The sequence below is a fragment of the Oncorhynchus mykiss genome, chromosome 17, assembly GCF_057628025.1.
Source record: "Oncorhynchus mykiss isolate SJ-2025 chromosome 17, ASM5762802v1, whole genome shotgun sequence".
Taxonomy (NCBI): Eukaryota; Metazoa; Chordata; class Actinopteri; order Salmoniformes; family Salmonidae; genus Oncorhynchus; species Oncorhynchus mykiss.
In genome coordinates this window covers 43,743,658-44,008,648 of record NC_143038.1, presented here as the reverse complement: position 1 = coordinate 44,008,648, position 264,991 = coordinate 43,743,658, and the positions used below count along the sequence as shown (strand labels likewise).

General features: G+C 43.5%; 5 protein-coding genes and 1 non-coding gene across 8 annotated transcripts; 4 read left to right on the top strand and 2 right to left on the bottom strand.

Moving 5' to 3' along the window:
• Positions 1 to 46,155: 46,155 nt before the first annotated feature.
• Positions 46,156 to 166,860, bottom strand: srgap3 (SLIT-ROBO Rho GTPase activating protein 3). Of its 2 annotated transcripts, none has more exons than XM_036950354.2 (22): positions 166,231 to 166,860; positions 133,656 to 133,851; positions 114,275 to 114,437; positions 103,680 to 103,742; positions 92,031 to 92,216; positions 88,239 to 88,367; positions 85,331 to 85,552; positions 84,994 to 85,095; positions 83,888 to 84,085; positions 79,897 to 79,981; positions 76,444 to 76,471; positions 75,178 to 75,280; positions 74,012 to 74,072; positions 73,277 to 73,354; positions 72,879 to 73,013; positions 72,097 to 72,202; positions 66,657 to 66,884; positions 65,781 to 65,854; positions 60,598 to 60,778; positions 53,521 to 53,670; positions 52,969 to 53,281; positions 46,156 to 50,574 (listed from the first exon to the last, which is right to left on the bottom strand). In XM_036950354.2, exons 1-22 carry the CDS (start codon positions 166,295 to 166,297, stop codon positions 50,125 to 50,127), a joined length of 3,318 nt encoding a protein of 1,105 aa, XP_036806249.2. In that variant the 5' UTR covers positions 166,298 to 166,860; the 3' UTR covers positions 46,156 to 50,124. The 2 variants fall into 2 exon arrangements, with proteins under 2 accessions (XP_036806249.2, XP_090061812.1); XM_090205686.1 differs by lacking the exon at positions 75,178 to 75,280 and adding an exon at positions 74,622 to 74,652.
• Positions 166,861 to 184,947: 18,087 nt separating this feature from the next.
• On the top strand, positions 184,948 to 185,108 carry LOC118940555 (U1 spliceosomal RNA). Its single transcript, XR_005037150.1, has one exon. It is a non-coding gene; the product is annotated as a U1 spliceosomal RNA (small nuclear RNA).
• An 8,945-nt stretch (positions 185,109 to 194,053) lies between these two features.
• LOC110494259 (uncharacterized) lies at positions 194,054 to 197,200 on the bottom strand. 2 transcript variants are annotated; one of them, XM_021569193.3, is made up of 2 exons: positions 197,079 to 197,200; positions 194,054 to 196,519 (listed from the first exon to the last, which is right to left on the bottom strand). In XM_021569193.3, the coding sequence occupies exon 2, from the start codon at positions 196,509 to 196,511 to the stop codon at positions 194,796 to 194,798; it is 1,716 nt and encodes a 571-aa protein (XP_021424868.2). In that variant the 5' UTR covers positions 196,512 to 196,519; positions 197,079 to 197,200; the 3' UTR covers positions 194,054 to 194,795. The 2 variants fall into 2 exon arrangements, with proteins under 2 accessions (XP_021424868.2, XP_021424867.2); XM_021569192.3 differs by having other exon boundaries at positions 196,755 to 197,194.
• On the top strand, positions 197,159 to 206,059 carry thumpd3 (THUMP domain containing 3). The gene is made up of 10 exons (XM_021569194.3): positions 197,159 to 197,265; positions 197,481 to 197,805; positions 201,338 to 201,415; positions 201,586 to 202,068; positions 202,325 to 202,455; positions 202,722 to 202,791; positions 202,916 to 203,031; positions 203,178 to 203,282; positions 203,419 to 203,542; positions 205,387 to 206,059. The coding sequence occupies exons 2-10, from the start codon at positions 197,557 to 197,559 to the stop codon at positions 205,582 to 205,584; spliced, it is 1,554 nt and encodes a 517-aa protein (XP_021424869.1). The 5' UTR covers positions 197,159 to 197,265; positions 197,481 to 197,556; the 3' UTR covers positions 205,585 to 206,059.
• Positions 206,060 to 218,300: 12,241 nt separating this feature from the next.
• On the top strand, positions 218,301 to 244,740 carry LOC110494258 (prostacyclin synthase). The gene is made up of 10 exons (XM_021569191.3): positions 218,301 to 218,766; positions 219,610 to 219,733; positions 220,528 to 220,703; positions 225,146 to 225,286; positions 236,254 to 236,381; positions 238,128 to 238,309; positions 241,704 to 241,857; positions 242,423 to 242,604; positions 242,932 to 243,083; positions 243,438 to 244,740. The coding sequence occupies exons 1-10, from the start codon at positions 218,606 to 218,608 to the stop codon at positions 243,586 to 243,588; spliced, it is 1,551 nt and encodes a 516-aa protein (XP_021424866.2). The 5' UTR covers positions 218,301 to 218,605; the 3' UTR covers positions 243,589 to 244,740.
• A 4,303-nt stretch (positions 244,741 to 249,043) lies between these two features.
• LOC118940153 (potassium voltage-gated channel subfamily B member 1-like) lies at positions 249,044 to 257,040 on the top strand. The gene is made up of 3 exons (XM_090204193.1): positions 249,044 to 249,780; positions 255,742 to 255,854; positions 256,998 to 257,040. Exons 1-3 carry the CDS (start codon positions 249,226 to 249,228, stop codon positions 257,038 to 257,040), a joined length of 711 nt encoding a protein of 236 aa, XP_090060319.1. The 5' UTR covers positions 249,044 to 249,225.
• Positions 257,041 to 264,991: the final 7,951 nt, after the last annotated feature.

Sequence of the window (264,991 nt, the reverse complement as noted above, 5' to 3'; positions counted from 1 at the left end):
GAACTCCAGGTAATTCCTAAGGGTTCACATACTTTTTGTTGCCGCTGTAATTACTCACGTCTCTGAAATTGCACAAACTCATATTGCAGTGCATGTCTGGATATCACTTCGCTCTGAAGCCTGCAGCCTTGCTGGCTCGGTCGAAGTGGCTGTCTGAAGGTCTAATTAGCCCCTACACCCTCAATCATTTTCACTCCCACAGCTTGCGAGGGGAAGGAAAAGTGGGTGATTTGGGATTCAGCCCCTGATTTTACTTATGCAGGAAAATAAAAGTAAAGCGATATATCAGAAATTGTGTAATATAATTATTGTGAGCCTAAAATATTGTCATTTTAAATACAATTTATACAGGTTTTATACACATTTTCTGTATAAATAGCCTCTAAAATATGCTATTATGTTATACAATATCAGTACTTGTTGCATTTACAACTTGTCTAAATCCTATCATCAAATGATTTCAGCCAGTTGTGGCTGTGGATTCACTGCATTGTTTGAATGTGTAACAGTATAACTTTAGACGGTCACCCATACCCGGGACCCTCTGCACACATCAACAACAGTCACCCACGAAGCATCGTTACCCATCGCTCCACAAAAGCCGCGGCCCTTGCAGAGCAAGGGGAACTACTACTTCAAGGTCTCAGAGCAACAAGTGACATCACCGATTGAAACGCTATTTAACGCGCACCACCGCTAACTAAGCTAGCTGTTTCACATCCGTTACAAATGGAATGTTGGCATATTGGCAGTTATACAATGGGTGGGTCTAATCCTGAATGCTGATTGGTTAAAACCACATTCCAGCCAGTGTATATTCCACAAATGACCACCGGCTAAATCTATGATGTTAAAATGCCTATTTACTCTTCCATTTGACTGCATAATCCACTGTCTCATTAGCCCAGCCAGTCACTTTGTAAATTTGATCTCCACTATAAAAAGCATCTAGACATTATCTCACATTTCTTTTAGACTAATTTGAATATTGAAACAGCTGTGATTTGTATAAACCTTGCATTTTTTCAATATTCAAATTCGCTGTCTAGATGTCCCATAGTAATGATCGTGTCGGGATGAGACAGACATGCAGGCAGCTTTTCTCAAACAGTCGAAATAATGCATTTTTATGGATTTATACAAAGAACTATCAATAGAAAACAGGTCAAGTGAAACGAAGTGCAACTAGTTTGCTGTCTTTCCACCTTCAGTTTGAATGGAAGTGGCTGTGTTGGCTAGCTCCTCTGAACAAGTGTCCTGACGAGAGAGCACATGTTCTACGCCAGGCGAAATAGCGCATCATTAACTCATTGTGTTGGATGTATCCAAATAAGTGTCACAAGCAAACAGCTTAAACAAATGCAGCTACTTTGCTGTTATTCTGGATGCATTGTTTGATGTGACTGTAAATTAGCCTTGGTTGTCTAGCTAGCAAGCAAGGGATAAGAACATTGCCAGAATGTATGGCAATGGAACATATAGAACGAACAACTGGGTCGCGTCCGTAGATGCAGAACAAAAGACTGAATGACTGGGTCAACCAAACCAGTAGAACGATTGACCAGCCAGCTTGGGTAGGAACCTTAGATTTGTGTCGGGACTATATCTTGTGGAAGGATGAAATAGTATGAGTAAATTCCTCAAAATAACTTTTTTAATGAAAATATGTCAATCATTATTTGAAGATGTTGGTTACCGTTGTATAAAAGTGATAATGCTCTCGAACCCATGATTTGAAGGATATATTGGCACTGTAACAACATGCATGCCAATATATCCTCCAAACACTGGCTTCTCGGGCATTATCACTAAATTAATACATGTCTTTATAGGAATTATTCCTCTAAAACTGTCTGGCTAGCTAGCTAACAAACATACAGTGCAGATCAATTCTTCAAATTAATTGATTTACACAATATCTTATCACAGCACTTTCAAACCCTGGTTGACCAACTCCATGACCTAAATGGTTTACCTTTATCCCATCATAAGAAGGTTCATGTCCATTCTAGTATTCTAATTCCTAATTCTATTCTCTGTCCTGACATGTAGCCTCCCCATGGTTTATTGTGTGTTAGTCTACTAGCTTTAATTTTGGCACATGAATAGCTTTGTGCTGGAGAGAATGGTCTGATTATTAGGAGCTAGCATGTGGCAAGATCCCATTTGTAATTACAGGCCAATTACAGGCCATGGTATGATGATAATATCACATTTGCATGTATGGTCTTCAGACACCAGATGTGTGTTTACCCAGAACAAACACAAGCGAGAGCCAATGTCATTCCTACTCAATCCAAAAACTCTGTGCGCAATTAGAGTTTAATACAGTTTAATACACTTAAATAGAATAGTGGAGTAGATAACCTGCCTCAGTCCTAGTTCGTCATTAATACATTCAGTCATTCATCAGCACGTCATCCATTCATTCTTTAGATTCCAAAGCAGCTGCACTAGAATAATAACTGGCAATGGCTTTGGATTCATTTTGGGTGACAGTGTGCATTGTACGGCTGGGTATATCCCTGGGATTTTTTTGTTGTTGACTGTTTGCTGGTGAGAAGCGTAACATTTAGGTAACTCTTCATCTTTGAGAAGGGCGGTACCTCCATGCTCTCTCTACATGTGATTGCCAGTTTATTGAGTTCAATCCATTTCTTATGCACAAAGCATAATTGCATTAATTCTGTAAAGTCCCTCACAGTATCTCCACTATACAGCATGTGGAAGCTGCCAAAGCATTTAAGAATGCCCATAAACCACGATGAAGTTCACAATTCAAATCAAATGTTATTTGTCAGATGTGCCGAATACAACAGGTGTAGACCTTACAGTGAAATGCTTACTTACAAGCCCTTCACCAACAATGCAGTTTTAAGAAAATACAAAACAAATGCAAATAGTCTGGGGAGCCATTTGATTAGATGTTCAGGAGTCGTATGGCTTGGGGGTAGGAGCCTCTTGGACCTAGACTTGGCACTCCGGTACCGCTTGCCGTGCGGTAGCAGAGGGAACAGTTTATGACTAGGGTGGCTGGAGTCTTTGACAATTTTTAGGGCCTTCCTCTGACACCGCCTGGTATAGAGATCCTCAATGGCAGGAAGCTTGGTCCTGGTGATGTACTGGGCCGTACGCACTACCCTCTGTAGTGCCTTGCGGTCAGAGGCCGAGCAGATGGCCAAACCAGGCAGTGTTGCAACCCGTCAGAATGCTCTCGATGGTGCAGCTGTAAAACCTTTTGAGGATCTGAGGACCCATGTAAAATATTTTCAGTCTCCTGAGCGGGAATAGGTTTTGTTGTGCCCTCTTCATGACTGTCTTTGTGTGCTTGAACCATGTTAGTTTGTTTGTGGTGTGGACGCCAAGGAACTTGAAGCTCTCAACCTGCTCCACTACAGCCCCGTCGATGAGAATGGGGGCGTGCTCGGTCCTCCTTTTACTGTAATCCATAATCATCTCCTTTGTCTTGATCACGTTGAGGGAGAGGTTGTTGTCCTTGCACCACACGGTCAGGTCTCTGACCTCCACTCTATAGGCTGTCTTGTCGTTGTCGGTGATCAAGCCTAGTTTGTGTCATCCGAAAACTTAATGATGGAGTTGGAGTCGTGCCTGGCCATGCAGTCATGAGTTAACAGGGAGTACAGGAGGGGGCTGAGCACCCACCCTGAGGGGCCCCCGTGTTGAGGATCAGCGTGGAGGATATGTTGTTACCTACCCATACCACCGGTGGGCGGCCCGTCAGGAATTCCAGGATCCAGTTGCAGAGGGAGGTGTTTAGTCTCAGGCTCCTTAGCTTAGTGATGAGCTTTGAGGGCACTGTGGTGTTGAACGCTGAGCTGTAGTCAATGAATAGCATTCTCACATAGGTGTTCCTTTTGTCCAGGTGTGAGAGGGCAGTGTGGAGTGCAATAGAGATTGCATCATCTGTGAATCTGTTGGTGCGGTATGAAAATTAGAGTGGGTCTAGGGTTTCTGGGATAAGGCTGTTGATGTGAGCCATGACCTGCCTTTCAAAGCATTTCATGGCTATAGATGTGAGTGCTAGAAGTCGGTAGTCATTTAGGCAGGTTACCTTAATGTTCTTGGGCACAGGGACTATGGTGGTCTGCTTGAAACATGTTGATATTACATACTCAGACGGGGAGAGGTTGAACATTCTTGTGAATGTTGACCTTTTTGAAAGTCTTACTCACATCGGCTGCGGAGAGCGTGATCACACAGTCATCTGTAACGGCTGGTGCTCTCATGCATGTTTCAGTGTTACTTGCCTCGAAGCGAGCATAGAAGTAATTTAGCTCGTCTGGTAGACTCGTGTCACTGGGCAGCTCTCGGCTGTGCTTCCCTTTGTAGTCTGTAATATTTTGCAAGCCCTGCCACATCCGACAAGCATCAGAGCCAGTGTAATACAATTCGATCTTAGTCCTGTATTGACTCTTTCCTGTTTGATGGTTTGTCGGATGGCATAGTGGGATTTCTTATAAGCTCCCGGGTTAGTGTCCCACTCCTTGAAAGCGGCAGCTCTATCCTTTAGCTCAGTGCGGATGTTGCCTGTAATCCATGGCTTCTGGTTGGGGTATGTTCGTACAGCCACTGTGGGGACAACGTCCTCGATGCACTTATTGATAAAGCCAGTGACTGATGTGGTGTACTCCTCAATGCATTCGGAAGAATCTCTGAACATATTCCAGTCTGTGCTAGCAAAGGAGTCCTGTAGTTTAGCAGCTGCTTCATCTGACCACTTTTTTATAGACCGAGTCACTGGTGATGCCTTCTTTAATTTTTCTTGTAAGCAGGAATCAGGAGGATTTAATTATGGTCAAATTTGCCAAATGGAGAGCTTTGTACGCGTCTCTGTGTGTGGAGTAAAGGTGGTCAGTTGTTATTTTTTCCTCTGGTTGAACATTTGACATAGAAATTAGGTTTAACTGATTTAAGTTTCCCTACATTAAAGTCCCCATTCACTAGGAACGCCGCCTCTGGATGAGCATTTTCCTGTTTGCTTATGGCGGTATACAGCTCATTGAGTGTGGTTTTACTGCCAGCATCGGTCTGTGGTGGTATGTAGAAAGCTACGAAAAACACAGATGAAAACTCTCTAGGTAGTTAGTGTGGTCTACAGCTTATCATTAAATGCTCTACCTCAGGCGAGCAAAACCTCGAGACTTCCTTAGATATTGTGCACCCGTTGTTGTTCACATATATGCATAGGCCCCCACCCTGTGTCTTACCAGATACTGCTGTTCTGTCCTGCCAATGGAGTGTATAACCCGCCACCTGTATGTTCTTAATGTCGTCGTTCAGCCACGTCTCGGTGAAACATAAGATATTACAGTTTTAAATGTCCTTTTGGTAGGCTATATGTGCTTTCAGCTCATCCCATTTATTTCCCAGCGATTGAACATTAGCTAGCAGGACGTAAGGCAAGGGCAGATTTTCCACTCGTCACCTGATCTTCGCAAGGCACTCTGAACTTTTTCCACTAAATCTCAGTTTCCTTCTCCACGAATCACAGGAATCTGGGCCTGGTTGGGTGTCTGTAGTAGTATTTCCCTCCCATCCGACTCATTTAAGAAGAACTCTTCCTTCAGTTTGAGGTGAGCAATTTCTGTTTTGATGTCCAGAAGCTCTTTTCGGTCATAAGAGACGGTAGCAGCGTCGCACCATCGTGAATTATGGAGTGTGTTTTCACAGTTTAAAAGTATTAATCATTCCATTTGTGTTCTTGTTTATTTGCTCGTCCTCATTAGCTTTGTGGTTTAACTTTTTCACTGAACATTTGCATGGCAGCAAACTGAATTGGGTTAATGTAGTTTTACAACAAATTCATTCATATTATTAATTTAATTAAATTTAACACCAACAATTAAAAAAAATATGTCACTATATCAACATATTTTTGCTTCTAGAGGGGAACTAAGATAAACATACAGTAAACACAAATAAACAAAATAATCTGGAAACAGATTGGAATTCAGTAAAATTGTCCCATATACAGTATGTCTCTGAGGTGCAATGATTTTGTAACCAAAACCCAAGAGTGTAGACCTCACATACATATGTCACTGATTAACAAAATCAGACCCAAACAATTCATCTCCCTTAATCCTAACCATGATTCCAGTCAAGAAATATAAGGATAGAAAATGGGTATTCCATACTAACACACTTACTCAAGGCTCCACCTTGACAGCACTGCTACTATCCAACAGGCCTATTTAAATTGATAAAGAGACCAGCAATCTTGGATGAAGTACAAATGGACATGGTCAAAGTAGCTTTACCAGCAACCCTGCCATTGAAATTAGATTCAGTACGGTGGCCGTGGTGTGTACAGTATCATTTTTTTCCACTTTCTAGAAGATTTGTAATGGATGAGAATGTTTTACAGTACCCTTTCCCACTGCCAGGGTGCTGCCTGAGTGAAATGCCTTCATCATGAAATAATAACTCAATTTTGTCATTCCCCCAGATGGCTACTACTAAATCATTGAGCTCTCTAAGACACAGGCAATTTGGAGAGGCCATGCAGGTCTAGACTGTGAGCACACATTTTCCCCAATAAACCTTCACTTCACTTCAATGCAATGTCCCACCAAGCAACCCTACTGTTCAGTGTGGAAAGGAATAACAGTTTATGTTGATATCACACTCCTCTCATTTTTCAGTAGAACAGTCATTGAATGACAGTCAAACTAGATGTACTAGAGGTACTGGAGGTACTCTGATAGTGCTGATTATAGCTATCACACTTGTTGTCAGCTTCACATCCCAGCAACACATTCTGATGAGACAGCTGAAGAAAGTCGACTTTCACTCCAAAGCAAGTCATACTGTGCCGGCCAAATGTGTTTTCACAGCTTAAAAGTATTCTGGCATCCTCACCAAACTCCTTCTCTCTTTCCTTGCAACCTGTGTGCAGAAAAGTACAGACAGTACTATATTTGGCCTCACGCGATATCTAGTTCATGACTCTAACTCTTTACAGCAGATCAGCAATCAACAATGATGAGGTTATGTCAACAGTTCTGGTCTTATTATACGCTTTGTATTTGACTGATAAGGAGGCTGTGAGTGATGTATTGTTAAAGCAAATGGCATTGAACTGGATGTATTTAACATAGATAAATAGCTTACCTGCTGTTAATACAACTTGAGGGCAGTTACTGAGTGTTTGTATTATATCCTATTATATGAATATAATGGAGAAAGGACAAGCAGCTTCCATGTTCCAGATGTCTTGCCAGGTGACATTGTTTTTACAAACATGATCAACAGTCATGTTCAAAGGAGATTGTTGCCAGAAACGATATTTGAAATGTCATCCTTTTTTCCTCAGATATTTGTACAGCAGATGACACCTCAAACTACTGTAGGAAAAATGTGAATTCTATTTTCCGTCTATAGATGAGCGATGTGCTGGTCTACAGGGTAGCCTAGTGGTTAGAGTGTTGGACTAGTAACCGGAAGGTTGCAAGTTCAAAGCCCCGAGCAGACAAGGTACAAATCTGTTGTTCTGCCCCTGTTCCTAGGCTGTCATTGAAAATAAGAATTTGTTCTTAACTGACTTGCCTGGTTGAATAAAGGTTCAAATAAATTAAAGTGCAGTAGCATAGTGATGGAGTGTTGAATTTCATCAGAACAGAAATGTCATTTTCTGAGGACTATCATTTTCCGAGGACACTTGATTCTGTATAGGCCACAGTCACAGATCCATTTTTACCACAACCACCTCTCTGGCTCATGGAAAAAGGATATGAATAACTATACAAAACAGTCCCAAAATGATATTATATGTGAACAAATGAATAACAACATCTGTAGATATATGTCTGTTTATGTCTGACCATGACTAATTGCTGTGTTATTTCCAGTTTATTTATAATTCTGAATATACAAAAGCAGTAAAGTACAGTGATTAGATTTAGCCAATCCGTTTGCATGATGCAGCCCTCCTAGCCTTTGGCCAGACTCTATAAACAGAGATGGAGCTAAAAGCTGGCCAGCCTCTTAATGACGTTTCCCCAGATTGTCTCCAAATCTCCATTATTGATGTCAGTTTGGAAGCAGCACTCTGTCTTAAAGGAGCGCTTCAATCACACCAACAGCGTCATTGCATTTTGGTACACCAGAAGTACAGTACCAGTCAAAAGTTTGGACACACCTACTCATTCAAGGCTTTTTCTTTATTTTTTATTATTTTCTACATTGTAGAATAACAGTGAAGACATCAAAAAAAGTGTTAAACAAATCAATAAATATATGTTAGATTTTAGATTCTTCAAAGTAGCCACCCTTTGCCTTGATGACAACTTTTCACACTCTTGGCATTCTCTCAACCAGCTTCACCTGTAATGCTTTTCCAGCAGTTTTGAAGGAGATTGCACATATGCTGCTTTTCCTTCACTCTGTGATCCAACTCATCCCAAACCATCTCAATTGGGTTGAGGTCGGGGGATTGTGGAGGCCAGGTCATCTGATGCAGCACTCCATCAATCTCCTTATTGGTCAAATAGCCCTTACACAGCCTGGAGGTGTGTTTTGTCATTGTCCTGTTGAAAAACAAATGATAGTCCCGCTAAGTACAAACCCGATGGGATGGCGTATCGCTGCAGAATGCTGTGGTAGCCATGCTGGTTAAGTGTGCTTTGAATTCTAAATAAATCACCAACAGTGTCACCAGCAAAGCACCATCACACCTCCTCCTCCATGCTTCACGGTGGGAACCACACATGCGGAGATCATCCATTCACCTACTCTGTGTTTCACAAAGACACGGCAGTTGGAAACAAAAATCTCAAATTTGGACACATCAGACTAAAGGACAGATTTCCACTTGTCTAATGTTCATTGCTCGTGTTTCTTGGCCCAAGCAAGTCTCTTCCTGTCTATTGTGTATTTAGTAGTGGTTTCTTTGCAGCAATTTGACCATGAAGGCCTGATTCACACATTCTCCTCTGAAGAGTTGATGTTGAGAATAATTTATTTGGGCTGCAATTTCAGAGGCTGGTAACTCTAATGAACTTATCCTCTGCAGCAGAGATAGTTACCTCTGGGTCTTCCTTTCCTGTGACGGTCCTCAGGAGAGCCAGTTTCACCATAGCGCTTGATGATTTTTGTGATAACACTTTAAAAGTTATTGAAATTTTCTGGATTGACTGACCTTCGTGTCTGAAAGTAATGATGGACTGTCGTTTCTATTTGCTTATTTGAGCTATTCTTGCCATAACATGGACTTGGTCTTTTACCAAATAGGGCGGCAGGTAGTCTAGTGGTTAGAGCATTGGGGGCCGGTAACCGAAAGGTTGCTGGATCGAATCCCCAAGCTGACCAGGTAAAAATCTGTCCCTGAACAATGCAGTTCCCCGGTAGGCCATCATTGTAATTAAGAATGTGTTCTTAACTGACTTGCCTAGTTAAATAAAGGTTAAATAAATACATCATCTTCTGTATACCACCCCCCTAACTTGTCACAACACAACTGATTAGCTCAAACGCATTAAGAAGGAAAGACATTCCACAAATTAACTTTTAAGAAGGCACACCTGTTAATTGAAATGCATTCCAGGTGACCTCATGAAGCTGGTTGAGAGAATGCCAAGAGTGTGCAAAGCTGTCGTCAAGGCAAAGGGTGGCTAGTTTGAAGAATCTCAAATATAAAATATATTTTGGTTTGTTTAACACTTTTTTGGTTGCTTCATGATTCCATATGTGTTATTTCATAGTTTTGATGTCTTCACTATTATTCTACAATGTAGAAAATAGTAAAAATAAAGAAAAGCCCTGGAATACGTAGGTGTGTCTAAACTTTTGACTGGTACTGTACATTAATTTCCATTTGCCTTGCAGCATTGTTGCAGAGGCAGTTTCAGTGCGTTCTGTGTGGTGCATATGTTGGATTTATATGCTTAAAATTGCATGGAGAGACAGCTTGACAGAAATGGTAGCAGAAGGTAAATGTTTAACTTTTGTTGCACACATATCCAGATGATGCTGCGTAACATTTTGCACAATGTCCCTTTAGGTGTGATCGAGGTGGAAGGATGGGGTGCTCTTTCTTTTTCTTTCTTTGTCAATCATTAGGACAGCAGTTTGGTGTCCTAGACTGCATACAAGGACATATGGAGACAAGGACACCTTCCTAAACACACACTAGAGCAGAGGGGGTCAAACATGCTATGCCTACGTGATGATTCATCCTCAGAGGGATAGATAGATAGATGTTCCTGCCCTCAGCACAAACATGTTGCTCCCAAAGGATTCAAGGGGGCCAGGGCTAATATCTTAATTGGCAGGGGGCCCTGACAATATACATTCATTTTCAATATAGATGATTAAAATTACATATCTCTTGCTTTTATTACCAGTCTCGGGCAGAAAAAATAGGAAGGTGGAAAACCACTGGGTTTCAAGGGAATCGAAAATGTCAAAGGCAATCAACCTTCTGCTGCTGAATTTAACTGGTTAGGTTTGTCTGATTAAATACCTGGAGCCAGAGACAACATATCATCTGGCTAAATTTACTTTGGTACATTGCCCTGATTGAAGGTTCTACATCAGAGGGCCTGTTATTATTTCATTCCTTTGCATTGTTTGTTTTTAACATACAATTTCGGTCTTGGGTAATAGTGTTTCCATGAATGCAGTGCATGTCCCATGAGAATTCAAGTTTGTTAAATGATACTGAAAAGGCTTTTTTTTATGTCTGTCGATTGCCTGTCTCTGTGGTGCCCATCGATTCAAAACAAAGGCTAACATACAGTGGGGTCCGAATATATTGACACCCTTGAAAAAAGGAGCAAAAATGACTGTTTAAAATAAATAATTAAAATACTGAGCTATATTGTATGCTCAAATTATATTATTTTATACTAATACAATTGTTTAACAAGTTATAAGTTGTAAGTAACAGACAACTTTATAGGACATAGACATGTCTTATATGGGCACGAAGCTGCAGTGTCCAATTTACAGTAACTATTACAGTGAAAAAATACCATGCTATTGTATGAGGAGAGTGCACAACAACAAAACACTTTTATCACTGCAACTGGTTTGATACATTCACCTCTGAAGGTAAATAATGTACTTACATTCAGTAATCTTCCTCTGATTTGTCATCCTAAGGGTCCCAAAGATAAAACGTAGCATAGTTTTGTTTGATAAAATCCATTTTTATATTCAAATGTAGGAACTGAGTTCTACAGTTTGAACCCTTGCTGTCTCAAAGATGATTGGACAAAAAAATAGAAAACAGTTTTTTTGTTTACATTATCTTTTACCAGATCTAATGTGTTATATTCTCCTACATTAATTTAACATTTCCACAAACTTCAAAGTGTTTCCTTTCAAATGGTATCAAGAATATGTATATCCTTGCTTCAGGTCCTGAGCTACAGACAGTTAGATCTGGGTGAACATTTTAGGCGGAAATTGGATAAAGAAGGTTAGATCCTTCAGAGGTTAATGTGGATGCTACCATGATTACGGATAATCCTGAATGAATCGTGAATAATGTTGATTGAGAAAGTTACAGAGGGTCAAAGATCATACCCCCAGATATGCTAACCTCCCCTGTTATTGGTAATGGTGAAAGGTTAGTATGTCTTAGGGACATGATCTTTGACCCACTGTAACTATCTCTCTCATCATTATTCACGATTCATTCAGGATTATCTGTTATCATGGTAGCATCACATTCATGTAGAAGTGTTTAGAAACATATTATATTCTTCTTTACAATAAAAGTGACTCCAAAATGACACAATACATTATTTACAGTTAATTTCTATGGGCACAAAATAATCTGAAAATGTGGAGTCACAAGCTTTATGTAGTCATTGCGTGCTACGGGACCTAATACTAAACTTTGACTACTTTATTTCTAGGAATCTTTAGGGGGTCAAATATTTTGACCCTCACCTTTTGAGTAAAAATAAATACTAATGTTCTTAGTATTAGTATAAAATAATATAGCACTTTTTTTTGCGTACAATATAGATTTTTTTGCATATTTTTTTTGTTGCATACTGTAGGCATGTGTGCAGAGGCCTGTAGGTTGAAGGAATGTGTCACGGATCCCTCCGGTACTGTTGCTCATTCAGAGGTCTACGTCACTGAACTGTCATTACGCACACCTGTGTCCAATTCCGAACCTATTGTATTTGTATAAATGTGCCCTTTGTTGCACCATTGGGCTGTTGACTATTGTTCCAATGTGTGGTGTTCCTGTGAGTACCTGTGCTGTGTTGTTTTAGCTTTTGTTCCGTTTGGATGTGCATATATGATTACGGGTCTCGTCCCGTGGTGTATTATTGTGCACTTGTGTTTTCGGGTCTCGCCCCGTGTATTTATTCGAGGTACTCCTCGCTCTTTTGTTTGGCTTCAACCCTGTGTTTTGTATATGTGTTTGTTTGGTCTTCGATCCGGTGCCTTTACATGGTACGCTGTAATTTTGGTTAATTAAAACCCCTATTACGCGCCTGTCTCCCAATCCTTCACACAACGTGACAGAATAATCAACCGCCCAAGGGAGACAGCGGGAATGGCCCATCCGATGACGCTGCAACTGGTCCGTCCGGCACCGCCGCAACTTCAGCATCTGTAACTGGCCCGTCTGACGACGCCACAACTGGTCCGTCCGACGCCACCGCAACTTCAGCAGCTGCCACTGGCCTGTCCGTCGCCACCGCAACTTCAGCATCTGTAACTGGCCCGTCTGACGCCGCCACAACTGGTCCGTCCGACGCCACCGCAACTTCAGCATCTGCCACTGGCCTGTCTGACGACGACACAACTTCAGCATCTGTAACTGGCCCGTCTGACGCCGCCACAACTGGTCCGTCCGACGCCACCGCAACTTCAGCATCTGCCACTGGCCTGTCTGACGACGACACAACTTTGGCAGCTGCAACGGGTCCAGATCGACTCGCACTGCTTTCCTGTGATCATCTTCGAGGTGGGTGTCGTCCCGCTGCTGGTGCTGTCGATTATTGTTCCAATGTCCATTGTGCCTGTGCTGTGTTTTGGCCCTGTGTATTTATTCGAAGTACGCTGTTTTGTTTGGGTTCAACCCTGTGTTCTGTATACGTGTTTGTTTGGTCTTTGTCCCTGTGCCTTTACTTGACACTGTAATTTTGGTCATTAAAAACCCCTATTACGCATTCATTCCTGCGCCTGTCTCCCAATCCTTCACAGAACTTGACAGCATAACCACTTTGAGCGGGATTAAACAAAAACACCCCCGACAGACATACCAGGGGTTGCAAAACATGTCTTCAAAACAGTTTGTTATGGAATCGGGGCTCATGTACGACGCACTTGAACTCGCTCTACAGTTCAAGTGCTTAGCTTAATACAGAAACGTACCACTTCTATTGCTTATGTAGACAAACTGATCCACTGCATGAACCTTATCATCACACCAATGTGATCTAGGGTCCAAAATCACTGCGTCTGCCTCGATGTTCATAAATCTCCACAGAACCCCTCTTGCGCAGTGTAACCCAGAAAAATATGTGACTGCTTGGTTATGGTGCTGTCCTTTCAACACCATGATTCGAAGAGCGCTCAAATCGCTTAAAATAACCTAAATCAAATTCTGTTGCCTACGCCTTATAGTCCTACTAATCACTTATTATTATTATTATTACAAATAGAAGATTATCACTTCTCACAATGGTGCTCATTTAGAAAAGTTAAATCATAGCTGAAACAATGTCTCACAAGATCACATGATTAATTAGTATTTTAGATAACAGAACCAAATATCATAGCATATACTGTAGCGTAGTAGGCCTATAATATTCTCTAACAAAAACACATCCTCAGTCATTTCTTACTGGAAACTGAATAGTTACATTATTTTACTCATGCGGCCAAAACTCAACATTGCGTACCACTAATCAATATACAGTGGGGAGAACAAGTATTTGATACACTGCCGATTTTGCAGGTTGTGCTACTTACAAAGCATGTAGAGGTCTGTAATTTTTATCATAGGTACACTTCAACTGTGAGAGACGGAATCTAAAACAAAAATCCAGAAAATCACATTGTATGATTATTAATTTTATTTATTTTTTATTTTTTATTTTTTTTCACCTTTATTTAACCAGGTAGGCTAGTTGAGAACAAGTTCTCATTTGCAACTGCGACCTGGCCAAGATAAAGCATAGCAGTATGAGCAGACAACACAGAGTTACACATGGAGTAAACAGTTAACAAGTCAATAACACAGTAGAAAACAAAGGGGGAGTCTATATACAATGTGTGCAAAAGGCATGAGGTAGGCGAATAATTACAATTTTGCAGATTAACACTGGAGTGATAAATGATCAGGTGGTCATGTACAGGTAGAGATATTGGTGTGCAAAAGAGCAGAAAAGTAAATAAATAAAAACAGTATGGGAATGAGGTAGGTGAAAATGGGTGGGCTATTTACCAATAGACTATGTACAGCTGCAGCGATCGGTTAGCTGCATTTTATTGTAAGACATAAGTATTTGATAGATCAGAAAAGCAGAACTTAATATTTGGTACAGAAATCTTTGTTTGCAATTACAGAGATCATACTTTTCCTGTAGTTCTTGACCAGGTTTGCACACACTGCAGCAGGGATTTTGGCCCACTCCTCCATACAGACCTTCTCCAGATCCTTCAGGTTTCAGGGCTGTTGCTGGGCAATACGGACTTTCAGCTCCCTCCAAAGATTTTCAATTGGGTTCAGGTCTGGAGACTGGCTAGGTCACTCCAGGACCTTGAGATGCTTCTTACGGAGCCACTCCTTAGTTGCCCTGGCTGTGTGTTTCGGGTCGTTGTCATGCTGAAAGACCCAGCCACGACCCATCTTCAATGCTCTTACTGAGGGAAGGAGGTTGTTGGCCAAGATCTTGCGATACATCCATCCTCCCCTCAATACGGTGCAGTCGTCCTGTCCCCTTTGCAGAAAAGCATCCCCAAAGAATGATGTTTCCACCTTTCCACCTCCATGCTTCACGGTTGGGACGGTGTTCTTGGGGTTGTACTCATCCTTCTTTTTCCTCTAAACACGGCGAGTGGAGTTTAGACCAAAAAGCTTTATTTTTTGTCTCATCAGACCACATGACCTTCTCCCATTCCTCCTCTGGATCATCCAGATGGTCCTTGGCAAACTTCAGACGGGCCTGGACATGCGCCGGCTTGAGCAGGGGGACCTTGCGTGCGCTGCAGGATTTTAATCTATGACGGCGTAGTGTGTTACTAATGGTTTTCTTTGAGACTGTGGTCCCAGCTCTCTTCAGGTCATTGACCAGGTCCTGCCGTGTAGTTCTGGGCTGATCCCTCACCTTCCTCATGATCATTGATGCCCCACGAGGTGACATCGTGCATGGAGCCCCAGACCGAGGGTGATTGACCATCTTGAACTTCTTCCATTTTCTAATAATTGCGCCAACAGTTGTTTCCTTCTCACCAAGCTGCTTGCCTATTGTCCTGTAGCCCATCCCAGCCTTTTGCAGGTCTACAATTTTAGCCCTGATGTCCTTACACAACTCTCTGGTCGTGGCCATTGTGGAGAGGTTGGAGTCTGTTTGATTGAGTGTGTGGACAGGTGTCTTTTATACAGGTAACGAGTTCAAACAGGTGCAGTTAATACAGGTAATGAGTGGAGAACAGGAGGGATTCTTAACAGGTCTGTGAGAGCCGGAATTCTTACTGGTTGGTAGGTGATCAAATACTTATGTCTTACAATAAAATGCAAATTAATTACTTAAAAATCATACAATGTGATTTTCTGGATTTTTGTTTTAGATTCTGTCTCTCACAGTTGAAGTGTACCTATGATAAAAATTACATACCTCTATATGCTTTGTAAGTAGGAAACACTGCCGATTTTGCAGGTTATCAAATACTTGTTCTCCCCACTGCACATGCTTTGAAACCAAATAGGCAAACCAAATAGGCATACAAGAAAGGCTAATAGTTTGTTAACACCATCTGCTTTAATTCACTCTCTGTTAAAAATACTCCAGAATGTTATGAAGAGTTATCAGATGAATTGCAATTAATTGCAAAGTCCCTCTTTGCCATACAAATGAACTTTATCCCCCCCAAAAATGTCCACTGCATTTCAGTCCTGCCACAAAAGGGCCAGCTGACATCATGTCAGTGATTCTCTCGTTAACTCAGGTGTGAGTGTTGACGAGGACAAGGCTGGAGATCCCTCTGTCATGCTGATTGAGTTCGAATAACAGACTGGAAGCTTCAAAAGGAGGGTGGTGCTTGGAATCATTGTTCTTCCTTTGTCAATCATGGTTACCTGCAAGGAAACACGTGCCGTCATCATTTCTTTGCACAAAAAGGGCTTCACAGGCAAGGATATTGCTGCCAGTAAGATTGCACCTAAATCAACCATTTATCGGATCATCAAGAACTTCAAGGAGAGCGGTTCAATTGTTGTGAAGAAGGTTTCAGGGCACCCAAGAAATCCAGCAAGCTCCAGGACCGTCTCCTAAAGTTGATTCAGCTGCGGGATCGGGGCACGACCAGTACAGAGCTTGCTCAGGAATGGCAGCAGGCAGGTGTGAGTGCATCTGCATGCACAGTGAGGCGAAGACTTTTGGAGGATGGCCTGGTGTCAAGAAGGGCAGCAAAGAAGCTACTTCTCTCCAGGAAAAACATCAGGGACAGACTGATATTCTGCAAAAGGTACAGGGAGTGGACTGCTGAGGACTGGGGTAAAGTCATTTTCTCTGATGAATCCCCTTTCCGATTGTTTAGGGCATCCGGAAAAAGCTTGAAGACAAGGTGAGCCCTACCATCAATCCTGTGTCATGCCAACAGCAAAGCATCCTGAGAACATTCATGTGTGGTATTGCTTCTCAGCCAAGGGAGTGGGCTCACTCACGATTTTGCCTAAGAACACAGCCGTGAATAAAGAATGGTACCAACACAACCTCCGAGAGCAACTTCTCCCAACCATCCAGGAACAGTTTGGTGACGAACAATGCCTTTTCCAGCATGATGGAGCACCTTTCCATAAGGCAAAAGTGATAACTAAGTGGCTTGGGGAACAAAACATTGGTCCATGTCCAGGAAACTCCCCAGACCTTAATCCCATTGAGAACTTGTGGTCAATCCTCAAGAGGTGGGTGGATAAACAAAAAGCCACAAATTCTGACAAACTCCAAGCATTGATTATGCAAGAATGAGCTGCCATCAGTCAGGATGTGGCCCAGAAGTTAATTGACAGCATGCCAGGGCGGATTGCAGAGGCCTTGAAAAAGAAGGCTCTTTGCATCAACTTCATGTAATTGTCAATAAAAGCATTTGACACTTATGAAATGCTTGTAATTATACTTCAGTATTCCATAGTAACATCTGACAAAAATATCTAAAGACACTGAAGCAGCAAACTTTGTGGAAATTAATATTTGTTATTCTCTCAACTTTTGGCCACGACTGTATATATTTACTTATTTAACCAGGCAAGTCAGTTAAGAACAAATTCTTATTTACAATGACGGCCTACCCCGACCAAACCATAAAGGTGCTGGGCCAATTGTGCACCGTCCTATGGGACTCCCAAACACGGCCGGTTGTCATAAAGCCTGGAATCGAACCAGGGTCTGTAGTGACGCCTCTAGCACTGAGATGCAGTGCCTTAGAACGATGCACTTAGAACGGAGCCCTTAAAATCTAGCCATCCCTTCTGGTTAGTTCTAGTCGGACAGCTTAGTCTCCCATTCAGAGGACCCCACTTTTGTTAGTGTCTTATCTGTCAAGGCTTTGATTCCCGGTACTTCAGTTTCAGTTAGTGTATGACCCCAGAATGCTGTCTGGTCAGAAACATGCTTTCCCCATCCTGATGAGCACTTCCACAGTTTACCCTCCTGCTGAACTTTTCCTCCTGTGGACTGAATCCCGGTATGTCTGATGTTTAATTGTGCAATTGATAGTGATGACGGCCTATTTTGAAATTAGGTATGCATAACTTGGTGTTTGAGGGTATTAAAAATATCAAATGTTTTTGAGACGGTATGTGTAGCAGTAGCACTTGCACACATCGAAGGTTCTGTGAAAAATACTTGCTCCCCTATGGAAATCAGGTGAACACTTGGTTGTAAGAATATTGGTGCTGAAGTAAAAGTTTAGACATGGTTTGAATGAATGTTGAGGCTTGGGCATTAGGATAGACCAGTTTTATATGCGTATGCCCATAGACTTACCTGGGTTACAGTATATGAGTAATATTAGGGATACACAAGACTCTTACACGTAATGGGTCTGGATGGACGTCTATTGCCCTTTTACAGTAAATTGGGTGTATCTGTACTTGATTGTATCAATATTATGGTATAGACATGTGGTTGTTAGGGTTAGGCATGTGGGTAACGGGTAGCGTGGGTGGGTAATTGGGTTTAGGGGCTGGGGAATAGGGGTAAATGTCTCTTAATTTTATTGGGACTTAGATTAAAACATATTTTTTTGACCCACTTTTACTTTGTTTTTTAAGAAATATGGATTACATGTTAGGGTTACTAATGGCATAAGTTTTGCATTGTGGGATGTCTGGGAAAAATGTGGGAACAAATTGGTCAACTCCGTTCTGTGGATTATTCAGACTTGGAATGTCATATTGAAAGTTATCAGGAGGAAGCCTCAGTCAACGTTGCTGTTGAGGAAAACATACACCTAGGAGGACTAGGTGATGTGTCACTGTTCCCAGCATGGGGAACAAGATGGTAAAATTATTTTGGGACATTAGTAAAGGATACGGTGCTCCATCCCCCAGTGTTGTGGGAAATTTAATGGCCTAGAAGAAGAGTAGACATTGCATCTGTGTGCTTTTTTTTTTTTTTACCATCACACTCTCCCCGCCCCACAACTCACCTAGATGGAAGACAGCATTGTCACGACTCATTCTATGTCAAACTAATGAGCGTTTAGGCACTGGGATCTGGATTTTCACCCATCCTGAAGAACCCATTAGAGTTTTCCCTAGTGTGCTATGTGAGTCGACCAACACATGCCTGGCCACTAGGAGAGCAGAGAAAGAAAACAATTAAAATTATGAAATGTGACACAAACAACTTTGGTTGGATGCCGTTTGACTTTGTTGTTTTCTTTTCTTTTGCATAACAATCTTTTCAATTAGCACAGGTAATTTATTTTCTGTTGTCATCCACACTTCAAATAGTGAAATAACTCATGCACACAGATTATATACAATAGTGGCTACCGCAGCCACTATTGCTAGAAATGTACCTTAAAGTTCAGAGGATTTCTGATTTGCAATGTAATAGTCCATAAAGATGTGGATGGATGTGCAGTGTAAAAGGAGAGATGATGTCAGTGAGGTTGATATGTGTCTGTTTCTCTTCTGCGTACAGCATAGTGGGCCACCTTGGGTATGAAAGTTAGAACATTTATCAAGAATCAAGTTCAGCGCATTGTTATTCCCATTTTGAGCTCATTGTCTGAGCGAGACACACTATGTTGTTAAGATGCGTCGTGTCTCCATAATGTGTCTTTAAAGTCTTAACAAAATGCATCTTGTCGAATGACCTTAAAAACAGTGATGGTTCATTCTGTTGGGCTCTTTTTCTCTACCGCACCTTAGCATGTCAAAAACACATGATCCATATGTTCTTATTGCCAGCAGAATACTGCCCTGAAGCACACTTAGGTGATTGCTTTTTTGTTTTCTCTATCAATAGACACACATCATCACAATAAAGAATTTCAATCAAATAAGAGACCAGCTGAATAAAAACTGTCACCTCCTTTTCATCCCATCCACCTCACCCTCCTCCTGCTCCACCTTCCCCTTCCTCCTCCTCAGAGGACAGATTTACTTCTCACCCCCCCTCCCCTCTCCTCGTAGACTACATTCTATCCTTACTATAGGACACCACCAACTTCATTCAGATTGAATGCATGATACAAATGTGCTTTACGGTATCATTGCATACCTCAAATCTATATTCACCAAACAGTCAAGAGAGGCATGTTAATGTGGACCGAGCAAACAAATCAACATCTTCTCTTCAACCCACATGTAGGACAAGAACTAACAATCATGGGAAACTCATTTCTCAGTTCTGTCTAATATGCAACATAATGACAAATGATAGCCATGAAATCAGCCAATGTTATTTTCCCTCTCACTCTCGCTCATCACTATTACAGAGTTAAGCTCAGGAGACACACGGTACAAAATAAAACCGCATTCACATAAACCCTGTCTGAACCATTTTGGAGTTGATGCATATTGCACATGGCTGCACACAAACTCAGAGGATTCAAACAGGAAACAGAAAGCATTTACATTCACAAAATATGGAACATTCAGAAGACATCATGAACAATGACCTAACGCTAGTTTCAGGTAAACTGTATGGAATGCCAAAGTGGTTAAATACCACTGTAACCAACTGTATTATATATAAGAGAGGAGGATAGATAAAAACTAAATTAATTTTAAACCTGAGCTGTATTCACAGCCTGAACTGTCCTGGATTGAATTGTATTGAAATTGGTGTAAGCGTTGTGGAACAACAACATTACTACGTGGCAATTGGATTCAGGCTTATTCCTGCCCAAGTCTGAGAAATCTCAGCAGTGATCTAAGAACAGGGGTTTGGACTGGATGTTGTTATTGGGTTCTTGTTATGCTGTCTTTTCAAGTGGGAGTGTGTTGAGGGAGTGCCAGCTGAGGAGAGGCCTGTCAGATTCAAGATCTCTCTTTGAACAAGTTACATTTTTAGCATACTGTGGCACTGTCTGTCATTTGGTTCAAGGAGTTGGTATGCATTCTACGCACGCACGCGCGCACACACACACACACACACACACACTCCATCACTTCAATAGTGTATTTGTTGACATTTGTTTTTACAACATACAGTTGGTAATATCAGCACTAAGGGAAGCTTAGTCTTTTGACATTCTGCCTGTTTGTATGATGAAATGGCTGTGTATATGTCACCCTGTGATCTGTGATGGAGCTTATCAGCAGTCAGCCACAGTACAGGCTGAGAGAGAGCAGCTAGTGTTTCTATTATATCAGAGGAGCCACTCTGATTTGTCTCATCTCTGCCTCTTGTCTGTGTCTGATCTTAATGAGGCCCTCAGCAGGTGAGTCATCTCTGTCGGTCGGGTTGGTCGGTTGGTTGGTCTGTCTGTCTGCTCTCACTGCCAGGGATTTTCCGCTGATCTCTGCCTAGTCGCTGAGGCAAGGAGCAAACAGTCATATCATTAGAGGCAGTGTTTGGTCTGCTGTGAAACAAAAGGCTTAAACAGGAAAGATGCCCTTGTCAGTGTTCAGTTTTCAATGCAGAATAGAATGCCGTTTTAATCATTCTTAGAGACATTTGTACCTTACAGCAAGATGACTCATCTCCTTTCAGTTTGAAGAGGGGATTCAAATCCACATCATAAATAATGAACATTGGTAGACTGTGATTAAACAAATAAAATAATAATCCAATATAGATTTATATCAAATACCATACTGTAGGTTCTCTAAGGACAACAACACTGCACACCCAATGACAGAGTGGAAAGACTCTATGCACCTTTAATATGCAGCATTGCACAAGTGCACTGTATTATATGTGCTTAGGGTGCTAAACCTAGGTGGTAATAGGCTATGGTAGTCAGCATGAATAAAGTAGCTGTATTGGATTATACCTTCCGGTAACCTGCCTCATGTGATACGGAATCGCTATTATTTTTAATTTTTAGAACACATTCAAGAACCTCCAGAAGCTAACCAGCTAACTAGCTACAAGCTATTTAGTCATTGTTAGCCACTGCTAGCGGCTTTTACCTTCTGCACAGCCAGCCAGTTTTTTTAGCCTGGATAATACTCGCCAGTCTAGCTTCCCTGTCCCATCCACCGCTGCCCCCTGGACACTGTGATCACTTGGCTACATAGCTGATGCCTGCTGGACTGTCCATTAATCACGGTACTCCATTCTGTTTGTTTATGTTTTATCTGTCGGCCCCAGCCGCACTCAGGCTCTGTGTGTAGTTAATCTGACCCTCTCTGCCTAGTCAACGCCATTTTACCTGCTGTTGTTGTGCTAGCTGATTAGCTGTTGTTGTCTCACCTACTGTTTTAGCTAGCTCTCCCAATCAACACCTGTGATTACTGTATGCCTCGCTGTATGTCTCTCTCAAATGTCAATATGTCTTGTATACTGTTGTTCAGGTTAGTTATCATTGTTTTAGTTTACAATGGAGCCCCTAGTTCCACTCTTCATACCCCTGATACCTCCTTTGTCCCACCTCCCACACATCCGGTGACCTCACCCATTACAACCAGCATGTCCAGAGATACAACCTCTCTTATCACCCCACCATACCCCTGTCTGCGCACTATGCCCTGAATATATTCTACCACGCCCAGAAATCTGCTCCTTTTATTCTTTGTCCCCAACGCTCTAGGCGACCAGTTTTGATAGCCTTTAGCCGCACCCTCATACTACTCCTCCTCTGTTACTCCTCCTCTCCTCCGGGTGATGTGGAGGTAAACCCAGGCCCTGCATGTCCCCAGGCACCCTCATTTGTTGACTTCTGTGATTGAAAAAGCCTTGGTTTCATGCATGTCAACATCAGAAGCCTCCTCCCTAAGTTTGTTTTTCTCACTGCTTTAGGACACTCTGCTAACCCTGATGTCCTTGCCGTGTCTGAATCCTGGCTCAGGAAGGCCACCAAAAATTCTGAGATTTCCATACCCAACTATAACATTTTCCGTCAAGATAGAACTGCCAAAGGGGGAGGAGTTGCAGTCTACTGCAGAGATAGCCTGCAAAGTAATGTCATACTTTCCAGGTCCATACCAAAACAGTTCGAACTACTAATTTTAAAAATTACTCTATCCAGAAACAAGTCTCTCACTGTTGCTGCCTGCTACCGACCCCCCTCAGCTCCCAGCTGTGCCCTGGACACCATTTGTGAATTGATCGCCCCCCATCTAGCTTCAGAGTTTGTTCTGTTAGGTGACCTAAACTGGGATATGCTTAACACCCCGGCAGTCCTACAATCTAAGCTAGATGCCCTCAATCTCACACAAATCATCAAGGAACCCACCAGGTACAACCCTAAATCTGTAAACAAGGGCACCCTCATAGACGTCATCCTGACCAACTGGCCCTCCAAATACACCTCCGCTGTCTTCAACCAGGATCTCAGCGATCACTGCCTCATTGCCCACCGTACCTTCTCCGCTGTGCAATCTGGTTTCCGAGCCGGTCACGGGTGCACCTCAGGCACGCTCAAGGTACTAAACGATATCATAACCGCCATCGATAAAAGACAGTACTGTGCAGCCGTCTTCATCGACCTTGCCAAGGCTTTCGACTCTGTCACCATACTCTTATCGGCAGACTCAGTAGCCTCGGTTTTTCTGATGACGGCCTTGCCTGGTTCACCAACTACTTTGCAGACAGAGTTCAGTGTGTCAAATCGGACGGCATGCTGTCCGGTCCTCTGGCAGTCTCTATGGGGGTGCCACAGGGTTCAATTCTCGGGCTGACTCTTTTCTCTGTATATATCAATGATGTTGCTCTTGCTGCGGGCGATTCCCTGATCCACCTCTACGCAGACGACACCATTCTGTATACTTCCGGCCCGTCCTTGGACACTGTGCTATCTAACCTCCAAACGAGCTTCAATGCCATACAACACTCCTTCCGTGGCCTCCAACTGCTCTTAAACGCTAGTAAAACCAAATGCATGCTTTTCAACCGTTCGCTGCCTGCACCGGCACGCCCGACTAGCATCACCACCCTGGATGGTTCCGACCTAGAATATGTGGACATCTATAAGTACCTAGGTGTCTGGCTAGACTGTAAACTCTCCTTCCAGACTCATATCAAACATCTCCAATCTAAAATCAAATCTAGAGTCGGCTTTCTATTCCGCAACAAAGCCTCTTACACTCACGCCGCCAAACTTACCCTAGTAAAACTAGTCAATCAAATGTTTTTGGCATTGATCAAATGGGTGGGCAGGCAGGCAAGTTTCCATCGTTTATCAGTGCAATTGTTATGGTCAACTGTAAGCTAAAAAGGTTTGAGAGGGTTTATCTACTGTTCTCTCGTTTAGATTTTAGCTCATCTCACTTTTGTTAACTTTAGTTGTTGATCTTGTTGATGTGCATCGGAAACAGCGATATAGCCTACCTGTTCATGGTTGTTTGAGCAATAGGACTGTAAAGTTCCGAAATCTAATAGGACTCCAGTGGTATTTACATATTTGCAGAAATTCATTCAGTTGTATTTTGTGGCTTTTGGTGAATGCTTTCTAATGATCTAAAGTCGCTCTATTGCTACTGTATGTAAACGCACAGTCCAGTTCAAAGTGAATAATGGCAGGCCCTGTGTGGCAAATGGCTTATTTGCATATAGGCCTACTGTAGCTCCGAATGGATATATGTCTGTGTAGAGTCTGGTCCTGGACAAGACATGTTTTTATTAGGTTTTATTTACTGCAGTGTCTATTTGTCCAAACGCACGGCCACGTTCTCATTCTATATTGCTATGGAATTTTCGCAAAGGCCTTACTCTACGCCCTTCCCAAAAATTCTATGAATGTATGAAAACTTGAAATTCTCGAGTGCTCAATAGTTTTTTGTTTTTTTAAGGTGTGATATTCTTCCTGGGGGTGTATGTGAACATATTTTAATAAGATTTCATGTTGATACGTTTTGTAGCTTCAATGAGGCTAACGGAGGTGTATGGGTTGACTAAGAGCCTATGCAAAGTTGGGATAGTTACTACTTTCTTATTTATTAATAAAAAATAAAAAAATGAAGGCCATGTCTGAATATTTTATGTCTGTTACCACTGATAACCTGAATGACCCTAGAACATTTTGGAAGGCTATTAAGTCTGTCTGGTAACAGTAATGTTAATGAATTACCATAATGTGTATTGAAGGACTCTGTTGCTGTATATGACAAAACTGAAATGCTGAATTGTTTCAATGAGCACTTTGTATCATCTGGTAGGCTGTTTGATTCAGTATCCTCTGGCTCTGTACAACCCTGTGTGGATGAACCAGTGAGAGCTGGTCAAACGTTTAGCTTTTTGCCATTCTCAGTGCAGGGGGTACATAAAGCCCTGAAATCCTTAGATCAGAGAAAGCCTGCAGGTCCTGATCTTCTTGATCCCTGCTTTTTAAAACTGGCAGCTGATTTCATAGCTGAACCACTTACATCTCTGTTCAATCTAACCCTGGAATGTAATGAAATTCCAAAGATCTGGAAATCAGCATTTGTCCTACCACTTTTAAAAGGGGGAGATCCAACTCTTTGAAATAATTATAGGCCAATCTCAAAGCTGTCACCCCTGGCAAAAATACTTGAAACCCTTGTTAGTGAACAGCTAAAATATTTTTTATATACTAACTCTATTTTAGCAATGTACCAATTGGGGTTCAGGAAGAAGCATAGCACAATTACAGCAGCCATAAAGGTTTTAAATGATATCACTGAAGCCCTTGACAAAAAACAGCACTGTCTCACTTTTTTTTTCTTAAAAAAAAAAATCTCTCTAAGGCTTTTGATACAGTTGATCATGCCATACTGAGGCAGAGATTGTCGAGCATAGGTCTTTTGGAGCATGCAGTTGCATGGTTTGCTAACTATCTGTCTGATATAACTCAGTGCACTCAATTTGATGGGCTCATGTCTGTTAAATTGTCTGTCTGTAATGGTGTGCCCCAGGGCTCTGTACTTGGTCTCCTCTTATTGACTATTTATATAAATAACTTCTCTAGTCAATCGTAGACTCAGTCACTGGTATACTTTTATTTACAATGTCATTTTGGGTTTACTACCATTTTTATTTGAGCATTTTTATTGTTCAGAAATGTGGTGGGTACTCTCTTCTTTCGCAGGATTTAATCTAATCTAATCTGCTAATTGTTCCAAATGTTCCAAATGTATTTGGTAAAAGGGCTTTTATGTACTCTGCACCATTGGCTTGGAACGCCTAACAAAATATTTTTAAACTCAAAGAACTTGTCCCGATTGGGGTTTTTAAATCATTGATCAACATTTTTGAGGCTGATTCCCTGACCTGTCAATGTTTTTAATTAGCTGTCTTATGATTTTGTTGTACTCTTGTAAATTCTATGATTTTTTTTACTTGATTACCTGTAGTTTTTCATGTTGTCTGTCTGTAATTGTGTAATGACTTGGCACTGCCTATCTTGGCCAGGACGCTGTTGTCACGACTTCTACCGAAGGTAACTCCTCTCCCTGTTCGGGCGGCGCTCGGCGTCGCCGGTTTACTAGCCGCTACCGATCCCTTTTTCCTTTTCTGGTTGTTCTGTCTGTGTTCCTTTTCACACCTGGTTTCAATTGCTTTTATTTCTGTGTGTATATAGGGCACCTGTTGCCTGCCTTAATTCGTGCAGGATTAAGCTTGTGGGTATTTGCGTTCGATTATCTATGCTGTTTATTGTTTTCGCTATTACGTACGTGTATGTAGTGTCGGAACTGTGGTTGTTCCTCCGTGTATTAACACGAGTTTCTGTTCCTTCGAGAGCGTAGTTTTGGATTTTCATCTGTGCCAATTTTGTATTGGTGTACTATGTGTGTGTATATATATATATATATATGTACACATATATCTATATTAAACACGCTTCTCAAATCCCTGCTCTCCTGCGCCTGACTCCTACACCTCTCACCGAGACGCACCTTATCACAGCTGTTGAAAAAGAGTGTCATGTATTGTCATGTTGTGTCTTTCTGTCCTTTCCTTTCACCCTGTCTCCCTCTGCTGGTCGTATTTGGTTACCTTTTCTCCCCCGCTTTCCACCAGCTGTTCCTTGTCTCCTCCTGACTACCTCGTCACCCCGTTTCCCACCTGTTCCCTTTTTCCCTCTGATTAGTCCCCTATATCTCTCTCTGTTTTTGTTCCTGTCCTTGTCGGATTCTTGTTTGTTGTGTTTCATGCCTGAGCCAGACTATCGTCATGTTTGCTATAACCTTGTCCTGTCCTGTCGGAATCTGCCGGTCTATCTGAGCCTACCTATGTTTGGTTATTAAAGAAGCTCTGTTTAAGTTAGTTCGCTTTTGGGTCCTCATTCACTCACCGTAACAGAAGAATCCGACCAAGAATGGACCCAGCGACTTCGGATCCTCTCCACTCAGCCGTCGAGATCCAGGGAGCGATGCTAGGCAGACACGAGCAGGAATTGTCTGCTGCTCGACATGCCGTTGAGACCCTGGCCACCCAAGTCTCCAACCTCACAGAACAGGTTCACCATCTCCGCCTCGATCCACCGGCCACTTCCAGGGCTTTCGAATCTCCGGAGCCCAGAATCAATAACCCGCCGTGTTACTCTGGGGAGCCCACTGAATGCCGCTCGTTCCTCACCCAGTGTGATATTGTGTTTTCTCTCCAGCCCAACACTTACGCCAGGAGCACTGCTCGTGTCGCCTACGTCATATCTCTCCTTACTGGACGGGCTCGTGAGTGGGGCACGGCAATCTGGGAGGCAAGGGCTGAGTGTACTAACCAGTATCAGGACTTTAAGGAGGAGATGATACGGGTTTTTGATCGATCTGTTTTTGGGGAGGAGGCTTCCAGGGCCCTGTCTTCCCTATGTCAAGGCAATCGATCCATAACAGACTACTCTATTGAGTTTCGCACTCTTGCTGCCTCCAGTGGCTGGAACGAGCCGGCTTTGCTCGCTCGTCTTCTGGAGGGTCTCCGCGCAGAGGTAAAGGATGAGATTCTCTCCCGGGAGGTTCCTTCCAGCGTGGATTCCTTGATTGAACTCGCTATTCGCATTGAGCGACGGGTTGATCTTCGTCACCGAGCTCGTGGAAAGGAGCTCGCGTTCTCCGTTGCCCCCCTCTCCGCATCACTACCATCTTCCTCTGCCGGCTCGGGAGCTGAGCCTATGCAGCTGGGAGGTATCCGCATCTCGACTAAGGAGAGGGAACGGAGAATCACCAACCGCCTCTGTCTCTATTGCGGTTCTGCTGGTCATTTTGTCACTTCATGTCCAGTAAAAGCCAGAGCTCATCAGTAAGCGGAGGGCTACTGGTGAGCGCTACTACTCCTGTCTCCCCTTCAAGATCCTGCACTACCTTGTCGGTCCATCTACGCTGGACCGGTTCGTCAGCTTCCTGCAGTGCCTTAATAGACTCTGGGGCGGAGGGCTGTTTCATGGACGAGACCTGGGCTCGGGAACATGACATTCCTCTCAGACAGTTAAGGGAGTCCACGGCCTTGTTCGCCCTGGATGGTAGTCCTCTCCCCAGGATTCAGCGTGAGACGCTACCTTTAACCCTCACTGTTTCTGGTAATCATAGCGAAACCATTTCTTTTTTGATTTTTCGTTCACCTTTTACACCTGTTGTTTTGGGCCATCCCTGGCTAGTTTGTCATAATCCTTCCATTAATTGGTCTAGTAATTCTATCCTCTCCTGGAACGTCTCTTGTCATGTGAAATGTTTAATGTCTGCTATCCCTCCTGTTTCCTCTGTCTCTTCTTCACAGGAGGAGCCTGGTGATTTGACAGGGGTGCCGGAGGAATATCACGATCTGCGCACGGTGTTCAGTCGGTCCAGGGCCACCTCTCTTCCTCCACACCGGTCGTATGATTGTAGTATTGATCTCCTTCCGGGAACCACTCCCCCCCGGGGTAGACTATACTCTCTGTCGGCTCCCGAACGTAAGGCTCTCGAGGATTATTTGTCTGTAGCTCTTGACGCCGGTACCATAGTCCCCTCCTCCTCTCCCGCCGGAGCGGGGTTTTTTTTTGTCAAGAAGAAGGACGGGTCTCTGCGCCCCTGCATAGATTATCGAGGGCTGAATGACATAACAGTTAAGAATCGTTATCCGCTTCCTCTTATGTCTTCAGCCTTCGAGATCCTGCAGGGAGCCAGGTTTTTCACTAAGTTGGACCTTCGTAACGCTTACCATCTCGTGCGCATCAGGGAGGGGGACGAGTGGAAGACGGCGTTTAACACTCCGTTAGGGCACTTTGAATACCGGGTTCTTCCTTTCGGCCTCGCTAACGCTCCAGCTGTCTTTCAGGCATTAGTCAATGATGTCCTGAGAGACATGCTGAACATCTTTGTTTTCGTTTACCTTGACGATATCCTGATTTTTTCACCGTCACTCCAGATTCATCTTCAGCACGTTCGACGTGTCCTCCAGCGCCTTTTAGAGAATTGTCTTTTTGTGAAGGCTGAGAAGTGCACTTTTCATGCCTCCTCCGTCACATTTCTCGGTTCTGTTATTTCCGCTGAAGGCATTAAGATGGATCCCGCTAAGGTCCAAGCTGTCATTGATTGGCCCGTCCCTAAGTCACGCGTCGAGCTGCAGCGCTTTCTCGGCTTCGCGAACTTCTATCGTCGTTTCATCCGTAATTTCGGTCAGGTGGCAGCTCCTCTCACAGCCCTTACTTCTGTCAAGACGTGCTTTAAGTGGTCCGTTTCCGCCCAGGGAGCTTTTGATCTCCTCAAGAATCGTTTTACATCCGCTCCTATCCTTGTTACACCTGACGTCTCTAGACAGTTCGTTGTCGAGGTTGACGCGTCAGAGGTGGGCGTGGGAGCCATTCTTTCTCAGCGCTCCCTCTCTGACGACAAGGTCCACCCATGCGCGTATTTTTCTCATCGCCTGTCCCCGTCGGAACGTAACTATGATGTGGGAAACCGCGAACTGCTCGCCATCCGGTTAGCCCTAGGCGAATGGCGACAGTGGTTGGAGGGGGCGACCGTTCCTTTTGTCGTTTGGACTGACCATAGGAACCTTGAGTACATCCGTTCTGCCAAACGACTTAATGCGCGTCAGGCGCGTTGGGCGCTGTTTTTCGCTCGTTTCGAGTTCGTGATTTCTTATCGTCCGGGCTCTAAGAACACCAAGCCTGATGCTTTATCTCGTCTCTTCAGTTCTTCAGTAGCCTCCACTGACCCCGAGGGGATTCTCCCTGAGGGGCGTGTTGTCGGGTTGACTGTCTGGGGAATTGAGAGGCAGGTAAAGCAAGCGCTCACTCACACTCCGTCGCCGCGAGCTTGTCCTAGGAACCTTCTTTTCGTTCCCGTTCCTACTCGTCTGGCCGTTCTTCAGTGGGCTCACTCTGCCAAGTTAGCCGGCCACCCTGGCGTTCGGGGTACGCTTGCTTCCATTCGCCAGCGTTTTTGGTGGCCCACCCGGGAGCATGACACGCGTCGTTTCGTGGCTGCTTGTTCGGTCTGCGCGCAGACTAAGTCCGGTAACTCCCCTCCTGCCGGCCGTCTCAGGCCGCTTCCCATTCCCTCTCGACCGTGGTCTCACATCGCCTTAGATTTTGTCACCGGACTGCCTTCGTCAGCGGGGAAGACTGTTATTCTTACGGTTGTCGATAGGTTCTCTAAGGCGGCTCATTTCATTCCCCTTGCTAAGCTTCCTTCTGCTAAAGAGACGGCACAAATCATCATCGAGAATGTTTTCAGAATTCATGGCCTTCCGTCAGACGTCGTTTCGGACAGAGGTCCGCCCCCGCTCGTCTTCCCCCCCCCCCCCCCATCCTTGTCGAGGGCGCACCCATCTACAGGGTCCGCAGGATTTTGGACATGCGTCCTCGGGGCCGTGGTCACCAGTACCTCGTTGATTGGGAGGGGTACGGTCCTGAGGAGAGGAGTTGGGTTCCCTCTCGGGACGTGCTGGACCGTGCGCTGATCGAGGATTTCCTCCGTTGCCGCCAGGTTTCCTCCTCGAGTGCGCCAGGAGGCGCTCGGTGAGTGGGGGGGTACTGTCATGTATTGTCATGTTGTGTCTTTCTGTCCTTTCCTTTCACCCTGTCTCCCTCTGCTGGTCGTATTTGGTTACCTTTTCTCCCCCGCTTTCCCCCAGCTGTTCCTTGTCTCCTCCTGACTACCTCGTCACCCCGTTTCCCACCTGTTCCCTTTTTCCCTCTGATTAGTCCCCTATATCTCTCTCTGTTTTTGTTCCTGTCCTTGTCGGATTCTTGTTTGTTGTGTTTCATGCCTGAGCCAGACTATCGTCATGTTTGCTATAACCTTGTCCTGTCCTGTCGGAATCTGCCGGTCTATCTGAGCCTACCTATGTTTGGTTATTAAAGAAGCTCTGTTTAAGTTAGTTCGCTTTTGGGTCCTCATTCACTCACCGTAACAAAGAGATGATAAATATTTTTATTTTTTAACTGGAAGAGATTTTGTTGTAGGCAGAACGCATCAGAGTAGGATTCTATTGCATTGACAAGCACGACTTATCCCGTACTCTACAGAGACTGGTGCGTCATAACCAATCAGAGCTGTAGTAGGCCTATATGCAAATAAACAATTGCCATATATGGATCTGTGCCATTCACCTTGAACTGGACTGTGTTTACAGCATTAGAGGTCAGCGTAAGAGCTGCATGTAGCCATGTGTGCACATTTGTTCATATCCTTTGCTAGTTAGTGAGTTAATAGCCCAGTTATATATAATTTCAAGTCAGCAATGGGGGAGTGATTGCTTCCTACAACAGCACAAATCATGTACCTTTTTACACATCTCTGGTAGGCCTACATTTGGATCAAATAGCCACAGTAGCCTACTTGAATTTTGCTCAGTGCCGGAATTTGTTTTAGGAAACATTGGTGTGGACCATGTTAAATCCTTAGTGATGTGGACACCGAGGAACTTGAGGCTCTCGACCCACTCCACTACATTCCCATCGATGTGGATAGAGGTGTGCTCTCCCCTCCGTGTCCTGTAGTCCATGATCAGCTCCTTTGTCTTGCTGACGTTGAGGGAGAGGTTGTCGTCCTGGCACCACACTGCCAGGTCTCTGACCTTCTCCCTATAGGCTGCCTCATTGTCGTCGGTGATCAGTCCTACCACCGTCGTTTGGTCAGCAAACTTGATGATGGTGCTGGAGTCGTGCGCAGCCATGCAGTTGTGGGTGAACAGGGAGTACAGAAGAGGACGAGGCACACACGCCTGAGGGGCACCCGTGTTGATGGCCATCGTGGCAGATGTGTTGTTGCCTACATCCTTAGAAAAAAGGGTTCCAAAAGGGTTCTTCAGCTGTCCTCATAGGATAACACTTTTTTGGTTATAGGTACAACTAATTTGCGATCCATGTAGAACAATCTGTGTAAAGGGTTCTACTTAGATAGCCTTTTCCCACCTGTGTTTTGTGGTTAGTTATTTTCTGTTTAGTGTTTTCTGCACCTCACAGGACTGTTTCGGTTTCATTTATTTGCGTTGTTTTGTGTTTTAGTGTTCAGTCAAATAAAAATCATGAACACGGACCACGCTGCATCTTGGTCCGACTACTCTTCCTCATCCGACGACGAAAGCCGTTACAGTAACCTATGCTGGGGATTAAGGCACGATCCGGAGTAAACTGCACGTCCAGAGCTGCTGACTTGTTGAAGTAGACATTTTCATCTAAATTGAGGTTAGTGATCACTGTTCTGATGTCCAGAACATTTTTATTGTCATAGGAAAAAAATTAAGATCAGTGTAAAAAAAACACTTTAAATAGTAGAATTGGTAAATAGTCCATAAGATGGGTGTTATCCCCTGCTGCGCCATCTTGCCAGTGCATTTCACTCTCAGTCAGTCTATTACCCACTGGCCCAGATTGATAGACTGATTGAGGAGGGTGTTATGAGGTGTAGGGTGTGGTCCAAAGTTGCCTGGCTAGCCTTGGAGCACGGTACCCTCCACAGAAACACTCTAGCAGTCATCGGCTGGCCATTTCCCCAGCCTGCAGAAGCTGCTGTCTGCTTGCTGAGATTGTATTTACAGCTTAAAAGGCATGCTATCTCCTAGACTCCAAAAATATTCCAGCACTTGCCCTCAAGTAAACAACTCAATGTTCCAGAGGAGTTGTCCCCTTGTGTTTCCAGGAATAATCAGAATAGGGAGCCAAAAGCTTTGTTATTATTTGCGTGCGAGCAGGGGGTATTACGTAAGCAAGGCTACGCTCTCTCTTCTTAGCAGGGAAGGTAATTTACTGTGGAATTAAACTGCAAGTACTTCAGTGGGGGAAAGGTTTATTTGTAGATTATTGCTCAGCGTGCTTTCATTTTCAAGCAATATTATCTTTACACTAAATTAACCCTGGACAAAACAACTGATATGGCTGTGTTAATATATGTTTGTTTTTCATGTCATAAACCCAATCCATTACTTGAATAAAAACAGAACATTTCTGCAATATTAGGTGGGTCCACTCAGGGAGAAAACTGTCTCATACGTAAGGAGATTATTATATTAGAAAAATGGGACCTCGTTTACCTGGACTGCTTCGTTACACCAACACTTGGATTATCTGCTATCTAGAAACTACTGCAGTAGCAATAAACATGAGGGAAAATACAGCAGTGTCGATATCAACAAATAATCCCCAGACTAAAGATAAAGTGAATTGAGTTTGTTTTCAACATAATTTCCTAGTAGGGACATTAAATAAGAAATCAAGCTTAAAGACATATAGAGGAAGGAGAAATGTTAGTATATCCGTAACTAGAGTAACACCTCTTAGGTCAAAACCTGTTTAACAGTTTTGATGAGAGAACCTCCTGAGTCTCCTGGTCCCTCTGGATGCCCTCTCACTAAAGATTGGCATCATTGCTACTCAACCACTCTACATCAAAGGTCCATCTTGTTAACCGCTAGGCCACATTTGTCTAAATGTTAATAACATCATTATAATAACCAGGCAGGAGATAATACACACATCTTTAATTTTTAATTTCAGGGGACTGTATCAGTTGTCTGTATTGATCTGGAGAGTGAGTGTGTGGAGGGCACTGCCCAGACAACCATCTGCCAGGCTGGATTAATGTGGGCTGATTACACATGCCGTATCTGCCACTGTCACAACACAGCACAGAACAACACACAACATGACACAGCACCACACAACAGAACAGAACAGCACGACACCACACAGCACACCACGGCAAAACACTGCTCAGCACAACAGAGAACAAATCAAATAACATTTATTTATAAAGCCTTTTTTAAATCAGCAGATGTCACAAAGTGCTATATGGAAACCTAGCCTAAAACCCCAAACAGCAACCAATGTAGCTGTAGAAGCACGATGGCCAGGAAATACACCCTAGAAAAGCAGGAGCCTAGGAAGAAACCTAGTGAGGAACCAGTCTCTGAGGGGTGGTCAGTCCTCTTCTGGCTGTGCCGGGTGGAGATTATATTAGTACATGGCCATTAAGGCCAGATTCTTCTTCAAGATGTTCAAACGTTCATAGATGACCAGCAGGGTCAAATAATAATCACAGTGGTTGGAGAGGGTGCAACCTCAGGAGTAAATGTCAGTTGGCTTTTCATAGCCGAGCATTCAGAGGTCGAGACAGCAGGTGCGGTAGAGAAAGAGAGTCGAATACATCAGGTCCGGGACAAGGCAGCACATCTGGTTAAGGTTCCATAGAACAGTTGAAACTGGAGCAGCAGCACGACCAGGTGGACTGGGGACAGCCAGGAGTCGTCAGTCCCGAGTCCTGAGGCATGGTCCTAGGGCATATGTCGTTCTGGAGGGGAGGGGAGGGGAGAGAGGGAGAGAGAGAGAGAATTAGTGAGCATACTTAAACTAACACAGGACACCAGATATAACAGACTGACCATACTGAAGGCTGAGATGGGGGGGGGGGGGGGGGGCAACGACACTATGGCCCCGTCTGACGATGCCCCCCGACAGGGCCGACCAGGCATGATATAACCCCACCCACTTTGCCAGAGCACAGCCCCCTCACCCTGTGGGCTACACTGGGAGCAGTGACATCCAAGGGATAAAACCTCACAAATGTGTATAGTGATGCCCAACTCGCTGCAGAACAAATATCTCCTATAGTCAACCATTTAAACAACGGGCAAGACGCTGTCAGACCCCTGGTGGAGTGGGTGCATACACTGCTCGGTAAGCCTTGCTGCTATATGCCAGGGAGATAGCCTCCACAATCCAGTGGGAGAGATGCTGCTTAGAGAGCACCCTGTCGTGAGCTGGATTAGTAAAACAGACAAAAAGATGGTCACATAACTGCATATCCCGGGTCTGTTCAATATACATGTGTGAAGCTGGCAGAGGACACAGTAACCTCTTTTTCTCTTTAGAAGCAACAGGAGGAGGCGAAAAGGAAATAGCACCCAGTGCTGGAAAGTCCACATCAAAAATATTCCTAGGGGAATGACCAATATCTTAGAATCCATTATCCCAAGTAGGTACAGGAACTTGCTAGAAATTTCTGTGCTGGAATAGAGCTGGGACCCCGACCCCTTTCCAGGGATAGAAAAGCGAGATTTATGCCCAAGTCTAACTCAAGACCCAGTAATGGAATGCTGTGGAAATTCTTACACAGGACACTCAAAGTCCGTATTTAAAAAATCACTCTTTATTGTCAGCAAGCTGGAGATGTCACAGTCAAACTTAGGTGCATAAAACCCTGTTGTTTAACAATTCTGCAAAGACCTTCAAAAGTTTGGTGCTGGCTCATCAGCTCATTGTTCCACATCATAGAAAACAGATGAAGGGTTTAGATGACCGTACACTCAATTTGTTGAGAGAAAGTGACCTTCAATCATTACTCATCGTCCATATGTACAGGGGGAAATAGGAGCTCATCCAGATTTGGAAGCTCATTTGTTTCACCATATTCTGGAGGAGCAGAAAACATGATAACTGCTGAAATCTTACCAACCAGAGAGGCACAGATCGCCTCACAGCATGTTAATAACACAATTAAGCCAACTAAACAAAAAACACATGCTGCAGCTCATTGGGCAATTTGGGATCCCAAACTTCCAAACAGGGATTCCAACCAATTTGCAAATGTCCAATCTGGTTTTCAATAATTATTCTTAGCAACAATGGCAATGTATTAGGCAAGATCAGTCACATTAGAAGAGTGATCTGGGACAAAAGTACCACATTCATCACCCATGATTACACAAGTGCCCCCATGACCTGCCAAAAGATAGTCAAGGGCCTCTCTGTTTTGCAGAGCTAACACGCAATTCTTTCGTTTCCCTATACAATTGTTCCAGGGCATTTTGAGTAGCATTGCCAATTTTCTCTGTGTCTAGAGATGTCACGAATTTGGTCTAACGCACATGCCACTCCATACCCAAGAAAAAACACCCCAAGGAACCTGGAGGCAGGTGCCTGAGTGTGAGTGATGTCAGCCAGTGATATCTTATCTCTCCACATTCCAGAAGGTCTGTAGTCTTTAAACAAAGTATTCAGATCCCTCTTATTATTCGGAACGGTTCTCATAACTGTCACCACGAACCCTACAGTACATGTACCTCCCCAATTTGAGGGAATGCTACAGTAAGCCATTTTTCCACACAACCAATAGGTTCCATTCGGAGCTCCTCTGAAAAGGACAAAAACATTATAGACTGAGATATGCTGTTCTGTAAACCAATTTCTGTGTTCATGCAAGTGGTTGACTGAACAAATCCTCCTCTTAACAGTAGCCGCAATTTGGCAGTAAACCCAGATCTTGTTTTGAGAACTAACTAAAGATATCTCAGTTTTGAGGTCTCAGCTTAGAGAGAATCCTTGTGAGGTGTTGGTCTGTCACATGTTATGAAACAGTATTGGTCGGTCACATGAATAAAATGGTAATGATTAATGAATTATGCTAAATCATGCAAATAAAACTTAGCCGTATATAAGACAACTGCTGGGTCTTCCCAGAGAGAGCTCCTGATTGACATGTGTACTATGGTGCATTGAGTTGGTTGGAACCTCTCCAGCGTGCTGACAATAAACAAAGATTAATCTAAGATTGACTTTGAGTGTCCCTGTGTAAGAATTTTTCCACAACAATACCATAAGTAAAATTACCAGGTTCCCCAGTGTCGGCATTGTTAACAGTTAACCTACAGATATTTGACCCATTGTAATACATTGTACAATTACAATCTGATTACATATAGATATAGTTGAAGTCGGAAGTTTACATACACTTATGTTGGAGTCATTAAAACTAGTTCTTCAACCACTCCAAAAAGGTCTTGTTAACAAACTATAGTTTTGGCAAGTCGGTTAGGACCTCTACTTTGTCCATTACTCAGATCATTTTTCCAACAATTGTTTACAGACAGATCATTTCACTTATAATTCACTGTATCACAATTCCAGTGTGTCAGAAGTTTACATACACTAAGTTGACTGTGCCTTAAACAGCTTGGAAAATCCCTGGAAATGATGTCATGGCTTTAGAAGCTTCTGATAGGCTATTTGACATCATTTGATTCAATTGGAGGTGTACCTGTGGATGCATTTCAAGGCCTACCTTCAAACGCAGTTCCTCTTTGCTTGACATCATGGGAAAATAAAAGGAAATCAGCCAAGACCTCAGAAAAATATTGTAGACCCCCACAAGTCTGGTTCATCCTTGGGCGCAATTTCCAAATGCCTGAAGGTACCACGTTCATCTGTACAAACAATAGTACGCAAGTATGAACACCATGGGACCACGCAGCCGTCATACCGCTCAGGAAGGAAACGCGTTCTGTCTCCTAGAGATGAACGCACGTTGGTGCAAAAATTGCAATCCAATCGCAGAACAACAGCAAAGGACCTTGTGAAGATTCTGGAGGACACAGGTACAAAATTATCTATATCCACAGTAAAATGAGTCCAATATCGACATAACCTGAAAGGCCACTCAGCAAGGAAGAAGCCACTGCTCCAAAACCACCATAAAAAAGCCAGACTACGGTTTGCAACTGCACATGGGTACAAAGATCGTACTTTTTGGAGAAATGTCCACTGGTCTGATGAATCAAAAATAGAACTGTTTGGCCATAATGACCATCGTTATGTTTGGAGGAAAAAGGGGGAGGCTTGCAAGCCGAAGAACACCATCCCAACCGTGAAGCACGGGGGTGGCAGCATCATGTTGTGGGGTGCTTTGCTGCAGGAGGGACTGGTGCACTTCACAAAATAGATGGCATCATGAGGAAGGAAAATTATGTGGATATATTGAAGCAACAGCTCAAGACATCAGTCAGTAAGTTAAAGCTTGGTCGCAAATGGGTCTTCCAAATGGACAATGACCCCACTCATACTTCCGAAGTTGTGGCAAAATGGCTTAAGGACAACAAAGTCAAGGTATTGGAGTGGCCATCACAAAGCCCTGACCTCAATCCTGTAGAAAATGTGTGGGCAGATCTGAAAAAGCGTGTGCGAGCAAGGAGGCCTACAAACCTGAACCAGTCACACTAGCTCTTGTCAGGAGGAAGGGGCCAAAATTCACCCAACTTATTGTGGGAAGCTTGTGGAAGGCTCCCCGAAATGTTTGACCCAAGTTAGACAATTTAAAGGCAATGCTACCAAATACTAATTGAGTGTATGTAAACTTCTGACCCACTGGGTATGTGATGAAAGAAATAAAAGTTTAAATAAATCATTATCTCTACTATTATTCGGGCATTTTCACATTCTTAAAATAAAGTGGTGATCCTAACTGACCTAAGACAGGAAAAAAATTCTAGGATTAAATGTCAGGAATTGTGAAAAACTGAGTTTAAAGGTATTTGGCTAAGGTGTATGTAAACTTCTGACTTCAACTGTATTCCAAAAACCATATCACCTTCATGCAAATTCTTGAAACTTTGTCTTTAACAAAGTTTGAAGAAAGTAGAAGTAAATATAAAGCAAACCTTGTTCAAAGAATGCAAAGAACACGCACAGTTCCTTTTAGGGGTATAAACACAAGACTTTGGAAAACAGAGATAAACCTACAGTAAATGTCCCTGAGAATGTGCTTTATTTGTATGCTTGTGTGGGACCACAAACAGTTTGATAGAAATGCAGTGTGACAGGAGAATGGGCTTTGCAGGATTTATCGACAGTGCCCTCTGTAAGCTGTTTCATTGTACGCTCTCTTTCTTATCTTCCCAATTATTCTGATTTATTTACTTGTACTCCTTGCCTTTCCTGCACAATTATATTAATGCGGGTGGGGTTGATGGTTATGTTTTCCTACATTATGTGGGATGTTATGTCTTTCTATTCTCTCCTGAATCCTCTGTCTATAGTCTCTACCCGCTACAGTAAGAGAGGGTATCAGGAACCATCTCAATATGATTTGTGACCTGAGTTTACTTGTCCCCTTTCCACCAATCTGGAAGTTTTGAACATCCTCTACCCTCTGGAGGCCTGTCGGGCCATTCTCTTCCCATATACAGTCGGGGTTCACACTGAATTTGGCTCTGCTGAGAAGCATTTGTGACTGCTGCATCTATGGGACTGTGTCTGATAACAAGCTACTTCCTCCTTGATCTCTCTTTCTTTCTCTCTCTCAACTAAGGAGGTAATTAGCACACAATATATCATGTTTTGATCTTACTTAATTGGGTTTTGTGAATGGATGTCAATCGCCCTACAGGAAGGATCAGGAAGGGAAGGTAAAGGTGCAATCTGCATTTGCTACATCCATTTTTGGACTGATAAATGAATGATATGTACCCATTGTGTCACGACTTCCGCCGAAGTCGGTCCCTCTCCTTGTTCGTGCGGCGTTCGGTGGTCGACCTAACCGGTTTTCTAGCCATCGCCGCTCCACCTTTCATTTTCCATTTGTTTTGTCTTGTTTTCCCACACACCTGGTTCACATTCCCTCATCAGACTAAATGTATATTACCCTCTGTTTCCCCCATGTCTGTGTGTGGAATTGTTCTTTGTGTAGGGTGTTACGCTACAGGCTGGCTTACGCTAGGTTAGTTTCAAACCTAGGTTTGTTTGTTTTGTTTAATCAGGTTCATGTTACCGTGGTTGTGCTTTGTGCTGCCTCGCCTGTGCCTTTGGGCCAGGGTGTATATTAAAGTTATCCTGTTTTCACCCATCTCTGCTCTCCTGCGCCTGACTTCCCGGCAACCAGTCACTCACATTGATTTATTAAGAATATAAATGTCTCACGAGATTAGTTCAACTATCGTACCCCATCAGAACCCAAATAAAGGCTTGTTTTACAAAAAAAATTATAAACAAAGTAAATGTAAACAAACACTATATAGCCTCTAAACCTGGTTAAAATTATAATTTTTATATCATGGATCAGTGGTACTCATTGCGTGGACTGACACACATCAGTTTGCTACTAGCTCATGTTTCAGTCTGGTCGACATATATCAATTTATTGTAAAGAATAAACGTAAATCTATTTAAAATGAGGGGGAAGAGCTGGAGAACAACGTGAAAGCTATGAACGAACAACCACCGGAGATCCAAGAAAATCAGGAAGATGGCGGCGGCGAAATGCAGCTTGCTAACGTAGCTAACGTGGCTAAGAGAAGGATACGATTGATTCAAGAACACAGAAAGTTCCAAGAGAAATGGACAGACATGTATTTTTTTGTACTGCATGATGGGACTAGCTCACTTTGTCTTATTTGCCTGCAGGCAGTCAATTGTTTTAAACAAGCAAATTTCCAGTCACACCATGCCCACATTGACGAAACATATCCGCCACAAAGCAACCCCAGAAACAACAAAATAGCGCAACTCAAAGGACAGCACAAAGGTCAACAAATGATGTACAGCACTGTTGCAGAGAAAACGACAGAGGCATCCTATGAGATTGATATGAGAAGGCCACAGACACGGAGATTGTCAAAAAAACTTTTTTTTAAATTGTCCTCAGCCTAAATATTGTATGCTGATTTCACAAACAAGGAAGCTATTTTTAAGCAAATTAAGGGACTCGACCATAACAAGACGCATAGAAGACATCAGTGAGGACATCGCTAAGCAACTGATTACTGACATATCCGTGGCGCCTGGTTTTAGTAATTTGCTAGACAAAAGCACTGATGTAAGTGACATTGCCCAATTATGTGTTTGGGTCCGCTTCCCTCAAAAAGTTGTTCAGAGAGGAATTTTTATGTTTACTGCCCCTTCAGGGATAAACACAAGGAGAGGATATTCTGAAAGTCCTTGTTACATTTTCTGCTGATAATAATATTAACTGGTCAAATCTGGCATCGGTGGGCGCTGACAGCTCCCCAAACATGCGAGGGAAGGAAAAGGGACTCATAGGCCAGATGAGAAAGAGAGAGGATATTCCCAAATATCTCACGTTTCATTGTATCATTCATCAGGAAACTCAAAGACTGTGAATTACAGAATGTGATGCAGCAAGTCGTGCGTGTGGTGAACATTATTATTGCGACGGCACTGAATCACCGGCAATTCTGCGAGTTGCTGGAGGAATACCAGACAGAATACGCCATCTTGATATTTCACAATGAGGTGAGATGGCTGTCTCATGGCAGAGTTTTGGAAATATTTCTCTCTCTCCCTCAGGAGCCAGAGCTGGACGATCCACAGTGGATATTAAAGCTGGCTTTTTTAACTGAAATCCCCTGCCACCTGAACACGGTGAATCTCCAACTCCAAGGGAAAGCTAAAACTCCGGGCAAAATGCTGCGTGTGGTCACAGCATTTCAAAATAAAAACACCACACTGTTCATACCTGACAGAGAATTTGTTCATTTCCCAAAACTCAGAGCAGTCACCACATCCAACCCAGAAAAACTTCAACATTTTAGCTATGATGCATTTGTGCGTGTGTTGGAAGAGGTGAAGTTGGAGTTTGAGTCAAGATTCAAGGATATCACGGAGTACAAGGATTTATTCAACTTGATTGAGAACAACCCTTTCATGTGCCAGTGTCATCTCTGAACCCAGTCATCACAGCCCGGTGTCCTGACAGTGCTGGAATAGGGAGTGAGATAATGGAGCTGCAGGCAAATGACACATTGCAAGATGAACTAAGATCAGGTGTTACCCATTTTTAGAGCCTTGTGTCAGACACAGAGTATCCACTTCTGAAGCAGTGTGTGCAAAAGGTGACATTATTTTTTGTCAGCACTTATTCATGTGAAGCAACATTTTCAACAATGAACACTGGGAAACAAAAACAGAGAAAAAGACTGTAATGCACACCTGGATTGCCACACAAGGATAGCAACAACGGACTATATGTTTAGAATAAATTCAGTCAAGGAGCAGAAGGGACATTTTCGCTCGTCCAACTACAGAGGTAACTCTTAATATGGGTCTTATACATGAGATGTAGCCTATTTGATGGGTGTATGTATATATTTGTGATGTACATAAAATCAATTGCATGTGCTCTATTATTCTGAATTTGCTCTCCATTAATAATTGATAATATTGGAAGAAAAAGTAGAACAAATGAAAGATGTGTGCGGCCCTCTGAATGATTGTCTCAACCCAAAGTGGCCCCTGTACAAAAAATAGTGAGTACCATAGTACAATAGTGAACACCAATATCTCTGGAGAGAGAAATTATTACTTTACTTTACTTACTAACCCAAGGCTTTGAACAATTCTTTACAGTAATCCACTCCTAGTTTGAACCTTATCAGCCACTTCCACTGGGTTTTCAACTCGCTCATCCCAACAAGCACTGGTACTTTTGCAGTATATTCACAGTCCAGTCCAGTCTTGTTCTTCTCTCTATGAGCCATCAAAACATAATAATGATCTCTATCAAAATAGTTTGTATAATTACACTAAACAAAAATATAAATGCAACATAAAAGGTGTTGGTCCCATGTGTGGAAATAATAGATCCCTTAAATGTTCCATATGCACAAAAAGCTTATTTTTCTCAAATGTCGTGTTCAAATTTGTTTACATCCCTTGGCCAAGATAATCCATCCACCTGACAAGTGTGGCATATCAATGAGCTGAGTAAACAGCATGATCATTACACAGGTACAACTTGTGCTGGGGACAATAAAAGGCCACTCTAAAATGTTTTGTCACACAACACAATGCCACAGATGTCTCAAGTTTTGAGGGAGGGTGCAATTGGCATGCTGGCTGCAGGAATGTACACCACCGCTGTTGCCAGATAATTTAATGTTAATTTCTCTACTATAAGCCACCACCTGGTGGGGTTATGGTATGGGCGGGCGGACATAAGATATGGACAACGAACACAATTGCATTTTATTGAATGCAATGTGAATGCCCAAAAATATCATGACGAGATCCTGAGGCCGATTGTGAGGCCCATATATGTTTTTTAAGGTATCTGTGATCAACAGATGCATACAGTATCTGTATTTCCAGCCATGTGAAATCCATAGATTAGGGCCTAATGAATTCATGTCAATTGAAGGATTTCCTCATATGAACTGAACTGTAAATTGTTGCATGTTGCGTTAATATTTTTGTTCAGTATATTAAAACATAATTTTTGCGTTTGTTGGTACCTTTTTTAATTAATTTAATAAAAATTCATTGGTTCCGATATTTGAAGACGAAAACCAGTTAGAGCTACATGGTCAGATGAATTAGGAATCTAGTCTGGCAGAACACGATGAATATAACAATAAAGACTAACAATGGCCATCCAACTGACTAATCTGATCAGAATTATAACTTTAAAAAACAGCTGCAACAACTCACTTCAAACTATTTATAATATGGTGATGAGTAGCAGGTTGTTATGAACTTAACTTCTAAAAGTCTGATCCATGGTACAATATATACATAAAGTATGTGGACACCCCTTCAAATTAGTGGATTCGGCAATCAGCCACACCTGTTGTGACATGTGTATAAAATTGAGCACACCGCCATGCAATCGCCATAGACAAACATTGGCAGTAGAATAGCCTGACAGAAGAGCTCAGTGACTTTCAATGTGGCACCGTCATAGAATGCCACTTTTCCAAGTCAAATTTCTGTGCTGTAAGTGCTGTTATTGTTAAGTGGAAAAGTATAGGAGCAACAACGGCTCAGCCACGATGTGGTAGGCCACACAAGCTGCCAGAACGGGAACGCTGAAAGCTGAAGCCCATAGTGCTTAAAAATCATCTGTCCTTGGTTGCAACATTCACTACCGAGTTCTAAACTGCCTTTGGAAGCAACTTCAGCACAATAACTGTTCGTCGGGAAGCTTAATGAAATGGGTTTCCATGGCCGAGCAACCGCACGCAAGCCTAAGATCACCATGCGCAATACCAAGTGTCGGCTGGAGTGGTGTAAAGCTCACCACCATTGGACTTTGGAGCAGTGGAAACGCATTCTCTGGAGTGATGAATCACACTTCACCATCTGGCAGTCCGACAAACAAATCTGGGTTTGGCGGATGCAAGTCAGGCCTAATTGCCCAACATCGGTGCCCGACCTCACTTATGCTCTTGTGGCTGAATGGAAGTCCCCGCAGCAATGTTCCAACATCTAGTGAAAAGAGTGGAGAAGAGTGGAGGCTGTTATAGCAGCAAAGGAGGGGCCAACTCCATATTAACGCCCATGATTTTAGGAATGAGACGTTTGAAGAGCAGGTGTCAATATACCCCTGGTCATGTAGTGTATGACCATTTTAAGATGAATAATAATAAATAAAGTATTGCATTTGGCCTTTATAATTATAGCCTGTAGAAACACATTGAATAACATTCATAATGGCAAAAAAGACAGTCCAAAAGGAAATCATAAGGAATAAGGTTTTGAAGTGTGTGTCCTATACTGTATATATATATTCTTCTTTTACACATATTTAACCCATTTGGGGGGGATATGGTGTCGGTTACCTTCAGACGAGTCCCATGACAAGTGTGGGAGTCGTAGAGCAAAACAGAGAACACCACCATCTCCTCTTTACATATAGGATTAGGGTTAGAGTTATTTACTTTTTAGGCCAAACTGGTCGGACGCTACAGATGTTTTTGTGAGGAGACAGATTTTTGGGATGTCTCATAATCTGACAAACACAGATGTATCTCAAGACTTCTTCCACTGCAGTGCGGAAGAGCGACATCGGCAGAAGCGGTGGTTTGAGAAACAGCCCCATGCACAAATATATCTCCTGCTTAAATTGACAGACTTTGATGTGGATTTCTTTATTATGTTACTTAGATTGATGCACCGGTGTGTCAATAGACTCTAGGTTAACTCTAAAAAAAAGAAGCGTAAAAGCTGAAGTCAACAACACACCTTTAATGTGGGCAAAAATAGTGTTACTTCCTCAGTGCTCTAATATGTGAGCATAATTTAATGTGTGATAAGACTTGTTTATACCTCCTGCTAACATGCGTCCTTTGTCCTTGTCCACATTCTGATTGTGCCTCACTTTTTAAAAAATATGTCTATACATGGTATAAAAATGTGTCGATATCCATCCACTGTGTCTGCATTGTGACCAGATTTCCTGATCCCTCTCTGTATGCAAATTATTTGACAGATTTTAAGACACATATTGACGCCATGAGTAAATGGTTCCACCTGTCAATGATTTTTAATAGGATAATGATGGTTTCACCATCCATATGTGTCTACACAATATGTGCCTGACTACCTCCAAGAGGTGGTCAAGAAGATCACATCACAATCAGATCACAATGCATCTTTTAATCATATACACCTGTCTGAATATGTGGGCACAATCAGAATGTGGACAATATCAGGACAAAGCATGCATGTTTGAACCAGGTATAAACAGGGCTTTTGTCTTGTCTCTGATGATTAAAAGGCTCTGGGCTGGAACAAATTGAATTCTCCATTTTATGCGTGAATGGTTGGTTGTTGACTGATAAACCAGAGCTTGCCACTAACAGAATCCCAGGTTATTTCTACAGTCAAAAATAATTAGATTTTAGGCGTCACAATAATACACTAGAAATATTGCTGACCTAACTTTATATTTATATATGTATATTTATTTTAACACATAATCAACCTCAAAGGTCACATATTGTCAACTAATTGTACAGCTCATGTCTGCACTGCACTCTACCACACTCAGATCGCCTCTCCCTGAATTTCCGGCAAGTAGCACAGCAGTAGTTTTGTGCCGTAATTTCTCCATCATGTGGCCTCAGACGGAACTGCAGTCTCAGTCATAAGAAGTTTGGGGCTTGATCTCCCTGTACAGAGGTGAGCTAGCTGGTCTATTTACACAGACACTGTAAGATAGCTGAGCATCGATATGGTACAATATCCAAACATTGCAGAAATGGTTAGGTATTACCCGTCTATTAGCATACCAATTCATAGAGATTCCTGAACGTCTGCAGACACCAAGGGAATTGATCAACAAGGCTATTAGTCAAGGTATGGGCGTTTGTATTTGCTAGTATAGTTAATCAATTAGTTTGACCTGCTGGATAAAACAGTCAGAAAAGGTCAACATTAGAGGGAAACATTTGTTTTTATTTGGACATAAGGGTTCTCAACATCCATTACATCACAAGGGATTCAACCAATCAGACACTCATGAACAGACAGCATCACTAGACACATGTTAAAGAGAGAGAGAGAGAGAGAAAAGAGGGTAAACAGTATGACAACAACTCACACTAACCAATATAGGCACTCAGCCACTCAGCCGGTCTCTGAATGCCACTTTGTAAGCATTGTTATCTTATCCAACATACAAAAGACATGACCTATTTTTAGCATACATTCCAGAAATCACATAGAGCTTAGAGAGGAAAGAGTGCACCAATTGTCTTATAAACCGTGCAAGTAGAGGAGCTAGGATATATTGACAGACCCACTGTTGCCTACAACAACGCAATGATGCTTGAGCTATGAAGGAGGATGATCAGTATAAGAGAGAACTGAAAAAAATATGAAATTATTGTTGAGTGTACAGTAGTCTTCTTCATAAATCTATTACCCTTCCATGAATCACCTAGAACATATTAGGTAATACATTCTACAAGTAAATACTACATTTCAGTCATTCTGTTAGTAGACATCTGAAGAGTAGCAATTCCTCTATAGCAAAGTGTACAGTACATATTTACATCATTCTTGTTTTCACATATTCCTCAGATGAAATGATGTGTGTGATGTAACACTGAAGGGGAAAATATGATAAAAGTTTATACCAAACATGACTGACAACATACCATATAGTTTAAAAAAGTAATTGAACAAGTTCATTAAAAACTAATGATGTGCACAAAAGGCACTTTAAAAATACTCATTTAAGACAAAAAGGTATAAATAAACAAAATACCCATTTAAAAAAATCATTTAAATGTGAACACAGTCTAGTTGTACATAAAGATGTTAATCTTACCTTTGCAAATAAAGCAAACCACAGACTTTAAATGTTTATCTTTGAAAATATAGCTTATGTATGTTTGAGAAAAAATGTACTTGAATGTACGCTTCAGTTTTACTGATGAGCATTGTGGTTAAGAAAAATTTTATGTTATTCCTGTAGGAAAAAAAACATGATTTAGTTGTTGGTGACAGCTCCTCTCGACAGAGAGCACCCTCTTAGTTTAATGTTCTTATTGATTTTCTTATTAAAACCGTATGACTTATTTATTTTTAATAAAATACACAGAATGAATTGAAATGCATTTGTTTTCATCATCTAATTCTTTGCCCATTATTCTCCTGTTGGAAAGGTCTGTCCATCTGAGTTCACACATACCAGACAATTATCCACAGGGTTCGTGTACTTTAAGCAATACCATATATGACCAACAGATGGTGGAAGTGTATAACTTTGGTTGCTTTCCATGTCTCTGTGTGCCCAGCATGTAGGCGATAATCTAACCAGGGGACAGTGTAATGGACAGAGGAGGGCAGGGTTGACAAACTACAGACAGGGATGACACGTTTTTCAAATGAAAGTATGTATCTCATAGTAAACTGTGTATGAAATCAAGATCTGTGCACATTACAACAGTAACTGAATGATGCTGATATGATTGATAATGGAATAACAGCCTGAGATTCATGCTGCTAAATCAGATTTTTTTAATCTAACTTAGCTGACAATTCAATTCCATTGCCCACACAATACTGCTACGTTAGTGACAACAGGTATTCTCATATTCCAAAAAGGTTAGACTAATAGGATATAGTAGCCCACCCCCATGACTACGCTATACGTCAATGGTGTGTTTTACAGAGGAAAGACAACGCAAACAGCCATTGTTGAATTGTCATATTATATGAGTCGAATGGTATAGCATAAAACATGCAGAGCAGGGCATGCCGTATACAAGGCAGTCCAACCACACAACTGTATGACTGAGCAGAGTGGCAGGAGCGGGCTTGGGCCAGCACAGGATATAATTCAACATGGCAGCTACAGTATAGGCCAGTATGTGCTTACATTTCCTTGCTGAAGGACTGAAAACAAGAAGTGGAATGAGACACCGGGACATGACAGTGAGGATGTTATACCCACGGGGAGAAGAAGTAAGGAAGGTAAGACCACTGTGCTGCTGTTATTATTTCACCACATTTACCGCTAACTGCTCAAGCATCACTGGAGTTGTCTAGGTAAGGTATCACATTTTAGATTAAAAGGAATATTGTAACAGTACTTTCCAGCATAATTTGCATGTTAAAAGCATGACATAAATCAGACTCGAACAGGCAAGAGGTTGCTTTAAAGATGGCAAAGTGTACAGTATGAAATCTGATTTGGGCGGCCGGTAGCCTAGCGCTTAAGAGAGTCGGGCCAGTAAACGAAAGGTCACTGGATCAAATTCCGAGCCGACTAGTTGAAAAATCTGTTGATGTGCCCTTGAGCAAGGTACTTAACCCTAATTGCTCTTGTAAGATGCTCTGGATAAGAAAATCTGCTAACATGTGAATGTAAAAATGTGTGTCTAAAGAGCTTTCATGGGCACAAAGTTGTATGGGTATTTGGATCAGATGGGCAGAGTTCCTATTTTGTATGGGTATCTTCACCATCCATGCCACACAGGGCTCAAAGGGGAAGCCTGTTGGACTGTAGTGGATGGAGGCTGACAGATTTGGACCGAGTCTGTGAGCTCTCATCCAACTTAGAGAAGCGTTAGGCTCAGTCCAAACAGTGCTCAGGACTGGCCACTAGAACACCCAACATCAGCCTGGTAACCAAAATCAGTCAGTCTGGTTGTGGACTGACTTCACACAGGTTACCGTGTAGTTTTCTAGAGCTGTTGGAACAATGAGGGACTATGGGGTAAGGGGCCACGGTCAACAGTATTCTCACAGTATTACAAAATAAAAGTGGGTTCAAACCTTACTGTGGCAAAGAAAAATGGTATGATACACTCCTTTTACTGTCTTAAATATGAATAATAGAGAGAACGTCAGGATCCATGTGCGTGCAAATGGAATTTTAACTCATAAATACAATGTGTGGTATGATGTTGACATCCCCATGACCACATATTTTTAACACAACCATCAGTGCTGTGTTGAGTACGTGTGTTCAAGCAGAAAATGATGAAAACAACACAAAGGAAGAAGAAACCTTTGATGTGATGTCTTTGTTTGCAGGTTGACTCTTTTGTTTTTTGACAATGCCATTCACATCTCCTTGCTTGTTCTGTCTGGGCCTGTACAACATTTATACCATAAAAATAAAAAAAATACATAAACTATATACAAGTTCAACTACATGTTTACCACAGGTTAGGTTTCTTACATTGAATTGGTATATTGGTTCAGTTTCCGCATCTCATATACGCATACGTACAATGTTGCCATGGTGTTACTTTATTGAACATCCCTTTTACTACAGTACAAACAGAAAGGCATAACAACTTCAAGTAAGTCTTTATTTACAGCCAAAAGGCCGGTGACTATCTTGGTTGCAGTCTCTTAGACACAGGCTGGTAGACAGTGTCCAATCCAGAGAGAAAGGGATGAGACACCTTATTGGTGAGTGTCCAATCCACCAGCAAGGGAAGAGACATCATCTGGACAACCAGTGCAGGATGAAAACCAATGCGAAAATTCCACAAGTACTTCTTCACGTTTTGCAGTCAATTAATCACTAAAAAGCCAGACCTGGCCACATACTTCTAATTTTGAGGTAAAAAACGAAAAATAAAAAAATAAGTTTTACTTAGAGGTGATTTTATTCATTATTTTCACGTCTGGTTTTAAATCAAGCTTCACAGAGAGTTGTGTTGATAGGCAAAGCCCTACAGCTTCTCTGCCTGCCATCACCATGGCAACTCAGGCTCTCTCCAGGAGCTTCCTGAATTCAAGAAATAAAGTCAAACCCAAAATGAGGAAGGAAAAATCCCAAACTGTTCTCAGAGAACACATCAACAACGCATCATCCCATTCCTATCGGCTTTCCTCTGTGTCAAACAGTTGCAACATGACAACCCTAATTCTCCCTCAGAGCTACATGGTGCCGGACTTGTCCCCGGCTGCATTAGCTGCATTGGCTGGAGAGCTAGCCGTGGCAGTGCTGTTGGGGAAGATCTTCTCGGTGGGCGTGACAGCAGGGCTTCCCACCCCAGAGGAACTGGAGCTGGAGGAGCGGTGCCCGGTGGGGGGCGGGCGGACGGGCCTCATGGGCGGGGGGCGCAGCTGGGCTCCGGCCAGACGGGCTGACAGGGTGGGCTTAAAGGTGCTCATCATCTCAGAGGTGGAACTGTTGCTGCGGCGCATGGCGGCGTCTGGGTCGCGGATCATGATGGTGTGGAGGGGGCTGCCAGGCTCTGAGTTCACAGGGTTCTTCATGGTGGTGTCCAGGGTGTCCAGCACCACGTCTGGAGCCTGTTTGGCCGTGTTCTGGCGCTCCAGTTCACGCAGCTCATGTAGGGCCGTGGTCATGGTCTTCTTTATGTCCTGACATACACAAAACACACAGAAAATATTATATTTTTAATAAAGCATAGCCAGTTCAGAAGGGAAAGTTGAGTGTGGTGGCATCAGCTGATTGCATTAGCAGATTTTGCACTTAAGTCGACCAATTTTACACATGCTTCCTCAATACTAGATGTCACGCGCTCGCATGCGTTGGTGTGTCTTGCTGCATTGCTGCTGTAACTAGCTGTTACTCCCTATGCTTGCTGTTTTTGATATCCCACCACCACCCCAGCCTCTACCTGCATGGGCTGTGTGTTTCCGCCTTTGGGGTATTTGATATAGAATATCGTGCTCACTGCCTGTAGTTGTATTATCATCTTCATATGAAGCTTCGCTCTGACAGTGAGCTAACCTTAAGAAACAGAGCCCTAATGCCAAGACATGCATTGTTTTCTTTTCGAATAAATGGTCAAACGTACATGTGGTGTTTTCTTTCTGAATTCAGCTCCATTCCCGTGATGTACAGTACCAGACAAAAGTTTGGAAACACCTACTCATAATTTTTGCTATTTTATACATTGTAGAATAATAGTAAAGACATCAAAACTATGAAATAACACATATGGAATCATGTAGTAACCAAAAAAGTGTTTAAACCAATCAAAATATATTTTAGATTCTTCAAAGTAGCCATGCTATGCCTTGAGGACAGCTTTGCACAATCTTCGCATTCTCTCAACCAGCTTCACCTGGAGTGTTTTTCCAACGGTCTTGAAGGAGTTCCCACATATGCTGAGTACTTGTTGGATGCTTTTCCTTCACCCTGCAGTCCAACTCATCCCAAACCATCTCAATTGGGTTGGGGTCGGGTGATTGTGGAGGCCAGGTCATCTGATGCAGCACTCCATCACTCTCCTTCTTGGTCAAATAGCCCTTACACAGACTGGAGGTGTATTTTGGGTCATTGTATGGTTGAAAATAGCATTTATTTGGGTCTTCCTTTCCTGTGGCGGTCCTCATGAGAGCCAGTTTCATCATAACTCTTGATGGTTTATGCGAATGCACTTGAAGAAACTTTCAAAGATCTTGAAATTTTCCAATTTGACTGACCTTCATGTCTTAAAGTAATGATGGACTGTCGTTTCTCTTTGCTTATTTGAGCTGTTGGCAAGCCATAATATGGACTTGGTCTTTTACCAAACAGGGCTATCTTCTCTATTCCACCCCTACCTTGTCACAACAACTGATTGGCTCAAACGCATTAAGAAGGAAAAAAAATGATCCACAAATGATCTTTTAACAAGGCACGCCTGTTAATTGAAATGCATTCCAGTTGACTACCTCATGAAGCTGGTTGAGAGAATGCCAAGAGTGTACAAAGCTGTCATCAAGGCAAAGGGTGGCTACTTTGAAGAATCTGACATATAAAATATATGTTGATTTGTTTAACACTTTTTTGGTTACTACATGAGGTTATTTCATAGTTTTGCTGTCTTCACTATTATTCTACAATGTAGAAAACAGTAAAAATAAAGAAAAACCCTGGAATGAGTAGGTGTGTCCAAACTTTTGATTGGTACTGTAGGTCTTTCTTGGAGCTGCAGACTGTCTCTGACATTTACACTAAGTGGGGGCTGCTTCACCCAGACACACACACACAGACAGTACAGCAGGACATCACATCTCGCTCTGTTCTTCCAGATACCAGCGGCTCTCTAACTAGCCTCTCTAGTAGCCTCTCTCTGTTCCCTCTCCTCACACAGTACAGCCCAACAGCACCAAATGAAGAAAATAATATCCCCGCTTTAATGGCTGCACACTCATTACCACTGTCACAATCACACACAGACACATACACTCCCTCTCTAAATCCCACACACACTCCCTCTGTCTGAATAACAGATTAATTGATGAGTGGAGATTAAAGATCAAAGACTGGGTTTAGTCAGGCCCTGACAGTGCAGGGTCATCAACATGGGCTCAGTCTGAAATAGGGCTCTGATAGGAGACCACTATCATTAGCTGCACTGATCATAGCTCTGCCATTTCTAAAGCTGCCTCTGTGTCTCTATTCATTTTCCATGTATCCAGCGCTGGACTTGTGCTGCCGATATGAAGGATCATTAGTACTCTGTGTAATTTACTTCATTTCAGCATCACCATGAAAAGCATTTCGCTCTGGTCTCTAGGGAATTAATATTCTCTGATTGGCTCTGCTGTGTGATATTTCGGGAAGTTAAGACAAATAGCTATCGTTTTCGTAGGCCACACAAAGTATCACTTGCGCACCACTATTGATTCCATTCCATATTCCATATTGTCTTAGTTCTATGACTGATAAGGCTACAGGACATGGGGAAAAGAGGTTATGCAGTTATATTGGGCCGAGGTAATACTTTAGAACCTGGGGCTGATAGGAAATAAGGTCCATACCTCTGCCAGTGTCTCAGTCCCCAGTGACTTGTGGTCCCCCAGGCTACTGTGGCGTGTGGCCCCTGCTACAGGCCTCAGGGGGTGGCCCTCAGGATAGGCTTTCCTGTCAGCGTAGTTGATGCTGCCCGCGCTGCCAAATGTTCCCAGGCGCCTCTTCTCTGGGCTTTCCATGCGGCTCCTGCTAACTGCCACCTTGTGGGGGCTGCTGGGACAGGCTGCGGCCCGCGGGGGTGTGTCAGTGCCCCGAGGAGGGCTGTGGGTCTCTCCACTGTGGCGTCGAGGGGTGGCGGCCCCGTCAGAAGGTAGCCGCACCCTGAGGAGAGAGATGACATCACAGTCACACAGAGTAGGATTAGGTTGGCCCTTGACACTGATCTACGGTCAGTTTGAAACATTGACTATTTACTCCATAAATGCTTAAGATTAGCATTTGGAGAGGTTTTAAACTGATCTTATATTTCTGCATATAAGTAACCCAGAGTGAGTTAAACATTGAGACTAGAACGAGAAGGGCTACATTTCAATATGTAGTCCTTGTCAGTCGTTACCCACCTCCCCATGACTCCTCCAAAGTTGGAGTCGGGGGAGTGTTCACACGGTGATGGGACGTCGTTTTTGAATGAGGCCTTGTCATCCAGCAGTGGTCCACTGCTCGCCTCGCTGTCCGCCTTCTGACTGAGATTATCCGAGAACGCATCATCCCTGCGAGGAGAGCGAGAGAATTAACATTATTCATACAGTTGGTAGAGATCTTATTTGGACTGCTGTTTATTCAAACTAATTGGTCCATTTTTACACAGGGCTCTGGTTTTCAATCTGCAGTCAGTTTATCTGTTCCAGACAGTTCTGGAGCCCCTCCTTTTGAACATTGATCATTCCAATGTGTTCCTCCTAACACAAAAAGTAGCAATATGAGACTCTGGCCTTACTGCCCACTCAACATCCAAATGGATTCATTAAACAGACACCAGCAATGATGAGTAATTTCACATAGACATTTTAGTCATTTAGCAGATGCTCTTATCCAGAGCGACTTACAATTAGTGCATTCATCTTAAGATAGCTAGGTGAGACAACAACACATAAGAATCGTATAAAGGTAATTTTCCATCAGCAAAGTCAGTGCTAGTAGGAAATGACAAGTGCCTTTTCTTTGTATTATTATCAGCATTATAAGTATAAGGACGCCGCAAGAGTTATTTAACCAAGACAGAAAAGAGCTTTGACTTGGCTGAGCGGGAACTGACCTCCCGTAGGGGTGGAAGGGCCAAGAGACAAGAGGTGGCGGAACAGAGTGCTCGGGTTGGGATGTAGGATTTGAGAATAGCCTGAAGGTATGGAGGGGCAGTTCCTCTTGCTGCTCCGTAAGAAAGCACCAGGGTCTTGAAGACGATGTGAGCTTCAATTGGAAGCCAGTGCAGTGTGCGGAGGAGTGGGGTGACATGGGCTGCAGCATTCTGGATAAGTTGCAGAGTTTGATGGTACAAGAGGCGAGCCCAGCCGAACAGAGCGTTGTAGTAGTCTAAAACAGGGGTTCCCAAATGTTTTCTCTCAGGGCCCCCCTTCCAGCATTGGGGAACATCCCGCACCCCCCCTGCATGCACGCGCCACGTCTATTTCTATGGGCACAAGCACTGTTCATGACACAAACTGTTCACACCCCTCTTATTGATGGAGAGAATTCTGCAGGTATAAAGTGTATTTCCTGCAATTCTACACATTTTGTCATGGGGTGCAAAGAACATTTGGCAGTTTTAAAGCACATTTTCTTGCAATTCTATACATGTTGCCATGTATAATGTGTATTCATGTGATATTTGAGTGACAAACAAATTACAACAATATCCGTACCTTTTTTTATTTTAAATGGACATCGTGTGCGTGAGAATATTGCAAAATAAATGTACACATACATGTTATCCAATCATTGCACCCACACTGCTTACGCGCGTCTACATAGCAGGTGCTAAAATAAAACTTGGTTCAATTTGTGACGCATGACGAGCTACAAGTCCCGCCTCTCCCATCTCCTGATTGGTTTTTAGGAGCATGTACCCTGTCATATAAAGTCCGAAGAAGAAGCCTGAAGGAGGAGATTACTAGAAACAAACTTGGTTTACACTTTTATCTGTGGATTAATTGTTGGAGTGGAGGACCTTGTGCATTTCAGGTCAAATAACAACCTAATGTTAATATCCCAGGAGAAATTAGCTAGCAACAGCAAGTTAGCTAACTAAAGTGCCATAAATGTTTCATGCTTTTCTACCAGACCCTAAATTAATATAGTTGGTTCAGAGTTCGTTTTGATATTTTAACCTGCGTATCCTTATCGCGTCTGGTGTAGGTGGACAAAATCAACATGCGAGAGATTGCACGCTCGCTCTGGTCAGCATGTAAGGTATGCAATGACTAACATGACAAGAGGAACTGATGATGCACTACCCAATTTGGAAATTGCATCTTGTGCATTCTGCTATTACAACTTTCAAGAGTAAGTTTACACCCGGACTGAATTCAAAAATATATATATACACTTTTAAAGACCCCACCCTTGCCGACCACCCCACAGTTTAGGAACTACTGGTCTAGATGGGAGATGACAAGTGCCTAGATTATGAGCCTGCAGCTGCGAGTCACTGCTTTGATGTTTGCAAAGAACGACAGGGTGTCCAGGGTCATGCCAAGGTCCTTTGCACTCTGGAAGGGGGACACCGTGGAGTTGTCAACTGTGATGGAGAGGTCTTGGAGTGGACAGGCCTTCCCCGAGAGAAAGACCAGTTCTGTTTTGTCGAGGCTGAACTTGAGGTGGTGGGCCGACATCCAAGCTGAGATGTTTGCCAGGCACGCAGAGATGCGTGTCGCAACCTGGGTGTCAGAAGAGGGTAAGGAGAAGAGAAGTTGAGTGTCATCCACATAGCAATGATAGGAAGGCCATGTGAGGATATGACAGAGCAGAAACTTGGTGTACAGAGAAAAGAGGAGAGGGCCTAGAACTGAGCCCTGGGGGTAGTGCTGAGCGATTAGTGCTTTTTGAGGTAATTTCAGTTAGATTATTACAAAATAATCACGGTTTTCAATATATATACAGTATATATATATAAATATATATAAAACTCGTTACCTGTATAAAATACACCTATCCACACACTCAATCAAACAGACTCCAACCTCTCCACAATGGCCAAGACCAGAGAGCTGTGTAAGGACATCAGGGATAAAATTGTAGACCTGCAAAAGGCTGGGATGGGCTACAGGACAATAGGCAAGCAGCTTGGTGAGAAGGCAACAACTGTTGGCGCAATTATTAGAAAATGGAAGAAGTTCAAGATGACGGTCAATCACCCTCGGTCTGGGGCTCCATGCAAGATCTCATCTCGTGGGGCATCAATGATCATGAGGAAGGTGAGGGATCAGCCCAGAACTACACGGCAGGACCTAGTCAATGACCTGAAGAGAGCTGGGACCACAGTCTCAGAGAAAACCATTAGTAACACACTACGCCGTCATAGATTAAAATCCTGCAGCGCACGCAATGTCCCCCTGCTCAAGCCGACGCATGTCCAGGCCCGTCTGAAGTTTGCCAAGGACCATCTGGATGATCCAGAGGAGGAATGGGAGAAGGTCATGTGGTCTGATGAGACAAAAATAGAGATTTTTGGTCTAAACTCCACTCGCCGTGTTTAGAGGAAAAAGAAGGATGAGTACAACCCCAAGTACACCGTCCCAACCATGAAGCATGGACGTAGAAACATCATTCTTTGGGGATGCTTTTCTGCAAAGGGGACAGGACGACTGCACCATATTGAGGAGAGGATGGATGGGGCCATGTATCGCGAGATCTTGGCCAACAACCTCTTCCCTCAGTAAGAGCATTGAAGATGGGTCGTGGCTGGGTCTTCCAGCATGACAACGACCCGAAATACACAGCCAGGGCAACTAAGGAGTCCTGGAAGCATCTCAAGGTCCTGGAGTGGCCAAGCCAGTCTCCAGACCTGAACCCAATAGAAAATCTTTGGAGGGAGCTGAAAGTCCGTATTGCCCAGCGACAGCCCCGAAACCTGAAGGATCTGGAGAAGGTCTGTATGGAGGAGTGGGCCAAAATCCCTGCTGCAGTGTGTGCAAACCTGGTCAAGAACTACAGGAAACGTATGATCTCTGTAATTGTAAACAAAGGTTTCTGTACCAAATATTAAGTTCTGCTTTTCTGATGTATCAAATACTTATGTCATGCACTAAAATGCTAATTAATTAATTAAAAATCATACAATGTGATTTTCGGGATTTTTGTTTTAGATTCCGTCTCTCACAGTTGAAGTGTACCTATGATAAAAATTACAGACCTCTACATGCTTTGTAAGTAGGAAAACCTGTGTATCAAATACTTGTTCTCCCCACTGTGTGTGTGTATATATTTTTTATATACAGTACCAGTCAAAACTTAGGACACACCTACTAAGGGTTTTTCTTTATTTTTACTGTTTTCTACATTGTAGAATAATAGTGAAGACAGCAAAACTATGAAATAACAACATATGGAATCAAGTAGTAACCAAAAAAGTGTTAAACAAATCAAAATATATTTTATATTTGAGATTCTTTTACGTAGCCCTTTGCCTTGATGACAGCTTTGCACACTCTTGGCATTCTCTCAACCAGCTTCATGAGGTAGTCACCAGGAATGCATTTCAATTAACAGGTGTGCCTTGTTAAAAGTTGTGGAATTTCTTTCCTTCTTATTGCATTTGAGCCAATCAGTTGAGTTGTGACAAGATAGGGGTGGAATACTGAAGATAGCCCTGTTTGGTAAAAGACCAAGTCCATATTATGGCAAGAACAGCTCAAATAATCAAAGAGAAACGACAGTCCATCATTACTTTAAGACATGAAGGTCAGTCAATATGAAACATTACAGTTGCAAAAACCATCAAGCACTATGATGAAACTGGCTCTCGTGAGGACCGCCACAGAAAAGGAAGATCCAGAGTTACCTCTGCTGTAGAGGATAAGTTCATTAGAGTTACCAGCCTCAGAAATTGCAGCCAAATAAGTTCAAGTAACAGACACATCTCAACATCAACTGTTCAGAGGAGACTTCACGAATCAGGCCTTCATGGTCAAATTACTGCAAAGAAACCACTACTAAAGAAAACCAACAATAAGAAGAGACTTCCTTGGGCCAAGAAACACGAGCAATGGACATTAGACCAGTGGAAATCTGTCCTTTGGTTTGAGTCCAAATTTGAGATTTTTGTTTCCAACCGCTGTGTCTTTCTGAGACGCAGAGTAGGTGAACGGATGATCTCCGCATGTGTGGGTCCCACACAAAGCATGGAGGAGGTGGTGTGATGGCGTGGGAGTGCTTTGCTGGTGACACTGTCTGTGATTTATTTAGAATTCAAGGCACACTTAACCAGCATGGATAGCACAGCATTCTGCAGCGATACGCCATCCGGTCTGGTTTGCGATTAGTGGGACTATCAATTGTTTTTTAACAGGACAATGACCCAAAACACACCTCTAGGCTGTGTAAGAGCTATTTGACCAATAAGGAGAGTGGTGGAGTGCTGCATCAGATGACCTGGCCTCCACAATCACCCGATTTGATGCCTTCACTATTATTCTACAATGTAGCAAATAGTAGCAATAAAGAAAAAACCCTTGAATTAGTAAGTGTGTCCAAACTTCTGACAGGTACGGCATCTTTTTTAAATACATAATGAAAAGGAGATTCCAATGCCATAAAAAGTGAACATTAAATTGCCAAAACATTGAAAATATTCCACTGTCTCTGATCAGGCCCAAATCGGGTAGACGTCAAAAGACAAGTAGGAAACTACTATGAACTAATACAATATTTAAGTTGTGTATATTACTTTTGTTTATATTTTATGACTATTATTTTTAATTCCTTAAAGTCATCATCTTCTCTCTGCTCAGGCAGTAGCAGCTAGCCAGCCAACTTTATCTCATGCTCCCAATACTATACTGTCTTCAGTCATCCTATTTAGCTAGGCTAGCATGCTGCAGAGCTGTCTGACAAACCATTTTACTAGTTCTTCAAAGTAAATAAGGCATACTTTCACAAACTGTCTCTATCCCGCTCTCTCATATTGGTGTTCTTTCTGTACACTCCTCTCTCATGCGGTCTGCGGTTATCTAACCTAACGTAACAGGCTTAAAAGTGTATCCATCTCTGTCCGAGACGGAAAAGGCACAAATGATTATGGTCATTGTAGTTAATTACCACGTTTCTGCGCTGAACTAGGTTGAATATTTGTTTAATGAAAACTCCCTTCAGCCCACCATCCCAGTTATTGACTTGATTTATCTAGTGAATTTTTTTTATTTCGAGAAACTAAATGCAATTAAAGTAATTGAACTGACGTTGGTCAACAACATTTTCTGTTAATCGCTCAGCACTACAGAGGGGGCATCAGTAGTGAGAGCACGTGGTGCAGACACAGATCCTCTCCATGCCACCTGGTAAAAATGACCTGCCAGGTAGGAACGACCTGTCAAGTGAGATGCCTGAAAGGGTCTCAAGGGTTTGGATGAGGATCTGATGGTTTACAGTGTCCACCTTGAGGCCTGACTGATTAGGGTCAAGAAGATCATTCTGAGAGCGATATCGAGAGAGTTGGTCAGAGACAGCAGACTGTGTTTTAGAAAGCAAAGAAAGAAGAGATACTGGTCTGTGGTTTTTGACATCAGAGGGGTCAAGTTTCTTGAGGGGAGCAACTCTGACCATCTTGAAGTCAGAAGGGACGCAGCCATTTGTAAGGGATGAGTTGAGGAAGGAAGAGAGGAATGGGAGGTCTCCAGAGATTGTCTGGAAAAGGGAAGAGGGGATGAGGTCAAGTGGGCAGGTTGTTGGGCGGCCGGACATCACTAGTCGCAGGATTTCATCTGGAAAGAGAGGGGAGAAAGAGGTCAAGGCGTAGGGTAGTTCTGTGTGAGTGGGATCAGTGGACTCAGTAGGCTGAGTGAATGAGGAGTGGATATCATCAACCTTTTTTTCAAAGTGGTTGACAAAGTCGTCTGCAGAAAGGAAGGAGGGAGGGGTAGGAGGTGGAGGATTAAGGAGGGAGGAGAAAGTGGAGAACAGTTTCACAAGAAAGCTCCAACTGTATACTAAGTGGCTCATCTTTAAAATTATTGCGTACATTTATACCGGGAATTACTATCTGAGGGTGTTTTCAATTAATTCATTTGAGTTGTAAACTTAAAGCACGCTCTGGCCTTCTCTTTAGCATCTTTACTTCTGCCTCATTGACTGACATCAAATCCACATTTCATTAATATGTGTTACCACTAAAGGTACAATTGTCAGTGAAGTGTCTTTGAGCTAACATATCAGGCATGATTTGAATGATTTATCTGTGCCTTTGTGATATTCAGTCAAGGATCTTCCATGAGTGTTATTGGTGTGTGACTAATGACATCAAAACACAAGAGAAAGCTTTTGATACACCTGCCACTTGAAATTACTCCCCAGTTTATAAAACACCGGATTAACTGACTGACTATTTCCTGCCTGTCTGACAGAATAATTGACTGTCTTACAGATTTATTGTCAAACTGCTCTTTATCCATCGCTGATGATCATGTTTATGAATGGTTGTTACTCACAGGTCCTGCACCACTATGTACTGATGTGGGATCAGTCCGTCCACGCCATTGTGCCGGCCCTCCCACCAGTCCTCAGAGGCGCGGTGGTACAGCAGCAGCGACGCCCCCTTCTTAAAGGACAGCTCCCGGGGGGTGCGCCCCACATAGTCAAACTTAGCTATGGCCTCAATCTGCTCCACCTCTGTGGAAATAAAGAACAAAGGGAGAGAAACATCAGTCACAACCTGGACCAGCTTCATTTCCAGGTGTTATAACATATCTCACACCCTATTGAGATGTGTGGACAGAGTAGCCTGACCTGAGTTCATTAATTGGAATAAGGAGCCCCTTGCTCTAATTACTAAGACCTAAACCATGTGGCCAAACAATGAGAATATGTCTTCATGTTCTCAGACAATGGCCTCAGGCCTCGTGGTCTGTGATCAACTCCAGAGTACAGTAGAGAGTTGTGATTGCCTGGGGGCTCAATTTAATGGCTGAGTTTGTTCTTCAGACCTTCAAAAGACACAGAAGTCTTTGAGAGACAAAGAGCGAGAAGAGGAAATATCTGAGTTGAAGAGAAATAAAACGAGATGCAGCATTACAATATAAACAATTTTCTAACAGACGGGATGGTTATACTGTTTGAGTGATACACTTAGATTCCAAGCATTATTGTGAGTTGAGGATGACCTGTCATTGAGTTCCACCGAGCAAATTGGCCAGTGTTATCTAGTGTTGATTTTTCGGTGTAACATTTCTGGTGTTGATTCACTCTGGTATAAAAGAACCCCAGTGTTGAGTGTGATTGTGTCAGTTTTATTCTGTGGAGAGTAAAAATTTCTCATCAAAACCACGCCCATCATTATCAGATTTTGCAAGCCAGCATAATGTGACTTGCAGTCCTGATGTGGCCTGTAAACCAGGAGGTTCCTAACACAGCAGGCCTTACGATATTTAATGTAGTGTCCTAAAGAGATTAATTTGAATGATAACATTCGCCTCCTGTAGGAACTCACTTGGCGAAGTCCACAGTACTGAAAATGAATGAATTCAACAACCATGTCTCTGTCACTAACAAATGTCCTTAATCCAACACGAGCGACCTTGTCAAGAGATACGGACGTCTTTGCGTAATGGTTAAAAATATTTAAGGGTTATTGCATAACCCTAAAAGTGTTAATTCCCTAACACTGACAGAGTGTAACAGCATCAGAACTAAGCAGTGTTAATTTAACACTGAAAAGTGTGGACCTGTATAGACACCTGCCCAGTGTTAAATGTAACACTGTCAGTGATTATTTAAAACTGGAGCATTTGCTGTGCAATCAACACCAGTGCCACCAATGATGACATCGCAACTCTGCTCAAGGGTAACACTGTATTCTGATCAGTGAACACTACTATCCTAACAGCTAATAGACTGGTTGACAATCAAATGACTTGGTCTTTTAATGGCATTATGGGTCCCAACACACCAAACTACTCACACACTGAGCACACACCAATAGCCAGAAGAACCAACCTTCACGCTGTTGCTAGCCTCTTGAGAGAACAGACGCACAAAGGCACAGGCTTTAGTTGTCCGTAAGCAAACATCAGTCACCATTCAACACTGGACCAGAGGAGATTAGCAGACTGGTCTCTGCTACAAGACCTCTATCCCACAGGGACGGTGCCAGGGGAGGGGGTATGACGGGTGAGGGGGAGGTATTGCCACGCACGCACGGACGCATGCCCACACCCTGCGTCCAAGCTGATATCAATCACACAAAGAGCCTGATGACTTGGGACACACACAACCTAGAGAAACACATTTTTGCTTGGGGACATGTCCCATAGAGATATGCACATGTAGTGAGTGTTCAAAATGCTAAAGGGATCTAAGCTAGTCCCCAGGCTGTCAGATGTCCCATCTAGATTTCCCTGACCGGGTGGAGGGGGTGTGTGTGTGCGTGGCAGGATGGCCTTGGCCACTGGTACTACAGCCACGCCTCATTGTGTCTCTATGGGCCAGACCAGATAGACAGAGCAGGAGTCAGCCGGGGTTAAGCACATGTATAAAATAAATAGTCCCCCAGCAGGAAATATCCAAGCCAACCAGAAAGCCCAATCAGTTCCATTAGGAGCTCCATCCAGGGGTGAAATTACCTACAGAAACAGGGAGAGCGAGGGAGGAAGAGGAGAAGGAGAGAGGAGGAAAGGGGAGGAGAGAGCGAGGTAGAAGGACAGAGACAGGGTAACATTGTCTCTCTTTGTCCCCCTCGTTCCAAGAGTAGATTCAGCCTGAGGCTTTTAGACCACTTAAGTAGAGCTCTCGCTCTCTTCCTCAGAAACACAATAACACATGTACAGGTAACTGCCAAAATAAAGGAAACACTTCAGTAAATGAGGAATACAAAGTAGATTGAAAGCAGGTGCTTCCACACAGATGTGGTTCCTGAGTTAATTAAGCAATTAACATCCCATCATACTTATTTTGGCTTTAAAAGAGGGGTCTCAAAGGGGTTTTAAAGGGTGAGTTTGTGCATCTCAGTCACCAGATCTCAACTCAATTGAACTGCCTGTGACAGCATTTTCCAACACCATCAACAAAACGCCAAATGATGGAATTTCTCGTGGAAGAAAGGTGTCACATCCCTCCAATAGAGTTCCAGACACTTATAGAATCTATGCCAAGGCGCATTAACGCTGTTTTGGTGGCTCGTGGTGGCTAAACGCTCTATTAAGACACTTTAAGTTTATTTTGGCAGTTCATCACATGTATGTCTGATCATCACAATATGACTATTTTGTTCTCCAATAAAGAACAAATACTCAGAATCAACAAACAAGCTGAAGGCCACAACAGTCAAACTCGGCCCACTTTGTGATTCTCTGATTTATATAGTATTCATGTAGTCCTTTAGTTCTAGCTTCAAGTAGAAAGTGTGGTTGTGTCTTGCTGGGCGGCCATTTCTCCAGACTCATTTTGAGGGCCGGGCTGTGGAGGGCAGTATCGCCTCAGGTCTGAGAAGAGCCAAGACAGGACCATGTGACTCTCATTCTCTCCAAGCACACTAATTAAACAGAGGGAGACCACGATCCAGCGCCAAGGGCCCTGCCCTGGCTGGCTGTGCCTCTGTACTCTCCTCCCAGTTCTCCCCATGCAGTGTGGGGCAGTCAGCCTTTGTTCTGCTGTTTGGTTCAGAGGGCTGGGGAGGGTGTCAGCACTCATTACTGACACACCCATCACTACAGATGGGGCTCCCCAATATTGTTACCCTAGCCTGGCATACAGCAGTATGATTGGGTCTGACCATTGAGAGCCAGCAGATACAGTAGTATCTCTGGTGTTGTGACTGACTAGTGTTATGGTTTCCCTGAGTGTGTTAAGCTTTAGCCCAATTATTCTGTCAGGGCTATGAGGACTACCAGGAAAATACAAAGGCACAAAGGAGGAAGTCCCATGGGACCTGTTTACTATTGCTGAAGAAAGATAGATGAGAGGGAAAGATAGATGAGAGGGAATGAGAGAGAGAGAGAGAGAGAGAGAGCTATAAGGGGAGAGATAGAGGGTGCTACAAGAGGAGAGAGAGAGAGAGGACGCTACAAGGGGAGAGATAGAGAGAGAGAGAGAGAGAGAGAGGGCGCTACAAGGGGAGAGAGAGAGAGAGAGAGAGAGAGAGAGGGCGCTACAAGGGGAGAGAGAGAGAGAGGACACTACAAGGGGAGAGATAGAGAGAGAGAGAGAGAGAGAGGGCGCTACAAGGGGAGAGAGAGAGAGAGAGAGAGAGAGAGGGCGCTACAAGGGGAGAGAGAGAGAGAGAGAGGGCGCTACAAGGGGAGAGAGAGAGAGGGCGCTACAAGGGGAGAGAGAGAGAGAGAGAAGACGCTACAAGGGGAGAGAGAGAGAGAGAGGGCGCTACAAGGGGAGAGAGAGAGGGCGCTACAAGGGGAGAGAGAGAGAGGGCGCTACAAGGTGAGAGAGAGAGAGAGGGCGCTACAAGGGGAGAGCGAGAGAGAGGACACTACAAGGGGAGAGAGAGAGGACGCTACAAGGGGAGAGAGAGAGAGAGGACGCTACAAGGGGAGAGAGAGAGAGAGAGAGGACGCTACAAGGGGAGAGAGAGAGAGAGGACGCTACAAGGGGAGAGAGAGAGAGAGGACGCTACAAGGGGAGAGAGAGAGAGGACGCTACAAGGGGAGAGAGAGAGAGAGGACGCTACAAGGGGAGAGAGAGAAAGCTACAAGCGGAGGTAGAGAGAGAGAGAGAGAGAGAGAGAGAGAGAGAGAGAGAGAGAGAAAAAGAGACAGAGAGATGAGAGAGGTGGGGGTTGCCCACAATGTACACACAACCTTGTCTCCGCCTTCAAGCATGATGTGCTCCTTTGCAGCCCTAAGCTGTCACAGTCTGAGCTGTGCCTAGTTCTCTCCTTCAGTCTAAAGAACACACAGAATAAGGTCAGTCAGAGCTCAGGGCAACTCCATCTACACAGCCTTCTTACACTCCAGATCAGATTCATACTGAGCCCATTCAACCATCACACGGAATACCTCTGGCTTTGAAACAACCACATACAACTTTAAAAAACAAACTTTTACAACCTTATATCAAGGGCTCATTAGCTCAAATGTATGATTCATCTGCTGTTGTAATTGATATTACAGATCAATCTGTCCGTCTCTATGGGAGACATCTAGAGGTACATAGATAAATCACTGCCCCTGTCCTGCCTCACCTCTTTAATACTGAACGGCTCATTGCATGAATGTATATATTAAGCTGAATGTTAACCCACGGCTACAGTACATTGGCTGTTTTTGCATCGTATCGCAATTAAAATGGGAGGTCCAGTCCAGACACAGACCTACAGTGCTGCAGTACACAGCAGAGTACCTGCCTGGGGAGGCAGGCAGACGCCGACAGCAGGACTACCAGACACAACCAACCCTCCATCTTTAACATAGACAGAACAGACTATGCTGTTATGTCATACTTTAGTAGTGTAAAGTATGACCACATGGCTAAACAGCAATTCAATTACAAAACCAAAAACAACATACAAACAACAGAAGCTTTTGGAGTTCTGCAACAGCAAACTGCTTGATAAAGATTAGCTGTGTAGCCAGCTAGCTGCTACACATTTATCTAAGTCAATCACCCAAACATCTCCTCTAGGGTACCAGGGTCTGAAGAAGTAAAGGAACTCCCTGTTACTGACCGTCTTCACTGGTGTGTGGCTCAGTCCCATTGTCAGCCTCATCGATGGTGCCTGGCTCACTGTGGGGGCTGTCACTGTGGACAGAGAGAGAGAGAGAGATGGACAGTCAATCAATGGTCAACTCAGACACACCCACACACACATGCGTAGGCTAACTAATCTAAACTAATGCCTCCTCCCGGAAAGATGAGTTACAGGTCATACTTGGATCTGTTCCAAAGTGAATTCTTATTTGAACTAAGGGGCGTTTATATCATCATATTTCTCCAGGAAGTACCAGCTACATGTTAGTTGGACCAGCTTCATTTAACTGTACATACTGGCTTGTACGCCATCCCTGTGAGTTTTGAGGTGCAAAACATTCCCAAGCAGTAATATTGCAGTCTGTGCACTGGAAATATTCCGTTCTACATTTACTTTGGAGCATTTGTATCATGAACAATGGGATAAAAGGCAAGAAAGAGAAAAGACAATTTAAACAGTTACATAATGTATCTTTCCAGACAGATTGGCTCTTGAAGTAAATGTATACCATTCTACATTTCCAGCCCCTAAATAAAAGTAAGTATCTTAGGGTATTATATCTAAGCAGTGTCTGTAAAAGCAAGTGCTGAAGGAAATACCACCCGAAAATACCATCTCTACCTATACTCTAAATTCCCCTCTTCTCACCACATTCTCGAGCAGGCTCATACTGTAGCTGTTGTATGGCTGAGATCCTACCATGTGCTCGATCCACCAGCAGCAGTATTACTGTACTGCTGCTAAACCCAGGGTTACACCAGCTACAGTATTACTGCTTTGGCCTTAGCCATACTGTATGTCTTCAGTGCTTGTCTTAAAGGTTTTGTCCTCCCAGGTCTAGCTGCTACCCACCAGTACTCCTCTCCTCCAGTCATGCACTTCTCATAGACCGGCCCGTCCAGCTCGCGGTGGCTGGGGAAGATGACCTCGTTGTGGATGATGATGGTCTTTATGACCTCATTGACGTGTGCCTGGATGGCTACAGGGTCCTGTCCGTCGGGGATGGGCATCAGGGTGGGGCCAAAGCAGATGGCCAGGTTATAGGGATCCATCATGTTCTCATCACTGTACTGGGACAGACTGGATGGAAGGGAAGAGGTTTGAGTGAGTGGGGTGAACAATTAGGTCATGTTTACATTAAGAGATGAAAATCTGGCTGACGGTTGATTCCATTTTAAACGTACTTACAGTGCCTTGCGAAAGTATTCGGCCCCCTTGAACTTTGCGACCTTTTGCCACATTTCAGGCTTCAAACATAAATATATAAAACTGTATTTTTTTGTGAAGAATCAACAACAAGTGGGACACAATCATGAAGTGGAACGACATTTATTGGATATTTCAAACTTTTTTAACAAATCAAAAACTGAAAAATTGGGCGTGCAAAATTCAGCCCCCTTAAGTTAATACTTTGTAGCGCCACCTTTTGCTGCGATTACAGCTGTAAGTCGCTTGGGGTATGTCTCTATCAGTTTTGCACATCGAGAGACTGACATTTTTTCCCATTCCTCCTTGCAAAACAGCTCGAGCTCAGTGAGGTTGGATGGAGAGCATTTGTGAACAGCAGTTTTCAGTTCTTTCCACAGATTCTCGATTGGATTCAGGTCTGGACTTTGACTTGGCCATTCTAACACCTGGATATGTTTATTTTTGAACCATTCCATTGTAGATTTTGCTTTATGTTTTGGATCATTGTCTTGTTGGAAGACAAATCTCCGTCCCAGTCTCAGGTCTTTTGCAGACTCCATCAGGTTTTCTTCCAGAATGGTCCTGTATTTGGCTCCATCCATCTTCCCATCAATTTTAACCATCTTCCCTGTCCCTGCTGAAGAAAAGCAGGCCCAAACCATGATGCTGCCACCACCATGTTTAACAGTGGGGATGGTGTGTTCAGCTGTGTTGCTTTTACGCCAAACATAACGTTTTGCATTGTTGCCAAAAAGTTCAATTTTGGTTTCATCTGACCAGAGCACCTTCTTCCACATGTTTGGTGTGTCTCCCAGGTGGCTTGTGGCAAACTTTAAACAACACTTTTTATGGATATCTTTAAGAAATGGCTTTCTTGCCACTCTTCCATAAAGGCCAGATTTGTGCAATATACGACTGATTGTTGTCCTATGGACAGAGTCTCCCACCTCAGCTGTAGATCTCTGCAGTTCATCCAGAGTGATCATGGGCCTCTTGGCTGCATCTCTGATCAGTCTTCTCCTTGTATGAGCTGAAAGTTTAGAGGAATGGCCAGGTCTTGGTAGATTTGCAGTGGTCTGATACTCCTTCCATTTCAATATTATCGCTTGCACAGTGCTCCTTGGGATGTTTAAAGCTTGGGAAATATTTTTGTATCCAAATCCGGCTTTAAACTTCTTCACAACAGTATCTCGGACCTGCCTGGTGTGTTCCTTGTTCTTCATGATGCTCTCTGCGCTTTTAACGGACCTCTGAGACTATCACAGTGCAGGTGCATTTATACGGAGACTTGATTACACACAGGTGGATTGTATTTATCATCATTAGTCATTTAGGTCAACATTGGATCATTCAGAGATCCTCACTGAACTTCTGGAGAGAGTTTGCTGCACTGAAAGTAAAGGGGCTGAATAATTTTGCACGCCCAATTTTTCAGTTTTTGATTTGTTAAAAAAGTTTGAAATATCCAATAAATGTCGTTCCACTTCATGATTGTGTCCCACTTGTTGTTGATTCTTCACAAAAAAATACAGTTTTATATCTTTATGTTTGAAGCCTGAAATGTGGCAAAAGGTCGCAAAGTTCAAGGGGGCCGAATACTTTCGCAAGGCACTGTATAGTTACTTGTTTGCCTGTAGAATATATACGTTTCCAAAATGCTTATACTGTGCTTAGAGTCTGGACTCTAGACAGATTTGAGATCTGCATCATCTCCTCTACTACCTGTTGGCTTGGAATCAGTCTTCAACCACAGCTTAGTAAGTACATCCTTAAACCCCATTACCTTAACCCTCAACATCCCAGCTTAGCTAGAACATTCCTCAGTCTCCCTGTTTAGTTGTCACCTAGATTCTCACACCTATCCAGCATTAACAAGCCTGCCCTTCTAACTTCACAGTTTAACAATTATATATACTTTACAGTTTAACAGTTATATATACTTTTTTAATTGAACCTTTATTTAACTAGGCAAGTCAGTGTCATGACGTTGGCCTGGGGGATAAGTTTATGACAGTCATAAATACCTCTCCCCCTTTTTCCTCTCTCTACCCTACTGATGTTACATTTGAAAACCCCTTGGTTAACATAGAGATTCTGGGAACATCAGAAGGTGGGGGGAAATTAACTATATTCTGGTAACCCGACCAATTGAACATATGCAGTGGTACTTAATGAATATGATGTCAGTTCGGTTGTCATCTGAGACATTCTCATCAATGATAAGATGACATAAACTCTACAGTGGAAAGTCTACACATCAGAGTTATCGGATTTACATGGAATTGTTGTTTAATTTAAATGTTTAAATATGAAATTATTTGTGATGGAATGAAATGTGATTTTAGCTTCTAAAATGTGAGAATTGTGTTTTCATAAGGTTAGGGCTCTGCTCAATCAGTGGCCCGCCCCTGTGAAGAGTCATGGGTTATAAAACTTTTCAGACACATCCTTCTCGCTCCACTATATAAAGCCTTGACGAAAATGTAACCTCCTGTTCCGAGGATGTGAGGACGACGGTCTGATGTCAGAATGGTTCAGATAATAACTACAGAATGAAGACAACATCAGCGTGAGCTTTGATGGCGAATGGTATGAACTTTGAACTCTTATTCACTACAGAAGTGATACCTCCTAGCTGTTGATTTAGCAACAGCAGCTGCAAACGAGTGTTAGGAAGGAACAGACAGAGTATCCCGTCTATCACACAATGACATTACTACAACATTCTTCAAAGGACAAAGGACTCGGTTTGGCAACACGGCCTTCCATCTACCACCAACCTACTGAAGAGTAAATATTTATTGCATTTTCCTTTTCCAAATGGGCGGTAATTTAGAATGCATAAGATACTGTATTTACGATAGCACAGCTTCTTATTTTGTTACTCAGTCTTCCCGCTCTTTCACTCAAACCCAGCCCTTTTCTTTTGTGTAACAAGCTGTCATATCTGTTTCGCCCGCTAGGGATGTTTTCCTTTATGACGTCATTTGTAATCAAGTTATGATAAATTATGTGTATGTGTAATTCTGTGTGATTAGTTAGGTATTTAGTAAATAAATAATTAAACCCAATTTTGTATTGCTGATACAACTTGTTAGCCAGGGTTCGTGAAGATAACCAAGAATTTACAACTTTCAGATGAGACTGAATTAAGGTGACAATTAATATTGACTGCTATTGATGTGAAATATTACTAGGTCTTTAAGAGTTTATTCGGGAATAACAGCTCTATAAATATTATTTTGTGGTGCCCTGACTCTGTAGTTAATTACATTTACATGATTAGCTCAATCAGGTAATATTAATCACGGAGAAAGGATTTTATAGAATAGCATGTCATATCACTTAATCCGGCATAGCCAAAGACACGACATCAGTTAAGAACAAATAATTATTTACAATGACGGCCTGCGGGGGAACAGCGGGTTAACTGCCTTGCTCAGGGGCAGGGCGGCAGATTTTTTACCTTGTCAGCTCGGGAATTCGATCCAGCAACCTTTCAGTTACTGGCCCAACGCTCTAACCACTAGGCTACCTACCACCCCAAATAGTAGCCAATATTAATAAGCCATCCTGGTTTGGGGGGCAGTGAGACCATCCTTCCTTCCAGCAGCATCCTAGTTAGGTAGCAGGCCTACAGTATCTTCACCCTCATCTACTTTAAGAGGGGCTCATGATCCAAGCAGAGTGGTGTGGCGCTGGAGAGAAGCAGTAAAGACCTACAGCTGGCCCAGAGCCAAACTCTGTCTGAGTGGGGGGGGATCAAACACGGAGGTAAAAGTCAGGATGTGGAATCAAACTCTTTGTTCTGCAGGGGAGCCAAGCAAAAGGAGTATAAAATAACAGCCCAATAAAACAGGGCAGGTATATTACTGGGTTGAGGGATGACTTTCCAAGCGGGCCCGTAAACATGTTCTAAAGATCTGCCGACAGACGCGGTGGTAAATAGGACGTGAACAGTAGGGCTGTTCAATTCTTTGGAAAGTAATGCCATTTCCTCTGGCTGCTGCAGCAGAGGTTCACAAGTCTTGCTGATGTAGTGCAATACAGTGATTTTTCTATTCCCCAAGACTCTCAAATGTGTATAAAAGTTATAATTTTATACTTTTACCCCATCCCGTTAAACTGTATGCCCTTAGTGTATAGGTAGTCTGGTACAGGTTAGTGTATAGGTACTCTGGTACAGGTTAGTGTATAGGTAGTCTGGTACAGGTTAGTGTATAGGTAGTCTGGTACAGGTTAGGGTATAGGTACTCTGGTACAGGTTAGTGTATAGGTAGTCTGGTACAGGTTAGTGTATAGGTAGTCTGGTACAGGTTAGTGTATAGGTAGTCTGGTACAGGTTAGTGTATAGGTAGTCTGGTACAGGTTAGGGTATAGGTAGTCTGGTACAGGTTAGGGTATAGGTAGTCTGGTACAGGTTAGTGTATAGGTAGTCTGGTACAGGTTAGGGTATAGGTAGTCTGGTACAGGTTAGTGTATAGGTAGTCTGGTACAGGTTAGTGTATAGGTAGTCTGGTACAGGTTAGGGTATAGGTAGTCTGGTACAGGTTAGTGTATAGGTCGTCTGGTACAGGTTAGTGTATAGGTAGTCTGGTACAGGTTAGGGTATAGGTAGTCTGGTACAGGTTAGTGTATAGGTAGTCTGGTACAGGTTAGTGTATAGGTAGTCTGGTACAGGTTAGGGTATAGGTAGTCTGGTACAGGTTAGTGTATAGGTAGTCTGGTACAGGTTAGTGTATAGGTAGTCTGGTACAGGTTAGGGTATAGGTAGTCTGGTACAGGTTAGTGTATAGGTAGTCTGGTACAGGTTAGGGTATAGGTAGTCTGGTACAGGTTAGGGTATAGGTAGTCTGGTACAAGTTAGGGTATAGGTAGTCTGGTACAGGTTAGTGTATATGTAGTCTAGTACAGGTTAGTGTATAGGTAGTCTGGTACAGGTTAGTGTATAGGTAGTCTGGTACAGGTTAGGGTATAGGTAGTCTGGTACAGGTTAGTGTATATGTAGTCTAGTACAGGTTAGTGTATAGGTAGTCTGTTACAGGGACTCTATTAAAAAACAGAGGACTGTAAAACGTGACTTATGTCAATACGGCCGACTTACTGATTGAGGAAAGCGAACAGGTATCTCATGACGATGATGACGGCGCGAGGAAGAGTCACAATAATCTGCTGGACGTGATGCGCTCTCTCAGCTCCAGACTCCAGCTCTGAAACAGAGGAGGATCAGAGAGTGTCATGACATGGGAGGAAAATAAAAACACTCCATATTAATACAGGGCAACATTATGCTCCACTACACCGCCATGATCTACTGAATACACAGAATGAGTCGACCTTATCAAGGGCCTGGCAGTCATACTGCGGGTACAGTAATGACAACACGAACAGTCCTATCATTAATAGATATCCCCACCTCGTTTAAACCAGAGGATATGGTGATTTGAGTGACTGGGCTATCTGGGGCAGGGGGAAATACAGCAAGGCTGTGCTCAGTTAGTAGACTGTCGTGGCCCCATCGCTCCTCTCTTCCTATTGGGTTTCTATTAAATCACAGGCAGGCAGACAGCCGTGGTGTTGAGATTGTTTCCATGTGCTGCGCTGCGTGCCTCTCGTCCCTAACTTACCCCTCCCATAAAGCAGTGTGATTAGGGTGTTGTGGTGGGGATTGATGATGTATCTTTGGAGCCGGATGTTGGCTTCTCTCTCTTCTATTCTGACTCAATCTCTACTCAGTGACGGACGGGGAATAATCCAAAAGGCATGTACTGTAACCAAAGCCCCAATGGTGCTATTTCACCAGCCAGATGGGTAGGGTTTCAGTTACCCTGAACACATTTACTACATTGACCAAGAGTATAAGGTAGGGCTTTAGAGTCTACTCACTGATAGTAGACATGAGGTCCAGGAAGCGTTCCTTGGGGAACAGAGGGTTTTCCAGACCCCTGAAGTACAGCTTGAGGACCCCTGCCACTGAGTTGATGTCATGTTCATTCTGGTCATCAATCAATGGGTCTTCACCTAGCCAAACAATAGAGCAGAGTAGAGTTAATAGTTCTGACCACAGCAACAGAACTGAATCAGTGAAACAATGAAGACTTCATTACCGTAAATCGGAATAAAAAATGATTGCTTGCTACACGTAGATCTTATATAATAGAAAATAACAGGTATACTGTATGGCTGACATTCAATGGGTTTGTCATGTTATTGATCCTGAGTTGTAGGAGAGAAACAGAAATCTAATCTATTACCAATTACCCCCAATCTCACTGGGGACCTACCTCTCTCAAATGAGTTTTTAATATCATTGACCTCCACCTGGGATCCAGGCACGCGGAATATGCCCTGCTGCTGGAGCCCTGCAACAACACATAGAAACATAATACTGAGTCTGAACCCACCATTATCCCCACACCCAAACGGCCGCTATATGAAAGACCAATGGAAAACACACAACAGAGAGCAGGAAATGTAATTTAGTCGTGACGGGACGTGTGTTTTTTCTTCTTCAAGGAGAGGGCCCCTCGGTCGGTCTGCCGCATATGGTTTCTGTTAGAGAACCCCTAATCAGTTTGTGGGGGTTTCATTAGGTCTAGGGGGGTAGGGAAGGGAGGGGGAGGGGTGGGGGTTACAGGCCTGGAGGCTACACCACTTTGGCTGGAGTCAGATGTGGAGGTGGACAGAAGGATGAAGATATGAGGAGGAAGGAAGGGAAGATTGGACTGATTTAGTAAACAAAGACCAAGGGTCCTGTCAGAAGTCCCTATGCGTGATGTGCTGCCACGCTACTGTCACGTTTTCCAAGCTGAGGGCACATGGGGCTGAGGTTTTAAATCATAGCAGGTTTGTCTCAACACCTGGAGATGTTTTAGTAAATGGATTACCTCTACCCAGAGGTTCTGTCATCTGTTATGAGATATGAAGAGTTCACAGCGGAGTTCACAGCTTTCTACTGGTGTTTTGAATACTGTTAAATGGTAGAAGCCATCAGTAAGGTGTGATTCTACTAGACTTACCATACAAATTGATGTGTCGAATACAGCTCTCCACCACAAGTGGAATAGGTTGACCGGAGTCCTGAAAGATAAATCATGGCAATAGTAAGAGCAAAGCATGGATGACTCACACTTATACAGTGACTAGAAAACCACACATTCTGTACTGGCCATATTGATAGATTCTGTTGCTTATGTGAAGCAGCACAGCATAATAAAAACATTTCAGCATACTGTACATAACAACCAATTAGGCCTTACTTCGCATTATACTAAAAGAAGAGGCAGAGCATTGATTATTCTAAGCATGCGCTGCACCCTGCCACAAAGAAACAAATGCCTCTTCCCGATGCTTCATAAACAGCAGTGTCCACCAGCATTCATATGAGCAGGATTAAAATGACAGATAGAAATCATTACTATTCACAGCCTCCTGTTACAGCAAGCAAGCAGTCATGAAACAAGAGGAGCAGCAGTGACATGCTATTGGAGCTTATTAGTACGACTGCGTGTGGAGGAAAGCAGGAATAGGCATGTAGAGCTGTTTGTGGTAATAGTTTTCAGTAGGCCCACTCTACAGCACCGTGCCACGCGCCCTACCTCCCATCCTACCAACCCCCAATGATAGTACCTGGTTGCGGGTACGGGCATTCCGTCTTCCCCTGGGACAGAAAGCAGCACAGCAAGGAGGTGCAGAGGGAGGGAGGCAGAGAGGCAACACAGTTAGAGAAGCACAGATGACAGATAGACAGAAAGAGCCCCATTCGGCGGCCTGGAGGATAAGCACAGGTCAGGGGCCACTGGGAGGGCTTGAGTTGCAGTGAGATGTGGGTGCATCGAGGGAATCAACTAGCACAGGGACCTCTGTGTAGCCATTATGGGGACTATGATACGCAGTATCCTCACGTCGGAAGATAAGCAGAGGAGAATCTGTGCTATGGCTCCATCTGAAAGAATAGGGAGACACTAACCCACTGCCACCCTGCCTGTGTGCATCGTCAGAGCCAAGGGAACAGAGGAAGTGGAGGTGAGGTTAAGGACAGTGGTTACAGGATGAGGGAGAGCAGTGAGCAGGAGGAGCGAGAGAGAGGGAGAGAGAAGGAGAGCAGGCCTTCTCCTTTAGCCCCACAGGGTTGCTCATTCACACAACCCATTGTGTGCGTGTGTGTGTGGGGGGGGGGGGGTACCTTGATGAATGTCTCCATATTGCCGTTAAACAGCTTATGGTTATAGACTGAGCGCGGCCTAGGCTTCCGCATTTTCTGTGGTTTAGGGGGGAGAGTGGGGGGCCTGAGGAGATGGCGGGTGAGGAGGGGAACAAAAACACCATATGCTGTGAAACGAACACGCAAGGCTGAAATACAGGTATGAAAACATCATCTCTCAATAGACTTCCACCTTCCAAAATGTCCCCCTGTACTCTGTTTATCAAGAGGAAATGTGTGTAGGCAGGAGGAAGTGATCCACATCTAAATGTTGAAAATTCAACCAAAACGAGACGTTTTATTACTGATGTGTGTTATTTAAACCTGATGGCTCTGCCCTGTAATTAACCCCTAAGCAGTGCTTGTCTGCGCCAGGCCTTGCTGCTGGGAGGTCCCTGAGTGGCTCTATGGCCGGAGGCTTCGGGCCCCTTATAAAACCCACTATGACTGACGTATTGAAAACTTGACTCCTAATGTATAGCATAATGTAAACATTATTAACCAGAACTAATAAAATCAAGCACACCTGCTGATAGTTCAGGTTATCCCTCACAAATAAATTACAGTGTGGTTAGCAGACCAGTGGTACTTCAGCAAGTCCCGTCATGGCCAGGGCAAACCAAAGTAGCACTCCAAACACTTATTTAGGCCTTATCGAAACTTAGAATAACATGACAAAGATGTTAAAATACACCTTGGGATTTCCTTCATGAATATCTCTCTCTCACACACACACCGAGTTGGTAATTTGCCCTCAGAGGGAGGTAGAGCTGACAATGTTCAGGTTTCCTATTCAGGGCCAGCCCCCCAACCCCACCCACCCAAACACACACTAACAGTTACCCATCACTCCTGATCCATCTGCACTGCGGCCCTGAAGCCCTTCCCAGAGACGGACAGATCAGTGACACACAGCACTCTCCTCTCTGCCATCCAGCCGGAACTCTAAACACAGCCTCAACCATTCTGCTCATTGTGGCTCATCGTTGCAACACATGATGCTTAGATTTGTATTAACTCCTGGCAATAAGGTTGATGAAGTATTAAACAATGGATGTCTGTGAACAAGATGCTCCGAGAACTCCATACTGTATGATCTGCAGTGGGGTTTTTTTTTCTTTATTTTCTATTAGACACCCACTGAAATCAAATAACCGTATAATATATATTTTATTGTATGCACCATGAGAGTAGTTCGGTCAAAGGCAGGGTATTTGAAATGGTTTAGTTAATCTTAAGACACCTTACCTCGTAGTCCCACATTCAGCCCTTTCTCCTGCAAACACAGAACAAGAAAGAAATGTCATTAAGAATATGCACAGTGCGCAGGCTAACTCCAGCTCCTCTACCAGGGCTCAGTGAAGGATTTCATGGGACTAGTCAGAGCTATTGAGAGAGAGCTGAATGGTCTAGGGACAACAGCATCCTTGAGACAAATGCATTGAGCTGTCACCATAGAAACCTCATAGGGGACCCTGTAGGGTGCAGGCCAGCTCCCTCAAGGAAGAAAAGGGGCTCTGGGGACTGGGGGTGCATCTCTAACTGGTGACACTGAGCGATGTCTGCACTGGCTCACTGAGCCCTTTGTCCCGAAGCCCTGCGCACGTCTCAACACACACACAGTAGCACATGGGCACGCAAAAACATCAAACCCAACCCAAACACACACACTTTCACCAATAAATGTTCTCGCTCTGTCTTTCTCTCACACACACACGCACGCACACACACAGGCACACAGACGCACACACAACCAACACACCTTGCTAGTCGAGCCTCAGGTAAAGACAAGACATTGAGTATAGGTTAGGCAATGAAGAAGTCAGTCAGTCCTTATTACTGTTATTCGTATGTGTCAGAAAGGTCCTCCCACTAGCTTTAACAGCCAATAGTTAATAAATAGAGTTTATTAGCTGGCGTTGAGAAAGGCCCTTTGTCTTTTAAATATAATCCATTGAGCATTGACTGAATGTGCCTCATTGTGTACAACAAGCTCTAACAGCACACTATTCTAGCATTCTGTTGTTCCCTTTCTATCAGTTTTAGAATGAGAGACGAGAGTGATGACTGACCCATTTCTCTATGCATAATGTTGGCAGTAGATGAGACTAGCAGTGTGGTCTCTGGAGCGTTCATGTGGAGAAACAACAGTGCATTTCCTGCCAGTCATTCCAGTGAGTGATAGTCTAGCCTAGCTCAGCTCAATGAACCCAGAAATTACACCCCCTTTCTCCAGCATGGGCAAAGCACAGGCTGGCTATACAAATTCAGTTTTAATTTCATATCCAAACATAAGGATTTAAGTGTCTCATTGTAACTGCAAGAACACAGTAGCATTTTACCCTTTGCTAAGCCCCGCCCCCTTTGGTTACTGTTGCAACCTTGGACAACCTTTTCGAAAGCCCAATTCCCCATTAAACCACTGGTGAAATCCCCTCACAATGATCTCAAACTGTGTTTTTAATACACAATGAAATGAAACACAGACTACCCCTTGTTAATCAGGAAACTATTGGATATGTTGTGGTGGACTATCATTACAATTGCTTTACGGGAACCTGGTAAAATTATGTTTGTGTAATTACCTGTCAGCATACAGTCAAAGCTATAATCACTTTTGGAGCAAACTACTGCCTTCAAATCGTATCCTGATGTTGACAGCAAATAGCAATGTTAGGAACATACATTTGAGAAAACAAGTTATATTAAGTGGCTAGTGAGACAGAGAGCTAGCTAACCAGCAGAGCCAGCAAACAATGAAGCTTAAAAAAAGTATAATTCTGGATTCAAAAAATACTTAATTAACAGGTTCTGCATTTCAGGAATTACAGTAGCAAGTACTCCTAGTGCACTATTGAATTATTTAGCCATTAAAAAATGTATTTAAAAAAAAAAAAAACTCAAAATGTTTGCCCTAGCCCTCACTGGCTTTCGTGGGATTTAAACGTGACCATGTCCAAGGTGTCATCTTGACAACAGCTGCTATTAATTCGATTGCGATAAATTGCCCCAAATTATGGGGCGGGGCTTATTAAAGGGTCAATTGTTGACTGAAGTACGTTTGCTAAATGAGCCGAATGCTTTATGTAAAAACTTCTAACTCAAGGTTTCAGTATTCTAAACCAACAAATCAACCTACAGCTACATAACCTGATAATAGGCAATTAATCATCACAATGGTGTGTTTTTTATAACTGTCTGTGAATTCTACCTGCGTTAACTGTAGATATTCATGGAGATCTGTGATTTCCAGCTAGAACCCAGGAGGGTATGCAGCTGTCCTAGCCATGTTGAGTAGTTTCAATGTAGACATAGTGTTCTAGTAATCTATACAGCTAGGTCTGATGTGTGCACCATGTGGTATTCTCCATGGTCACTAATAACGCACGCGCACGCACACACTTAATGAGCAGGCCTGATTGAACATACACATGCTTAATGAGCAGGGCTGACTGATCACCTCAATAATGAAACATGTTTGGTACCTGCAGACGCCGTATGTCACGCCCATACACACAGCAGCAGCACTGGACCAACAAGATGGCGCAGACAGACACGTTTGCGCTGTTTCTAGCTCCTAGCCACAATCACACAAACAAACCAGCTGTGGGCTATGTTCACATGAAAACATGCTCAAGCTATCAGTTCATAGAGATCTGAAGATGACAGAGGAACATTCGAGAGGCCTAAACGAAAGAGAAAAATCCATGTTGAACAAGAGTGTGCACGTATGTGTGTATGAGTTGAAATAGGGGGAGTGTGTGCGTGTATGTACAAGTGTAAGTGCAGTGTTTCCTCTATATTCATTTAAATTGTTGCCACCACTGCAAAAAATATGATGTTACTGTTTATGTATTTCTGCCGAAACACCCTTTTAAATGGATTGTCGTTTACTTAAATGACTGGAAGTCTATGGGAACAGCTAGCATGTCATTGCGCTAATAATAGTAGCAATGCACCCACCCTTGCCACCACTGCTGAAAAAAATCATAGGGGAAACACTGAGTGTGAGTGAGTGAGTGAGTGAGTGAGTGAGTGAGTGAGTATGGCTGTGCACACACACGGCCCCAGCTGGTTGCTCCTGCTGTCCCTCTCTATTAGGTGAACCCCTGGTACAGCAGCAGCTGTGGAGATAGGCCTGTGCGGCTGGGAGCTGGGACAGCCTGATTGATTGGGCGTAAACTGCTCACGGCTGAGGTGACAAGGGTCCCCCTGGGAGGGGTCTCTGTGAGAGGGGCGGGGGTCCCTATTATCCAGACTCCTCCAGGACCCTGAAAGAGGCTACAGCACAACATACAGAGAGGGGAGGTGATTGTGATGTTATAATGTTTCGTTATGATACCTTTGATGTACTTACAGTCCTCGCCTTTGAATATGAACTGAACTCCTCTTCCCTGTTTTACTGCCCATTGAGGGGACACAAGTCCCTATGGTGTCCTCGCTCTTCAGCCTGGTTCAGCTCTCCTCATTAGATAAGCGCACCACAACACTACTTGCCCTGAAGGCGGCCATTTTACAGACCCATCACCTTTCCCAGGGAACCCTGGCTCATTATAAGCTAGGGGTTGACAGACTAGGCCTGGCGCCTGTCATTAACGCCACTGTGACCAGAAGAAATAGGAACATTAAGAGAAGGGATGTCGAACTAACATTGATGTCTATAGACATGACGTCCTTGGTGGAGAGACTTAGGGCACTTACCTTCTCCCAATGTCTGCTTCAGGAGGTCATGCTTGGCCTGCAGTTTAATGATGAGATTGCTGCCGTTCAGGAACTCCTTGAACTTCTGCAAACCCAGACAGACCAGATGAAAGTGTCAGTGAGTGAACAGTGTTAATGGGATGTGACTGGAACAGGCAGAGCCGGCCGCTATCCACCACAAAGGCCAGAGAAGACATTCAGTCTCACTCTGAATGGCACAAATTCAATCTGTTCCAAGGATAATCTAATTTCCATGTGATTTCCAAAGCATGCGTGTTTTGTGGAATGGTGTGATGGCTGATGGCTTTGATGTGCACTAAACTGACACTAAAGGTCCTTTTAGTCAGGGAAAAAGACTATGGTAGTACAGCTAGGTTTGTCACTTTAGTGTGAAACCGATATAACAGGCAGTTGCCCTGAGACATGGATGCATATCTTAGGGCAAAAGAGGCAGGTATGACAGCTATCCATAACAGGCAGGTATGACAACTATCCATAACAGGCAGGTATGACAGATATGTATAACAGGCAGGTATGACAGATATGTATAACAGGCAGGTATGACAGCTATGTATAACAGGCAGGTATGACAGCTATGTATAACAGGCTAGTATGACAGCTATCCATAACAGGCAGGAATGACAGCTATGTATAACAGGCAGGTATGACAGCTATGTATAACAAACAGGTGTGACAGCTATGTATAGCAGGGCAGGTATGACAGCTATCCATAACAGGCAGGTATGACAGATATGTATAACAGGCAGGTATGACAGCTATCCATAACAGGCAGGTAGGAATCTATGTATAACAGGCAGGTATGACAGCTATGTATAACAGGGCAGGTATGACAGCTATCCATAACAGGCAGGTATGACAGCTATCCATAACAGGCAGGTATGACAGCTATCCATAACAGGCAGGTAGGAATCTATGTATAACAGGCAGGTATGACAGCTATGTATAACAGGGCAGGTATGACAACTATCCATAACAGGCAGGTATGACAGTTATGTATAACAGGCAGGTATGACCGCTATGTATAACATGCAGGTATGACAGCTATGTATAACAGGCAGGTATGACAGCTATGTATAGCAGGGCAGGTATGACAGCTATGTATAACAGGCAGGTATGACAGCTATGTGTAACAGGCAGGTATGACAACTATGTATAACAGGCAGGTATGACAGCTATCCATAACAGGCAGGTATGACAGCTATGTAATAACAGGCAGGTATGACAGCTATGTGTAACAGGCAGGTATGACAACTATGTATAACAGGCAGGTATGACAGCTATCCATAACAGGCAGGTATGACAGCTATGTATAACAGGCAGGTATGACAACTATGTATAACAGGCAGGTATGACAGCTATCCATAACAGGCAGGTATGACAGATATGTATAACAGGCAGGTATGACAGCTATGTATAACAAGCAGGTATGACAGCTATGTATAGCAGGGCAGGTATGACAGATATGTATAGCAGGGCAGGTATGACAGCTATGTATAACAGGCAGGTATGACAGCTATGTATAGCAGGGCAGGTATGACAGCTATCCATAACAGGCAGGTATGACAGCTATGTATAACAGGAAGGTATGACAGCTATGTATAACAGGCAGGTATGACAGCTATGTATAACAGGGCAGGTATGACAGCTATGTATAACAGGCAGGTATGACAGCTATCCATAACAGGCAGGTATGACAGCTATGTATAACAGGCAGGTATGACAGCTATGTATAACAGGCAGGTATGACAGCTATGTATAACAGGGCAGGTATGACAGCAATGTATAACAGGCAGGTATGACAGCTATGTATAACAGGCAGGTATGACAGCTATGTATAACAGGCAGGTATGACAGCTATCCATAACAGGCAGGTATGACAGCTATGTATAACAGGCAGGTATGACAGCTATGTATAACAAACAGGTGTGACAGCTATGTATAGCAGGGCAGGTATGCCAGCTATCCATAACAGGCAGGTATGACAGATATGTATAACAGGCAGGTATGACAGCTATCCATAACAGGCAGGTAGGAATCTATGTATAACAGGCAGGTATGACAGCTATGTATAACAGGCAGGTATGACAGCTATCCATAACAGGCAGGTATGACAGCTATCCATAACAGGCAGGTAGGAATCTATGTATAACAGGCAGGTATGACAGCTATGTATAACAGGGCAGGTATGACAGCTATCCATAACAGGCAGGTATGACAGCTATGTATAACAGGCAAGTATGACAGCTATGTATAACAGGCAAGTATGACAGCTATGTATAACAGGCCGGTATGACAGCTATGTATAGCAGGGCAGGTATGACAGCTATGTATAGCAGGGCAGGTATGACAGCTATGTATAACAGGCAGGTATGACAGCTATGTGTAACAGGCAGGTATGACAACTATGTATAACAGGCAGGTATGACAGCTATCCATAACAGGCAGGTATGAAAGATATGTAATAACAGGCAGGTATGACAGCTATGTGTAACAGGCAGGTATGACAACTATGTATAACAGGCAGGTATGACAGCTATCCATAACAGGCAGGTATGACAGCTATGTATAACAGGCAGGTATGACAACTATGTATAACAGGCAGGTATGACAGCTATCCATAACAGGCAGGTATGACAGATATGTATAACAGGCAGGTATGACAGCTATGTATAACAAGCAGGTATGACAGCTATGTATAGCAGGGCAGGTATGACAGATATGTATAGCAGGGCAGGTATGACAGCTATGTATAACAGGCAGGTATGACAGCTATGTATAGCAGGGCAGGTATGACAGCTATCCATAACAGGCAGGTATGACAGCTATGTATAACAGGAAGGTATGACAGCTATGTATAACAGGCGGGTATGACGGCTATCCAGAACAGGCAGGTATGACAGCTATGTATAACAGGCAGGTATGACAGCTATGTATAACAGGCAGGTATGACAGCTATCCATAACAGGCAGGTATGACAGCTATGTATAACAGGGCAGGTATGACAGCTATGTATAACAGGCAGGTATGACAGCTATCCATAACAGGCAGGTATGACAGCTATGTATAACAGGCAGGTATGACAGCTATGTATAACAGGCAGGTATGACAGCTATGTATAACAGGCAGGTATGACAGCTATGTATAACAAACAGTTATGACAGCTATGTATAGCAGGCAGGTATGACAGCTATGTATAACAGGCAGGTATGACAGCTATCCATAACAGGCAGGTATGACAGCTATGTATAACAGGCAGGTATGACAGCTATGTATAACAGGCAGGTATGACAGTTATGTATAACAGGCAGGTATGACAGTTATGTATAACAGGCAGGTATGACAGCTATGTATAACAAACAGTTATGACAGCTATGTATAGCAGGGCAGGTATGACAGCTATCCATAACAGGCAGGTATGACAGCTATGTATAACAGGCAGGTATGACAGCTATCCATAACAGGCAGGTATGACAGCTATGTATAACAGGCAGGTATGACAGCTATCCATAACAGGCAGGTATGACAGCTATGTATAACAGGCAGGTATGACAGCTATGTATAACAGGCAGGTATGACAGCTATGTATAACAGGCAGGTATGACAGCTATCCATAACAGGCAGGTATGAAAGATATGTAATAACAGGCAGGTATGACAGCTATGTGTAACAGGCAGGTATGACAACTATGTATAACAGGCAGGTATGACAGCTATCCATAACAGGCAGGTATGACAGCTATGTATAACAGGCAGGTATGACAACTATGTATAACAGGCAGGTATGACAGCTATCCATAACAGGCAGGTATGACAGATATGTATAACAGGCAGGCATGACAGCTATGTATAACAAGCAGGTATGACAGCTATGTATAGCAGGGCAGGTATGACAGATATGTATAGCAGGGCAGGTATGACAGCTATGTATAACAGGCAGGTATGACAGCTATGCATAACAGGCAGGTACTCACAGTGAAGTAAAAGACCTCTGTCTCCTGCTGGTTGGCCCGTCTCTTGGCCACGTTCAGTTTGCTCATGTAGGTCTCGGAAGCCACCGATTTGATGGACTCAGTGGAGCGGCTATGCTGGAAGGCATCAGACACATCAAAGTCCTCCACAGTCAGCATGTCCTGGAGCATCTGCATGGTGGCGTCCAGAGTCTTCCTCACCTACAGCAAAGGCAAAGATTCAGCAACTCAAACCACAACAAAAAGAACCAGGATTTCCTCCTCAAGTCATCTGATTCCGGTCTTTTTGAACATAAAAGTAAAAGCATCCTATGCCACTTGCAAGGTCAAATGTGAGTGATCACTGGCATATCCCATTTCAAAGACAAATCGACCCCGAATAACAACGAATAACCTTTGATTGTAGCTGTTTGACACCAAACAGCCTTCACCTCCTAAGGCAGGTACACGGTTCATTCCTAGGCAGCGTACCAGACGACCTGCCAGTCAGCCATTCATCACAATAACAGCAGAATATGAAGAGCATCTGGCCCGGCTGTATGTAAAAGGTCTGCGGGCTCTTTCTATACAACACTGTGATTGATCAGGCTCATTCCCAGAGTGGCACGACTCGTCCATTACCCGGAAGTTATATGAAACGTTATGAGACATGATGAGAACCAGGGCGATATGAGACGGAGCCGAGGCGTAGCCATCAGGGCAGGTTGTAGCTAGCCAGCCAGGGTCATTAGCATCTCCATTAGCACCTGCATCCACTCAGAGGGAGAGAGAGCTGTGTGTGTGTGTGTGTGTGCTGCCTGCTGCTCCCACTGAGAAGGGCCACTCCTCACCACGCACAACACGCCATCATTAGGGATGTACTGTATCTACATGGAACATGCATCCATTACGGTTATCATACAAGCTCACAATCACAAGCTAAAGATACATTCTCAGCTCCCAGGAAGTGTGTGTGGGCCATTACATTGAAATTGCAATGGGAGTTGATTGTATCTATAGACCTGAGTTCTGGCATTTCAGAGACTTGGGAAACATTGGCGACAGGACGATCTCAGCGGGGTGATGCAGGAGACACACTGGGGGGGATGGACGCTACCGTGAGCCCTCACCTCTTCGTTCTCGATCTTGAGCGTGGCCAGACGGGACTGCAGCTGGTGGTAGCGCATCAGGAGCTCAGTCTGCACAGGCTGCTGGGCACTCACCTGGCACACCTGAGGGGGCACACGTAGACAGAGGTATGGGCTGAGCACTTGGATTTTCATTAAGTGTACCTTACAGAATTGGAAAAAGCATGCTTAGAAACGTTGTTTCTGCTGGCTTGAACGTGCTTTCCATGGTTGAATAAATCTACTGGCTGTAATTGCAACTCGGAATCAGTTTCAATAATGACAATCAATATCGTATGAATCTATAAATGTACCAAATCAGTAATTTGACCCCTCTCACCTCGTCCCCCATGTGGGGCAGGTACTCGAAGCACATGGGAGGGCAGAACACCTGGTTGTGCATGTCCATGATCTTGTGCTTGTCGCTGCGGGAGTCCAGGTTGTCCACGGCGTTCTCCATGATGTCCAGGCCCTCGTGGCGACTTGTCTCCAGGTTGTACTCAGCTGACAGGTAGGTCCTGAAGGTACGCGCAAGGCTGGCGTGGTAGCCCAGGTCACAGCACTGAGATACAGGAAAAACACTCATTATAGTATAGTATAATACAATAACTAATATAGGAGTAGAATATAATATAGGCCTTTTTCTTGACCACATGACCTGACTGTAAGTCTACACCAAGGGTCCAGAGTTTTGTGGCTCAGGTCATGTGACTAAGAACCTCCTGGACCTAATTATGGACAACCTGACATAGCAGTCGGAATCCATTATACACAAGTCAATGGGATAAACTCAGCCTTTAGCAATCACACGATTCAGTTACATGATTCAGTTACATGATTCCTCTCATTTCCTACAAGCGCGTTACTAACCTGACCTTCAACATGAACTCAATTCCAAATCAGACACTGCTATCGGTTAACAGGCCTAAATAGAATAATAGAATACACCGAATTAGAAGAGCAAGCACAGTAGGACACCTAGGATAATTAGCTCAACCATGGAGCTGCATAAACTAACCTAATTACTGCAGCCGAGCAGAGCAGAGCGGTGAGTGGGTTGCCTCGAGGCTGGAGGGGCCAGAGTCAGACTGCTCTGTGATTCTCTAAACGCTCTTTAATAGACGCACCGGAAGTTGCACTCGGCTCCAAGGATAAATCCCCATAGCAGCGGTTATTTTATAACAGGGTCAGTGTACAATCAGGAAGGATACGGCAGCACAGAGGTACAGAGTTTTACTTCAACAGCCACATCCCATAACAAACACACTGGCAGGCTGTAATGAGATTCATGCCTTGATTTCACCAGGGCCCTTCTATCATAAGTATACTGTAGCAGGAGTGCTGACAGGCAGAATAATGGTACTGTAAAACTGATGACATTGTTTATTTGCATGCAAAAGACATCTGCAATCTATTTCCATTGATTCTAATAGACAGGACTGACTTCTTGCGGTGTGGATGCATGTTTTGATGTCTTGCTGCTAGTGACTGTTTCTGTGTGGCATGACAAACAGGCCCTTATCCTCTGTCCAGCTTGTGGCGGCACGACCCAGCACAGCGAGTCATGCTCACAATCCCTTTCCCTGCAGGACGGCAGGATTTGCGATGACATGTCCCCGTTCACTTGCCAGACACAGGAAGCAGCTCCAACAAAGTGACCCAGCATAGAGACACAGCCACCAATCAGAGGTCTCTGTCTGGAGGAACCCTGTGTAACCTAGAGCTCCAGGCCAGCTCCTTCACACTTCACACAGTTGATGTTTAGAACTGTTTAAAGTCTAGCCAGCCTCAAGCCTCTAAGTACAATCACATCATATGCATTCTGTAAATATGCAGGATCTCTGTATCCAACTCAGTTTTAGAGCTGGCCAGGCATGCCTAGGCCAATACCACAGTACCCTCCACACACACACACACACACACACACACACACACACACACAGTAGACAGGGAGGGAGAGGCTAGGGGGCACATCTGGCAGAGTCACCAAAACCACCAGGTAACCTGGGGCTGAATGATCCCTGCAAGAACCACCAGGTAACCTGGGGATGAATGATCCCTGCAAGAACCACCAGGTAACCTGGGGATGAATGATCCCTGCAAGAACCACCAGGTAACCTGGGGATGAATGATCCCTGCCAACCACACTGGCCACACTGCTGCCTGTATGCACAGAGCCTGCACCCAGACCCTGGCTAGGGTTTCATTCCTCTAGCCATTAGTGGTCTACAAAGCAAACTCGTTCACCAACTGTAATCACAGACTTCCCAGACAGGCTTGCTGCTGGGGTGTGTTGGCTTTGCATTTTGAATTATGATGGTGGTTCACCTAGGTATGGTCTTTTCTGTCATGTAACTCTATTTATCTAATCCAATTGATACTTTGAAGGGGAAGTGGCATACTGTTAAACGGAACACATTATTTATTAGATACGGACCAACAGAAGAGGGTGGAAACCCTGGAGTTACTGCAGATTTGAGGTAAGAGAGGAAACTTTTGTTTTGTTTTAAATCGATTCTGATGAGATTCTCCCTTCTCAATCCTGTCAATCCAGTTTTCCTGTGGCTGTGGTTCCTCTCCACCTCTGCCCTGTAGAAGTAGGAAGCAGAGGAGTTTCTGTACGCGTGTGAGGGTGTGCATGTGTCTGTGTCACCAAGGGTCATGTTTCACCATCAGTGTGTTTTGCCTGGCTCCCTGGGAGAGTGGGGTGTGTGACAGTGACAGGCAGACACACACGCTCCGCATCTCCCAGCACAGCTCCCTTAAGGAGCCTCAGCCCTCACAGCACTCCCAGATAGATGAGGGCATGACAGAGGCAGGAGAGGAGAACAGGGGGAAGAGAAGACCAGCAGGAAGGCATTCTGACTGTCAACACTGATCCATTCCCATGACAGGATGTCATCATTTATATTCCAGAAGAATCCTAACAATGCCTGTTGGGTGGTAACATACAGTAGGATCGTAATGTACATCTGGCAAAGCCATTCAGTTAGACACTTAACAACAGTACTACCGACTGGCTCAGAATCAAACTGTTTTGTTCGAGATTAAGAGACACAAAATGGAGGTAAACACTTTCAGTCAAACCAACAGAGCAGCTTGTAGCAATACAGCAAATGGGCTGCGAACACTAAAACAGATGGTGAGAATATCTAGTGTAGCAACCAACGTTAGACCAACGTTAGACCAACGTTAGACAATCCCAGCTGAGAGATACAATGAAACCTGAGTGCCTATCGCATACTTACATCAATCATATCAGAGACATCGTGAATGTAGTATTTCGCCACAACGGCATTCGTTGCTGCCAGGTTCAACAAATAGTCATTGCGGGCTTTAGTGCACTTCAGCTTGTTCTCTGAGTACTTGGCTTGTCTCTGGGGGACAGAGAGAAGAAAGAGAGAGAGAGATTGAAAGAGAAAGAGAGTGAGAGGGAAAGAGAGAAAACAGAAACAGAGGGGGGGGGGGGGGGGGGGGAGTTAATGAAATTAAGCAACGTTGAGTTTGCTAAATGGTATTTGCACAATAACATCTGAGAATTTCTGTGCAGCCTGATGGCCTGGCTTAGTGTCAGCAGGAAAAAGGTCAGAGGGATCCACTATAAGAGAGGCTCTTGACAAGCTTCCTGTAGATAATAACAGCATCATAACTGTTCCACCCAGGCTGGCCATTCACAGTCAGAGTCACAATTCAATTCAGCACAACAAAATGTACAGCCCAGATGTGAACAATGAAACAGCCATATAAAATACTGTTTTGGTGCAGTGTGCTTGCTAACCAAAACAGACTCAAACAAACATTCACTAGTTTGTGCTAGTGTGCTCTAATTGTACATCAAGGCAAAGGGTGGCTACTTTGAAGAATCTCAAATATAAAATTATATTTTGATTTGTTAAACACTTTTTTGTTTACTACATGATGCTATATGTGTTATTTCATAGTTTTGATGTATTCACTATTATTCTACGATGTAGAAAATAGTAAAAAAATAAAGAAAAACCCTGGAATCAGTAGATGTGTCCACACTTTTGACTGGTACTGTAGCTTTAAATGGTGCACAGTCTTTGTTGCTATGGTTAACTGGGCATGCTGCATCTGCTCGTGGCATCCAGCTGGGAAACAGGACATTTTTCATCAAAAAGAATATGTTGTCATCTGTTGTTCACATAGCATCGATAATGGACGTTACCAGACAATACATAATGGTATTGACAAAAACAATTGACTCAAATGGAACACAGTGACACAGAATCATTGAGACTTGGCTCACAAAGCAGGATTAAAGAGAGCCAATTAAACAACAACACATTGACGTGTGTCTGCGTGTCTGTGTTTGAAAGCGCTCCTTATAACCTCTTCCAGCAGCCTGGGGACTATTGGATAGCATGTCCTTCAAATACAAACACTTTGCACTTCAAATAGACATGGTCCACCAACACCAATGTCACATGTCCATTATCATGCAAATTAAAACAGTGCATCGGGGAAATGGGGATTATGGCTTGATTGTCTCCTCTCCCTCTTCAACTCTGTTTGCAGGTAGCTAGGATTCTGAACGACAATGCTATTGTAGCCGGCAAAATCAGGTCACAACGCAGAGAGAAAGTACGTTCATAACTACAGCAAGTTATAAATAGTCCGTGGGGATGGTACAGTTCCCCTGCCAGCATCTCTGGAGACGGCAGCCTGAGGAGGGAGGAAAGCTGTCAGCCATTTGATTCCCTGAGCTGCACTGATAATGGACGCATTTTAATGAAGAAATTCCCCCTGAGAATCCAGAATGAAATATGAATGTTTGAAGTACAGTGTCTTAAGTACAGTGCAGTAGAGTGTGTGGTAATAAGCAGAATTAACATGAATTAGAGTCATGGGCATGGATGAGCTAGAGAGACTGTGCAGTTGGGTCACTGACCTGGAAGTCACCATTTGTCTGTGTGTGTAGACCCATGCTACGGCAATTTTCTCTCTCGCTCTCTCCCTCTCTCGTGGGCTTACACAATGGACCTGCACCCACTCTCACACAGCCTTACCATCCTCTTCATTCACACAATACTGAGAGGGTCCCTCTGGCCTTAGCCAGCTAAAATGATTCTACCTGCCGAACAAAATATCACTTTACAGAAGTGACTGACAATGTACAGTATTACCAGCAGTCCCAGCCAACAGCACTAGCTGTTGGAGACACTATGGTCATCAAGCCTGACCCCATTTAGTCGACTGGTCGATCGTTTAGTCGAGCAGTGGCAAATATATATAACAACAATTATGGCACACGAGACACCTGTCTGATTCACGCCTGTTTGAGTGGACTAATCCATTGCGGAGGCTGCAGGGACGGCACATCAGTATCACCAGAAGTACATTTACTGTTAATTCCCATCATTTCTAATCTACATTTGTTTGGTTACAGTAATTTATGTTAATGCATTCAATATACAGTATTAGTATTGCAGTCTTACTGTTGTCATTGTAGGAGTGGACACGTTATTTGCAGAGCGCATAATCTAGGCTACACTTGTGAGAAAAAGGTTTTGGTCAATTTTATTTCCATTTACGTCTTCCATTTACTTGTTTGGAGCACTCCTGTCAATCTAGAGTAAGAACACACACTTGATTACGCATAGAACTAGACCTAGGTTACTTGGCCTGCGCACAAATACCCGGGGCGGCAGGGTAGCCTAGTGGTTAGAACGTTGGACTAGTAACCGGAAGGTTGCAAGTTCAAACCCTCGAGCTGCCCCTCAACAGGCAGTTCAAGAACCTGAACAGGCAGGTTCACAACAATAAGAATTTGTTCTTAACTGACTTGCCTGGTTAAATATATACCTATAAATGTGCCCATTTGGGAATCTGATACTATTTCTGATTGTCTTAACTCACCATCACTGTGGAGCTTCTCAAAGTAATTATTTCTTCGCCTCAAACTGTACATAAACTAAGTCTGTTGTTACATCCATTGAGAATGACAATATTTCCTACTTGAAAAGTCTTTCCAGCTCTCTCCCTTTTGATAACCACTCAGCATGAAAGGGAGGGGAAAACATCCGGTCGGTGGAAACTTCATAAAATAGGCCTACCTGATTACTTCTTATCCCTTAGCCTACAGCTGTATCTGTCTGTCCGGAGCTCACTGACTCTGGAAGCTCTGAGGGCCCAGAATATTTTATAGAATGTTGCAAGTTTGCTAGCATGAGCTTTGGGCTGATCAAGTTAATAGTTGATGCAACGTTTTAAGTTCCTTGCAGACAGGCCATGCGCAGCCAATGTGATTTATAGGATATTTATTTTTAATCAGGATATTTTCTACCTGAGGGCTGTAATATTATTATTTGTTGGCTTTTATATAGGCTATTTGTACATATTGGCGATGGCAACAGAAGTTACTTTTAGATTTGTATCTTTTTCATTTAGATAAGAGGTTTGATTAACCACAACATTGATTTTGTGTGTATTGTTGTGAATTGTTAAGATACTTTGTACTGCACTGTTGGAGCTAGGAACACAAGTATTTCGCTACACCCGCAATAGCATCTGCTAAATATGTGTATGTGACCAATACAATTTGATTTGAGATATGAAGACCTTATTATAAATTAAATGAAACTCTTCCACGAAAATGTGCATATGAAAATCATAACTGGCACGCAGATCAGTAGAAATGTTAGGATAACTTAGCACTCCAAATGGAAAAGGTTTCCGACCGCTGGTTTAACCTATTACCGGCAACTTCAGGAGCTTTGCAGAATATGCAAATGCCAGCGGCAGCGGGCAGCAGGAGAAGGAGGGTCGAGAGCAGTTTTTTTTCTCTTCTGGTTAGGCTACAGTATATTGATCTCTGGCTCCCTTTGTGTGTCTTCATTTTTAATCGCAGTGCTTAAAGCATCAGACAAGCTCAGTAGCCTACATATAGTTGATTTTATACAAACATAGGGTGTGTCTATAAATAAAAATAAAAAAACGATCGATTGGTTGAAAGAACAGACAACTTTCTTTTTTGATGTTGTCGGGGACAGCTCTACAAGCCTTGGTGTCAGCCTCACCTTCTCTTTCATCTTCTCGATCTTCCTGACGGAGCTGCGTCTCTGGGGCCGGTCCTCGTGGCGCAGCAGGTTGACATTGAGGTCTCCAGACTTACTGAACTGCTTCTCCTCCTGCTTCTCAGCATCCTTCAGCTTGCTCTCAGCACTGATACTCTCCGTGTGGTACATGTGGTAGGTCTTCATCACCTGGAAGAGCAGGATCAGCACAGAGGAAGGATGAGGAAGTTGCAACAATAACTGGACATAGGCTTCATATAAGACTTCACAACAGCAGACAGAGCAAGCAAATGGGTGATCTGAGGTGACAGCTAGTTTGAAAAGTTTTATTACAATCTGTGCCCTAACTAACAAAAACCATATTACGCCTTTTGAACCCTTTCCCTTTGAAATAATGACTTGCAGTGAGAATGGGTCTGTTTCATAAAATACTGCATGAGGGGCTTGTGTTTCATCCATGGTGGCAGGTGCTCACCCAGCGACAAAGACAGGGAACAGGATCACATCAGTATTCTTATCAGGACCACAGCTGGCCATGAATATGCATAACAGGGCCAGGCAAAGCACAGGACATCACAGCTCCTTTATCTCACATCCACAGACCAGTCTGCATCCAGAGATCCAACGACTTGATGAGAAACTGCATGATATACGCTCTTCAACTTTTACACATATGGAAACTGTTATTTGCTCCTTTGTTGGCCTAAGCTCAGTGAGCACGCGCACGCACACGCACATACACACACACACACACACACACACACACACACAGAGTCAGTTGATGTTTTCAATGGTGGGCTGATTGAATCAGGGGGCCCAGGGCTGTGTGTGGTAATATAGCTCATCTCATCTGGGCCAGACTTGACACATCCACACCCCCTCTCCACCCCCCTTCTCCTCCTGGATCTGGGTTTGTAAATCAGGATAAACTGTTCATCACCTAATGGTTGTTCATTCTATGCCATTTGTGTGGCATAATGACACCATTGTGCTCTCTGCCTTTCCCCTCCCTACTGTGATCTCTCTGCAGTCAGACACTCAATATTCCCTCTGTCACAAATCAAAATAAATAACTGTAATGGATAGGATGTACAGTATAGCCCTTCCACCAAAAACACTGGCAATACAACTTGTCTAATTTAATACTTAGACGCATCTTAAGTCTGTTTGTTAAAAGGGCAGTGCACTTAAAAACATGATTTTACATGTTTCAGAATAATACAGGATGGATTAATTAATACTGTGAAATTGTGAAAATTATGATAATACAATTTTAGTGTAAGAGCTGTTAGAAAAGACTGCCTGAAGTTTTAGCTAGTTTAGCATAGGTGGAGTTTTGGCCAGCCTGGCGACATCACCACCATATTTGACTCTATGTAAACTGGAAACCACATATCCTGAGGCTGCATTAATTGTAGCTGGGAATTTTAACAAGGCTAATCTGAAAACAAGACTCCCTAAATTCTATCAGCATATCGATTGCGCAACCAGGGCTGGTAAAACCCTGGATCATTGTGACTCTAACTTCCGCGACACATATAAGGCCCCCCTTTCGGAAAAGCTGACCACGACTCCATTTTGTTGCTTCCAGCCTACAGACAGAAACTAAAACAAGAAGCTTCCGCGCTCAGGTCTGTTCAACGCTGGTCCGACCAATCTGATTCAACGCTTCAAGACTGCTTCGATCACGTGGATTGGGATATGTTCCGCATTGCGTCAAACAACAACATTGACGAATACGCTGATTCGGAGAGCGACTTCATTAGAAAGTGCATCGGCGATGTTATACACACAGCAACGATTAAAACATTCCCAAACCAGAAACCGTGGATTGACGGCAGCATTTGCGCGAAACTGAAAGCGGGAACCAATGCTTTTAACCAGGGCAACGTGACAGGAAACATGACCGAATACAAACAGTGTAGCTATTCCCTCCGCAAGGCAATCAAACAAGCTAAGCGTCAGTATAGAGACAAAGTAGAGTTACAATTCAACGGCTCAGACACAAGAGGTATGTGGCAGGGTCTACAGTCAATCACGGATTACAAAAAGAAAACCAGCCCCGTCGAGGACCAGGATGTCTTGCTCCCAGGCAGACTAAATAACTTCTTTGCTCGCTTTGAGGACAATACAGTGCCACTGACACGGCCCGCTACCATAACCTGCGGGCTCTCCTTCACTGCAACCGACGTGAGTAAAACATTTAAACGTGTTAACCCTCGCAATGCTGCAGGCCCACATGGCATCCCCAGCCGCGTCCTCAGCGCATGCGCAGACCAGCTGGCTGGTGTGTTTACGGACATATTCAATTAATCCTTATCCCAGTCTGCTGTTCCCACATGCTTCAAGAGGGCCACCATTGTTCCTGTTCCCAAGAAAGCTAAGGTAACTGAGCTAAACGACTATCGCCCCGTAGCACTCACTCCCGTCATCATGAAGTGCTTTGAGAGACTAGTCAAGGACCATATCACCTCCACCCGACCTGACACCCTAGACCCACTCCAATTTGCTTACCGCCCCAATAGGTCCACAGACGACGCAATCGCAACCACACTGCACACTGCCCTAACCCATCTGGACAAGAGGAATACTTATGTGAGAATGCTGTTCATCGACTACAGCTCAGCATTTAACACCATAGTACCCTCCAAACTCGTCATCAAGCTCGAGACCCTGGGTCTCGACCCCGCCCTGTGCAACTGGGTACTGGACTTCCTGACGGGCCGCCCCCAGGTGGTGAGGGTAGGTAACAACATCTCCACCCCGCTGATCCTCAACACTGGGGCCCCACAAGGGTGCGTTCTGAGCCCTCTCCTGTACTCCCTGTTCACCCACGGCTGTGTGGCCATGCACGCCTCCAACTCAATCATCAAGTTTGCGGACGACACTACAGTGGTAGGCTTGATTACCAACAACGACGAGACGGCCTACAGGGAGGAGGTGAGGGCCCTCGGAGTGTGGTGTCAGGAAAATAACCTCACACTCAACGTCAACAAAACAAAGGAGATGATTGTGTACTTCTGGAAACAGCAGAGGGAGCAGCCCCCTATCCACATCGACGGGACAGTAGTGGAGAGGGTAGTAAGTTTTAAGTTCCTCGGCGTACACATCACGGACAAACTGAATTTGTCCACCCACACAGACAGCGTTGTGAAGAAGGCGCAGCAGCTGTATCACCGCCTGGTACGGCAACTGCTCCGCCCACAACCGTAAGGCTCTCCAGAGGGTAGTGAGGTCTGCACAACGCATCACCGGGGGCAAACTTCCTGCCCTCCAGGACACCTACACCACCAGATGTCACAGGAAGGCCATAAAGATCATCAAGGACAACAACCACCCGAGCCACTGCCTGTTCACCCCGCTATCATCCAGAAGGCGAGGTCAGTACAGGTGCATCAAAGCAGGGACCGAGAGACTGAAAAACAGCAATCTATCTCAAGGCCATCAGACTCCAGCCACAGACTCCAGCCACTTTAATAATGGAAATTGATCAAAATTGATGGAAAAAATGTATCATATCACTAGCCACTTTAAACAATGCCACTTAATATAATGTTTACATACCCTACATTACTCATCTTATATGTATATGTATATACTGTACTCTATATCATCTACTGCATCTTGCCATCTTTATGTAATACATGTATCACTAGCCACTTTAAACTATGCCACTTTTATGTTTACATACCCTTCATTGCTCATCTCATATGTATATACTGTACTCAATACCATCTACTGCATCTTGCCTATGTCGTTCTGTACCATCACTCATTCATATATCTTTATGTACATATTCTTTATCCCTTTACACTTGTGTGTATAAGGTAGTTGTTGTGGAATTGTTAGGTTAGATTACTCGTTGGTTATTGCTGCATTGTCGGAACTAGAAGCACAAGCATTTCGCTACACTCGTATTAACATCTGCTAACCATGTGTATGTGACAAATAAAATTAGATTTGATTTGATCACCAGGCGGTATAAGTTAATTGACCAATAACAAAAAGAGTTTCAAACCTCTGCCAATAAGAGCTAGTTTTCAGGTTACATATCCCTCCCATTAGGCTAAACTAATAGGTCCCGCTCTCAGACCACTCCCAGACAGTCCTGTGTGGGTGTGTGTGGACCATGTTAATTCCTTAGTGATGGGGACACCGAGGAACTTGAAGCTCTTGACCTGTTGATGGTGGCGGATGTGTTGTTGCCTACCCTCACTGTCTGGAGGTGGCCCGTCAGCAAGTCCAGGATCCAATTTTAGAGGGAGGCGTTTGGTCCCAGGGTGATGAGCTTGAACTATGGTGTTGAAAGCTGAGCTGTAGTCAGTAAACAGCATTCTTATATAGGTATTCCTTTGTCCAGGTGGGTATCATCTGTGGATCTGTTGGGGCGGTATGCGAATCGGAGTGGGTCCAGGGTGTCTGGGATGATGGTGTTTATGTGAGTCATGACCAGCCTTTAAAAGCATTTCATGGCTACAGATGCGAGTGCTAGGGGGCAATAGTCATTTAGGCTGGTTACCTTGGCATTCTTGGGCACGGGGACTATGGTGGTCTGCTTGAAACATGTTGGTATTACAGACCGGTTCAGGGATAGGTTGAAAATGTCAGTGAAAACACTTGCCAGCTGGTCAGCACATGCTCTGAGTACACATCATGGTATTCCGTCTGGCCTCGCGGCCTTGTGAATGTTAACCTGTTTAAATGTATTTCTCACATTGGCTATGAAGAGCAAAATCACACAGTCGTCTGGAACAGCTGGTGTTCTCATGCATGGTTCAGTGTTGCTTGCCTCGAAGCGAGCACAGAAGTTATTTAGCTGGTCTGGTGGGCTCGCGTTCCTGGGCAGCTCGCGGCTGGGTTTAACTTTTTTAATCCATGATAGTTAGCAAGCCCTGCCACATCCGTCAAGTGTCAGAACCGACATAGTAGGATTCGATCTTTGTCCTTTATTGAAGCTTTGTCTGTTTGATTGCTAGTTGGAGTTCATAGAGGGATTTATTATAAGCTTTCGGATTATTGTCCCACTCCTTGAAATCAGAAGCTCTAGCCTTTAGATCACGGCAGATGTTGCCTGTAGTTTATGGCTTCTGGTTTGGGTATGTACGTACGGTCAATGTGGGGACAACATCATCGATGCAATTATTAATGAAGCTGGTGACTGATGTGGTACACTCCTCAATGTTATCATATGAATCCCGGAACATATTCCAGTCTGTGCTAGCTAAACAGTCCTGTAGCTTAGTATCCGCTATATCGAACCTCTTCCATATTGAGCGCAGTACTGGTACTTCCTGTTTGAGTTTTTGCTTGTAAGCAGAAAGCAGAAGGATAGAGTTATGGTCTGATTTGTCAAAAGGAGGGAAAGAAGGGGCCTTGTACATGTGATTTAAAGTTGTGTCGCCTCTAGTTGCACAGGTGACATGCTGGTAAAAATGAGGTAAAACAGATTTCAGGTTCCCTGCAATAAAGACACCGGCGACGAGAAACCATGCCTCTGGCTGTGCATTTTCTTGTTTGTTTATGGCCCTATACAACTAATTGAGTGCGGTCTAGATGCCTTCATCGAGTTATGATGGTAAATAGACAGCTACAAAAAATATAGATGAAAACTATTGGTAAATAGTATGGTATGCAGCTTATCATAAGGTAACTTGAGACTTCCTTAACATTAGAGGTCGCACACCAGCTTTTGTTAACAAAGAGATACACCCCTCCCCCCTTCATCTTACCCGAGTCTGCCATACAGTCTTGATTATACATAGAAAAACCAGCGAGATGTATATTATCTATGTTCTCGTTCAGCCACGACTCTGAGAAACATTGAATATTACAGTGTTCCAGGTCCCGTTAATAGGATAGTCTCGAACAGAGCTCATCCAGTTTGTTCTCCAGTGACTGCATGTTCGCCAATAGAACTGAGTGCAATGGTCGTCTATTTGCTCGTCGACATAATCTCGTCAGGATGATGACTCGCCTGCTTCTCTTTCTCCACCGCCTCCTTTTTCGAGTCCCGGGGATTAGGGCCTGGTCCGGAGTAAGTAGAACGTCCAGAGCTGCTGACTCGTTGAAGTAGATATTTTCATCCAAATCAAGGTTAGTAATGGCTGTTCTGATGTCCAGAAGCTGTTTCCAGTCAAAGGAAATTATAGCATAAAAAAATCACAACATAGCAGACTTGGTCAAGAGCCTGTAAGATGGCTACTATCCGCTGCAGCATCATCTATAAGGTGTCAAGCATGCAAAGCAGCGCTCTCACTGTTCTGTTCTGTTCTGTTCTGGTCTGGTCTGGTCTGGTCTGGTCTGGTCTGGTCTGGTCTGGTCTGGTCTGGTCTGGTCTGGTCTGGTCTGGTCTGGTCTGGTCTGTCTGTCTGTCTGTCTGTCTGTCTGTCTGTCTGTCTGTCTGTCTGTCTGTGAGGGTTAGACCCACTCGGTCTGTCTGAGGGTTAGGCTCACTGTTATGTGGTCTGGCCTCAGGAGGTCTTAGCAGCTCATTCAGCAGCCTTGTAAAGTACAGCACAGATGTGTGCAGCGTCTTAAAATGCTTCCTGTGCGTGTAACTCGGCAGCGAGATCCAGTATTATAACTCGATGTTAGACAGACAGAGAGCCTAACATTAAAGCTAGCTTGTTCTCTTCCTGTAGTTAATGCTCACTTTGTATAGTATCATCTGACCGGATGGTATGACTCCCTTTAATCTGGAAAAAGAAGGTTATAAGAACATCACCGGGTTAATGGGTTGGGTTTATGTCAACTCACACACACACACAGAATCTCTACTATTTCCAGTTGACTGCTACTGTATGATAGTAAGGTTTCTTAGTCAGAAGAACAGCTTATTTTTATCATCCAGCCAGTCAACGCTTTCATCAACAGAGCTCTACTGCACAAGGCGCTACAAGTCTTAGGAGAGCAAAAAAAAAAACTCAAAGATCTGAAAGGCAAACACTTCAAAGAAAAAAACGCAAAGCAAAAACAAACTCTTGTTTATTCTGGTATATGACAGAGTACACAGTAGAAAGAAGTCACTTCAGTGTTTGGGGAAACTAGGGCTAGCAGTGCGCATCTCCCAAGGCTGGCAACCCATTTCTCCAACAGCGTGAAAAGAAAACAGGGTTTCCAGGCAGCTTCGAGCAGCACAACTAAAAGACCAACAGCTAAAGACAGAATGTAATTTGCAGGAACATTGAGTTGAGGCAGGGTCTACCTTCTGGGAGGTGTGTGTATGTGGTTACTGTCTTCACTCAAACAATAGCCTGAGGCTGTTCTGTTTCTGCACTGATGAAAGCTACAATTAACATATTTAATTGTGGAAATACAGACAGACGTGACTTCCACTTAAAGTGAACCGTGGTTGCAGCATTGATCTCAGTGCAAGAGGCATCACTGCAGTCCCTGGTTCGAATCCAGGCTGCATCACATCCGGCCGTGATTGGGAGTCCCATAAGGCGGCGCACAATTGGCCCAGCGTCGTTCGGGTTTGGCCGGGGTAGGCCGTCATTGTAAATAAGAATTTGTTCTTAACGGACTTTCCTAGTTAAATGAAGGTTACATTTAATTATATGCCACTCTGATATTTGATTCTGTGTTCTATAAGCCTGTGTATTAAAACCAAATTGGTTTCCTATAGTTTGTCAATTGGAAAAATATGAACGTGTTATCTCAAGAGACCTGTTACAATAAACATGGCCATTATGGCTAACACAATTACCATGACAGTCAGAGGAGCACCCCGGAATGAAACTGGAGAGAGATGGAAAAACCAGACCTGTTGTAAGTCACTGCACTGGGACGGTCTGTATCAGACTGTACTGCCCATCTCAGACCCAGGGTGGAAAGAGAGCAGAACATCTCCATCATTTTCATAATGTATTGTAACAAACTTACTACCAGGGCGGCGTGCTGCTGCATTCATTAAACAATCAGCCTCTAGTGTGGCAGAGTTTAATAACAAATGAACCAAGAAAACTGCAGCAGGACTTGTACTGTCTGGTTAATTCAAAAAAACGTTTACAAAAATATGTATGTTGTTTAAATGGATCAGAGCTGCCAGGTGAATAATTGACTATGTGTTCCAATGAAGAAATTGCTGTTTTTTGCTCTCATTTCTCATTTCAGATTCACTACATATAATTCAAGCCACAGGCATCAAGGCTCATGCCCTCAAATCAATAGCTGTCTCAGTAGCACCAGCAGCAGATACTTAAAATAATGTTTGAACAATGGCTTCAGCCAAACCCTCTTAAATCTCTAGACCCTGTGTTAGTGAATGTGACATATTCAATCAATCCCTATCCCAGTCTGCTGTCTCCACATGCTTCAAGATGGCCACCATTGTTCCTTTTCCCAAGAAAGCTAAGGTATGACTATCGCCCCGTAGCACTCACTTCTTTCATCGTGAAGTGCTTTGAGAGACTAGTCAAGGATCAAATAACCTCCACCCAACCTGACACCCTAGACCCACTCCAATTTGCTTACCGCCCAAATAGGTCCACAGACGACGCAATCGCCATCACACTGTTCACTGCCCTTATCCCATCTGGACAAGAGGAATACTTATGTAAGAATGCTGTTCATTGACTACAGCTTAGTATTCAACACCATAGTACCCTCCAAACTCATCATTAAGCTTGAGACCCCTGGGCTCGACCCCGCACTGTGCAACTGGGTCCTGGACTTTTTGACGGGCCGCCCCCAGGTGGTGAAGGTAGGAAAAAACATCACCACTCCACTGATCCGCAACACTGGGGCCCCACAAGCGTATTCTCAGCCCCTTCCTGTACACCGTGTTCACCCACGACTGCGTGGTCATGCACGCCTCCATCTCAATCATCAAGTTTGCAGACAACAGTACAGTGGTAGGCTTGATTGCCAACAACGACGAGACGGCCTACAAGGAGGAGGTGAGGGCCCTCGGAGTGTGGTGTCAGGAAAATAACCTCTCACTCAATGTCAGCAAAACAAAAGAGATGATCATGGACTTCAGGAAACAGCAAAGGGAGCACCCCCCTATCCACATTGACGGGAGAGCAGTGGAGAAGGTGTAAAGTTTTAAGTTCCTCGGCATACACATCACTGACACACTGAAATGGTCCAGGCACACAGAAAGTGTGGTGATGAAGGCGCAACAGCGCCTCTTCACTTCAGGAGGCTGAAAAAATGTAGCTTTTCACTGAAAACCCTGACTAACTTTTACAGGTGCACAATTGAGAGCATCCTGTCAGGCTGTATCACCACCTGGTACAGAAACTGCACCACCCACAACTGCAGGGCTCTCCAGAGGGTGGTGTGGTCTGCACAACGCATCACTGGGGGCAAACAACCTGCCCTCCAGGACACCTACAACACCCAATGTTACAGGAAGGCAAAAAAGATCATCAAGGACAACAACCACCCGAGCCACTACCTGTTCACCCTGCTTCCATCCAGAAGGCGAGGTCAGTACAGGTGCATCAAAGTTGGGACAGAGAGATTGAAAAACAGCTTCTATCTCAAGGCCATCAGATTGTTAAACAGACTCTACTAGCACAGAGAGGCGACTGCCTACCTACAGACTTGATATCATTGGCCACTTTAATAAATGGAATACTAGTTACTTTAATAATGCCACTTTAAGAATTTACATATCTCGCATTACTAATTTCATATGTATAGACACTTCAGTATCCTCCACTATCTATTCTTTACTATCTATTGCATCTTAGCCGCTCTGTCACTGCTCATCCATATATTTTATACTTATATATTCTTATCCCATTCCTTTACAAGATTATGAGTATTAGGTTTCGTTGTGGAATTGTTAGATATTACCTGTTAGATACTGCTGCAATGTCGGATCTAGACGCATAAGCATTTTGCTACACTCGCAATAACATCTGCTAACCATGTGTATGTGACCAATAACATTTGATATGATTTGATTTTAAAGGGATTCACAAGGGATTTCTGCAATTCTACCTCTGGCAAAATGCATTGCTGTTTGCAGTCCATAAGCTCTGTCATCTGATTACCAATGAGCTAAGAAGCTTCGACTGTTCCCATGTTTTTTAACTGCCATTTTATACAATGAATAAATATAACGACAGCCAAAACCACAATCATCATTATCATCAGTATTTCGAGAAAATGTCACATCTGTGGGTTTCTGATTCTGATTAGTTTGATTTTTGAGATGGGGCAAAAATGAAATGGGGCCCCACAGGAGTCAAATTGGGCTTGAAGAAGAGAGGAACAATCATAAAACCTGATCATGGCCATTCAATCTGATAGCGGCCCACATGTTTAACCAAGCCATGGCTGGCCCTAGCTGTTGAAGAGCAGGGAGAGGAGCAGAGTAATGATCTGTTTTCTTGTCTGCATCCTGATGCATTTGGACTCCTCTGGCTGTGACCTTGAAATGCACACTGCTGCTGGAGCGAGCCCCCTGGGCCGTACACCGCACAGGGTAGGGTTTAGGACACCAGCCGCTTAAGAGGAAAAACAATCTCTGTCTCATTCATAAACCTGGTGGGGAAAGCCTGGCAGACTCGAGGGAAGATAGAGGTGCTGCTGATGGAGCCGTGAGCTCTAATATTCTTGCCTTTAATGTGTACAGGGGGGTTAGGAAATGTGCAGGGTGAGAGTGGGTCAGTTAGCATTGACTAGAGGCAGTGATTGAACGTGGAGATTTGATTCAGTGGAGAGAATACATGAGTTTGTCAAATGTAACATACCACATTTAGACAGATACTTAAGTGACTTGGTATAAAAAAACAGCATTTACTGTATCATTATTATGCAGTCCTATATTTTGGTTAAGGCTTCACTTGGTAAATGGTATAAAGAGGTCTGTCTTTGGTCCTTTGGCCCTGATCGTGGTTGATGATCTTTCTCTTCACCTTTAAAAGGAGTTATAACCTCTATTCTAACTCTCTATAACCCCTTTTTACTGTGTCACGGTGGACAGATGGTCCAATCAGAGAGAGATGGCATCTGTGCCAGCCCTGTCCTTTGGTAGCCTGTCACTCATGACATCAGATGAATAAGTCATCGAAGTCTGCTCTTCTTGGGGGAGCAAGAGGACAGCTGAACTTCTCCAGACATAGGCACAGTGTCTCCTTCAGTATGAGCTTCACAACGCGACAGGGGGGCAGAAGCACAGCGTCACAGTGTGCCCTTGATTTCTCCCTGGTCACAAAGGAAAGTTTACAGAAGAGTTAATAAAGGCATAGAGAGAAGCCCTGACGGACACATAGATACAGTAGACCCGTTGGTTGAGCGAGGGGTGTTTTGCCTTCCTGTTACTGTGGGCCCAGCCACTGGCACCAGAACAATATTGCAATGTGGAAGTGATTTGAGCTGCAGCCTGCAACTGGCCCACTTGGAAAGAAATGCAACGTTTCATTCCATCATCATAACAATCACCCACCTCCTCCTCCATATCATCCTCTACATCTGAGAATCACACTGCAGTTTGGAGAGAGAAAGAGAGAGAGGGGGAGATAAAAAAGAAGAGAGAAGGGAGAGAGAGAGCGAGAGAAAGAGGAACGCTAGACTCATCACATTGCCCTCAGTAGAGGCCTTGATACTGGCTGTGTCTGGATGTAGGGATGCAACAAGAGGAGAGAAGGAATCGATTCTGACAGGGGAAAAGAAGATGGGTTTTGTTGTACTCACAGTGTAGAGTTCGTTGGTCACTTTTACCAGCTCCTCGTGCATCTGAATCCCAATGTCCTTGCTCTGAAAATCAATGGGTTGGAAAGCAGTTAGGGCCAATGCACATCAATCAATCCAGGTGGATAAAGTGCATCAACAAATAGTCAAAATAGTGATGAATATCCTGTAACAACAAACTGACAGGCAATGTTTTTCAGTGTGTTTGGTGGTGATGAGACCCTGTCTGGATTGGTTTAAATCTTAACAGCAGTTTAAGAAAGTGTACATACAGTACAGTGACTAACACCTTAAACATACAGAGCCTTCTGAAAGTTTTCAGACCCCTTGATTTTTTCCAAATGTTGTTACATATAATCTAAATGGATTAAATAAAATAAAACTCATCAATCTTCACACAATACCCCTTAATGACGACGCGAAAACAGGTTTTTAGAATTTGTAGCAAATTTATATATACAGTATATATATATATATATATAAAGAAATACCTTATTTACATAAGTATTCAGACCCTTTGCTATGAGACTCGAAATTGAGCTCAGGTGCATCCTGTTTCCATTGATTATCCTTGAGATGTTTCTACAACTTGATTGGAGCCCACCAGTGGTAAATTCAATAGATTGGACATGATTTGGAAAGGTACACACTTGTCTATATAAGGTCCTACAGTTGACATGGCATGTCAAAGCAAAATCCAAGCCATGAGGTCGAAGGAATTGTCCGTAGAGCTCTGAGACAGGCACAGATCTGGGAAAGGGTACCCAAAATATTTCTGCAGCATTGAAGGTCCCCAAGAACACAGTGATTTCCGTCATTCTTAAATGGATTAGTTTGGAAACACCAAGACTCTTCCTAGAGCTGGCCATCCCGGCTAAACTGAGCAATTGGCTGAGAAGGGCCTTAGTCAAGGAGGTAACCAAGAACCCGATGGTCACTCTGATAGAGCTCTAGAGTTCCTCTGTGGAGATGGGAAAACCTACCAGAAGGACAACCATCTCTGCAGTATTCCACCAATCAGGGCCTTTAAGGTAGAGTGGCCAGACGAAAACCACTCCTCAGTAAAAAGTACATGACAGCCCACTTGGTGTTTGCCAGAAGGCACCTAAAGACCCTCAGACCATGATAAACAGGGTTCTCTGGTCTGACGAAACCAAGATTGAACTCTTTGGCCTGAATGCCAAGCATTACGTTTGGAGGAAACCTGGTACCATCCCTACGGTGAAGCATGGTGGTGGCAGAATGCTCTGGGGATGTTTTTCAGCGGCAGGGGCGGGGAGACTAGTCAGGATCGAGGCAAAGATGAATGGAGCAAAGTACAGTAGAGATCCTTGATAAGAAAAACGGCTCCAGAGCGCTCAGGACCTCCGACTAGGGCGAAGGTTCACCTTCCAACAGGACAAGAACCCTAAGCACACAGCCAAGACAATGCAGGAGTGGCTTCGGGACAAGTCTCTCAATGTCCTTGAGTGACGCAGCCAGATCCCGGACTTGAACCCGATCAAACATCTCTGGAGAGACCTGAAAATAGCTGTGCAGCAACGCTCCCCATCCAACCTGACAGAGCTTGAGAGGATCTGCAGAGAAGAATGGGAGAAACTCTTTAAATACAGGTGTGCCAAGCTTGTAGCACTATACTCAAGAAGACTAGAGGCTGTAATGGCTGCCAAAGGTGCTTCAACATAGTACTGAGTAAAGTGTCTGACTACTTATGTTTAATGTAAAATTTCAATTTTTAGTTTTTAATAAATTAGCAAAAATCTCTAAAAACCTGTTTTTGATTTGTCATTATGGGGCATTGTGTGTAGAAAAAAATATTTAATACATTTCAGAATAAGGCTGTAACGTAACAAAATGTGGAAAAAGGCACTGTACATGTGATGGATGGACAGAGACATACATTACTCTAAAAGAGAGACTGCCAGCCAGACCAGCCAGTGGAACACAATCAACCCCTAGACTAGTGAATGAACTTCCCATCTGGCCTCTCTCCCTCTATGTCTGAAGAGGGCTGGAGTATGTGTGGTTTCATATTCCACCTCACGCTGCCGTTTCCTGTGATTATTACACATGGGCTATGTTTAGCTACAGATGATGTGCTGCTGACTGTTAAAGCTGCTGTTTAGTTGTGGTGCTTGGTGGGTAAATGTCACATCCCTCTCTTTCTGACCTGCCACCTGTGATCTGCACTGAAAGCATTGGGACAACACCCTCTAAAAACGGCTGAACCATCAACATCAGCATTTATAGTGTTACCACATTACTGGCGTATATGATGTGGTGAAACACACTCATGCAGTTAATGGATGTCTTTGTAAAATGGCAGAAGGGAAGAAGGCTGACCTTCTACGTGTCCCCAACCGATTGTGTTTTTTTGTTCGTTTATTTGCATTGTTTGTGACAATTTTAAAACTTATTTTGTACATAATGTTGCCACTACCGTCTCTTACTCACCACGGACTGGCAGAATCCTTTTTTTCCTTTAACGAGTCTGATGAGCCCGACACGAATGATATACTGATTTCTCGGGAACAGGCCCAGATCCCCATGATTTCCGTGAAGAGGAGGCAGAGAAAAAGGGCCCAGAGGGCGGGCTGCCTTCGGAGAATTCATAGGCGATCAAATAAACCCCCTACTCCTTCCATTCTGCTAGCAAACGTGCAATCTTTGGAGAATTAAATAGATGACTTTCAAAACTGTAATATCTTATGCTTCACGGAGTCGTGGCTGAACGACGACACTATCAACATACAGCTGGCTGGTTATCCGCTGTGCCGGCAGGATAAAACAGCGGCGGACTATGTATTTTTGCAAATAACAGCTGGTGCACGATATCTAAGGAAGTCTCAAGCTATCGTTCACCTGATGTAGAGTATTTTTTATTTTTATTTTTACCCCTTTTTCATGGTATCCAATTGTTGTAGTAGCTACTATCTTGTCCCATCGCTACAACTCCCGTACGGGCTCGGGAGAGACGAAGGTTGAATGTCATGCGTCCTCCGATACACAACCCAACCAGCCGCACTGCTTCTTAACACAGCGCGCATCCAACCCGGAAGCCAGCCGCACCAATGTGTCGGAGGCTACACCGTGCACCCGGCAACCTTGGTTAGCGTGCACTGCGCCCGGCCCGCCACAGGAGTGCGCGATGAGACAAGGACATCCCTACCGACCAAACCCTCCCTAACCCGGACGACGCTAGGCCAATTGTGCGTCGCCCCACGGACGCGGCCGGTTACGACAGAGCCTGGGCGCGAACCCAGGGACTCTGATGGCACAGCTGGCGCTGCAGTACAGCGCCCTTAACCACTGCGCCACCCGGGAGGCCGATGTAGAGTATCTCATGATAAGCTGTAGACCACAAAATCTACCTAGAGAGTTGTATTTTTTTTCTGTATTTTTCGTAGCTGTTTACATACCACCTCAGTCAGAGGTCGGCACTAAGACAGCATTGAATGAGCTGTATTCCGCCATAAACAAACAAGAAAACGCTACCCAGAGGTGGCGCTCCTAGAAGCCAGGGACGTTAATGCAGGGAAACTTAAATCCGTTTTACCGAATTTCTATCAGCATGTTAAATGTGCTACAAGAGGGAAAAAAAACTCTCGGCCACCTTTACTCCACACACAGAGATGCACATAAAGCTCTCTCTTGCCCTCCATTTGGCAAATCTGACCATAATTCCATCCCGATTCCTGCTTACAAGCAAACATTAAAGAAGGAAGCACCAGTGACTAGATCAATAAAACATATCTAGATGAAGCAGATGCTAAGCTACAGGACTGTTTTGCTAGTACAGACTGCAATATGTTCCGGGATTCCGCCGATGGCATTGAGGAGTAACCCACATCACTCATTGGCTTCATCAATAAGCGCATTGATGACGTCGTCCCTACAGTGACCATATGTACATACCCCAACCAGAAGCCATGGATTATTAAAGCTAAATTCCCAATCTGGCCATCAAACCATCACGGTCACCTAATAATCCCCAGTTTACAATTGACTCCTTCATCCCCCTCCTCTCCCCTGTAACTATTCCCCAGGTCGTTGCTGCAAATGAGAACGTGTTCTCAGTCAACTTACCTGGTAAAATAACGGATAAATAAAAATTAAAAAATTAAAAATTACAGGCAACATCCACACTGAACTAAAGGCTAGGAGCTGCCGCTTTCAAGGAGTGGGACTCTAACCTGGAACCCGGAAGCCTCGCTTCGAGGCAAATAACATCGAAACATGCATGAGAGTACCAGCTCTTCCGCAGCCGATGTCAGTAAGACCTTTAAACAGGTCAACACTCTCAAGGCCGCAGGGCAAGATGGATTACCAGGATGTGTACTCCGAGCATTGGCAGACCAACGGGCAAGTGTCTTCACTGACATTTTCAACCTCTCCCTGTCTGAGTATGTAATACCAACATGTTTTAAGCAGACCACAATAGTGCCTGTGCCCAAGAACACTAAGGTAACCTGCCTAAATGACTACTGACCCGTAGCACTCACATCTGTAGCCACAAAGTGCTTTGAAAGGCTGGTCATGGCTCACATCAACACCATTATCCCAGAAACCCTAGATCCACTCCAATTTGCATACCGCCTCAACAGATCCACAGAAGATGCAATCTCTATTGCACCCCACACTGCCCTTTCCCACCTGGACAAAAGGAACACCTACGTGAGAATGCAAATCATTGACTACAGCTCAGTGTTCAACACCACAGTGCCCTCAAAGCTCATCAATAAGCTAAGGATCCTGGGACTAAACACCTCCCTCTGCAACTGAATCCTGGACTTTCTGACAGGCCGCATCCAGGTGGTAAGGGTAGGTAACAACACATCTGCTACGCTGATCCTCAACACAGGAGCCCTTCGGGTGCGTGCTCAGTCCCCTCCTATACTCCCTGTTCACTCATGACTGCATGGCTAGGCACGACTCCAACACCATCATTAAGTTTGCCCGATGACACAACAGTGGTAGGCTTGATCACCGACAACAACGAGACATCCTATAGGGAGGTGGTCAGAGACTTGGCCGTGTGGTGCCAGGACAACAACCTCTCCCTCAATGTGACCAGGACAAAAGGAGATGATTGTGGACTACAGGAAAAAGAGGACCGAGCACGTCCCCATTCTCATCACCAACAAACTAACATGGTCCAAGCAAACCTATTCCCCCTCAGGAGACTGAAAATAATTGGCATGGGTCCTCAGATTCTCAAAAGGTTCTACAGCTGCACCATCAACAGCATCGTGACTGGTTGCATCACTGCCTGGTATGGTAACTGCTCGGCCTCCGACCGCAAGGCACTACAGAGGGTAGTGCGAACGGCCCAGTACATCACTGGGGCAAAGCTTCCTGCCATCCAGGACCTCTATACCAGGCGGTGTCAGAGGAAGGCCCTAAGACTCCAGCCACCCTAGTCATAGACTGTTCTCTCTGCTACCGCACGGCAAGCAGGACCGGAGCGCCAATTCTAGGCCCAAGAGGTTTCTAAACAGCTTCTTTCCCCAAGCCATAAGACTCCTGAACATCTATTCAAATGGCCACCCAGACTATTTGCATTTCCCCCGCCCCCTCCCCCCCCCTCCCCCTCTTTTAAACCGCTGCTACTCTTTGTTGTTATCATCTATGCATAGTCACTTTAATAACTCTACCTACATACTACCTCAACTAACCGGTGCCCCTGCACATTGACTCTGTACCGGTACCCCCCTGTATATAGTCTCGCTATTGTTATTTAACTGCAGCGCTTTAATTGCTTGTTACTTTTATTTCTTATTCTTATTCTTATTCTTATCCAACTGCATTGTTGGTTAGGGCCTCGTCAGTAAGCATTTTACTGTAACCTGTTGTATTCTCCGCATGTTACTAATACAATTTGATTTGATTTATTAAGTAGATAACATCAGTAATGACTCAAGCTGAGAAAAGGCACAATCAGCCGTTTCATCTTTTTCCTGTTGTCAACCAATATCCAGATTGTCATTTTGTCATGTCATGTACAGTGTTGTTTTTCAAAAGGAGCCTTGAGAAAGAAGCCGTAACTGATGGAAGCTTGACTTGTCAGTGACATTCAGTTTTCCTATCAGCCTTCAAGATGGAGGAGGACTATAAGTAATGTGTTTCACAGAGGACAGAAATACTGCAGCATTTACACCCATCCCACACAACCTATCTAGTGATGACGAGTGTGGGGAACACACCTGGCATTGTGGGAGCTCAGTGAGAGAACGTAATTGCTAGCACGGCGGTACATGCCACAGAAAACAAACTGTTCTTAGATTGAGGCTACAGGGGCATGTGAATCCACCCACATCACACATTACTGTGTTTTCGCAGAAAATCAAGTAGGCACAAAGGATATAACGCCTTTAATTACTTCACAGAAGTACGACTCTGACTAACCTTTTCAGAAAAGTTTTTTTCTAGAGCACATACCTTGAGTGTTTAATCTCAAACTCTATTTCATTGTTAAAGTGTATCTTTAATACTACCCACACACACATAAAGGACGTTTCACACTCCCACAGTGTGCCCAAAGCCTCCGCTGTCTAAGACGCCATAATGTTCCAGGCCCTAGCTCTAGGTATACTGAATCTGATATATGGTCCCTATACATCCATGTCTGCTAGGATTTATGGTTCTGCCTGCTATGGTGGCCCTCCCTGGACATAAATCATATGGAGGGTAAAACAGTGGGATCGATAGAGCCAGCAGCACTGCTACACTCTGACTCTACAGCACAGAGCCAAGTACCAGGGCTAATCTCTAAACATGCGCGCACACGAACACAGAGAAAGAGAGAGATACAGGTAGATGCAAGTAAGCTTGCCTGAAGGCAGACACACACCCATCTCATACTTGACCGCACATCTTATGCCAACCAGGTAGAAGTTCTAACCATCAAAACCAAGCCCTAACATACGCAGGCTGATGAGTCAAAATTGGAATGTGCAATCAATCATGTAGAGAGGGGCTCATAGCAACAGGAGGAGGGGCCAGCTGAGAGGGAATTCTATGAGCTTTCTTTGATTGGACAATGTTTGTGCGTCCCTCTGTGGTCCGCCCTTTATACTATACTGAGCAAAGATAGCGAGCCAGAGAGAAAGAGAGTCAAATTGTTATTTTATTTTACCTTCATCATCAAAACTCCCAAGGAGGACAGGAAATATGTAATGTTAAATCAGATATGAAAGTGCCTTGGCCTGAACATGATAAGTGGGAAGCTCTTTTTGTGAGAAATATGTGAAAGACTCCTGACAGCTGGTGAATGGCATTTGTATGCATGGGTGGCTCTGATGTCAGACATACTGCAGAGTGAGAATGTACTGCAGAGGCACTGAGGGAGCAGAGCAGAGAGTGGACAAGTAAGAATATGGATGTGTCAAGTCAGATAGCGCTTGCCTAAAACTGCTCTGGCTGTCGAGACAAAAATAATACATTCATGAAATTCTCTCTTATCTCTCTAAAAATAGAGAAAAAATGAACACAGTGGAGCCTGATTGAAATGGTTTGTTCTATTTTTCTTGACCAAATTTTGAACTGTGCACCCCACTGAGATCTTGCAGTTCTCGACTGAGCCATGGCTTGACAGGAGTACTTTAAACACCAATAACCACCTGAAAATTGTACCTAATTACCTGTACATGCGTCAATTACTTCTTTGTTAAACAGATTGTGAGACCTTGATAATGTTCCCACGGATGTGAGAAACCAGACATTACCATACCAGACAGGCACCCTAGACCAGTGGTTCCCAAATATTTTCTGTTACTGTACCACCAACTGTTACTGTACCACCAATTGCTCTGCCGGAGTACCCCTGAAGTACCCCCATTTTACAAGTAGGTCTATGGTCTCATATGTCTTCTTAAGAACCCCCTGTGGATAGGTCAAGTACCCCCAAGTGTCCTAGTACCCCTGGTTGGGAAGTACTGACCTAGAAAATCACAGTGTTTCCCCTAGCACTTTTTTTCAACAGTGGTGACAAGTGTAGCGGGGGGACATGCTAGATGTTCCCATAGACTTTCAATCATTGAGTCAACGACTATAAAAGTATGTCTCAGCAGAAATATATATATTTTTTCAATTACATCATATTTCTTGCAGCGGTGGCAACAATTTAGCAGCAGTTTGCCACTGTTTTGGGATATCCATATACAGTGGGGCAAAAAAGTATTTAGTCAGCCACTAATTGTGCAAGTTCTCCCACTTAAAAAGATGAGAGAGGCCTGTAATTTTCATCATAGGTACACTTCAACTATGACAGACAAAATGAGAGAAAAAAATCCAGAAAATCACATTGTAGGAATTTTAATGAATTTATTTGCAAATTATGGTGGAAAATAAGTATTTGGTCACCTACAAACAAGCAAGATTTCTGGCTCTCACAGACCTGTAACTTCTTCTTTAAGAGGCTCCTCTGTCCTCCACTCGTTACCTGTATTAATGGCACCTGTTTGAACTTGTTATCAGTATAAAAGACACCTGTCCACAACCTCAAACAGTCACACTCCAAACTCCACTATGGCCAAGACCAAAGAGCTGTCAAAGGACACCAGAAACAAAATTGTAGACCTGAACCAGGCTGGGAAGACTGAATCTGCAATAGGTAAGCCGCTTGGTTTGAAGAAATCAACTGTGGGAGCAATTATTAGGAAATGGAAGACATACAAGACCACTGATAATCTCCCTCGATCTGGGGCTCCACGCAAGATCTCACCCCATGGGGTCAAAATGATCACAAGTGAGCAAAAATCCCTGAACCCCACGGGGGGACCTAGTGAATGACCTGCAGAGAGCTGGGACCAAAGTAACAAAGCCTACCATCAGTAACACACTACGCCGCCAGGGACTCAAATCCTGCAGTGCCAGACGTGTCCCCCTGCTTAAGCCAGTACATGTCCAGGCCCGTCTGAAGTTTGCTAGCGAGCATTTGGATGATCCAGAAGAAGATTGGGAGAATGTCATATCGTCAGATGAAACCAAAACAAAATAAAAACTCAACTCGTCGTGTTTGGAGGACAAAGAATGCTGAGTTGCATCCAAAGAACACCATACCTACTGTGAAGCATGGGGGTGGAAACATCATGCTTTGGGGCTGTTTTTCTGCAAAGGGACCAGGACGACTGATCCGTGTAATGGAAAGAATGAATGGGGCCATGTATCGTGAGATTTTGAGTGAAAACCTCCTTCCATCAGCAACGGCATTGAAGATGAAACGTGGCTGGGTCTTTCAGCATGACAATGATCCCAAACACACCGCCCGGGCAACGAAGGAGTGGCTTCGTAAGAAGCATTTCAAGGTCCTGGAGTGGCCTAGCCAGTCTCCAGATCTCAAACCCATAGAAAATCTTTGGAGGGAGTTGAAAGTCTGTGTTGCCCAGCGTAGACCTGTGTATTTTTCCCAGAACAGATCCTGTCTAGAAAAGGCACAGAGTTGTTCCGTGGTCAGGTCAAAGGTTAGATGACATGGTCAGGAATAACTCATGCCCTATTTATGGAGTATTCATTCATGACTATCTGGATATCAGAAATCTTGAGCAACACCGGGTCTTTCTTTCATCATCGGGGCAGCGTGATCGACTTGTAGCCTATTCAGCTCTCTCCTCCATTCATTTACTTGACAGCTACAAAGCTAGGCAGCATATTTATTTGACATGTTATCCATTGTCACCGCGAGGCCTGCCAGCAAGGACGTGTAGCTCCATTCATATTACCAGCCAGAGGAAAAGCTACTTGAGGGAACTGTACTGACTAACAGGAGGCTGTGTTGTTCTGTTTTCAGCCCTGACTGGTGCTCCCTAAAGCATGTGTTGCTTGTTTCCCCCATTAACATTCCTGCTGACACACACACACACACACACACACACACACACACACACACACACACACACACACACACACACACACACACACACACACACACTCTCAGTAGTGTGTGAATGGAGGCTGGCAGCACGGGTTGGGTCTCACCTCTAGGAAAGCCTGCCAGGTGTAAACAGGGGTCTGGTGTTTGGGTTAGACCTCAGTCATCTCTGCTATGTGCTGACACAAGGCCAGATGCTGCTCACACCAGCAGGGGCCCATGGGTGGTTAGGGGGCCAGGGGGTACCCTGCCCTGCTCTATCTTAACCCTACTGCTGCACTACTACTCCACAGGCCACATGGAACTTATTTATGCCCGACAGAGGTATACCAATCCAATGTGCTGGAATACGGGTCAGCTGATAATGTAGCTCCTCAAAAAACATCACTGCTTACAGTCTCAACCATCAAATCGGTATACTAAAGATGGAATATGGAAAGGATAGAGGAAATTTGGTTTCTTTCACTCATTTCAAAGGCTCAGGTCAAAACTGTTTTGAATGTGGTCGTAACCTTAAGCAAAAGAGCAATGAGATCTGGTGTTATTTGTATATGATTAGGATCTTAGAGTAAGGATAATTGACATCATGCCCATTATGGTTCAGCAAACGAACGATAAAAGATAGTGCTCATTTGTATCTTCAACTCTGAACACATGAGCACAGGTGATAAGGAGAGGAGTAAACAGAGAGAGACAGGCAGACGGACAGAAGGATGACAGACAGACAGACCTTCTTGAAGAGGCGGATGACGTCCTCGCTGATTTGGGCGAGGCGGACGATGACATTGTTGGTGTAGATGTCGTTGAGGGTGGCGTGGTCCCTGCTTTCCCTCCTGGTCTGGTTCAGTACCAGGTACCAGCAGTTCACACTGGACAGCAGGTGCTGGTCTTTCCTGAACACAACACAGAGAGGAGGTGACGTTAGAGTGATCAGCAAAGGGTTACTGTAACATACTGTACATACATGTGGTTGTCTCTGCTTTCATCATTTCTATATTTCTAAGGGCTACTACCTGATTAGCGTGTCTATTCAACAGGCTCAACACATAGGCGTATAAACAGACAAAGTTGATGGTCAGAACAAATATCTGTCTGTCCCACAGCAGAAGTCTTCGACTTCACCCTAATAATTTACTTTGTGCACCAGACGGACTGACAGGTTGATGACTTGCCATTAAGTTAAGCATAGCCCATCCCCGGTGAATATGAGTGAGCAGCCTATATTACCCAGGGTCGCGCTGGGTAGACAACACACAGGCAACACAACACACACAGGCATTGTTGGAGTAAACAAATAGGGCTTCTGAGACCGATTCCTGTTCCAAGTAAACAATACAGCTGCTACATGATCCCATTGTTGGCTGACTGCAGAGACTTAACCACACTGACATCACACTACACTCTCGCTTTCTCTGCCTCTCTCTCTCACTTATTCCCACTTTCTCTTTCTCTGTCTCTCTCCATCTAATTCCCTCCTTATATATATCTCTGTTCCCTTTCCGCCATCTCTCCCTCCCTCCCTCTCTCGCTCTCTTTCCCTCCCTCTACGGCACATGTCAATCTCATTCCATGGAGGGCCGAACTTGACTGATGAATTAAGGTCACTAATTAGTAAAGAACTCCCCTCACCTGGTTGTCTAGGTCTTAATTGAAGGGGAAAAAACACAAATCTGCAGACACTCTACAGTGATGGCGCTAGCCTAGAATAGACGCCATTAGTTTCTCCTCGCAGCGCTCCAGTTTGACACAGCATTGAATGCTTAAATCCTTAATGCTGGTTACCATAATGACCCTGAGAGGCATGGGCTCTGACTGAAGCCTAATCAGCTTTCACTACATCCCCCTCCAGTGTATGTTCACACACACGTGGACTCATACACAGTCACACACAAACACAATCCCCCCCCCCCCCCCCCCCCCCCCACACACACTGATAGCAGAAGAGGGTTTCACTGAGCCGTGGTGAAAACTGCACATGTACTTACCGCAAAGAAAAATGATGAGCATTAACATCAAAGGCTCCCCTCTACAGAGAGCTTCCGCAATGCTAATCACCTCTAAGAAGCTGATATATGTCTGCTCTAGAGTGCTGTTACCATTATTCCCCAACTTACCCTCACAGCAAGACACCACAATGGACACAGCTAATATACTGTACAGCCATATGGTTCTACCACAAGCATATATACATACTCTTTAAGACTCTGGCAAGATGCTATAGCAGGTCAACTCACCGTTTGAGGAAGGATGCTCGGTGCGAAAAAGAAGTTAGACAGAAAATGGATGTGTCTAATATTATACTATGAAAGCAGGTTTTCAGACTTCTGCATTTGCTGAGAGAGGTTTTAAAATGACTTTTACAGGTTTGGAATCAAAAGGAATGGGAAAGTAATTTGAATGAGATGAGATAATCTCCCAATTAAACCAAATTGGGGCCAGTTCAATAATCAAGAGGTCACTAGTGATAATAGAATGATTAAACTGAACTTTCTGTTGCTATGGCAAAGTGATTAATTGTCTCAGAGAGACTAGATAGAGGAAACAATAGACCAGGAGTGACTCTCTAACTACAATAAAAACTCAATGTGATGAATCATGTTTTCCTTGCCTTCTGGGATGGCCTATTTTCTGTCTCAGCACAGCCCTCATTCCGTAACAGTTCCGGTTGAGTGAACTATCTGGCTGTTAGAGTCGTAGCTCCTCGCTGTGTAATTGGTGTTTGTGGATGAGAGGCCTAGGGACCAGGCACCTCTATCCTCTCCTAATCCCTTAGAGTGGCCAGAGATGCTTAATCCCCTCCTTAAGCACAACCAGGCTCTCTCACATACACACACACAACTTAGTCATCCAAGCAACAGGACTCCATTCACAAGGCTCTCTGTCAATAGTACTGTACTCCTCCTCCAAATGTTTCGTCAAAAACGCTGAGCAGGCATCTCCAAACTTTAATCCCTGATAAAATTATAATCTGCTCGTAAAGTCACTTATTTTCCTTGAATATAAAAAAAAAGTCAGTTGTTTACCATGACAGGAGCTCAGGGCGACAGACAGACAGACACAGACAGACAGACAGAGACAGACAGACAGACGAGAGACAGACAGACGAGAGACAGACAGACGAGAGACAGACAGACAGAGAGACAGATGGAGAGACAGGCAGACAGACAGACGGAGAGAGATGGGGAGGGAGCTCCAATGCTCTGTGACAAAGCAGCCTATTCATTGTGACGTTCAATGCAGCACTGAAACTGCCAACACTGCAAAAACCCACCCACCTACACCATAACTATAAGCAGAGCCTCCGAAAAGAGACATCTGAGAATCTGGCCAGGCTGTTTCTCTGTGCTGTGGGTTAAACCCTTTTCCTGAGGGAAGAGACAAAAGGACACAGGCTCTCTTCTCCCCAGCTGCCTTCCTCATTTCACAGGAACTTGGAGCAAAAAGACAAGCAATTAGGCCTGTGTGGCTGCAGCAGGACACATCTCTGCACTGGGAGAGAGAGAGGAAGGGAGCTGATTATTTTCACTGAGTGATAAATGCAGCCCTGGTTTTATAGTAATGGAACAGTGGGTTGTAGACCCACAGGTCACAACTCTAGCATTACTATAACAGTGCCTCCTTATCAGACAGACAGTATGATCCTAAATCAGACCTCAGTAGGCTCAGGCGGTATACCATATATTCAGTATACTAGGGTATTTGGTTTTTCAATACCATCAATATTGTCCAAACTATTTCTTTGAAGTTTTACTATACATTTTAATATTTGTAACTACTTTTTAAGTAAATACCTGCAGTTAACTTGTGCAATATGTTAGAAGATTGCGTTCTTCAATCCACCTATAACATTATTTTACATTATGAAACTTACCGTGGTTCAGCCACGTGTTTGTTAGTAAATGGCACAACTGGATAGAACAGTTTGAGTCCAGCTGTGTATTGACAGGGGTCAACAGTGTGGGTTTTATTCAATTAAGTGATCAGGGACGTGCAACTATAGTTTTCCTTAACAGAAAATATATTCGTGTAACACATTCGGCAGAAAATAGCTTCATTTCCATCAGTTAACAACAGATGTGCAACGCTATTTTGCTGTCAGCCACACAAGTATGCTAAATGAGCAATCAATTTAAAAAACAAGGCATTTTTGCAAAAACTATGCATGGACATCATATTTCTGTTTATTGTAGAAAGGATGTAGCCAGATACATTTCCTAATGTTTTTCTTGAAGTTACTCTTGCATTTTACCGTGGAAAAGTAGGATGGCTACAACGAAAAGTAGCTACACATCAGTCAGAGCGTTGTCTGCTGATAAAATGTCCGTGCGTGAATTCTCATTTGAGTGGAAATTAGTCTGATGCCGAGCAGAAGTTACAATAAAAAGCATTTTAGATATGCGTTACAAAAGATATGTCTGCCGCATGGTATCTTTTTTTCCTATGCGCATTTTCATGGAACAGTTCCATTTCAATAATAACGTTTTAGTTTCGGAAAAGCATTGTCACGTGGTTAATCATAACATTCTGAATTAAAATGATAAAATTCTAAAAGTTAAAAGTCACTTCAAGATCAACAGCCTTTGTAATATGGCAACTAAAGAAATTAGCGCATGGAACTCATACTCTATAGGCCAATGCAGCAATAGGCCTATAACTTCCATTGCTCTTTCACATCGAGGATTGGTGATTATCAAGGGGGAGATTGTTGGAATGATTTTTCCAATAACTTTTTCCAATAGTGAGGAACTAATTAATTAATATATTATCATTCATTAGCAGTCAATGTTAAAAAAAAAAAAAACACTTTCCCACATTTCCGTGCAGCAGGCGTGCTCAGGCGCGCGCACTCCCTCAACATTATTAGGACAGTGGTTGCAGTCCAAACACTTAAAAGACACACCTTATCCCCTCAGCCCTCAAATTAAGTGAACACTTCTGGTGACGTCTGACGAGTATATGTAACGGTATAGACTTTACGTCCGTCCCCTCGCCCCGAACCAGGGAGGCTCTGCACACGTCAACAGTCACCCTTGAAGCATCGTTACCCATCGCTCCACAAAATCCGCGGCCCTTGCAGAGCAAGGGGAACCACTTCAAGGTCTCAGAGCAAGTGACATCACCAATTGAAACGCCACTTGCTCGCCCCACCGCTAACTAGCTAACCATTTCACATCAGTTACACTCACCCCCCTTTTGACCTCCTCCCGGTAGCAACCAGTGATCCGGGTCAACAGCATCAATGTAACAGTATAGACTTTACGTCCATCCCCTCGCCCCAATCTGGGCGCGAACCAGGGACGCTCTGCACACCCTCAAAGCATCGTTACCCATCGCTCCACAACTTCAAGGTCTCAGAGCAAGTGTCTTCACCGACTGAAACGCCACTAGCGCGCATCACCGCTAACTAGCTAGCCATTTCACATCGGCTACATATACAATTTAATAAAATTGAATAAAATAAATATATAATACATTTTAAAAAATAAAAAAAGAGGCGAGGGAGGAAGGAATGATTTTTAAATGGACAACCCTTGGCCAGAAATTCGTCACTCGTTCATCCGGAGATGATTGTGTTTTCAGCCACCGGTAGCTTGTGGTTGCATTATATGCGCTACAGTCAATTATGAGTGCATGTCTACTTATATGAAATATATAATTATTAATAAACGCATACTGTATGACAGCTAGCAAATGAATTAGCTAACTAACGTTAGGCTGCCTAGCTGGAACTTCCGAAGAAGGAAAATGTTTTATTTATACAATTTCCAAAGGACAACCAAACAAAAACATTAACTTTTTAGAGACTTGTTTGTGCCGTCATGTGCATTAGTAGCTGACTTTTCTTAGAGGATTGCCGCGAATTGAATTATGGGGAGTTTCAGGCCCCGGAGTGAACATAACTGTACACTCCCAAAGCCGACTAAAAACGAGGGCTGAAGGGCTTATGTTGCAATCTTCCCTTGCTTGGCTAATCATTTGGACCACCAGCCAAGATGGAAACGGGGATTCCCCCAAGGGCATAAGGCGAGGGTAAGTGTATGAGGGTGTGTATTTTATGTGTTTGGACTGCTGCCAGATAAACCAGAAACATGCTCATTGCTCATGTGGTGCACTCCAAAGAAAAGACAATGATTTTTTATTTTATTTAAACAAATCTCATAAATAGTTATGAAATAAACCAAAACGTGTTTCTCACAAGTGTAGCAGGTTGTGAACTCTGCAAACAATGTTTCCACTCTGAGAATGAGAATGGTATAAATGACTGTAATAAATTCATCTAACCAAATGATGGGAATTAACGGTACATTTACTACAGGTGACATATGTAATGGGGAATTGATTAAAACAAATAATCTAAGGGCAAATAACTCACACAATGAAACAATGAATGCGCAATAATTGGCGGGAGACAGCGGAGACTCGCCTATATCTTTGCCACATACCCCTGCCCTTCTTGCCTCAACATTTTAAATTATTCTCAAGACACTATCTTCACACATTTTAGATGTTTTTCACTGACAGGTGCAAATAATCAGCTAGGCCTATTGCCATGCAAGCTGTCCAAATTCTGGGGTTCCCAAATAGGCATAGACCTTCAAGCTTGTGTATAGACAGGAGTAATTATATTTATTTGCATTTACTTCCCTATTGGACACAACACTGTGCCATTAATTTCCTGTTCCATTTGTTTTAATTATCAATTTTCTTTCCTTTTCCAGAAGCCAAAGGCAGAATCCGAGTCATATTCGCAACCTATCCTATCTGTTGCATCTTTAGATTCCCCCTCTTTCTACGTAAGTTCCTGAAATAGATTTTCATCTCTGTCACATATGGAACTGCTATCACGTGCGCTGTTTAGAATGGTGTTTTCCCACAAGTTATTTTGGCCATTATTTGAACATTGTTTTATTGTCTGCTTCATTACATGAGTTGCATGTTCTGATGCATTAACATAATCTACAGTTGAAGTCGGAAGTTTGCATACACCGTAGCCAACTACATTTAAACTCATGTTTTTCACAATTCCTGACATTAAATTCTAGCAAAATTCAGTTAGGATTCAGTTAGGATCACAACTTTATTTTAACAATGTGAAATGTCAGAATAATTGTGGAGAGGGATTTATTTCAGCTTTTATTTCTTTCATCACATTCCCAGTGGGTCAGAAGTTTACATACACTCAATTTGTTATTGGTAGCATTGTCTTTAAATTGTCTAATTTGGTCAAACGTTTCGGGTAGCCTTCCACAACAAGTTGGCTGAATTTTGGCCCATTCCTCCTGACAGAGCTGGTGTAACTGAGTCAGGTTTGTAGGCCTCCTTGCTCGCACACGCTTTTTCAGTTCTACCCACAAATTTTATATGGGATTGAGGTCAGGACTTTGTGATGGCCACTCCAATACCTTGACTTTGTTATCCTTATGCCATTTTGCCACAACTTTGGAAGTATGCTTGGGGTCATTGTCCATTTTGAAGACCACATTTGCGACCAAGCTTTAACTTCCTGACTGATGTCTTGAGATGTTGCTTCAATATATCCACATAATTTTCCCTCTTCATGATACCATCTATTTTGTGAAGTGCACCAGTCCCTCTTGCAGCAAAGCACCCCCACAACATGATGCTGCCAAACCTGTGCTTCACGGTTGGGATGGTGTTCCCCCTTTTTCCTACAAACATAACAATGGTCATTATGGCCAAACAGTTCTGTTTTTGTTTCATTAGAACAGAGGACATTTCTCCAAAAATCCCCATGTGCAGTTGCAAACCGTAGTCTGGCTTTTTTATGGGGGTTTTGGAGCAGTGTCTTGTGCCTTGCTGAGCGGCATTTCAGGTTATGTCGATATAGGCCTTGTTTTACTGTGGACATAGATACTTTTGTACCTGTTTCCTCCAGCATCTTCACAATGTCCTTTGCTGTTGTTCTGGGATTGATTTGCACTTTTCGCACCAAAGTACATTCAGCTCTAGGAGACAGAACGTATCTGCTTCATGAGCGGTATGACAGCTGCGTGGTCCTATGGTGTTTATACTTGCGTACTATTGTTTGTACAGATGAACGTTGTACCTTCGGGCATTTGGAAATTGCTGCCAAGGATGAACCAGTCTTGTGAAGGTCCAACATTTTTTTTCTGATGTCTTGGCTGATTTCTTTTGATTTTTACATGATGTCTTGCAAAGAGGCACTGTGTTTGAAGGTAGGCCTCGAAATACATCCACAGGTACACCTCCAATTGACTGAAATTATGTCAATTAGCCTATCAGAAGCTTCTAACATCATGACATTTTTTTTAAATTTCCCAGCTGTTTAAAGGCACAGTCAACTTAGTGTATGTAAACTTCTGACCCACTGGAATTGTGATATAGTGAATTATAAGTGAAATAATCTGTCTGTAAACAATTGTTGGAAAAATGTCATGCACGAAGTAGATGTCCTAACTGACATGCCAAAACTATAGTTTGTTAACAAGAAATTTGTGGAGTGGTTGAAAAGTGAGTTTTAATGACTCCAACCTAAGTGTTTGTAAACTTCAGACTTAAACTGTAAATTTGGGTGGATGTCCTAATGGGTTATGCACCTAATACATATGGGTCAGTTAAATTTCTAAAATGGCTGGTAAATTAAAATATTCCAGGTCACATTGTCCGGCTCCACATTTTCCTAATGGAAACCCTGGTGTGTGTGTGCGTCTCTGTGTGTGCGTGCATGTCAAGTGCGTGTGTTTGCGTGTGTGTTCGTGCATCTTCAGAATCTGAAGATGCCTCAGTAATCCTTTAATTTAAGAATGTATAGCTGATAAGATGTTTCCATAATCAGTCTATAACCTTAAAAAGTTTAACTGATGTGACTCTTTAGTCATGGATGTATAGAACACCTTCATCTGAATCACATCCCAGGACCTTTCAGAGGACTTCCACAAGGAATTGGGCAACATTAATCACACCGGGGTTACTTCCCAAATGGCATCCTGATTTGACCAGGGCCCTGTTAAAAAGTAGCACACTATATAGGGAATAGGATGTCATTTGGGATGCTCTGTGAAGGGTTTTTAATCCACTCCGCACTGCCTGCCTGTTTCCTGCTTATCTCTGGAAGAGCGAGGAAAGGACAGACACAATCAAACGCGATATCAAAAGACGGGGAAACATGGACACGCGGCTCTAGCTTCGCAGTTCAAATGCATTTCCATTGCTTTCAAGCAGGGTTGCAATACGCGCCGATGCTGATTTGCAGATCTTTCAGCAGAACCTATTTTTTGGGGAAAGGAGGCAGGTGCCAACATTTGATAGTAGACAGCTGCAGCCTAGGCCAGAGCAGTGTGGTGGTGTCCACTCAGGAACCAACAGAATCCTGACTGAACAGCTTCTGCCTCCGAGCCATAAGACTAATAAATAAATAAACTATCTGCAGTGACCCCCTATTTTGACTCATCACACGCTGCTACTACTGCTTATTATATATCCTGTTGCCTAGTAACTTTACCCTTACCTAAACAGTGCCTTGCAAAAGTATTCATCTCCCTGGGCGTTTTTCCTATTTTGTTGCATTACAACCTGTAATTTAAATTGATTTTATTTGGATTTCATGTAATGGACATACACACAATAGTTCAAATTGGTGAAGTGAAATGAAAAAAATAACTTGTTTCAAAAAAATTCTTACAAATAAAAATTGGAAAAGTGGTGTGTGCACATATATTCACCCCCTTTGCTATGAAGCCCCTAAATAAGATCTGGTGCAAACAATTACCTTCAGAAGTCACATAATTGGTTAAATAAAGTCCACCTGTGTGCAATCTAAGTGTCACATGATCTGTCACATGGTCTTAGTATATACAGTTGAAGTCTGATGTTTACATACACCTTAGCCAATTACATTTAAACTCAGTTTTTCACAATTCCTGACATTTAATCCTAGTAAAAACTCCCTGTCTTAGGTCAGTTAGGATCACCACTTTATTTTAAGAATGTGAAATGTCAGAATAATAGTAGAGATAATGATTTATTTCAACTTTTACTTCTTTCATCACATTCCCAGTGGGTCAGAAGTTTACATACACTCAATTAGTATTTGGTAGCATTGCCTTTAAATGGTTTAACTTGGGTCAAACGTTTCGAGTAGCCTTCCACAACCTTCCCACCAGAAGTAGCCTTCCACAAGCTTCCCAAAAGCTCCTGACAGAGCTGGTGTAACTGAGTCAGGTTTGTAGACCTCCTTGTTCGCACGTGCTTTTTCAGATCTGCCCACAAATTATATATAGAATTGATGTCAGGGCTTTGTGATGGCCACTCCAATACCTTGACTTTGTTGTCCTTAAGCCATTTCGCCACAACTTTGGAAGTATACTTGGGGTCACTGTCCATTTGGAAGACCCATTTGCGACCAGGCTTTAACTTCCTGACTGACGACTTGATGTTGCTTCAATATATCCACGTACTTTTCCTACTTCATGATGCCATCTATTTTGTGAAGTGCACCAGTCCCTCCTGCAGCAAAGCACCCCCACAATATGATGCTGCCACCCCTGTGCTTCACGGTTGGGATAGTGTTCTTCGGCTTGCAAGCCTCCATCTTTTTCCTACAAACAAAACGATGGTCATTATGACCAAACAGTTCTATTTTTGTTTCATCAGACCAGAGGTCATTTCTCCAAAAAGTACGATCTTTGTCCCCATGTGCAATTGCAAACCGTAGTCTGGCTTTTTTATGGCGGATTTGGAGCAGTGGCTTCTTCCTTGCTGAGCGGCCTTTCAGGTTATGTCGATATAGGACTCGTTTTACTGTGGATACAGATATTTTTATACCAGTTTCCTCCAGCATCTTCCTTTGCTCCTTTGCTGTTGTTCTGGGATTGATTTGCACTTTTTGCACCAAAGTACATTAATCTCTAGGAGACAGAACGCATCTCCTCCATGAGCGGTATGATGGCTGCGAGGTCCTATGGTGTTTATACTTGCGTACTATTATGACGGCTGTGTGGTCCCTTGGTGTTTATACTTGTACAGATGAACGTGGTACCTTCAGGCGTTTGGAAATTGCTCCCAAGGATGAGGTCTGAGGTCTTGGCTCATTTCTTTTGATTTTCCCATGATGTCAAGCAAAGAGGCACTGGGTTTGAAGGTAGGCCTTGAAATACATCCACAGGTACACTTCCAATTGACTCAAATTATGTCAATTAGCCTATCAGAAGCTGCTAAAGCCATTATATCATTTTCCAAGCTGTTTAAAGGCACAGTCAACTTAGTGTATGTAAACGTCTGACCCACTGGAATTGTGATACAGTGAATTATAAGTGAAATAATCTGTCTGTAAACAATTGTTGGAAAAATGACTTGTGTCATGCACAAAGTAGATGTCCTAACCGACTTGCCAAAACTATAATTGGTTAACAAGAAATCTGTGGAGTGGTTGAAAAACGAGTTTAATGACTCAACCTAAGTGTTTGTAAACTTTCGACTTCAACTGTATATACACACCTGTTCTGAAAGGCCCCAGAGTCTGTAACATCACTAAGCAAGGGGCACCACCAAGCACGCGGCACCATGAAGACCAGGGAGCTCTCCAAACAGTTGTGGAGAAGTACAGATCAGGGTTGGGTTATAAAAAAAGTATCCAAAACTTTGAACATCCCACAGAGCAGCATTAAAAAATATGGCACCACAACAAACCTGCCACGAGAGGGCCGCCCACCAAAACTCATGGACCAGGCAAGCAGGGCATTAATCTGAGAGGCAACAAAGAGACCAAAGATTACCCTGAACGAGCTGCAAAGCTCCACAGCAGAGATTGGAGTATCTGTGCATAGGACCACTAAGCTGTACACTCCACAGAGCTGGGCTTTATGGAAGAGTGGCCAAAATAAAGCCATTGCTTAACGGAAAAAAAATCAAACACATTTGGTGTTTTCCAAAAGGCATGTGGGAGATTCCCCAAACACATGGAAGAAGGACTCTCTTCAGATGAGAAAAAAATGTAGCTTTTTGGCCATCAAGGAAAACGCTATGTCTGGCGCAAACCCAACACATCTCATTCCCCCGAGAACACCATCCCACAGTGAAGCATGGTGGTGGCAGCATCATGCTGTAGGGATGTTTTTCCATCGGCAGGGCCTGGGAAACTGGTCAGAATTGAAGGAATGATGGATGGCGCTAAATACATGGAAATTCTTGAGGGAAACCTGTTTCAGTCTTCCAGAGATTTGAGACTGGGACGGAGGTTCACTTTCCAGCAGGACAATGACCCTAAGCATACTGGTAAAGCACCACTTGAGTGGTTTTAAGGGGAAACATTTAAATGGCTTGGAATGGCCTAGTCAAAGCCCAGACCTCAATCCAATTGAGAATCTGTGGTATGACTTAAAGACTGCTGTACACCAGCGGAACCCATCCTTGATAAATGGGCAAAGATTCCAGTGGCTAGATGTGCCAAGCTTATAGAGACAAACCCCAAGAGAATTGCAGCTGTAATTGCTGCAAAAGGTGGCTCTACAAAGTATTGGCTTTGGGGGGATGAATAGTTATGCAGGCTCAAGTTTTCTGTTTTTTTTTGTCTAATTTCTTCTTACTAGTGGTAGGCATGTTGTGTAAATCAAAATGATACAACCCCCCCCCCCCCCCCCAAAATATATTGTAATTCCAGGTTGTAAGGCAACAAAGTAGGAAAAATATGAAGGGGGGTGAATACTTTCGCAAGCCACAGTATGTCAACCTCAATTACCTCGTACCCCTGCACATCGACTTGGTACTGGTGCCCTGTGTATATAGCCAAGTTATTACTCATTGTGTATTTATTCCCCGTGTCATTATCTTTCTATCATTTTTCTCTCTGCATTGTTTGGAATGACCCGTAAGTAAGCATGTCACTGTTAGTCTACACCGGTTGTTTACAAACAAACAAACAGGTGTTTGTAAACAACAGGTGAAGACTAACAGTGACCTGCTTACTTACAGGCACACACACAAACGCACACACACAAAAGAACCCTGCCTGCTTCTGCAGATAATGTCATCAAGCTGAGGTTGTAAACCAAAGGGATTTGGGACTACAAGCCTCTCACACTTTCCCTTGGAGATGAGTTTGATGTTTGCTGTTAACACACCCAGTCTCTCTTTCTGAACCTTTAACACTATAGTTTAACTTTAACGCTAGACCACCGGGGAAAGACTCAGTGATGTGGGCTGTGCAGATGATTAGGGGCTGTACAGTCAGTGAGCTGGTTAGGACAGGTGGGCACACAGAACAGAGGCTGCTTGGTTCTCACTAATGTCCGTAAATTAGAAATGCAATGGTGCAAAGCAATCTGTATAGACAGAATATTATGTATAGTATGTACTGTAGTCTAGCCTAATAAATATTAATTCTAAGTATTTGGTGGAATGCAGATTGGCAGCCCTTGGTCTGCCTCTGCCCTACAGGCAAGTACACCAACCAAGCAACCCCATGCATAACGCTTAGCAGTCTGCTGGGAGTCACTGGGTAGTTGATGCTCTCTCTTATTCATAATATTATGAATAATTAGTGAAGGAATCACTGGCACATGGCCATGAATATTGTGCATCAATTATGAACCTTTCAGATGATGTAGGCTCAAGCTTAACAAGGCTTTCCTGCTGATTGAGTTATCTGAAATCCATTTATCAAATTTACATTTTAGTCATTTAGAACACACTCTTATCCAGAGCGACTTACAGTGCATTCATCTTAAGACAGTTAGGTGGGACAACCACATATCACAGTCATAGTTGTACATTTTCCTCAATAAAGTAGCTATCAGCAAGGTCAGGGGGGAAAAGGTCAAGTGCGAGTGTCAGTTCACGAAGGGATCGGTATTTGGACCGATTAATAAAATGCGATATTGGATTAAATGTCAAAGGCAATCAATAAAACTCAGTTATGGGCTGTAACTACATATTGCATTGCAGTATGGTCTGGTCAGGTTTTTAAAAAGAAACAGTACTGTTTTTATTCCAAATGAAAAACCATGAAATGTCAGTCTCAAGTTTTGCAGTAACGTGTACATGTGTTGTGTTTTGAAGCCAGACAGGGAGCTGGACAGAGATTTCAGGCAGCAACATCAAATGGAACTAGGTTTAAGAAAAATAAGGAGGCCACCAGTGTTTGTAGTCAAGCAGAATGAGCGTGGAGGAGACAATCTGGCTCAGCACGATACCAGGACAATCATTAATGACCCCCTCCTACCCACACATGCACACACGCATATACACGGACACACACAACACAACCCTTGCACACAGGCAGGCACACAAACACATGAACACACAGGATTGGACATTAATGCAAGATTTATCTTATCTTTCTCAGACAGGTTATGTCTCCTTTCAATATAACATGAGCTGCTTTCTAATGGCTTGCTTGCTGTTGATAATGCCTGTTTTGACTGATAGACCATATTCAGACATTTTAGTTTAATAAGTGGTGATTAAAATCCCCATTTAATGATAAACCCCAAAATAGTTCCTCAACCAATTTATTTTGTCTGTCTCATAGACATTGAAGATAATTCTAGGAGCAATAGGAAGTTCCCGAAGCCCCACAGATGAAATGGATTAAAGTGATAGTTCACTCAACAATCAAAGTTTGTTTGATCTTCAAGTGGTCTAATGTGACGTGGACTTATCTTGACGTCTGTTATGTAGATCCAGCTATATGTAAAAAATGAAAAAGTGAGGGACCATTTAAAGGGCAGTGCAAGCCTTCCCTCACTCTCTGAGACCACTATTTGACGTAGTAGAAAATAGACTTCTGGTGATTGGTGTTTTGGTGGGGGTTGGGTGAGTTGACTGGGACCAGACTGACAGATTCCAAGCAGAGATCCAGGCAGGCTGGAACAGTAGGGGCTGAGCTGAGCTGCAGGTATCGCTTGCATACTGATGCCCTCAGCTTTTCCCTTCATGTGGCCAATCAGAGGCGGGTGTTGGTATACTTCACCCTCATCTTAATTAGTTGAGAGACACTAGAGCTGCCTGATATGTTAAGAAACTAGGGGGCACTATTTTCATTTTTGGAAAAATAACATTCCCAAAGTAAATGGGCTATTTTGTCAGGACAAGATGCTAGAATATGCATATAATTGACAGCTTGGGATAGAAAACACTCTAAAGTTTCCAAAACTGTAAAAAATATTGTCTGTGAGTATAACATAACTGATATTGCAGGTGAAAGCCTGAGAAAAATCCAATCAGGAAGGGACTCTTAGAAAGTTCTGCGTTCCTATGCGTCCCTATTGAGCAGTGAATGAGATATCAACCAGATTCCCTTTTCTATGGCTTCACTAATGTGTCTAGTGTCACAATACATCGTTTTAGGCTTTTATTTTGAAAAATGAGCCTGAACGACAACATTGCGTCAGTGGTCAGCTGGAGGCTCTCAGAGTGTTTTGTGCGTAAAAGACAAATGCGGCCATTGTTTCTCTCTTTCCTACTAAGAAGCAACCTGTCCCGGTTGATATATTATCGAATAGATATTTGAAAAACACCTTGAGGATTGATTATAAAAAACATATGGCACGTTGTCGTGACCGCAGTTTCCGTTGGATTTCTCAACCAAATGTGAAGTACAAACGGAGGTGTTTTGGCTATACAAATAATCTTTATGGGACAAAATGAACATTTGCTGTCTAACTGGGAGTCTCGTGAGTGAAAACATCCGAAGCTCATCAAAGGTAAACGATTTAATTTGATTGCTTTTCTGATTTCCGTGACCAAGCTGCCTGCTGCTAGCTAGGCATAATGCTATGCTAGGCTATCGATAAACTTACACAAATGCTTGTCTTGCTTTGGCTGTAAAGCATAATTTCAAAATCTGAGATGACAGGGTGATTAACAAAGGGCTAAGCTGTGTTTCAATATATTTCACTTGTGATTTCATGAATATGAATATTTTCGAGTAATATTTTTTGTCCGTGGCGTTATGCTAATTAGTGTCAGTTGATGACAATTCTCCCGGATCCGGGAGAGGGAGTTCCAAGAGGTTAATTAATGTAGATGAGCCAAGAGGAGACTGAGCAAACAGACAGCATCATGGCAGTGCAGCTGTAAACTACAGTGGCATTGAGCATCACATCAGTGACTGCTGTCATAAACTCAGCTCATAAAGCCATATTTGTATGGTATGGGTTAAGCCAATAAGACCGGGGCAGTGACCTAGCAGCTCAATGTCGACCTCTGCCTGGCTGAACAGAGTCTAATTGTGCTGTTTTCATTTCCGATAGTGCTGTGCAGTGTATAGCAGAGGCAAGGGACTGCCATGCATGAGTTGCTAGGCACCGGAGAAGTCATGCTGCTCATGGCCTATCCTTCCACAGAGAGCTGGGCTGCTGTGGAAACTCAGAAATATCCACAGAGAGACAAAAGATCAGGGGAAAAACTGAGAGTTGGGGCTTATTTGTATCTAAACTAAAGAGATAGTGAGACCACGGTGAGAGACAGGACACGTGAGTGCATGCATATTTGAGAGGTAGCCAAGAGTATCCATATTACATATGTGTGGTGTGTGACATACAGTGCCAGTCAAACGTTTGGACACACCTACTCATTCAATGGCTTTTCTTTATTTTTACTATTTTCTACATTGTGGAATAATAGTGAAAACATAAAAACTATGAAATAACACATATGGAATCATGTAGTAACCAAAAAAGTGTTAAACAAATCAAAATATATTTTATGTTTTAGATTCTTCAAAGTAGCCAGTCTTTGCCTTGATGACAACTTTGCACACTCTGGCATTCTCTCAACCAGCTTCACTTGGAATGCTTTTCCAACAGTCTTGAAGGAGTTCCCATATGTGACCCGATTCAGGAAACTAGGCGTATGTCACAAGTCACAACTTCACAGGAGAGCCATTTGAACATAAAAAATATTTTTGGGGGGCAGAAATGCCTTCTCGAACATGTGAACTTTCGTGTGCCTTAATAACACACTTGTATGCCATCTGTAAATACAAAGAAAATTGTTAAGTTACGAGTCTTGTTGGTTAAGCCACAGAAAAAGTGAGCAACCTTACCACTAGCCATGATTGGCTGAGATAATGAGTGGGTTGGACATGCCGAGAGAGTTGCTATATGTCTTAAGTTAAATTGTACTGTTCGCGAGCTAGCAAACATTAGCTGCCTGGCTCCCTAGTTTACAAGTTGATCAACTATCAAAGTGGAATTACTTTCCCATTGTTCCTCAATGCAGTGTATGATACACCATTTTGAGTCTCTACTTTATCCAATGTAAGAAACACCATTTCACATTTTGCTACATAAGACCTAATCCAGGTGGTGAGTCACATATGCTGAGCACTTGTTGGCTGAGGTCAGGTGATTGTGGAGGCCAGGTCCTCTGATGCAGCATTCCATCACTCTCCTTCTTGGTCAAATAGCCCTCACACAGCCTAGAGGTGTGTTGGGTCATTGTCCTGTTGAAAAACAAATGATAGTCCCACTAAGCGCAAACCACATGGGATGGCGTATCACTGCGGAATGGTGTGTTGGCCATGCTGGTTAAGTATGCCTTGAATTCTAAATAAATCACTGACAGTGTCACCAGCAGAGCACCATCACACCTCCTCCACCATGCTTCACGGTGGGAACCACACATGCAGAGATTATCCGTTCACCTACTCTACATCTCACAAAGACACAGCGGTTGGAACCAAAAATCTCACATTTTTTTACTAATTTGGACAGATTTCCACCATTCTAATGTACATTGCTTGTGTTATTTGGCCCAAGCAAGTCCCTTCTTCTTATTGGCGTCCTTTAGTAGTGGGTTCTTTGCAGCAATTCGGCCTGATTTACACAGTCTACTCTGAACAGCTGATGTTGAGATGTGTCTCTGTGTAGCATTTATTTGGGCTGCAATTTCTGAGGCTGTTAACTCTAATTAACTTATCCTCTGCACCAGAGATAACTCGGCATCTTCCTTTCCTGTGGCGGTCCTCACGAGAGCCTGTTTCATCATAGCGCTTGATGGTTTTTGTGAGTGCAATTTTCCGGATTGACTGACCTTCATGTCTTAAAGTAATGATGGACTGTCGGTTCTCTTTGCTTATTTGAGCTGTTCTTGCCATGATATGGACTTGGTCTTTCACCAAATAGAGCTATCTTCTGTATAACACCCCTGTCACAACACAACTGATTGGCTCAAACGCATTAAGAAGGAATTAAATTCCACAAATTAACTTTTAACAAGGCACACCTGTTTGAAATGCATTCTAGGTGACTACCTCATGAAGCTGGTGGAGAGAATGCCAAGAGTGTGAAAAGCGGTCATCAAGGCAAAGGGTGGCTACTTTGAAGAATCTAAAATATACTTTTTTGGTTACTACGTTATTCCATATGTGTTATTTCATAGTTTTAATGGTTTCACTTTTATTCTACAACGTAAAACATAGTAAAAATAAAGAAAAACCCTGGAATGAGTAGGTGTCCAAACTTTTGACTGGTACTGTATATACAGTAGTTGTTGTGCCCAGGGTTTATTTACGAAGTGAGGGTCTTTAACAAGGACACTGTCAAAGCTAATTGGTTGAACATTTTTATGGTTGTGTTTGTTTGGGTTAATGGAGTCCAAAGGAAGCCATCGTGGCCCTCATAAAGAAGTGTGTGTAATCAAAATGTCACACTTCATTGTTGCCAACACACAGATCTTCTGTGTGTGTGTGTGTGTGTGTGTGTGTGTGTGTGTGTGTGTGTGTGTGTGTGTGTGTGTGTGTGTGTGTGGCCAGACAACTACACACAGCCAAAGACTCTGCGGCTACAGACTTCTAGACGGCTGCTTTACACTGCAGCCCTATGAGTGTGAGTACAGTGGTTCAGGCAGTCTTGGCAAAGGCATTGAGGTGGCAGAGGAAGATGAGATGCTGAGTCTGGTAAGAACTATGTGGCTGGTGCCTGCTCTTCAAGAACTGTTTGAACTGGTCTACTAGAAGCTCTACTATACAGTAACTGTCTTGGTTAAGCCATAGCATCTGCAGCAGCACAGGCCTGTCTACTGTCAGCATGGCCTTAGGGACCCTGGTGCAAGCTGCCTGCTCTAAAACAGCTGGCCTCAATTACTGAGTCAAATCCCCATCGAATTCACCAGGGCCTGAACTAACTGGATGACACAAAGCCCTCTGAAACACACCCTCTACTCTACTGCCTGCACTGACATTTTAAAGTACAGTAACAGTAACTACTGTTATGATCACTGTTATCATATTCAAATAGTTAACCTTTAGAATGTGTTAAAGATGTAGCTTTCAATTATATTCAAACGTTTGGAGTACAGTACATACTGTACAGGCAGAGGAAGAGGAGTACATTTTGCAGCATAAGACTGCACTTTACTCAAACGCTCCAATGTAAAGGCTGGGGCTAGCTAGCAAGCTGTAAATCTATCACTGGCCGCCCTAAATGGCAGAGAATAATCCATGTATTCATTGATGTGAGGGAAAACAAGGCACAGTCTTGTAGCATGCATGGCTTCAGCCGTGCCTCGACCCTATAGGATAATACCGGTAAGGCCTGGCTGGCTTTAAGTCCCTCCTCAGCCCAGAGCTACAGGAACAAGAGCTTTATATGGGGAGATTCTGCACTTTGCTGAACATCAGCTTTGCCAATTAAAATGGAGGTTTCATCCAGAATGAGATTACTTTTCTATCGCCTTTGGATGGTTTGAGATTTCTAAGGAGTAAAATCATTATCGCTTGCATATTATAAGAAGGACATTTATATCCAAAGGCTATTCATTTTAGTGAACCTAAAATGCAGCAGGAGTCGTTTTTGGACAGATTAAAGTGAGAAAAATAGGGTGGAGTAGTTTGAGATCTGTGGAGAAAAACTTGGCAAGAACGGATGTAACTCCATGTGTACTCAACAAGTTCACACGCTCTGAGACAATATAAAAAATTGAATCTGCACACCCAAGCAAACACACAAACAGAGTAGACATGCTCTGGCAAGGCAAGTAGACACACAAAGACACACTTGCATGAACACACACACACGCATACACAATCCCTCGCTGCCTCACATACAGTTTAAATGTTTGGCTCAGTTTGAAGCTAGGTGGTCTTTAACGGTGTGGTGGTCTCATCTCTTCATGGGAGGGAAACTCACTTGAACTGGTGGTGCTCTCTGGAGCTGCGGATCTTGTTGGAGAAGCGCTCGGCCAGTTTCTCCAGGCTGCGGGAGTACTCCAGCTGGATCTCAGCCTTGCGGCGGAAGAAGTCCTGCAGGTCCTGTAGCAGCTGGATACGAGACTCGGACTGCTGCTCCAGGCATTTGAACTGCTCCACCAGCTGGTTACGGATCTCTATGCATCAAAACACAAAACAGGACGAGTCAATAAGTCATAAGAGTCATCATCTCCAGAAAATCAGGGCATGGGGCTGGATTCAGTCAACCCTGCCGTGTTTGACATCTTTGTTCAAATGTTCTCCCCCAAAAAGTGTCTTAGTCTGAAAACATTTATCTGAGAAGAGTTTATGTATAATGAACAAAAATATAAATGCAACATGCAACAATTTCAACTATTTTACAGAGTTACAGTTCATGTAAGGAAATCAGTCAATTGACATACATTCATTAGGCCCTAAGCTGTGGATTTCACATGACTGGGCAGGGGGACCCAGTTGAGAGCCATGCCCAACCACTGGGGAGCCAGGCCCAGCCAATCTGAATGAGTTTTTCCTCACAAAAGGGCTTTATTACAGACAGAAATACTCAGTTTCATCAGCTGTCCAGGTGACGGGTCTCAGATCAGATGATCCTGCACGTGAAAAAGCCGGATGTGGAGGTCCTGGGCTGTCACGGTTACACATGGTCTGTGGTTGTGAGGCCGGTTGGAAGTACTGTCAAATTCTCTAAAACTACGTTGGTGGTGGCTTATGATAGAGAAATTAACATTCAATTCTCTGGCAACAGCTCTGGTGGACATTCCTGCAGTCAGCATGCCAATTGTAGGCTCCCTAAAAATGTTGACATATGTGGCATTTTGTATGTGACAAAACTGCACATTTAAAAGTGGCATGTTATTGTCCCCAGCACAAGGTGCACCTATGTAAGGATCATACAATAATCACCTTCTTGATATGCCACACCTGTCAGGTGGATGGATTAACTTAGCAAATAAAAAATGCTCACCAACAGGGATGTAAACAAATTTGTGCACAAAATTTAAAAGAATTAAGCTTCTTCTTTTTTTACATGTTGCTTTTATATTTTTGGTCAGTAGATTTGTTTTACAGCACCCTAAACCATTCTGTGGATTTATTCAAGATACATTTGTTTTAAAGTGTAAAAGAGACATTTAATACTTTATCTTATTATGGGTTTATCATAATTCTGTTATGATAGTTGCGCCAAGGATTATTTTCCAACCGTGAAATAGGTTACGGAGGGCACTGAAATCTCATCAACATTCACACATTTTCTACTTTTATAAACTGGGCTTGTTCTTTGCCTCGAATCACTGCAAGTTGGCTGGAAATAACGGTTTTCACCTTGCACACCTAACAACCATGAAATGTCCTGTCACATATTTCACTGTGTTAACAAAGTGTTTTTCTCTCTAACATCCCTCAGGCAAAGCTGTCAATCAGCACCACACATCATGTCTGAAAGAGTTGGAAGCTTAATGTTGGTCCCTGAGTTTGTATTGTAGCAGTCTTTTCTGTATTCAAACAGACTGTTTCCCCTGGTTCCACCCTGGGCTATTGAATATCTCTTTAGGAAGATGAGAAACGACTGCCTGCTAAATGTAATGTAGCGTAATGGCTCCAGAGCTGAGCTGAGCTAAGATGAGCTGTGTGAGAACGGGCTTCAGGAATTCAAAATGCTGTCAATGGTGCTTAAAACCCTACGAGGGGAACCTGACACTGGCAGTCTCACTGAAGATTCTCGACGCTGGTGGGTACCCAGGAGAGAAACCTGAGTTTTCATCGGCTTTGTATTGTTGTCACTGAGCTCCAACTTTGCCTCGACTGAAGAACAAAGAATGGCCTATTTAACTGAAAAAAAACAGCAAATCTGAGATGCTTCTTTCTGATCTTCATAAAACAGCTACTGTAAACAAATGGAATAAAGGGGAAATATTATTTGAAAGCAAAGTAATACTGACTAGCTATCGGATTGAAAGGTGGTATCACTAGTCAACAGAAAGGAAAGACCTCACGAGCATGCTGTATTCAGCATGCAGAATCAACGCTTTTTCATGTGCCATACCATATGTATCGGCATCAAACAATACTGTGTTCTTTTGGTTTTCTCCACAGAGGTTCCTGGTCCAGTAAGCTTAAATAATATAAATATGGGATGGCGGGGGCAGAGCAGTTTGATGTTAAATAGGACTGGCAGCGTCCCTTTGCCTGGTGCCCAGAAAGGTTTGTGTTCTGTAATACAAGGTGAAGCTCGTTCGCTGCTGCAGGCTTCAAAGTACTGATTGGAGACAGAATGTGAGCGGACAATTTCTTTGCTGAGGCTTAGAGAATAGTTTGAGTCTTGGATTTGTCTGAGGTCAACAGCATAGTGGCTTCAAGTACTCCAGGCAAGGTCAAAACTATAAGAGGTCCCTGTGAAGTAGCTTTGTCATAGGACATTAGACATAACACAGGCCATGGGGGTGACATTCTGTACGGCAGATGTACTGTTAACTGCACAGCACCACCACAGCAATGACAAAGACCATGTTTCCATGCTGCAGAGGGTGTAATTTGGTCAGCCAAGCCCTTCCCGTGGATATATACAGTCTGTGACTTAGCGAAGGGAAGTTGGCCATTTGTGTTTAGCAACTGGAGCAGTGATCTTGTGCAGGGGATGGTTTCTGTCCCTGTGATGTTGCGCCGCCTGGCCCCAGCCCCAAGCGGCATCCTACAATCTGTGGTTAACCACTGTCCCAGCCCTTCCTTTTACCCATGGGCCTCCCTCGCTCTCCATCAGCCTACATGGGCCTAGGTCTCATATAACCAGCACCAGCCCTGGAGATGCCTGGCTCCTACAACAAACACATTCCAACCCCTACTTCCAGGGACGCTGAGCTCTTCCCAGACTGAATGAAGGATTGTTTTCTTCCTTTCTTTCCATTACTTTCTCTCATTTTCTCTCTCTACATGTAGGCTATCCAGTGGCAAAACAAGAGGAGCCAGGAGAAACGCCCCAGAAAAATCTGACACTGATCCGCATGAATGGCAGGGAGGACTTTTTAAAACACTCTTGTAAAAAATGGCCGACTGTGATCCGGCAGCTGCAATGGTGGATTTGACAGACGAGTTTGGAAAAATAGGTCACTCGCGCCAGAAGTGTGTCCTCACCTCTTAGAAACCATGAGCAATCGCAGAATTATTCCCCAGTATTCTCGATTCCTTGCATAGCGCCTTCATTGTGGTTTATTTGAAGTGTCTGAAGCCTTAGTGGTTCTTCTCAATCTGTGAAGAGGAGGAATGCTGTGAATTTAGGCCTGCAGTTACAGATGATGCTTTGCCCTTTTGAACAGAACCAAAACAAGTCCTGTAGCCAGCATGACATCAGTTCAAATAAACATTTTCAAAATGGACCTTTTAGAAAAAAGAATGTGAATGTTCTGGATTACGTATAAACATCAATGTTTCATGGAATGAAAAGGAATCCATGACATCAAACGTTTACTGTTTGAATATTGGCTACGGCCCAATTCTTTGAGAGCAATCAAGTTATTAAAAAAAGGAGCTCGTTCGAGGTTATGAGTCCCCTATTTGAAATAAAAATGTGCATTTCAAACAGCGTTTGTGGTTCACTTGTTCATGCGTTTGTATGGATAACAAGCACTGACTACTCCCAGTGTTGGGGGAGGGAAGATGGAGGTAATTCAAATCCTCAAAATTAACAGGAGCTCTACTAATTAGATCTAGGCCATAAGCACAACCTTTAATTGAAGGGTACAATTTACTTGGCTTTAACGCCATTGTTTGATTAGGCAATGCAGCAATTACATACGGCAGGCGCACAGCATGCCTTCTCTACACATGTTTCCATTTGTGGGTGGATGTGTCTGCTCATAGGGGTGGCAACCTCAGAGAAAAAGAGTACAGGATTGAGCGCGAGGGGGGGCAAGGGAATGAGGGGAAGAGGCAGTGGTAGTTAACCACAGGGTCCATCCTTCATCACTACTTCCCACGCCCATAAGGAACAACACCAAAGGGATACAAAACCCCTCTTTTGAGGGCTATACAAAGTCTTTAAATTAGGGGAAGAGGATGGGGAGATAGAAATATCCTGATGAGGAAATTCTACCACAATTACATATGGGGGAGAGAAGCTAGGAACTGAACAACATTGTTCCTACAACAGAGCTATCCTTTTGTCTATTTGTGCTACTTCATCTGAAAGTTAACCACCATTGACTGTCTCAGTTTGATACAAGAGCAAATATTCTAAATCAGCACAAATACCTAACAGTAAGATCATCAATGATGGATGCACCCCTACTCTAGTAAATGTATTTTGCAAACAAACGTATCAAGACTGCAGAAAATGTGCAATGATGGCGCAATCTATATTGAGCTAATGTTCAATTGTCATGATTCTCTGCAGTGTATATTGATATCAAAGGATTGCATGAATCCAATTCAGTTACTACTGAACATAGAATGCAACTTTTCTGGCAAGCCAAAGTGATGATGCGGTATTACTGGCTCTCCCTGAAAGCTATTGGAGTCACAGGCTTCATTCATTATGCAGTAGAACACGCAGACAGATAGGCCTATGTGTAGAGGCATCAATCCACAACCACTTGTTTATCCCTGAACAGTCTCCTCTGTATTAATGAAACTGTACGTAACTTGAATGTGTAACGTGAATAAGTCTGCGAAAGAGAATGCTCTCTGTCAGTACAGTATGACTGCTTCTCTGAATGTACGGGTAACTGCCAAAATAAAAGGAAACACTTGAGTAAATGAGGGATACAAAGTATCTTGAATGTAGGTGCTTCCACACAGGTGTGGTTCTTGAGTTAATAAAGTTATTAACATCACATCATGCTTAGGGTCATGTATAAAAATGCCCAGTTACCCATTATTTTGGCTACAATGGTTAGAGGAAGAGTTCTCAGTGACTTTTGAAGAGGGGTCTCAAAGGAGCATGGGAGTTTAAAGTTTGTGTGTGTACTTGTTTCCTTATCTTATCAGGACCCTAATGTCCTAACAATTCACCTGAATGTCCTGACAAGATAGGAAAAAAACGTTTTTGTAAAAGTCAGGACTTTTTTAACATCCTGAATTTATTCAAATGCTATTTTAAGCCTAATGGTTAGGTTTTGGGGTTAAGGTTAGGGCAGGGTTGGGGAAAATAGAGTTTTAATGGTCAAACATTTTCACTCCACAAAAATACATTTCTAGAAAATAAAGCACTGTGTGTGTTAGTCTCAGTCACCAGATGTCAACCCCACTTGAACATCAAAAAAACACCAGATTATGGACATCCTTGTGGCAGAATGGTGTCAAATCCCTCCAATAGAGTTCAAGACACTTGTAGAATCTATGCCAAAGTGAATTGAAGCTGTTTTGGTGGCTCGCAATGGCCCAACGCCTTATTAAGATACTATGTTGGTGTTTCCTATATTTTGTCAGTTAAGTATGAAAGCCTGTACTGGTGTGCAATGTGCATGCTGGTAAACTCTTTTTAATGTAAAACGTGTTTTTCAGCTTATAGATTACCTCTCACCATCGGAAGCAGATAAGCGCTCATGGACCTCAGCTTGGCTTGGCTCTCTTTATGCCTATATCTTACACCAAGTAAGTTCTCCAAGAATCATATCTTTAGTTTGGCAGGCATGTCTAAATCACAGTCAAATGCCCTGCTTAATTAATGCATCTACGTAAATCTTTGTGATGAAGTTGCCCGAGTCTGTTACTTTGCATCGTTTTTGTTCCACTCACACATGATATTAACTGCAGTAGTTTGTGTATGGCAAATGTTATCATGCAGGTGTGATCTGCAGTCAGGAGTGGTCCTAGCTCATTAACCAGCCCTGTGAGAGCAGATGGGACAGCAGAGATAAGAAGGGATCACTTCAACACTGACCTTGAGACAATACATTATCATAATCACTGCCTAGCCTAAACCCCCACCATCATCCCCACCACAAGGCACCTGCTCAATAAGATCACTACACGTCTGGGACAACGTCCCAGGACAGGACAAGAATTATAAAGCCAGCGACCTCTTAGAAAAACACTAGGATGTAGGAGATCCCTGAACTTTGACCTCTCAGCAGAATAAAAATCTATAATCACATCTGCAGGGCGTCATTTGCTGAGAGGCCGTTTTATGGGATCCTGAACAATTCGGCAATTTTGTGTTTTTTTCCCACTGATTTGAACTTTTTTTGTACATAATGTTTCCGCCATCATTTCCTAAGAACAAAAAAGAGCTTCTGGACATCAGAATATCAATAACTAACCGTGATTTTGATGAAGATTTCTACTTCAACGAGTCCGCAGGATGTCCTGCTCACCCCGGACCAGGGACTAATTCCTGAGACTTGTAAAATAGACTACGTCGGTGAGTACATAAACCACCTTTGTACATTCGCCAATAGAACGAAGGGTAATCACTGGAGAATAAAACTGGACGAGCTCTGTTCGAGACTACCCTATCAACGGGACCTGAAGAACAGTAATGTCCTGTTTCTCTGAGTCGTGGCTGAACATTGACATGGATAATACAGTACCAGTCAAAAGTTTGACACACATACTCATTCAAGGGTTCATATTTTTTATTTTTAGTATTTTCTACATTGTAGAATAATAGTAAAGACATCAAAACTATGAAATAACACATATGGAACCATGTAGTAACCAAAAAAGTGTTAAACAAATCAGAATATATTTTAGATTCTTCGAAGTAGCCACCCTTTGCCTTGATTACAGCTTTGCACACTCTTGGCATTCTCTCAACTAGCTTCATGATGTAGTCACCTGGAATGCATTTCAATTAACAGGTGTGCCTTGTTAAAAGTTATTTAGTGGAATTTCTTTCCTTCTTAATGTGTTTCAGCCAATCAGTTGTGTTGTGACAGGGTAGAGGTGGTATACAGAAGATAGCCCTATTTGGTAAAATATCAAGTTCATATTATGGCAAGAACAGCTCAAATAAGAGAAATGACAGTCCATCATTACTTTTACTAGGCGGTGTCAGAGAAAGGCACAAAAAATAGTCTAAGACTCCAGTTACCCAAGTCATAGACTGTTTTCTCTGCTACTGCACGGCAAGCGGTACCGGAGTGCCAAGTCTAGGTCCAAAAGGCTCCTTAACAGATTCTACCCCCCCCCCCCCCCCACCACACTTTTGTTTTTAACCTGCTGCTGCTCGCTGTTTATTATCTATGCATAGTCCCTTTACCCCTACCTACATGCACAAATTACTGTATCTCCGCACGTTGACTCAGTACCGGTACCTCCTGTATATAGCCTCATTATTGTTATGTTATTGTGTTACTTTTATTATTATTTTTTTAAACTCTATTATCTTAGAACTGCATTGTTGGTTAAGGGCTTGTAAGTAAGCAATTCACGGTAAGGCCTAAACCTGTTATATTCGGCGCATTGTGACACATAACATTTGATTTGATGTGAAGTGTTGGTCCCATGAGCTGAAATAAAAGTTCCCCAAAATGTTCCATATGCACAACAAGCTTATTTCTCTCAATTGTTGGGTAAAGATTTGTTTACACCCCTGTTAGTGAGCATTTCTCCATCCATCTGACAGATTTGGCATGTAAAGAATCTTGTGCTGGGGACAAAAAACGGCCACTCTAAAATGTGCAGTTTTGTCACACAACACAATGCCACAGATGTCTCTAGTTTTGAGGGAGCATGCAATTGGCATGCTGGCTGCAGGGATGTCCACCAGAGCTGTTGCCACAGAGTTGAATGTTAATTTCTCTACCATAAGCCATCTCCAACGTTGTTTTAGAGAATTTAAGGCCTCACAACCGCAGACCACATGTAACCACGCCAGACTAGGACATCCACTTCAGTCTTCTTCACCTGCGGGATCATCTGAGACCAGCCACCCGGACAGCTGATGAAACTGAGCAGTATTTATATCTGTAATAAAGCCCTTTTGTGGGGGAAAAACTCATTCAGATTGGCTGGGCCTGGCTTCCCAGTGGGTGGGCCTATGCCCCTCCAGGCCCACCCATGGCTGTGCCCTTGCCAGTCATGGGAAAACGAAGTTAAACTAAAGGGGAGAGGTGTGTGTCTTTGCGCCATCTCTAATATTAAGGTAGTCTCGAGGTCCTGTTCGCCTGAGTTAGAACACTTCATGTTAGGCTGTAGACCATACTATTTACAAAGAGAGTTTTTATCTATATTTTTTGTAGCTGTCTATTTACCACCACACTCAACGAGCTGTATAGGGCCATTAGCAAACTAGAAAATGCTCATCCAGAGGCGCCACTTGATTTTGGACGACGGTGATTTTTATGCAGAGAAACTGAAATCTGTCTTACCTAATTTCTACCAGCATGTCACCTTTGCAACTAGAGGCTAAAAAGAATCTCTACATCACCTTTACTCTACACACAGAAACTCATAAAAAGCTCTGACCATAACATTATCCTCCTGATTCCTGCTCACAAGCAAAAACTCAAACAGGAAGTACCAGTGAAGTGGTCTGATGAAGCAGATGCTAAGCTACAGGACTGTTTCACTAGCACAGACTGGAATATGTTCTGGGATTCATCCGATGGCATTGAGATGTTCACCACATCAGTCACCGGCTTCATTAACAAGTGCATCGACAATGTCATCCCGAAATTGACCGTATGCACCTATCCCAACCAGAATCCATCGGTTAATGGCAAAATCCGCACTGAGCTAAATGCTAGAGCAGAACACTAATCCGGACGCATATAAGACAGTTTGCTTCGCCCTCAGATGAACCATCAAACAGGCAAAGCGTCAATACAGGACTAAGATCGAATTCTACTTCACCGGCTCTGCTGCTCGTCGGATGTGGCCGGGCTTGCAAACTATCACAGATTACAAAGGGACACCCAGCCAAAAGCTGCCCAGTGACGCGAGCTGCCCAGACAACCTAAATGTATTCTATGCTCGCTTCGAGGAAAGCCACACTGACCATGCATGGGAACACCAGCTGTTCCAAACGACTGTTTGATCACGCTCTCCGTAGCCAATGTGAGTTAGACCTTTAAACAGGTTTACATTCAGAATTCAGAGCAGTGGGCCAGGGGACACAGAATGAAAAGAAGTAGTTAGCCCAGACCAGGCCAGGCCCAGGTTAGAGAGAGGACCTACTTTACTCCATGTTTTAACTCCCCTCAAGTCATAAAATCACACTTATCCGATATGTTATTATCTTCCTCTGTGGTTCCCTACAGAAAATCTGGAAAATGGCCCACAGCTGCAGTGTGGAAGCGCAGAACAAGGCACCATAGGCTTTAACGAGGGTAAATGCAATTAACATATTTTCGTTTCACAACAAAGAATCGTGGCTTCTGAAAGTCTCTAGTGTAAGTGTACAGAATATGTCTCTCTCAATACAATATATATATATATACACCAGTAATAAAGACAAACATCAGAGGGTATGTAATTAAAAGTTGGAGACTTTTATCTCCCTCACCAACTTTAAACATCTGTTATCGGAGCAGCTAACCAATTGCTGCAGCTGAACATAGTCCATTGGTAAATAGCCCACACAATTTACCTACCTCATCCCCATACTGTTTTTATTCATTTACTTTTCTGCTCTTTTGCACACCAGTGTCTCTACCTGTACATGACCATCTGATCATTTATCACTCCAGTGTTAATCTGCTAAATTGTAAGTATTCGCCTACCTCCATGTGTAACTCTGTGTTGTTGTCTGTTCACACTGCTATGCTTTATCTTGGCCAGGTCACAGTTGTAAATGAGAACTTGTTCTCAACTAGCCTACCTGGTTAAATAAAGGTGAAATAAAAAATACAAATAAAATTACCCTACGCTCAACTTGTTCTTCCTAGAAGTCATTCCAGGACAATGCACCGATGCAGAAGTTTTGTGCAAGCTTACATAACGACGACTCCAGGCAATTAAGTTGAAACTGAATCGGGGAAAGCCCGAAAGGTATGCTTGTCATCGGCAAGGACTGGGGAGTTTTTCAGGATAAAAAGAAACAAAATAGAGCTAAGCACTGGCAAAATCCAGAGGAAAACTTGGTTCAGTCTGCTTTCCAACAGACACAAAGACAAAAACACAAGGCCAAATATACACTGGAGTTGCTTACCAAGACAATGGTGTATGTTCAAGTGGCCTAGCTACAGTTTTGACTTAAATCCACTTAGAAATCTATGGCAAGACTTGAAAATGGCTGTCTAGCGATGATCAACAACCAACATGACAGAGCTTGGAGAATTTTAAAAAGAATAATGTGCAAATATTTTACAATGCAGGTGTGCAAACCTCTTAGAGACTTACCTAGAAACTCACAGCTGTAATCGCAGCTAAAGGTGATTTTCACGTGTATTGACTCAGGTGTGTGAATTCTTATGCAAAATTGATATTTCTTTACATAATTTTAAATACATTTGCAAACATTTCTAAAAACATGTTTTGACTTTGCCATAATGGGGTTGTGTGTGTAGATGGGTGGGGAAAAGTCTAGTTAATCAATTTTGAATTCAGGGTGTTACACAGCAAAATATGGTATAAGTCAAGGGGTATGAATACTTTCTGAAGGCACTGTAAACCTGCTCAACCTTGTCTTCCAGCTCTCCACGGAACAGTGCACAAATGTGAGAAAATGTAAACTGGTGTGTCGTGTGTGTGTCCTGGAGTGTGTGTGTCCTGCATAGCATCCTCAGGGTGGCTTGGCTGGGGAGAGAGGCACAGTAAGCCAGCCTGTGCAACCAGAGTGCAGTGGAGCAGACTGCTTTAGCCTGATAGCCCTGGTAATTTCATCTCACAAAGGCCACTTACAGCCAGACAGAGACAGCAGCAGCCATTCCCCATCATCCCCATGCCACACACAAGATGCAGCATTAAACATGGTTCGTTTCACCTCAGGGCACTACAGCCCCCCATTATCACCTCAAACACTGAGGCCTGTTATGGTGAGTGGAGTACATCAACACATCCAATATGAATATGAATGAGTCAGAGCGTTGTGGGGTAAAGGGAAACACAAGAGGTTCATGGGTTTCTGTAACATCTGGGTTGTAACATCTGGGTTTGTGTAACATCTGGGTGTGCCTCATGAAAAATAAACATCCTCAGAAGGAATTAGCCTCCTTGGCAACAATATCACTGTTGGATTACACACACACACACACACACACACACACAAGCGAGAGCACGCACACACAACATATACGCACGCGTACATGTATGCAGCAGACAAAAGTGTCTGCCTGAAAGCCAAATTCACTCACCTAATCCCTTACACAGCTTTTCTGGCCTCACAACTGCAGAGCTTACCGTCCCCTTACAGCTCTCTACATTAGGTGCCAAATACTCATGAAAATCAGCCTGGAGTAGACTCTCACACTGCACATGCCCAATGACAGTAGCCTAACCTCATCATCGCACTCAAATGGAAGACTGCCTTATCCTTTTCTAGGACGTTTTCCATTGCTGACTGTTTTTTCAGACCTGGCTTTTGGATGGGTGTGGGAGGCATGGCATCCTTCTCTGTGCAACCCTCTCTCCATTCTCATCCAGGCTCAGTTTTCCACTCTTCTTCTGTTTATCATTTATCCCGGGTCATTACCATCTGGTTTATGGTCACTTCCTTTTCAGGAACACTTCCTTTTCAGGAACTTGAAATTAGATCAATACAGTTCAACCCAGGCAGGGATACATTTTCCCCCTGAATGGAATAAACGTTTGTCACATGCTGATAGATGAAGTAGCCATGAAGTAGCCGTGTTCTTGCATGATATGGAGTAGATCTGCCAATCGTGGTAAGTAGCCTAGCGGTTAGAATGGCGAGCCAGCAGCCAGTTCGAATCCAGGGTTCAACAGAACAAATCTGGTGGGAAGTGGGCTGGCAACCTTGGGGTTGCTGGTATCAAATCCTAGTTGCCATTGCCTACCTACCGTAGTGACCTTGTGCCCTTGAGCAAGGCACTTAACCCCCCACAACAACATCACCCCGGGCACCCAGTGTGGCAGCCCCCTGCACCTCTCCAAAACCTGTATACGGTATGTACTGTATATCTATGTGTATGTATGTCTGTATTTCGATGGAGAATGGGTTAAAAGTCAAATTTCAGTTGGACCTTGATCAATCATAATACTATGTGAAGATTACTTTAGGGGTATTATTTGATTGGCAAAATATCTGATTCCCTTTCAATTGCCAATTATTTTTCAAATCTCGATTTCTTCAAACAGTCACCTGTCAAGTGGAGTGCTGTATACTAAAAGGAAGGAAATGTGACAGCTTCTCATCACAGGTCCGGAGGTTCAGACAGACAGACAGACCACTTCACAGTGAGAGATGAAAAACAGTCACCCACTCTCTCTCTCTTTCTCTTGCTCTCATCCTTCCTCACCATTGATTTTCTCTCCTTCCTGAGTATCATCATCACAGTGTCAGCATGCTACACAGAACTGAAGCTTCAAGGAAGCCAAGGCCCCAGCGCACCAGACATGCCCTTTCACAACACCAGCCGTCAATCACAGCCATATCCCGGCACCAGCTGCCATGGAGAACCATGAAAAATAGGCTGCATGGTGTCTCCATGACAACATGGGCGTGCACACATCCCTTGGGAGCAGCTGATTGGAGGAGAGCAGGGTGGGGGGATGCAGATAGGTGGGGAAGAGGGGTTAGAATGCATGTGTAGGTTCACTCCTTGTGACATGACATGAATGTTATTTTCTCTTTCTGTCTCTGGATGTGTAGCAAGCGGAGGCTTTGGATGGATCAAATAATGTAAACATAAATCATAATCTTGTTTAATTACTTTGTATTATTGCTGCTCTGAAACACATCCCTTAACAGAGTCAGTAAATAAAATGGCTTTATCTCCCAGCAGTAACCCAGGCTGAACATGCTTGGGAACGACACAGCGATACTCTATGCACAATATATGTCATATTCTGCAATCACATAATTGATCAAATACACTATACATGCCATTTAACAGGTCTAGCCATTATGATATTACTGCTGTATGGTAAAACATGTATTTGTAGCCAAAGTGTTCATCCTGCCAGACTATTGCTCACCCATTAGCGGCAAGACACTTTCCACTGAGGCCAAGTTCACCTGGTGCCTCAAAACAGTAAACAGAAACCACAGGGAGAGCTTATGTATTCTGGGAGTAGACTGTACCACCACCACAGCTACATACAGCAGCTACAGCAGAAAGAGGAACTTCCTACAGAGCAGAAGACAAAGGGCCTGGAGAGAGAGAGAGACAGAGACAAAGAGAGACTCAGGGACAAGTAAGGAGATAGATAGCCTTGTGCCTCCTGTCCAGTATCCTCCATGTCCGCTGCACTCTGGCCAACTCCAGCCCAGTCTCTGGAGAGCCCAAACCAACTGACCAAGCAAACATGCTCTCAAAAATAACTGCATTTATGGGATCGTACCTTTAAATGGCTGCCAGTGTACCATTGCCTCCAAACCAAGAGTATCTAGTAAAAAAGAGTAAGTAGTCTTGCTCAAGCTTAGGCTTGTGCGAGCCAGAACAGCTCATTGGAGCGGGAGCCTATCTCCTGTTTCTGTAGCAGGAGATAGCCTGAGGCATGCCATCACAATGCCTTAACCCCAATCTATCTCCTTAATGCTGAGTCTCAAGAAGAGACTCATAAGGCCCTATTTTTACAGTCTTTGGTATGACTCAGATGGGATCGAAATCACAACCTTCAAATCTTAGGTTGGACACTAACAACAAGGCCACTGAGTGTCTAGTAGTCTACTTTAAACACCAGTTATTTACTTTATATTTAAGGATGTAGATCTGAAAGCTCTTACTTAGACAACCTCAACAGATGAGTTTAACTTCTGTGTCTCTCATTCCCCTTTTGTTAAGGAAAATAATTGCCTCCTCCAGAGATAGTCAACAATTATTAACTGCAATCCTTCTCTGTGTTTGCTAGGAGTGACTTGGGGGTCCTGATCAGAGACAGTACAGTGGTGATGACAGACAAGACCAAGGCATAGAGCTGCTGTGCTGGGAGTCCCAGGCCAGTGTGAAAAGCTGACAGTGATGAATGTCAATATTTTGGATTGCACTATACTGAGGCCACTGAGACCAGTCAGTTGAAAAAGTGTGAGAGAGCAGAGCTTGACCCTGGAGACCCCATCCATAGAAAGACTGCATCATGACATCATGTCAGTGCTGGGATTTGTTCTGCAGTGGGGCTCACCTGTGGAGCAATTCACCAAACACAGCCTAGGTATACCTCCCTGGGCTCCACAGTCATAAGCCTGCCCCACACATTCCAAGGGGCCCAGACAATCCTCTCTACACATGGATTCATCATTGAGCCACGGTACAGTATAATGTATGTGTGATGTCAAGTGGATTGTATAAGCGGATGATTTAGCTCCAGAGTGCCCTATGATCTTCTACATCCATCTTGACTGCTAGAAGTTTTGCCACCTGTGTATATTCACTTGACAGTTGTGCTTCTCTAGGTCTTCAGTAATGTATAATGGGAGCCTGTGCTGCGATGCTACAGTACATCTCTATCTTCAGTGGAGGTTGCTGAAGGACTGCTGTGCTGCTAATAGCTGCCTCAGATCAATGGTATTTTCATTCATAATCAGTCTTATATATTGCTATATCATATTGCTAATCAGCCAGGTCAGTGTAATTAGGAGTTTATTAATGACTAAAATGGCTAACTTTTTATCCCCCCTTTCTATTTGGTATGGTAGGAAAGAGTCCATGCAGCTAAGTGTTGGCAGTGTGCTGTTGCTAATGTTACTGGTTGTCAGAGGCCACTGTTGTTTTAGCACTTCTCACCGCTGACTGTCTCAGTGACAGAGGTTAAATCATCTGAAAAGTAGAGTAGCCCGCTGTGTCGTCCATGGAAACTCCTTGACTGGGAACTAATGTGGCCTAAATACCATGCCATCATTTCCCCTGCCTGGCTGTGCTCCAACCAGGATTGCTACTCTCTGCTGCATACACAATATTTTTGATATTTTTTCTTTCCTTTCTGTATTGGTTTTTGGTGCTTTTTGTCTCATTTAGAATTATTTTGAGCATAAAAAACTGACTGCATGCTTAGTTACGTGAGATCATGTATTGAAATGGCAGTAAATATTCAGGAGGCCCATGTGTAATTCACCAATGCCGAAGCAAACACAATGATTGAACCTGGGGACTAATCTGTTATTGTAACAGACAAATTAATAATCCGCAGATCACACATTAAATAGAAACTTTTGCTTTACTACTAAGGCCTTGAAAAATATTACGGACTACAAAGGGAAACCCAGCCGCAAGCTGCCCAGTGACGCGAGCCTACCAGAAGAGCTAAATGCCTTCAATAATCGAGGCAAGAAGAAGCAGAAATTCAAGATGTACCAGTGACTAGAACCATTCAACCAATCTGACCAATCGGAATCCACACGTCAAGATTGTTTTGATCACACAGACTGGGATATGTTCCGGTCAGCCTCAGAGAACAACATCGATCTATATGCTGACTCAGTGAGTGAGTTTATAAAGAAGTGCTTTGGAGATGTTGTAACCACTGTGACTATTAAAACCTACCCTAACCAGAAACTGTGGATGGATGGCGGCATTCGCGCAAAATTGAAAGCACGAACCACCACATTTAACCATGGAAAGAGGTCTGTAAATATGGCTGAATATAAACAGAGGAGTTAATCCCTCCGCAAGGCATTCAAACAAGCGAAAAGCCGGTACAGGGACAAAGTGAAATTGCTCAACGGCTCAGACACAAGACGTATGTGGCAGGGTCGACAGGAAATCCCAGACTACAAAAACAGTCGCAAGGCTGCTGGCCCAGACGGCATCCCTAGCCACGTCGTCAGAGCATGCGCAGACCAGCTGGCTGGTGTGTTTACGGACATATTCAATCTCTCCCTATCCCAGGCTGCTGTCCCCAGATGCTTCAAGATGGCAACCAATGTTACTGTACCCAAGAAGGCAAAGATGACTGAACTAAATGACTACCGCCCCATAGCACTACCACAGTACCCTCCAATACCATAGTACCCCCCCAAGCTCATCATCAAGCTGGAGGCCCTGGGTCTCAACCCCGCCCTGTGCAATTGAGTCCTGGACTTTGACGGGTCGCCCCCAGGTGGTGAAGGTAGGAAACAACATCTCACATGACACAACAGTAGTGGGCTTGATTACCAACAACGACGAGACAGCCTAGAGGGAGAAGGTACGGGCACACGGGAGTGTGGTGTCAGGAAAACAACCTCTCACTCAACGTCAACAAAACAAAGGAGAGGATCATGGACGTCAGGAAACAGCAGAGGTAGCAACCCCCATCCACATCGATGGGACAGCAGTGGAGAAGGTGGAAGTTAAGTTCCTCGGTGTACATATCACAGACAAACTGAAATGGTCCACCCACACAACCAGTGTTGTGAAGAAGGCATAACAGCGCCTCTTCAACCTCAGGAGGCTGAAGAAATTTGGCTCGTCACCAAAAACACTCACAAACTGTTACAGATGCACAACCGAGAGCATCCTGTCGGGTTGTATCACAGCCTGGTATGGCTACTGCACCGCCCTCAACTGCAAGGCTCTCCAGAGGGTGGTGCGGTCTGCACAATGCATCACTGGGGGCAAACTACCTGCCCTCCAGGACACCTACACCAACCAATGTCACAGGAAGGCCATAAAGATCATCAAGGACAACAACCACCCGAGCCACTGCCTGTTCACCCCGCTATCATCCAGAAGGTGAGGTCAGTACAGGTGCATCAAAGCTGGGACCGAGAGACTGAAAAACAGCTTCTATCTCAAGGCCATCAGACTGTTAAACAGCCACCACTAACATTGAGTGGCTGCAGCCAACACACTGACTCAACTCCAGCCACTTTAATAATGGGAATTGATGGGAAATTATGTAAAATATCACTAGCCACTTTAAACAATGCTACCTAATATAATGTTTACATACCCTACATTATTCATCTCATATGTATATGTATATACTGTACTCTATATCATCTACTGCATCTTTATGTAATACATGTATCACTAGCCACTTTAACTATGCCACTTTGTTTACATACTCATCTCATATGTATATACTGCACTCAATACCATCTACTGTATCTTGCCTATGCCGTTCTGTACCATCACTCATTCATATATCATTATGTACATATTCTTTATCCCCTTACACTTGTGTCTATAAGGTAGTAGTTTTGGAATTGTTAGCTAGATTACTTGTTGGTTATTACTGCATTGTCGGAACTAGAAGCACAAGCATTTCGCTACACTCGCATTAACATCTGCTAACCATGTGTATGTGACAAATAAAATTTGATTTGATTTAATTTGCTAGCTTTCCTGCCCCGGTCTGCTAACTGCTAGCCCCTGCTAACTGCTTGCTTGCTAACCCGGTCTGCTAACTGCTAGCTTGCCAGCCACGTTCTGCTAACTGCTAGCTTGTTTAGCCCCGGCCTACTAACTGTTAGCGTGTTAGCATCGGCCTGCTAACTGTCTAAATCGCCATGTTCCCAGTCAGCCCAACCACTCACTGGACCCATATGATCACTTAGCTACGCATGCCTCTCTCTAATAGCAATATGCCTCGTCCATTACTGTCCTGGTTTGTGATTACTGTCTTATTTCACTGTAGAGACTCTAGCCCTGCTCAATATGCCTTAACCAACCATGTTGTTCCACCTCCTACATATGCGATGACATCACCTGGTTTAAACGTCTCTAGAGACTATATCTCTCTCATCATTACCCAATGCCTATGTTTACCTCTAATGTACTCACTTTTACTCACTCTAATGTACTCACTTTTACTCCTTTTACTCTCTGTTCCGAACGTGCTAGACGGCCAGTTCGTATAGCATTTAGCCGTACCCTTATCCTACTTCTCCTCCGTTCCTCTGGTAATGTAGAGGTTAATACAGGTCTTGCAGTGCCTAGCTCCACTCCCACTCCCCAGGTGCTCTCATTTGTTGACTTCTGTAACCGTGAAAGCCTTGGTTTCATGCATGTTTCATGCATGCCTACTCCCTAAGTTTGTTTTACTCACTGCTTTAGCACACTTGCCAACCAGGATGTCTTAGTCGTGTCTAAATCCTGGCTTAGGAAAACAACCAAAAACCTTAATCTCCATCGCTAACTATAACATTTTCCACCAAGATAGAACTGCCAAAGGGGGCTGTGTTGCAGAGTTGGCCTGCAGAGTTCTGTATTACTATCCAAGTCTATCCAAGTCTGTACCCAAACAATTCAAGCTTCTACTTCTAAAAATGCACCTTTCCAGAAATAAGTCTCTCACTGTTGCTGCTTGCTATAGACCTCCCTCTGCCCCCAGCTGTGCCCTTGATACCATATGTGAATTGATTTTCCCCCATCTATCTTCTGAGCTCGTGCTACTAGGTGACCTAAACTGGGACATGCTTAACACCCTGGCCATCCTACAATCCAAGCTTGATGCCCTCAATCTCACACAAATTATCAATGAACCTACCAGGTACAACTCCAAATCCGTAAACACGGGCATTCTCATAGATGTTATCCTAACTAACTCGCCCTCCAAATACACCTCTGCTGTTTTCAATCAAGATCTCAGCGATCACTGCCTACCCTGGTCGGTACCCTCCACAGCAACCCGCCAAAGCCTCCACCATGTCTCCTTTACCCAAATCCAGATAGCTGATGTTTTGAAAGAGCTGCAAAATCTGGACCCCTACAAATCAGCCGGGCTAGACAATCTGGACCCTCTCTTTCTAAAATGATCTGCCGAAATTGTTGCAACCCCTATTACTAGCCTAATCTACCTCTCTTTCGTATCGTCTGAGATTCCCTCTCTTCAAAGGGGGTGACACTCTAGACCCTGGTCATGGGTGCACCCAAGAGCTGGTCATGGGTGCACCTCAGCCACGCTCAAGGTCCTAAATGACATCATAACTGCCATTGATAAGAGACATTACTGTGCAGCTGTATTCATCGACCTGGCCAAGGCTTTCAACTCTGTCAATCACCACATTCTTATTGGCAGACTCGACAGCCTTGGTTTCTCAAATGATTGCCTCGCCTGGAATACCAACTATTTCTCTGATAGAGTTCAGTGTGTCAAATGGGAGGGCCTGTTGTCTGGACCTCTGGCAGTCTCTATGGGGGTGCCACAGGGTTCAATCCCCGGGCCGACTCTTCTCTGTATACATCAATGATGTTGCTCTTGCTGCTGGTGATTCTCTTGTACACCTCTACACAGACCACACCATTCTGTATACTTCTGGCCCCTCTTTGGACACTGTGTTAACTAACCTCCAGACGAGCTTCAATGCCATACAACTCTCCTTCCATGGCCTCCAACTGCTCTTAAACGCAAGTAAAACTAAATGCATGCTATTCAACCGATCACTGCCCGCACCTGCTCGCCCGTCCAGCGTCACTAGTCTGGACGGCTCTGACTTAGAATATGTGGACAACTACAAATACCTAGGTGTCTGGTTAGACTATAGACTCTCCTTCCAGACTCACATTAAGCATCTCCAATACAAAATTTAATCTAGAATTGGCTTCCTATATCGCAACAAACATCCTTCACTCATGCTGCCAAACACCCTCGTAAAACTGACCATCCTACCGATCCTCGACTTCGGCGATGTCATCTATAAAATAGCCTCTAACACTCTACTCCTCAAACTGGATGCAGTCTATCACAGTGCCATCCGTTTTGTCACCAAAGCCCCATACACTACCCACCATTGCGACCTGTACGCTCTCGTTGGTTGACACTCGCTTCATACTCGTCGCCAAACCCACTGGCTACAGGTTATCTACAAGTCTCTGCTAGGTAAAGCCCCGCCTTATCTCAGCTCACTGGTCACCATAGCAGCACCCACTCGTAGCAAGCGCTCCAGCAGGTATATCTCAATGGTCACCCCCAAAGCCAATTCCTCCTTTGGTTGTCTTTCCTTCCAGTTCTCTGCTGCCAATGACTGGAACTAACTGCAAAGATTTCTGAAGCTGGAGACTCACATCTCCCTCACTAGCTTTAAGCACCAGCTGTCAGAGCAGCTCACAGATCACTGCACCTGTACATAGCCCATATATCTACCTACCTCATCCCCATACAGTATTTATTTATCTTCCTTCTTCGCACCCCAGTATCTCTACTTGCACATTCATCTTCTGCACATCTACCATTCCAGTGTTTAATTGCTATATTGTAAGTACTTCACCACCATGACCTTTTTATTTCCTAAACTCCCTTATCTTACCTCATTTGCACTCACTGTATATAGACTTTTTGTTTTCTTTTGTTCTACTGTATATTGACTATGTTTTGTTTATTCAACTCTGTGTTGTTGTATGTGTCGAATTGCTATGCTTTGTCTTGGCCAGGTCGCAGTTGCAAATAAGAACTTGTTCTCAAATAGCCTACCTGGTTAACTAAAGGTGAAATAAAAAAATAAAAAAGATCTGGGGAAGGGTACCAAAACATTTCTACAGCATTGAAGGTCCCCAAGAACACAGTGGCCTCCATCATTCTTAAACTCTTCCCAGAGCTTGCTGCTCGGCCTAACTGAGAAATCGGGGGAGAAGGGCCTTGGTCAGGGAGGTGACCAAGACCCCACTGTTCACTCTAAGACAGCTCCAGAGTTCCTCTGTGGAGATGGGAGAACATTCCAGAAGGACAACATTCTCTGCAACACTCCACCAATTAGGCCTTTATGGCAGAGTGGCCAGACGGAAGCCACTCCTCAGTAAAAGGCACATGACAGCTCGCTTGAAGTTTGCCAAAAGGCACCTAAAGGACTCTCAGACCATGAGAAAAAAAGATTCCCTGGTCTGATGAAACCAAGAATGAACTCTTTGGCCTGAATGCCAGGCATCACCTCTGGATGGAACCTGGCACCATTCCTTCCTACGGTGCAGCATGGTGGTGGCAGCATCATGCTGTGGGGATGTCTTTCAGTGGCAGGGACTGGGAGACTAGTCAGGATCAAGGGATGAATGGTGAATGGCGCAAAGTACAGAGAGATCCTTGATGAAAACCTGCTCCAGAGCCCTCAGGACCTCATACTGGGGCGAAGGTTCACCTTCCAACAGGACAACGACCCGAACCACACAGCTAAGACAACGCAGGAGTGGCTTCGGGACAATTCTCTGAATTTCCTTGAGTGGCCCAGCCAGGGTCCAGACTTGAACCCAATTTGAACATTTCTGGAAAGACCTGAAAATAGCTGGGCAGCGACGCTCCCCATCCAACCTGACAGAGCTTGAGAGGAATGAGAGAAATTCTCCAAATACAGGTGTGCCAAGCTTGTAGCGTCATACCCAACAAGACTCGAGGCTGTAATCGCTGCCAAAGGTGCTTCAACAATGTACTGAGTAAAGGGTCTGAAGACTTACAGTGGGGCAAAAAAGTATTTAGTCAACAATAAATTGTGCAAGTTCTCCCACTTAAAAAAATGAGAGAGGCCTGTAATTTTCATCATAGGTACACTTAAACTATGACAGACAAAATGAGAAAAAAAATCCAGAAAATCACATTGTAGGATTTTTTATGAATTTATTTGCAAATTATGGTGGAAAATAAGTATTTGGTCACCTACAAACAAGCAAGATTTCTGGCTCTCAGATCTGTGAGAGCTGTGAGACCACAGCCTTCTTTAAGAGGCTTCTCTGTCCTCCACTCGTTACCTGTATTAATGGCACCTGTTTGAACTTGTTATCAGTATAAAAGACACCTGTCCACAACCTCAAACAGTCACACTCCAAACTCCACTATGGCCAAGACCAAAGAGCTGTCAAAGGACACCAGAAACAAAATTGTAGACCTGCACCAGGCTGAGAAGAGTGAATCTGCAATAGGTAAGCAGCTTGGTTTGAATAAATCAACTGTGGGAGCAATTATTAGGAAATGGAAGACATACAAGACCACTGATAATCTCCCTCGATCTGGGGCTCCACGCAAGATCTCACCCCGTGGGGTCAAAATGATCACAAGAACGGTGAGCAAAAATCCAAGAACCACACGGGGGGGGCCTAGTGAATGACCTGCAGAGAGCTGGGACCAAAGTAACAAAGCCTACCATCAGTAACACACTACGCCGCCAGGGACTCAAATCCTGCAGTGCCAGACGTGTCCCCCTGCTTAAGCCAGTACATGTCCAGGTCCGTCTGAAGTTTGCTAGAGAGCATTTGGATGATCCAGAAGAAGATTGGGAGAATGTCATATGGTCAAATGAAACCAAAATATAACTTTTTGGTAAAAACTCAACTCGTCGTGTTTGGAGGACAAAGAATGCTGAGTTGCATCCAAAGAACACCATACCTACTGTGAAGCATGGGGGTGGAAACATCATGCTTTGGGGCTGTTTTTCTGCAAAGGGACCAGGACGACTGATCCATGTAAAGGAAAGAATGAAGGGGCCATGTATCGTGAGATTTTGAGTGAAAACCTCCTTCCATTAGCAAGGACATTGAAGATGAAACGTGGCTGGGTCTTTCAGCATGACAATGATCCCAAACACACCGCCCGGGCAACGAAGGAGTGGCTTCATAAGAAGCATTTCAAGGTCCTGGAGTGGCCTAGCCAGTCTTCAGATCTCAACCCCATAGAAAATCTTTGGAGGGAGTTGAAAGTCTGTGTTGCCCAGCAACAGCCCCAAAACATCACTGCTCTAGAGGAGATCTGCATGGAGGAATGGGCCAAAATACCAGCAACAGTGTGTGAAAACCTTTACAGAAAACGTTTGACCTCTGTCATTGCCAACAAAGGATATATAACAAAGTATTGAGATAAACTTTTGTTATTGACCAAATACTTATTTTCCACCATAGTTTGCAAATAAATTCATTAAAAATCCTACAATGTGATTTTCTGGATTTTTTTCTTCTCATTTTGTCTGTCATAGTTGAAGTGTACCTATGATGAAAATTACAGGCCTCTCATCTTTTTAAGTGGGAGAACTTGCACAATTGGTGGCTGACTACATACTTTTTTGCCCCACTGTATGTAAATGTCATAAGTTTTTTTATTTTAAAATATATTTGCAAAATTTCTAAAAACCTGTTTTTGCTTTGTCATTATGGGGTATTGTGTGTAGATTGATGAGGGGAAAAAACAATTTAAGCAATTTTAGAATAAGGCTGTAACGTAACAAAATGTGAAGAAAGCTAAGGGGTCTGAATACTTTCCGAATGCACTGTACATTGGTTTTTGGTAACAGAATGTCAAGACACTAGGCAATATTTCTTAAACTTTCAGAAAGCAAGTAATTTCTGCAAAACAAAATACAAATATTGATATTAGTTGGCAGGGGTCTTTGCTTCAATATTACTGTGTTTTGATGCATTTCTAATACCCATTAAATACTGTTTCTGTTAGATGTTGTCTAAGACCCCTTTTCCATCTGTTTGACCAGAAATCAAAGCCTTTGTTTATTCCGAATTTTTAGGATGGGAAATGGTTGAAACATTTATATATGCCTTAATTTCTCAAAAATATAAAGACTCTTAGCTTTCATTTGACACCAAATGTGATGTGCTCCTATGAACTTCACATGTTAGTGCTCATGGGGCTTTTTACATGGAAATGCCCACATTCCTTCTTAACACTTTTCATGTGCCAGCAGTTCAGCCATCACAAATTCTGGATGAAGACAAAATATATTCTGGAACCAATTATTCTATGTCAAAGACTTCAAATGATTATATGATTTATTGCAATACAACAAACCTTTAGCTATAGTATACTAAGGCAAAACAGAAGACAGGAGGTACAATCAGGAAAATATATAGGCGTAGTATTTTTCTGATCCAAGCTAAGCTTACCAGAAGTTCTTAATAGGAAATGATTGTCAGATGTGCAAAATAGTATTTATTATCAAACGATCCACATTTCACTAAAAGGCGGAAGACTAGTTGCATCTGTACAGTACAGTGCACATCTCTGATCTCAGTAATTGTATTAGTGTGATCACTGGGAGTAACAACACCTATAGTCTACACTATTGTCTATCCACCCAATGTGTGAACACTATCCCCTTGGCTCTCACTTGGCAAGAAGTTGGTTTCTTTGGAATGCTTTTCATATTGGCTGCTCTCTCTAGCCCTTCTAATAAAACATAACACTTTCTCCCATTTTGGGTGTGCTGGGATCATAACTGAAACTCATCAAAGCCCACTGCTCTACATGAAACAAACAGGGGTAGCCTGGGGAGAATCCTGAGGCATGAGAGTTAATATTATGGGAGGCCATCAGTACATGATATACACTATATGGTTCTCTCTAACCTTAGTAAGACATAGTTGGACTGTGGCTATGGTTCTAGCAGAGGACATGTGCATTCTTTTGCATTCCGTATTGTAGAAATCGGAGGCTAGATTTGTTCTTATGCTAAAACAATACTTTTTTACTATCCCAGGGGTATTTAGCAGACCTCTGGGTAACATTGACATTATACAGACAGAATGATTTTGGACATACAGTACCAGTCCAGTTAGGTGTGTACCAGTTTGGACACACCTACTCATTCCAGGTGTTTTTCTTTATTTCTACATTGTAGAATAATAGTGAATACATAAAAACTATAAAATAACACATATGGAATCATGTAGTAAGCAAAAAAGTGTGAAACAAATCTAAATATATTTTATATTTGAGGTTCTTCAAAGTAGCCACCCTTTCCTTGATGACAGCTTTGCACACTCTTGGCCTTCTCTCAACCAACTTCATGAGGTAGTCACCTGGAATGCATTTCAATTAGCAGGTGTGCCAGTCCATCATTACTTTAAGACATAAAGGTCAGTCAATGCGGAAAATGTCAAGAGCTTTGAAAGTTTCTTCATGTGCAGTCGCAAAAACCATCAAGCTCTATGATGAAACTGATTCTCATGAGGACCGCCATAAAAAAAAATAATAAAAAAAAAAAAAGGAAGACCCGGGCCTCCCGGGTGGCGCAGTGGTTAAGGGCGCTGTACTGCAGCGCCAGCTGTGCCATCAGAGTCCCTTGGTTCGCGCCCAGGCTCTGTCGTAACCGGCCGCGACCGGGAGGTCCGTGGGGCGACGCACAATTGGCCTAGCGTCGCCCGGGTTAGGGAGGGCTTGGTCGGTAGGGGTGTCCTTGTCTCATCGCGCACCAGCGACTCCTGTGGCGGGCTGGGCGCAGGTGCACGGTGTTTCCTCCGGCGCATTGGTGCAGCTGGCTTCCGGGTTGGATGTGCGCTGTGTTAAAGAAGCAGCGGCTTGGTTGGTTGTGTATCGGAGGACGCATGACTTTCAACCTTCGTCTCTCCTGAGCCCGTACGGGAGTTGTAGCGATGAGACAAGATAGTAGCTACTACAACAATTGAATACTACGAAATTGGGGAGAAAAAGGGGTAAAATTCAAAAAATAAATAAAAAAATAAAAAAAGACCCAGAGTCTTAGAGTTAACTGTACCTCAGAAACTACAGCCTACAAAACATCACAGAGTTCAAGTAACAGACACATCTCAACATTAACTGTTCAGAGGAGACTGCATGAATCAGGCCTTCATGGCCAAATTGCTGCTAAGAAACACCAATAAGAAGAAGAGAGTTGCTTGGGCCAAGAAACAAGAGCAATGGGCATTAGACCGGTGGAAATCTGTCCTTTGGTCTGATGAGTTCTAATTTGAGATTTCTGGTCTTTGTGAGAGAGACGCAGAGTAGGTGAATGGATGATCTCCGCATGTGTTGGTCCCACCGTGAATCATGGAGGTGTGGGGATGCTTTGCTGGTGACACTGTCTGTGATTTATTTAGAATTCAAGGCACACTTAACCAGCATGGCTCACATTCTACAGCGATACGCCATCCCATCTGGTTTGCGCTTAGTGGGACTATCATTTGTTTTTCAACAGGACAATGACCCAACACACCTCCAGGCTGTGTAAAGGGTATTTGACCAGATGACCTGGCCTCCACAATCACCCGACCTCAACCCAATTGAGATGGTTTGGGATGAGTTGGACCACACAGTGAAAGAAAAGCAGCCAACAAGTGCTCAGCAAATGTGGGAACACCTTCAAAACTGTTGGAAAAGTATTCCAGGTGAAGATGGTTGAGAGAATGCCAAGAGTGTGCAAAGATGTCATCAATGCAGAGGGTGGCTACTTTGAAGAATCTAAAATATTTTGATTTGTTTAACACTTTTTTGGTTAGTACATGATTCCATATGAGTTATTTCAAAGTTTACAATGTTGAAAATAGTAAAAAATAAAGAAAAACCCTTGAATGAGTAGGTATGTCCAAACGTTTAACTGGCACTGTACCTGCTATGTGAGATGTGAATCAAATCCCACTTACTTTATTGCCTCTGTAGAGCAGGTTGAGTTTGTTTGCTTTTAGTCTGGTTGAGGACAACCTGCAGAGAAGGGTTTATCACCAGCCCAGTAGCAGAAACCTGAGTCCAAAGGTGTGACAACTGAAAACTCCCTTGACCAGACCACAGAGTGCTGCCTGCCTGCAGCAACATGACCCTGTTTCCTCTGTCTATCTGCGTGTGTGTGCGCTATTAGTCAGGAAATTGCCGGCATGCTTGTACATGAGTATCACCAGGGTTAGACAGACAGAGGGTGTACCGGTCATTAGCGAGCTGTGACCTGAGAAAGAGGCCACAAGGGAATGCTATGCTGCAAGGTAAACTCTGTCTTTTCTATGGAAGGCAAATAATGAATATGTGTGTGTATTCACTGAGTCATGATATGAATGTTAGAGCCTGTAGTGTACATGGTGACATTACCCATCAAGAACTAACAAATGGAAGAGTATAATAGGGAACTACAGATCTGTAACTGCACACCTTCAATAATGTTCTCATAAGCACCATAAACAACCCTTTATAAAGACAGCATCACAGCTACAGAAAAACGCTAATGTGGAGAAAAGATGATGAGCCATCAACATAAACTAATATACAGAACATTTTGGAGCAGATTTGGGTGGGCATGTTATTCAAAGCTCCGGCATCCTGTTCATTAAGGGTTCACTGTTCTAAAAAACAACAAAAGGAGTCTGAGGAGATTGCTCTGTAGCACTTCTCCTGCAATGGGATCAGGTTCAGCATCAGAGCCAAAGCCAGGGAAGGCTGCCAAAAGGACAGGCAACATGCTGTCCTCCAGCCAGGGCCGGGTGTGTGTGTGTGGGGGGGGGGGGGGGTGATAGGGAGAGAGAACAGTACAGACAAATAACAGACAAATCTAATAAAAAACGAACCACTCACAAGACAACCACGCCATAGGAGTTTCACCGCATGGCCCGGCTACACAACTGGGTGGTTTAGAAGGGATTATGAAAGGGGTGAAAACAAGCAGTGGAAATGCATCAGTATTAGGTTATCAAGCCAATCTAGCATAAGAAGGAAGTAGAGAAGCTTCCCTGTAAAATGTAACGGATGAACAAGAAACTGAGATTACAGAGACATACACACATGCTGTGTGTACTGTGTTGCACGTCTGTGTGCAATCCAGCTAGTGCATGTACAGTATGATCCCAAGACCTTTGATCCATGCGGTCTCTGAGCTTCTTGCGAGAGGCTTTTCTTTTAGAATCCTCTCCTCTCTGTCTCATACGTCTCCATTGCAGGGAATAACACTGCATTTGCAGTGATGCCAAAAGAAAAGTTGACTTATGAAATTCACATATCTTTTGAGCAAAATGTTTGTGGCGATGTGAAGTTGTTTTCTTGCTTGGTGAATCATTTAAAACGCATACATTTAAGAGGAAACAGAGACCAATCACAGTGATAACATTGCCCTTTCCTATTGACTCATACGTCTTCATCCTCAAGCTCAAATTACTATTAAAATGATTCACTGATGCCTTACTGAAATCAATCTATCAATAAATGCAAGCCAAGCAACCTTGCAGCAGCTAGCTGTGCTGTGCCACGGCCTATCAGAAAGGCAACACTGATCATCAATACCCTTTCTCTCTCTCGTATACATCATCCATACATAAAAACGCAATAACTCACCATGTCAGGTGCCATCTCTAAACTGAAGCTCATTATGGTAGCACAGTGGTTGGGCCTTACAGACAGAAAGAGACGCTGCCATTGTTGTTAACCAACTGATGAACAAAACCAACAGGCCGTGGATGTCGGAGCCCCCTTGTGTTGATTGCTGGAGATCCTCTGTGTGGTTAAGCAGCTGAGAATGAGTGAAGAGGCGGATTTCTCCATAAATTAGCATCAGTCTCTTCCTTGCTCTCTTTCAAGGCCTTGTCTTACACACAGCCAGGCTTTATAGAACAAGAGAATGGCTCCCATGGCAGCTTCAGATGTATGCTGAATAATAGATGGTTGAATGAACAAAAAGGCCTTCCAGTCAGCACAGTGCCATGGTAGAGAGAGAGAGGAGCCATACTGGAGAAGTCTGGCCAATGGCAAGCTGAAGACAAGATGTTATTTACTAGACATCATTTAAAGTCACACCACCATATAAGGCAACATTAGGTTTCACTACCATTATTACCAGCAGTAATAGACATACAACCCTTCGCCAGTAGAAGTAAGAGTGGTGCTGTAGAGCAACCCATAAACCTCCAGTAGCAGTTCACACTCCTCTCCTCCTAGCCTAGCTTCTGAGGGTTGACTCAGGGGATCATTAACCATAAACCCCTGCAGCACAGTAACTGAGACTGGGTGGGTGGGAGGAATTCTCCCTCTCTCACTCACTGACTCTGCCACTCAACCCACTTAGCAGCACTGATGCTTAAGATGGTTCTCCTCATTCTCTTGGTGCCTGTTCAGTCTCTTGTTCATCCTTATTGTTATACGCCACCCCCTCTGTCTTTATGGTTCATTTGGACGGCTTACATTATATACAGCATTTCTGAGGAGTTCAGGCTTCTCTAGCATGCTAAAATATTCCCTGTATTCCCATTCTTACAGTAGTAGAAGACAATTCACAGTATTATTCTCAATGATCCAGCTCAATCTCTTATTTGCCTCCTTTGTATTTCACCCCACGGCCACTACCCTGAGATGCATAGGAACACAGTGACAGCAGCACGGGCTGGATTATCTAGGATGGCACTGGGTGAAATTGCATCATTGATATAATTTTTAAAACATGTCTCGCCAAGCCCAGTGATAAACATGGTGAATAACAGATTAACACGCTTGACAATAATAAACTACAAATCCCCAGCTGCAACCCTGACAGAATTCCCTAAAAGCCTTTACCTCAGGCCTAAAATACCAATCGAATATCTCAGTCTGTGATCCATTATTAGATCCATAATCTCAGACTTTGAAATCAATGAAACAGAACTATGTACATATAGTGCCTTCGGAAAGTATTTAGACCCTGGACTTTTTCCACATTTTGTTACATTACAGCCTTATTCAAAAATAGATTACATTTTTAAAAATCCTCAGCAATCTACACACAATACCCAATAATGACAAAGTATAAACGTGTTTTTAGAAATGTTTGCAAATGTATTACAAATAAAAAACAGAAAAACCTTATTTACATAAGTATTCAGACCCTTCACTATGAGACTCGAAATTGAGCTCAGGTGCATCCTGTTTCCATTGATCATCCTTGAGATGTTTCTACAACTTGATTGGAGTCCACCTGTGGTAAATTAATTTGATTGGACATGATTTGGAAAGGCACACACATGTCTACATAAGGTCCCACAGTTGACAGTGCATGTCAGAGCAAATACCAAGCCAAGAGGTTGAAGGAACTGTCCGTAGAGGTCGAGACTGGATTGTGTCGAGGTACAGATCTGGGGAAGGGTAATAAAATGTCTGCAGCATTGAAGGTTGCCAAGAACACAGTGGCCTCCATCATTCTTAAATGGAAGAAGTTTGGAACCACCAAGACTCATCCTAGAGCTGGCCACCTGGCCAAACTGAGCAATCGGGGGAGAAGGGACTTGGTCAGGGAGGTGACCAAGAACCCAATGGTCACTGACAGAGCTGTAGAGTTCCTCTGTGGGGTCTGAATACTTATGTAAATGTCATATTTCCTTTTTTTTTTTTTTACTTTTTATAAATTAGCAAAAATTTCTAAAAAACATTTTTTCTTTGTCATTATCTGGTATTGTGTGTAGATTTGGGGGGGGGGAATTAATCCATTTTAGAATAAAACTAATGTAACAACATTTGAAAAAAGTAAATGGGTGTGAATACTTTCCAAAGGCACCATAAAAAAGTGCAGTGAGGCAGGTCCAGGCAACAGAAGGCTAGAAGGCAGGCGAAAGTGTGATCATCCACACTATTAAAGGGTGTAAACAGTGAGAGTATACTGTATTCTTTCTAATTTATCACAGACAATAACTGTGTGGAAGGCTAATATGACCAGCTATTGTCACCAGGCCTTGACACTGTCTGGCCCAGGGTAAGACAATCAGTCAAATAAAATAAATCTGTTAGTGTCACCTGTCTGGACTCTGGGGAGATAGTGTTAGATGTCCTATGAGAGTAAAACCTCTTTCAGAGCAGAAGCCACGTAAGCCTGGATACAGACCCCACAGGACCTGCCATGTTGTTCAGTCGCAGCACAGACAGCACAGACCGTCCTCCCCTCCGCCTCACTCTCACGCGCACACACACACACACACTACCTTGACGCTCTGAGGGTGCACAGTCACTTCGTAAACATCAGCCAGGCAGAAAACACACATACTGTAGGGCAGGGATCCCCAACTGGCAGCCTGCGGGTAAGTTTTCTGTTAAAAAATAAATACAAATTGGGGGCGGACATAAGACTGTAAAAACACCAGCAAATCAGCTCCAAGTGATATTAATTTTGGAAATCTGTTTCAAAGTATTCCCATTCATAGAGATATTCACATTGTGTGTATAAAACATTACAAACACCTTCCTAATATGAAGTTGCACCACCTTTTTCCCTCAGAACAGCCTCAATTCATTGGGGCATGAACTCTACAAGCTGTCGACAGCGTTCCACAGGGATGCTGGTCCATGTTGACTGCAATGCTTTCCACAGTTGTGTCAAGTTGGCTGGATGTCCTTTGGGTGGTGGGCCATTCTGATACATATGGGAAACTGTTGAGTATGAAAAATCCAGCAGCGCTGCAGTTCTTGACACGCTCAAACCAGTGCCCCTGGCACCTACTACCATACCCTGTTCAAAAGGCACTTACATCTTTTGTCTTGCCCATTCACCCTCTGAATGGCACACATACACAATACTCAATTGTCTGAAGGCTTAAAAATCCTTATTTAACCTGTCTCCTCCCCTTCATCTACATTGATTGAAATGGATTTAACAGCTGACATCAATAAGGAATCATAGCTTTCACCTGGATTCACCTAGTCAATCTGTCATGGAAGAAGCAGGTGTTCCTAATGTTTTGTACACTCAGTGTATTTGATAATCTGCAAATGTAGGCAAGTTTTGAAATTATTATGTTTTAGTCAAATATTATATCTGTTTGGGCTTCTTGAGGTCAATTTGCAGTCTACAAATTATTTCTAATTATGTTCTGCCATCCGTTCAAAAAAACAAATTGGCCAGCGGCTGAATCTAGTTGATGATCCCTGTCCTACAGGATATTCTTCCTGACAGAGAGAGGAGACAGACAGAGAGAGAATGCCACCAGAGCCCCCCTGCTGTAGTGGTGTCATGCTATGTTTATTTTTTATTTTTTTATTTAACCTTTATTTAACTAGGCAAATTCTTAGCTACAGTGACAGCCTACCCCAGCCTAAACCCAGACAACACTGGGCCAATTGTGCAACGCCCTATGGGACTCCCAATCACGGCCAGATGTGATACAGCCTGGATTCGAACCAGGGACTGTAGTGATGTTGCACTTAGACAATGTATTCAAATATAATTGATAACCAATATAAATTGATGCTATTAGCTTCTCCAGTGACATTAATATAGAGGCAATGTGGTGTGGCTGAACTCAAAGGCTCAATAAATGTAAACAAAGGAGCGCAATTAACGGAGCCCCCCCCCCCCCCCCCCCCCCAAGGGACCATGGCAGTACACAGATCGTTCTACCCAGCAACAAAGCGTGCAGCCTTTCAAACACACTGACCCTAAATCGAACCAGACTGAAAAGCCCATGACCGACTCAGTTTCTAAACCTTGTCTATTACCCTGGCGTCTTCTAGAGTGAATATAAAAATTGACCTCAGTAATATGATACCTGCTTTCGAACGTTCGTGGTCTCTCAAACACGTGTCCAGCAGCCTCATCAATGGGCCTACAGAAGTTAATTGACAGATAACCTGTCACCTGAAGGCTGGGTACAATATAATTATATGCAAAATAGCTACATAGATAGGGATGCTGATGAAAAGGTGACCAAACCACAGTGATGGACGCTAGGTCTAGTATTTGACGAGCCCTCAGCACTGGTAAGGGGACCAAGCAGGCACAAAAGCTAAACGTCGATTTACTCATGATTCGTTGAAATGTAATGATGAAACTCCAGCCTATGCTTCCCCAATTCTGTCTCGTGTCATTTAGCTTGCAGGGCTATTGATGCAGATCCACAAGGTCAAAACATTTCTGAATTTGCATATCCTTTATTACGCACCTTTGACTTGCGTTTCATATTCTCCTATGATCTCCTTGTCCTTCTTGACTCTGGTTTGAGATGACATTTTTCGTGGGGGCTTGCGCAAGAGGTCCTCTGTGATGATTCTCGACTCCAGCAGCGTTGTTCTCCGTCCTCTGCTCTTTGTGTCCGAATAGCTCAATGCAAAAAATGTAAACTCAAGTTAAGTAATGCTAATCACTTAATGAAGAAATGAAACGCGAAATTCTATAGTGAGCTCCCCAATGCTCACCTGCAGAGGGCTATGTCTATTTTATATTGAAGAGAAGTACTACGCTTTTCTTGATAAAGCATGCCATCCAATGCAAAAGCTGCAGCGGAGAAAAACAAAACCCTTCTACTCAAAGCAAGAAAATAATGGAAATAGAATGATCGTGGATGTAGGCTAGGCGTTCACCCATTTCGATGATATCTTTATTTCTAGAGTGCCCAAAAATGAATATTTGTGCGTTCGCAGTGGACCAGTCTTTGATTAGCTGTGCGCACTGAGAATTTGCGCCTCAGGGACAGATGAAATGAGTCGAACGTCACGCGAGTCTCCTCCCGTTGTAGAACTCTCTCTCTTACTCTCACTCACTCACACATTTTGTTGCAAGAAATGTGGTATCTGTTAGGCAGTTTTTTTTTCTTTAATTTGATATGATTTCTTGCATTTTTTTCAATATCGGCTAAATAGTGTCTGATTCTGCCAGTTAGGGTCTTATTCCGTCATAAATCATATCACATTTTATTTGTCACATGGCCGAATACAACAGGTGTAGGTAGACCTTACAGTGAAATGCTTACTTACAAGCCCTTAACCAACAATGCAGTTATAAGAAACATACCTTAAGAAAGAAAAGTAACAAATACTTAAATAGCAGCAGTATTGTGCAGGGGCACCGGTTAGTCGAGGTAATTGAGGTAATATGTAGGTAGAGTTATTAGATAATAAGCAGAGAGTATGCAGCAGGCAAAAAGGGGGGGGGGGGCAATGCAAATAGTCTGGGTAGCCCTTTGATTAATGTTCAAGAGTCTTGTGGCTTTGGAATAGAAGCTATTTAGAAGCCTCTTGGACCTAGACTTGGTGCTCCGGTATCGCTTGCTGTGCAATAGCAGAGAAAACAGTCTATGACTAGGGTGGCTGGAGTCTTTGACAATTTTTAGGGCCTTCCTCTGACACCGCATGGTATAGAGGTCCTGGATGGGAGGAAGATTTGCCCCAGTGATGTACTGGGCCATACACATTACCCTTTGTAGTGCCATAGTGTGGTCAGAGTCCGAGCAGTTGCCATACCAGGTAGTGATGCAACCAGTCAGGATGCTCTCAATGGTGCAGCAATAGAACCTTTGAGGACCAATGCCAAATCTTTTCAGTCTCCTAAGGGAGAATAGGTGTTGTCGTACCCTCTGCACGATTGTCATGGTGTGCTTGGACCATGCTAGTGTGTTGGTGATGTGGACACCAAGGAACTTGGACCTCTCAACCTGCTCCACTGCAGCCCCGTCTATAAGAATGGGGGCGTGCTCGGTCTTCCTTTTCCTGTAATCCACAATCATCTCCTTTGTCTTGATCACATTGAGGGAGAGGTTGTTGTCCTGGCACAACACGGCCAAGTCTCTGACCTCCTCCCTATAGGCTGTCTCGTTGTTGTCTGTGAACAGGCCTACCATGTTGTGTCATTGACAAACTTAAGTTGTGCCTGGCCATGCAGTCATGAGTGAACAGGAGGGGACTGAGCACGCACCCCTGAGGGGCCACCGTGTTGAAGATCAGCATGGCTGATGTGTTGTTACCTACCCTTACCACCTGGGGGTGGCCCATCAGGAAGTCCAGGATCCAGTTTCAGAGGGAGGTGTTTAGTCCCAGGGTCCTTAGCTTAGTGATGAGGTTTGAGGGCACTATGGTGTTGAATGCTGAGCTGTAGTCAATGAATATCATTCTCACATAGGTGTTCCTTTTGTCCAGGTGGGAAAGGGCAGTGTGGAGTGCAATAGAGATTACCTCATCTGTGGATCTGTTGGGGCGGTATGCAAATTGGAGTGGGTCTAAGGTGGTGTTGATGTGAGCTATGACCAGCCTTTCAATGCACTTCATAGCTACAGACATGAGTGCTACGTGTCGGTAGTCATTTAGGCAGGTTACCTTAGTATTCTTTGGCATAGGGACTCTGGTGGTCTGCTTGAAACATGTTGGTATTACAGACTCAGACAGGGAGAGATTGAAAATGTCAGTGAAGACACTTGCCCGTTTGTCAGCGCATGCTCGGAGTACACGTCCTGGTAATCCGTCTTGCCTTGCGGCCTTGTGAATGTTGACCTGTTTAAAGGTCTTACTCACATCGGCTACGGAGAGCGTGATCACACAGTCTTCCGGAACAGCTGATGCTCTCATGCATGTTTCAGTGTTACTTGCCTCAAAGCGAGCATAGAAGTAATTTAGCTCGTCTGGTAGGGTCGTGTCACTGGGAAGCTTGTGGCTGTGCTTCCCTTTGTAGTCTGTGATAGTTTGCAAGCCCAGCCACATCTGATGAGTGTCGGAGCCGGTGTAGTACAATTCGATCTTAGTCCTGTATTGATGCTTTCCCTGTTTGATGGTTTGTCGGAGGGCATAGCGGGATTTCTTATAAGCTTCCAGGTTAGAGTCCCACTCCTTGAAAGCGTTAGCTCTACTCTTTAGCTCAGCGCGGATGTTGCCTGTAATCCATGGCTTCTGGTTGGGATATGAAGGTACAGTCACTGTGGGGACGACATCATCAATACACTTATTGATGAAGCCAGTGACTGATGTGGTTGTACTCCTCAATGCCATCAGAAGAATCCCGGATCATATTCGAGTCTGTGCTAGCAAAACAGTCCCGTAGCTTAGCATCTGTTTCATCTGACCAGTTTTTTTATAGACCAAGTCACTGGTGCTTCCTGCTTTAGTTTTTACTTGTAAGTAGGAATCAGGAGGATAGAATTATGGTCATATTTGCCAAATGGAGGGCGAGGGAGAGCTTTGTACGTGTCTCTGTGTGTGGCGTAAAGGTGGTCTAGAGTTTTTTTCCCCCCTCTAGTTGCACATTTAACATGCTGGTAGAAATTTAGTAAACCAGATTTACCTTTCCCTGCATTAAAGTCCCCGTTCACTAGGAGCGCCACCTCTGGATGATCTTTTTACTGTTTTCTTATGGCCGTATACAGCTCATATAGTGCGCTCTTTGTGCCAGCATCGGTTTGTGGTGGTAAATAGACAGCAACAAAGAATATAGATGGTCTTATTCTCATCATGAGATACTCTACCTCAGACGAGACTTCCTAAGATATCGTGCACCAGCTGTTATTTACAAATATACATAGACCGCCACCCCTTGTCTTACCAGAGGCTGCTGTTCTATCCTGCCGATACAATGTGTAACCCACCAGCTGTAATCAGCCAGCTGTATGTTGTTATGGAAAGTTCTCCATAACATGTGTGGCCATTATACATTTCAGGATGGTCCGCAAGACTAGTGCACTCTGCATTAAACATGCACCTGTCTGGGGAGTGGACATGACTGGTTATTTCTGTAACAAGTGGTATGGCCTAATATGTAATTTTGCTATGGTTACACCTCTTGGGACTTATCCAGAATGATGAGCTAGCAGGATGACATGTCTGGTTATTTTTGTAAAATGTATCTATAAACTGTTGCTATGGTCCTACATGCATGCACCTGTCTTAGTCGAGAACATGTCTGTATTTTTTAACTATTGCTATGACTCTAAAGTTTCCATGCCCTAATATGAAACCAAACTAAAATTAGTGTCATGTACTGTCATGTTGTGTCTTGTCTCTGTCCTTTCCCTTCACCCTGTCTCCCTCTGCTGGTCGTTGTTAGGTTACCTTTTCTCCCCCGCTTTCCCCCAGCTGTTCCTTGTCTCCTCTAACTACCCATTCACCCCGTTTCCCACCTGTTCCCTTTTTCCCTCTGATTAGGTCCCTATATCTCTCTCTGTTTCTGTTCCTGTCCTTGTCGGATTCTTGTTTGTTGTGTTTCATGCCTGAGCCAGACTATCGTCATGTTTGCTGTAACCTTGTCCTGTCCTGTCGGAATCTGCCGGTCTATCTGAGCCTACCTATGTTTGGTTATTAAAGAAGCTCTGTTTAAGTTAGTTCGCTTTTGGGTCCCCATTCACTCACCATAACAGAAGAATCCGACCAAGAATGGACCCAGCGACTTCGGATCCTCTCCACTCAGCCGTCGGGATCCAGGGAGCGATGCTAGGCAGACACGAGCAGGAAGTGTCTGCTGCTCGACATGCCGTTGAGACCCTGGCCACCCAAGTCTCCAACCTCACAGAACAGGTTCACCATCTCCGCCTCGATCCACCGGCCACTTCCAGGGCTTTCGAATCTCCGGAGCCCAGAATCAATAACCCGCCGTGTTACTCTGGGGAGCCCACTGAATGCCGCTCGTTCCTCACCCAGTGTGATATTGTGTTTTCTCTCCAGCCCAACACTTACTCCAGGAGCACTGCTCGTGTCGCCTACGTCATATCTCTCCTTATTGGACGGGCTCGTGAGTGGGGCACGGCAATCTGGGAGGCAAGGGCTGAGTGTACTAACCAGTATCAAGACTTTAAGGAGGAGATGATACGGGTTTTTGATCGATCTGTTTTTGGGGAGGAGGCTTCCAGGGCCCTGTCTTCCCTATGTCAAGGCAATCGATCCATAACAGACTACTCTATTGAGTTTCGCACTCTTGCTGTCTCCAGTGGCTGGAACGAGCCGGCCTTGCTCGCTCGTCTTCTGGAGGGTTTCCGCGCAGAGGTAAAGGATGAGATTCTCTCCCGGGAGGTTCCTTCCAGCGTGGATTCCTTGATTGAACTCGCTATTCGCATTGAGCGACGGGTTGATCTTCGTCACCGAGCTCGTGGAAAGGAGCTCGCGCTCTCCGTCGCCTCCCTCTCCGCATCACTACCATCTTCCTCTGCCGGCTCGGGTGCTGAGCCCATGCAGCTGGGAGGTATCCGCATCTCGACTAAGGAGAGGGAACGGAGAATCACCAACCGCCTCTGTCTCTATTGCGGTTCCGCTGGTCATTTTGTCACTTCATGTCCAGTAAAAGGCCAGAGCTCGTCAGTAAGCGGAGGGCTACTGGTGAGCGCTACTACTCCTGTCTCTCCTTCAAGATCCTGCACTACCTTGTCGGTCCATCTACGCTGGACCGGTTCGTCAGCTTCCTGCAGTGCCTTAATAGACTCTGGGGCGGAGGGCTGTTTTATGGACGAGACCTGGGCTCGGGAACATGACATTCCTCTCAGACAGTTAAAGGAGCCCACGGCCTTGTTCGCCCTGGATGGTAGTCCTCTCCCCAGGATTCAGCGTGAGACGCTACCTTTAACCCTCACTGTTTCTGGTAATCATAGTGAAACCATTTCTTTTTTAATTTTTCGTTCACCTTTTACACCTGTTGTTTTGGGCCATCCCTGGCTAGTTTGTCATAATCCTTCCATTAATTGGTCTAGTAATTCTATCCTCTCCTGGAACATCTCTTGTCATGTGAAATGTTTAATGTCTGCTATCCCTCCTGTTTCCTCTGTCTCTTCTTCACAGGAGGAGCCTGGTGATTTGACAGGGGTGCCGGAGGAATATCACGATCTGCGCACGGTGTTCAGTCGGTCCAGGGCCACCTCTCTTCCTCCACACCGGTCGTATGATTGTAGTATTGATCTCCTTCCGGGAACCACCCCCCCCCCGGGGTAGACTATACTCTCTGTCGGCTCCCGAACGTAAGGCTCTCGAAGATTATTTGTCTGTAGCTCTTGACGCCGGTACCATAGTCCCCTCCTCCTCTCCCGCCGGAGCGGGGGTTTTTTTTGTCAAGAAGAAGGACGGGTCTCTGCGCCCCTGCATAGATTATCGAGGGCTGAATGACATAACAGTGAAGAATCGTTATCCGCTTCCTCTTATGTCTTCAGCCTTCGAGATCCTGCAGGGAGCCAGGTTTTTCACTAAGTTGGACCTTCGTAACGCTTACCATCTCGTGCGCATCAGGGAGGGGGACGAGTGGAAGACGGCGTTTAACACTCCGTTAGGGCACTTTGAATACCGGGTTCTTCCTTTCGGCCTTGCTAACGCTCCAGCTGTCTTTCAGGCATTAGTCAATGATGTCCTGAGAGACATGCTGAACATCTTTGTTTTCGTTTACCTTGACGATATCCTGATTTTTTCACCGTCACTCCAGATTCATGTTCAGCACGTTCGACGTGTCCTCCAGCGCCTTTTAGAGAATTGTCTTTTTGTGAAGGCTGAGAAGTGCACTTTTCATGCCTCCTCCGTCACATTTCTCGGTTCTGTTATTTCCGCTGAAGGCATTAAGATGGATCCCGCTAAGGTCCAAGCTGTCATTGATTGGCCCGTCCCTAAGTCACGCGTCGAGCTGCAGCGCTTTCTCGGCTTCGCGCACTTCTATCGTCGTTTCATCCGTAATTTCGGTCAGGTGGCAGCTCCTCTCACAGCCCTTACTTCTGTCAAGACGTGCTTTAAGTGGTCCGTTTCCGCCCAGGGAGCTTTTGATCTCCTCAAGAATCGTTTTACATCCGCTCCTATCCTTGTTACACCTGACGTCTCTAGACAGTTCGTTGTCGAGGTTGACGCGTCAGAGGTGGGCGTGGGAGCCATCCTTTCTCAGCGCTCCCTCTCTGACGACAAGGTCCACCCATGCGCGTATTTTTCTCATCGCCTGTCGCCGTCGGAACGTAACTATGATGTGGGTAACCGCGAACTGCTCGCCATCCGGTTAGCCCTAGGCGAATGGCGACAGTGGTTGGAGGGGGCGACCGTTCCTTTTGTCGTTTGGACTGACCATAGGAACCTTGAGTACATCCGTTCTGCCAAACGACTTAATGCGCGTCAGGCGCGTTGGGCGCTGTTTTTCGCTCGTTTCGAGTTCGTGATTTCTTATCGTCCGGGCTCTAAGAACACCAAGCCTGATGCTTTGTCTCGTCTCTTCAGTTCTTCAGTAGCCTCCACTGACCCCGAGGGGATTCTCCCTGAGGGGCGTGTTGTCGGGTTGACTGTCTGGGGAATTGAGAGGCAGGTAAAACAAGCGCTCACTCACACTCCGTCGCCGCGCGCTTGTCCTAGGAACCTTCTTTTCGTTCCCGTTCCTACTCGTCTGGCCGTTCTTCAGTGGGCTCACTCTGCCAAGTTAGCCGGCCACCCTGGCGTTCGGGGTACGCTTGCTTCCATTCGCCAGCGTTTTTGGTGGCCCACCCGGGAGCATGACACGCGTCGTTTCGTGGCTGCTTGTTCGGTCTGCGCGCAGACTAAGTCCGGTAACTCTCCTCCTGCCGGCCGTCTCAGGCCGCTTCCTATTCCCTCTCGACCGTGGTCTCACATCGCCTTAGATTTTGTCACCGGACTGCCTTCATCAGCGGGGAAGACTGTTATTCTTACGGTTGTCGATAGGTTCTCTAAGGCGGCTCATTTCATTCCCCTTGCTAAGCTTCCTTCTGCTAAAGAGACGGCACAAATCATCATCGAGAATGTTTTCAGAATTCATGGCCTTCCGTCAGACGTCGTTTCGGACAGAGGTCCGCAATTCACGTCTCAATTTTGGAGGGAGTTTTGCCGTTTGATTGGGGCTTCCGTCAGTCTCTCTTCCGGCTTTCACCCCCAGTCTAACGGTCAAGCAGAATGGGCCAATCAGACTATTGGTCGCATCTTACGCAGTCTTTCTTTTCGTAACCCTGCGTCTTGGTCAGAACAGCTCCCCTGGGCAGAATACGCCCACAACTCGCTTCCTTCGTCTGCGACCGGGCTATCTCCTTTTCAGAGTAGCCTCGGGTACCAGCCTCCGCTGTTCTCATCTCAGTTCGCCGAGTCCAGCGTCCCCTCCGCTCAGGCTTTTGTCCAACGTTGCGAGCGCACCTGGAAGAGGGTCAGGTCTGCACTTTGCCGTTATAGGACGCAGACTGTGAGGGCTGCTAATAAGCGTAGAACTAAGAGTCCTAGATATTGTCGCGGTCAGAGAGTTTGGCTCTCCACTCAGAACCTTCCCCTTAAGACGGCTTCTCGCAAGTTGACCCCGCGGTTCATTGGTCCGTTCCGTATTTCTCGGGTCATTAATCCTGTCGCAGTTCGACTTCTTCTTCCGCGATACCTTCGTCGCGTCCACCCGGTCTTCCATGTCTCCTGCATCAAGCCCGTCCTTCGCGCCCCCGCTCGTCTTCCCCCCCCCCCCCCCATCCTTGTCGAGGGCGCACCCATCTACAGGGTCCGTAGAATTTTGGACATGCGTCCTCGGGGCCGTGGTCACCAGTACCTCGTAGATTGGGAGGGGTACGGTCCTGAGGAGAGGAGTTGGGTTCCCTCTCGGGACGTGCTGGACCGTGCGCTGATCGAGGATTTCCTCCGTTGCCGCCAGGTTTCCTCCTCGAGTGCGCCAGGAGGCGCTCGGTGAGTGGGGGGGTACTGTCATGTACTGTCATGTTGTGTCTTGTCTCTGTCCTTTCCCTTCACCCTGTCTCCCTCTGCTGGTCGTTGTTAGGTTACCTTTTCTCCCCCGCTTTCCCCCAGCTGTTCCTTGTCTCCTCTAACTACCCATTCACCCCGTTTCCCACCTGTTCCCTTTTTCCCTCTGATTAGGTCCCTATATCTCTCTCTGTTTCTGTTCCTGTCCTTGTCGGATTCTTGTTTGTTGTGTTTCATGCCTGAGCCAGACTATCGTCATGTTTGCTGTAACCTTGTCCTGTCCTGTCGGAATCTGCCGGTCTATCTGAGCCTACCTATGTTTGGTTATTAAAGAAGCTCTGTTTAAGTTAGTTCGCTTTTGGGTCCTCATTCACTCACCATAACAGAAGAATCCGACCAAGAATGGACCCAGCGACTTCGGATCCTCTCCACTCAGCCGTCGGGATCCAGGGAGCGATGCTAGGCAGACACGAGCAGGAAGTGTCTGCTGCTCGACATGCCGTTGAGACCCTGGCCACCCAAGTCTCCAACCTCACAGAACAGGTTCACCATCTCCGCCTCGATCCACCGGCCACTTCCAGGGCTTTCGAATCTCCGGAGCCCAGAATCAATAACCCGCCGTGTTACTCTGGGGAGCCCACTGAATGCCGCTCGTTCCTCACCCAGTGTGATATTGTGTTTTCTCTCCAGCCCAACACTTACTCCAGGAGCACTGCTCGTGTCGCCTACGTCATATCTCTCCTTATTGGACGGGCTCGTGAGTGGGGCACGGCAATCTGGGAGGCAAGGGCTGAGTGTACTAACCAGTATCAAGACTTTAAGGAGGAGATGATACGGGTTTTTGATCGATCTGTTTTTGGGGAGGAGGCTTCCAGGGCCCTGTCTTCCCTATGTCAAGGCAATCGATCCATAACAGACTACTCTATTGAGTTTCGCACTCTTGCTGTCTCCAGTGGCTGGAACGAGCCGGCCTTGCTCGCTCGTCTTCTGGAGGGTTTCCGCGCAGAGGTAAAGGATGAGATTCTCTCCCGGGAGGTTCCTTCCAGCGTGGATTCCTTGATTGAACTCGCTATTCGCATTGAGCGACGGGTTGATCTTCGTCACCGAGCTCGTGGAAAGGAGCTCGCGCTCTCCGTCGCCTCCCTCTCCGCATCACTACCATCTTCCTCTGCCGGCTCGGGTGCTGAGCCCATGCAGCTGGGAGGTATCCGCATCTCGACTAAGGAGAGGGAACGGAGAATCACCAACCGCCTCTGTCTCTATTGCGGTTCCGCTGGTCATTTTGTCACTTCATGTCCAGTAAAAGGCCAGAGCTCGTCAGTAAGCGGAGGGCTACTGGTGAGCGCTACTACTCCTGTCTCTCCTTCAAGATCCTGCACTACCTTGTCGGTCCATCTACGCTGGACCGGTTCGTCAGCTTCCTGCAGTGCCTTAATAGACTCTGGGGCGGAGGGCTGTTTTATGGACGAGACCTGGGCTCGGGAACATGACATTCCTCTCAGACAGTTAAAGGAGCCCACGGCCTTGTTCGCCCTGGATGGTAGTCCTCTCCCCAGGATTCAGCGTGAGACGCTACCTTTAACCCTCACTGTTTCTGGTAATCATAGTGAAACCATTTCTTTTTTAATTTTTCGTTCACCTTTTACACCTGTTGTTTTGGGCCATCCCTGGCTAGTTTGTCATAATCCTTCCATTAATTGGTCTAGTAATTCTATCCTCTCCTGGAACATCTCTTGTCATGTGAAATGTTTAATGTCTGCTATCCCTCCTGTTTCCTCTGTCTCTTCTTCACAGGAGGAGCCTGGTGATTTGACAGGGGTGCCGGAGGAATATCACGATCTGCGCACGGTGTTCAGTCGGTCCAGGGCCACCTCTCTTCCTCCACACCGGTCGTATGATTGTAGTATTGATCTCCTTCCGGGAACCACCCCCCCCCCGGGGTAGACTATACTCTCTGTCGGCTCCCGAACGTAAGGCTCTCGAAGATTATTTGTCTGTAGCTCTTGACGCCGGTACCATAGTCCCCTCCTCCTCTCCCGCCGGAGCGGGGGTTTTTTTTGTCAAGAAGAAGGACGGGTCTCTGCGCCCCTGCATAGATTATCGAGGGCTGAATGACATAACAGTGAAGAATCGTTATCCGCTTCCTCTTATGTCTTCAGCCTTCGAGATCCTGCAGGGAGCCAGGTTTTTCACTAAGTTGGACCTTCGTAACGCTTACCATCTCGTGCGCATCAGGGAGGGGGACGAGTGGAAGACGGCGTTTAACACTCCGTTAGGGCACTTTGAATACCGGGTTCTTCCTTTCGGCCTTGCTAACGCTCCAGCTGTCTTTCAGGCATTAGTCAATGATGTCCTGAGAGACATGCTGAACATCTTTGTTTTCGTTTACCTTGACGATATCCAGATTTTTTCACCGTCACTCCAGATTCATGTTCAGCACGTTCGACGTGTCCTCCAGCGCCTTTTAGAGAATTGTCTTTTTGTGAAGGCTGAGAAGTGCACTTTTCATGCCTCCTCCGTCACATTTCTCGGTTCTGTTATTTCCGCTGAAGGCATTAAGATGGATCCCGCTAAGGTCCAAGCTGTCATTGATTGGCCCGTCCCTAAGTCACGCGTCGAGCTGCAGCGCTTTCTCGGCTTCGCGAACTTCTATCGTCGTTTCATCCGTAATTTCGGTCAGGTGGCAGCTCCTCTCACAGCCCTTACTTCTGTCAAGACGTGCTTTAAGTGGTCCGTTTCCGCCCAGGGAGCTTTTGATCTCCTCAAGAATCGTTTTACATCCGCTCCTATCCTTGTTACACCTGACGTCTCTAGACAGTTCGTTGTCGAGGTTGACGCGTCAGAGGTGGGCGTGGGAGCCATCCTTTCTCAGCGCTCCCTCTCTGACGACAAGGTCCACCCATGCGCGTATTTTTCTCATCGCCTGTCGCCGTCGGAACGTAACTATGATGTGGGTAACCGCGAACTGCTCGCCATCCGGTTAGCCCTAGGCGAATGGCGACAGTGGTTGGAGGGGGCGACCGTTCCTTTTGTCGTTTGGACTGACCATAGGAACCTTGAGTACATCCGTTCTGCCAAACGACTTAATGCGCGTCAGGCGCGTTGGGCGCTGTTTTTCGCTCGTTTCGAGTTCGTGATTTCTTATCGTCCGGGCTCTAAGAACACCAAGCCTGATGCTTTGTCTCGTCTCTTCAGTTCTTCAGTAGCCTCCACTGACCCCGAGGGGATTCTCCCTGAGGGGCGTGTTGTCGGGTTGACTGTCTGGGGAATTGAGAGGCAGGTAAAACAAGCGCTCACTCACACTCCGTCGCCGCGCGCTTGTCCTAGGAACCTTCTTTTCGTTCCCGTTCCTACTCGTCTGGCCGTTCTTCAGTGGGCTCACTCTGCCAAGTTAGCCGGCCACCCTGGCGTTCGGGGTACGCTTGCTTCCATTCGCCAGCGTTTTTGGTGGCCCACCCGGGAGCATGACACGCGTCGTTTCGTGGCTGCTTGTTCGGTCTGCGCGCAGACTAAGTCCGGTAACTCTCCTCCTGCCGGCCGTCTCAGGCCGCTTCCTATTCCCTCTCGACCGTGGTCTCACATCGCCTTAGATTTTGTCACCGGACTGCCTTCGTCAGCGGGGAAGACTGTTATTCTTACGGTTGTCGATAGGTTCTCTAAGGCGGCTCATTTCATTCCCCTTGCTAAGCTTCCTTCTGCTAAAGAGACGGCACAAATCATCATCGAGAATGTTTTCAGAATTCATGGCCTTCCGTCAGACGTCGTTTCGGACAGAGGTCCGCAATTCACGTCTCAATTTTGGAGGGAGTTTTGCCGTTTGATTGGGGCTTCCGTCAGTCTCTCTTCCGGCTTTCACCCCCAGTCTAACGGTCAAGCAGAATGGGCCAATCAGACTATTGGTCGCATCTTACGCAGTCTTTCTTTTCGTAACCCTGCGTCTTGGTCAGAACAGCTCCCCTGGGCAGAATACGCCCACAACTCGCTTCCTTCGTCTGCGACCGGGCTATCTCCTTTTCAGAGTAGCCTCGGGTACCAGCCTCCGCTGTTCTCATCTCAGTTCGCCGAGTCCAGCGTCCCCTCCGCTCAGGCTTTTGTCCAACGTTGCGAGCGCACCTGGAAGAGGGTCAGGTCTGCACTTTGCCGTTATAGGACGCAGACTGTGAGGGCTGCTAATAAGCGTAGAACTAAGAGTCCTAGATATTGTCGCGGTCAGAGAGTTTGGCTCTCCACTCAGAACCTTCCCCTTAAGACGGCTTCTCGCAAGTTGACCCCGCGGTTCATTGGTCCGTTCCGTATTTCTCGGGTCATTAATCCTGTCGCAGTTCGACTTCTTCTTCCGCGATACCTTCGTCGCGTCCACCCGGTCTTCCATGTCTCCTGCATCAAGCCCGTCCTTCGCGCCCCCGCTCGTCTTCCCCCCCCCCCCCCATCCTTGTCGAGGGCGCACCCATCTACAGGGTCCGTAGAATTTTGGACATGCGTCCTCGGGGCCGTGGTCACCAGTACCTCGTAGATTGGGAGGGGTACGGTCCTGAGGAGAGGAGTTGGGTTCCCTCTCGGGACGTGCTGGACCGTGCGCTGATCGAGGATTTCCTCCGTTGCCGCCAGGTTTCCTCCTCGAGTGCGCCAGGAGGCGCTCGGTGAGTGGGGGGGTACTGTCATGTACTGTCATGTTGTGTCTTGTCTCTGTCCTTTCCCTTCACCCTGTCTCCCTCTGCTGGTCGTTGTTAGGTTACCTTTTCTCCCCCGCTTTCCCCCAGCTGTTCCTTGTCTCCTCTAACTACCCATTCACCCCGTTTCCCACCTGTTCCCTTTTTCCCTCTGATTAGGTCCCTATATCTCTCTCTGTTTCTGTTCCTGTCCTTGTCGGATTCTTGTTTGTTGTGTTTCATGCCTGAGCCAGACTATCGTCATGTTTGCTGTAACCTTGTCCTGTCCTGTCGGAATCTGCCGGTCTATCTGAGCCTACCTATGTTTGGTTATTAAAGAAGCTCTGTTTAAGTTAGTTCGCTTTTGGGTCCTCATTCACTCACCATAACAATTAGTGCAAGGCAATAAGATAACGGTGGCTAAATACCAGAGGAGATGAGTCATTAAGAGGAGTTACTGTGTGTGACGTGAAGAGAAAACATTTAGAAGAAGTGTGTGCCAAGACTGGAAAGTTAGTTGTTTTCATGAACCAGCTCGACTTTTATTATGTCGTAATAAAAGTCTATTTGAACTCCGGCTCCGGTATTTGTGAAATATTATTGACTGAATATTTCCACAACGTTATTCATGTCATCGTTCAGCCACGACTCTGTGAAACATAAGATATTACAGTTTTTAATGTCCCATTGGTAGGATATACGTGCTTGTAGTTCGTCCACTTTATTATCCAGCCAATTGTACCGATGGCAAAGGCAGATTAGCCACTCATCGCCAGATCCTTACAAGGCACCCCAATCGCCTTCCGCAATATCGCCGTCTTTTTCTCCTGCGAATGACGGGGATGAGGGCCTGTTCGGGTGTCTGGAGTAAATCCCTCTCATCCGACTCAGTAAAGAAAAATTATTAGTTCAGGCCAAGGTAAGTAATTGCTGTTCTGATATCCAGAAGCTCTTTTCGGTCATAAGAGACGGTAGCAGCAACATTATGTACAAAGTAAGTTACAAACAATGCGAAAAAACTAACAAAATAGCATGGTTTCTTAAGAGCCCATAAAATGACAGCCATCCCCTCCGGCGCCATTAAATGGTTCTGTTTAATTGTTTTGCAATCAACGACATGATTACACAGGTGACAGGATCTGCTATTAGAAGCTTTGTCAGTTCATTTTTCAATGTATCCATTTTTTACACTCCTGTTTTGCTTTGTAGTGTGTTAACCAATTAATTCAATTCACATTCATGTTTTTATTTAAGCTGCGTTGGCCAAAACATATTGATAATCATCTATTCAGAGAGAAACATAGCAAACCCAATGTAGTGCTCATTGCTATGGAAACCCCCCTCCAGCTGTGCTAACTTACATTACTTCCATGGCTGTGGCCCTTATAGAGGCATATGTAATACCAACAGCACTAAGTTCCTCCATTGTGGTGAGGGGAACCTCTGCTGTCATCGGACTCTCACTTTAATGTGTGCAGACATCACACACTGTTATCACACACACTTGATATTTATTTATTTTTATTTCACCTTTATTTAACCAGGTAGGCCAGTTGAGAACAAGTTCTCATTTACAACTCCGACCTGGCCAAGATAAAGCAAAGCAGTGTGACACAAACAACAACACAGAGTTACACATAAACAAAAGTACAGTCAATAACACAATAGAACAATCTATGTATAGTGTGTGCAAATGTAGAAGGTCAGGGAGGTAAGGCAATAAATAGACCATAGAGGCGAAGTTATTACAATTTAGCATTAACACTGGAGTGATAGATGTACAGATGATGATGTGCAAGTAGAGATACTGGGGTGCAAAAGAGCAGGAAGATAAATAACAATATGGGAATGAGGTAGTTGGGTGGGCTATTTACAGATTGGCTGTGTACAGGTACAGTGATCGGTAAGCTGCTCTGACAGCTGATGCTTAAAGTTAGAGAAGGAGATATGTCTCCAGCTTCAGTGATTTTTGAAAATATTTCCAGTCATTGGCAGCAGAGAACTGGAAGGAAAGGCGGCCAAAGTAAGTGTTGGCTTTGGGGATGACAAGTGAAATATACCTGCTGGAGCGCATGCTACGTGTGGGTGTTGCTATGGTGACCAGTGAGCTGAGATAAGGTGGGGCTTTACCTAGCAAAGACTTATAGATGACCTGGTCAAGGGCAGTCAAGTCTGGGGTGAACCAAGGGCAATATCTGTTGTTAGTTCTACATTTTTTTGAACGGGGCATGCTTATTTAAGATGGTGAGGAAAGCACTTTTAAAGAGCAACCAGGCATACTCTACTGACAGATGAGGTCTATATCCTTCCTGGATACCCGGGCCAGGTCGATTTAGAAAGGCCTGCTCGCTCAATTGCTTTAGGGAGCGTTTGACAGTGATGAGGAGTGGTCGTTTGGCTGCGGACCCATTACGGACGCAGGCAATGAGGCAGTGATCGCTGACATCCTGGTTGAAGATAGCAGAGGTGTCTTTAGAGGGAAAGTTGGTCAGGATGATATCTAAGAGGGTGCCCATGTTTACGGATTTAGGGTTGTACCTAGTAAATTCCTCGATAATTTGTGTGATTGAGGGCATCTATCTTAGATTGTAGGACGGCCGGGGTGTTAAGCATATTCCAGTCACCTAACAGTATGAACTCTGAAGATAGATGGGGGGAAATCAATTCACATATGGTGTCCAGGGCACAGCTGGGGGCTGAGGGGGGTCTATAACAAGCGGCACCGGTGAGAGACTTGTTTCAGGTGGATTTTTAAAAGTAGAAGCTCAAACTGTTTGTGCACAGACCTGGATAGCCTGCAGAGTTCTGTCATACTATCTCTGCAGTAGATTGCAACTCCGCCCCCTTTGGCAGGTCTATCTTGTCGGAAAATGTAGTAGTTGGGGATGGAAATGTCAGGATTTTTGGTGGCCTTCCTAAGCCAGGATTCAGACATGGCTAGGACATCTGGGTTGGCAGAGTGTGCTAAAGCAGTGAATAAAACAAACTTAGGGATGAGGCTTCTGATGTTAACATGCATGAAACCAAGGCTTTTACGGTTACAGAAGAATGGGAGTGGTGCTTGGGACTGCAGGGCCTTGGTTAACCTTTACATCACCAGAGGAACATAGGAGGAGTAGGTTAAGGGTACGGCTAAAGGCTATAAGAACTGGTCGTCTAGTGCGTTCAGAACAGGGAGTTAAAGGAGCAGATTTTTGGGCGTGGAAGAATAGATTCAAGGCATAATGTACAGACAAGGATATGGTAGGATGTGAGTACAGTGTAGGTAAACCTAGGCATTGAGTGACGATGAGAGATGTTTTGTCTCTAGAGTCAGCAGTTAAGCCAGGTGACAAAACACACGTCCGACTACTACGCCATCTTGGATGCTAATAGGTCCTGTAGTGGGGTGGCAGGGCAACAGTCATGTATCGGTGGGGGGATGTGAGGGGAAAAGGTCTGGGGGTATGTAAGTCCTTGTGGGAACTGTACATGACTGCATGTTGCTTTAATATGCAAGTAGAAAGCCAATGTGTGTGTGTAAGGGGTACATAGGTGTGCAAGGTCAGTGTAGTGTTGATAGTTAAAGGTAGGCTTGTGCTGTTTGTTCCAGGGTTAAGTGCCTTGCTCAAGGGCCCATCTACAGATTATTCACCTAGTCGGCTTGAAGATTCACACCAGAGACCATTTGGTTACTGGGGCAACACTCTTAATCACTAGGCTACCCTACATGAATCCTATTCCGTCACTGTGACTGGGATTATACATCAACACCTTCGGCACCTCTTTAATATCATTGAAACTCAATTCCAAGTCTCTGTTGGAAATCATTCTTTGTCTTCATGGCACTTCCTGCTTTAAATAAAGATTAATAATTGACTTATTTATGCCCATCGCCCCATGAACAACATACAGTAGGCCGTCAACGATGCTTCTCCAGCAAACTTAACTTTGGGCAGTCTTCTCCATCTCATTCCAGGAGTTGCCCATCTTTCTGTGCTCTGTTTAGATGTGCTCTGTTTAAAAAAAATTAAAAAATTAAAAAAAGGTTAGATGAAAAACAATCCTCACATGAAGGATTGCACACAAACACTCACTCATTGTATGTTGGATCTGTAGGTTGTTTTGCTAAATGGAGGCGTCATAGATGCAAGTACTGCAATGTGTTACACATGCAGAAGATGATGATTATAGGCATGGCAGCAAAGATGTGAATGTTTTGCTGGCTGTGCCAATGTTATTAAAACTGAGTCCTAAACATTGTGTTGGCTCTGGATCTGAGTGTGAAAAATGGTCTAGCACACATTAGAAGCAAAGGAATATACTGTAGGATTGATGAAACTCAAAACTCTGATTGGAGACGGCTATAAAGATGAAGTACTATTACGTTATTATAAACAACACAATGAAAAATAGCAGTGCTCCATTCTGAATCATTCACACACATCTGATTCTCACTTTTAGTTCAAGTGTTCAGTCAATTAAACCTATACCACATATGCGCTTGATGTTTTACAGTAGTGTAAAAATTTGTCATCTTTGTTTGTAGGCTGGCTCCTCCTTCCTGTACATCTGTCTGCTATGTTAAATGGGGGGTGGCAGTCATGTATGCGCATAACTTGACTCGCTTGACTCGTTATTTTCAGCTCCTAGTGGAGCAAAGGGCCTCAGCAGTGCATCTCCAGCGAATTCTGTTCTGGGCGGTTTTCTTGACTTCATTCCAGGTGGTTCCTACATGCCTTTTTCATCCCAGTCTCCACAGTCCTGAGTTTATTATATATTTTTCTTCTTTTTGTGGATCCATTTGTAAATATCCAAGTATTCTGCTGAACACTGCACATTGCTCTATAAGAAATGCCTGACTTCACCTGAAAGACTTCCTGCCATCTCCCTTGGCCGTGAGACATCTTACTGTCTCACATCTTTATATACATCAGATTTTATGTACAAATTGTTCCAGATATGGACTCTGCAGACCAATGTAAGGTAGAGTAAAACAAACAACATTTTTTTAATGATTCAAGACCCTCCTCTCTTGACACTTTTAATTGGAAAATAATGTCCGTCAATCGCATTACCACCCTACAAGATGAGTCAGAGGTTGTCTTAGCAGATGCGCAAACTGTTTACGTATCACCCTCCATTAATTCTTGGAAGATAGGTAGATAATGGCATTTTAAATTACCGTGATGGCACTCAAGTGTAAAGCTCATAATTGTGCCTGAGCCTTGTCAGTGGGAGTGGGTTGCGACATGAGCTTGGCACAGTGCTTCCTCCTATGAAGACATGCTAGTACATAAATTAGATGTGGAGATGAAACAGTCTGTCTGGAGAGTCTAATTGATCTGAGAGAGTGGCTCTCTAAGCCCCCAGAACGTAAATTCCCACTTATCTGGGCAAACTCTGAGCATGCCCCTCATGCCTCAGGAATAAAGATGCCAAAAATAGGATGTGGTTTCTCCCTCCACCCTGCTTACCGGCCCAGTGCTGTCTGAAGATATTTTCTGGCTGATAAACACCTGCCTAAGGAGAATACACAGCCCGGTAAGTAATAGTAGCTGTATGAGATGATGCATGAACATCATTGTGACCTTTGACTTTTCACCATAGTGTCTGAATGAAAAATACATGAATGAAAATACAGATATACTTACCTGGCAGGGCAGACACCTTAATCATGAAGGAGGTTCACCCAGGGAGAGGCTCAGCTGCTGCACTCCGGCTGTGCTGACCATTGCAAATTCTCCAAATGTGGCAATCTCCACTGCATCATTTGTGGTAGTCAGAGCATAAAAATAGATTTCAGGAGTGCGCTTAGCTACTCATTTTACTGCTAGTGTTGATAAGTTTGTATGAAGTGAGCTTGTTCTCTAAAAACAGCTTCTAAACTGAACTAGTCACTGGTCAGTGAGGAAAACAGGGAAAAGAGGAAGGGGAGACCCATTATTCACCTGTGATGCTGACCAGCTGTGTTGAAGCGCTAAGAGACTTGGAGAAGAAGACCCCTAGAAGACCAGAGTGACACCCCGATGGATTCTGATCCTTTGTTTACCACAAAAAAAGTCTGAGCCTCTCCCCCCTCCCTTCTCCCCCTCATTGCTAGGCATCTCAGGGGGGAGGAAGCCTGGGAAACTATGACTTCACTGTTTTTCAGGCACAAAGATCCATTGTGAAGCATGTTCAGTATTTCATTCTAAAGAGCCAGAGTGGGAGCCACTGCTAGTCTCCACACCAAACTGAGGCACAAGGGAAACAATGTCCACACCCAGGGATTCTGTCTGGGCCTTGTCAGAGAAACAGAATTAGAATCATACTGTAAGAGAGAGAAATAATGAATATAACATAACACTTTGGTATTTGAAACCCTACATTGAGGTTAATTTCTGTGGTGCTGTGGTGTTTCTCTGTAGATACTTTCTATAATATGCTACATAATTTGCTTTTCATACGAAAAACAACTATTACAACTAACTTTATACAAACTGGATACGAAAAAGGGGTGTATCTTTAAAAAATGCAGCATATTATCTCTGCTTGGGAATATTCCCCCCAAAAACTATAAGTGAAAATCCAAATAGTGTAAAATCCAGCAATATTACACCTTGGGATCAGTAGCTAAATTAATAATACATTTCGTACATATTATACCACTGGGAGAAAGGAGAGTGTAATCATCTGTTGAAGTAAAGAGGTAGGAGTGAGCGAGTGTGAATACCCGACTTGACCTTTGACTGCTGGAGGTCAGAAGTCAGGGCTCATCAGAGGTATGAGATTGCAGAGACGGGGATAAGCTTCCAGGAGAGATCCATAATTTTCCTCTCATCTCTTCTCCTCTCGCTCGCTCACTTAATCCATCCAGTGATGGCTTTGCATGGACATTATAGCCTTTCATATTACCAATAATCCCTGAGAAATGACTAAGGCGCTGTACACTCCCAGGCTCAGAGGAATCCCTAATGAGAGCTATATACAGTACTTTCTCCAGTGTAGGATTGGTTTCCTCACAGTCCATAAACATTGTTACTCACAATAGACATGTCATACCTGAATGGAAAATAAAATGAGTCATGTCACTTTCTGTCTATTGATTCGATGCGGTGGGTGCCAGCGTTGGGTTGCATTCGCTTCATATTGATTAAGTTTAGATTCTCTCTCAGTTCACCAAAATGACATTTTCTCGAAGGTCTGCCCTTTACAGTGACAAGAAATATGCATGAGATGACTGCTGACATAGCTGATATCTTTGGTGAAAAATGAAAAATCCATGCCAAATAATTACTATAAAATAACAATATTCACTGGAACAGAAGAAAAAAAATGATACCTGAAAGAGAGCGACCCTGCTCGCCGTATTTGCTGGTTTGTGACCCGCTAGCATCGCAGGAATAAGGCAACCTCAAAGTTACACACAGGTAGGGGAATTCCATAACAATACCTATTCGTTGGCATTGTTAGTGACCCATTCTATTCCACCTTATGAAAATACATAAAAGAAACATGTCTCGTTATGGTCCCATTAATTGTCATTACCCAAGACATACGTGCCCCTGTACACTCATTAGAAATCTTCAATATTTCCTGCATCATAAACTGGCCTCAAAGTTTTTATTTTATGATCCACATCTGGATCTCAGCTGCACTGGGATCTGTATTGTTCTTTGTCACTGTTAAGTGAATTCAATTTATGAGTCACTGAATTTAATTTGTTCAACTAAGTGAGAGAGGCTCGGGACTCTTTCTAGTTTACTCTAAGGCCTTGACGGAAATCCAAGGGGGAGGAGTGGCGGTCTAATACTAAGGTCAATCATTTTCAGGAGTTCCCTGATAATGTCCCTGATGCCAGGTTTCTGCAAATGCTTAGTTCAACATAACACAATTAGGGCTGTCAAAGTTAATCAGTTAACTTTTTGTAATTTTAGTGCACCATTTTTCATAATTCTTGTAATGCTTTATATAGAAATATTACTTGAACAAATATTGAATTTCGCCCATAGGGAGCGATGTCTGCATAGGGGTGCAGATTGTAAACATGCACAGAAGCTCTGGCGAGGACCATGGGGCCAATACGTAAAGCTTAATAAAGAGCAGTGATATTAACAAGATCAGTGTGCGGGTTTCTTCTATTTTCTCTACTATAGCCCATATAAACGCATTGAATAACACATTCATGAATGGAAAAAAAGTCAGTTAAAAAGACAGTCCAATAGTAATAATAAGGTTTCGAAGTGCCTGTCCTATATTTAGGAGATCTAAAGAAAGCTCAGTAATATATTGTAGTTTTTTTGGACACACATTTAACCCCTCATTTTTGTTGGCACAAAACTACCTCCATACTTCCATTCATTTATATGGGTTACCTTCAGATGAGTCCCGTGACACTTGTGGGGGTCATAGTTCAAAACGAAGAACACCATCGTGTTCTGTTTCCACAGAGTGGTCATTTTAATTCGCAGACCAAACCGTTCGGATGCTACAGACGTGAGAAGACCAATTAGTTTTATATATTTTTTAAAACATTTTCAGGATGTCTCACGGTTCGGCCACCAAGTTCGGCCACCTTCCACCGCAGATGCGAAAGGCCAACATAGGCAGATTCGGTGGACTGAGACGCAGAGATCTGTAGCTTAGATTGACAGATTTTGATGGGGATTGTTGTTATGTTACTTGGATCATAGACTCTTAATCATGGTTAATCACAGCAAATCCTGCAATTACCTCGGTTAAATGTTTTCTATCGTTTCACAGCCCTGAATAGAGTACATCTTTATTTTCCATGGTACAGTGAATAAAATAAATGTGTCTTCTGCTCTCATTACTTAACTTCCCCAGATGGCACACAACACACACAAAGTTGTGAGGAGCCCTGTGTATAAAAATGAAGAGCTAGTGCTTTTGTACATGAAGTACAAGTAAATATAGTAATATGACAAAACATCCAGTGGGACCCTTTGAATTACCTGATTCATATGAAACTAGAATCCTCAGTATTCCTCCTCTGTATGTATAACAAAGATGTATGCCTATTTAAACCATGCAGTGTTTGGTCAATGCTACAAACTAGAAACGAAGTGCATATGTGATCATATTGACTTCAAAGTAGGTATAGAATCTTATTAGCACAGCTCGTCTAGCAGTCACTTATCCCCTTATGAGTAATAGCACATTGAGAGAGACCCTGTGGAACACTCTCACCAAAGACCTTCTAAATCCCTAAGGATTTTTCCTTTATCATACGTGATTGCTTAGAGCTCCATTTCATGCTAGTGAATAAAGTCATGCTGGAGAGCCAGAGCCTGCATTCTCAGCTTCACTCAGTGGGAGATTATAGGCCCAACACTGAGAATAGAGGAGAAGTGTCAGAGGGTACCTCCCAAATGTTACCCTATTCCCTTTATAGTGCACTGCTTTTAACCAGGGTCCATAGGGAATAGGGTGCCATTTGGAACGTACATTGAGTGTGAGTATAGTTATCCAGACAGACACTCTGTGGCCATCTGACACTCAGCAGAAGTGGCAGGAGTGGAAGCTCTAATTGTGCTGATTGGATGGACCAGAGGGGAGGGGCAGACAAAAGGAGAGTGTCACTGTGGCCTCTTATGAGTGACCCCAGGGCTGTGGGATGCTGATAGAGGACTATAATAGGGATGGACAGGACTGTTTGGTACAAACACATAGAGGTACCTCATACTTAACCCTGAGATGAGTTACCAGATCTCACCATGTGTTCTATTGGGTTTTTATAAGCCTCTATCTATCCTCCTCTCATATCACTTATTTGGCTAATAACATTATTTCATATAATACTGATAGATTTGATCTAGAACTTACCTATATGTTTAAAGTTCCTGCAGTTTGAGATTGTTTTTGTATAGATTTCTCTGACCCTCTGTCTGCAGCACCATGTAGCCACCTGCTGTGTGGGAGTGTTCTTTCTCTGGCGTCAACAAACACCCACGGTCCTCTCAGACTCCACACAGACTAATCTATGTGTAACTTTTAACATGGAGGAGTACAAAACTCTATTAGCTTAATTAGCTAACTCAAATTATGTTTGATTGTTATGGCTTCACATGTACAGTATTAAGAATAGTGCAGGATGGTGTGCTTCTTGCAAACTTAGTTACAATTAGAGCCTTTTCCTGACCATGACCAGGGAAAACTCTGAGCCCTTATTATACCTGGCTAGTTGTAACATGTAGTTGCAATACCACTATCTGTTCACCACTTTTCACAAAGAAAAAAAGGCACGTTCTGTGGGATGTTCCCCAATATACAGTATAGCTGGTCTGGTGTTCGATGATAGATGAGAGTTAACTCAAGCACTGAACTAGACTTCCAGCCGATGACAAGCGCTGCTGCTCGTCTCGTCACGCTTTCACAAGGGACAATTCATCAAAGATGTAGATGTGACATACAGGAACAGTTATTCTACTCCCCGTTTACTGGATAAGTATGGATAAGTTCTAAGGATGGGTGGTGAAAGGAAAGTGAGGATTGATTTTCAAAACCCCAGATGTGTAGGACTGACCAGACTACAACTATGGTCTGAACAAACAAATAAAGGGGTGTATGCAATATATCCTAAGCATGAAAAAGACGAATGCATGATTCCTCAAGAGAGCAGAGGTGACACTGTTTAAACATTATAGGCTTTCATCCCTCCCTCTTGGATATGGCATGTCTTATACAGCATAATAATAAGCCATTTTATCAAACATAAATATTTCTAATGTCAGTTAGACCTACTTTTTCATTACTTTTCTGGAAAACAGTGGATAGACTGAGAGGAAATACAGTTCTCATGGCCAGCCTTCCATTGAGAGCTCTTTTTCCTGGGCAAGCTGTCAGGTTCCCCTAATTATAAACAGAACGTACGCTATGAAACGTACATTGGCCTGGGAGAAAGATGTCAAACAAATACAGCAGTTTTGATAAGCTACCCACTTTAAAAAATATATTTTTCTTATTTTTCTTTTGTTCTTGTTATTTCTCATTCTTTCTATATTTTACCCCCTTTCTTTTCTTGTTTGGGATTGTGTGTGTGTGTGTGTGTGTGTGTGTGTGTGTGTGTGTGTGTGTGTGTGTGTGTGTGTGTGTGTGTGTGTGTGTGTGTGTGTGTGTGTGTGTGTGTGTGTGTGTGTGTGTGTGTGTGTGTGTGTGGAATGGCTGACAAAGTGGAGTGTGTGAGGGTTAACAGAGGATTGTGTTTGGTGGATGGATCTTTCAGGTGGGCAGGCAGCTCCAGCCCCTCCAGCCCCCTTGCAGCAGGGAGCAACAAACAATCCCATCTGGACCACAGAAACCCAGTCCTGTCATACAGGCTGCCATGGTGTTGTTTCTATTCTTTCTCTCTCTTTTCTCTTTTTAGAATTTCAACTCATGCATTCATTTTCACCCACTCAGTGTTAAGTTAGGGTGATCAAATCAAATGTTACTTGTGACATGCGCCGAATACAACAGGTGTAGGTAGACCTTACCGTGAAATGCTTACTTACAAGCCCCTAACCAACAATGCAGTTCAAGAAATAGAGTTAAGAAAAACAAATGTATTTAGTAAATATTATCAATCAAAAAGTAACACAATAAATGTACATAACAATGAGGCTATATACAGGGGGTACCGGTACTGAGTCAATGTTGTGGGATACAGGTTAGTCAAGGTAATTTGTAAAGTAACTATGTGTCACGTTCTGACCATAGTTCTGTTAGTTTATTCTTTGTTTTAGTATGGTCAGGGCGTGAGTTGGGGTGGGCAGTCTATGTTTGTTTTTCTATGTTGGTTTTTGTGTTCGGCCTAGTATGGTTCTCAATCAGAGGCAGGTGTCGTTAGTTGTCTCTGACTGAGAATCATACTTAGGTAGCCTGGGTTTCACTTTTGGTTTGTGGGTGTTTGTTTCCGTGTGAGTGTTTGGGCCACACGGTACTGTTTCGGTTTTCATTTTATTCACATCGTTTATTGTTTTGTATTTCAGTGTTCGTTTCAATTAAATATCATCATGAACACTTACCACTTTGGTCTGATCCTTCTTCCACCGACGACAACCCTTACACTATGCATAGATAATAAACAGTGAATAGCAGCAGTGTAAAAACAAAGGGGGAGTGTCAATGTAAATAATCAGGGTGGCCATTTGATTAGTTATTCAGCAGTCTTATGGCTTGGGGGTAGAAGCTGTTAAGGAGCCTTTTGCTCCTAGACTTGGTGCTCCAGTACCACTTGCCTTGCGGTAGCAGAGGGAACAGTCTTTGACTTGGGTGACTGTAGTCTTTGACCATTTTTTGGGCCTTCCTCTGACAACGCCTAGTATATACAAACACCTTAGCCAAATACATTTAAACTCAGTTATTCACAATTCCTGACATTTAATCCATTTAAATAATCCCTGTTTTAGGTCAGTTAGGATCACCACTTTATTTTAAGAATGTGAAATGTCAGAATAATAGTAGAGAGAATTATTTATTTAAACTTGTATTTCTTTCATCACATTCCCAGTGGGTCAGAAGTTTACATACACACAATTAGTATTTGGTAACATTGCCTTTACATTAAATTGTTTAACTTGGGTCAAACGTTTTGGGTAGCCTTCCACAAGCTTCCCACAATAAGTTGGGTGAATTTTGGCCCATTCTTCCTGACAGAGCTGGTGTAACGGAGTCAGGTTTGTAGGTCTCCTTTGCTCGCACACGCTTTTTCAGTTCTGCCCACAAATTTTCTACAGGATTGAGGTCAGGCCTTTGTGATGGCCACTCCAATATCTTGACTTTGTTGTCCTTAAGCCATTTTGCCACAACTTGGAAGTATGCTTGGGGTCACTGTCCATTTGGAAGGCCCATTTGCGACCAAGCTTTAACTTCCTGACTGATGTCTTGAGATGTTGCTTCAATATATCCACATCATTTACCTCCTCATGATGCCGTCTATTTTGTGAAGCGCTCCAGTCCCTCCTGCAGCAAAGCACCCCCACAACATGATGCTGCCACCCCTGTGATTCACGGTTGGGATGGTGTTCTTCGGCTTGCAAGCCTCTCCCTTTTTCCTCCAAACAAAACGATGGTCATTATGGCCAAACAGTTCTATTGTTGTTTCATCTGACCAGAGGACATTTCTCCAAAAGGTACGATCTTTGTCCCCATGTGCAGTTGCAAACCGTAGATGGCTTTTTTTATGGCTGTTTTGGAGCAGTGGCTTCTTCCTTGCTGGGCGGCCTTTAAGATTGTCGATATAGGACTCATTTTACTGTGGATATAGATACTTTTGTACCTGTTTCCTCCAGCTTCTTCACAAGGTCCTTTGCTGTTGTTCTGGGATTGATTTGCACTTTTCACACTCATTTTACTGTGGATATAGATACTTTTGTACCTGTTTCCTCCAGCTTCTTCACAAGGTCATTTGCTGTTGTTCTGGGATTGACTTGCACTTTTCGCACCAAAGCTCCTTCCTGAGCGGCATGACGACTGCGTGGTCCCATGGTGTTTATACTTGCGTACTATTGTTTGTGCAGACGGACGTGGTTCCTTCAGGCATTTGGAAATTGCTCTCAAGAATGAACCATATTGTTGGTTTACAATTGTTTTTCTGAGGTCTTGGCTGATTTCTTATCTGTCTGTAAACAATTTTTGGAAAAATTACTTGTGTCATGCACAAAGTAATGTCCTAACCGACTTGCCAAAACTATAGTTTGTTATTAACAAGACATTTGTGGAGTGGTTGAAAAACTAATTTTAATTACTCCAACCTAAGTGTATGTAAACTTCAGACTTAAACTGTAGGCCCTGGATTTCAGGAAGCTTGGCCCCAGTATTGCACTGGGCCTTACACACTACCCTCTGTAGTGACTTACAGTCAGATGCCGAGCAGTTGCCATACCAGGCGGTGATGCAACCGGTCAGGATGCTATCGATGGTGCAAATGTATAACTTTTTGAGGATCTGGATACCCATGCCAAATCTTTTCAGTCTCCTGAGGGGGAAAGGGAGTTGTCGTGCCCTCTTCACAGCTGTTTTGGTGTGTTTGGACCATGATAGTCTGTTGGTGATGTGGACACCAAGGAACATGAAACTCTCGACCCGCTCCACTTCAGTCCCGTCGATGTTAATGGGGGCCTGTTCAGCCCTCCTTTTCTAGGAAGGCTAGAAGATGTTTATAGTACAAAACTGCTTTTAATGAAGCATAGCAAAACAATTCCCTTAGATTGGGTTTAGCCAATAACGTTGGGCTTGGCAAGGGCCAGGTGTGGTATTCTTAATGTAACTTTAAGTTACATAAGTTATTGCTCACATCCAGATAGATTGCAAATAACTTTAGGCCTGTAAAGCTATTTGTGGTATAATCCGATTCTTGTCACTGTAACATGTGAAGTCCTTTGTTGGAGTTTTTTTTAAATCAGACAACCAACAAATCAATATTTTAATTCCCAGTCGACTGTTTATCTGCTTGCCAGTTTTGCATGCCTATATCTAGTCTATTCACCTGTGGTTCACTACCACCCTCTTCTGGTGATTTATTGTAAACTCATCGCATACCTCCTATAATCTTTGCCCAGGGTTGTGAAATCCTGGGAAATCTCCAATTGGGAAATATACCATGGGACTTTTTGCAGGGATTTTTTGCACACTGACTTACTCTTTTGTTCTCTTTGTCATCAAATAAGACTTACTCTTCCATACAAATAACAGGATTTACTTAGGTTTTGAACTTCAATTGAGTAGTGCTAGGTTCTGAACAGAGTAAAAACTCAAACGAACAACTAGGAAAAGCTCAAACCAAGTTTATTCACCCACTGGTTCATACAGCTGCAAAGACAACATACAAGTCACACAAGCACATCTTTATACCTTCCAACTAGGCAGAGTCATCTCCTTGCATGTCTAAGATAGGAAAGTAGTGTCTGTTGTTAGGCAGAAACATAGTAGATTCCTCTTACTGGTATTGTCATGGCCCTGCCTAAGTCTAGGACCCTCATGGGCTTGGAAATATGTGTGCGTGAGATAGGACTGTGTTCAGATGGCCTTCATGGTGGGCCTCTGTGGCCCACCTCCCAGCAGTGTATTTTGTCTTCAACTGTTGACCTTATCTCGAGTTGAGTTCCACATCCCTCGTGGTCCTGGTTCCGCAGCAACTGGCCTGCCTTATCAGGTACTAAAACTAGACTACTGTTGCCCTCTGCCTCCCTCCTTAGGAACATTAATATTCCACGATAACATATTTGAACAGAATATCAACTTTCTGCACTTCCCCTTTTCCCTCTCGGTAACTTTCCATATCACTCAGTAACTTTCCACACACAGAGTTCCTCTGTACCCTTCATTGACACATTCCTTATACATGTAAAGTAATCAATAAGTTCTGGTATGGTTCTGGTATGGTAACATGAATAAGTATACTTCAAGCTAGAATCCAACAGTAGCCTAACATTGTACATTGTAAAAATAAATGACCTGTCCACTTATTAAGCTCGTTGTTCATATTTTGTCCTTTTTTCATCCTTAGTTGTTCACTCAGACTCTGATTTAATGTCCATGTCCTCCTTTGTGTCACTCTGAAGCTGTGTGCTGGACCCTAGTTCTGTTCCTGGCTCAAAAAGGTTAAGGTTCGCCCTAATAGCCACCAATTTCTCCACTCTGTTGTTTGTTAAACTGTTGCCCACCTTTGTTTTGGTTTTCCCAAAGAATGCTCTGAGGCGCAAAGAAGCTGCTGATGTTGGTGGGATCTGAAGGATCACAGAGGCGATGGGTGACAGGGCCTCAGATGCACAGAGACCCTTCCACCAGGTGTAGGGAGAAATGTGCTGGCATGATTGCCATATCCCATCCCCATTCCAAAGGCCTTGCTTGGTAGAAAACTTTGCCAGACTTGCCAGAACTTTGCCCTCATCAAGATTGAGGTGGTGTGAGAGGGTAGAAATCACATAGTATGCGCTGTTGATCTGTTCTCCAGAAAGTATTTGTTTCCCAATATGCTTTGGATCCAGCATGTATGCTGCAGCGTGAATTGGCTTGATACAAAACTCTCCACACAGCTCCAGAAATCGAACAACTGCCGTCTCCTCTGTGTTGAGTAGCAAGGCTGAAGGGAGGGCTGTGCTGATTTTGTCTTTTAAATCAGCAAAAAGCCTGAGAACATCTGACAAGACAGCATCCTCTCCTTCAATCTGATCAATGGCAAATGCGATCGGTGAGAGTAGCATAAGATTGCGAACCACTCTCTCCCAAAACACATCATCAAGCAGTATTTTCCTGATGGAGATTTCAATTTCCACAGACTGTGATCTTGCCATTTCTTGCAGAGACTCCTTGTCTTTCAGAAGGCTGCTGTACATGGTGACAACCCCAGCCCATCTAATGTTGCAGGTCAGTTTCAGTGTGGAGTTATTTTTCTTTGTATTTTTATTGCTGTAGGTTGCTGACACTTCCTCTTTGCTCCTGACATCCTGTACAACTTGCTTGGCTGTCTTGTATAGTGTTTCCATTGTTTGCAAACTCATGATGTCCTTGATGAGTAGGTTAAGCCCATGAACCATGCACCCAATAGGTGTAATGTGAGGGTAGGCCTCCTCCACTTGTGCCCAGGCAGCCTTCATGTTTGCAGCACTATCAGTAACAACAGCAAACACCTTCTGTGGTCCAACGTCATTGATTACAGCCTTCAGCTCATCAGCAATGTGCGTGCTCGTGTGTGTGTTGTCCTTTTTGTCTGTCGTCTTGAAAACCAATGGTAGAGGAGTAGAGACTATGTAGTTTATGATGCCATCCCCTTGTACATTTGACCACCCTTCGGAGACAACAGCAACACTGTCTGCCTTCTCTATTGTTTCCTTCACCTTTCCTTGCACTCTGTTGAACTCAGCTTCCAGTAAATTAGTAGACAGAGCATCTCTGTTTGGAGGAGAGTATCCAGGGCAAATAACATTGAAACATCTCTTCCAGTACACATTCTCACTGAGCATGAGGGGTGAGCCGGTGGCATATACTGCTCGAGCCAGGCACTCATCGGCATTCTTCTGGCTGTGGTCTTCCATTGTATGGCAGAACAATGGTTCTTGTGCACTTTGATATAATGTTGCATTTTTGCATTTGGTTAAATGCACCTGCAACTTTGTGGCATTCTTTACATACTGCTTTGTACAGTAGTTGCACATGTACATAGTCTTCCCATCGTCATTAATGGCTGGGGTGAAATGCTTCCACACATCTGATACTAAACGTGGCATTCTTCCCCCTATAGAAATAAAGTGGGAATGTTTAAATTAGCCAACACATAGCATGAAACAACATAAAATGTTAAAGGCAGCCTACAGTATACACTGGGAAATTAATAAAACAATAAGTTGGAAGTATGATTAGCCTATTGGGCTTGAAATGTTTTTATATACATGTGTTTTAGCTTGTGTGGAAATAGATGTGTGTAGTTATTTAAAGAACAAGATGATCAATCAAAACCATAATCAACGTACCTTACTCACTAGGGAGGATATCGTTAACAATGGGATCCTGCCCTGATGTAGCAAATATAATATATGTATTGCTGAAGTATAAAGAATGGCTCCTTTCAAAAAGAGTACCGTGTTTCTCCACATAAAAAATATAGAAGTGCTTCTAAAATTCCCAACATTACAAACAGTCCGTTGAAAATTTTCATGGAAATTTACCGGAAATGTACCTTTTTGCCACCAGCTGCTATACAAGCTAGTAAATACAGCTATATAATGTTCGCTAAGCAACTTTATCCATGATAATATAATAATAACACGTCAACGAAAATACGTTTATCTACTGACCTATTTGTATTAATCCACAACAAGTGATAAATCAGAAAGGAATATGAAACGCGGAACTTTTTATTTTCGTTGCTGTAACCCGGAAGTACTTCTGTTACCCACATGGGTTTCCGTTTGCAGTTGTTTGAGGAACCATGAGAGTGCAGTGAACAAGCCATGAACTGAGCTTTTAAACAGCAAAACACGGGTAGGTTTCACCAAACAACCATTTGATTAAAAGGAATGCTGATAGCTGTTGCCAGATGTTTTGACTCGAGTAGCTTCGGCCAATTAGCTGGCTAGCCATAATAGCAGATATATCTGACATGTGCTTGCTGAGAAAATATTTCAGTCATGCCTACAGCAACCCCGTGGTGATTTGTACAATTTGTGTACAATGGTGTTTCTATATATCTTCTCCAGGTACATTACTGCTTCTTGTAGTCACTGGGAACATCAAAGTGCATTATTTATCCAGTGATTGGCAGCTTACAGTACCATGTCTTCACAAGACAGTAGTGAGGGGCAGCAGTGCCCCCTGGCGGTGGGTGTGGAGACAAGCAGCCAGTCTGCCAGTGATGGGGAGACAGACTGTGAGGTCATTACGGTCACCATTGGAGCAACAGTCCCCACAGGGTTTGAAAACACTGCTGCAGAGGAAGTCCAGGAGAAGATTGGGGCTGATGCAACAATAAGCAAGGACCGCGGTCGAATATACTTCCAAATAACCACAGATAAGCTCTCACAGGTAAGATGCCATTGGCTTTGCTGACAGGGTATGCCTTGTGTCAAAACAACAAAGTAATTTCTGAAGATGATGATTTATTTCACGTGATTAGTAAATATGTTTTAAGGTCAACCCTGTTACGTGAATTTAACTCTCGTTTTACTATGGTGAAACTTCCTTTTTTTTTAAAGAAACATGCAGGTGAGCTGGTTCTGCTCTTTTTGGCCATTTTGTGGAGGAAAACTGAGTGGGTTTTGCATAACACGTCAACCCCGTTACCCATAGATAGATAGGCTAGAAATGTAAAAAAAAAAAAATATATATATATATATATATATATATATATAAATAAATAATAAACATGAAGCTTGCATTCAATTGCCCCTCCCCGTTGCACACAGCAAGCTTCCATTTCTCCTGTCACAAGTGGAGTTATGATCATTTCAATCCTGTTACATCAAATCTGTTTGATGTAATTGGCACTAATTGTAATTTTTCTTAATTTAACCTCTTGAGATGGGAAAACATGTTTTTTATAAAGTTGAACATGTGTACTTTATGACAGAATGTTAAAATTAGGTGAAATAATTTGTTTTCTTTTACCAAATTACACTGCCCGAAAAGCACTCTATCGGTGGAACGACCCAACCTACATTTCCTATTACCGTAACTGCAGAATTAGTCAATATCCTTTCATCTTGATTTACGAGTATTGCAAAACCACCTTTTTTTGGCTACTTTAATATGACTATTACAAGAGTGTTGTGAATATGATGAAATACAGATGCTATTTAAGCCTAGTTTAAATGCTTGATAAAAAGCCTATTCTTTGTGTGGGCATCAAATCAAACTTTATTTTCCACATGCACCGAATACAACAAGTGTAGACTTTACCGTGAAATGCTTTACTTACAAGCCCTTAACCAACAGTGCAGTTCAAGAAGAAAACATTTCCTGTAGTCCACGATCAGCTCCTTTGTCTTGCTCACATTGAGGGAGAGGTTGTTGTCCTGGCACCACACTGCCAGTTCTCTGACCTCCTCCATATAGGCCATCTCATCGTTGTCGGTGATCAGGCCTACCACTGTTGTGTCGTCAGCAAACGTATTGATGGGGTTGGAGTCGTATTTGGCCACGCAGTCATGGGTGAACAGGGAATGCAGGAGGGGACTAAGTACACACCCATGAGGGGCCCCAGTGTTAAGGATCAGTGTGACAGACGTACAGTGCCTTGCGAAAGTATTCGGCCCCCTTGAACTTTGCGACCTTTTGCCACATTTCAGGCTTCAAACATAAAGATATTATAAAAATGTATTTTTTTGTGAAGAATCAACAACAAGTGGGACACAATCATGAAGTGGAACGACATTTATTGGATATTTCAAACTTTTTTAACAAATCAAAAACTGAAAAATTGGGCGTGCAAAATTATTCAGCCCCCTTAAGTTAATACTTTGTAGCGCCACCTTTTGCTGTGATTACAGCTGTAAGTCGCTTGGGGTATGTCTCTATCAGTTTTGCACATCGAGAGACTAAATTTTTTTCCCATTCCTCCTTGCAAAACAGCTCGAGCTCACTGAGGTTGGATGGAGAGCATTTGTGAACAGCAGTTTTCAGTTCTTTCCACAGATTCTCGATTGGATTCAGGTCTGAACTTTGACTTGGCCATTCTAACACCTGGATATGTTTATTTTTGAACCATTCCATTGTAGATTTTGCTTTATGTTTTGGATCATTGTCTTGTTGGAAGACAAATCTCCGTCCCAGTCTCAGGTCTTTTGCAGACTCCATCAGGTTTTCTTCCAGAATGGTCCTCTATTTGGCTCCATCCATCTTCCCATCAATTTTAACCATCTTCCCTGTCCCTGCTGAAGAAAAGCAGGCCCAAACCATGATGCTGCCACCACCATGTTTGACAGTGGGGATGGTGTGTTCAACTGTGTTGCTTTTACGCCAAACATAACGTTTTGCATTGTTGCCAAAAAGTTCAATTTTGGTTTCATCTGACCAGAGCACCTTCTTCCACATGTTTGGTGTGTCTCCCAGGTGGCTTGTGGCAAACTTTAAACGACACTTTTTATGGATATCTTTAAGAAATGCCTTTCTTCTTGCCACTCTTCCATAAAGGCCAGATTTGTGCAATATACGACTGATTGCTGTCCTGTGGACAGAGTCTCCCACCTCAGTTGTAGATCTCTGCAGTTCATCCAGAGTGATCATGGGCCTCTTGGCTCCATCTCTGATCAGTCTTCTCCTTGTATGAGCTGAAAGTTTAGAGGGACGGCCAGGTCTTGGTAGAGTTGCAGTGGTCTGATACTACTTCCATTTCAATATTATCGCTTGCACAGTGCTCCTTGGGATGTTTAAAGCTTGGGAAATCTTTTTGTATCCAAATCCAAAAAACTTCTTCACAACAGTATCTCGGACCTGCCCGGTGTGTTCCTTGTTCTTCATGATGCTCTCTGTGCTTTTAACGGACCTCTGAGACTATCACAGTGCAGGTGCATTTATACGGAGACTTGATTACACACAGGTGGATTGTATTTATCATCATTAGTCATTTATGTCAACATTGGATCATTCAGAGATCCTCACTGAACTTCTGGAGAGAGTTTGCTGCACTGAAAGTAAAATGAATAATAATTTTGCACGCCCAATTTTTCCATTTTTGATTTGTTAAAAAAGTTTGAAATATCCAATAAATGTCGTTCCACTTCATGATTGTGTCCCACTTGTTGTTGATTCTTCACAAAAAAAATACAGTTTTATATCTTAAAGTTTGAAGCCTGAAATGTGGCAAAAGGTCGCAAAGTTCAAGGGGGCCAAATACTTTCGCAAGGCACTGTATTGTTGCCTACTCTTACCACCTGGGGAGGCCCGTCAGGAAGTCCACGATCCAGTTTTGCAGAGGGAAGTGTTTAGTCCCAAAGTCCTTAGCTTAGTGATGAGCTTCGTGAGAACTATGGTGTTGAACGCTGACCTGTAGTCGATGAAAGCGGCAGCTCTAGCCTTTAGCTCGATGCGGATGTTGCCTGTAATCCATGGTTTCTGGTTGGGATATGTACGTACAGTCACTGTGGGGACGTCATCGATGCACTTATTGATGAAGCCGATGACTGATGTGGTGTATTTAAATAAATATTTATTATTTAACTAGGCAAGTCAGATAAGAACAAATTCTTATTTACAATGACGACCTAGGAACAGTGGGTTAACTGCCTTGTTCAGGGGCAGAACAACATATTCCTCGATGCCATTGGATGAATCCCGGAACATATTCCAGTCTGTGCTAGCTAAACAGTCCTGTAGTGTAGCATCCGCGTCATTTGACCACTTCCGAATTGAGTGAGTCACTGGTGCTTCCTGCTTAAGTTTTTGCTTGTAAGCAGGAATCAGGAGGATATAATTGTGGTCAGATTTGCCAAAATACAATGCATCAAACTTTTGATTAATTTTTACACATTCATAATGGTTTGTTCACCTGGCTGTTACAGTACCATTGAGTAAATTACAAATATAACCTATCTTTTTTACCTGTGCCTCCTCTTTCTAGGTCCATAATCTGAGGTCTGTGGACAACCTGTTTGTTGTGGTTGAAGAGTATGACAACTATCAGTTTAAAGACTCAAAGGTATGTCTCTTTTCATTACAGCACAGCCAACCTGAATTAATACAGCCCCTACACATTCACTTCAATTATAACATTCATGTTGGTAATAAAAGAGAAGTCCCCTACACTTTATACCATGCTTTTTCCCTGTTAGGGTATTTGATAGAAACACTACCAATTCTGTCCAACAGGAGGAGACATTGGAAGACTTGCAGAAGCTGGCCTCCAAGCTGCCATGGACCAACGCACTAAAGGTCTGGAAACTGAACACCTCTCTGAAGAAGAAGAGGGGACCCCATAGACGGCCCCAAGGTCCTAAGGGGAAGGGACGGAGAGGCAGAAATTTCAGAGATAGAGGCAAAGCCAATAAAGACGTTGTGGAGACGGACACCATGGAGACGGTCACCGTAGAGATAGAGAAGCTGCAGCTGGAGCCTCAGGCACCTACTACAGGCCAAGGGGGCGGGTCACCTGACCTGGAGAACAGCCCCTTGGGTGAGCAGCAGGAGGTGGAGGGACAGGAGCCTGGACCAAAGGTCCTGAAGTTTCGTGTGACGTGCAGCCGAGCAGGAGACAAGCACAGCTTTTCCTCCAACGAGGCCGCCAGGGACTTTGGTGGTGCCGTGCAAGACTTCTTCCAGTGGAAAGCAGACATGACCAAGTTTGATATTGAGGTAAAAATAACATAACATTGCATCCTGTTCCAACGGGACTGGCACCCACTGAATTCCTCTGCCCTAGCCAGGCTTGTCAAGATAAGCCTGCGAGAGACAACTTAATTGATTACATTACAAACAAAAGAAACTGGTTAGGAATAACTGTTCTGAGAGTAAATATTTGACCTTAAAATAAATAGGTGGGGTCACATAATGTGAAATGAAAGTGTGTTTTCATTATGATTTCACTGTGTGTTTGTGTGTGTGTTGGCAGGTCCTTCTGAACATACATAACGTTGAGGTGGTGATTGGCATTGCCCTGACAGAGGAGAGTCTCCACAGAAGAAACATCACCCACTTTGGACCCACCACGCTGCGCTCCACCCTGTGCTATGGCATGCTCAGGTCTCCTACTCTCCCTCCATTCACACTCAGTACAGTTAAGCTAAACGGAATGCTCTCTGTACCTCATGCCTGCACTTTGATAATACATGGGTGAAATACGGATTGTGATAAAATAACCCCGTTCTGTGATTTCTTGATGCAACCTATTTTGATATACACAACACATACAGCAATTGTAGTGCTTCATTAAAGTATGTTGATTCTAATTGATTCAAATTTGTGAAAATCAAATGACAACTGTGATATTTGTCTCTTTCATTGGACAGACTCTCTAAGCCTCAGGCATCTGATGTTATACTTGATCCCATGTGTGGAACTGGAGCAATACCTTTAGAGGTAAGAAGGAGAATCACAATACACTGTTATTAAAAAGAGAAAATATGACTACGGTAACTGACTGCCTTCCATGAAGTAGTAATCAGAGAGTATAGCTTATTGAGTAATTGATTGTCTCGATCAGGGAGCCATTGAATGGCAGCAGGCATTCTACCTGGCCGGAGACAACAATGACATGGCAGTGAGCCGCACAGTCAACAACATCTGTCACATCCAGAAGAAGAGACTAGACAAGTGCAGGTGAGACACAACAAACTATACACAAGTTACTTTATCTGAATTAGTCACCCCTCAAAGTCAGACTTTGAAGAAGAAATGCAAGACAAAGTGATGAGACCCATTTGATCGTTAGTTGTGTTAACTCCATTTACTCCCCAACCTTGCAGTACGCCAGGGTTGCCCATAGACACAGTGCAGTGGGACCTGTGCCATCTACCCATGAGAACCAACTCAGTGGACATCATCATCACTGACATGCCCTTTGGGAAGAGGTAGGAACCACAGAACTATTTCAATTAGAACCTACACTCAACATTGACTAAACCTCCTAGATATTGCTCATTTCTGCATGGAATGTATTGGTATTGTTTCCGTGGCTGAGGTGTACATTGTGTGGTTTTATTATAGAATGGGCTCCAGGAAGAAGAATTGGGACCTGTACCCACCCTGTCTGAGAGAGATGGCCCGGGTGTCCAGACCAGGCTCAGGGAAGGCCGTCATCCTGACCCAGGATAAGAAATGCTTTCAAAAGGTAATGTACCACACATACAGTAAGACTGTGTAATCTGTGGTAGATGGAGTGTCCTAACCTGTCTGTACCTGAAGGCTCAGTCATCAATAGGAAATTCCAGGATAACTAGAGAATGAGTAGTTGAGGAGGTTGTGGTGTCTTATTAAATTAAATTCGCCCACGCCAATATCTGTGTGAACAAACATCTATTGTTAGTGTTGTTAGTGTATGGTATGGACTGAGTCTACTCTGTTTCCATCGATAAAAGACAGTACTGTGCAGCCGTCTTCATCGACCTGGCCATGGCTTTCGACTCTGTCAATCACGTATTCTTATCGGCAGACTCAGCAGCCTTGGTTCCTCTAATGACTGTCTCGCCTGGTTCACCAACTACTTCTCTGATAGAGTTCAGTGTGTCAAATCGGAGGGCCTGTTCGGACCTCTGGCAGTCTCTATGGGGGTGCCGCAGGGTTCAATTCTCTGGCCGATTCTCTTCTCTATATATCAATGATGTTGCTCTTGCTGCTGGTGATTCTCTGATCCACCTCTACGCAAATGACACCATTCTGTATACATCAGGCCCTTCTTTGGACACGGTGTTAATAAACCTCCAAACGAGCTTCAATGCCCTACAACACTCCTTCCGTGGCCTCCAACTACTCTTAAATGCTTGTAAAACGAAATGCATGCTCTTCAACCGATCACTGCCTGCACCCGCCCGCCCGACTAGCTTCACTACTATGGACGGTTCTGACTTAGAATATGTTGACAACTATAAATACCTAGGTGACTGGCTAGACTGTAAACTCTCCTTCCAGACTCATATTAAGCATTTCCAATCTAAAAAATTAAATCTGGAATTGGCTTCCTATTTCGCAACAAAGCCTCCTTCACTCGTGCTGCCAAACATGCCCTCATAAAACTGACTATCCTGCCGATCCTCGACTTCGGCGATGTCATTTACAAATAGCCTCCAACACTCTACTCAGTAAATTGGATGCAGTCTATCACGGTGCCATCTGTTTTGTCACCAAAGTCCCATATACTACCCACCACTGCGACCTGTATGCTCCCATTGGCTGGTCCTTGCTACATATTCATCGCCAAACCCACTGGCTCAAGGTCATCTATAAGTCTTTGCTAGGTAAAGCTCCGCTTTATCTCAGCTCACTGGTCACGATAACAACACCCACCCGTAGCACGCGCTCCTGCAGGTATATTTCCCCTGGTCATCCCCAAAGCCAACATCTCCTTTGGCCACCTTCCAGTTTTCTGCTGCTAATGACTGGAACGAATTGAAAAAGTTGGAGACTTATCTCCCTCACTAACTTTTTAAGCATCAGCTGTCAGAGCAGCTTACCGATCGCTGCAGCTGTACACAGCCCATCTGTAAATATCCCATCCAACTACCTACCTCATCCCAGTATTTGTTTTTGTTTTTCTGCTCTTTCCACACCAGTATTTATACTTGCACATCCTCATCTGCACATATCACTCCAGTGTCAATTGCTAAATTGTAATTACTTCGCCACTATGGCCTATTTATTGCCTTACCTCCTTACTTCATTTGCACACGCTGTATACAGATTGTTTTATTGTGTTATTGACTGTACGTTTGTTTATCCCATGTGTAACTGTTGCTGTTGTTTTTTGTCGCACTGCTTTGCTTTATCTTGGCCAGGTCGCAGTTGTAAATAAGAACTTGTTCTCAACTGGCCTACCTGGTTAAATAAAGGTGAAATAAATCTAAATAAATAGGTGGTCCCTTGGCCAGATGGTGTTTATTCAAGCAATACTGTGGTGTGTCAACTTTAATGACTTTGTGCCATGAGTGTCTTGTGACCGGGTGCATCTGTCTCCCTCAGGCAATATCGAGGATGGGAGGACTCTGGCGGAAGCACCACACTGTCTGGGTCAACGTAGGGGGCCTACACGCAGGGGTGTTCCTCCTCAAGCGCACAGCAGGGATCTTTGGCCAAACCCCAGAAGATGTCAGGGAACCCCTAGAAGAGCAACCAGGGAAGGAAAAAACAGCAGAGGAAAGGGAAAAGGAGGTTCAGTGACCGAGTTAAGCCCCACCTATACAGAATATACTTTAGAAATGGCATAGAAATGACCTTTTGCCATTATTGATTTGATTAATCTATTTTGCTGTTTTATTTGTTGAAGGTCCAAAAGTGAGTGTCTCAAAGGGAAACCTTTCCTAAGTTTTACTGTGTTGTTATAGACAGACAAGGTTTCGGTGAAGTGAAAAAAAGTTGACCGCCTGCTTACTACAACCAGTTTAATTTTTATGTTAAACCCCAGCTTTATAAAAAGTTGTCTTGCTACACCTGAGTGCCAGTTATATGAATGTAAGTCATTAATCATCCGTTGTTCTTTTAGCTACTGTAGGTAAGCAAGACTATTGATTTATATGCCTATTGTGTTGTTGAGGGAATCAGTTCAAATGACCACACCTCTCCACTCCATTGATGACTTGTTGGCAGGTTCTGTAACATGAGACTTTATGGTAAATAAAACTTGTTTCTAAACATGCGTTAAAGGGTGACTGCACTTCCTAATTTGGCCTTGTTTTATATTTGTTTTATGAAGAAATGTTAATTGCCATGACTGAAATCAAATGTCAGTTGTTTTCAGGTTGTGGTTTGCAAGTGGGAAGAGTTAGCCCAAAGAGATTCTTCATGAATCAATGGGGACATTTATTTAATTCAAAGTACTCTTAAAATGGATGAAGCTACTGCAGATTGCCCCTTTAATGTTGATGCAATGGACTTTTTTCATGACACAAGTCTGCACTCACTCATGCATCACCCAGCTGCATAAACAATGACAACAGTGTCTCAGTGGTGGGTACTCTTTCCTTACATCAGAGGGGTTAGTCAGCCAATTTGCCTAATATTCTGAAATAACTTTAGATTTTTTTTGAAAGATAAGCTTGAAATTGGCATGGTCTAATTGACTCAACAACACACAACTTTAGCTTTCTTGTTGAATCAGGAAATCAACAGTTATTTCCGGTTTATTGAAGTTAGCTGGCTAACTTATTGATCCTGCTTTGTATAGTCATGGCCAAAAGTTTTGAGAATGACACAAATATTAATTTTCAGTCTGCTGCCTCAGTTTGTATGATGGCGATTTGCATATACTCCAGCATGTTATGAATAGTGATCCGATGAATTACAAAGTCCTCTTTGCCATGCAAATAAACTGAATCCTAAAAAAAACATTTCCACTGCATTTCAGCCCTGCCACAAAAGGACCAGCTGACATTATGTCAGTGATTCTCTCGTTAACACAGGTGTGAGTATTGACGAGGACGAGGCTGGAGATCACTCTGTCATGCTGATTGAGTTTGAATAACAGACTGGAAGCTTCAAAAGGAGGGTGGTGCTTGGAATCATTGTTCTTCCACTGTCAATCATGGTTACCTGCAAGGAAACACGTGTCGTCATCATTGCTTTGCACAAAAAAAGGCTTCACAGGCAAGGATATTGCTGCCAGTAAGATTGCACCTAAATCAACCATTTATCGGATCATCAAGAACATCAAGGAGAGCGGTTCAATTGTTGTGAAGAAGGCTTCAGGGCGCCCAAGAAAGTCCAGCAAGCGCCAGGACCGTCTCCTAAAGTTGATTCCTAAAGCTTGCTCAGGAATGGCAGCAGGCAGGTGTGAGTGCATCTGCATGCACAGTGAGGCGAAGACTTTTGGAGATGGCCTGGTGTCAAGAAGGGCAGCAAAGAAGCCACTTCTCTTCAGGAAAAACATCAGGGACAGACTGATAGTCTGCAAAAGGTTCAGGGATTGGACTGCTGAGGACTGGGGTAAAGTCATTTTCTAGGATGAATCCCCTTTCCGATTGTTTGGGGCATCCGGAAAAAGCTTGTCCGGAGAAGACAAGGTGAGCGCTACCATCAGTCCTGTGTCATGCCAATAGTAAAGCATCCTGAGACCATTCATGGTTGCTTCTCAGCCAAGGGAGTGGGCTCACTCACGATTTTGCCTAAGAACACAGCCGTGAATAAAGAATGGTACCAACACATTCTCCAAGAGCAACTTCTCCCAAACATCCAGGAACAGTTTGGTGGCAAACAATGCCTTTTCCAGCATGATGGAGCACCTTGCCATAAGGCAAAAATGATAACTAAGTGGCTCGGGGAACAAAACATTGATCTTTTGGGTCCATGGCCAGGAAACTCCCCAGACCTTAATCCCATTGAGAACTTGTGGTCAATCCTCAAGAGGTGGGTGGACAAACAAAAACCCACAAATTCTGACAAACCAAGCATTGATTATGCAAGAAAATGGGCTGCCATGAGTCAGGATGTGGCCCAGAAGTTAATTGACAGCAAGCCAGGGCGGATTGCAGAGGTCTTGAAAAATAAGGGTCAACACTGCAAATATTGACTCTTTGCGTCAACTTCAAGTAATTGTCAACAAAAGTCTTTGACACTTGTGAAATGCTTGTAATTATACTTCAGTACTCCATAGTAACATCTGACAAAAATATCTTAAGACACTGAAGCAGCAAACTTTGTGAAAAGTAATATTTGTGTCATTCTCAAAACTGTTGGCCATGACTGTAGTATACCCCTCTGATATGTCTGCTACCTTTTCAAAACAGATGCAACATTGATAGTGACATCAGTCTACCTCATTTTAAGTTTGGGTGTTTCACACATCACCATGATCATATCACATCATGAACTGAAATAAAAGTGACTGTTCTCATGCAAGTTTGTATAAATATGACAGACTAGGAACATGTAATCCTTTTTAAAATGTTATTTTGCCAATTAGCTTCTGCAGGCTGGTGTGAGACCATGGCAAATTTGGTTTGACTTTGGATAGCCTATCTCTGAGGATAGTTAGGAACTGTCAATCAATTGCACAATGTAAATTGGAGTAAATATTTATCTCATTCAATGCTTTCAATATTTGTATATACATTTCTAAAATGTATAGTTGGATGTTTATAAGTCATTGAAATCTGGAACTATTGACCTTTTAACCTCTCTAGGGTCCCACCTGGCCAACATCCAGTGAGATTGCAGAGCGCCAAATTCAAATACAGAAATACTGTAATGATTTAAGTGACCATTGTGCTGTTATTGCTGTTAGAATTACTAAGGTTCCAAAGACAAACCCACGTTTTATTCGTAAGAGAAACTTGAAGTGTTTTAATGAGCAGGCTTTCTTTCATGATTTGTTTTATTTTGACTGGAGCAAGATTGAGTTTATCCCTGATGTGGAAACTGCCTGGAAATTCTTTCATGATGGTTTTTCCCAAATAGTAAACAAACATGCCCCATTCCGCAGGTTCAGGGTTAAAGGGCAGGACAATCCATGGTTTTCTTCTGAGCTGTCTTGTATTATTCACGACCGTAATCTAGCCTGGGCTAAAGCAAGGAAATAATGTTCTGATGCTGATTGGCTTATTTTTAGGCAGTTACGAAACAAGTGTTCTTTTCTTCTCAGGAAGGCCAAGTCTGAATATTTATGTCTGTTACCACTGATAACCTGAATGACCCTAGAACGTTTTGGAAGGCTATTAAGGCTATGTCTGGTAACAGTAATGTTAATGAATTACCGCCATGTGTATTGAAGGACTCTCTGTATATGACAAAACTGAAATGCTGAATTGTTTCAATGAGCACTTTGTATCATCTGGTAGGCTGTTTGATTCAGTGTCCCCTGTCTCTGTACAACCCTGTGTGGATGAACCAGTGAGAGCTCGTCAAACTTTTAGCTTTTTGCCATTCTCAGTGCAGGTGGTACATAAAGCCCTGAAATCCTTAGATCAGAGAAAGCCTGTAGGTCCTGATCTTTTGGATCCCTGCTTTTTAAATCTGGCAGCTGATTTCATAGCTGAACCACTTACATCTCTGTTCAATCTAACCCTGGAATGTAATGAAATTCCAAAGATCTGGAAATCAGCATTTGTCCTACCACTTTTAAAAGGGGGAGATCCAACTCTTTGAAATAATTATAGGCCAATCTCAAAGCTGTCACCCCTGGTGAAAATACTTGAAACCCTTGTAAGTGAACAGCTAAAAGAGTTTTTATTTACTAACTCTATTTTATCAATGTACCAATCGGGCTTCAGGAAGAAGCATAGCACAATTACAGCAGCCATGAAGGTTTTAAATGATATCCCTGAAGCTATTGACAAAAAACAGCACTGTGTCTCACTTTTTATTGATCTTTCTAAGGCTTTTGATACAGTTGATTATACTATACTAAGGCAGAGATTGTCGAGTGTAGGTCTTTCGGAGCATGCAGTTACATAGTTTGCTAACTATCTGTCTGATAGAACTCAGTGCACTCAATTTGACGGGCTTATGTCTGTTAAATTGTCTGTCTTGAATGGCGTGCCCCAAGGCTCTGTACTTGGTCCTCTCTTATTCACTATTTATATAAATGATTTAGACAAAAATGTCCAAAATGCACAACTTCATTTTTATGCTGATGATACTGTTATGTACTCTTGTGCCTCGTCTCTTACAAAAGCTTTCCAGAACATGCAAACTGCTTTTTATACTGTTCAACATACCTTGTGTCAATTGGAGCTTATCCTCAATACTGACAAAACTAAACTAATGGTGTTTTCTATTGCAAGAAATAGACCTCTGAACCTTTCACCTATTACTACCTGGGCAAAGAGATTGAGGTTGTAACCTCATATAAATATTTTGGAATTTTAATTGATGACGGTCTCTCTTTTAAATTGCATATTCAACAATTTACAAAAAAATTGAAGCTGAAATTGGGATTTTATTTTAGGAATTAGGCTTTAATAAGGTTTTTCTTTTGAAGCCAGAAGGAGGCTAATATCAGCTACATTTATGCCTTTACTAGACTATGTGGATATTTATATATGAATGCTTCCGCTCACTGTTTGAGATCAATTGACACTCTTTACCATGGCACTTTGAGATTTATTTTAAACTGCAAAACCCTTACGCACCACTGCACTTTGTATACCAGGGTTGGCTGACCTTGTCTAGTCACAGTCACTGGTATACTTTTATTTACAAAGCCATTTTGGGTTTACTACCTTTTTATTTGTGCATTTTTATTGTTCAGAAATGTGGTGGGTACTCTCTTCGTTTGCTGGACTTTATCCTGCTAACTGTTCCAAATGTCCGAACTGAATTTGGTAAAAGAGATTTCATGTACTCTGCGCCATTGTCTTGGAACACCTTACAAAATACTTTTAAACTGGAAGAACTTGTCCCGATTGGTGTTTTTAAATCACTGATGAAGGATTTTGAGGCTGATTCCCTGACCTGTCAATGTTTTTAATTTGCTGTTTTATACTCTTGTGAATTCAATGGTTTTTACTAGATTACTTGTAGTTTTTCATGTTGTCTTTCTGTAATTTTTTTGTAATGACTTGGTGCTGCCTATCTTGGCCAGGGCGCTCTTGAAAAAGAGATTTTAATCTCAATGAGCCCTTCCTGGTTAAATAAAGGTAAACATTTTTTTTTTTAATCCTATCTTCTGGGCCTGAGTAGAAGGCAGTTTAATTTGGGCATGCTTGTCATCCAAAATTCCAAATGCTGCACCCTACCCTAGAGAAGTTAAAATATTGTCCCATGTACATTGTGTAATTGCTGCCAATGACTGGAACAAATTGCAAAAATCGCTGAAGTTGGCGACCTATATCTCCCTCACTAACTTTAAGCATTAGCTGTCTGAGCAGCTTACCGATCGCTGCAGCTGTACACAGCTGTAAATAGCCAATCAAACTACCTACCTCATCCCCATATTGTTTTTATTAACTTTTTTTGTTGCTCTTTTGCACACCAGTATTTATACTTGCACATCATCATCTGCAGATCTATCACTCGTGTTAATTTGCTAAATTGTAATTACTTTGCTACTATGGCCTATTTATTGCCTTACCTCCTTAGTCCATTTACACACATTATATATAGATTTTTCTATTGTGTTATTGACTGTACTTTTGTTTATCCCACAACAACTCTGTGTTGTTGTTTATTGTCATACTGCTTTGCTTTATCTTGGCCAAGCTGCAGTTGTAAATGAGAACTTGTTCAGCTGGCCTACCTGGTTAAATAAAGGTGAAATAAAAAATAAAATTAATAATTTACTGATGGTCCATAACTAGCCCCATAGGGATATCAAATGTCAAACCAAATTGACGGAGGGCATTACGATTGGGTTCTGTGCAGCTGTTCTCTGATTGTATGATTACTTGGGTGCTGGGGGCATGAGGGCAGGATTAAAATAAATCCTACACATAGAAAACTGTTATGGTACCCTTCATTCCATGATATAACATTGTTTCCTACCATCTCGCAAATCTCAGTTTCGGACGAGACTGAATGACTCAAATGATCCAATTTACACTTTGTAGTCAATTTTGACACTAGAATAAATGTGTCAGACACATATCAATGCCACATATGCCATTTTCAAAACCAGAAGTTGCTTTTTAGGGGCAGTATCTTTTTAAAGCGACAATCATTATTTGAAACAATAACAAAGCATCCTCTCCATCTCTGTTTCGGGACAAAGCTGAGGGGTAGTGCTGGAGACAGAGCTATAGATGCAAGGACTGACCATCCATGAAATACACATTATAGTTTTAACCATGTTTTTAGGCTATCGTGTTTGTTTACATTTACTAAAAGCTTATACTTTGGCTTCTGATGGGGTACGACAGTTGAACTAAGCTCTTGAGTCATAAGTAATATTCTTCAAGAATCAATGGGTACATTTATTTAATTCAGGAGTCCAAAAATGGATGAAGCGACTGCAGATTGCCCCTTTAATGTTGATGTAATGGACTTTTTTCATGACAGACTGCACACACTTATGTATCATCCAGCTGCATAAACAATGACAAAGGTGTCTCATGTTTACATCAGAGGGGTATACAAAGCAAGATCAAGGAGTTAGTCAGCCAACTTGCCTAAATATTCTGAAATAACTTTAGATTTTGTTGAAAGATGTGCTTGAAATTGGCAAAAACTCATAGAACTTTAGCTGTCTTGTTGAATCAGAAAATCAACAGTTATTTCTGGTTGTTTACGAAGTTAGCTGGCTAACTCATTGATCCTGCTTTACAGTGAACCCCTCTGTTATGTCTGCTGCTGTTGCAAAACAGATACACCATTGATAGTGTGACAAGTATACCTTATTTTAAGTTTGGGAGTTTCACGCATCACCATTTATTTTTTATTTTTTTTATTTCACCTTTATTTAACCAGGTAGGCAAGTTGAGAACAAGTTCTCATTTACAATTGCGACCTGGCCAAGATAAAGCAAAGCAGTTCGACACATACAACGACACAGAGTTACACATGGAGTAAAACAAACATACAGTCAATAATACAGTATAAACAAGTCTATATACAATGTGAGCAAATGAGGTGAGATAAGGGAGGTAAAGGCAAAAAGGCCATGGTGGCAAAGTAAATACAATATAGCAAGTAAAACACTGGAATGGTAGATTTGCAATGGGAGAATGTGCAAAGTAGAAATAAAAATAATGGGGTGCAAAGGAGCAAAATAAATAAATAAATAAAATACAGTAGGGAAAGAGGTAGTTGTTTGGGCTAAATTATAGGTGGGCTATGTACAGGTGCAGTAATCTGTGAGCTGCTCTGACAGTTGGTGCTTAAAGCTAGTGAGGGAGATAAGTGTTTCCAGTTTCAGAGATTTTTGTAGTTCGTTCCAGTCATTGGCAGCAGAGAACTGGAAGGAGAGGCGGCCAAAGAAAGAATTGGTTTTGAAGGTGACTAGAGAGATATACCTGCTGGAGCGTGTGCTACAGGTGGGAGATGCAATGGTGACCAGCGAGCTGAGATAAGGGGGGACTTTACCTAGCAGGGTCTTGTAGATGACATGGAGCCAGTGGGTTTGGCGACGAGTATGAAGCGAGGGCCAGCCAACGAGAGCGTACAGGTCGCAATGGTGGGTAGTATATGGGGCTTTGGTGACAAAACGGATTGCACTGTGATAGACTGCATCCAATTTGTTGAGTAGGGTATTGGAGGCTATTTTGTAAATGACATCGCCAAAGTCGAGGATTGGTAGGATGGTCAGTTTTACAAGGGTATGTTTGGCAGCATGAGTGAAGGATGCTTTGTTGCGAAATAGGAAGCCAATTCTAGATTTAACTTTGGATTGGAGATGTTTGATATGGGTCTGGAAGGAGAGTTTACAGTCTAACCAGACACCTAAGTATTTGTAGTTGTCCACGTATTCTAAGTCAGAGCCGTCCAGAGTAGTAATGTTGGACAGGCGGGTAGGTACAGGTAGCGATCGGTTGAAGAGCATGCATTTAGTTTTACTTGTATTTAAGAGCAATTGGAGGCCACGGAAGGAGAGTTGTATGGCATTGAAGCTTGCCTGGAGGGTTGTTAACACAGTGTCCAAAGAAGGGCCAGAAGTATACAGAATGGTGTCGTCTGCGTAGAGGTGGATCAGAGACTCACCAGCAGCAAGAGCGACCTCATTGATGTATACAGAGAAGAGAGTTGGTCCAAGAATTGAACCCTGTGGCACCCCCATAGAGACTGCCAGAGGTCCGGACAGCAGACCCTCCGTTTTGACACACTGAACTCTATCAGAGAAGTAGTTGGTGAACCAGGCGAGGCAATCATTTGAGAAACCAAGGCTGTCGAGTCTGCCGATGAGGATGTGGTGTTCGAAGACCTTAGAAAGGCATGGTAGGATAGATATAGGTCTGTAGCAGTTTGGGTCAAGAGTGTCACCCCCTTTGAAGAGGGGGATGACCGCAGCTGCTTTCCAATCTTTGGGAATCTCAGACGACACGAAAGAGAGGTTGAACAGGCTAGTAATAGGGGTGGCAACAATTTTGGCAGATAATTTTAGAAAGAAAGGGTCCAGATTGTCTAGCCCGGCTGATTTGTAGGGGTCCAGATTTTGCAGCTCATTCAGAACATCAGCTGAGCAGATTTGGGAGAAGGAGAAATGGGGAAGGCTTGGGCAAGTTGTTGTGGGGGGTGCAGTGCTGTTGACCGGGGTAGGAGTAGCCAGGTGGAAAGCATGGCCAGCCGTAGAAAAATGCTTATTGAAATTCTCAATTATGGTGGATTTATCAGTGGTGACAGTGTTTCCTATCTTCAGTGCAGTGGGCAGCTGGGAGGAGGTGTTCTTATTCTCCATGGACTTTACAGTGTCCCATAACTTTTTTGAGTTAGTGTTGCAGGAAGCAAATTTCTGCTTGAAAAAGCTAGCCTTGGCTTTTCTAACTGCCTGTGTATAATGGTTTCTAGCTTCCCTGAACAGCTGCATATCACGGGGGCTGTTCGATGCTAATGCAGAACGCCATAGGATGTTTTTGTGTTGGTTAAGGGCAGTCAGTTCTGGGGAGAACCAAGGGCTATATCTGTTCCTGGTTCTAAATTTCTTGAATGGGGCATGTTTATTTAAGATGGTTAGGAAGGCATTTTTAAAAAATATCCAGGCATCCTCTACTGACGGGATGAGATCAATATCCTTCCAGGATACCCCGGCCAGGTCGATTAGAAAGGCCTGCTCGCTGAAGTGTTTCAGGGAGCGTTTTACAGTGATGAGTGGAGGTCGTTTGACCGCTGACCCATTACGGATGCAGGCAATGAGGCAGTGATCGCTGAGATCTTGGTTGAAAACAGCAGAGGTTTATTTAGAGGGCAAGTTGGTTAGGATGATATCTATGAGGGTGCCCGTGTTTAAGGCTTTGGGGAGGTACCTGGTAGGTTCATTGATAATTTGTGTGAGGTTGAGGGCATCAAGTTTAGATTGTAGGATGGCTGGGGTGTTAAGCATGTTCCAGTTTAGGTCGCCTAGCAGCACAAGCTCTGAAGATAGATGGGGGGCAATCAGTTCACATATGGTGTCCAGAGCACAGCTGGGGGCAGAGGGGGGTCTATAGCAGGCGGCAACGGTGAGAGACTTGTTTTTAGAGAGGTGGATTTTTAAAAGTAGAAGTTCAAATTGTTTGGGTACAGACCTGGATAGTAGGACAGAACTCTGCAGGCTATCTTTGCAGTAGATTGCAACAACGCCCCCTTTGGCAGTTCTATCTTGTCTGAAAATGTTGTAGTTTGGAATTAAAATGTCTGAATTTTTGGTGTTCTTCCTAAGCCAGGATTCAGACACAGCTAGAACATCCGGGTTGGCAGAGTGTGCTAAAGCAGTGAATAGAACAAACTTAGGGAGGAGGCTTCTAATGTTAACATGCATGAAACCAAGGCTATTACGGTTACAGAAGTCGTCAAAAGAGAGCGCCTGGGGAATAGGAGTGGAGCTAGGCACTGCAGGGCCTGGATTCACCTCTACATCGCCAGATGAACAGAGTAGGAGTAGAATAAGGGTGCGGCTAAAAGCAATAAGAATTGGTCGTTTAGAACGTCTGGAACAGAGAGTAAAAGGAGGTTTCTGGGGGCGATAAAATAGCATCAAGGTATAATGTACAGACAAAGGTAAGGTAGGATGTGAATACAGTGGAGGTAAACCTAGGTATTGAGTGATGAAGAGAGAGATATTGTCTCTAGAAACATCATTGAAACCAGGAGATGTCATTGCATGTGTGGGTGGTGGAACTAATAGGTTGGATAAGGTATAATGAGCAGGACTAGAGGCTCTACAGTGAAATAAGCCAATAAACACTAACCAGAACAGCAATGGACAAGGCATATTGACATTAAGGAGAGGCATGCTCAGTCGAGTGATCAAAAGGGTCCAGTGAGTGGAGAGGTTGGTTGGGGGTCACGGCGATTTAGACAGCTAAATCGGTAGCAAGCTAGCATAGGAGCAAGCTAGCATAGAATGGAGGTCTGTTATTAGCCAACTCTTGCGTTCCGTCAGTAGATTAGTGGGTTTCCGTGTGGTAGAGGGGATTAATCCAAATCACACAACAACAACAAAAATAAAAACAATAGATATAGTTATAGAGGCCCAAGAAGAAAAATAAATAAATAAATAAAAATAAAATAAAAATTGTCCGATTGTCTATTCAGATAGCAGCCGATAAGATAGCCAACGGCTAGCAGGCCGCAGATGGGCGCCCAGGCAACGTTGCGCCGGAGGAGCCAGCCGGACAATTCCCTCGGGTAGACAACGTCGGCAGTCCAACTGTGAAGGCCCGGTGGGGCTCCGCGTAGGCAGCAAAACGGTTCTGGATAGGCGACCGCAGCCCAGGAGTGATTGATGGAACTCCTCAGCTGGCCAGCTCCGGAACAATCGATGTTAGCTCCGGAATCGACGAAAGCCGATAGTCACACGGATAGCAGCTAGCTAGCTGCGAGATCCAGGTATGGACGTCCAGAGCCAGCGGCCGAAATCCGGTATGTTCCGTTCCGAGCCGCGCTGCGCTGCACCGCGCCGCACAAAACTGGCGACAGATTCTCGAGCCAAAGGACAGCCGATGACCACAAACCGTGGTCAGCTGAGCACCAACGACTAGCCAGTAAACAAGCCAACTAGCCTCTGAACCAGCTTCAGAGTAGCTTCTGGACCAGCTTCTGGCTAGCTCCCGGCTAGCTTCTGGCTAGCCTCTCGGAGGATTACAGATCTGAGGTAAATAATACTTTTTTATATAAATAGAAATTGGTGAAGCGGATTGCAGGAGAGTGTTCTGAAGATGAGTTTTTGGAAAATTAAAAATGTATGTGAAAAAAAAGTTGTAAATATATCTATATATTTATATACACGACAGGACGAAGACAAAAATACGTCTGAACTGCTATGCCATCTTGGGAAAAAAAAAAAAAAATGATCATGATCGTATCACATCCGGAATTGAAATAAAAGTGACTATGTTTTCATGCATGCTTTATCTAAATATGACTGACTAGGAACATTAAATCTTACTTGATTGAAATATCAGTTTAATAATGTTGACTTGAATAACACGTTAGTAAACAGTGTAATTTATTGAGGCTGTCCATGATGACACTTCATCAGTGGAATGTAATTATTCTGTAACGATTTTATTAAACCTAATCTGATTACAATCAAACGTGGGTTTGTTGGTTGGTTTTGTTTAGGCATAGATGTATCTGAAAATAGATCTACTCATAGTCCTACTAGTGATGGGAAGTTCTGCTCTTTTTACTGACTCTGATCTTTGACTAATTTAATTCATTTGAGTCAGCAATGCCCAGAGCATGCAGGACCCCCCTACTGGCAAACGATGAACTGAAAACTCAAAAGAGTAAGATTCTACGAGCCTCTCATTCACATTTCGTTCACCATAGGGCAGGGTTCCCCAACTGGTGGCCCGCAGGCAAACAAGGGTGGTTTTATTTGGCCCTCCAAAGTTTTCTGAGCAAAAAAACAATAGTTCAAGCATAAATTGGGTATTTATATTTATTGTGCTTCGCTGAGCAGAGCTGTTGTGAAGGAAGTTGTCAAGGAAGTGAGTTTGTGTCAAACAATTATGTCAATGCGGAGCTATACAGAGTCCTCCCCAATGTACAGAGCTCAATTTGGCCTATGCATGCCTCCGGAGGCTCCGCAATTGCTTCACACCATCCATATGAAGCCTGGCTTTAAAATTAAGGAGTCGTGACTCTCAGTCAGTAAAAAGAGTAATTCAAAATGAACCAATCTTTTGTGAACTGCACACTAAAAGGCTCTGCATGGTCAATTGCCATCTTCTGTGGCCATACAGCATTTACTGCATGCGGCCTCCGCAGAAGTCAGAGCAAACATACTTTTTGCGATTTGCAGAGCTGTTGTCAAGGAAGTGAGTTTGTGTTTATACAGGACCTCCCGCCCACACCTACTGTCAACCAATAATCTCAATGTGGAGCTATACTGAGCCCTCCACATTGTTACATTTGAGAGGCGCGCAGCAAACGCTACAGAGCTTGATTTGGCCTCTGCATGCCTCCAGAAACTCTGCAATTGCGTCACCCCCTCCGTCCACAATTTCGGATCAAGCATAAATGGGCTTTTAAGGCGTCCTACGTGAGCTCTTGCGGATAGGAAGATGGATGAGGAAACATGCAGGGTGAGGTCGGGGAACACCCTGGAACGCCGTCATCGGATGACATAAAACGGCACTATTTCAGGTGGACCCTGTCGTCTTAAATTATTCATATGTTTTCACTGCGGCGCACCAACGTGCAGGTTGTGTTGGTAAAAGTACTGTACAGCCGAGCAAGTGGCACATCGTCAAGACTACGAGCTATGATTTGGACGATACTTTTGATTGTCCAGGGCATCCTTATCTTATTCATACTTGTTTCGAAACGCTCTAGGTGAGGACCCTTTTCTAAAATCACTGTTTTATTCGATTTAATTTCTACTTTTGCAATGCATACATTGAACATAGCATGCATGCTTTCTGTATAATACTGTATTGTAGCCTTTTCAAACTTGTTTTCACCTGTGGGCATATTTGCTTAGCCTACTTAGTAATATATGTATTGCCTACCCAGTATAAACTAACCCAGCATAAAGTAGTATTTACCATAAACCTCAAATAATCTAAATATATCTTGATAATATCATAGTTGTATTGAGCGATATATATAAATGAGCTGTCGGCACAATTTAGATAATTAAGTTAAACCTAAAACCAATGGATTTACTATAAGAAGTAAACAACATGACTTAATCTGTTAGTTTAGTGGCCTGTTATATAACAATTTATCCTCCCACTCAAGGCTGTGTTTGGAGTTTGGTTAAACAGCCAGACTTCGAAACTTCTGTCGAATTAAGGACTATTTCTGCTGGCCAGTTAAATGTAAACTTGCGTGTCTCAAAGATTTTGTATCAAAGGTTCATGAAGGCACATCTGTTTTCATCCTTGTTGCTGTATCCTTGGTTGTGAGGAACTGATGGGCTTGTTCTATTCTAAATGTTAATGGGAGAGTTCCGGCTTTAAAACATCCTGGAAAAGCTGTATATATTTTACACACAGCTGTGTTACACAATGTACTGATAAGAGCCAGGCATGCAAATATTGATTCAATTGATGTATGGGTACAGTCACTATATTAAAATACAAAATATGTGCAATCAGTAATGTTGATATGAACAAATATAGGTGTGAATATTAGCTGTTCAAAATTAATTGTATTCTGTTCTTTTCTATACAGGTCAGAGAAAGAGCCACCTTTAGACAAAGGAGTTATTCCGTGGTTAGGCCATGCCCTTGAGTTTGGAAGAGATGCTTCCAAGTTCCTAACCCGTATGAAGGTGAAGCATGGTGATATCTTCACGGTAAGAGTGGCGATATCCTCCTGACACCCAGCAATTAATTTTTGTCCTCTAGTGGACATCAATTCTTGGTCCATATCTCTAAGGCCATATAAGCCACAGTATTAAGTCCTGTTGTCCCTTTGAGATGACATTCTGGGCTTTTCAATGATATCACATGTGTGAAGGTGTGACTTTGACAACGTTATCTTCCTGGTTCCTAAAAAAATGGCTGCTGTCAAAATTAGCACATTTGATAGAAATTTGAAAAGAAGTGTGTAATTATTATTTTTGCGACTTTGATATTCAAATTGTTTTCTAGTAAGTGAACATCTCAGGAATAGTTAAGTGAGTTGTCAGGACTGTGTAATATTTTTTTCACATTAAATAAGATCTAAATAAGAGCTTATATCCTCTGTAGTGGACAACCGGATGCCACAAGTATGTTTTTCACCTACTGTACCCATTAACTGTAATGTTAAATGTTTTCATATTTACGTCCTAATGACCGTTACAGGGGACAATTTTGCACTTACAATAGAAGATCAATAACAATATTTGACAAAATCTCAATCTTAGTAACGTTTTCATTTCACCCCAAACACTTTTTTTGGGGTCTCAGGAGGACATAAAACACTAGCCTCAATATCATCTATGTAAATGTACCTTAACCTGATCATCTGTTCTTTGCCTTAATTCTCAAATACATCTACAGTAGATTCAATTCTTCACCATTCAAGGTGAGTGTTTGTTTGTGTCACCCGTATTAATTGTGTGTCTGTGTCTCTGTGTGTGTGTGTCTGTGTCTGTGTGTGTAGGTGCGTGTGGCTGGACGTTATGTGACAGTGCTGCTGGACCCCAGCTCATATGATGCTGTGATAGAGGACTCTGTGTCTCTGGACTTCACACGCTATGCACAGGTTCTCATGGACAGGATCTTTAGCCTGCGGCTCCCCCATCACAACCCTGCTGTAGAGAAGGCCATGATGAAACAGTACGTCCCTATCCTTATCCCTAGCACATTGTCACTCGCTCTTTTATGTGGGCCAGCCCAAAAACAGCTCTACATGCCTATTGATATGGTCAGAGTTCAAAATTACATGTTTTAAATAAGACAATTGAGGACAGCCTTATCCAGCCAATAACTGAATCCTTACACAGGTATAATACACAACTCGGTGTGTGTAAAGTTGCTGCCTGGCTCCACCGTAGTCTAAATCAAAATGTTTCCCTCCCTGAGACAGAGGTGTCTGGGACCAGGGAATACTACATCAACCATCACAGATATCACTACCATTAGCGTAAGATAGTAAGCAAGATCACAACGACAGACATGGACTCTCTGTTCCTCGCTCCTTGTTGGTTATTACAGCACTGTTGGAGCTAGGAACATAAGCAGTTTGTTACACCCGCGATAACATCTGCAACATATGTGTACACCAGATGGAGGCTCCTCAGAGGAAGAAAGGAAGGACCATTCTCCTCAGTGAATTTCATAAAAATAAAATAGTGAAATATTTAAAAAGTTATCCTTTTTTGATAAAACTGTACTAAACATATTCATGTCACCAAATAATTGATTAAAACACACTGTTTTGCAATGAAGGTCTACAGTAGCCTCAGCAGCACTCTGTAGGGTAGCACAATGGTGTAGCCTGAGGACAGCTAGCGTTTGTCATTCTCTGGGTCCATTGACTTCAATACAAAACCTAGGAGGCATATAGTTCTCACCCCCTTCCTCACCCCCTTTAACAGTAATTATGACAACTTCCGGAGAATGTCCTCCAACCTACAGTATCAGAGCTCTTGCAGCATGAACTGACATGTTATCCACCCAATCAGAAGATCAGATAATGAATCTAGTACTGAAAGCATAAGCTACAGCTAACTAGCACTGCAGTGCATAAAACGTGGTGAGTAGTTGACTCAAAGAGAGAGAGAAAGAAACAGTTTTGGACAAATTAATTTATTTTGAGAGAGAGCGAGAGAGATTTGGCTAGCTATATTTGGCTGTATTTAAAAAAAAAAAAAGAAAGGATGCTACGTTAGCTACGTTTTATTAATTTATTGCCACCGGGGCCCACCGGTGTAACTGCTTTCTGACTTTACACTGTAGTGCATGATTGTCGCGGGTTTACTAACACGTTAGTTCTAGTAGCTATGTTGACTATGACGTGACAACGATGTAGGCTGTGTGTAGCAATTAGCGGTCATGATATGAAGGTTTGGCTTGGAAAGGTTTTTTTGCCTGGTCAGACAGCTGATGTGTTGTGCACTGAAGTCCACAAGCGAAGAGGAGGAGAGCGCGTAGATAGATAGTTGTGAGAAGCAAACATATATTTATATAAATATATATATATATATATATATATATATATATATATATTTATATAAATATATGTTTGCTTCTCACAACTATCTATACAATGAGCAAAGTGATCATGCTGTTTTAATGTGGCTGCTATGAAAGTGAACTCTGTTTGCGTGTGATCAGGGGTGTATTCAATCAGCCAATTCTGTTGTAAAATGTTTCTTAAACGGAAGCAAACGGAACAAAACGGGGATAAACATACCTACATTTGTCTAATAGAAAATCACATTTGCAACTGTTGGATTAGTGATTACACCCTAGATCAGCTAGATGCAGGCAAGAGTGTGAAAGGCAGTATTGAATGTGTCTGTCACCTTGATTACAAAAAATTATTTTGACCTGTGCACCTACATTGTAAACTCGTTCATAGGCTAGGTTGAAGCAACCTTGTGATGGGTACAGGGAAAATGTGAGTACCTACAGTGGCTTGCAAAAGTATTCTCCCCCCTTGGCATTTTTCCTATTTTGTTGCCTTACAACCTGGAATTAAAATAGATTTTTGGGGGGGGTATCATTTGATTTACACAACATGCCTACCACTTTGAAGTTGCAAAATATTTTTTATTGTAAAAACAAACAAGAAATAAGACCAAAAAAACCTGACAACTTGAGTGTGCATAACTATTCACCCCCCCCCCCCCCCCCCCCCAAAGTCAATACTTTGTAGAGCCACCTTTTGCAGCAAATACAGTTACAAGTCTCTTGGGATATGCCTCTATAAGCTTGGCACATCTAGCCACTGGAATTTTTGCCCATTCTTCAAGGCAAAACTGCTCCAGCTCCTTCAAGTCGGATGGGTTCCGCTAGTATACAACAACCTTTAAGTCATACCACAGATTCTCAATTGGATTGAGGTCTGGGCTTTGACTAGGCCATTCCAAGACATTTAAATGTTTCCCCTTAAACCACTCAATTGTTGCTTTAGCAGTATGCTTAGGGTCATTGTCCTGCCGGAAGGTGAACCTCCAGCCCAGTCTCAAATCTCTGGATGACTGAAACAGGTTTCCCTCAAGAATTTCCCTGTATTTAGCGCCATCCATCATTCCTACAATTCTGACCAGTTTCCCAGGCCCTGCTGATGAAAACATCCCCACAGCATGATGCTGCCACCACCATGATTCATTGTGGCTATGGTGTTCTCGTGGTGATGAGAGGTGTTGGGTTTGCGCCAGACATAGCATTTTCCTTGATGGCCAAAAAGCTCAATTTTAGTCTCATCTGACCAGAGTACCTCCTTCCATATGTTTGGGGAGTCTACCACATGTCTTTTGGCGAACACCAAACATGTTTGCTTATTTTTTTCTTTAAGCAATGGCTTTTTTCTGTCCACTCTTCCGTAAAGCTCAGCTCTGTGGAGTGTACGGCTAGTGTTCCTATGGACAGATACTTCATTCTCCGCTGTGGAGCTTTGCAGCTCCTTCAGGATTATCTTTGGTCTCTTTGTTGCCTCTCTGATTAATGCCCTCCTTACCTAGTCCGTGAGTTTTGGTGGGCGGCCCTCTCTTGGCAGGTTTGTTGTGGTGCCATATTCTTTCCATTTTTTAATAATGGATTTAATAATGCTCCGTGGGATGTTCAAAGTTTCTGATATTTTTTTATAACCCAACCCTGATCTGTACACCTCCACAACTGTCCCTGACCTGTTTAGAGAGCTCCTTGGTCTTCTTTGTACCGCTTGCTTTGTGGTGTTGCAGACTCCGGGGCTTTTCAGAACAGGTGTGTGTGTGTGTATATACTGAGATCATGTGACAGATCATGTGACACTTGGATTACACACAGGTGGACTTTATTTAACTAATTATGTGACTTCTGACGGTAATTGGTTATGCCAGCTCTTATTTAGGGGCTTCATAGCAAAGGGGTGAGTAAATGTGCACAAACCACTTTTCCGTTTTTAATTATTTTACATTTTTGGAAAACATTTTTATTTATTATTTCACTTCACCAATTTGGACTATTTCGTGTATGTCCATTACATGAAATCCATATAAAAATCCATTTAAATTACAGGTTGTAATGCAACAAAATAGGAAAAATTGAAAGGGGGATTAATTATTTTGCAAGGCACTGTAAATGTATTGATGTTAGATTGAGCTGAGTGGAGTGAATGGAATATGAATGCCAGTCATCCAATATGCTGTAATATAAATAAGGCCATGCTCATAAAAAGGTTTGAGGAGGAGGCTTGAAGAGCTGGGCATCTTGCATTATCTGAACTAGGTCCACAGAATTATACATAGGAGGGAGGCTTCTATGGAGGAACTTTTAATGTCCTTTGAGCTAGCTACCTAACAAGCTTGTGTGTGCAGAGTGGCACCAAAATTCAAAACATGTGTTACCTTCCGTGAAGAACATGATAATTCGGCCTATAGTATTCTTAACTAGCATTGAAAAAGTTAACCCATTCTTCTCTAGCTACTTAAAAATATCTCTCCCTATCTTCTGAATTGAAGACGGGAGGGGCAGGTCACCTAAACACGCACAGGCTAAGATTTTCATCTTGTAGGCAGACACTGAAAAAAGTTTGAGGGACAGAGTGAGGACTTTGCATAGGCGCTTTGTTAACGTTATTAACCAGTTCCCATGCTTTTAAAATAATGGTTCTGTTCTGGAATAGTATGGATCACTTTCATTCCAGGTTCAGTTTCTGTTCCTTGAAAAATGTAATTATTTTCCAGTTTTCTGTTCTGTTCCCTGAACCAGTTCCAACCCCTGGTGCATACAACATATGTGCTCACCTCCCACCATGCTGTTGCTGGGCACTGTTGTGGAACTACCTCAGTCTATCTCAGCCATATCGTCATTGTGTTGGTTACAGTGCTATAGTGCTTACTTGGCTCTGTGTAGTGGATTTTGAAACCACAGTATCAGTGTTTTGTACCCTGCCACACATGTTTACTACACAGACATAGGATAGTGTTTCTTAATGCTAGGACCACAGGTGTTTTATGGTGTTTTTCCACATTCATATAATTTAGGTAGGAGGGAATTATGGGTTTGGTCTTGATGATGAACTTTCCTCTCTCTTGACCTTAGTTTCTTGACTTAAACCTTTGTGTCCTCAGGCACTTTGAGGGGGAGAGCCTGTCCTGCCTGAGCAGCACTATGCACTGCCATCTCCAGTCCCTGCTGCTGCAAGCCTGTCACAACCAGACTGACTGGAACACGGACGGGCTCTTCAGCTTCTGTTACAGTCTTCTCTTCAGGTATTTTTGGAGGAGTTCAAATTGTCATGGAAATTACCACTAAGGATTTAAAGTTAAATGATCAGGTCTTTAGTATCAATGCCGGAGAGGTTACAACCAACTTAATACTCTAGTACAAGTTTGTCAGGAGCTCTAAAGGGATGCTCTCCCTTCAGCACTCTTTATACACATGCACAAACTCTGCTCTCAGGGTGCAATAAGCTGATCATGACCTTGCACACACAGTTTCTAGGCGTTGGGCAAAATAATCAGGACTCAAAACGCTACATGCATTTGCAGAGACACAGAGGACACTAAAAATGTCCACTACACTCCCTCTTTTTTTAAAAATGAATTTTACCCTTTTTTCTCCCCAATTTTGTGGTATCCAAATGTTTTAGTAGCTACTATCTTGTCTCATTGCTACAACTCCCGTACGGCTCGGGAGAGACAAAGGTTGAAAGTCATGCGTCCTGTGATACACAACCCAACCAAGCCGCACTGCTTCTTAACCTGTTGCGACGAGCAAACCCGTAACCGGGAGCGTAATTATAGCCTCAAGCTCATTACCATAACGCGACGTTAACTATTCATGAAAATCGCAAATGAAATGAAATAAATATATTAGCTCACAAGCTTAGCCTTTTGTTAACAACACTGTCATCTCAGATTTTCAAAAAATGCTTTTCAACCATAGCTACACAAGCATTTGTGTAAGAGTATTGATAGCTAGCATAGCATTAAGCCTAACATTCTGCAGGCAACATTTTCACAAAAACAAGAAAAGCATTCAAATAAAATCATTTACCTTTGAAGAACTTCGGATGTTTTCAATGAGGAGACTCTCAGTTAGATAGCAAATGTTCAGTTTTTCCAAAAATATTATTTGTGTAGGAGAAATCGCTCTGTTTTGTTCATCACGTTTGGCTAAGAAAAAAAAAACGTATCCGGGAACGTAATTATAGCCTCAAGCTCATTACCATAACGCAACGTTAACTATTCATGAAAATCGCAAATAAAATGAAATAAATATATTAGCTCACAAGCTTAGCCTTTTGTTAACAACACTGTCATCTCAGATTTTCAAAAAATGCTTTTCAACCATAGCTACACAAACATTTGTGTAAGAGTATTGATAGCTAGCATAGCATTAAGCCTAGCATTCAGCAGGCAATATTTTCACAAAAACAAGAAAAGCATTCAAATAAAATAATTTACCTTTGAAGAACTTCGGATGTTTTCAATGAGGAGACTCTCAGTTAGATAGCAAACGTTCAGTTTTTCCAAAAATATTATTTGTGTAGGAGAAATCGCTCCGTTTTGTTCATCACGTTTGGCTAAGAAAAAAACCTGAAAATTCAGTCATTACAACGGCAAACTTTTTTCCAAATTAACTCCATAATATCGACAGAAACATGGCAAACGTTGTTTAGAATCAATCCTCAAGGTGTTTTCACATATCTATTCGATGATAAATCACTCGAGGCAGTTTGGTTTCTCCTTTGAACCAAATTGAAAAATGCACGCACCTGGAGATTACGCAATAGTTTCGACGGAGGACACCGAGCGGACACCTGGTAAATGTAGTCTCTTATGGTCAATTTTCCAATGATATGCCTACAAATACGTCACAATGCTGCAGACACCTTGGGGAAACGACAGAAAGTGTAGGCTCATTCCTTGCGCATTCACAGCCATATAAGCAGACATTGGAACACAGCGCCTCCAAAATCTGGGGCATTTCCTGTTTGAAATTTCATCTTGGTTTCGCCTGTAGCATCAGTTCTGTGGCACTCACAGATAATATCTTTGCAGTTTTGGAAACGTCAGAGTGTTTTCTTTCCAAAGCTGTCAATTATATGCATAGTCGAGCATCTTTTCGTGACAAAATATCTTGTTTAAAATGGGAACGTTTTTTCATCCAAAAATGAAATACCCCCAGAGGTTCAAGAGCGCAGCGCCACAGCGCCATCCAACCCGGAAGCCAACCGCACCAATGTGTTGGTTAGCGCGCCCTGCATCCGGCCCGCGATGAGACAAGGATTTCCCTACCGGCCAAACCCTCCCTAACCCGGACGACGCTAGGCCAATTGTGTGTCGCCCCACGGACCTCCCAGTTACGGCCGGTTACGACACCAGAGTTTCTGGTGGTGCAGCTGGCGCTGCAGTACAGCGCCCTTAACCACTGCGCCACCCGGGAGGCCCTACACTCCCTCCTTTTATCACCATACAGTGAGAGAAAAAGTATTTCATCCCCTGCTGATTTTGTACATTTGCCCACTGACAAAAAAATTATCAGTCTATAATTTTAATGGTAGGTTTATTTGAACAGTGAGAGACGGAATAACAACAACAAAATCCAGAAAAATGCATGTCAAAAATGTTATAAATTGGTTTGCATTTTAATGAGGGAAATAAGTATTTGACCCCTCTACAAAACATGACTTAGTACTTGGTGGCAAAACCCTTGTTGGCAATCAGAGGTCAGACGTTTCTTGTAGTTGGCCACCAGCTTTGCACACATCTCAGGAGGGATTTTGTCCCACTCCTCTTTGCAGATCTTCTCCAAGTCACTAAGGTGTCGAGGCTGATGTTTGGCAATTCGAACCTTCAGCTCCCTCCACAGATTTTCTATGGGATTAAGGTCTGGAGACTGGCTAGGCCACTCCAGGACCTTTATGTTCTTCTTCTTGAGCCACTCCTTTGTTGCCTTGGCCGTATGTTTTGGGTCATCATCAGGAGTGCATTTAGTAAATACTGATTCTTACATACAATAGACAAAAAGTAATCTTCATATTTAATACTTTTCCCATTACCCTTTACATTATAAGGTTGCTGTTGTTTAACAACCTAACTTAAAACCTTCAGGTATTTTATCAAACATGGATACTAACTCATTCTTGCATATTATCATCAATTATAGGGGGAAAGGGGAGTTCCTGGAGAGACAGCAAGTTATCAGTATCGCCTTCTTTAGTAGCATTGAACATGATAGTTGCTGAGACTCCAGTTGCCAGGGAAGTACAAAAGGCCTTACATCAAGAAAGCAAAATGATCAAACACTTCAAACAAAAGATTCCAGCTATCACCCACTTAGCTATCTGGGAGCCCCAAGCTCCAAAGAGGCCTTTCAGCCAACCAGTAAACACCCACTCTGATTTCCCAGATTGAGACTTTGTAACTGTGGCAATGTAGTCAGCAAGACCAGTCACATTTGATGACACATCTGGGACAAAAGTGCAGTATTCGTCGCCAATGAGTGCACAAGTACCCCCTTGACCAGCCAATAAGTAGTCAAGTGCCTCCCTGTTTTGCAGGGCCACCTTACTTTGCACCTTGCTTTTACTTCCCCATTCAGAACAACAAAGGCGTCTCCAGTAGCATTTTCCGTTTTCTTAACTTTAATAGCCAAATCTCAAATTTGATCTGAGGCACATGCAACTCCATATTGGGGAAGCAAAACACGAGCGAATCGGGAGAAGAAGGTCTGCACCTGAGTGACATCTGCAAGGGATTACTTATTAAAATTAGTGGTCGGCTGATGATAGTCTCTGAACAGAACCCTCAATTCTGTTTCACTGTTTCCAAGGACTCTCTTGGCCGGCACCACAAACCCACAGTACATGTCCCTCACCAATTAGGTGGTAAACTATAATAAGCAAATCTGCCACATAACCAATAGGTACCATTTGGGGCTCCTTTCAGTCTTATATACTTATTTTAAACAATAATTGTATAACTCACATTTCCTGGTGCTCCTGTAACAGAATCATGTACAAGAGAGCAGTTATTGCTACCATTCACCAACATAGTACAGTTACAAACATTTTCACCCAAATGGTTACTCCCAATTCCTCTAATACACCAGAGGGCTACCAGGGATCCTACTATAGGTATGGGTGGGTCACTGTAATTGTTTGGTCTAGGATATACAAGGCTGACAGTAACATTGTATATCGCAAAACAAGTCATGGGGTTGGGATGACCTGGGGGGGGGGGGGGGGAATTGGCCAATGACAATTTTGAGGAAAGTTGAATAGTTAAGTTTACCCCTGCAAGGAAACCCCTACATATGGGAGACCCTTACCTACTCCCACTGGACCCAACCCACATACCCAACAAGAAGTCTTATATGAGGTGACATTTGCCACCATTCCAGCTCGAGAGAGTAACAGATTCCCTCCTTCATCTTGACCTTTTACTTCAGTTTTCCTTTGGCTGACTTCTCCTCCTGGACCACTACTCTGAGTCTGTGGTGGTCCCTTTGGCTCGGGACTTTCATCTTCACCTGAACGGTCACTCACTGTTGGGCAATCAACGGTTCCAATCAGCACAATGGTTCCGATCCAGGGAGGCCACACAGCCTAAGGGATGTGACTCCCGCCATCCTCCTCAGGGGCAGGAACTTGTCTGCAGTGCGACACATGAATCCAGGTCTCCCTCTCAGCTACCTTTTTACTGCAGTTCGGGGTAGTCAGCAAAACCTGATATGGTCCTCTCCAACAAGGATCCTTCCAGCTCTTTCTTCTGTAGTCTTTTAACACAATGAAGTCTTCAGGGCACTGACAATGCTCAGTTCCTCCTGATAGGTTGGGCAGAGAAGCCTTCACCTGTGGGAAGAGTCTTAAGAACATTGTTAAGTGAGACTCAGTATGCTCCCAAGTCTTCTTCCATTCCCTGTAATGGCAACCTCTTTTGAGGAAATGGCGTGTTAGTCATTCTCATGGGTTGCCCTGTCAGCACCTCCTGGGGAGAGAGACCAGTCACTGGGATCTGCCTCTCATGCTCATCAGTGCCAATGGAAGCACCTTCACCCATGTCAGGCTTGTTTCACCAATCAGTTTAATCAATACATTTTTTAGGGTTTGGTTTTCCCGTTCTACCGCATCCCCAGATTGAGGATGATAGGCACAATGGTTTCTCAAATCAATCTAGAAAGTCTCTGACAGGGACTGAACAATCTCATCCACAAAATGTCAACCATTTACAAGATCCACCATCCCTCCTTTTGACACATGGTCGTGACCATGTGACAATTTAACAAGGTATTAGAAAGTACAATGGGGCATGGTAGGTCTATTAGAATCATCAAGCCATAGGTGTCCTTGTGGCAGTGTTCAGCCCACCACCTTATCTCAGTCGCATCAGCTGCTGCCTGCAAAACAACAACATTATTAGGAGAGAAGGGGTTAATGGGAAAAGGAACAGGAACTGCTGCCATCTGTAGAAAGGGGAAACAGAAGAGGAAGCAGCCAGCTTGGCTGCACAATCAGCTTTAACGTACATGCTCTGGTTAAACCAGAGCAGACAAGTGAGAAGGAAGTCTAGCACTTTCCACAGTTTGAACAGCGGTGACAACCGCATAGCCTACTAAAGGTTCACCCTTGTCGTTCCTAAATTAAAAAGAGGAATGTCTTTTTAAGGCCAAGCCTATGGCTACAGTCCATCTCAATGGTCAGTGGGTTAAGCACAGTACATATTTTCATGCTTAGAGTAGTAGTATCTCAACTCTGTGGTACTGTGTCAACACAGTAGACATAAACCCATGATTCTCAGACACAAAAAGATGGAATGGTTTGGTGTGGTCAGGCAAACCCAAAACGGGGTCAACAGTAGAGCCTGCTTTAACTTAATCAAGGCTAATTCAGTCTCAGGGGTCCATTCCACCACTTCAGACATTTACATTTTTCTGCCATGAATGTCTTGGCATGTGACAAATAAAGTTTTATTCGAAATACAATCCTGAAGAGGCTGTACTGTCTCCTCATAGTCTTTCAACCATGGGCGGCAGTATCCAGCCACTCCCAACAGCGACATCATGTGCTGCTTAGTAACAGGTTTAGGCAGGGACTTTAAGCTTGAGGCAATCCATCCTATTGGCCGACGTGCAATCACTGGAAAATAAACTGGATGATCTACAATTAAGACAATCCTACAAATGGGACATTAAAAACTGTAATTTCTTATGTTTCACAGAGTCGTGGCTGAACGACAACATGGATAATATAGAGCTGGCTGGGTTTTTCATGCATCGGCAGGACAGAGCAGCTACGTCTGGTCAGACGAGGGGCGGGAGTGTGTGTCTATTTGTCAATAGACACACAGCTGGTGTGCGATGTCTAATTTTAAAGAATCCTTGAGGTGTTGCTCACCTGAGGTAGAGTACCCCATGATAAGCTGTGGACCACACTATCTACCAAGAGAATTTTCATCTATATTATTCGTAGCCATCTATTTACCACCACAAACCGATGCTGGCATAAGGCCCTAAGAAAACAAGAAAATGCTCATCCAGAAGCGGCACTCCCAGTGCAGGGACTTTAATGGAGGTGTAACGGATGTGAAACGGCTAGCTTAGTTAGCGTGGGCGCTAAATAGCGTTTCAATCAGTGACGTCACTTGCTCTGAGACCTTGAAGTAGTAGTTCCCCTTGCTCTGCAAGGGCCGCGGCTTTTGTGGAGCGATGGGTAACGATGCTTCGAGGGTGACTGTTGATGTGTGCAGAAGGTCCCTAGTTCGCGCCCGGGTATGGGCGAGGGGACGGTCTAAATTTGTACTGTTACATTGATGCTGTTGACCCGGATTACTGGTTGCCGCGGAAAAAGGAGGAAGGTCAAAAGGGGGGTGAGTGTAACGGATGTGAAACGGCTAGCTTAGTTAGCGTGGGCGCTAAATAGCGTTTCAATCAGTGACGTCACTTGCTCTGAGACCTTGAAGTAGTAGTTCCCCTTGCTCTGCAAGGGCCGCGGCTTTTGTGGAGCGATGGGTAACGATGCTTCGAGGGTGACTGTTGATGTGTGCAGAAGGTCCCTAGTTCGCGCCCGGGTATGGGCGAGGGGACGGTCTAAATTTGTACTGTTACAGAGGCAAACTTAAATCTGTTTTTACATCCTTTCTACCAGCATGTCACATGTGCAACCAGAGGGGGAAAAATCAATTTGGCAAATCTAACCATATTATATCCTCCTGATTCCTGCTTACAAGCAAAAACTAAAGCAGGAAGTACCAGTGACTCGTTCAATACAGAAGTGGTCAAATGACACGGATGCTACGCTATAGGACTGTGGTGCTAGCACAGACTGGAATATGTTCCGGGATTCATCTAATGGCATTGAGGAGTATAACATTTCAGTCACCGGCTTCATTAATAAGTGCATTGACTACGTCGTCCCCACAGTGACCTTACGTGCATATCCCAACCAGAAGCCATGTACTACAGACAAGATCTGCACCTAGCTAAAAGCTTAGAGCATGCGCGGACCAATGCTCAAGTGTCTTCATTGACATTTTCAACCTCTCCCTGACTGAGTGTGTAATACCTACATGTTTCAAGCAGACCACCATAGTCCCTGTGCACAAGAAAGTGAAGGTAACCAGCCTAAATGCCAACCACCTCATAGCACTCACGTTGGTAGCCATGAAATGCTTTGAAAGGTTGGCCATGACTCACGTCAACACCATCATCCCAAAAACCTTAGACCCACTCGAATTCGCATACCGCCCGAACAGATTCACAGATGATGCAATCTCAATCGCACTCCACACTGCCCTTTCCCACCTGGACAAAAGGAACACCTATGTGAGAATGCTATTCATTGACTACAGCTCAGCGTTCAACACCATAGTGCCCACAAAGCTCATCACTAAGCTAAGGACCCTGGGACTAAACACCTCCATCTACAACTGGATCGTGGACTTCCTGACGGGCCGCCCCAGGTGGTAAGGATAGGCAACAACCCATCTTCCCTGCTGATCCTCAACACGGGGGCCCCTCAGGGGTGCATGCTTAGTCCCCTCTTGTACTCCCTGTTCACTTACGACTGCGTTGCCAAGCACTACTCCATCACCATCAATAAGTTTGCTGATGACACAACAATAGTAGGCCTGATCACCGACAACGATGAGACAGCATTTAATGGAGGCAAACTTAAATCTGTTTTTACATCCTTTCTACCAGCATGTCACATGTGCAACCAGAGGTTGGAGGTCAGAGACCTGACAGTGTGGTGCCAGGACAACAACCTCTCCCTCAATGTGAGCAAGAAAAAGGAGCTGATCGTGGACTACAGGAAAGGGAGGGCTGAAAATGCCCCCATTAACATCGACAGGGCTGTAGTGGAGCGGGTCGAGAGTTTCAAGTTCATTGGTGTCCACATCACCAACAAACTATCATCGTCTAAACACACCAAGACAGTTGTGAAGAGGGCACGACAACACATTGTCCCCCTCAGGGGAGGCATGGGTCTTCAGATCCTCAAAAAGTCCTACAACTGCATCATCGAGAGCATCCAGACCGATTGCATTACCGCCTGGTATGGCAATTGCTCGGCATCCGAACATAAGGCGCTACAGAGGGTAGTGCGTACAGCCCAGTACATCACTGGGGCCAAGCTTCCTGCCATGCAGGACCTATATCCTAGGTGGTGTCAGAGGAAGGCCCAAACAATTGTCAGACTCCAGTCACCCAAGTCAGACTGTTCTCTCTGCTACTGCAAGGTAAGCGGTACCACCGTAGGCTCCTCAACAGCTTCTACCCATAATAAATATAAATTCCCCCAAGCCATAACACTGCTGAACAAATAATCAAATGGCCTCCCGGACTATTTACATTGACCCCCCTGCTCCCTTTGTTATTACACTGCTGCTATTCGCTGTTTATTATCTACGCATAGTCACTTTACCCCTACCTGTATGTACAAATTACCTTGACTAACCTGTACCCCTGCACATTGACTCGGTACTGGTACCCCCTGTATATAGCCTTGTTATTGTTATTTTGTGTTCCTTTTATTTAGTTCATATTTTCTTAACTCTATTTCTTGAACTGCATTGTTGGTTTAGGGCTTGTAAATAAGCATTTCACAGTTGTATAAAATTGTATTTTACTTGCTAAATGTCCTGGCTTGCCACAGTTGTAGCAGCTCCAGTCTCTTCCTCCAGAGGCGCCTTGCACTCCTCGCCCTCTTCCCATTCCTCTCTCAGCATCATCCTTGACCTCCACCTCCACGGTATCCTCTTCCTCCAGTGAAAAACATAAACTGTGCAGCGTGTAGTTTAGCTCCAGTCTTGGAGTTCTTTCACTTAGTCTGTCTTTCTGCATGGGTGATTTAAAGTTTGACATCAGCTAGGGTCTTTGTCTCCCACCAAATGCATGTAGGGGTCACAGCTGTCTTCAGGTCTTGTCGCAGGCTAGTAACCATGGCATGGCACAGCAGGCTGCCATATCATACTTGGTCAGGGTCAGATCATAGTGGTGGAGGAAGATATTCTCCTTTCGTTCCTGATATTCCTCAAAGCTCTCATCGGCCTTCATCATGGTGGAATGTATTTCTGCCAGTCTGTGTGCTTTTGGGTATGTTGTCTTTACATTACCAAACACAGCAATGAGTTGGTCAGCACGGTTGGCTCTGTTTGCATCACTGTTCCAACCTACCTTACACTTGTTCCACTTGAACTTCTAGCACCGACAGGGTATTTCCTCAATTTCACAGGTGGGGGGGTTATACATGGCAATGATTGCTCTCACCTCTTCAAACTTCACAGCATCTTTCGCAGGGTCAGTCCATGCTGTCCAATCTTCTGTCTGACACAGTAGCCCCTTACCAAATTTCTTTGCCATCACTTTACTGGGTCCCTTTGTTGCCCAATCTGGGTCTTTATATATACGTTTACTGTTCCATTTCCCCATTATTACTTTTAATTATACCTTATCAGTTTACGTTACTCTAACAATTTACTCATACCTCAATCATTCTGCGAAGTAATTTCCCCTTTTCAGTAAATTAGTCAATCATACAAAAATCATTCCACTCAATCACTTACTATTTTCTAATTCTCTAAAATCCTAAAATGGAGTTCCCAGAACTTCCATGTAGATCCCAGAACTAAGTAAGTACTAAATAGGCTGATAATGACCTTGCACACACAGTTTCTGGGCATTGGGCCAAAGTAACAATGTGTTCCCTTCTTTGTGTTCTTCTATCAGTCCCTTCCCTGAGAGCAGTCACAGAACATCCTAACACAATAATCAGGACTCAATACGCTACATGTAGTCACTCATTTGCAGAGACACCGAGGACACAAAAAATGTCCAACACTATTCTTCTCTCTCTCTATCTCACTCACTCACTCATTCACCGACATGTCAACCAGGGCCTACGTCAAACACCTGGGATAAACAGTTTACGCACAAGCCCGTTCCACGAGCCACTTTGTTTGTAAATACACCAAGAAGAATGTTGAGTGGCACGTAAGAGGCATCTAATGAAAGAGTAGTGCCACCCATGCTTATTTGAGCCTCCCTCTCACACAAACGCTATGCTTCTAGGCTGCCCTTCCTGTAGCACTCTCCATGCCTACACACTGTAAAAGGTTTTTATTTATAGCAATGCCAGAGATGTTTGAGTTGGTCATTTAAACACTCAGCGTCCTAATGCGAAGCAGATAATGTAGCCATTACAACTTTTCGCGTGAGAGAAGTTTATACTAGTAATGGCCCACGCTGTGAACACTAATCATGTGGGTGAGCAGTGGAACACAGGAAGTGTACCTGTTGACCTTAAGTGGGAGGACATCGATAGGAAATGAATCTTAACCAACACTTAAGGCAACGTCAATCAATGTAATGACTACTCTTTGACATGGTTTCCTATGCGTAATTGCTACCTAAACTAGCAAGCTTGGTTTGTTTGGCATACCACCTAGTCTTGTACAGTGGGGCAAAAAAGTATTTAGTCAGCCACCAATTGTGCAAGTTCTCCCACTTAAAAAGATGAGAGAGGCCTGTAATTTTCACCATAGGTACACTTCAACTATGACAGACAAAATGAGAAAATAAAATCCAGAAAATCACATTGTAGGATTTTTAATAAATGTATTTGCAAATTATGCCGGAACATTGTTACATTGTGGGAGGCAACTTGTCTGACTAGAGAAACTACATACTACCCTACATCCACAAACTCACCTACCCACTCTCTCTCCCTCAGGGCAGGGTACCTCACACATTTCGAAGGGGAGCAGAAAAGTAACAGAACAGACCCCATTGCCGTTTACGCGGAGTACCGGAAGTTTGACAACCTCCTGACCAAAATGGCCAGGACCATGCTAAAACCAGGTGACTAAATGAAACATGGTCTCTGAAAGAAACATTATGAACCACAAGGTTTTAAATCTGTGTAAAAGTACAATGGCAGATGGATGTGAGTTGATACAAATAAAGAGTAATTGTGTCTGATCTTAGGGCTCAATTAATTTTGAATGTGGTATTATAGATGGAATGTTTTACCCTGATTTTGAATGTATTATAAAGATTGAATAGAGGGAGAATTCAATCTGTATTAATTATCACTTTATATGACTCAGCTTTTGTATCATTGAGTCGTCTGGCTATTTTTGATATGTCATTTGTCCATGGACTCACTGTGGTGACCTCATCAGTGAAAGGACTTTAGGTTTGTTTCTCGGTTGCCATGGTGCGATCACTGCAGTGAATTATTTTATCTGAGCGGGTCATATGTTTGAATCCTATTTCCGATTCACACTGGCATATTACTCATGGTTGCTATGTCGTCTCCTCTCACACCTGTTTCATACAGGCTCTATCTGTCACCTGTCCCTTTCATTCCCTTATCTACAATTTTACTCTTTTCTCAGGATACATTCTGTATATGTTTTTACCTCCAGACTTACTACCACATATCTCCTGTTTCTGATAGTATCTGCCCCACCCGTGTCTCTATTGTCACCTCTTTCCATTCATATGACATGTGGATATCATTGATGTTTCATGTCACATCGATGACTCACTCATTGCTTCATATTTATTTCATGCTCATTTACATTAGTAAAATACAGTGCATTCGGAAACTATTCAGACCACTTGAATTTTTCCCAAAAAAATTTAACGTTAGCCTTATTCTAAATTTGATTAAATCACTTTTTTCCCCCTCATCAATTTACACACACAACCCCATAATGACAAAGCAAAAACTTTTTAAAAAATTTAAAAAAATAGAAAATGTATTAAAAATAAATACTGAAATATAACATTTACATAAGTATTCAGAACCTTTACTCAGTACTTTGTTGAAGCACCTTTTAGCAGCGATTACAGCCTCAAGTCTTCTCGGATATGACGCTACAAGCTTGGCGCACCTGTGTTTGGGGAGTTTCTCCCATTTCTTCTCTGCAGATCCTCTCAAGCTCTGCGAGGTTGGATGGGGAGTGTCGCTCCACAGCTATTTTCAGGTCTCTCCAAAGATGTTCGATCAGGTTCAAGTCTGGGCTTTGTTTGGGCCACTCAAGGACATTCAGAGACTTGTCCCGAAGCCACTCCTGCATTGTCTTGGCTGTGTGCTTAGGGTTGTTGTCCTGTTGGAAGGTGAACCTTCGTCCCAGTCTGAGGCCCTGAGCACTCTGGAGCAGGTTTTCATCAAGGATCTATCTCTGTACTTTGCTCCGTTCATCTTTCCCTCGATTTTGACTAGTCTCCCAGTCCCTGCTGCTGAAAAACGTCCCCACAGCATGATGCTGCCACCACCATGCTTCACCGTCGGGATGGTGCCAGGTTTCCTCCTGCATAACTTTATTTATTAAATAAATGTAAAAAGTATCCAAATGTTGAGTTATTTGTTCACTCAGGTTCCCTTTATTTAATATTTGGTTTTGGTTGACGATCTGATAACATTCAGTAAAACTATGTAAAAATAGAGAAAATCAGTAAGGGGGCAAATACTTTTTCACGGCACTAATCATATTAACTCTGTTTAACCTTTGTGTGTGTGTGTGTGTGTGTTTTTTGTGTTTACTCTTGACTGTCTGTGCCTGTGTGTTTTTGTGTGGGTGTCTGTCTGTCTGTCAGAGGAGAAGAGGACTGCCCACAGTGTACGGGTGCGTCTGTGGGATCTGTTGGCCCCGGCGGGGCTGGGTAAGGGCTCGGGGTCCAGCACCTGGCTGAGATGCTACAGGCACCTTCTGCAGGAGGAGGGAGCTGACGAGGAGACACAGAGGAGAGCCCTGCTGCTGCAGCTCTGGGCCACACAGGTGAGTCAGATTCAATCCCTGAACTCACCTCCCTGTGAGTTCTGTCATTGTTACAAAGCAAGGGCTGCCCAGCTATTTATAGTTGTTCTGAACAGGTCTCATGAATGATTGGTGAAAATCCCTGTTGTTCCATTACACACATACAGTGGGGAGAACAAGTATTTGATACACTGCCGATTTTGCAGGTTTTCCTACTTACAAAGCATGTAGAGGTCTGTAATTGTTTTATCATAGGTACACTTCAACTGTGAGAGACGGAATCTAAAACAAAAATCCAGAAAATCACATTGTATGATTTTTAAGAAATTCATTTTCATTTTATTGCACGACATAAGTATTTGATACATCAGAAAAGCAGAACTTAATATTTGGTACAGAAACCTTTGTTTGGGAATTACAGATATCATACTTTTCCTGTAGTTCTAGACCAGGTTTGCACACACTGCAGCAGGGATTTTGGCCCACTCCTCCATACAGACCTTCTCCAGATCCTTCAGGTTTCGGAGCTGTCGCTGGGCAATAAGGACTTTCAGCTCCCTCCAAAGATTTTCTATTGGGTTCAGGTCTGGAGACTGGCTAGGCCACTCCAGGACCTTGAAATTCTTCTTACGGAGCCACTCCTTAGTTGCCCTGGCTGTGTATTTCGGGTCGTTGTCACACTGGAAGACCCAGTCACGACCCATCTTCAATGCTCTTACTGAGGGAAGGAGGTTATTGGCCAAGATCTCGCGATACATGGCCCCATCCATCCTCCCCTCAATATGGTGCAGTCGTCCTGTCCCCTTTGCAGAAAAGCATCCCCAAAGAATGATGTTTCCACCTCCATGCTTCTCGGTTGGGATGGTGTTCTTGGGGTTGTACTCATCCTTCCTCTTCCTCCAAACACGGCGAGTGGAGTTTAGACCAAAAAGCTCTATTTTTGTCTCATCAGACCACATAACCTTCTCCCATTCCTCCTCTGGATCATCCAGATGGTCATTGGTAAACTTCAGACGGGCCTGGACATGCGCTGGCTTGAGCAGGGGGACCTTGCGTGCGCTGCAGGATTTTAATCCATGACGGCGTAGTGTGTTACTAATGGTTTTCTTTGAGACTGTGGTCCCAGCTCTCTTCAGGTCATTGACCAGGACCTGCCGTGTAGTTCTGGGCTGATCCCTCACCTTCGTCATGATCATTGATGCCCCACGAGGTGAGATCTTGCATGGAGCCCCAGACCGAGGGTGATTGACCGTCATCTTGAACTTCTTCCATTTTCTAATAATTGCGGCAACAGTTGTTGCCTTCTCACCAAGCTGCTTGCCTATTGTCCTGTAGCCCATCCCAGCCTTGTGCAGGTCTACAATTTTATCCCTGATGTCCTTACACAGCTCTCTGGTCTTGGCCATTGTGGAGAGGTTGGAGTCTGTTTGATTGAGTGTGTGGACAGGTGTCTTTTATACAGGTAACGAGTTCAAACAGATGCAGTTAAAACAGGTAATGAGTGGAGAACAGGAGGGCTTCTTAGAGAAAAACTAACAGGTCTGTGAGAGCCTGAATTCTTACTGGTTGGTAGGTGATCAAATACTTATGTCATGCAATAAAATGCTAATTAATTACTTAAAAATCATACAATGTGATTTTCTGGATTTTAGTCTCTCACAGTTGAAGTGTACCTTTGATAAAAATTACAGACCTCTACATGCTTTGTAAGTTGGAAAACCTGCAAAATCGTCAGTGTATCAAATACTTGTTCTCCCCACTGTAGATAGAAAAATTCCATTCTATTCAATAGCTTTTTGGAGGTGGGCCAACAATGACACCAAGTTATTCAGCAGCACCCTTCTGGCTAGCAGCCATCTTAAACATGACAATGTTCCAATGCAAAGACGCTCACATGCCAATGTCAGATGCTAGTCTCGATTGGTTAGGGTTAGCCTTTGTAAAATTCAGCTTCCAACACAGTGTGCTTCTCAAATTCTGATTCTACTGTGCCTGTTTGTCTGCCACATTTTACGCCTTGTCCAACCATTGTAGAATAATTTTATAATAAGTGATTATTCTTGAAAGACTAGAATAATTACGAGCACGTGCAGTGCTTTAAGATGAATACTAATGCTGTATCCTCAACCACTGGAGTGTATGGAAAACCCCCAGAACAGTTAGACCTTATTTTAGTGTTGTTATCTAAGCGAGGGCAGATATACTATCTCTAAGTTAGACTACTGCGAGTCCCAGTGGTACTTGGCCTCAGTGGGATTGTCTCAAGCTGTATTTCTCTTCCGTGCTGGCATTGTTGTCACAGAGTGACACTGCAGTCTGCTCCTCCTGCTCTAATAAGTACTTCACAACAGAAATACAGACATGAGTTTAATACTCATCTTTACCACAGAGTGACACTGCAGTCTGCTCCTCCTGCTCTAATAAGTACTTCACAACATAAATACAGACATGAGTTTAATACTCATCTTTACCACAGAGTGACACTGCAGTCTGCTCCTCCTGCTCTAATAAGTACTTCACAACAGAAAGACTGACATGAGTTTAATACTCATCTTTACCACAAGAGTGCACTGGTAGCCTCTTTATGTAGAGAAAGGTGTATGATGTCAGTTAAATGAACCCTTGGAATCCCAAGATGGAAAAAGTAGGCTGTAAACACAAAGATGTCTTCAAGTGCATCTGAACGCATTCTGAGACTAAGTACATTCTGAGTACACTCTTCTTAGCAGGGTTGGGGTCAATGTTATCTTTCTGAATTGAATTGGAATTGACCCCAACCCTGCTGCGTAGACACTACTTCACCCATTGAGAACTGCCTCTAACATTTCTCGCAGACACATGATCTACCATCATCATGCAACTCTTGATTGCCATCTTTCAGTTCCCTTTTTTTCAGTATCACTAATAATTTAGTAAAGAACAAAAGGTGTTACCAACAATATCCTCACCAAACCCGGTCTCCTCCTTGTGGTATTATATTGTGTCCAGTTTGTTACATAGCAAACATTGTTTGGTCTGGAGGCAATGTAAATTCAGTGGTCTTTCCAGTCATGTACAAACACAGAGAGATGGCCATGGACAGTCCAGTGTGCCCTCAAACACTCCATATTGAGTCTCTGTTTGGTGTCTAATGTATTTCCTTTTGAAGTAAGCCATTACAGCACTTACTTCCTGACAGTAGCCAGAATGTGGTTTTCTATCATAGAGACACAGGAAAGGATTTAACTGTACAGACAAGTGTTGGTTGCCCTTTGTGTGAACTACACGACTATGAGAGAAAATAATAAGAGCTGTCATGTAGTGTGTAATGTTCTCTTCTCCGATTACATAATTGCTACCTGTACAATCTCTCTGTGAACTATCGGAGAGGGAACTCACTGTCATTGCCTTCATGTCAATCTTCATTTGTGGCCAGGGTAACGTTGGACCTGCTGCATTCTGGCTCTTGGGTTTCCTGTTGACCAATCCTGAGGCCATGAGGGCGGTGAAGAAGGAGTTCAGCAAGATCTCAGGGCAGGACTCAGCACAGTGTCCCCTACTGGACAGGCTACAGCACACACCTGTGTTTGGTGAGGGTTTCTTGTTTCCTGGGTAATCTGCACAAAGACAAGGAAGTTCATCCCTATGGGCACATGTACCCTAATGAACAGGGTATTTCTGTTTAAAATCATGATAGAGAGAGGGGAGGGGGGAAAAGAGATGGAGAGGTGCTGAGAGGGGGAGAGGAACATTGAAAAGAGAGACACATACAACACACATACACACTGTTCCCATGAGCTCAATGACTAAAAGACCAGGGCAGATCCACCTTCTCCGACTATGAAAGATGCTCTCAATTAGCTATGTCACCATCAACAGGTGGTCTAACCTCTAGTGTAAATAACGACACTAACCTGAATATAGTAACCTGACTAGCCCTTTTTAATGTGCAATTCCTCTGCAGGGAGTCATCAAATAAGAATGATCTTGGTGAATCTATTATGAGGACATAACCCTTACATATCCCCAAGCATTTTGCTACACCCGCAATAACATCAGCTAAATATGTGTATGTGACCAATACAATTTGATTTGATATGCCTAATGAGTACATTAGTGTTCATCCTCTTCTTTTCTTTGCCCTCCCCATCCCAGACAGTGCCTTAGAAGAGACGCTGAGGCTCAGTGCTGCCCCCTTCATTACCAGAGAGGTAGTGCAGGCAAAGACCCTGCACATGGCCGATGGGCAGGAGTACAAACTCAGGAGTGGGGACAGAGTGTGTCTGTTCCCATTCATAAGCCCTCAGATGGACCCTGAGATCCACCAGGAACCACAAGTATGGATGTCACTTGTCCCTCCCACATTATCAAAGAATAGCTCCCTAATTGATGGCCAATAAAGATTAGTTTCAAGTCCATCTGCGGATTAGCCTGTATGGGAAGGGATTTAGTTACACGGCTGTGTCATTCTGTTGTCCTTCTCCACCCTACAGTACCATCCAATTAGTGGAATATGCAGGGAAATTGAAATAATAGGCTAATATTGCCATCTGATATGATATGGTTGCGTGTTGCAGGAAGCTCGGGGGAACAGTCATGTTTGATCATCATTTGTCAGTATGAGCTGAATTCACTGCTTTACCTCCCTGTGTTTCCTGTCATAGAGATTCAAGTATGACCGCTTCCTCAACCAGGAAGGTTCTGTGAAGAAGGACTTCTTTAAAGGAGGGAGACGGCTCAAGTACTACACCATGCCATGGGGCGCGGGCACCAATGGCTGTGTGGGCAAACGCTTTGCTATCAGCTCAATCAGACAGTGAGTGTCTGAGTGTTCCCTGTGGGTGTTAGGGGAGGGCAGAGGAAGTCGGAGGGGGTCAGAGGTCCCCACCTCACCAGTCAGGGACAAACTAAATTCTGGGACAGACAATTGATTTGGGGAGATGGAAGGCTTAGCAGCTGTTTGTGACTACGCAGACTACTCCAGGTGTCTATGCAAGATTGGGTTCCAGTGAGATGAATTTCACTGCTATGCAAATAGCCCATTCCAAAGGAAAATACAAATGGGGTATGCAAAAGCTGGTATATGCAAATAGAAAATGTTACAGTTTAGACACAATTGTAATGTATTATGTCAACAACTTACCTATTGTGTCTCTCTCTGTGTGTTCAGGTTTGTGTACCTGGTGCTGTCTCATCTAGAACTGGAGCTGTGCGATCCAGAGGCTCAGATGCCAGAGGTGAACTCCAGTCGCTATGGGTTTGGAATGTTGCAGCCCGAAGGAGACCTGGCCATCAGATATAAACCTAGACGGTCACATTGAAGACAGAGACGGGTGCGGAGATCTCTCAAACCAGACATCGATGTATGCTCATTTCAAAGTGTTTGACATATGTCAATATAAAGCCTTGTATGTATTTTTGTACCAACACAAATGTACAGTGTAATGTTATTGTGCTATTTATCTTGAATTATAATTTGTATATTTCACTTTAAAGTTTTTGTTTTTGTTCTTCACTATTTTGTTTATACAATATGCTGTATCAATGATTAGCTTGGCTTAATAATACCAGCCCCATGTGTTTAAAGTGCTTTCCATATAAGCCCCACCTAATTACAATTATATATATTTTTTTTTAATGTTCACAACAAATTTGGAGCTTATCCCAGTGATTAATTGGTGTCATAAATCCCCTCCAGTCTCATGACAGTTGTGTCCATTGCATCAGAGAACTATTTGGTAGATGCTTTGAGAGTAATGGGGTGGCTGGCCACTCTTTAAACAGAGCTAACCACACATTCGTCACACTGACATTGCCCTGCTGGATGGAGGCAGAGTGAATGGAAAGTTTAGATTTATATGTCATTTGAAAATAATTGATAGCCCAGTTGACCAATAAGAGTTGGCCTACTTTTTAGTCACTCTTTACATTACTGAGTCCATATCCCCCTAACAGGATTCTGGGGATCCCAGCAGCATAACATTGAGTGGTAAGCTTATGCATGTACAAAGAGGTTGCAATTGTAAAGCATGATGTATGTAAACCCTGGCTTGCTGAAGCAATGTATTGCCCATTGAGAGGCTTTGGAAACCACTGGTCGGCCATATTGGCACTCCCAAGTAGGAGCAGTCCTCGGTAGGAATTAATGGAATTCTACATTATTTTAATTAAAAGGACAAAATGACATGTATGTAAGTATTTGTTTGTTGTAGTGGGGACAGTAACATTTGTACTCTCTAAAGAAAATACATTAAGGAAAATGTTTATACATTTTTTTCTTTTTTTAAATGTTTAGTTCACGTAATATAATTTCAAAGAATGCATTAAGGCCTCTGTAATATAATAAAGGGGTCAAAAACGCATGTAGACATTAATACATGCATTTCTATTGCTTCCAAAATCTTTTTTTACAATTGAGGAGGAGTACCAAGATAACTGTGTGGTTTCTTCAATAAAGCGCCCCCTGTCAGTCATCCAGGGTTTGTTCTGTACACATCGTTGGTTGTACCAAGTGCAATGAGGGTTCCTCAAATGACAAACTTTGGAGACCCGCAAATGACCCTCATATCCAGATTGTATAACTTTGTTATAACAGCCTAATAGGGTATACAATACAATACAATAGAAGGCATGTCATAGTAATGATGTAACATAGACACCTGCTCTCTCTTGCGCACAATAGTGCTTTTGAACCCCATGATTGCTGCTTGATTTGTTATTCTATGTTTTTGTGTCATCATGTACGTTGGCCATTGATCATGCCTACTGCTGTCCCCCATGACTCCCCTCCACCCCCCGTGGATGTCGAGGGAGGTCCCGCCTATGCCGCTAGATCCCTACTGGACTCCCGACATTGTGGGCGTCGGCTGCAGTACCTGGTGGACTGGGAGGGGTACAGTCCAGAGGAGCGGTGTTGGGTTCTGGTGGAGGACATTCTGGATCATAACATCATCCCTGATCTCCATCTTTGCCACCCAGACCGGCCTGCTCCTCGTCCTCGGAGCCGTCACTCTGGCCGGCGTCCTGTGGCTGGAGCTGCGCATCATGGGAGAGTTGCAAAGAAAAACCCATATCTCAGACTGATGGGCAAAAGAACACAGACACTGGACAGAGGAACTCTGTCTCGAAGGCCAGCATCCCAGAGTCACCTCTTCACTGTTGATGTTGAGACTGGTGTTTTGCAGGTAATATTTAATGATGCTGCCAGTTGAGAACTTGTGAGGTGTCTGTTTCTCAAACTAGACACTCTAATGTACTTGTCCTCTTTCTCAGTTGTGCACCGGGACCTCCCGCTCTTTCTATTCTGGTTAGGGCCAGTTTGCGCTGTCCTGTGAAGGGAGTAATACACGGCGTTGTACGACATCTTCAGTTTCTTGACAATTTCTTGCATGAAATAGTCTATTCTTGTTCTGAGAAATGAAGGCTAACGAGTTTCATCAGAAAGGTCTTTGTTTCTGGTCATTTTGAGCCTGTAATCGAACCCACAAATGCTGATGCTCCAGATACTGAAATTAGTCTAAAGAAGCCCAGTTTTATTGCTTCTTTAATCAGACAACAGTTTTCAGCTTTGCTAACATAATTGCAATAGAATTTTCTTGTAAGAAACAACGCTGCAGAAGAGAAGCAGGTACGGGGAGTTGACATTTAATTAGGAATGGACATGCAACAGGACAGAAACAGCGTCAGAACTGGGAAACACAAAGACAGATGACAATCAATGCAGCAGCGAGGAACAGAGCTGGGGAACTGACAGGGGAATAGGGGGGAATTAATAAACAAGTGATTGAGTCCAGGTCAGTCCAATAAATTGCTGATGCGCATGACGAGGGAAGGCAGGTGTGTGTAATGATGGTGGCAGGAGTGTATAATGCAGGGCAGCTTGGCGCCCTCGGGCACCAGGGGGGAGGAGTGGGAGCAGGCGTGACAGTACCTCTTCCTCTGTGGCGCCCACCTGGGCGAGCCTGACGGGACAGCCAAGGCACGGGCAAAGGACATGCCGGCTAGGCGTAAAATCCCCCAAAAATGGCAGAGGCGTGGGAGCCTGGCGCGCCAGCTGAGACATAGGAGCCTGACGATCCGGCTGAGGCGTGAAAGCCTGTCAATCCCGCTGAGGCATGGGAGCCCGATGATTTGGCTGAGATGTAGCAGCCTGACGAGCCGGCTGGGTGTAAAAACCTGACGATCTAGCTGAGGCCTTACGTGGGATGGGCCCCTTCCGAGCCAACCGGGACAAGGAAACCTCTCGAGTCGGCTAGGGCATGGAAACACGATGATCCAGCTAAAGAACCCCCAGTTCCATCGGCGGTAGCCCCGGACCCAACGTCACCACCAACAGAATCGCCAGCACTCCCCGATGCTTCATTTGATGGCTGCTGCATTCTGTAAGGGCCGATGCTGGAGTTGAGAAGCAGGTACGGGGAGTCAAACATTTAATAAGGAACAAGACAGGAATAGCGTCAGCACACAGGTAACAAAATGACATGCAAACTATAATGCAGAAGTGGGGAACAGAGCTGGGGGACAAACAGATATAGGGGAAGTAATTAACAGTTGATTGAGTCCAGGTGAGTCCAATAAATCGCTGATGCACGTGATGAGGGAAGGCAGGTGTGCTTAATGATGGTGGCAGGAGTACGTAATGCAGGGCAGCCTGGCGCCCTCAGGCACCAGAGGGGAAGAGCGGGAGCAGGCGTGACAGATCAACTAGCCTTTTAAAATGATAAACTTGGATTAGCTAACACAACGTGCCATTGGAACACAGGAGTGATGGTTGCTGATAATGGGCCTCTGTACACCTATGTAGATATTCCATTAAAAATCTGCCGTTTCCAGCTACAGTAGTCATTTACAACATTAACAATGTCTACACTGTATTTCTGATCAATTTGATGTTATTTTAATGGACAAAAAACAAGGACATTTCTAAGTGACCCCAAACTTTTGAACGGTAGTGTGTATACATATATACATACAGAGTACAAGCCAAAAGTTTGGACACCTACTCATTCAAGGGTTTTTCTTTATTTTTACTATTTTCTACATTGTAGAATAAACTATGAAATAACACATATGGAACCATTTAGAAAACAGAAAATTGTTAAACAAATCAAAATTGTTTAACAAAGATTCTTCAAAGTAGCCACCCTTTGCCTTGATGACAGCTTTGCACACTCTTGGCATTCTCTCAACCAGCTTCACCTGGAATGCTTTTCCAACAGTATCGAAGGTGTTCCCACATATACTGAGCACTTGTTGACTGCTTGTCCTTCACTGTGTGGTCCAACTCATCCCAAACCATCTCAATTGGGTTGAGGCCGGGTGATTGTGGAGGCCAGATCATCTGATGCAACACTCCACTCTCCTTCTTGGTCAAATAGCCCTTACACAGCCTGGAGGTGTGTTGGGTCATTGTCCTGAAAAAACATTGTCCTGAAGAACAAATGATAGTCCCACTAAGCGCAAACCAAATGATAGTCCCACTAAGCGGTAGCCATGCTGGCTAAGTGTGCCTTGATTTCTAAATCAATCACAGACAGTGTCACCAGCAAAGCACCATCAAACCTTCATGGTGTGAACCACACATGCAGAGATCATTCGTTCACCTACTCTGCATCTCACAAAGACACTGTGGTTGGAACAGAAAATCCCAAGTTTGGACTCATCAGACCAAAGGACAGATTTCCACCAGTCTAGTGTCCATTGCTTGTGTTTCTTGGCCCAAGCAAGTCTCTTCTTCGTATTGGTATCGTTTAGTAGTGGTTTCTTTGCAGCAATTCAACCACGAAGGCCTGATTCACGCAGTGTCCTCCAAACAGTTGATGTTGAGATGTCTGTTACTTGAACTCTGTGTAGCATTTATTTGAACTGCAATCTAAGGTGCAGTTAACTCTAATGAACGTTTCCTCTGCAGCTTGAGTAACTCTGGGTCTTCCTTTCCTGTGGCAGTCCTCATGAAAGCCAGTTTCATCATAACGCTTGATTGTTTTGCGACTGCACTTGAAGAAACTTTAAAAGTTCTAGAAATGTTTCGTATTGAGTGACCTTCATGTCTTAAAATAATGATGGACTATCGTTTCTCTTTACTTATTTGAGTTGTTCTTGCCATAATATGGACTTGGTATTTTACCAAATAGGGCTATTTTCTCTATACCACCCCTATCTTGTCACAACACAACTGATTGGCTCAAACACATTAAGAAGGGAAGAAATTCCACAAATTAACTCTTAACAAGGCCCACCTGTTAATTGAAATGCATTCCAGGTGACTACCTCATGAAGCTGGTTGAGAGAATGTCAAGAGTGGTGCACAAAGAGAAAGCAACTGCATCATTTCTCGTCACCCTTTTATGAACCTTTGAGCTTTTTTTTACAACTACATGCACTTTGTGGAAGACTATTTCACCGAGTCTGGACCCTCTTACTTATCGGTGTTAGGCTAAAATCTCTTTAAGGTGATCAGTTCAAGAACACCTTCAAATGTCAGGCCGTGGCTGCCTCGCTCTTGTGAAACACCGCTCTTCTGTGTGGTGCTAAAGTTAAATGATTTCAGAGCTGAAGTATAGGGACTGCGCACAGCGGGGAAATTAGATGGTTTTCTATACTGACATATAGGCGTTTTCAGCACTGGACAGCGCTCGCGAGTGTTGTCGAGTTTATCATTGCGCATCCCCCACCATGCTCACTCATCAGCGAGGAAAGCGGCTGTGCGGATTAAATTATCCATTTGGTTCTCTGATGAGTGGATAAACCACCTGACATTGCGTTCTCTATCAGGCCCGTAGGTCATCGGGCTCGATGGCATTTTTATGTAGTTACCCCTGATGTTTCTCTTTTCCCCTTTTGTAGCCATTGGAATAGGGGAGAACAGACCCTAATGTAGGACCGTGTCTTCTGGACCTGTCTGGCCATATAGTTTCGGACATTATTCATTCTCAAGTGACTGAACGTCTTGAGTGAGGATGATTAAAGGGGGCTCTCGGTCGACCACCTCGCTTCCACCGGAGCCGGTGGAAATAATCCGGAGCAAGGCGCACTACCGTCGGGTTAGACTCAATGTTGGGGGTCTCCTCCACGAAGTTCTATGGAGAACGCTGGACAGGTTGCCGCGAACAAGGCTGGGCAAACTACGAGACTGTAACACCCACGAGTCTCTCATGGAGATATGCGACGACTACAGTTTGGATGATAATGAGTACTTTTTTGACAGACACCCCGGGGCTTTCACGTCCATTCTGAATTTCTACCGCACGGGAAAACTGCACATGATGGAGGAGATGTGTGCCCTGTCGTTTAGTCAGGAGCTGGACTTCTGGGGTATAGATGAGATCTACCTGGAGTCCTGCTGTCAGGCCAGGTACCATCAGAAGAAGGAACAAATGAACGAGGAGCTCAAAAGAGAGGCCGAAACAATGAGGGGCAGGGAAGGCGAGGATTTTGATACCACATGTTGTTCTGAGAAACAAAAGAAACTGTGGGATCTCCTGGAGAAGCCGAGTTCATCGTTAGCTGCTAAGGTAAACAAAGTCAGGTATACCTCTTCAAGTTTGTCTGAACTTTTCCCTGCATGGTCTTACTGCTCTGTCATGGGATTGCATGTCATCTTGCTGTAAGTGGATCGTCAGTTAATGTAACTTCACCTAGGTCCTCCTAGATAAACATTATTGGTGGCTTACCGTCACGTTGAAAAGTTCAATTTAGTAATTTGCATTATACTCAACAAATAATAAAAAGGTGCTACATTTTCTTTATGACATTTGTTTATGACATGTCATTTGCTGAAATTGTTCATATTTAAACAATAACATGGCCTGTCCTTGAAAGTGGGAGTTGTTCTAAAGAGGTAAGTCATAACTAAAGATAAGCATAACTTTAAGTTTCTAGACTTGTGAGTGCTATGACTCACAGTTTGAGTGTGTTTGTGAGGAAGCATGTCATTAGGTAGGTTGACTTCACTGAAGTTGACATGAACCATCATGTGGCCTCTGATGCCTGGCTGGCTCCCTTTATCTCGGATCCAGTGCTTTTAATCTGTCATGTTCAATGGCTCTGGAGAGCTCCTGGAAAGCACTATTCCACTTCTCCTGTACCAATGAATGAATGTAGCCTGTCACTGAGAGGTCGCCTGTCAATACCAATAGAGAGGTGAAGGTGTCAACAGAGCATTAGCTCCATCGTGACAGACTGATCTGATACTATGCAATGCAGCTGATTTTGCCCTCATATTGAATACTTAGAAACCTGAGTTTTGTCTGGAGACAAGTGGGCAATACTGGGAAGTGGGAAGGCACAGGTACAAAGACCAGTTCGGGATCAGTGTGTGATTGAACGCATGCATTTTGTAATTATCTTGTCCCTCTCTGTCATTTTCAAACTCCAACAGTCTCTTTGATTTGAAACCCAGTGTGATTCCTATAAAGGTCTCTTGAACACGCCGGTCGTTCATATTTGTATAGGTAAATCGAGAGAGGAAGGAGAGAGAGAGCAATATCTCTTACTGGAGGTATGCATCTCAGGGCACTGGAGAAAATAGATGCAAGAATCAAAACCACTTCATACATGTAACTCTTCAACTATTTATAGTGAGTTTATCAAGTATTTAAACTGATTCTGGTCCCACCCTCTTGTCTTTGGATTTCATAATGAGTGTCTGTTGTTGGCAAATTATTCCTGATGACATTTTCAGTGTTTGGTTCCACCCACCCACTCCTCTCTCTCTCTCTCTCTCTCTCAATCTCTCTCTTTCACTCTGCCTCATTTCCAGCTTTGCATTTTCTCTCATAATTTCTCTCATTTATGAGCTCATTGATCACGCTGCTGCATTAAGGCCAGTTCACTAGGCTGGATCAATGTCATATTCAGTCGCGTTAACAGCATTTTAAGTGAAGTGTTTGACTATGTCAATAATTAATTAGCATGATGAATAACAGGCCAATAACATGTTCTGAATACTACATCTGTAAATAGATTGAGTAATAATTGGGAGAGTGGGGGTCAATATTACACAGGTATCATGATATAGCTGGCTTGGTAAATGTGAGTGTTGTGTTGTTTTCTTGTTGTTGACCTTTTTCTGCTTACTTGTAACCAGGACAGCATTACGTTTTTATGAAGACGTTGTAGAGTTCATGGATCATGCCCACTCTCATTTCTACCTTCAGTATTTTTCACCTGCTCTGCCTACTATTATATAATACAGTGAAGTCCAACAGTATTTTGGCAGTGCTACATGTCGTGTTGTTTTGGCTCTGTACTCCATTACTTAATATTTGAAATGATACACTGACTATGATACACACAATGATACACAATGATACACTGTCCCCCCATTTTAGGTAACCAAAAGAATTTGGACAAATTGAGTTGTATGTGTGTTAAAGTAATCAAACCTTTGGTATTTCCCATATTCCTAGCACACAATGACTTCATCAAGCTTGTGACTCTATTAACTTGTTGGCTGCATTTGCAGTTTGTTTTGGTTGTGTTTCAGTTTATTTTGTGTCCAATAGAAATTAATAGTAAATAATCTATTGTGTCATTTTGAAGTAACTTTTATTCAAAATAAGAACCGAATATGTTTCTAAACATTGAATATTGTGGATGCTACCATGATTATGAATAACCCTGAATGAATCATGAATAATGATGAGCGAGAAAGTTACAGAGGCACCAAAGATCATACGCCCAAGACATGCTAACCTCTAACCATTACCAATAACAGGGGAGGTTAGCATTTTGGGGTGGTGTGATATTTATACGTATGAAGGTAATAGTACAGAGTTACTATGTTTTTCTTGTCTAGTCAACAGGATTCAGATTCATCTGTGCATTTGGCTCATGCTGCACAGTAGGATTAGTGCTGTCTGAGGACATGGATATCTCTAAGGGGCTCAGAAACTTCTGAATGGAGGGGTGGGGGCAGGAGGGGGATGCGGAGATGAGGCAGCGGGAGTAATTCGTTCACTTGACAAATAGGGCCCGTGTCCCATGTTTTCCCTCTGTAACGGGGGAGAGGGGGATAACAGTGTCATGCTGAGGTCTAATGGCAGGTGACGGATGCAGCCTTGTTTTCCCATGCTTAATTGAAGGGTGGCATCGTTAAAATCAGTTGTTCCTAAACACAGATTCCACGTAATTTATTTTTCAGTGCAGATACATTTTAAATTGCACATGAATTACTCTTGACTTTGTGTCATGTGATGGGTTAAGGGAAGGTGCGATTCGCAGTATCTATAACTAAAGACGTCACCCTGGCTGTGCCTGGTCCTTTGGCATTATAACCTCCACAAAATACACATATGAACATGGGCTCTGAGACAAGACATTCCTCATAGTCAGACCTGCTGTACAATGAAGGACACTGTGTATGCACAAGCCTCCCCACTGGTCACAGACGTCAATTCAACCTCTATTCCATGTTGGTTCAATGTAATTTAATTGAAATGACGTGGGAAAAACATTGATTCAACGACTGTATTTTTGATACGCTCTCATGTGGTTGTAGACTCTCAGAGGTCTCCATGTCGAATAATTCACCCCAAAAATATAGAATCTCTGGGAAACAAAACATTTGAGATCATTAATTCATCCATTATAGATGAGTCTCCTTTCATACGTACAGTATGTCTGCAAAGCGTGTACTGTGTGTATTTACTGAGAGAAAATGGAAAGCAGCTTGTGAATGGAAGACCTGGCTGATGCTGCACTAAAGCCTGTCTCAGCATGTTTCTGCCTCATAGACCACAGTTCACTCTCAGTGCCCTCAGCACCATGGCCATACAATATGACAGGCTCACAGTGCATCAGAGGGTTGTAGCCTGTACACTTCCATCTTACCTTACATTGGAACACTGTTTAAAGAGAAGATCACACACAGGCAGGATCAGATTACAAAGCTACTATCAATGATAGTACTAGTTTGATTCAATATTTCATTGATTGTCCTACGGCAACATTATTTTCCCTATACAACGTCAGGAGATGTCTGCTGGGTGATAAAACATACCAGGGGCAAGCAGGTTGTTGAGTCACCTGGTCGTGGCTATCGGTTGTGATTTGATGGTGATATTTCCATATGTCCACTCTGCCCTGTTCCACTGACATCCTTGATTCTCCGTCTCCACATACAATCACAGCACTCTTCCCAGTCCAACCTCCAACCTCCCCATCCCCTGAAAGTCAAGCAATGGAACCTAAAACTACTGCAGTTTGGACCCAGAATTGGACTTTAGCTATGCAAAAAGGATGCTATTATGGTATTAAATAAATGGCTTGGAAAATCAGTCGTCAGACATTGTAATCAGAGTATATGCTGTTACAGCCATGATTCAGAGGTGCTTGGCCGTGATCCAAATGCACCATTCAGCTGTAGTTAAAAAGCCATTTTGTTAATACTATTTCATAACTATACTGAACAAAAATATAAACGCAACATGCAACAATTTCAAAGATTTTGCTGAGTTACAGTTCATATAAAGAAATCAGGTAATTTAAATAAATAAGGGTGGGCCCACTTGGGAGCCAGGCCGACCCAGTGGGGAGCCAGGCCCAGCCAATCAGAATGAGTTTTTTACCCCACAAAAGGGCTTCAATATGGACAGAAATACTCCTCAGCACCCCCGTCCCCCCTCCCCCATCTGATGATCATGCAGGTGAAGAAGCCGGATATGCAGGTCCTGGGCTGGCGTGGTTACATGTGGTCTGCGGTTGTGTGGCTAGTTGGACGTACTGCCAAATTCTCTAAAACTACATTGGAGGCGGCTTATGGTACAGAAATGAACGTTCACTTCTCTGGCAACACTCTGGTGGACATTCCTGCAGTCAGCATGCCAATTGCACCCTCCCTCAAAACTTCAGACATCTGTGGCATTATGTTGTGTAACAAAACTGTACATTTTAGAGTGGCCTTTTATTGTCCCCAGCGCAAGGTGCACCTGTGTAATGATCCTGCTGTTTAATCAGATTCTTGATATGCCAAACCTGTCAGGTGGGTGGATTATCTTGGCAAAGGATATATGATGACTAACAGGGATATAAACAAATGTGTGTACAAAATTTGAGAGAAATAAGGTTTTTGTGGGGTATGGAACATTTCTGGGATCTTTTATTTCAGCTCATGAAACATGGGCCAGCGCTTTACATGTTGTGTTTATATTTTTGTTCAGTATGAATGCTAATGTATAGATTTACTACCACAGTATATTTATGTTGGACTTTCCTCATACAGGACTGAGCATTTCTGAACCCTGACCCTCACAGTAAACTCTTGGCTATACTCCTGAATGGGTTTGTGCTAGTTACAGTCACCCACTGCTATTTACGGTCACCTGCTCTAGGTTCTATCTCCTATTTTCCAGAAACATGTTTTTTACTCAACCCCCGTCTCTGTCTCTGGTTGAGTGATGATGATTAGGCCTACATTATGGCCAGGTTGACAGGTCCTCTGTAAATAATGAATGAAGGACTCCAGCAGCCTACAGTACAGCGGCCCTGTTCACATCTCCTCACGTTTGACCTCTCACTTCTTAAATGTCACCATTGGAACTTATCTGCAGTAGTTGACTTTTCTACCCACACAAGTTAAAAAAAAGTTTTATTAGTCGTATGTACAGGATACATACGGTATACACCTTCCAAATAAATGCTTACTTGCAGGTTTCTTCTCGACAAAGCAACAACAATAAGAAATAAAACAAGATAAGAATATGAACATACAGTAAACGGTTCAGTAGAATATAGTTTTAGGATAAGTATATTACAGGAATCTCAATTTCTAGTCCAATATTTACACGTCTTTTGGGGAACGGGGGATTGGGGGGCATCAGAGTCAGAATCAGAGCAGGCTGTCAGTCCGGTTTAAGTGTTCAGCAGTCTGATGGCTTGTAGATTGTGGCTTGTAGACCTAATGCTCTGATACCATCTGCCCGATGGTAAGGGAGTGAACAGCTCGTGGCTAGGGTGTGTGGTCCTTGATGATGGTGCAGGCCTTCCTCAGGCACTGTTTCGAGTAGATGTCGTGGATGGGTGGGAGGACGGTCCCAGTGATGTACTGGGCTGTCTCCACCACCTGCTGGAGGGCCTTGCGGTCGTGGACAGAGCAATTCCCGTACCAGGCTGTGAGGCAACTGGTCAGGATGCTCTCGATGGCGCAGCATTAGTATTTGGAGAGGACCCAGGGTGGCATGCCGAATTTCTTCAGCCGCCTTAGGAAGTAGAGACGCTGTTGCACCCTCTTGACAAGAGTGGTGGTGTTGTTGGTCCATGACAAGTCCTCGGACGCCGAGGAACTTTAAACTCCTGACTCTCTCTACTGCAATCCCTTTGATGTGGATCGGAGCATGTTTCCTCCTCTGCTTCCTGAAGTCAACAATCAGCTCCTTTGTTTTGCTGATGTTGAGGGAGAGGCTGTTGTCCTGGCATCACAATGCCAGTTCACTTACCTCCTCCCTATAGGCTGACCCGTCGTTGTTGGTTATCAGTCCTACAACCGTGGTGTCATCAGCACACTTGAGGATGGAGTTGGGGTCATGCAAAGTCACACAGTCGTAGGTAAACAGGGAGCACAGCAGAGGGCTGAGGACACGCTCCTGGGGTACACTGGCTGTGTGTGAGTAACAGCTTGGAGCTGCTACATACTGTAAGGTATTCAGGCTGTCTTAGAACACACTGCATTATAATAGGGTTGGTCAGTGTGTGTGTGTGTGTTTGTGTGTAGTCGTGGTAGTAGTGTTACTCTGATACGGTAGGCTTAGTGGCTCCCTCCATTAGGCAATAAGCTTATGTAGATCACCTCTCTGGGTGGATACCCTCCAGTGCCAGTAGTACAGTGTTGCCTAGTTCCGCTCCAAACCAAGTGGGTCAAACTGATCTTGGCTGACTACTGTGGAAGCACAGAAAGCAGATGTCTCTGCCACTTACCCTATGGTCAAATGAGATTACCTTGTTGATTGGATGTTATTATTTATACCTGTCAAGACCTTACAATATTTAGCAAGCAGAGACTTATTAAGCTATTTTAGCCCATTACTTAATTTAATACATTCAGATGCCAATGGTGTATTACTGTAGCGGTACAGAAATATCCGTCCCGTTGAGGATGGATCTGTTCCATTTATAGAGGATCAATCCAGCCATGATGACAGGTATCTACAGTCAGTCAGTTGTTGTCGGCTAATTTGGATGCCCTCATTAAAATGTGAAAGAAACCCCACATTTGTAAGGGAAGCCTTCCCAGTCCAAAGGTATTACAGAACATCAGCCTGTGTCTAGCCTATATCCTGCTGATACAAGGTAAACCCTTGCCTAACAGTCAATTAGTCCTTTTCTCTTCTGATCTCAGTTCCATATTAGGAAGGACTTTTGGCTCATTATCAGAAAGTGCATTTAGGAAAGTAATAACCTATGTACGTAATTAACTTACAATATGCTATGATAGTGAGTAGTTATGTTAGCTTTTCCATAGAGATAAGATACGATACATGTTATCATGTTATCCTCTGCATGTTGTTTATGTTGTTCTCTATGTAAATGTTTGTCTGTTTCCACCAAGAACCGCATTATCCTTAGAACCTCTCCAATGCTTTCTCCAGATGGTGTTGCAAGTGAATCTTCTTTGAAATCCGAAGCAAAGACGTTTACATATTTTGTCTGCTATCAGACCTAACCAATATTCTTAGAGGAATGTGCAGCCTTGGTGAAAGTGCTTGTGGTTCTTGTTGGTTTCTCATTGTGTCAGCAATCCCCTATATGCCCCTAAAGCAGGGGACCCCAACTGGTGACCCGTGGGTGATTTGATTTGGCCACCAATGTTTTCTGAGCAAAAAAAAAACAAGTATTTTTTTTGTTTGTTGCAATTTGTTATTGTTCAACATGAAGACTGTAAAAACACCAGGAAATCAGCTCCAAGTATTCCCACTCATAATAGAGAAATATTTGTAATCGTATACGAATGTAAGCAAGGTTTGAAATTATTATGTTTCAGTCAAATATTATATCTATTTGGGCTTCTTGTGGTCAATTTGCAGTCTTCAAATGATTTGTATTTATGTTCCGGCCCCCTGAAAAAAATATGGCTTGTGGCTGAATCTAGTTGATGATCCCTGCTCTCTAGCTTAACCTTTGAGAAAACAAAGGCATAGCTCAAAGAAATAAACAGACAATTAGACAACTTTTTGATTTAGCCTGTTACTGACATATCTTTAAGCCTTGTCTATTTTTAGTTTAGATTTGAAATCCACGACCACAGGGAGACATCCAGCACACAGCCTTCAGAGATGCTGCTCTTCACATCTTGCTCACAAACCAACATTTACATTATCGATTTTTCACGTCTTTGATATCATTTGATCAATGTGTGGCAGGACATGGCTGGAGAAGGAGAGGAGCCTGTAATCAATGGAGAAAATCTCCTCCATCAGTGTGCTGCTGAAAAGAGGATTACATTGTTTGTGTTGTTGCCAGTGTTTCCCATATGTGCCATATTTTCTAAGCCTGGTAGATTTTTTAAAGCCTTCAAAGACTGTGTCTCTTTGCAATCACAGTAAACTACCGAGGCAGCAAGAAACATATATTCTGCTGTCAATCAGATGCATTTAGTATGAGATATTCCCTTATTAACTTGCCTCTGAAATCAACCTTGTGGCTATTTGGCAGAATAGGGTCCTGGAGAAATGTGTTGTTAATGTGTTGAAATTGAGGTCATACCTTTGGGCTACGGTTTTCTCTCCATAGAGATTATGAGTGGTGAAGAAGGTGGTTCCCTGGGACACTATTCAGGGTATGTGACCTATAAATAACTTCCTCCATTGATAGAGGTCATCTATTACCTGTATGGACAGCAGCTCCTGCCTGGCTCACTATGCTCCTCAGGGGCAGCCTTTGAGTTGACCTGCGCATGTGACTAACCATACAAAGCTGTTTTATTTGTTTTGGGATGTATTTTTTGATTGCTTGATTTTTTTAAAAGTAATTCACTGATACTACACTGTAGTTTACACTGTAAAACCAAGTTTTTTCTATAACACTTTTAAAAGCTTCAAGGCATTTAGAATTTAAATGAAAACGCGTCACGGTGTTAAGATTGTAAACACCAGAACATGTTTATTCGCTGTAACACTTTAAACAGATGAACACGTTTATTCAGCATAAGGCATTTAGGTTTTAAACACTACTGCATGTATTTGCATATTTCCCAGCATGCCTTTCAAGTGAATGTGAGAGATACCCACCCATGACTGTGTTGTTAGTGACAGAGACATCGTTCTTGCATTCAGAATTTAACATTGGACTCTAATGTTGCTGAAGTCTTCAGCAAGTGACTCCGTAAGTGGATGTGTATCAATTAAAAGTTAACTATTTCTGATGGCATACCATCCATTTCATAAAACCTTTGTTATGGGCTAGTTACTTTATGCTCTGAAATGTGTGGCTCATGAGCCACATTAGACCTGCGAATTACAATACAATACATCTGTACCCCATTTCCGGTTTGTGAAGTGATTAGTAATTCCTATCATAACCCAGTCAGAAGGAGGATATCCAACAATTGGAACATTTGACCAACCCACAACCTGCACTCATAATGATTGCGATGATGAAAGACTTAATAAACAAGACTACCTAAAACATCTAAACTGGAATAACCATCTCAGTATCAGGTCCAATAAATCCAACCCTTTACAGATTAGATTAGTTTAGAAACATGTACATTATTTATCTTTGTTTAGTATAAAATCAAGTAACCAATCAATGTGTAGGCGACAGGTAGTCTAGCGGTTAAGAGCGTTGGGCCAGTAACTGAAAGGTCGCTGGTTTGAATCCCCAAGCCGATTGGGGGGGAGGGGGTATCTGTCTGTGTGCTCTTGAGTATGGCAGAAGCATTTGCTAAATTACTAAAATGTAAATGTAGGAATCATGGATATAAAAAAAAAATCTACCTGCAACAAAGCATGCTGGGAAATATGATGATAATGAGGCCCCTCCCATGTCTTGTTCACTCTGAGAGATTGGGTTATAAATGTTTTTATAGTGTAAATCAATAATCAATGCACTTGATACACAAGCATTGCAATGGTCTCAGGATCAACCACCACAAAGAAAGGTTAAATGCTAGTGTTGGTCAATATGAAAGATGCATCTCTCAGACCATATCTATACAGTATACCATGGGGCAACAGGCTTGTGCGTGGGGTGCTGCAGGTGAATTAAACATCTGTACCCCATTTCTGGTCTGTTAGAGCACTGAGAGTGAGCAATAAGAAATTACATGAATAATTAAATGAAACAACAACATCGAACAGAGTGGAAATTATACCATGACATTCAAGAGGGCCTCTATCGGGTGCACACGCTTTTGAAACAAAAATATGGGCCTAATTGTAAAGATGTCCTTTAACGGTAAAAATGTATTACTTATTAATGTGGCATGACCCTGTCATGGTTGTGTTCATGCCTGCGCAACAGCAAACGCAAACCTGTAGTGTATTCAATGTTTAAAAAGGCTTCTAAAGTTTAGAATTTTCACTTAAAATGTCCATTAATTATAATCCACATAATAATTCACATTTCCTGTTTATTTTCCGGATTATTTTCCTGCTGTGAGAAACTATTCAAATTAAGATAGCATACCTATACCTGAGCACGTTCACCCACTCCAAAATAATTCTAGCATCCAAACAGCACCCGCCATTTGATGAATGGAACACCAGAAAGTCTAGTGACATTCAGCTATTGTCATTAGGCATACTCTCTTGTAGCCTGAATTAATTGATGCGTCTTTATGGCAAATTAACCTTTTTTGTTAAAAAGAAAGTCGGGACAACTGAAAAGGGGTTGAAATACGGGATTGTCCCAGGAGGACAAGTGCACCCACATGGAATATACATTTTAAAAAACATGACAGAGAGGTGGGGGTGTTTGTTAAATTTGGAATATTATTTTTCTTCATTATTATGTAACACTGTAGCAGTTCAAAATTGCATTTGAAACAAATTGGAGAATGTTTAAATTAGCAATAAAGTATTTTGAGCCCCACCGTAAATCCCACTAACATCGGAACAAAACAAACAAACTGACTGAGGAAGAAGACTTTCGTAATAGATCCATTGTTATGGTGATTTTGCATGATTGCGCATGTTTGTATATTTACCTCATATCTATGAAGTGGTTTGTATAAATTTCTGCATTGTGTTTCTTGTGTTATTTCATCTCAGTTGTAGGTGAAATGTTATATCATTATCTCTGGTAATACGTGCTAAAATGCTGATTAAGTTATTTTCACCTAAGTAATCAGGGCGGAGAGAGGGAGAGAATGAGAAACAGGGAAGGAGAGAGAAAGACGAGAATGAATGATGTAGAGTAAGGGGGAGAGAGAGCTGAGATGGAGAGAAGAGAGTGAGTGAGTGAGTGAGTGAGTGAGTGAGTGAGTGAGTGAGTGAGTGAGTGAGTGAGTGAGTGAGTGAGAGAGAGAGAGAGAGAGAGAGAGAGAGAGAGAGAGAGAGAGAGAGAGAGAGAGAGAGAGAGAGAGAGAGAGAGAGAGAGAGAGAGAGAGAGGAAGATAGCATGTGCGTCAGTGCTCTTTGTCTGTCACTGTGCATAGCGGTGTCAGGCCAGTGGGAGATATATGGCAATTGAATCAGCAAGGCAGCGGAGAGGCTGTGTGCCATGGATTTTATAGGCATTCAGAAAGCACCTCAGCACCACAGCCAGACACTGTCACCCAGCATCGACCCCTCAAAAACATCTCTTTCAACACAGATCATAGGACAGTCTCTCACACATCTTGTCAGCATACTCCACTCCTCACACATGTTCACATGATCATTGGTACAGACACACACACACACACACACACACACACACACACACACACACACACACACACACACACACACACACACACACACACCACACCACACCACACCACACCACACCACACCACACCACACACACACACATCCCTAGTCGAATCTTATGTCCTAGTAGTCATAAAGCATCTGCGGTGTCAATAATTTATTTAACACAAACCCCAGCATGCTAATGTACTGTAATTCTAGTGTGGCCATCCATCGTCAAGTCATGCTGAGCCAGTGGTCCAGCGGTCCATGCACGTTACTTTGCCTTTCAGCCTTTCTCTATCTCTCTGTCGGTCCAGGGTGTGTCCTGACTGTCCTCACCTGACCCAACTTGCCTTTCATCTTAATGCAATTGTCATCGATTTTCTCCGCAGAAACAATTTGCTTGTCAACCCATACTGGGTGAAAATATATGGGACCTGGCGGGAGCTGTAGAACTCTGTTGATGGCTTCACCTTGACAGAGCACATAAAACTGTCATCCTCAGTCCAGACGGATACCCAGTTAATCCTTAAGAGTCTAAGCCAGAGGGGAGGAACTGTTTGGAATTGTTTTAAGATGGGCATATCAAGGATCATTTAGCAATATGATTTGGAATGGAAACACTTTACTTGACTGCCAGCACTATAACACGTTATGACACGGTCATAACCATGTCATAATAAGTCATAATAGCTGACATAACTTGTCATAAGCTTTTATAATATGGTCATAACGCTGTCATGACACATATACTGTATTTAGACCTGTTGTGACATATATTGCCTTGAATACTAAATAAATCACAGACAGTGTCACCAGCAAAGCACACCCAACCATCACACCTCCTCCTCCATGCTTCACGGTGGGAACCACACATGCGCAGATCATCATTCACCTATTCTGCATCTCACAAAGACACGGTGGTTGGAACCAAAAATCTCCAATTTGGACTCATCAGACCAAAGGACAGATTTCCACCAGTCTAATGTTCATTGCTCATGTTTCTTGGCCCAAGCAAGTCTCTTCTTATTATTGGTGTCCTTTAGTAGTGGTTTCTTTGCAGGAAGTTGACCATGAAGGCCTGATTCAAGCAGTCTCCTCTGACAGTTGATGTTGAGATGTGTCTGTTACTTGAACTCTGTGAAGCATTTATTTGGGCTGCAATTTCTGAGGCTGGTAACTCTAATGAACTTATCCTCTGCAGCAGAGGTAACTCTGGGTCTTCCTTTCCTGTGGCAGTTCTCATGAGAGACAGTTTTATAGCGCTTGATAGTTTTTGCGACTGCACATGAAGAAACTTTCTTCAAATGTTCCATATTGACTGACATTCATGCCTTAATGTCACAATGGACTTATTTGAGCTGTTCTTGCCATAATATGGACCAAATAGGCTATCTTCTGTATACCACCCGTACCTTGTCACAACACAGCTGATTGGCTCAAAAGCATTAAGAAGGAAAGAAATCCACAAATGAACTTTTAACAAGGCACACCTGTTAATTGAAATGCATTCCAGGTGACTACCTCATGAAGCTGGTTGAGAGAATGCCAAGACTGTCAGCAGGGCAAAGAGTGGCTATTTGAAGAATCTCAAATATAAAATATATTTTGATTTGTTTAACACTTTTTTGGTTACTACATGATTCCATATGTGTTATTTAATAGTTGTGATGTTTTCACTATTATTCTACAATGTAGAAAATAGTAAAAACAAAGAAAAACTCTGGAATGACGAGGTGTGTCCAAACATTTGACTGGTACTGTATATTTTTTAAATTGACCATATTAAATGATCATTGTAATTGCGCACCCTTTGATGTCAGACATGCACCTACCCCAATGCTCTGCTGGTTGATGACTGGGATGAATGCAGGATCAGATTTCAGGAGCAGGACAAGACACCATCTTTTTGACTGATGACTGATATAAGGGCATGCACGTGATAGGCCTATCTGGCTTACAGTTTATGATTATGATGATCATAATGCTTCATGACAGTATCATAAAGTATATTTTCTTAGTCCAAGCAAAGTGACACAGTAGGGTCATAATGCAGTATGCCATTGGAAGGGAGGACAGTAGCAGGTGACCAAACTGTTGTTTTTAGCCATTTCAATTTCAGTATTTGTATTTATTATGGATACCCACTATCTGCTGCCAAGGCAGTAGCTACTCTTCCTGGGGTCCAGCAAAATTAAGTCAGTTTACACCATTTTTAAACATTACAATACATTCACAGATTTCACAACACACTGTGTTCCATCAGGCCTCTACTCCACCACTATCACATATCTACAGTACTAAATCCATGTGTATGTAAGTGTATAGTGTCATTCTGTCATTCTGTTACAGATTGTTGGTTAATTCTGTTACAGATAAGAGTGTATTTACAAGTTATTTAAAATATGATTTAAAAAATCATGACTGTGAAGATTTCATTACAATAACAACTAAAGATTTAAGAAACAAACTTTCAAACGAAAGGAATTTCAGATGACCGTCCTACCCATGCTAGATTACGGAGACGTAATTTATAGTTTGGCAGGTAAGGGTGCTCTCGATCGGCTAGATGTTCTTTACCATTCGGCCATCAGATTTGCCACCGATGCTCCTTATAGGACACATCACTGCACACTATACTCCTCTGTAAACTGGTCATCTCTGCATACCCGTCGCAAGACTCACTGGTTGATGCTTATTTATAAAACCCTCTTAGGCCTTACTTCCCCCTATCTGAGATACCGACTGCAGCCCTCATCCTCCACATACAACACTCGTTCTGCCAGTCACATTCTGTTAAAGGTCCCCAAAGCACACACATCCCTGGGTTACTCCTCTTTTCAGACTGGAACAAGCTGCAAAAAACACTAAACCTGAACAGCCTGATCTCCATCTCTTCATTCAAAGACTTAATCATGGACATTCTTACTGACACTTGTGGCTGCTTCACGTGGTGTATTGTTGTCTCTACCTTCTTGCCCTTTGTGCTGTTGTCTGTGCCAATAATGTTTGTACCATGTTTTGTGTTGCCACCATGCTGTGCTTCTACCTTGTTGTGTTGCTACTGTGTTGATGTCATGTGTTGCTGCCATGCTTTGTTGTTGACTAGGGTCTCTCTTTATGTAGTGTTGTGGTGTATCTCTTGTTGTGATGTGTATTGTCAAATATTAGTATTTTTTTTATCCCAGCCCCGATCCCCGCAGGAGGCCTTTTGCCTTTTGGTTGAATAATGTAAATAAGAATTTGTTCTTAACTGACTTGCCTAGTTATGACACGTTCGTTGAAAGGATCGGACCAAGGCGCAGCGTGGTATGAGTACATTCTCTTTATTAAAAGAAATGAACACCTAACAAAATAACAAAATAACACACAAAATAACACACTAGAAAGTGGGGGGAAAAGGCCTGCCTAAATATGATCCCCAATCAGAGACAACGATAAGCAGCTGTCTCTGATTGGGAACCATATCAGGCCAACATAGATATACAAAAACCCTAGACATACAAAAACCCTAGACATACAAAAACTAGAGTACCCACCCTAGTCACACCCTGACCTAACCAAAATATATAGAAAACAGAGATATCTAAGGCCAGTGCGTGACAAGTTAAATAAATGTGAAATAAAAAAATAAAAAAATATGACCGTGTAATGTAACTGGGTGTCAAGTACCAAAAACCAAAAACAGATAGTCAAAAATAAATCAAAAGGAAGGTTGTTTTAAAGTATCTGTCCTATATCTGTGCCAATTGAACTGATATGTTGCAGTAGTGCTCTAACAATTGAATGTGTATAGTGGACAGATTAGAGTGGTTGAAGTCTTAAACCTTTACTGCAGCATTTCACAAACCAGTCCTGAGCACACCAAGGGGTGGACAAGGATATCCCTGCCGGC

What these genes read in the sequence shown, in the direction of transcription:
- srgap3 (XM_036950354.2), bottom strand. Translation starts at nt 166,297, where the DNA reads ATGTCATCTCAAACCAGAGTCAAGAAGGACAAGGAGATCATAGGAGAA. An exon ending in TCATCCGCCTCTTCAAGAAG is followed by an intron (nt 103,743 to 114,274) that starts GTCTGTCTGTCT and finishes ATTGATTTTCAG; the next exon opens with AGCAAGGACATTGGGATTCA. An exon ending in TAAAAACTCATTTGAGAGAG is followed by an intron (nt 73,014 to 73,276) that starts GTAGGTCCCCAG and finishes TTGTTTGGCTAG; the next exon opens with GTGAAGACCCATTGATTGAT.
- LOC110494259 (XM_021569193.3), bottom strand. Translation starts at nt 196,511, where the DNA reads ATGCCACGTTTAGTATCAGATGTGTGGAAGCATTTCACCCCAGCCATT.
- thumpd3 (XM_021569194.3), top strand. Translation starts at nt 197,557, where the DNA reads ATGTCTTCACAAGACAGTAGTGAGGGGCAGCAGTGCCCCCTGGCGGTG. An exon ending in TGACCAAGTTTGATATTGAG is followed by an intron (nt 202,069 to 202,324) that starts GTAAAAATAACA and finishes GTGTGTTGGCAG; the next exon opens with GTCCTTCTGAACATACATAA. An exon ending in ATAAGAAATGCTTTCAAAAG is followed by an intron (nt 203,543 to 205,386) that starts GTAATGTACCAC and finishes TGTCTCCCTCAG; the next exon opens with GCAATATCGAGGATGGGAGG.
- LOC110494258 (XM_021569191.3), top strand. Translation starts at nt 218,606, where the DNA reads ATGTTTTCACTGCGGCGCACCAACGTGCAGGTTGTGTTGGTAAAAGTA. An exon ending in CTTGTTTCGAAACGCTCTAG is followed by an intron (nt 218,767 to 219,609) that starts GTGAGGACCCTT and finishes TTTTCTATACAG; the next exon opens with GTCAGAGAAAGAGCCACCTT. An exon ending in ACAGCACACACCTGTGTTTG is followed by an intron (nt 241,858 to 242,422) that starts GTGAGGGTTTCT and finishes TCCCCATCCCAG; the next exon opens with ACAGTGCCTTAGAAGAGACG.
- LOC118940153 (XM_090204193.1), top strand. Translation starts at nt 249,226, where the DNA reads ATGATTAAAGGGGGCTCTCGGTCGACCACCTCGCTTCCACCGGAGCCG. An exon ending in GTTCATCGTTAGCTGCTAAG is followed by an intron (nt 249,781 to 255,741) that starts GTAAACAAAGTC and finishes GTTGGTTATCAG; the next exon opens with TCCTACAACCGTGGTGTCAT. An exon ending in GCTGAGGACACGCTCCTGGG is followed by an intron (nt 255,855 to 256,997) that starts GTACACTGGCTG and finishes TCATTGTGTCAG; the next exon opens with CAATCCCCTATATGCCCCTA.